At 38.9% G+C, this 243,793-nt stretch overlaps 4 protein-coding genes across 6 annotated transcripts; 2 read left to right on the top strand and 2 right to left on the bottom strand.

Annotated features, from left to right (window-relative positions):
• The first annotated feature begins 5,833 nt into the window (after window positions 1-5,833).
• LOC136881808 (copine-8-like) lies at window positions 5,834-74,315 on the top strand. Its single transcript, XM_068229334.1, has 11 exons — window positions 5,834-5,964; window positions 6,324-6,572; window positions 9,662-9,803; window positions 13,613-13,738; window positions 31,857-32,011; window positions 42,302-42,602; window positions 44,796-44,798; window positions 52,363-52,492; window positions 62,835-63,065; window positions 67,338-67,516; window positions 73,998-74,315. The coding sequence occupies exons 1-11, from the start codon at window positions 5,834-5,836 to the stop codon at window positions 74,313-74,315; spliced, it is 1,965 nt and encodes a 654-aa protein (XP_068085435.1).
• A 38,729-nt stretch (window positions 74,316-113,044) lies between these two features.
• On the top strand, window positions 113,045-221,758 carry LOC136882097 (pyridoxal phosphate homeostasis protein). Of its 2 annotated transcripts, XM_068229315.1 has the most exons (6): window positions 113,045-113,180; window positions 113,310-113,450; window positions 117,123-117,333; window positions 117,964-118,106; window positions 131,969-132,067; window positions 132,146-133,470. In XM_068229315.1, the coding sequence occupies exons 1-6, from the start codon at window positions 113,088-113,090 to the stop codon at window positions 132,266-132,268; spliced, it is 810 nt and encodes a 269-aa protein (XP_068085416.1). In that variant the 5' UTR covers window positions 113,045-113,087; the 3' UTR covers window positions 132,269-133,470. The 2 variants fall into 2 exon arrangements, with proteins under 2 accessions (XP_068085416.1, XP_068085417.1); XM_068229316.1 differs by lacking the exons at window positions 131,969-132,067; window positions 132,146-133,470 and adding an exon at window positions 221,390-221,758.
• On the bottom strand, window positions 157,573-198,493 carry LOC136881931 (transmembrane 6 superfamily member 1). 2 transcript variants are annotated; one of them, XM_067154387.2, is made up of 6 exons: window positions 197,385-198,493; window positions 181,372-181,567; window positions 178,367-178,568; window positions 168,251-168,521; window positions 165,151-165,372; window positions 157,573-158,995 (listed from the first exon to the last, which is right to left on the bottom strand). In XM_067154387.2, the coding sequence occupies exons 2-6, from the start codon at window positions 181,565-181,567 to the stop codon at window positions 158,795-158,797; spliced, it is 1,092 nt and encodes a 363-aa protein (XP_067010488.2). In that variant the 5' UTR covers window positions 197,385-198,493; the 3' UTR covers window positions 157,573-158,794. The 2 variants fall into 2 exon arrangements, with proteins under 2 accessions (XP_067010488.2, XP_067010486.2); XM_067154385.2 differs by lacking the exon at window positions 197,385-198,493 and adding an exon at window positions 181,751-181,835.
• On the bottom strand, window positions 200,181-235,185 carry LOC136882096 (uncharacterized). The gene is made up of 6 exons (XM_067154622.2): window positions 235,031-235,185; window positions 223,159-223,644; window positions 215,619-215,741; window positions 215,294-215,430; window positions 205,730-205,778; window positions 200,181-202,161 (listed from the first exon to the last, which is right to left on the bottom strand). Exons 1-6 carry the CDS (start codon window positions 235,064-235,066, stop codon window positions 202,012-202,014), a joined length of 981 nt encoding a protein of 326 aa, XP_067010723.1. The 5' UTR covers window positions 235,067-235,185; the 3' UTR covers window positions 200,181-202,011.
• Between the last annotated feature and the right edge of the window lie 8,608 nt (window positions 235,186-243,793).

The following is a 243,793-nucleotide window of genomic DNA, read 5'->3' on the forward strand; positions in this document are numbered from 1 at the left end:
TTGATGCCACTTGCCCTCTCTAACTCCAGTAGCGTCCATCGTCTGTCTTCATCCAGGAGCTGCTCAATGGCGGTACGTGCCACGTCGGTCCGCACACTGACAGGTCGTCCTAAACATTGCTCATCACTGGCTGACACACGTCCTTGCTGAAACTTTCCTACCCACCGTGCTACTGTACGGTGTGGTAGGGCATTATTCCCAAGGACTTCCACTAATTCACTGTGACATTCCATAGCATTCCTCCCTTGGAGAACGGCTATTTTGATGTAAGCGTGCTGCTCAACATGGGTTACTTCCAGCTCTCACGACACTCACCAACTCGCTGATTTCACAGCCCTCGCTGCGCTACTACCAGCTATCACAGAGCCATCTGTTGTTCTGCATACACACTATGCCTGCAGAACTTCCACACAACACATATACATTTGTGATCCATTCACATATCTACAAGAAAAAAAATAGTTGCTATGTCTTTTGCCCCAATCCTCGTATTATGGAACAAGCCAGTACCTTTATCTCAATACCCGACATGTGGCCCCTTTCATTTGCATGCACACATATGTTGCCACGGTTATGTTTGAACACTAATAGAAATATATTTGTTCCTATTCACCCTATAAACTATACAATTTTGACCTTTCTCATAATACACACAACAAACGGTTAACAAGCAAATCACTCAGCAAAAATAAATATGGGCTGTCATCTAGATATGTGATGCTGTTCGGTGGATAATAAAAGACTTTCCTGATATCATAAATGTTAATGAATGGGAAGATTTTCCACAAAAAAATATAACTGATAGTTCTGAGATAAGCTTAGTAAATAGAGTGAAGACCTGGACTGGAATTAGAGGGAAAATAAGTCAATTTTAACAGCAGTATCAGTGCAGCCCATTTGTGAAAAGATAAACAATATTACTATTATATTTACACTTTATTGCATAAAAATAACAAATAATAGAAAATCATTCCTACTGACCCCATTCTACAGTACAGATTTTTATAAATAGGATCTCAGAAGGATACTTAATATACACTGGCTAGAGGCTAAAATGAAAACTGTGGACAAGAACATCAGAAGAAAAGATAAAAAATAAATTAAAAGGAGAAAATAGAAGTCATTAGAACACATATTCAGGAAAGCAGACAGTGTCATTGAGCAACAAGTACTTGACTGGAATCCCAAGGGTGCTCAGAGAAGGGGAAGGACTAAACACTCATGGAGATGTGCCATTGAGGATGAAGGTTAACAATAAAGAACTGGAGATAGGTGAAGAGGATCACAAGCAATAGAGTGATATGATGCAGCTTCATGGATACCCTGTGTACCAGTGGGAACTAAAAGAAATAAGAACAGAAGAAGAAGGATTAGATATTATTTATAACTTGTTTCTTCATATCCATTCTACTTCAATTGATGCAAATTACTTTTGTAATCATACTTATTCAACTCCTGCAAGGATGGATGTAATTAATATCATGAAAGGTAACAACAGTGTAAAAAGTTAATAATTTCCTGTAGCATGTGGCATTTCTCTTTCAGTACTCAGAAAGTCACAGTGTGAGACTATGCATGTATTCAGATACAAGAAAATTTATAAGTAATGTGCTCAGTTACACCTATCTTCTTCATGTGAATCCACAACGGCAAGCAATTCTGAGACTTTGAAGACTAGTGCACTGGTAAAGATCAGCTCTACAGTAGTGACATAAATATGTCTTAGAGCTGGGGGGTCATCCAAAAATTTGTGTAATGACATAGTGTCGTAACAAAATGTGTAACATGATGTTACTAATCAATAGTACCTTGAGAGCTAAACAGGCCATGGATCTGTATCAAGAGAGCTGCACAGGCTGTGGATTTGTATGTCACGCACATCCATAAATACTTCACATCACAGCCTGCTCAGATGCTACAGCTAGGTAAGACTGTGTCACACATTTTAATGCAAACATATTGATCATTTGATTTTTCCAAAAGGAAATTTAATTACATTTTTGAGTTGGTTGTGTTGGAAAGGATCTGAACTACAATATGACCTTGGCCACCATATCTCAGTTGGTAGAGTATCTGCGAAATTGGAAGGTTGCAGGTTCTTTATTTAACATCCCTTTGGCTAGTAACACAAGTACCGAGCGAGTTGGCTGTGCGGTTAGGGGCATGCAGCTGTGAGCTTGCATCCAGGAGACAGTGGGTTTGAACCCCACTGTCAGCAGCCCCGAAGATGGTTTTCCATGGTTTCCCATTTTCACACCAGGTAAATGCTGGAGCTGTATCTTAATTAAGGCCACAGCCGATTCCTTCGCAGTCCTAGCCCTTTCCTATCCCATCGCCACCATAAGACCTATCTGTGTTGGTGTGACATAAAGCAACTTGTGAAAATAAAAGCAATACATGCACTCAACAAAACCTAACAGTCCATATCAAATATAATGCATTCTTGAAAACTAAATATTCACCTGAAATGGTGATAAACATGCGCTCTAAAGTTGTGCTAGTATTAGTAGTACTAGACCTGTAGCTCAGATATCTTGGACCGGGCGAGTTGGCCGTGCGCGTAGAGGCGCGCGGCTGTGAGCTTGCATCCGGGAGATAGTAGGTTCGAATCCCACTATCGGCAGCCCTGAAAATGGTTTTCCGTGGTTTCCCATTTTCATACCAGGCAAATGCTGGGGCTGTACCTTAATTAAGGCCACGGCCGCTTCCTTCCAACTGCTAAGCCCTTCCTATCCCATCGTCGCCATAAGACCTATCTGTGTCGGTGCGACGTAAAGCCCCTAGCAAAAAAAAAAAAAAAAAAGCAGATATCTTGGTACTTTGTCACATGCCTTCTCTAGATCTACGAAACTTGGAACATAACTGTCTATTACAAATACTTCGGATATACTGAAAATCCGGTTATGACAGTTGCCTGTCCCAGCTGTCTTTACTTTTCAGCTCCAGGGGCTCTTAACTTGGGAGTGTGGGCTGGTGACCAGGGGAGCCTTAGCTGAGTCGTGGCATAACTTCCACTTACTTGTGCCAGGCTCCTCACTTTCATCTATCCTATCCAACCTCCCCTGGTCAACACTTGTTTTTTTCCAACCCCGACGGTATTAGAGCACTCGAGGGCTAGGGTGTCATTCATATTTGCACCCTTCACGACCCTTCTCTTTCTTTGGCAGATACCTTCATTTTTCCAAGTGTCGGATCCGTTCCATTTTTCTTTCCGATTAGTGTTGAAATGAAATGGCGTATGGGTTTTAGTGCTGCAACCTGTGCGCCACGATGAGAATGAAAACGTCACATAAACCCAGCCCCCATGCCAGGGAAATTAACCAATGATGGTTAAAATTCCCGACCCTGCCAGGAATTGAACCCAAAGGCCAGCACGCTAACAATTTAGCCATGGAGTCGGACTCCGATTAGTGTTAATAGAGGATGGATGTCTAATTATTCTTCCTCTTGAAACAATAATCAACACCACCACCACCACCACCACCACTACTCTCAATTTTCACTATTAATTACACCCTCTTTTCTGAAATGCTCATGAACATCTTGCTTGGAATACTTACTAGTTGTTGCAATCCTTCTTGTTCTCTTATTTGTAGAGTGCTGAGCGATTTGAGGTGTGTAGCTGGTAGCTTGCATTTGGGAGATAGACTCAAACCCCAAGATGGTTTCCCATGGTTCCTATTTTCCAACTGGGCAAATGCAGGGATTGTAACTTACTTGAACCTACGGATAAGGTGCTTCCTTTGCTCTAGAAATGTAACATCATGGAATAGATCTCCCGATGGTATGAATCCATCTAGACCGAGCAAATCAGCCTATACTGTGCACACAGTAGTAGTTCTCGATGACATCAGGCATCGCTTAGAAAATCTCTCTGGCATTTTTCTCAGCAATCAGGAATTTGCTACAGCTCTATACAAATGACCAGAAATGTTAGGAAAATGAAGGAAAGTGGTCCATGATGTGATTCAAGAATTCAAGTCATGTGATTTCCAGACAAGGAGACATTCAATGGGCAGCATATTCCGCAAATTTGTCAATATCCAACTACTTTCTCTGGGGCTTCTAAGTCTCAAATGTATGCTAACAAACCTAGGGATATTTACAAACTCAAGATCACAATATATGAAACTATTGCAGTCATACCAAATACCATGATTCAAGCATTGATGCCAACCTGTATATAGGCTAATGTGTAATCCAAAATTTTAAGTACAAAGTTTTGAAAAATTCTGTTGAGCTGATATCAAAACCAACAGAAAGACAAAAAATTGAACTGAACCTATATTCAAATTTGGTATATCTAGTCCGAGGTCATAATAAGAGTGAGGCAAAAAAATTTGAAGTAGTGATTAAATTATAATTTTATTTATATAGATCAGGGATGGCGAACCTATAACATGCGAACATGATTCTGTGGTATGCCGCACAACATACCGACATATTTTAATGTAAGTCGAAAATCCAACAACAGAGCATATTCAATCACACACTACTGATCTGCATTTAGGGCAGTCGTCCAGGTGGTAGATTCCCTAGCTGTTGTTTTCCTAGCCTTTTCTTAAATGATTGCAAAGAAATAGGAAATTTATTGAACATCTCCCTTGGTAAGTTATTCCAAACCCTAACTCCCCTCCCTATAAACAAATATTTGCTCTTATTTGTCCTCTTGAATTCCAGCTTTATCTTCATATTGTGATCTTTCCTACTTTTAAAGACACCACTCAAACTTATACACTGATGTCATTCCATGCCATCTCTCCGCTGACAGCTTGGAACATACCACTTAATACCAATATAAATGGTCCGTTATTGGACATTATATATTTTCCAGCTAACTCATTCCTGGTTGCCAGTGTTCGCAGTGGCCTCCACAGTATGCACTAGCCATGCGTCTTGGTGGGTGTGCTATTTACCAACTGATGAGCCCAACTTAGCACACTGGGGAATGGGTTAGCTGGAAAATTTATAATGTCCAATAACAGACCATTTATATTGGTATTATAAATTTACTCATTCTGGACAAATATTTCAGGTTCCCTATGTGCATCAATATCTACATACCACTTAGTCGAGCAGCTTGTCTCCTTTCTCCCAAGTCTTCCCAGCCCAAACTTTGCAACATTTTTGTAACGCTACTCTTTTTTCGGAAAACACCCAGAACAAATCAAGCTGCTTTTCTTCAGATTTTTTTTTTTTCCCATTTCTTGAATCAAGTAATCCTGGTGAGGGTCCCATACACTGGAACCATACTCTAGTTGGGGTCTTAGCAGAGACTTATATGCCCTCTCCTTTACATCCTTACTACAACCCCTAAATACTCTCATAACCATGTGCAGAGATCTGTACCCTTTATTTACAATCCCATTTATGCGATTACCCCAATGAAGATTTTTCCTTATATTAACACCTAGATACCTAAAATGATCCCCAAAAGGAACTTTCTCCCCATCAATGCAGTAATAAAAACTGAGAGGACTTTTCCTATTTGTGAAACTCACAACCTGACTTTTAACCCATTTATCATCATACCATTGCCTACTGTCCATCTCACAACATTTTCAATCATGAAATTACTAGTGTTTCACCCCATTGCAGCAGCAGGCTCATCAGTTGGAATGCTGCACCTTTCCAAGACACTGGCTCTGGTTATTATTTATTTAGTGTATGACATTAAAAATAAAAACACACAATCACAAATTAAATATACAACACACTATGTAGGTTACAAGTTCACCATCAAGCTCTGCAAAGAGTCTATACAAGAAGGATTTGAGTCAAGAAAGTATTTTGGGTTACCCTGATAAGCACTCAGGGGGCACTGTTCCACTATATGACAAACTGTTTGCTTAGGGACACTGCAGCTACATTCCGGGGAGGGAAGTTTGCCCCATTTATAGAGGAAGTCACCGCACTTGCCATGGCCTGTCCTGATACGATTGAGGGTTGTCCAGCTTTTGCGAGGTAAGTCAAATCCTTTTAGTATTCTTGTAATACAGGGGAAGTTCTGATACTCAGCTTGAGCCATGGAAGTCCATTCATGAATCCAATCCTGCTGCAGGCTGAATTTGTCAACCTGGATTTTGGCAGTCCTTATTGGTGGATTTCTGGACCGAAGTCTGTTGTTCAAGACATTGGGAATATCTCCATGAATTGGCAGATTGGAATTGCTTGACACACGCAGCAAGGCATTCTTTATCCGTAGGCGAGGTGGAGAAATATGGCTAAAAACTGGTAGACAAGAAGTGGGGGTAGATTTTATGATTCCCGATATAATGCACAAAGTATGATTTAGCTGTGTGTCAACCAGTTTTGTGTAACAGCTGTTCAGCCAGACTGGAGAGCAATATTCAGCAGTTGAGAAGACAAGGGCTGAAGTTCATCAGAAGAACTCCAGGTGGTGCCACACAGTTTGTGGATGATATTGTTCCGAGACCGGAGTTTAGCTTTTGTCATCTTCAGATGTTCCTTGAAGGACAGTGTTCTGTCAAGGGTTACTCTGAGGTATTTTGGGTGTCTGTTGTGAGGAAGTCTAATGTTCTGGAATTTGACATTAAGTTCACAGTGGACCAGTTTGTTGTTCAGATGGAAATATGAGACTTCAGTTTTACCCAAACTTGGCCAAGTCTCCACTTATGAAAGTACTGATCTAAGGTGGCGAGATCAGCGTATCTTCGGTGTTCTTCATAGATTTGCCCTGCATAGCGAATGCCCAGTCATCTGCATAACCAAATGCTTTGGAGGCTGTTTTTGGTAAGTCTGATATATATGTTGCACAGCAGAGGTGCTAGTACCAATCCTTGAGGAAGACCGTTATTAAGGATCCTTTCCTTACTTCTCTTGTTTCCCAAAATTACATGAAACCTCCTGTCTATAAGCATGCTTTTGATGAGCTTGACGATTTTCTTGCAAGGTATTACTCGAAGCAGTTTGTAGACGAGTCCTTGTCTCCATACTGTATCGTATGCTACAGTAAGGTCCACGAACACAACTGAGGCTTTTAGTTGATTTTGAAAACCAGCTTCAATATGTGTAGTCAGAGAGAGACCAGCGCTAGTACGCTGTTGAGACAGCACTGCAAGCCTCTTATGTAGGACAATGCAGTGATGGTGCACTAGGGGAAGCATGTGCCTCCACTTGTATAAACGCTGGTAATTTCACGATTGAAAAAGCCTAAAGACTAAAGAGCTTGAATGTTTTAACATTTTGTTTTTGCTAGTGGCTTTACATTGCACCGACACAGATAGGTCTTATGGCAACGATGGGATAGGAAAGGCCTAGGAGTGGGAAGGAAGCAGCCGTGGCCTTAATTAAGGTACATTTACCTGGTGTGAAAATGGGAAACCATGGAAAACCATCTTCAGGGCTGCCGACATTCGGATTCGTACCCACTATCTCCCGGATGCAAGCTCACAGCCGTGCACCCTTAACCGCATGGCCAACTTGCCTGGTGTTTTAACATTTGCAATCGATGAAATTAAATTATGGTTCCCTTCAAGGAACCTTATTTTTTGATACAGGCCAAGGGCAGGCATTTATACAGCTGGAGGCACATGCACCGTCAGTGCATTGTTTTACATAAGAGGCTTGCAGTGGTGTCTCAATGGCGTACTAGCGCCAGAGTCTTTGAAAGGTGCAGCCTTCCAACTGATGAGCCCGCTGCTACACTGGGGCTAAACACTGGTAATTTCACGATTGAAAAAGCCTAAAGACTTAAGAGCTTGAATGTTTTAACTTTTGCAATTGATGAAATTAAATTATGGTTTCCTTCTAGGAACCTTTTTATTTTTATTTCTTTTTTTGAAATGATAACGTGTTTTTATTTTGCATTATATTGCATTTTGTTGACTTGGGATGATCAAAGCGGCTGTGGCCTCAATTAAGGTAGAGCCCCAGCATTTGCATGATGTGAAAATGGTAAACCACGGAAAACCATCTTCAGGGCTGCTGACAGTAGGATTCGAACCGACTACATCCCGGATGCAAGCTCACAGCTGTGTGCCCCTAACCGGTGTCTCTCAAATGCCGCGGACCACTCCAGTTAATAGCACTGTTGAACAATGAAGATATTAAACAAATCATTTCTACTGATTCTTATGTATTTGCATCTGCCAAATACAAAAATGAAGCCTGAAATGTTCCATTACCCACCAAGTTTTGGTAATATTAAAAAAACTGTTTTCATGCTCATCAGCATGTACTGATTAAAAGAAAATAATTTTAATTTCATTAGGTCAACAAATGACATATTTACTTTAGGCGATTGTTGTCTGTGACTTCAGGAATGACAAAGTTTAACAATGATTTTCTCCTCACAAAATTATGCCAAAAGTCAAGCCACCACAAAGTGTATTTTTAATTCAGCTAGAATTTGCATTTTATTTTGTAAACTGTGCAGTGTTAAAGGAAGTGCAGAAAGGAAGTATGTTGTACAACAGTACATCAAGCTAGAAAGACATCCGAAAGCTGTAATGAGTGCGAGGAGCAACATGTGTTCTGGGGGCAAATCATACTTACTTACTGTATATACATTTCCAAGTAAATTAGGAGATAACTAGAGGACCTGTGCTGCTCTGCAGGATTCATTATAAATAGGTCAGATAACTCGTCTTGATACGCCTATCATAGTCATATCGTTTTGCCAGCCCTTTTCAATGGTTTTATGAACATTTAAGAAGAAGCGCATTATGGTATGCCGCAGTTTGTAGTGAGAATTCATCCCTTCTGACATCATCATGCTGTCGGTTTGATACAAATCTATCCATACATTCAATTTTTTATCCTGCAGTTCTTGGTGTAAAGCTTGGTATTGTGTGTCATAGAAGGCAATGATATTTATTCAGAGCTTTTTCTTGTACTCCCAATGAGAGAAGAACAAAGAATTGAAACCACTTCTTACACCAATGGCAGTTGAAGTGTTGCATGCTATGCATAAAATATCCACAGTTAGGTTGGCATGGAGTTTGTGAGTTGGTATGGATCATGTAAGCTATTTTTATAATGGTTAAGACCTAGCACTGGCATTTGTGAGCGTTCATTTTCTGCTGAAGTTTGGACTTTAAAATCAAAATAATCTATTCAGACCAAGTGAATACTTAAAAATAGGAAATAATATTAAAGAATGAATTAGTTCTGACTTGGGTCTATAAAGGGTATAAAGATTAATAGATATTTGAACGAACTAGGCCTATGAAGTTTTTTGTACACTTCCTTCACATTTCTCTAAATATTTTTGAAACGCTATTTGAAAACCCCTGATCTAAAGTAATCCCAAGGTACTTGGGGTGGACGTTGTGCTTGAGTTGATGGCCCTCAAAGTAGACAAAAAATTGTCCGCTGATCTGTTACAGAGGTCTTTACAGAATTCAATTGCAATCTGTAAAAACAACAGATGTGCAGTGAATAGAACAGGGACTTGTAAAACCATTGTTTCAGTCATCAGAATTCAGTTTGTCCAAATATTTCAAAGACTTTTTTTTTTTTTTTTTACTAATTTTGTAGCATTTTTTCATAAATTTAAGGGCATTGCATTGATTATTTTCAGTGATTTTTAGGTCATCAACATCTTCCCCGCGATGAACATTGTGATTTTCACCAAAAACAAAATAGTTTTGTCACTGTACATGTGTACTGTAATTCTGTATCTGATTTTGTGTTGCAGGAACCTACTGGATACAGATGTGTTCTCCAAATCAGATGCCATGTGCGTCACGTACCTTAAGACATATCAGCTCACCGAGTGGCAGGAGATTAGCCGTACGGAGGTTGTCAGTAACAACCTCAATCCAGATTTTGTTAAAAAGGTACAGTAATCACTGTGAATTATTCAAGTCATGTCTACTAAAGATAGGAACATGAAAAGGGTGCATAATATGAGAAGCGTTCAATATATAATGCAATACATTTTTTTCTTGCCCAATTTTGGTTTTAAAAAATTGGAATTTTGTTTGGGACATCTTTGAATATTTCTGCTTCATCTTGTAAGAGTTTCATTAATTTCCAATAGGTGGCAGCACTATAAATAGGCTTCAAACTGGCATCTATAACAAAGATGAGTACAAAACAGAGAGCAGTTATCGAGTTTCTTTTGGCGGAAAACCAGAGCATCACAGATATTCATCGGTGCTTGCAGAATGTCTACAGAGACCTGGCAATGGACAAAAGCATGGCGAGTTGTTGGGCGAGGTGTGTTTCATCGACACAACAAGGTCGAGCAAACCTGTTTGATTTCCCGCATGCCAGCCGACCGCACAGAGCTGTGACGCCTACAAAGTTGAGACATGCGGACACCCTTATTCCAGGTGAACAACGGATCACAGTCAAACACCTCACTGCTAAACTTGACGTCTCTGTTGGTAGTGCTGACACACTAATCCACCAGTTGGAGTATTCAAAGCTTTGTTCCCGCTATGTTCCTCGACAACTAACGGAAAACCATAAAGAGCAAAGAAGAAACATCTGTACGGAATTGCTTGCTCATTATGAGGATAAAGGTGACAATTTCTTGTCAAACATTGTCACAGGCAATGAAATATGGATTCATCACTTCGAACCGGAAACAAAACAGCAATCCATGGAGTGGTCCCAAAAAGAAAAAGTACAAAACCGTACCCTCAGCATGTAAAGTCATGGCTATGGTCTTCTGGGACTCTGAAGGGGTTATTATGTTTGATGTCCTCCCTCATGGTAAAATGATCAACTCTGAAGTATAGTGCTAGTCTAAGGAAATTGAAGAAATGACTTCAGCATGTTCGTAGCCACAAAAATGCAAATGAAATTCTCCTTCTCCATGACAACGCAAGACCTCACACAAGTCTGCGCACCCGACAGGAGTTAAAAATTAAATTATTGAAAAGGAGGTTGAACCTATTCAATACTTAAAAGAAAGAAATGCAGTAATCACATTCCTATTTAAATGGGACCGGTTTCGACCTTAGTCCAGGTCATCATCAGCCGTAAAAACATGTACAATGTTTATGAATATTGGAGGTCAGTTTCACACTTTGATAGGCACAAAGACACGACACCACATTCTGTCATGCACAAAGTCACAACACTATCAACTATTATACGAAGATCAAAAATAACTTGAAGTCGCAGACCAATAGATTTGTAGTAGAAAGCCGCCAGCTCCTGGTGATCAGCGCGGCACATTCAAGGTCATGCGCTGCGGTCGAACGCCAAAGTAGAGTGGAGAATGTTTTGAAGGTCTAGAATTTGTCACGGTTGCGGGAAGTTAAGTACGTATATAAATATACGACGCAAATCAGTATAATTGAATGAGTACAAGTACAAGTACAAGTGTCGTGTCTTTGTGCCTATCAAAGTGTGAAACTGACCTCCAATATTCATAAACATTGTACATGTTTTTACGGCTGATGATGACCTGGACTAAGGTCGAAACCGGTCCCATTTAAATAGGAATGTGATTACTGCATTTCTTTCTTTTAAGTATTGAATAGGTTGAACCTCCTTTTCAATTATTTAATTTTTAACATCAATAATTTCAATACGGAACAATGAAGTTTTTATCTTTAAACCCGACAGGAGTTCACAAAACTTCAGTGGACTGTTCTTCCTCATCCACGCTACAGTCCAGATCTCGCGCCTTCTGACTTGTTTGGCCCAATGAAGGGTGCACTCCGCGGGAAGCACTACGTGGATGATGGTGAAGTTATCAGTGCATGCTCTGACATCAACCAGTCGAGTGGTACAATGAAGGCACACAGGCCCTCACATTATGGTGGCGTAAGGCCGTAGTATTGAACAGAAATTATGTTGAAAAATAGGGTATTATAGCAAAAGGATTGGGGAATAACATGGTGTATTTGAATCCTGAATAAAACCAACCTGCTTTTAGAAAAAAAAAGTGTTATATTGTATTTTAAACTCCCTTCGTGGGATAAATGCAATGACAGGTCAGCGTGGAATGAGAAGAGATAAGAACAAATTTGGAAACACAAAGGTACAAGGACAATCTCAACATCTACATACACTGCTCTCTTCAAATAAATAGGCTCTCTCCTCCTCAGTCTCAGTTCTTCTACATCCATTTCTTCTTAGCCCCTGATGAGTTTATCAGGAGGGCAGGCATCAACACTCATTGAAATGTCATCTTGACAATCAACCAATCAATCAATGATGATACAGAAAAGATACCAGGTGTATCAGAACTATACCAAAAAAAAATCAGGGATGCTCTTCATATTATGTTAAGAATGATAGTGCAATCGGATTGGCAGAGAAATTTTTTTGTTTCGAGGAGGTTGTTTTGTTACTTCTGGGTGCGTGATTCAAATTGATGAACTTGCCCATACGAGAAGGAAGATGAGCATCCAGCAGCTAGAGTCTTTCTGCCATACATCTGGGAAGATAACTGATAGAATAAATAGGCTACTAGAGTCCCATATATAGGTCAATGAAGAAAATCCAGAAATTGCTAAGGTCTGCTAAAGAAAGACAAGTGCCATCCTCTCTTCACAGCAGGTGTCTACAAGATCCCATGTAGCTGCGGCCAAGTGTATATAGGAAATACGAAATGCAGCATCGCGACCCGACTTACGGAGCACAACTGGCTCAGCCAGCTTGGACACGCAGAAAGGTCATCAGTCGCTGAACACTCCCTGCTAGAAGGCCACAACGTACAGTACAGAAACACTGAAGTACTGTCAACTACTCTTGTCTTACCACGCCTGGCTACAAAGGGAGGCCATAGAAATTCTGGAGCACACAAACAGCTTCAACCGTAAGGAGGAATCTGAATGGATCAACAAAGCCTGGTTTCCAGTCCTGAAAACCTTCAATTCTGGAGGACACAGTGGCCACAGCAGGCCAGAAAAAACAACAGGTGATCAGTTGCCTGTCTCCAGCAAGGTAGGTCGACCAATGCCAGGCTCCACACTGTTTCAATCATTGGACAAAGAACAGCCAATCAGAGACTACACTCCCACCATGGCCAACCAATAGGCAAGCAGCGCACCATAGCCTGCACTATCATTGGCTAAAAAACAGCCAATCAATGACTGCCACCACCCCCACCATGGCATTATACTGTATATTGAGCTGGAATTTTGACACCACTCCATTCCACTGAGAGCTTCATAAAAATCAGTCATTTGTAACCTTTGAAGATGCTGACTGCAGTCTGTGGTGAAACGTCGGGGCCATCACATGCTCCTAGACAACGGCCTACAAGTTTCATAATGCCAGCCATGAAAGCCTCAACTGTTATACGAGTCTGCTGAATGGCACCTATGGAAACCTGGGCCAAACAAGTTATAGATGACTTGAGGAACCACAGACTCAACCTTGACAAGATTCTAAAATTTCAGTCATGGATCATAGGACACGAAAATGGCTCGCAGATGAGATCCAGCATCTATTGATACCCACAGCAGCACATGGGCTTAGGAGTCAAGCAAGACCAAATGCCAGCTAGGGGTAGAATAAGTAATGGTCTCCCTGTTCCTATACTGACTTTTCAATGTATTTATCCTTTTGGTGTTCCTTTTCATGTTCGTATTTCTTTGTATATGTGACTTGAAGTGTAATATACATTTGGAAGAAGAAAATCTCCTAAGGTTCCACTTCATAATTTTCTAATATTTTCCAGATTCATATGACTTACCGTTTTGAAGAACAACAGTTGCTCAAGTTCGTTGTTTACGACATCGATTCTGAAAATCCCCGTCTTGACGAACAAGATTTCCTGGGTTCGTGCGAGTGTACTCTGGGACAAGTAAGTCATTTGAAATAATTAATGTACTGTTTGTATCTCACACAGTTTTTAATCATTCAGTGCAATATGCAACATTAAAGGGGCAGACAAGAGAGCCCCAGGGGCTCTGAACTTTGGAGCATGGGTTGGCGACCACGGGGCCCTTAGCTGAGTCCAGGCATTGCTTCCACTTACTTGTGCCTGGCTCCTTACTTTCATCTATCCTATCCGACCTCTCTTGGTCAACTCTTGTTCTTTTCCGACCCCGACGCTATTAGGTTTGCGAGGGCTAGGGAGTCTTTCATTTTCACGCCCTTCGTGGCCCTTGTCTTTCTTTGCCCAATATCTTTATTTTTTGAAGTGTCGGATCCCTTCCAATTTTCCGTCTGATTAGTGTTATATAGAGGATGGTTGCCAAGTTGTACTTCCTCTTAAAACAATAATCACCACCACCACCACCACAGACAAGAGAAGGTAAAATCAGGTACATAAACTAAGATTACAGCACCTAATTTTGGCACAGCATCATCATTCGTGCTGTATGTTCCAAATAGTTATTATTTTAAGCATTCTATCCTGAATGTTGTATAAAGTATTTAACTTGTCAGGCTAATCCATCAAGGTAGTAATACATAGGCTCTGAAACCTAGACTCAAAACGAATGTGGTGCTTTTGAAATGTAGTGTTGGAATTGAACTCTACAAATACTCTGGAGCAGTAACAAATGAAAAAGCTTATTAGAAACAGTGAAGAAAAGACAAAACAGTTGGAGTAATCACTTGCATGGCACACTATGACACAGTGCATGTTGTATGCTGCTATCAGCATCACTTTCACCTTCCCTGGTTCCTGACAGTTTTATGGGACAGGTCATTGATGGATGATCATGACCCCATTTCCAAACACATCCACCCATTGCCTTGCACAGCAGTGCCCACTGCAATAATGCTGCTGTTGTGAGAGAATTGTTGGCATGGTGGAGATGGAAGGTCCTAGAGCATCTGCTCTATTCACCAGTCACGAGTCTCTGTGCTTCAAACTAAAGGAACCACTCCGAGAGAAGCATTTCCATACATGAGACGCTATACTTCATGCAGTAGGGTGGTCCATTGGGGACATCAACAAAGGCGGCTCTGTTATGGTATCCTGCACCATCCACACATCTGCTAATGGGTGCAACATGTTACAGGGGATTCCATTAAGGCCTGATGAGGTATGGTGGTTCCATAATTGATGGTTTCTTATATATGCATATATTGCCACTTCCTTTTTTTCCAGCCTTCGTATGCCCATGTTCACATATAAGAAATAGGCCTATGTCATTGACCTTTTTTAACCACTTATGACTATATGTTGTAAGAAAATTATATTCAAGATAAACTCACAGGAAAAAAATTATTTACCCCTAGAGAAATCATTACAAGCAACATTTTAATACCATGTAACTCTGCCTCTGGACTTGATAACCTCCTGGATTCAGTTAGGAAGTGAGTTCACATCTGTATCATCCATTAGGTTGTCCAGGTATGTCGCATCCAGGTTAAGCCACTCGCTGAGGGTTTGATCACACATTTCCACCAAATTGCAGGGATGTTGAGGTTGGCGTATTACCCGCTGTTCCAAGATGTCCCACAGATTTTCAAGGCTTAACGTCCCCATCCAACGGACGAATCACTATCAACAGCGTCATATGCCCTCACTCCATATGAGCACTGCGGAGAGGTTTGGAATTTAATCCAGGCTTTGGGCACATAATCTAGTGATTAGGAATTGTATACCACCACCTCCCCCTACTCTGCCGGCCAACATTCTGATGGTGAAATTTTTTCGACCAACGGGACTCGAACCGGCTAACCTCGGTGTCAGACCATTTTAGACTTCAGCGCCTTAATGATCATGGCCACTAGGTGGGCTTAATGTTGTAGCTTATTAGAAGTATAATAGTCTGTGTCCTTTACTTTGGAAGAACTTGGCACATTCTATCACGGAAATAATTTGAAGCCATATCCAACCAAAATGCAAGTTAATGCTTTCCATCTGCGTAATAAAGAAGCCAAGAACATTAAGTGTCAAGGTGAAACACTCCTTCATTGCTTTACAGCTTCGAATGGACTCTGTCATCTAGGGCATCTTTTCCCATTATCCCACTCAGCCTCAAATCGTCAGGCACTCCTTGGTGCCATCTGGGTTTATCTTTGAGATTCCAAACTTGTGTTAGGATCTGTTTCGTCAGTCTGCTGTCAGACATATGGAACAAGTGACCGTAGAAAGTCAGCCTCCTTTTCCTGATGATGTCCGTTACTTTGCCCACCTTGTTATGCATTTCTTCATTTTTTATGAGCTTCCGTGTTCTTTCATTTTTAATGGATCCTAAGGTCTTTCTCCCTATCCTTCATTCTAGTTCCCCAGCTCTCGTTTTGAGGTTTTATTTCTCAAGCTCAGCGTTTCTAATGAATATAAAACTTCTGGTCTTACAACTGTCTGATCTTAGCTCCCCATGATAATGCTCTGTTATTGTATATCTCAAGAGTCTTCATGTATGCTGCCTTCATTTTCATTAATTTTGCCTCCGCACCCTGTTTTTCATGGTTCTTCATATTAAGCCACTCTTCTAAATATTTGAAAGCTTCAACCTTTTGAACACTCCTCCTCCTCCTAGCCTATTTCAGTCCACTGCTGGATATAGTCCTCTTCTATATGCTTCCATCATCTTCAGTCTTGAGCCACTTGGAACCAGCCAACAGCTTTATGTCATCGAGCCATCTCTTCTGGGGTCTTCCAATGCCTCTCTTGTGTTCCCATGGTCTCCAGTGAACAATCCTAGAGGTCCATCTGTTGTAGTCTTGTCGAGCTACGTGTCCTACCCATTGCCATTTTAGTCTTGCTACTCTCTCTCTCGAGGATGTCTGTTACATTCGTTCTTCTCCTGATGTCCTCTGAATGGATCTTATCCCTAAGGCTGATCCCTAGCATCTGGCGCTCCATGGCTCATGTGTTCGCTGAAGCTTGCGAGCACTTTCCTTTATCAAAGTCATCGTTTCCAGACCGTAAGTAGTAACTGGCAGCACGCACGTATTATAAACCTTGGTCTTCAGGTTAACTGGACATCCTTGTTGGTCAGGATGAATCTTAGTTTACGGAATGTTATCCAACTTATACCTATTCTGCAAGGAATTTCTGCGTGTTGGTTGTCTTTTCAAAGTTTTATCTTGTGCCCAAGATAGATGTACTCATCGACAGCTTCTACTGTATATATTGGTTTCCCATTTTAAGTGGTTGACTGTCGTTTTACTAATGTTAATTTCCAAACCAATCTTAGCAGAGGCAGTTTTTAATTCTTGGATCATGCTTTCTAGCTCGTCTAGATTTTCACTTATGAGCACAATGTCATTGGCAAAATGCAGGTGGTTCAAATATAACCTGTTGATTTTTATTCCTTTATTATCCCAATGAAGGGTTTTGAATACATCTTCCAAGGCAAGGGTAAACAGTTTTGGAGAGATTGTGTCACCTTGTCGAACTCCTTTGCCAACTGGGAGTTTATTGGTGATGAGGTCTTCATCCACTCTGACTACCATTGTAGCCTGATAATAAATGTTTTCCAGGAGCTTTATGTACCTTGAGTTTATCATGGCATTTTGAAGTGCCTTCATGTTTGCCCAAATCTCCACTGAGTCAAAAGCTTTTTTATAATCAATGAAGGCCAGATGAATCTTGATGTTGTACTCAGTGGTTTTTTCAAGAAGAAGACGAATAGTCTGGATGTGTTCAACAGTTGAGAAACATTTACGAAATCCCACTTGCTCGGCAGGTTGACAAAAATCCAGTTCTCTTGTGAGGCAGTTGGTTACAATTTTAGTCAGGAGCTTGTAAAGTTGTGATAACAAACTCACAGGACGATGTTCTCTAAATTTTCCTTATCACCTTTCTTGAAGAGTAGTATCACTTCAGTGTTTTTCCAATTTTCTGGTATTCTTCCCAAGTTAATAGACTTGTTGAGGAGTATTCTCACAGCATTTGTTTGTTTGTTTGTTTGCTTATTTTATTTATTTATTTATTTATTTATTTATTTATATATTTATTTATTTATTTATTTATTTATTTATTTATTTATTTATTTATTTATTTATTTATTTATTTATTTCAATTTGCTTTACATCATATTGACACAGATAGGTCTTATGGTGACAATGGGATAAGAAAAAGCTAGGAGTGGGAAGGAAGCCACTATGGCCTTGATTAAGGTACAACTCCAGCATTTGCCTGGTATGAAAATGAGAAACCATGGAAAACCATCTTCAGGGCTGCCGTTAGTGAGGTTGGAACCCACCATCTCCCGAATACAAGCTGACAGCTATGTGACCCAAGCCACTCGCTCTGTGAGAATGTAATTTCAAATGGGGCTATGCATGTTTATCATTGGTAAGTATGGTTTTATTATTATTATTACATTATTCTTTCCGATGAGGCCTGCCAAGGACCACTTGCCAATTTCAATTCAGTTCTTCATACTTTGTCGTTTTCTCTTCCGTTTCTTCCAATATTCTTTCATCCTTTCACTATGCTGTTTCCTTCTGTCCTCGGACCACTTCGCACCAGGTTTCTTGTTCAATCTTCCTTGGAATCCTTCCATACTTACTACCCTCTCTATAAAAATCTCTGTCCATAGTTTCTTCTTCTCTTATAATATTTCTTTCTAAATCTTTCTTTACTTCTTGAATCCAGCTAGTTGTTGCCTTTTTTGTCCCAAAGGTACTTGATAATCCTTTTTGTTAATCTGGAATCATCCATTCTGTAAATATGTAATTGCAATCTCCTTTTTCTTATGGTTTCTGTTATGTTTTCTATGTTCCTGTATATTTCATCATTAGATCTTAGTTTCCATACTTCTGTTGTTTTCACAGGGCCTAAGATTTTTCTCATGATTCCCTTCCTAGTACCTCAAGTTTATCTAACCTATAGTTTAGTATCAAGCATTCACTTGCATATAGGCATTCCAGTTTCACCACTGTAGTGTAGTATGTAGTATGGTTTTATTGTTTTATTGGCTACATTAGCTAGAGATTGAATACAGGGTCCCTTCTTATCCTATCTTTATCTTTTCATGAACGAGTGTTTTTCCCATGCTGAGGGAAGACATATTACTGGTCCATCCTTCCCCTCACTCTCCCTCCCCTCACCCACCATTTTCCCACACCCAACACAACAACAGAACGGTCGCCAATCAGTGTGGAAGTCAACACCGACCCAACCTGATCTATACAAGCACAGGGCTGGAGGAAAGAGGAAACCCTAGCTATACTTGTGTTCTCCATGAAGAAATGTAATGGATTTTTCAAAACTTCACTCCATTTCTGGAAGCATGACAAATGGAACAACATTTAACAGTCTTCACAACTTTTAGGTATTTCCTCCAGCCAACCAATAGTTGTATTAAATACAGTTGGACCCACACTTACAACTAAATTCGTCCAAGTTTGAAGCTATGCACATTTTAAACACAGATTTCCATTGCATTTGTTGACTGTATTTTAAGATTGAAGCTATGTACATTTTGAACATAGATTTCCATTGGATATGTTGATTGTATTTTATCTCACGTTTTTTATGCACCATGGGTTTTTGTATATGTCTTTCTTCTTTATGTTATTCTTTATGTTAATTTAGCTGATAATGACCTCTAGGCTAGGTCGAAACATGTCCTATGTAGTTTTTTAGACAGACCCTTTATCAAATGGCAAACGTGTATTGAACAGGTGGACTTTACACAATTAAATTCTTTTAGAGTTTTATCTTAAATTGTTACGTTTATTTACACCCAAGGATGTTGCCAAAGCCGTTGTCCTGATTGATGATGGATGCAGCCTCCATTACACCACTGCTACCAGTGTTCTCCCTAGGACCTTTTTAATGGGCGCACCGCTCTGCCATTTTTACAGACCGTCCGGCTAACATAACCTAGACATGTGCTAGTTACATAATATTAATACATATCTAGTCGTTGGGTGCTCCAAATTTAAACATAAATATGTAAAACTGTTTATTTAATAGGGGCTGCCTGGCCGAGGCGGTAAAGGCGTGCTCGGTTCGCCCAGAAGGACGTGTGTTCGAATCCCTATCAGGAATTATTATTTATAAATTTCATTTTCCGTATTGACAGATTCAAAGTATAGATAAGAAAAGTGTTTTTCCACCAATCAATACACAATTTATTTTAAATAGATTAAACTAGTACCGGTTTCGGCTCTTTAACGGTCATCATCAGCTTATCTATACTTTCTTATCTATACTCCCTGTCAGGAAGTCGTAAAATTTAAGAAACGAGATTTCCACTTTTGGAGGTGCATATGGCCCTGAGGTTCACTCAGCTTACACCAAAAATGAGTACCAGGTTAATTGCTGGGGGCAAAGGCGGCCGGGCGTAGAGCTAACCACTCTACCCCATCACATGCCGAAGTTAACAATGATGGAAGCCTTTACCTTCCACTCCTCCAAGGGCCTTCATGGCCTGTACAGACGTGACTTTGCTTTGCTTTGCTTTGCTTTTTGTTTATTTAATACATAATCTTCACTATTGTCAGCACAATTACATCAATTATATAGGAGTTTAAATGTTTAGCTTGACTATTACGTAGTGTTGTGCGCGTGCGGTGTATGGATTAGCGTAGAATCGCATATGAGCACTCAATTCCGCATGACAACTGAGTGATACGCCCCGGAGTAATATGATTATGAATGATCCATAGACCACTAGAAGTTCAAAATACTCTTATGTCTTGTTTGTGATAATAACAGTAAAATAGTTCAATTTTGCAGTTAATGTTCACCTGTCTGATATTATTGTTCATGCCCTCAGGGGCATAAATTGAGATTTTATCATATTCACTTTTTACGTAGTATTCCCTGCCTGGCTTTTCATTTCTGCCAACCGGCTGATGAAAATTTCTGGGGAGATCACTGGCTACTATAGGTGCACCATACACCACAGTGTAAGAGGCAGTATAATTGTTTTGAGAAATGCACAGTTACTCCAGAAGACTTATCACAAACAAATGAAAATTTCTCATCATCTAGGTTGCAAGAGATCACCATATAACTGCAGTTAAGGATCAGAATCAACTACAGCATGTGCACAGCTTTAACATGGAAGTGAGCTTGAGAGAACTGTTCAATGACATTTTAAAGAACATAATTTTCAGTCATGACAACCTCTTATGAGACGAGATCTAACCAGACAGCATTGTGCTTCCTATCTTCAGTTTACTTATTAGCACATCCAATGGAACATGCACCAAGTGGAGCAGACTGTTTTTCTCTGACAAGTCCCTCTTGTCATACCATATCCTCATTGAATGTCAGCTGTCATCAGGGTGATCTTGTTGTTATCAGCAAGAAAGAAAGAATAAGGCTTCTGAGTTCATACCATTCTCATGGATTACATAGCCGAGATATTCTCCTTCTTCTCCTACATCTCCTTTCTTCAGTTTTACCTTGTAAGATAAGCTGAAGAAGTCTATACTTATCATTTTGAATGATATGGTCAAAATACTCTAGTTTTTTTCTTTTTGATTTTGTGCATGACCTCTTTTTTCAAATGTTGGAGAACTTCATTGTTACATATTCTATCAACCCATGATATTCTGCGCAGGCATTTGTAACAACCCATTGAAGTTTATTTGGTGTTCTCTGTTAGGGTCTAGGCCTGAGCACCATTAAGTCATTTTATAACTGTTAGGTTCTTCACACGTTGGAGCTGTGTGTTGTACCACAACTTTCTCATGACATGATCTTTCGGCAAGATGGTACACCCTGCCATTATGCCATTATGCTATGCAGAACTTAAGAGGAATTTCTTGAATCGTGAGTTCTCAGATCGCTGGATTGGGAGAGGTAGTCCATTGATTGCTTGCCCCCCCCCCACCTAGAAGCCCCCAACATTATGCTACTTGATTTTTTTTCTATGAGGGTTTGTCAAGAATCAAGTGTACCAGATGCCACTTCGTGATCTACCAAATCTGCACCATTCTGTTCATGCAGCTATCACAAATGTTATGCCTAGAATGCTGAAGAACACTTGGAGAGAAGTGGAATACAGATTAGATGTCTGTCACATCACTAATGGTGCACATATCGAGGTATATTAGGTGTGTTAAAAGAAAACATTTTGAATTACCCTATTTGTGGAAATAAACCACCAATTAATATCTCAACTACTTCTCAAGTTATTACATTTTATATTATTACACCTTTAACCTGGACACGCTGTATAAAGTGGCTTTAATCCAAATATAATATTTATTTAAATAAATGAGAATGAGCCACGAAAACCTACATTCATTAATGCATAGGCATTTTACCTAAGATGGTCGTCATCTAAAAATTGATTTCAAAGGATTGAATTTATCTGCCACAAGTTCATGAAAATATAATTTTTAAACTGAGAACAATTAGAGCTATGTTATTTCTGGGATTACTTCATAATTTACATTTGAACTGGAATTTTAGTAAATTTTTTTCAAGTGATTGATTTTTATTGTCACTTGGTGTTTTTAAGGGTGAGTTAAGTGTCTAATTTTTGTACATTTTAAAAATTGTCAAACTTACTTGTACAACAGTCTGTAGTCTGAGGATAATTTTAACATTTGAAAACACTGTTCCATCACAACTGGCAAGTCAGATGTTCAGATTACTTTATTTTCTTGTTCAATTTTTGCTCATTTCAGAACTATTTACTATCAGGCAGACTTCAGAAAGTGACGGGCACAATTTCAAAGTACCTCAAGTATGTATAAGAAAGTAGTAGAAAGCGAATTAGTTAGGGTAGGTAAATAGTGATATTTAGAAATCATCTTCTTCTCATCTTTGTGTTGGACTACATTTCCTTTCGCTAGTGAAATATAGCTGTAGAATTCTGTTGCTTGTATTGCCTAGATACTTTTCAGTGCAGCTTGGAGGTAATCAGTGAAAATAGAAAGATGCAATAAAGTAACAACTGTCAGTGGTGTAGCCTGCTTTTTAGACTGGTGTGTGTAATCTAGCTAATATTGTTAAAGAATCTCAAGAATATTTCCTGTACGTAAATGGCAATCAACTTTTCCAGGTGCTCCTTCAGGAACGTGTCATTATTTACAACCTTATTTAAATCATCATCATCCTTTCCCCTTATCCAGCTCCTGCCACCATAGGCCATTTCTGGTACTTCTCCACCTTCCTCTCTCCTTTCACCATTCTTCCAATGTTTGCCCCAGACCAGGATGTTTCTTCTTCTTCTTCTTCTTCTTCTTCTTCTTCTTCTTCTTCTTCTTCTTCTTCTTGCACTCCACCTTGTTCTAGGCCTCCCCTCTCACTCTCTTTTCTCAAACTTCATCTCAATCAATCAATACTGATCTGCATTTACTGCAGTCGCCCAGGTGACAGATTCCCTATCTGTTGTTTTCCTAGCCTTTTCTTAAATGATTTGAAAGAAATTGGAAATTTATTGAACGTCTCCCTTGGTAAGTTATTCCAATCCCTAACTCCCCTTCCTATAAATGAATATTTGCCCCAATTCGTCCTCTTGAATTCCAACTTTATTTTCATATTGTGATCTTTCCTGCTTTTAAAGATGCCACTCAAACTTATTCGTCTACTAATGTCATTCCAAGCCATCTTTCCGCTAACAGCTCGGAACATCCCACTTATTACATGTGACAAAATTCATTTTTGGGTCCATATTGCAACCTTTCCACCCCACGCCATTTGCCGCATAGAACCAAATAACTGCATGATAATCCCTAAAAAGTCGGGATACCGCCATATAGCACCATACGCCAAGGCGCCTGATGGAAAGGGACCTTTTTAGTCTAGAGTCAAATGCCACCTCATCAGGAAGGAACGAAAAAAAAAATTTTTCAGAATGATGGGTGAGCAAATGCTCTTCCGAGTGTGCAAGGGTCTACTGCACCCTTCCGTTCCATAGAATCAAACCACCGACCTCCCAAGGCCATGGTGCGTTCGCGGCAGAAGATCAAAGAAAATAACACATAACTAGCTTAAAGGCATAAATGAACGGAAGGAAACCTGGGATACAATGTTATTCGGCAAAATGACAGGCAGACAAAAGTTTGAATACCTATTTATTGAGCCTTGATAAATCAAATTAATTAAAGGTTGATCCTGAATATTTATAGTATATCAATGTTGAATATGCAATGTCCAATGGACTAAATACAAATTGTAAAGTGTCAAAAATTTTATTTCTCCTTTACTTCTTTCTTCTTCCCAACATGATGATAAATATTACATTATAATTTGTATAACATATTTTTTAAAAAATCAGAAATATCCTTATAAATGCGACGGTTATCATTAAGAACTTTCTTCACTATCAGAAGAAGCAATTATTTATACCAAAAAAAATTGAAGATAACTTGAAGTGGTCACCTAGCTAAATTAATTATATTACAAAAAGTAAACAAATAATAAGTGAATGCTAGTCGATAAAATCCTAATCAAAATAAAATGACTGATGTCGGGTCCAGAAATCGAACCCACATCCCAATGAATCCACTGACAAAAATTACGAAAATAAAACTCGATTTGTCATCCACATAAAGAGTGAAACACGAGTAAAAGAATGTATAAAAAAGGAAAATATGTACACATAATATGAAAAGAAACAATAAACAATATACACATGCAATTGGCTGTATATAAAAAAAATATGTGAGAACAAAAATCCATGGTAGCCTCAGAACTCGAACCGATGATATCCAAGATGGCATCGACAAACGGGACTAAAAAAAACTGCCTTTCTTAATTAATCATAGGGTCAACAAATAAATAATAATACTGGCGTTCCAGTTAGTTAAATATTATTATAAAATCTTACATGGAAAAGTAAAAGAATCCTTTAAACAATAATCGGTGTCGCACTGCCTTCATTCTAAGTGGAATAGCTCGAACAATACAGTATACAGTAATCCTCTACAAGGGGCAAGCCTTCTTTTGACTACCCTCATCGTAAATCTCTGGACGTCAATGCCCTAGCAAATAATGGCCCGGTGTGGCAGAAATATCCTTTCAACATCTCAAGGTGAAAGCAAATCGTTTCCCCTGGAACACATATTTGTTAAATAATCTTATTTCATTATATATTCTCATATCATATTTCCAAAGCTCCATTGGCTTATTAGTTCACTGCCTTATCACAATTCTTTAACTCAATATCAGGCCACCTTTTATCTTATCATATTCACATCCTCAGAATTAGAATGACCAGGTTCGCTTCCATCCGATTACAGAATACATCCTAGGTTTTCGCTACATTTTAAACTCAAATCAATAAAATCAAATATGGATTTTAAACATATCCATAATGTTATTCTCATATATAGAAAGGGAAAATATTCGACATTAATGGAAAATGCTAATCTCAATAGGAGGGCGTCTGTTCGATGTCTAGGCATGTCACAAGTTACGCATCTACAAATATTATCATGCAAATTACGTGAAAATAAGAGTGCCTTGCTATCCTGATGTTAACAGTCGATAATCCAGTTTTACAAGCATAATCACCAAGCATTATCATAATAAGCTTGGATATCACGTAAATAAATTATACAAAATTATGGCTTGGCTCAGTGCCAAAACAAATCTACATTCATTTACCTTTACCTAATCTAAGCACTCTCAGACTAACTAATATTTTATCATCACGTCAAATACATGCATTACGTTAATTATATATATTTAAGCCCATGGAGTAGACTATTAATTCCATGAAATGAACATAAATGAATATGAAGACCACTCACAAGTTCTCTCTCTAATTAAAAAAAATACATGCAATTTACATGTCTAACCTAATTTATGTGATCTGCATAACCGTGCATTTATTAAAAAAATTATTTCATTTTAGTACTTATCATCATGTCGTAACAATCCAAGGTTTGGGTCCCGGGTAAGACCCTCATTTTCCTTTTTAAGCTTCCATGGTGTTGACGTTGGTCACGGGTTCATGTCCATTGCTACTCCCGCTGAGCGCGTTCATAATCCAATGGTTATCTTCTACACTTATAACAGCTTTCATGAGATTAACACTTGTTGCGTCACTTTAACACAAAAAATACAATTATTACACTTTAATGAAATTAACACTTGTTGCATCACCAAAAAAAATTACAATTATACCGTTCTTGCGATCACATAACTTCAACCTATTTTAAATACTATTGTTTGTAGACAATTATAATATTCTCGAAGATATAAACTGTATATTTACAGTCTGAAACATTAAATAGATCAGAACACCATCAGACCATGGTTCTGCTTTGGATCCTTCGCGTGAAGTGGATACTGTTGTCATCATCGCTATTCCTTTTATAAACTTTCCCCCTCTCATGCAAGAGACAGTGGCTAATCCCCACTACTTTTATAAAATTAATAGTTCCACATGTCGTATGACATCGGTAATACACTCAAACGTGTGACTCAGATTCTTAAGTAGTCTGGTTATGTGCGGAACCTGAATTGTTCGGCCATTTATTTAAAATTAATTATCAAAATAATGCCCCTACAATGTCCTCCATGAGGGTGCTGCGTACAAAGGACGCGTCATGACGCTTAGCGTGTTATATAACGCAACGATTGCGTATTCTTCCACACGTTAATATATTATAAAGAATTGGAATTTTGGCAGATGTCTATAATGAAATCATATAACATCCCGAGGTTTCCCATATTAAATATTATGCATGTCTCGAAATATCATCATACAAATGCAACTTGCAAGCTGGCAACATCGTGTTCGGCCATTTTTTCAATGGGTGAAGGTATCATTATCGATTTTTCTGGCTTGACATTTTCTTCTCTCTCTCTCTCTCTCTCTCTCTCTCTATCTGTGTATTCTTTTAGTTAAGACGGAGTGCTGTTTAGCAGGCTACAAAGGTTGTGTAAGCAGGTGCAACCTAATACAACTTTTTGTAACAAGTACGAGCGAGCTTTACAAAGGTTTTTCACTGCCAAATAATTAATAAATAAATATGTACATGACCGATAAGGTCACAATATTGAAAGTATTTGTATCACAAACTCTTTCCACAAATACTACATCAAAGAAGATGGTCTAATGACATCTACACAAACTTCAATATAGCCTACGGCACCAGCATTCCAACTAATATTATCTTAAAAAGAACCAGGCCATATGAATATTCTTCAATATTTGTAAGCATATAAATGAAAATTAATACTTATTAACTTCAAGAACCAACGACCATTACCAATGCTCAACTTTCCTCAAGCTTTTAACAACACACCATTTGACAATTAAATGGAATGTGCTTTCTGATTTTTATCTTTATTGTAATATCTTTTAATATCAAGAACCAACCATTTATGTTATAATCCTCAAATAATTGTCATGTTTTTAGACTCAAATATTAACACAAATATTGTTAAATAATAGTATACTACATTTTATATTGTAATAGTTGTTTAACGATCTCTAATCCATAGTTTTTAACAGTATTCATAAGTCATTCCCAATCAGGTACCTGATCTATTCCTAAGGTAAAAAATGGCTGATGATGCCTACGATTGATAGGCAAAACATGTACCATCAAATGTATTAATTTTATGTTAACATTTTGACAAGGACAAGGTCCTAACTTTTAAGATTGTATTGTATTGTATTGTATTGTATTGAATAGGTGGGAGAACAATAAAAACATACTAGTGTTATTTAATACATATCACTTAGTCGAGCAGCACGTCTTCTTTCTCTCAGTTCTTCCCAGCCCAAACTTTGCAAAATTTTTGTAATGCTACTCCTGGTATTCTTTCCTCCTCAATCCTATTTACATGTCCAAACCATTATCTTAGTTTACTCCTATCAATTCCCTCTTTTAGGTTTTCCATTCAGACTTAATTTCTCACAACTTCATTTCTCAATCTGTCTTTCCTTGTCTTTCCTATCATATTTCGTAGGTATTTCATTAAACTGGCTTGAATTCTACTCTCCACCCTACTTGTCACTGTCCAGGTCTCAGCCACATAATTCAATATGACTGCATAATGCATTTTCTACATTATCTCTTTACACTTCCTTATTCCAGACAAGGTTTCTTATACTCTGGTAGAATGCATTGCCCTGTTGTACCCTCTTTCTAATCTCCATGTTCAGCCTGGTATTCTGCATTAATCCACTCCCTGGGTATTTGAAACTGTTCACAATGTCAAGGCTTTGGCTATCAATTCTCACAACGCTTCTTGAAATCACCATCATCTTGCTTCTATGGCACACTCCACAACATACTAACATATTTTAATGTTTTTAACACATAATAAATAGGTCAAAAATCTAGCAACATAGCATATTTTAAGATTATGCTTTAATAAAGAAGTATGTCATAATTAATTCTATACCGAGCTCGATAGCTGCAGTCGCGTGTGGCGAGTATCCAGTATTTGGGAGATAGTGGGTTCGAACCCCCCCTGTCAGCAGCCCTGAAGATGGTTTTCCGTGGTTTCCCATTTTCACTTAAAGTTAAAAACTTCATAACTGATCCGTATTGAACTAATAGTAACAATGTTAAAAAAGGAAAAATGTTCCACCTTTTCAATACAATATAACTGTTGCATGAATCAATGTAGCAACATATTTAATTTATTAAGGGACCGGTTTCGACATCTGTCCATGTCATCATCAGCCTACACAAAAAAATGGCAAGAAGTTAACACAATGGTAGCACTTATGACACTTTTCTTGAATTAAAAATAGTTCATGTAGAGGTTCTTGAGCACTCTTGCTGATCTTGAGGTGATAGGGCACTTCCTTGTTGGACACCTCTTTTTGTTTCAAACCATTTTGATTGTCCGTTGCCTATCTGGACACAGCTGTAGCACTTCTGGTATAGCATCTTTTTAACCTCAAGATCAGCAAGAGTGCTCAAGAACTTCTACATGAACTTCTATTTTTAATTCAAGAAAAGTGTCATAGGTGCTACCATTGTATTAACTTCTTGCCATTTTTTTGTGTAGGCTGATGATGACATGGACAGATGTCGAAACCGGTCCCTTAATAAATTAAATATGTTGCTACATTGATTCATGCAACAGTGTTATTGTATTGAAAAGGTGGAACATTTTTCCTTTTTTAACATTGTTCCCATTTTCACACCAGGCTTACCTTAATTAACGCCACGGCCACTTCCTTCCCAGTCCTAGCCCTTTCCTGTCCCGTCATCGCCATAAGACCTATCTGTTTCGGTGCGACGTAAAGCCAATAGGAAAAGAAAAAATATTTCTATGGCCATATTTTTTACAAATTTTATTAGTTTAAAGCAAAAATATATCTTAATCTTAAAATTTACCTGTTTTTGAAATGTAATTTTCAATGATGCTTGCAAAATGAAATCATGAAACATTCATTTCCATGCATTCCAATACTTTAATCTAGTCAAATGATGATTTTAAAGGAAAATAACCGATGGTACACTAGTCAGAAAAGGTTTGCCATCCCTGCCCTAGGCTCTTCTAATCTCTGCGCCATTTGGAAATACAATGGCTTCCTCTTCCACCAGTAAGACCCCTAACCAGCTTCACCTAGTAACTCTAGGTAGTGGCCCTATAACAGTGTGCTACCATCCGGAGCCAGATGTATCCTGATTTTTTTTTTTTTTTTTCTATATGGTTGATACCCTTCCTGCTCCTCCTTCTTCATCACTTGCAAGATTACGCTCTGGGTTTGTGAACGGCACTTATTAATTTAACAGTTATACTAAATCAAGAGCTATGTTGTTGGACGTGAAGTTAATTTTGTATTGTGGAAGGGTTGATGTAGTGAAATCTTATTCAACAAGAAAACAAGTGGCCATATTGTTGGCCATAAAGTAGTAAGTCACAAATACATTATAGATGTAAGATGATATATAAGAAGGTGCAAATCTGTCCCTAACTGTCAATGGGTAAATTTTGTTTACATATAAATGTCACCAAACAATTATTATTTATTTTTTTGATTCATTATGGAACAGCAAGAAGAGGAACTGGAAGTCAAAAGACCTAGAGGCAGATGAAGGAAATGGTGGATCAGTCAAGTACAGGAAGAGGAGCTGAATGGCACCAAGCTGAGAAGGAAGAAATGTACCTGGATAGACAAAGATGGAGAGTGCTGTTGTACCAAACCTGGGCAACTGGAGGCTGTTAAAGGATGATGATAATGATGATGCCCAATTAAGGAGCACTTTGAACTTATTAACACTATTTAGTTTCTTCTTCTTCACGTCCCAGTATCTATTCATCCTCTTGCTATGTTCCTTTTCATGTTGTTCAGTCCATCCTCTATTTAGTTGGGTGGGCTTTACAGAAAATTTGTCTTTGTGAATTAAGGTTCTGAATTTTAATCTATCCTCATGGTTTCTTCATTAATGCCAATTTCATTTAGGTCTTCACTGATTTCTTTTAAACAATTATTGTGATTTTTCATTGATAAAGCTAAGTTTAAATTTTTCTTTCTGAGCCTGTTATTATCAATTCTATATCAGTGAATCATCATCATCATTTCCCAACTCCAGTTTCCTGGGTGTGGTGTACAAGCGCTCGCCATCTCCTTCTGTCTTCATATATCTTCTGTTCCATTACATCCTCCCATTTGTGTCACCTCTCCTCCACATCTGATCTTTACAGTCTCTATCCAGCGTTTTCTTGGTCTTCCCTGTGGTCTTCTTCCTATGAGATTAAGGTCAAAATATTTTCTGGCAGGTCTTTCCCTGTTCATTCTCATTATGTGCCCATACCACTGAAGTCTGCGTTTCTTTATGACACTGATAATAGGAACCTCAATACCAGCTACTTTCCTATTCACTTCAATTCTGATCTTGTACTTTCTGGTGGGTAGTTTGGTTCATCATTCTAATGAATCTCATTTCAGTTGCTTGGATTCTACTGAAGTCTTTGTTTAGTAGGGTACATGTCTCTAAACCGTACATGAGGATTGGTACAAAGTAAATGTGGTACATGATTGTTTTTGCTTGTTGTGGTATTTTGCAGTCCCAGAGAAGATTTCTGACTTGATTGTAGAAGTTTGATGCTTTCTGTGTCCTGCTGATTATTTCCTGTCTAACAGTGTTGCCTTTCGAGATTGTGCTTCCGAGGTACTTGAAGTGGGAAGCTGATTCGATTTTTACTCCTTCCAGAAACATATTTGAGCTTTTTCCTTCCCTATTGACGGTAATTTCCACTGTCTTTGTTTTGTTCATCTTCAGTCCAAAATTTTTGAATGTATTGTTCCATTCGTTAAGTTTCTTCTGAAGTTCAGCTTCTGTCTCTCCCCACAAAAGCACATCATCAGCAAATACCAGGGCATTTGGTTCACTGTCCATTTTCTTGATAGATTTTATGACCTTGTCCATTACTATTATGAACAGGAGTGGTGATAGGGCACTTCCTTATTGGACACCTCTCTTTGTTTCAAACCACTTTGATCGTCGGTTGCCCATCTGGACACAGCTGTAGCACTTCTGGTATAGCATCTCGACTTTGTCAATTAAGTACTTTGGCACCTTTATTTCTTCCAGACAATCTCATATCTTGTTTCAAGGAAAACAATCATATGATTTTTCAATGTCCACAAATGCAATCACAAGATTTCTTCTGTATTCCCAGTACTTTTCTGTCAACATTTTTACTGCAAAGATAAATGAATATAAAATTGTAATTGCCATTTTTCTCATGGTATCTGTGACTTTTTCTGTAATTTGACAGATTTCATATGATTTTATTTTTCATCCATTTCTGCATTTTGGTCCTAAGATTATTATTATTATTATTATTATTATTATTATTATTATTATTATTATTATTATTATTATTATTATTATTATTATTATTATTATTCAGCCTGCAGATTACGAGGTGACACGTCGTAAGCATGATGGATCCTCTTGACTGTTATTCTTGGCTTTCTACATCTGGACCTCAACTCATCATCAGATAACTCCTTAATTGTAATCATATAGGTTGAGTGGACCTTAAACCAGTCCTCAGGTCCAGGTAAAACAAACCTGCAGCCTCCAGATAAGAGGCAAATGTGCTACACTTACACTGGAGAACTGACAAATAATAAAATTATAAAGGATGAAATTGATTTTTGTTCTAGATTGTTTCCAATGGAAAGCTGACACTTCCACTGCAAGGCAACACGTATAACAGAGGTGAACTAATAGTGAGCGTTGAAGAGTTGGCAGCGGTGAAGGACGAGGTTACGTTACAGTTCTGTGGTCGTGGACTCGATAGAAAGGACTGGTTTGGCTTGTAAGTTTTCAAAAATGTTCATACCTTTTCAATAATTACAGTATTTCATTAACTGAAACATCAAAGAGGTAAATAAAATAAGGATGTTGCATGTTACAGTTGAACCTGACTTATACGTATATCAAGGGGAAGAGAAAAAACTACTTGTAACTCAGAATTACTTAGAAATCAGACTTACGCAATACATCATATATTTACTGAAAAACCAATGAAATAGGCCTACATATGTAAATCCTTGCAAATAATAAATGCATTAAGACAGAAAATAGTATTTTGAACTTGGCCCGGCCTTAAAGAAATCAGATAGTTTGGCTTGTTTCACTTTTCTTGCATTAAGAATATAAACCCCCTTTAGCAAACTTCGTAATGCATTCAAAGCATTTTCACTACAACTTTTCGCATCGATGTAACGCCTACACACTTCGATTGCACTTAACACTTCACTCAGTTCAGGTGTCAAGATTCAAGTCGTTATCTCCATCTCCAATGTCACTATCGCTTGCAGCTGGTCCATCATCGCCGCGTTGTTGGCATACATCAGCAATAATCTCTTCATCCGGTAGTTCTCCACATACAGCCAGATTGTCATCAAAATGCACAAAAGTATCGAATTCTATTTTTTATACACCCACCGGTAGCGTTAGCTCATTACCAGACAAAACTCCGTCCCCATAATCATAATTAGAGGCAGCCTCTTCTCGTAAGACACCAGTTTTGCAGGAACAGTTGCTGATTGTGGAGGATGACACCTGCTTCCAGGCAGCCGAAATAAAGTTCATGGCTTGTAGTAAATTAATGGAGAGAGGTTCATTTCCTGCATCACTCAGTGTTATTAAATGTTGAACCAGCATTTTTCTATAATGCACTTTGAAATTTGCAATGATGCCCAAATCAAGTGGTTGTAGAACATTGGTACAGTTAGGAGGGAAAAATTCCATTCAGACAATCTCCATAACGATTTGAGGTGGATGTACTGCACATCGATCCATAAGATGAAGGATCTTCTGCTGTTTCTTTTTCATTTTAATGTCCAGTTTTTCAACCACTGTTCCATTGGATTCAACTTCCTTAGGTTTTGTTTTCACACCCTTAAAACACCTCAGATTCTTCGATTTTCTTATCACAAGTGGAGGAAGTTTGTCAGATCCACCTGCATTGGTGGCGAGAAGTACTGTTACACAAATTTTACTTTTCTTCCCTCCATGGCATGAGTCACCTTTTTCAGCTAACGTCGTATTAGGAAGGAGATTGTAGAATAGGCCGGTCTCATCACAGTTGTAGATGTTTGGATGCTGATAATCGCTTACGATACCTGGCAGAACCTCTTTCCAGTGTTGCACCGTGACGTCGCCTGCAGATTTTGAGTCACCGCAAATTGTTCTCCCTGTAATTCCATGACGATATTTAAATCCTTGCAACCATCCCAATGAAGCCTTGAAAGCAGCAGTGATACTCATCATTTTAGCTAAATCTATTGCCTTTGCCTTCAGCATATCTGCACTAATTGGTAGAGCTGCAGCCCGCTTTTGCTGGAACTATGTAAAAAGTGCTTTCTCCAAATCTACGTACTATCCTTCTTGCTGACGGCTGCGCTTTGCTGATTTTGAACCCAGTTTTAAGAACTCATCCAAAATAGCGTTTCTTTTACTGATGACTGTACACAGTGTGGTATAAGCAATGCGTAAGTCTGAAATGATTTCAGTTTTTGTTTTGTGTGGATTAGCATCCACTTCTTGTATAACTTTTCCCTTTTCTGTTCTCCATGGCTAATCAAAAGCAACTGAATGACGAAACTACTGTTCAACAGTAAACACCAGATACCGGTATCGTGGACATTTTATTCTCCGTTGTTCCCACGAAAGAAATTCTCATATTCAAACAAAATTTACTGTATTTTCTTTTGTTTACGCACGGAAACCAACTATTTTGCTTACAATGTACCTTAATCTTTGGCAGCATGTTGACGAAGGTAGAGGAGGAGCGAAGGGGGCTCGTCTTTGTTAACCCGCCAGTAAGTAAGGGTCAACAATGTCACTCGGCGAAACTCTCTGTTCTGTTTCAGCACCGAAGCCCGATCGCTCTAATTCCGCCTACGCCGACAAAGAGGAAACTTCGTAAATACAGTAGTTTCTTTTTAAAAAGCACATTCTCATTATAGTTACGCAAAACTGTTATATTTCACTGGCACTTTATACGTATAACCGTGAATTACGTATAAACGGATTACGTATAAATAAGATTTAATTAACACGCTTTTAAATTACATTTTGCCAGGACCTAAAGGAAATTACGTACAAATACGAATTACGTAGAACAGAGTTACGTATAAAGCAGGTTTAACTGTATATAGTAAATTACGTATAAAGCAGGTTTAACTGTATTTAGTAAATCAATCTATCAATCAATCAATCAATCAACACTGATATGCATTTAGGGCTGTTGCCCAGGAGGCAAATTCCCTGTCAGTTTGTTAAGTCTGTTCTTAAATAATTTCAACGGAGTTAGAAATTTATCAAGCATCTCCCTTAAAATTTATTCTAATCCCTTATTCCCCTTCCTATAAAATGAATATTTGCTCCATTTGTCCTCTTGAAATCCAATTTTATCTTCATTTTGCGACATTTCCTACATTTAAAAAGTCCACTCAAGCTTATTTGTCTACTAATGTAATTCCAAGCCATCACAGCTCAAAACCTAATCTTCAGTGTCTGTATATTAAAATGAAAATCCTCAGCTTGTTTCCAGTCATTCGACAGGATCAAAACTGAAATGAATGGTGGCGAGGATAGCATTTGTGCTGCCTGCTGAAGCCTATCCCGCTCCTCTGGGGCAATGATAAATGACTGACAGGTGATATGAAATGATATTGGAGAGTGTTGCTGGAATGAAAGATGACAGGGAAAACTAAAGTATCTGGAGAAAAACCTGTCCCACCTCTGCTTTGTCCAATTTCTATGAAACACTCTTCCTCCTTGTCAATACTTCACATTTTATTATAATTACCTCCTGTACATATTTCGAGAGCTCAGCTGCTCTCTTCCTCAGCAGTGAAAAACATCAAACAAAAATCCTTGGACTTGACACATTTGTACAATACAGTCATCAACAAAACAAATTATACAAAAATCTTGAAATCGTTAAAATCTCTCTTTTGTGTCTAAACTGTTCACTTATACTTACTATGTCATTTAGTAAAAACTTTTAAAAATACAATAATTTTCATATCACAAAATTAATAAAACCTATTATGTTAGTGAAAATGAAATGGCGTATGGCTTTTAATGCCGGGAGGTGTCCGAGAACTTTGGCTTGCCAAGTGCAGGTCTTTTGATTTGACGCCTGTAGGTGACCTGCGTGTTGTGATGAGGATGAAATGATGAAGACGACACACACACACACACCCAGTCCCCATGTCAGGGGAATTAACCAATTATGGTCAAAATTCCCGACCCTGCTGGGAATCAAACCTGGGACCCCTGTAACCAAAGGCCAGCACGCTAACCATTTAGCCGTGGAGCCGGACCTATTATTATGTTAGTCATTACATACTAAAATTTAAAAGGCTGTCTGCTCTGTTCTTGAAAACTTCTCCTTTCCTTAAATCCTTATTTACATTGCTAAATTTCAAGACCTTTCATATAAACCAAAATTTCTCCTTTTAATCTCATCTGACCATGCAAGCCATTTTTAAATGTCAAGTCTTCAGTTTCAGCTGGTACTAAATTTGTTAAAATTAAAACAAAATAACACTTGTCTGAACCAAACAAACATGTCCTTGCTCCTGTGCATGCCCCCTCATTTTAGTATATAGTGACCAACTTAACAGGTTTTATTCATTTTATGATTTGAAAATTATTCTTTTTTTTTTTTTTTTTAACTAAATGACATAGTAAGTATAAGTGAACAGTTTGGACACAAAAGAGATATTTTAACAATTTCAAGATTTATGTATAATTTGTTTTGTTGATGACTGTATTGTACAAATGTGTCAAGTCCAAGGATTTTTGTTTGTGTTTTGAACCACTGACGAAGAGAGCAGTTGAGCTCTTGAAACATGTACGGGAGGTAACAAGGCAAAAATATGTTTCATAGAAATTGAATGCAAGTCAATACGGACAAGACTGAACCATCATGGTTAAAATAATCAATTCCACTTTGTCCAGCACAAATCTCACATGGAGTGACCAGATTTGAACCACACAACCCAGCAGCGAGATGTTGGCGCGCTGCCACCTAGCTACGGAGATTTTTGTCTGTATTTTAGTGGAGAAATATTGGGAAAAAGGCAACGATCTGTTCATGCTTCCCCTGGATATTGAGAAGGCATATAACAACATTGCAAGAGAGAAAATATGTGTTCCTGAGAAAGAGGAATGTGCCAGGGGGACTGGTGAGGAAAGTTCAGATGTTGTATGGGCACTGTACCAGCCATGTGCAATTTGATGATGGACATTCATCCTGGTTCCAGACCATCAAGTCAGTGCACTATTCCCATTATTGTGTATCATCATCACGGATGACATAATGAAGAATGAAATTTAATTTTGGATCCATATTGACAATTATATTATACAAATTTAAAAATTAGTATATTTGTTCCACCTAAGTCAATACTTCCCTAATTTTAATATTCATCTTAGTATTTTTCAATTTTCCTTCTAGATTTCATATCGCACAACATAACTGGACCACAGTTGATTCCTACTCAATAGTCTGGCTGACAATGAATCATTTTGATCTACATTTGTGAATTCATAATATTTTTAAAGTTTTTTATATTAAGTGAAACAACAATTTTATTGAATCAACTGACATTATTTTTGTATGAAATTAATTTTAGGGAGAGAAGAAACTTTTAATTACATCATCGTCATTTTCTAACTTCATCCCGTTACGTCTAGGGACTTCTTCATCTGATGATGATTCAACATGTACTTTTTAATTTGTATAAGCCATATACCGTATGAGTGTGAATTTTATCCGTGTTTGTAACTTTTAGTTTATTAATTTTAACTTGACTCTAGACAGCTGAAGATGGCCTAATGCGGCCAAAATAGGTCCTGCAATTTTAATAGGATGCTTTTACAACACTGAATTGTAAATAAACTTATGAATATTGACTAGGTGGAACAAATATACTAATTTTTCAATTTATATAATGAAGAATATCAAGAAAATCTTCAATGAACTTAATGCAATGGTTTTCACTGATGTAACATGATCTGGGAAGATACTGAGGAACAGGTACAGTTGAGACTCAAAAATAGAGTGCAGAAGAGCTCTCACTTTGCCAACAAGTAAAAACACTCCTTAGGAAAACTGAAGTACCAAGGAACGCAAAGTTGGTGATGTTCTATCAATACTTCACACTATCTTCCAAGAAGTACAGGAGTGGTGTAAGCTCGAGCTTCTTAGAGAGATGACAAGGCAGGAGGGCTTCAAGTAAGTTATAATTTTGCCCGGGTTTCAAATGGACTTGCCAGAGTGAAACACGAACAATAGGCTGTGGTTGCGGAGTTGCCACCGCTACGTTGCTTTATTGCCAGCATTTCCAGTTATAGCCCAACAACGTAATTTCCATTGCAGTAGATTTTTTCGCAGAAGTAGCATGTCTATCTTATCCCACTCCTCCTGACAGGCTTTCCAGAGGCCATTAGTAGTGTGTGGACTTCTATTTCCTAAGGCCTTTTTTAGGAGTCCAAATGCACAGAAGTCTACGCAGGACCCATCGGTTGCCTTCACCGGAATGTCAGTAAAATGAATTGCATGAATTCCAGTTTCCATCCCTGTTCTCCCTAGGAAGAGATGAGTTGAACAAGAGGTGTGGCTGGATGCTTCATCTTGATGTACCCATACCTGATTTTTCATCCTCCCATACAGTGCTGAGATATCTGTTGTAAATGGGTGTTATTATTATTAAGGAATAAGTACGCATAATGTGCATTACATAAAACTATTTACATAATTGTGTTATTGATGACAACCTCTTAGAACACACAAGAGCGTGATATCTATCACATATCTTTTTACATAATTTACAAATGCACTGTAGTGTGGACACATGGAACACCTCTGTTTCACAAATCCTATGGTGAAAACCATGCACCGCGAAATGGGTCACTGTGTGTGTCAGTTCATAGGCAGTGCCCTTCCATTCTGTTGACGTCATGGCCGTTGTGGAGTAGAAATCAATTGGGATCATCTTCTTTTTTTTGCTAGTAGTTCTTGTAGTACCTCGCTGTACTGTCTTGTGGACAGTAGTTGGTGATCCAGCCGAAGTTCTTCAATAAAGAAAGGTTCTCCTGCTAGTTCATCTGTCAATCTCGAAGGTGTGTATTTCGATAGGCAAAGCAGTTTCTTTAAAAATATAGCTTTCACTTTCTCTAAGTCTCTCAGATTACTTTTGCTTCAATTATCCCATATTATATCCAACCCATATGTTGCGATAGGTGTAATTTTCGCTTTAAAGAGTCTCATTGCCGATTGCAGAGACATGTCCCTGAGATGACTAATGTCATTCATTGATCTGACAGCACACACAACCTTATCTTTCACATGACGTGTGAATATTTTCCCTTGTATCTGAAGAGTAATTCCTAGGTATTTGAAGTGACAGGTTTGAATCAATGGCTCATCTCTGAGATGAAGAATGTCATCCTTGGCTGTTCTTCTGCCCTTTCTAAAGATCATTGTCATTGTTTTCTTAAGGTTTATTTCAAGATCGTTGTTTGGGCCCATATTGCTAATTGATTCAAGTTTTCCTGCAGATCCTCTTTTGATTTTGAGGTCAAGACCATATCATCAGCATATAGAACGACTTTTACTTTCTGAGGATGTAAGAAATGTACTACATCTGCAGTAGTGACGTTAAATAGAAGAGGGCTTAGGGGGTCACCTTGGAGTACTCCGTTTGTTTGATCAATAGGGTCAGATCTGGTTAAGCTGCTATCTATTTCTACCTGGTTGTTATGTAGAATATCCTTAATCAATCTTATGATGTAGTGGTGTTCCAGACCAATCATTTCTGTGAGTTTTCTCACTAGTATGCTTCTATTGATTTGGTCGAAAGCTTTAGTGAAGTCTATGACGACTACGTATACCTTCTGTTTAGAAAATCTTAAAGTGTCCTGGATTATGTCTAGCCAGTAGTTGACAGCTTGCAACGTCGATCTCTGCTTACGGAAGCCAAATTGTTCTTCCGGAATTTTCTCATCTACCAGTTGCATCAGTCTTGTAGTAAGTATCTTCATCATAAGTTTGGGTGTTAAAAAACCTCTTGCTGATAGTATGTAGAGTTCACCTTCACATTATTAGTGACGGCAAATTATTAACTTGCCAATATAGCAGTATCCAGCGATGATCATGAAACCTCTTGGAAAACTTTCCTGGCATTCTTTACACAATGTTTGATCATTTTTCTTTTGTCTCTAGGGTGGTAGTAAATCGAGCGGGATTTGTTACAATCACTAAGGTATACAAATGCCTCGTCTAATGTCACATTTTTCTATCTGTCCCCTGCCACATAGCACTCATACAGCTTTCTCGAGTTACTGTGACGTTCTGAAATGTGACGAGGCAACAGCTTGTGAACTCGGCACTTATGCCGCTTTTCTAATTGCAGGTCTTTGTTGAGTATGGTGTTAACTGTTGAGACAGACATCCTCAACTTATGTGCGATAGTCCTCACCACTTCTGGTGTATGGCTAGTGGCTGGTCATGGATTTGCCTCTTCTTCCCCTCTGGAATTAAGCCCAGTAGGCCTTTGCCTTTATTATTCAATACAGTACTGATCCTGTTCTTTAATACCAAAGCTTCTTGCACAAACCTTGAATTGCAGAACAACTATATTTAGCATCGGAAAGAGCTGTAATGTAGCCCCCCCAGTAAGGGTCAATCCGCTTCGGCATTGTTGCAGCTAATGTCACGGTCTCAGTACTGACGTAATCATCACTCCCTATTTTGACATGCTCTGGTTGATGACAACACCACCAGCAGTCTTCAAACTCATCATCAGACATCCCAATCAACCTTCTGCAATAAAAGTAATATGATAAATACAATTATTATAAGTCAATACAGAGTTCTCCTCCATATGTTTACAGACAATATGCATGAACTGAACAAATAAATGAATTAATTAATTAATTAATTAATTAATTAATTAATTAATGACTGTGGGACTGAACGTAGCAGATGCCTGTTCATATATGGGAGTAAAGAGGATACGGGTGAAGGTAAATTGGCATTATCATCTTCTGTGTTGGAAGTGCTTACGGCAGAAGTAAAGGTAAATTGCACAGAATCCGATGTGGATGGTGTGCAGAGAATAGGAAGGACCCAAGAGAATAGGCCGATTAAGGTGCAATTGGCATCTGGGATGAAAGCCTATCAAATTCTCTGGAATGCCAACAATTTAAAAGGGATGGAAGTTTGGATCCAGAGAAACTTGGGAGTTGGAGAGAGAAAGGAGATAAGAGTTCTTAGATTCCACCTGGGTAGAACAAGAAGAGAGGGTCTTACAGCATTCATAAGGCAAGAAATTGTTCATCATAGGCGATGGTTAGAGAAAGAACTACTCGTCATCCCATCCGGAAACCTTGGCGTGAGAAGGGAGTGCAGGACCAGCACATCATGGAAGAAGGAATGATGATGCACAAGAAACACGGAGCAGTGCCGACGAGTTTGCTTACAGCTACCGAGAATGAGGGTTGTCACCAGTGCCGAGCGGGCAGCCTTTGAGTAAATACTTAACACCTGATGTTGAAGTGGAGGCTAGCACCTGTAGTACACTGGTAGCTGTAAAAACCAGTAGCAAAATAGAAGATCATAAGAAAAAGAAACAAAGACAGAACTTGAAAGACATATGGACTAAAGAGGGGGATCTTATAGATGGAAAAGGAAATAATTGGGAGGGAAAGATGCTAGGGGGAATTTATAGCTCTCCTCATGGAAGTATAGTCCAAACTGATAAAAGAATAAAAACACGAAGTAAAACAGGAAGTGTTATTGATAACAGAAAAATGAAATAAGTAGTACTGAGAATTGGCATTGTTAATCAAAAAGGCATCCATAGAGAATCCCTGTTTAAAATTTTAAGACACCCTGGACTAAATCCCAAATTAATAAACATGATAAAACTGACTCTCACTAACACCAAATCAAAATGAAGTTTAGGGGTGAAATATCAAGAGTCATTTGGGGCATCTATAAAAAGAAATGTCTATCAACAAATGCAAAAATAAAACACTACAACACAGTTATAAAACTGGAAGCTTCATATGCAGCAGAAACACTTTTTCATCTGAATAAACAATCAAAGACTGACAGACTTCAGAAAACTGAAAGGAAGATTGCAAGAACCTGCATCAACAAAAAATACCAGGAAGATGGACTATGGCGGATAATACCAAACAAAGTCACGTACAAAGAGCTAGATCCCATTACAGATACTATGTGTAAGAGGAGACTGGGATTCTTTGGACATATCATGAGGATGCACGATTCGAGACTTCTGAAACAACTAGTGCAGTACAATCTCGTCTCAAAAAATACCACAACAGGAGGTACATGGATCAGGGAAGTAAGAGAGGATCTGAAGGAAATAGGCCTTACAACAGAAGACACCACAAGTAAGATAAAATTGAATACAAAACTCAAGAATACAAACCTCCGCTTTACCCTTACGCAAAACAAACCCACAACACGCACATTTTCAACCGAGGAAAGGGCACGAAGATCGGAGCGTCTGAAGAAGTACTGGGAAGGCCACAAAGCCCGAACAATCCCTTCAAAGGGACCTGAACAATGGACTGACTAAAGTGATCCTATGTGGTCATAGAAGAAGAAGAAGAAGAAGAAGAAGAAGAAGAAGAAGAAGAAAGCTTATTAAGTAAACTGGGGAATTAGGAAGTGTTTGAGCTTGTGGAAAACTTTGAGATATTTGCCTTTTCAGAAGCGTGGTTGCCCGAAGGGAGGAATAAAGCTCAAACTGGAAGGGAGTAGACAGAGAGATTCAGTATATGTATAGGCTTCCTATATAACCTTTCTCTAGGTTCACCACATACAAACATGAATTATTATAATTGTACAGGTGCACTGTAATTGTCTGTTGAGCGTCATTTGAGTTGCAGATAATAATTCGGAGGTTATGTCTCGTTAAACAATTTTTGAGAAAATAACAGTTGTGGAAAATACACTTCCGACAGTGTAACCACAAAATTATCAGTCGCCACGAGCTATCTTGCTTGCTTTGCCTCTAAAAGGTGAGGTATTAATCTTAAACTGTGTCAGTTTCTATCTTCGATCAGATCCATTCCTGGAGCTGCACAAGGTTGGAGAGGACGGCTCTTATGTGTTGGTCCACCGCACTGAGGTCATCAAATGGACCCTCAACCCTAACTGGATGCCCTTCTCCGTTCCAATCCGGTCACTGTGCGGAGGCGATATGCAGCGCTCCATCAAGTGCATGGTGTATGACTGGAGCCGCAGTGGGAACCACACTCTGATCGGAGAGTTCTTTGTAACGTTAGAACAGCTGAGTACAGGTCCTGGCCCTTCTACACTCTTCCAGTGTATACATCCAGAGAAACGGGTAAGCATCTTCACATTCCTTTCCTTGATCAATGTTGGTGATATTACATCCTAGTTGTTTACAGCCAAAACTGGTCAGGACATTTTTGTGGGGACCGGAAAAAATTCATAAAGGGGGCATGTGTTAAAAAATGAAAAACAATTTCAGTGTTAAATTTAAGGTTTGAAAGTTTGAACGTAAAAATAATTACAATGAAAACAAGAAATGAGTGTTTAAATCCTAATTAGGTAATTAAATAAATAACAAATAAATAACAGAATAATACATTTTAAGAACACCAACACAGTAAAACATTAAGGAAAAATATTCTTAGAAATGCGAACTATACACATTGCTTACAATTATGCTTAAAGTTGTCATAGGGAAGTCCAACATCTGGATGACTTGCACACGTTTCAAGCTTGGATTAGCATCCACTTTCTCAATACTCTTCAATTTTTCATCATCTATAATATGTCTAGCTTTCTTCTTCTCCATAACTGTATGTCCTGCAAACCACTATGCGTAAGTACAGTAGGCCTAATTTATGTATGTTATTACACTACTCACTTTTACGAACGTAAAATTAAACATCAACACATCAGTCGCAAAGAGAATAAGGCTTGCTTGGGACTGACATTCCTTACAGCTGTAGGTCGAAGTGTACACGCACTCTGGAACCATGAAATTAAGTTCTCTACCAAATCCTTCCCATGCCAGTTATCGCCGGTCCGTCGTGCGCGCAACGTGGCTGGGAATGCTAATTTAAATTTCTTGTGGTGGGAGTTATGAAAGTACTAAAGAATAACATAAATGTGCTACCCAGGTTTTCTTTAGCATGTGTTTAATAGGACATGGCATGGGACTTCGGAATAATACAGTAATAACCAGGGAAACACACTAGAGAGAGACATCTTAACCAGTTTCAACTGTATATAAGAACTAGTGGCTTGTAGGGGAATCAGGGGAAATTGAGAGTATTTAAACATCTTTTGATGTAGTAAGAAACCATTTTATTAATCCTTGCCAAGCGGATTACATTTTTGGTTGTGAGCATAATTATATTTTCGTGATTTTATTTCTATTGTTAACAAACACTCCCTAAAATATAAGCAGTTAAGCATAAATAAGCCATTCATACCTAATTTCATCAGAATATATTGCAGGTATCCATTTATTCTGAAAGAAATACTCAGCTGCCTGTTTTTGTGCAAAAGTGGCAAAAGGCCACATTTTTTCTGAATAATGTCACAAAAGACTATATTTATTTTACATCCACAAAACTTTGTTTAATTAATTTTATTGTCTACTTCATAAAACATTATCACTTTAATTTTTTTTTTTTTTCAAAATCTTCCTCCAGTTGGAGACTGTCTAAGACGAAGAATACACTAAAACAATTTCATTAAAAAATAACAGTAAATTGTACTGTAAGTTTCAGTCTGATGAATACAAGGGGTGTCTGAGTATCAAAAGAGAACCCCTGAGTGCTTTTAGCCTCCAGTCAATGAACACCTTCAAATTGATGCTGAAGTATAATTCTGTTGTAAACTAGAATTGTTTGCAGTTCTGGATCTTGATTTGTGTCCTTATTCCATTCCATGCTTTCCTCATCACTATCCTTGATTTTCTGTCAAATTCTGACAATTAATCCCACCATGGTTTTCCTTGATATTGAGAAGGCATATGACAGCATTGCAAGAGAGAAGATATGGAAATGCCTGAGAAAAAAAAAAAAAAAAGGAAGGACTGGTGATGAAAATTTGGATGCTGTATGAGCACTGTACCAGTTGTGTGCAATTGGGGGTCGGACATTCATCCTGGTTCAAGACCGAAAGTGGAGTGCACTGTCTCCATTATTGTTTATCACCATCATGGATGACATAATGAAGAACATCAAGAAAATCTCTGGTGAACTAAATGCAATGGGTTTCGCTGATGATGTTATGATCTGGGGAGAAAAATGAGAAACAAGTACAGTTGAGACTCAATGAATGGAAGGTTAAGTTCCAGAAGTTCAATCTCAAGATAAGCAAGCCAAAAACGGTAGTGATGGCAATAAACAGAGAGGGACGACCAGTGAACATCATGCTAGGGAATCATCCACTAGAAAGTGTGTAAAACTTTACATACCTCGACAGTGTAATATCTTGAGATACACTAGCCATAAAGGAGGTGGCAAATAGAGTGCAGAAGAGCTGTCACTTTTACCAGCAGGTACGAACACTCCTCTGGGATCCCCAGGTACTAACAAAATTAAAGCTGGTGATGTTCAATCAGTACTTCATACCAATCTTCATACCAATTGCACATCAGGGAAGGACACTGGAGGGCGTCATTAACAACAGAATGTATCTCAATAAGACAGAATGGAAGAGGCTTGCCAACAGTACCTGGGAAACTGGAACTGTAAAAAAAAATTATGATGATGAATCCCACCAATAATACCTAGGTACTCATAGTCTGAATCTGTCCTGTCACTTATGTTGTTCTCACACTCACTTTCATCAATTTCACTTTTTTCACCCATTATCATTCATTTTTTAATGTTAATCAATACCATCAAGTAATTATGACTCTATTTCACACTCATTTTGTATTTTTTTTGGGAACATAATGTCTGCAATAGCTAAAACATGAACATTTGCAATGTCAACAAACTGCTGAAAAGAACAGCACCATGTAAATCATGTTTAGCAGCAAAACCTTCCTTCTCTTTCATTCCATATCCCTGTGTTAAACCTAAGCAAGGGTCCTGTATATTTGCTCCTGGCACATACATACATACATACATACATACATACATACATACATACATACATACATACATACATACATACATACATACATACATACATACATACATATCCCACGTCGTTCCATCTTAAGCGATGGGTCGGCAAACGAGGCTTCTCCACCAGTTGCAGTCCCTGAACTTCTCTCCTTCTTCAGTGCTTTCCAAAGTATGTCCTCTCTGTTGAATGTCAATCTTCACCATGTCCTTGTACCTGAGTCTTGGTCACCCTCTTGGTCTTTTGTCTTCAAGTTTTAGATCGTACATTTTTTTTGGTAATCTGTTATCATCCATGCGTCGCATATGTCCATACCATCTCAGTCGCTGCACTGTTATTTTGTCCTGCAGTCTTACAACTTGAGCCTGCTTGTGGATTTCCTCATTACAGACTCTGTCCCTCCATGTTTTGCTGATCATGCTACGGACAAATTTCATTTCTGCTGCCTGGATTCTACTAACATCTTTGTTTCTCATGGTCCATGTTTCGCAACCATAGGTCAGGATTGGTACGTAATAAGTTTCATATATGACTCTCTTACATTTTGTTGGTATTTTCTTGTTCCATATTATGTCTTTAACTATTTTGTAAAAGTTGCTACCTGCCTGAATTCTGTGGGAAATTTCGTTATCTATAGAACCAGTATCAGAGATAACACTTCCAAGATATTTGAATTGATGGTTCATCTGTAGCTGTTTCCCCTCCATTTCAATGTGTCCCATTGGCTGCCCGTATCTCTTCATGACCATAACCTCACTTTTCTCTTGGCTGAAGATGAGTCCATATTCTTTAGCAGATTCTGCCCAGGAGTTTATTTGTCCTTGAAGATCTTCTTTAGAGTCTCCCCACAAGCATATATCATCCGCGAACAATATAACTTTCATTTTCTTACCTCCAATGGTTTGGTGAACTTTTCTCTGAATCTCGTTCATCACAGTGATGAAAAGAAGAGGAGACAGAACACCACCCTGTCTTAACCCAGATTTTATATCAAAGGTTTCAGTCATTCCTACAGGTGTTTTGACTTTACTTCGGGTATCTTCATACAAATTCTTGATCCGGTGTATCATGTCATCCTGTATTCCAATTTTCTTCAGTGCTTCCCACACCTTCTCTCTATTCACTGCATCAAATGCTTTCTTGATATCCAGAAAGGCTAACCACAAATCTCAGTTGTGTTCATAGTATTTTTCCATTAACTGACGGACTGTAAAGATTAAATCAGTTGTTGATCTTCCCTTCCTAAATCCATACTGTTCTTCGAAGAGGTTCTCTTCAATAAGGGGTCTGATTTTACGCTCTATAATTCTTTCATAAAGTTTACCAACTTGAGATGTTAAAGTGATGCCTCTATAGTTCGAACATTTCTTTCTGTCTCCTTTCTTGAAGATTGGAATTATGATGCCTGTTTTCCAATCGATTGGTATGTCCCCTTCTTTCCAGATCTTACGAAAGAGTCTGTAGATCCAATGTTTTCCAGAAATGCCCATTGCCTTGATCATTTCTCCATTAATTTCATCAGCCCCTGCTGATTTTCCAGTTTTGATGTATTTCCAGGCATATTCTACATCATTCCATGTTAATTCTAACCTGTTGTCAGAGGCAGACTTGCAGGAGGTAGTGCTGGTACTGTCTTTTTGTGTAGGCTGTATGCAATTCACATTTAGTAATTCATCAAAGTAAGTCCTCCAAGTCTCTTTGATCTCATCTTCAGTGATCAGATTTTCATTATCATCTCTTAGGTATTTGGAGTGTTCTTTATCTCTTTTTCTATTCTTCATCATCCCATATAACATTTTCTTATTACCATTAACATCCTCTTACAATTCATCACTCCACTTGTTCAACCACTTCTCTTGTTCTCCTGACATCTATCGGCTAATATTACAAACATAATCTAAAATGATCGCAAAAGCACCTAATTTAAAATTCTGGATAAAGACGTCTTTTGGTCTTGCGGGACCAGGCGAGTCCTGGATAAACACATGTAGCCTTTGGCTAAGGTTAAAACTTGTTCTCCAATAGTCAACAAGGCAGCCTAGGTAGTTACATCTTCTCCAACAGTATTTCTGTGCATATGACGTTCATTGTATCTGTTGTATCACTATATTGGCCTTAGTTGTTTTGTTACTGCTATACCAATACAGCTGTAGGAGCCTTTGACTGCGTGAAAACAAGCTTAGAAAGATAGATTCCAATTTTCCTTAAAGTCTGGTTTTGAGTTTTATGTATGGTCACTGCAAATACTAGTCTTAAAGGGAACTGCAACTCTGCCCAACAGAATGGCATGTTGGGTTGGTTGATATCAGCTTTATACATAGTACAAGAAGGAGTCTGTCTTGTGGCCATGATTGTTAAGGCATCAGCTGTAGTTAGCCAGTTTGAGCCCCACTGGTCAAAGCAAAATTTTCCCATCAGAATGTTGGCGGGCAAGGTAGGAGGTATGCAGTACAATTTCTAATCATTAGATTGTTTGCCAAAAGCCTGGATTCAATTACAAATCTCTTCTCAGTGTTCGTATGAAGTGGGGGGCCTATGACATATGGTCATTCGTCCATCGGATGGGGACGTTAAGCTTTGAACAGACTCCTTGGTGCTATTCGACAGGAGTAGGCTATGCGCCGGTATAGAGTATTTTATTTTTTTTATTTTTTTTACAATTGGCTTTACGTCGCACCAACACAGATAGGTTTTATGGTGATGATGGGACAGGAAACGGCAAGGAGTAGGAAGGAAGTGGCGGTGGCCTTAATTAAGGTACAGCCCCAGCATTTGCCTGGTGTGAAAATGGGAAACCACGGAAAACCATATTCAGCGTTGCCGACAGTAGCGTTCGAACTATATTGTTTACATTTTATTTTTTGTACATCAGGGTATAGTTCACATTTCACTTTTGAAGATAGCAACGTGTATCTAGTGTTTTGTTCCACTGTTTGGTAGCAACACACACAGAGGGGCCAACGAATGCACTCATCATAGCCATTTCATAACAACACTGTCAGCATAGGAGCAGACAACATGGAAAGCAACCGTCAGGGACAGCATTATACAACTTCGTTCCCATGGAAAGAAGGCTTGACCACTGCAGAAATTCATAGGCACTTGGTGGCAGTCTGTGGAGAACATGCGCCATCATGGAAAACAGTTTACAACTGGGTGGAGGGTTGGAAAATAGGGTGCACATCAGTGAACAAGGGAACCAGTTCAGGAAGGAATGTGACAGTGTCAACACCAGCCAACATTACCCGGGTCGAACAGGCCATCCAAGGAAATAAATGCATCACATTTACGGAAATGGAGGCAGCCACGGGAATTAGCCGAAACACCCTGTAGCGGATCGTGCTCGGCCACTTACTGTTGGGAAAGGTGTCAGCCACGTGGGTGCCTAGACTCTTGTCTGTAGACGAAAAGCAGAGGCGTGTGGATGTGTGCAGAGAACTTTCACAATGCCATGATCAAGATCCAGCCGACTTCATGGCTAGGCTTGTGACTGGTGATGATTGATCAAATGAGATTCACGGTGCTGCCACACCCACTATACTCTCCCGACTTGGCACCAAGTGATTATCACCTGTTCGGGAATATGAAGAAACCTCTGCGTTGTTGCCGTTTTGCAGATTTTGCAGAAATGAACACAGCTGTCAAGGCATGGGTATGCAGCACTCCGAAAGAATGGTTGCATGAAGGTCTGGAGAGACTGATACATCGATGGCAAAAGTGCATACAGTTACAAGGAGATTATGTTGAGAAGGCGGACATAACAACTGATGTGTAATGTACTTCATTTGGATAGAAAAAATAAAGTGTAAAACAGTATAGTACGCCCTTCATACATACTTGGTATGAGAATGATATTGTCTCTTCCAAGCCCTGCATGAATTTCTGATTTAACTATGTTTGCCATTAAACCATGTGTCATATGGGTATCATTAACAAAACCTGAACTAAAGTCAATATTTCTGATGAGTATGAGTTTATGAGATGGCATTCCAGAGAGTGTAATGGAATTCAGGTACTCTCATGGGATGCTCAGTTTTTTTAATGAATCATTCATGATATATAGCATAAAATGAATTCAATGCATTTTAAGAACATTCTTCGAATTTTATCATGCATTTTTTACTTGACGCATTTGGTAACCCAAATCGTATTTTAATGTGTATTTGTTACCAGCTTACAAGTATTTTTGGCTGATGATGTCCAATAAGAAGAATGAAACATGTCCTAACACTTGTTAATTGCTAATTAAACAAAACAAAAATTAGTATTGTAAAGGTGGAACCTTTGACTGTACCTTAAAAAGTCATTCATGATGGCAGTATTTCTTCAAATCCCCTGAAAGCGAATACAGCATCTCCGATTCTCATCTCCACTTGACCGCCTGAAATACTCGACCCAGTCATTGAACTGAAAATCAGAAAAAGCTTTAACTCAGTACGTACAATGTAGCTTCCAAAAATAAGGTAATAAAAGCTTGCATAGAGAAAAGATATAAAGATAAAAAGATTCACAGTGGTAAGTCACTGATACTGCATTTTATCTCTAAAACATGTGAGTAATATATATATACTAGCTGAAGTACCCATGCTTCGCTACGGAATTCTCAGAAAAACTGTCTTTGTGGTTCTCCCAACTGAAGTCAACATAGGACATTACAATGACGCCAGTAGGAATGTAGCGATTAAAAGCAACGTCATCATACAAAATACTCGATCAAATGAAAAACCTCACATTTTCTCACTTTTAATGAACAGTACTATGCTGATGATTTAACAGTCCAAAGTTCCAGTGCTGAAATGATCAGGCTGCAGACAGCAACTAACACTCCTCTGCCATTATTCCGTTAAATGTGCACACTGCTCATTCCAATGAGTGCCTCAGAGTAGGGATTGAATAGCTCGAATGCTATGATGAAGCAGTGTGTTATGTACCAGTAGTATCAGAAAATTTATGAACCAGAGGAATGGCATGCTAAAGAAGAGAGAGAGAGATCTAACTCCCCAGCTACTTCCTGTCAATATTCAGGCAGGCTGTTGTACTCGGTACGCAGCACTAATCCCATCTATCGGAGTAGAGTGACAACAGAAGACATAAAGCACATCACAACAAACAATGGACAATGTAATCTAACCATTGATAAATTTTATGGGCTTTCTATATTGTAGGTGTTCACATTCAGTTTTCTTCTGACTCTGTAATATTAGAGAAACTTATAAAATTATCTATAGTCTAAACTGTAGTTTCTTATTCCCCGACTTTACGTACCGATTTTCATTAAAATCTGTTCACCCATTTTCTCGTGACTCGGCGCTGATATAGACTTAGCAACAAAAATCCAAATTCATGAATATCTCTGTTATCATAGCCAGTACGGTAAAAATGTATAAGACATAAATGATCGGAAATTTAATACTATGTAACATTAGTTATGTAGCATTTATCAATAGGACCAGTATTAACATAAATATATGAGAATTAAATTTGAGGCTTTCCCCTAAACTGCCATTTTACTCAGCAAGAATAAAATGATTTATGGCCTAGATTGTAGCGACTTATTTTCCGACTTTACGTACTGATTTTCATTAAATTCTCTTGAGCTGTTTCCTCGTGATGCGTGTACATACATATATACAAACAGACAGACAGAAATTACAAAAAATAAAAAAGTGCATTTCCTTGTTACTGTGGACATTACCGATACATAAATACAATTCTTTTTAAATTCTGAGCAATGTATAGACAAAACTCTTCTTTTACATATATATAGATAACTATACTGACAAACAAAATCAGGGATGCTTTTCATGTTATGTTAAGAACAATGGTGCAATTGGATTGGCAGAGAATATTTTTCTTCTCCAGGAAAAGAGGGTACTTTGTTACGTCTGAGCGCACAATTCAAATCGGCAAACTTCCTGTATTTGCTATGCCAGAGAGGCAGCTGTTATCTATTGCTGTGTGTCAGAGAAGAGAAGGGAAGGGAACGGAGGGGAACTGGGAGACAGAGGTAATTACTCGGTGCAAATGCACAAGTTTCTCGCTCGTTTCGCATAGTCACTTCTCAGCCCCAGTAGGCAGTGTACAGTTTGTTCCTCACAAATAGACTACCATGCGAGCCCCGTAGAAAGAGAAGATGAACTTGTACCAAGAAAACAGGTAGCTTTCCAGGTCGATCATGACACACTGCACATCGTGAACAGAGTCCGAAGGTCACTACTACACCGTTGTGAACTGTGCACAGAAGTAAGAGGAGGAGGGGCGCATATTGAACATCTGCTGTAATCAAACCTTTCTGCATATTGTTTTGTTCATTCGGTATTTCACTCCATTTACAATGTTGTGAGTGAAGGATTACAAAATCGTGGGGTGGCAGTTTTGCATCTTTGAGCATGTTAAATGTTAAGTAATAAAGAACGTTACTGTTACTGTGACCAACAGATGAGAGGATAAACGATCTGGTGCATTCCTTGACTGCCAAGTATGTCTTAATTACAGTGTGTTCTTGTAATACAGCTGTTTAATAAAACGAACTGTTAGATATTGCCTGTAAGAGACAAGGACAACCCTCTGCGAGTCGAATGAGGAAACTTGTGTATACGCACAGAGCATTATCTCTGTCTCCATCATACACCCCACTTCCCCTACCTCCCCTTCTCTTCCCTGAAACATGGAAGTGGCTTGTACTATGGCATAGAAAATATGGCAACTTTGTCAATTTAAATCTTGCGCCCATAAGCAACACAGAAACCTCACTTTCTCAAAAAAGAAAAAAAATTTTCAAAGAGCATCCCTGACTTTTTGTCGAGATAGTTATGATACACCCTGTATATTACCATCAAATTAATTTTTTTACTAAAAATCGATATGTGCAGTTTCTGAAATAACTGATTCTATTGTAGATGCATTACTAAGCAGTTCTAACGTTAAGTTTGTTGTCATACTTGTTGTTCTCTTCTCGGTGTGTATAAATATTTCATTCTACTTTCCAGAATGAGCCATTGTATACAAATTCCGGTGAGGTTCGTCTGGTTCGGTATGAGTACAAGAAGGTGTACTCCTTCCTTGACTACATTATGGGTGGCACCTCCCTCAACTGTACCATCGGTATCGATTTTACAGGTCAGTGTCTAAAACATAGAAATCCTTTTTCATGTATTGACTTCGATAAAATTTTGCATATCGTATGTAGGAATTGGGGAGATGGTAACTTAGTGGCATTGCAGCCAGCTTCTCATCAACATAGCTGCTGTTCAAATCCTGGCCATTGGATGTGGGAGTTTTTAAATGAAACTACTCGTTACATCAAACGATTACAACAGATATCAACACCACATGAGAGAACACATTTCGAGACAGGAAGAGAAGACTAAAGCCCCCTATACACTATCCAACCCGGTCCAACAAACCAGGCCGAACAAGGTTTGCCACTCAAGGCCCCAACCTCGTATGTCAGCTGTTTGTTTAACAAAAGTCTGGTGCGTCGCATTCCCACACACTGTCGTACCAGTATCGAATCAACCTTTGTAGAGTCACATACACATTATCACTTTGTCTGTTTTAATTTGTGAGTAATAAATTGTACTGATTGCTACTGATTGTACTTTGGCAAGTTCTCTTCTGAACCATCTCCGAATGTTTTCTATTCTTTTCTTTACAAAACCCAAAGTGGCCTCAGGAATTGTATTTTTTGTGAATTCTAGTAGCTCTTGCATAGCCAAATTCCTCTTTTGTTTGTTATGGTACTCCTTTGACGATATCTGCCATAAACAGGGAGCGTTTCTGTAGGTTTCTATAAAATCTCTCAAAAACGCAGGGTTCATAAATTTCAACACCATCGTCTTATCTGCATCTCCAGCCTTCATTTTCTTCGATTGTTTTGACACAATATTATCTGGTGGCATTTCTTCATTCACTACCTCGTGCATAATGTAGTGTTAACAAAAACAACGAAATAAATGTAAACACAGACCACTGTGACTTGACACGTCGACTGTGAGATCAACAACTGAAGTGAATCACTTGATTGTCTGCCGCGCACCTCAGGTCCGGCTCAAACCAGTTTGATGCGCACACACACTGTCCGACTTGGTGTGCCGAACATTTGTTGCTCCCAGGTTGGCGCGTGTTTACGGCCGGGGTGGAAAACCTGAGGTCCGTCCAACCCAGTACGGTGCGGTTCGCTCGCCACCACACACTATCGAACCGTTGTCCAACCCGGTCTTCCATCCAACCAAGTTGGAAGAACTGACGTACCGGGTTGGATAGTGTATGGGGGGCTTAAATTGATGTCAGTAGGTAAGAAATTCAACAGAATTGAATGTCAGATTGGTGATACAAAGCTGGAACAGGTAGATAATTTGAAGTATTTAGGATGTTTTTCTCCCAGGATGGTAATATAGTGAGATTGAATCAAGGTGCAGTAAAGCTAATGCAGTGAGCCTGCAGTTGCGATCAACAGTATTGTGTAAGAAGGAAGTCAGCTCCTGGACAAAACTATCTTCATCGGTCTGTTTTCAGACCAACTTTGCTTTACGGGAGCAAAAGCTACGTGGATTCAAAATATCTTATTCGTAAGTTAGAAGTAACAGACATGAACGTAGCAAGAATGATTGCTGGTACAAACAGGTGGGAATAATGGCAGGAGGTTACTCAGAATGAGGAGATAAAGGCTAAGTTAGGAATGAACTTGATGGATGAAGCTGTACACATAAACCAGCTTCGGAGGTGGGGTCATGTGAGGTGAATGGAGGAGGATAGGTTACCTTGGAGAATAATGGACTCTGTTATGGAGGGTAAGAGAAGTAGAGGGTGACCAAGTTGTAAATGGTTAGACTCAGTTTCTAACGATTTAAAGATAAGAGGTATAGAACCAAATGAGGCCACAGCACTAGTTGCAAATAGGGGATTGTGGCGACGTTTAATAAATTCAAATTTCTGTAAAATATTTTCACCACCTTGTCAATACTTATACATTTTATTTTATTTAATTTCCGTACACGTACATGTTTCGAGAGCCACCGCTCTCTTCTTCAGCGGTGCCAAACATTAATTGATCCTTGGACTATGGTACAATGGTATAATATAACAAGTATATATGAATTTTGAAAATTGTTACAACAATTTCTCTTAGTTTCACCTTTCCTATTTACTATGTCATTTGTTGCAGATTTTACTGGAAATTTCCTAACTAATGTAATCTATTAAATTAATCTCTAAATGTTAATTTATGTCCTTATTTACATCTGAAAGAATAATAATTAAAATATTATTAAATTCACAGAGGCTTGTAGAGTGAACGCTGAAAGGCATAGCGGTATTTATTTATTTATTTATTTATTCATTTATTCATTTATTCATTTATTTATTTATTTATTTAAGCAGAAGCAAAGTTAGAGCTCACGGCCCTGTTTTACACTCAACCACATAAATTAGGGTGTAGCATCATGTGCATCTTTTTACATGTATTTCTTATGTATGCAGACCAAGCTCATGAAAGAACTATCTCATAAAAGTCCACCTTTTCAATACAATCTTTGATTGATTACAAATCAAAACCGATGTTACATAATGGAATAACGGGACACGTTTTGCCTAGATATACAGTAGAATAAGGTTGAGGGTTGAGAATCAGATACAGGAAAATCAGTTTGGTTTCAGAAGTGGAAGGTAAACAATAGAGCCCATTTTCATTATGAGACAACTAATGGAAAAGCATTGGGAGTACGGGAATGATATGGTGATGACATTCATTGATATTGAAAAGGCATATGACTGTCCCTAGGACGAAAGTTTGGGACAGTCTGGTGCAAAAAGGAATTGGACAGGGATTAAAAAAAATGATCATGGCATTGTATAAGGAATGTTTAGTTGCGTGCAAACACAAGTTGGCAGAACAAGTTGGTTCAAAATAACTAGTGGGCTGAGACAGGGAAGTGTTCTATCACCAATCCTGTTTACAATAGTAATGGATGACATCATGAGAACAGAAAAAGCAGCATATGGAGGAAGAGAAATTAACATGATGTTATTTGCAGATGATATTGTGATTTGGGGAGAAGACGACAGGAAGGTTCAAGAACAGTTGAATGTGGTGAATGGGAAGATTGAAGAATGTGGATTGAAAATAAGTGTAGAAAAGAATAAAACTCTTGTTATGACTAGAGGGGAGAAAGAAGGGAAAGGTCAGATTAGACTTGCAGACAAGCCCCTGGAAGTAGTGGAAATGTTTAAATACCTGGGGAGTGAATTAATGGAGAATGCTCGACTGGAAGCTGAAATTAGTAAGAGGATTCAAGCTGGAAGCTGTTTCTATCATAGTGTAAGAAACATGTTATGGGACAAAGATGTGCCAATGGAAGCAAAGGATACCATGTACAAGATGTGTTACGTACCCATAACAACTTACGGAGCAGAAACTTGGACAATGACAAAGAAGGATGAGAGTCGAATACAGGCAGCCGAAATGAAATTCTTGAGGAGTATGATACAGAAGAGTAGACGAGACAAAATAAGGAATGAGAAAATCCGGGAAGAAATTGGAGTGGAAAAAATGAATGATAGAATAGAGAAGAGCCGACTAAGATGGTTTGGGCACATAAAGCGAATGAGCGAAGAAAGAATGCCAAAAAAGGTGATGGAAATGCAAATCCAAGGAAGGAGAGGCCGTGGACGACCACGATTGAGATGGAAGGATACCATCCAACGCAGCATTATAGAAAGAAACCTGGACTGGGACACAGTGTTGGAGGAGGAGTGGTGGAAAGACCGAAGAAAGTGGAGAGGAACCATATTTGCCCCTACCCAGCTACAGCTGGATAAAGGGAAATGATGATGATGATGATGATGATGATGATGATGATGATGATGATACAGTATTGGGCATCTCCAGCCGTGTTGTCTTAATGCTAAAATTAAAATAGTTAACTAGTGTTATATAGTGTTTTAAGCATAATCTAAGGACTAGTGTTATATAGTGTTTTATGCATAGCCTAAGGACTAGTAAACTATTTTATAATATTAAGACAACATGGCTGAGATGCCTAATATATCTAGGTGAAACATGTCCTGTTATTCCATTATGTAACATCAGTTTTGATTTCTAATAAACCATAAATTGTATTGAAAATCTGGACTTCTACGAAATAATTCTTTCATGAGCTTACTGTATACGTAGTTCAATATGGATCCCAATATGAAATTTATAACTTGCACCGAGTGCAGACCAGTGAAGAATTTTAGTCAGAGTCATACCTAGGTACTTCACTTCCTTAATGAATGGGATTATGGTTGCTTTTAATGTCACCGGAGGAATAGCATCATTTTTATACATGACGTTTAATGAAATGGCGTATAGCTTTTAGTGCCGGGAGTGTCCGAGGAAATGTTCGACTCGCCAGGCGCAGGTCTTTTGATTTGACTCCCATAGGTGACCTGCACGTTGTGATGAGAATGAAATGATGATGAAGACATATACACCTGGCCCTCTGTGCCAGCACAATTAACCAATGATGGTTAAAATTCTCAGTTTACATTTCACATTGAATTTTTCATTAGTTCATTCATTTTTTTCATTTTTTTCAATTTTATTGTCAGCAACACAATCAAGTTCAACTTGCATCATTTAACATAAGTCCACCTTCTTCAACTCATCACAAGAAGCTATTTTAACGTTGCATCAATATTATACTATTTTATGTACACATTCAAGTACATGCACATTATGTTATCAATGTCAGGATAATTTTATGGTTAATTTAATTCACATAGCCACTCATGTTGTTTTATATTGTGTAATTCCATGCATGTGCAATAACTGGACTTCATGGTTCACATCATGTTCATGTCGTGCTATTTTAAGATTCAAGATTGACAGGATTATACGCTGCTTCACAGGATTCACAGACTTTTTATTCATTCATTTTAATATGCCCTTACCATATTTCCAATGATTTTATGTGTGACTGAAGATGTCCCATAAGAGGACAAAACATGTATCACCAATATAGTTTAATGTAGTCTTTTTAATAAAGATGATTACGGAATTGTAAAGGTGGAATTATAAATTTAAATTTTCATAAGTTGTTACAATTCCCGACCCTGGCGTGAATTGAACCTGGGACCCCTGTGACCAAAGGCCAGCACGCTAACCATTTAGCCATGGAACTGGACATAATGTTTAATAATTTCTTAGAACCGATGTCTTTGTACCCAGCTAATTTTAACTTGTATTCGTGATAAAAATATTAGCTGAGGATGATCCAAATAAGGATTGAAACATGTACTAATTTACATTAAATAATTATTTATTGTAACTGAATGGTTCACTATAGTACTGTATAGGTGGACGTATGTTGATGAGAGTTTCTTTCTTAAAAATTAAAACAACTCGCAGCCCAACATCACTTCACAAGTTGTCAAGTCAGAACATATCAGCTGGACTTGGCCACGCTCTTGTAGGAACTGCAAGTCTGTGTTACACAGGGAGTATATTTTAAGACTGCCTAGTAGAGTACTGAGGCATAGGAACGCAGAGAAGCGATGACAGCGAGCTCAGTGCCCACAGTGCTGAGCGGATGTAGTCGTCTCAAAGAAATGGCATGATTACGCCTACAGAAAGTAAACAGGACTGAACACACCAAAATTTACAGAAAACGTTAAAAGTGATCTCCCTTAAGCTACAATGCAATCTTCACATCTTGTAATGAGATTTCAAAACACACTTTGCAGTTTATGGACACTGATGGAATGCACAACGTTCCTAATTTTGATTCTGAATTCTTCTGCAGTTCGATAATTATTCCTGTAAACTTTACCTTTGAGATTTCCCCACAGTTAAAAGTCACATGTGCTTAAATCAGGTAAACGAGGAGGACAAGGGACTTTACTGATGATCTGATCATCACTAACACTTCCTGCAACCCTCACATAGTTACGCGCTGTATGGGCTGTCACACCATCCTGCTGGATATAGCTGTACTTTGTTTTCTTCCTCAGTCAGTTCAGCAAAAAATAGTTCAAGAATGTTATGAATATAACAGTGTGAAGTAATCATGTCCTGAAAAACTATCAGACCAATAACTCATCGGGCAACAATAGCGTACCATACACCCACTTCTACTTCATGCAGAGGTGTCGGCTGTAAAACGTGTAGGTTCCCTGTATCCCAGATCATACTGTTCTGTGAATTGACATGTACACTCAAATGAAACCACGGTTTATCACTCATAAAAAGAAAGCTCAAATCCATAATACTATCATGGACATTATTCATTAAACAAAAACCCCATGGCACTACAGCCCTGACAGACCTTGGCCTACCAAGAGACCGCTGCTCAGCCTGAAGGCCTGGAGATTATGGGGTGATGCATGGTCAGTATGATGAATCCTCCCTGTCGTTATTCTTGATTTTCTAGACCGTCAAATAACTCTGCAATTGTAATCGCATATGAATGGACCTCGAACCAACCTTCAGGACCAAGTAAAAATCCCTGACCTCCCCAGGCATCGAGCCCGGGGCCTCCGGGTGAGAGGCAAGCATGCTAACCCTAGACCGCGGTACTGGACACTATTCATTGGCCAATTGTTTGCAATTTGCAATCTTATTTTTATAATGAAATCTGTGTTATGGATCTATGTATGTTATGGACTGAAAGAGTCCAATAAGGTTGTGATGCCACCTCACGCATTTGAAGTCAGTGCACTACACAGTGAGTCTTCAGGAACACGACGTATTTCCCAGCCAGCACGCTGATGAGACTGTGACGTCAGCCCACCTGCGGTATGTATATAAATATATAGGCGAGCAGGTGGAAGAGACAAGCAGGCTGTTAGCAGCTGTCCAACAAGTAAGCCTACACCGTAAGTCGGGCACGGAGGTCACGCCACTTGGAAATGTGTACTGAACTGGTGGACCAACGCTAGCTGGGAGGTTTCACCTCAGGATAAGCTCTCTGACGTCATCCTATCTGCTTTCCACGGCTCTATCACTTGATACATTTTCTTTATTGACATCAGTCATATTAAGATTGTAAACTTTATAGCCTTCTGCTAGAACTTTTCTCATGATCAACTTAGGTAGCCAATTATAGGTATATTGATTTGCATTGTGTTCTGGCACCGAGAAACTTATTGTACATATAAGGTTAGAGTTGTATATGTATGTATCATTTTTTCAAGACATCCTCAAGCTTATTCAGATTTAATGTACATTCAACAAAAGAAGCAAATCAGAGGATTATTTTGTACAGAGTTAAAAAGCTTCAACAATAACATTTTATTTGTGTTGTACAAATCTGCTTCTTTGTATACAACAGTAAATGTAATAATTTTGTTGCATTACGTCATGACGAATGTGAAATACCAGTTTCTTGAGCTATTCTCCGAAGTGACTTAATGTCGACTGACTTGCAATCTTGTCTGTATATCTTCTAACTTTTTTTTTTTTTGCTAGTGGCTTTATGTTGCACTGACACATATAGGTCTTATGGCAACGATGGTATAGGAAAGGCCTAGGAGTTGGAAGGAAGCGGTCATGGCCTTAATTCAGGTACAGCCCCAGCATTTGCCTGGTGTGAAAATGGGAAACCACGGAAAACCATCTTCGGGGCTGCCGACTGTGAGATTCGAACCCACTATCTCCTGAATGCAAGCTCACAGCCGCGGCGCCCCTAACCACACGGCCAACTCGCCCGGTCCATTTTTTAGTTCCTATTCCTCCAACAGAAATGGAAAAACACCCTTCCAGGCCCTGCAAAGTGTGCAAGGCTTATTAATTAATGTCAGAAGTCAGGTGGCTATGTGAAAAATGTGGTGTGCCACTTCATCTGGAGAGCTGTTTCAAAACATATCACATGGTAATTCACTACTGAAGACTGAAAAACAATTACTGAACATTTAGGCATCGATCTGTGATGAAAGCAGCTTTCTAAAAATGTAAGGTTTTAATCATTCTCAATAAACCAAATTACTGAAAAATTCCCAAAAAATAAATAGAGATTTCTATCCCTGGAGGTAGAATAATTATTCAGGTTCCTACGGGTTACTGGGAATGTAATGTGGATTCGTGGTAAGAGACTATACACCTAGTCTCCAAATTTTTGTATCCTACTTCTTGCAAGTGTAATGTACTACTGTCAGGAATAGCTAAATAACATGTTGCTCTATTGCAGCCATCCCAAACTGTGGTCCGCGAACCCCTGGGGGGGAGGCATGACGATAATCCAAGAGGTCCATAGTAATAATGCAAGTTATAAGTAGTTGAAGAGTGAAATTTTATTGTACACACAATTCATAGAACACTATACTAAATTTAGGAACAATGTCTTCACTGCTGTATAACCTACATACAGTATGTGTGTAACTTTTAATTTGGCTGATGGATGGTACAAGTTAGCAGCGGATGTAATTGAGAGACACTTGGAATTGCTAGTATCCACACTCAGATCATATTTTCCACCTGTGGCTGAGATAATCTCGTGGATCAGAAATGTCTTCTTTGAAACTGAACATCAGCTGACCTACCCTGAGGAAGCTCAACTAGCCGAAGTATCTTGCCAGCAAGAAAGTGAAAAATAAAATGAAATATGATATGGGTGCAGAATCAAATGGAGTGGCATGTTTAGCTCCAGGAAGTTCCATGGATATATCATAACTCCAAGTTGATGATGATTGATGCTTGTTGTTTAAAGGGGCCTAACATCTAGGTCATCGGCCTCTAACGGTACGATATGAGACGAAAGGAAATGACAAATTAAAAACGAAAAATCCTCCACTGACCACAATTCAAAACGTGAGGACGAAGAATGGATAAATGGATTGATATGAATTTAAAATGATCAGTAGAACTGACCCACAGTGCCTCACATGCACAGAAGCTGGCGTAAAACAATAGTATTACTGACCAAGGGACTTCTTCTATAGCAGTATACTGAATCATTGATGCTTGTAGTTAAAAGGAGTAAAAATCCAAGTCATCAACCCCTCATAATGATACTTATCGCTACAAAAGTAGAACCATGGTATATGTCTTGTTGCAGTAGTAATCACGAAAAGCGTAGACTCGCGGTATTCCACACATTATGCTACTACTCACAGGTAATGAAATTCCCACATATATTACAGAACTACTGTGTTTCGCACATTGCGGTGCCATTGACAGGCAACGCAAACCTATGGTGTTGATCACCTAAGTGTACTAACCACAGGGACTCGTACTATCCCGTGGTGTTCCTCATATAGTGGGTACTAATCGTAGGCAAGCCAGAACCATGGGTTCCCTCATCCATTGGTGTCGTTCATATAGTGCTACTAATCACTGGTACTGTAAAAGCCGTCGCACTCTCGTTTGCTACTAATTACAAACCTATTTGGTACCTAACATAGTGATACTACGCGCAAGTAAAAGTGACCCATGGTGTTCCCCGCGTGGTGGTACTAAGCACAAGTAGTTACATGGTTCTAATACAGTCATCCCTTGGTCGCCCTGTTAGTCGCCTCTTACGACAGGCAGGGGATACCGTGGGTGTAGTCTTCATCTGCGTCCCCCATCCACAGGGGGATTGTGTGTTTGGTCCACGAGAGGTATTTTATTTCCCTGAAGTCCGCCGGCAAGCCGGTTAGGACCCCCCTATCCGCCACCTTGGACACGCCACGTGTCCATCATTAGATGAAGCAATAAAATTCAAACACGTTTCACCTCGTTTGAGCCATCTTCAGTGAAATAAGTGGGGGTTAAAGTAATCTACGTAATACAAGCTAAAAATGTGCTAAAAACATAATGAAGGAACAAAAGAAAAACAAAAGAGATATGACGGAAATAAAAACAATAACAATATACAACATTTACATCACTAGATGGAGCAATAAATAACTCACTGAGACGAATTCGGTGAAAAAGGTTAATATAAAACATAAATGTATCCAAAAAGTTCACTAAAACTAAGAAAAGGAAAGAATAAATAATTTATACAGACAGAAACTAAACAATAAGTGCTAATGGTGAGAATAATAGCATTCTCAATTTCTTCTCAATTTAGCGGTTCCATTCTCAAAAATTGTTCCCAATGTTGGCTAGGTGTGTTTGCCTTATTTTGAATGGTCGGGAGGCAGCGACAAAATTGAGAAGCTGTGTTAGAGAAGTAACGGGTGCACGGTACATTTAATTTTTCCTTTGTAAAGTGAAAACCGTCAATATGGAACGATTCTAATATCTTGTAATTATACTAATGAAATCAAACATGGTATCATTACAAAATTCTGTTTTTTGTTTACTGAATGCAGTATTATGATCTGCAGCTAACAGGTCCCTGGACATGTATGCAATATGCTCAGGTGGCCTCGGAGACAAGAAGTTTGGGAAACCCTGTTCTATTGGACTGTTTATGAAGATAAATTAAGGAAAATAATTGTTGGAAAGAAAAGGAGATGAAAATACTATTTTATCTTTGTTTTTATTCACTTACAGCTTCCAATGGTGATCCGTCTTCCCCTGAATCCTTGCACTACTTTGGCTCAATGGTGCCCAACCAGTACGAACAGGCTCTGAGTGCTGTTGGTGAGATTATCGAAGACTATGACAGCGATAAACTGTTTCCTGTGCTAGGCTTTGGAGCTCGTCTTCCTCCCGATGGCCGTATCTCTCACGAATTCTACGTCAACATGAACCCAGAGAACCCTTATTGTAATGGTGTTACAGGTATAGTATAAAAGATTTACGGTATACTCATTTATATTTATGAAATGGTCAGACTTTCAATTAATCAATCACCACTGATCTACAATTAGGTCTGTTACCCAGGTGGCAGATTCCCCATCAATGCTTACCTAGCTTTTTTTAATTCATTTTGACACCAATATGTGTTTACCAAAGGACATAGAATAGCTCACAAGTTCTTTGAAAAAATAATTTAATTGTTGGTTTCGTAAAAGAAATATCAATGTACTCAAGAATATGAAAAAAAATTTATGCTGCCGGGAGGAAATTGAATACTATGTTTTCCTTAGAAATTGTTCTGCATTATTGTTGTAGGCTCTTTGGAAGTAGGGTATTGTTGGTGCATATATATCCTGTTTTTCTTTTTCTATGTTATCTGGCTGGGAAAGAGAATCTTCAAACCTTTTTGTAGGGTCAGTGATTTCCGCTTTGTTTTGTCTCTGATTGATGACAATTACATCAGTCCGATGGTTACTTCCACCTTCTGCTACACAGTGGACTTCATGAACCTCAAGGCTTTTTTCTTTGAGACTGCTCGCTAATAAAGATCTCATGGTGTTGAAACGCTTAATGAAAAGTAGCAAGCACATGGGGTAGGGTTTCACACTCACTGCAGTGCCTGCGGTGGCCTGTGCTCATAGAACGTCCAGGTAGAATGCGCACTGGGATGACCATTACCATCATTTTTAGCATGTCTCTCCATTCTGAGGATGACAGCCAATTGCATTTGGTTTACACTTGCATCTGTCGTCAATACTTATCTGCAGCTCTGAGAACCAATGCTTACTGATGGCATTATAATCTCTGACAGCACTAACATGAGGATCATCCACTACATAAATGATTTCAAAAAACTTGGATTTTCATCAAACTTTGGCTTGATGTTCGGTGCCTGAGGAACAATAACTAAATTTTTTGTCAACTTTTGCAATTCCTTTGTGCTGAATAGATATTTTCACACCTGTAAAATGCTGGGGCTGTACCTTAATTAAGGTCACAGCCGCTTCCTTTCCACTCCTAGGCCTTTCCTATCCCATCGTCACCATAAGACCTACCTGTGTCGGTGCAACATAAAACATTAAATTTTTTTTGTTAAGATTTCATCTATAACATCACCATCACTAACCTCAAGAATTCCATCATGATCTTCAAGAATCATGCTTACGGACCTCAGATAAATGTTTGATGTGCCTCGCTATAGTTAAGCTTTTGACTATTCTTACATAACTTATGGTAGGGCTGATCCATTCACCTATATCTATTGTTATAATTCAGGTCATCTTTGTCCTCAGGCAACCTGCAGCTGTTGCAGGGAGACTGTACAATAAAAATAACTGAGACCTCTCTGAGCGATTAACACAAGAAAATTTTAAAACATGAAATAAATTTAGAAAAGTTGACACATCATAATTAAATCAAAATTAAACAACGTTAAAATACACGACAATGAAGGCCAGGGATGTAGAAGTAGAATGGACCCTACGAGGTGATGGAATGTACTTTTTTTTTTTTTTTTTTTTTTTTTTTTTTTTTACATGTTGTTTTACATCGCACCAACACAGATAGGTCTTATGGCGACTATGGGATAGGAAAGGGCTAGGAGTGGGAAGGAAGCATCCATGGCCTTAATTAAGGTACAGCCCCAGCATATGCCTGGTGTGAAAATTGGAAACAACGGAACACCATCTTCAGGGCTGCCGACAGTGGGGTTTGAACCCACTATCCCCCGAATACTGGATACTGGCTGCTCTTAAGCGACTGCAGCTATCGAGCTTGGTATGTACACTTTTATGGCTGAAACTTCAAATAAGAAATAATTTACTTAATACATATTTATTATAATAAACACAAAAGAAAAAGGAAATAAAGAACACCAGCATAAACTCTAAAATAGAAAAGTGAACCAGGTGTAATCAAGTTGCACTCTTTCAATGATCTTACCAGTACTAGTCCTGAAGAAAAGTAATTTAAGTTACTTTTTAATCCGTGTATCCTCAGGGTTGGCTTTTCCCTCAGACTCAGTGAGGGATCCCACCTCTACTGCCTCAAGAGCAGTGTCCTGGAGCATGAGACTTTAGGTCATGGATACAACTTGGCAGGAGGACCAGTACCTCACCCAGGCCACCTCGCCTGCTATACTGAACAGGGGTTTTGTAGTTGGATGGGAAGATCAGAAGGGATAGGCAAGGAAGAGGGAAGGAAGCGGCCATTTTGTATAAATGTTAGTATTCATCATCATCATCGTTGGCCATCTCCAGTTACGCGGGTGTGATGTACGAGCCCCCTTCATCTTTAACTGTCCATGAACTGCTTTTTTCTCATAAACTTCTCCCAATCTTGTCCTTTTCCCTAGACATGTTTATTTACTAGATCGGTCCTTTTTCCTCTGGATGGAACTGCCCACTGGTCTTTTCCCTTTTACTTCTCTTTCATATTCCCTTCTTATAGTCCTGCTTGCACTCATCCCTTTTGCACGGCCAAACCACTTCAGTCTTGCTTTCTGGATCCTTTGTAGTAGGTAGTCTCCTGTTCCCACATCTTCTCGGACGATTAAGTTCTTTAGTTCTTGATCTTGTCCTTCTTTGTAACATGGTGCGTAGGAACTTCATTTCTGCAGCTTGGAGTTTTGAGCTGTCTTGTCTTGTAAACGTGGTAGTTTCCTGGCTATACATGAAAGTGGATGTATATTAGGATTTATATAATGTCATCTTAGCTTTCAATGGTACTTGTTTATCCCACAGCAGTTTTCTGACTTGGTGGTAAAATTGACTTGCCTTGCTAATTTGACTGCCCACTTCATATTTTGCAAGATTGTCTTTTGGTACTATACAAGTACTTAAACTTTGGAACACTGTCCACTTTGGTGTCATTAAGTCTGATATATGGTTCATCATCTCTCCTCTGTAACTTTATCACCACCGCCTTAGCCTTGCTGATATATAAATCATGTCTCTTAAACTCTTGAGTCCATTTCTGCAGCTTTACTTCCACATAATTTTCAGTTTCACCTCAGAAAATGTTAGTACAGTAAAATGTGCTCAAAACAGAACTTAAATAAAGCAGAAACTTGTTCACTATGGAATATTTTCTCGGCCCCGGAGAAGCTTACGGCGTTATAACGTTCTTACTTTTGTATAATGCGGAATCTCCTTAATGCAGAATCAGAAATGAAAAATGAAAGAATTCTTTAAAATATACTTGTACAATGTGGAAATACTAGGAACTGATGTAGTTCTTCATACAATATCTGTGCATTTCTGGTACTGGTATGATCAATGTCATTGTTTGGACAAACTGTTGCACATGTTTGGAGAGAGTGATACTATGGATGGTGGTACAAATAAAGTGTTTGAAAATGCATCGCCAATATCCAACTAGTGTCAAGCAAGAAACGTTCCCTGCCAAGAGAACTTCATTTGAAGTGATGAACAACTTATGACACACCACATTTTCTAGCAGTGAGAAAGGCCAAGAAAGAGGAGGGGACAGAAGAAGGAACTGAGCAAGAAGAGGAAGATCAAAACAAAATTCAAACCCACGAACAGGTCCACTGTGCTTTTATGACGTAAAGCAATTTGCCACTACATCTAACTCTTTCACTCTTATTGAACTACCGAGCTCGATAGCTGCAGTCGCTTAAGTCCAGCCAGTATCCAGTATTCGGGAGACAGTGGGTTCAAACCCCACTGTCGGCAGCCCTGAAGATGGTTTTCTGAGGTTTCCCATTTTCACACCAGGCGAATGCTGGGGCTGTACCTTAATTAAGGCCATGGCCACTTCCTTCCCACTCCTAGCCCCTTCCTGTCCCATCGTCGCCATAAGACCTATCTGCGCCTATGCGACGTAAAGCAACTTGTGTACTACAGTACTACGTACATCAATCTGGATAACCGAGCAGCATGCGTACGCAGATACAGATAAGCTCTAAATTATATTTAAAACTACTGTATACTGTATCGTTTTGTGTAACGGAGGTGGTGATTGGTATTTTAAGGGAAAAAGTCTGATGTTTTGTGTAATACATAAACTTGTCTAATTTGGAAAAAAAAAAAAAAGAATGGTCCAATGCGATTCCGCTTTGAGCAAGTTTAACTGTATTAATACACATATTTATGGCCAATGTTTTCATCCATATGCATGAAATTATATTTAATGAAGGCAATGTAGTAGCAATACACAAAACTAATAGCCGCAGTCTTTTATAAATCCCAGAAATTATTTAGATGATTTTCTAAACATTTGTTTTCTTGTCAGGTGTCCTGGAAGCTTACAAGAAGTGCATCCGTCAGATCCAAATGCATGGTCCTACCAACTTCAGTCCAATCATTAACCATGTTGCCAAGTTTGCTGAAACATATCAAGATGGTTCCCAATACTTCATCCTGCTCATCGTCACCGATGGGGTAATCACAGATATGACTGAAACAAAACAGGTAAGTCTTCAACGGTCATTAGTTATGTTATTCTGAGTGGTCAGCATATTTGGTACATGGATCAGTGACCTCATTCCTGCTTAGAATGATGGTGCCCTTACAGTATTGTCAATTTTTAAAACTTTTTTTTTTTTTTTTTTTTTTTTTTTTTGCTGGGAGCTTTACGTTGCACCGACACAGATAGGTCTTATGGTGATGATGGGATAGGAAAGGCCTAGGAGTTGGAAGGAAGCGGCAGTGGCCTTAATTAAACTACAGCCCCAGCATTTGGCTGGTGTGAAAATGGGAAACCACAGAAAACCATCTTCAGGGCTGCCGACAGTGGGATTCAAACCCACTATCTCCCGGATGCAAGCTCACAGCCGCGCGCCTCTAACCGCATGGCCAACTCACCTGGTATATAAAAAAACTATTAAGTAATACATGGTTGCCAGCCATTAAGGATTTATGTAGGTAGTTCTCTTCCCTGTCTTTTCACTATTGTTATTTCATTTCGGTGTTTTCCAAATTCATACGTTCCTATCACGAGATGTTTCATTCCAAGCTTGTGCCAGTGTCTTACTTTCATAATGTGTGTGCACCTGTTATGCCCCCATCCCACACTGATTCTGACGGTACCGTCACCTTCCACTTAAAATACTAGCGCTGTACTGTGTACGGTAAGCCATCTGGTATAGATGTTGATTCCCATAGGGAACCTGAAATATTTGTCCCAAATGAGTAACATCTATATCATCTGATGGCCAGGCAGGCATCAATTTTTGGTAATGAGACGAAGTCTCTCATAGTACATTGGCACTGCCGGTGGCTCCAAATAGCCTACGCAGTGGCCTCCACGGTATGCACTAGCCATGTGTCTTGGTGGGTGTGCTATTTACCAACTGATGAGCCCGACTTAGCACACTGGGGTGAAATGCTGGCAACCAGGAATGAGTTAGCTGGAAAATTTATAATAGCCATCTGGTGACGAATTAATGTGCCACTTACACTTCCATTATTAACGTTTAAATTCAAACTTCCATTCTTGGAGAAGTATTCCTTGTGAACAGTCAAGATTTTCTTCTGAAGGCGCGGAGCAAAGTTTTCTGCGAAACAAAGAATTTCACCTTCTTTTCTGGACATGGCATAAGCCCAAGCAATCTATGGCTATAATGACGGGGCATGAAAGGATCATTGGTAACATTAAATACATATCTGTTTAGGAAACTAATATTAATTATATTTTGTATCAACTTTACAAATCATGATGTGTGGAGTTGAAAAATGCTGTGTTTCATCATCATCATCTTCCTTCCAAGTATTGGGCCATGTGACCCATTACGGTCTTGCATTTTACTTTTTGCAAGACTTGAAAGCAATCAAATGTCCTTCCGACGGGTTGCTAGCTGTGTTTATTTTCCATATTTTGGAGTTTAGCACATAGGTTCCATATTCTTAGTCATTAAAATCAATATAGTCCATCAGGCTGTTACTCACACTCATACTGACTGCACTCTTTGCACCATCATCATCATCATCATCATCATCATCATCATCATTCTTTAACCGCCTCCAGTCGCCTGGATGGGATACAAGAGCACTTTCCATCTCTGTTTATCCAGGTACATTTTTTTCCTTCTGAACTTGGTGCCATTCCATTCCTCTTCCATCCAGGTCCTACTTTACTTGGCTGAACCACCATTTCCTTGGTCTGCCTCTAGGTCCTTTGCCTTCCAGTTCCTTTTTTAACCATTTTCTTGCTGTTCTCATTTGATCCATCTGTTTTACACGGCCATACCATTTGAATCTCAAAGTTCTTACATTTTCACTTAGCGACTGTTTTACTTGTGTATTATGACGGATCTCTTCATTCCTGATCTTATCTTTTCTTGTTTTCTGTAGCATTGACCTCAGGAACTTCATTTCTGCAGCTTGAAGTCTGCTACTATCTCTACTGTTGATCATACAGGTTTCAAGGACATATGTAGTTATTGGCACAAAATATATCTAACAAAGGGTTCTCTTTGTACTTAAAGGTATTTGATTATCCCATAGAAGAGGCAATATATAACTAAGTTCAGTAAGTTTTAACATCAGTATTGATTCAACAACTAATAATACCTCAGTTTGACAATTGTGATGTTGTGTAAGGCAGACTAAGTAATGCCCTCTCTAATAGACTTCAGAGAGCTCAGAATGCTTGCGTCCGCTTTATACTGAACATTCCAAAATTTCATCATATAGCTCCTGCACATTCCGAGCGAAATTGCTTTAAACTAAAGCAGCGTCATAGCTATCATTCATCGCTTCTACTCCACAAAATAATATACAGGCAGACACCCTCTCATCTAACAGATTCTTTCCAGTTGCTCTCAACCATTCACAACATCCCGACCAGAGCTGCAGCTAACCTAACCCTCAAAATCCAAAATCACAGATCTGCCCTCCACAATAATTCTTTTGTTGGCAGTACAATTTGAACATGGAATTCTTTGCCCATTGACCTAAGGGACACCCTATCTGAACTGGTATTTAAAAAGAAATGTTCGCAGCGGTACTTGGATGAATCAAGCTGAGTGTAAATATGGAAACGGTGGATCATGAAACTTAAAATAAGAATAATAGTTAACACCATCTTTCCAATACTTATCTTTCCTTATATTTAGGATATAAACATTACAACAGGCGTTGTAAAATGGGACATGTTTTGCTTAACTGTCATATGCATCATCAGCCGAAATAAATCTTAGCCTAAAGTTAGGTCAGGGCCCCGAACCTAGTGTCCTTAAAATATATGGCACCCTAAGAATCAACATTTAAATTTAGAAAATCAAAAAGGCTTAAAACTAGTGTGAAAAAAAACATAGAATGTTACAACATGGCTAAGAGAAAAACATACAATCGTGTCGAAACAGAGGTTAAAAACAGAAAGTACAATTATTATTATTTATTATTTATCGTATGGCATATATACATATATACAGAGACAAGAAAGCAAGTACATTATATTTTAATGTCCAAAGATGTTATCCATTCTAAAGCCTCTGTATTGGCCTCTAGAATATCAAACCAATCTCCAGGGTAGGCTCTTCTGCTACACTCCTTTACAATGTGTTTGATGGTTTGAAAAGGAGCACCACAGTCACACTCGGGGGATTGTATCTTTCCCCATTTATACAGGGACGCAGCACAGACACCATGACCACATCGAATCCTATTAAGGATGGTCCAAGTTCTTCTTGGAAGATCAGACCTCGAATTAGGTGGGAAGAAAGGCCAGAGATGTTCACCTGTTTTTGAGATCCAATCTTCCTTCCATTGGGCATAGGGGTTGAAATTGTCTTCTGTGAGCTTCTGAGCAAACTTAACTGGCAGATGTCTAGATTTCAACCGGTTCCTCTGAAGGTCAGGAATACTGGAGTGGATGGGCAAGTCAGGCTTCTCATTTATCTTGGAATATTCTCTCAACAGTGCTTGTGCTCTACGGAATGAAAGAGGCATGATGTTGCTCAAGACAGGAAGCCAGCAAATATGCAAACTGTCATTTTAACTGATGATCTTTCCATTCTTAGTGACTATTTTCGGAAATGGACACTCCAACCAAACACCAGCAAAACTGAGGTGTCCTGCTTTCATCTAAATAACAAAATGGCAAACTGTACTCTCCAAGTGTCTTTTAACGGTAAGATCCTCAGACACAATAATTACCCAAAGTACTTAGGTATAACATTAGATCGGACACTCTCCTTCAGGCAACATCTAGTAAATACAGCAGCAAAGATTAGGAGTCGTAACAACATTCTGCAGAAGTTGTGTGGTACAACCTGGGGTGCTTTTGCAACTACCTTGAGATGTTCTGCCCTTGGTTTAGTTTTCTCTGCGGCAGAATATTGTGCTCCTGTGTGGATCAACAGCTGCCATGTGAAACTTGTGGACACTCAACTCAACAACACAACGAGGATTATTTCAGGTGTAATAAGAAAGTACAATACGGAGCTGGTAGTGAAATAATTAAAATCATTAGGATATCATTGCTACCAGTTCAAACATAAAACAAGAGTGAAAATATATAAGTGTGTTCATCATGCCTAAGTGAAAAAAACATGTAATCATGTTGCCAGAGTTTAAAAACATAAGGTACAACACAGAGCTGGAAGTGTAATAATCAAACTCATTGCTACCAGTCAGTTAATAAGAATGTTCATACATTAAAAAAAAATTATGATTATATTCTTTTGAATGAAGAAATAATTTAATCTTGCTCTTGTATGGATACATGAGTCGGGCAAGAGAAATCGCATACTGTTGCAGACATGGAGTAGTAACACTTCAAACAGGATTGATCACGCCTGAAGCTGCTTATAAGGTAGAGGCCAATATTATTATTTGTAACGGTGGATCAGCCAAGTAAAGTAGGACCTGGAAAGAAGAGGAGTGGAATGGCAGCAAGTTGAGAAGGAAGAAATGTACCTGGATAGATAAAGATGGATAGAGCTCTTGTACCACACCTGGGTGACTGGGGGTGGTTAAAGGATGATGATGATGATGATGATGATGATGATGATGATGATGATGATGATGATGATGATTTTGTTATTTCATTCCATGTGTTAATAAGTTTTACTAAATTTTATTTTTACTGTTGCATTAGGACAATTTTCTTGATGATGATGATGTTTGTTGTTTAAAGGGGCCTAACAGCTACAGTTGGTCATCAGCCCCTACTGGTACAAGTTGCAATGAAATTAAAATTAAAACTTCAAAATGTATCTACTGACTAAAACCTAAAATGAATGATGAAAAAATTATTGTAAAACAAAAACAATCAGTGGATCCAATTCACAATGCCTTAATTACTGGGGTGATATTATCTCAAGGGATCCAAAATCACGGTCACTGGCCCCTCATAATGGTACTGATCAATGGTAAAGGAGAACCATGGTATTCCTCCTATAGTGGTGCTAATCACATATAATGTAGACCCATGGTATGTCACACACAATGACACCATTCACAGGTAACACAAACCCACGGTGTTTCGCACGTAACAGTACTACTCACAAGCAACGTAGATCCATGGTAATCACGAGCACTGGTATTCCCGTGGTGTTCCTCACTTAGTGGAACTAATTACAGATCACGTATACTCATGGTGTTATTCACATAGTGCTACTAATCATAGGCAATGTAGACCCACAGTGTATCGCACATTATGGTAATGCCCACAAACAACACAAACCCACGGTATTCCTCACATAATGACATTACTCTCAAGCAACGCAGACCCATGGTTTTCCTCACCTAGTGGTACTAATCACAGGCAACGTATACCTGTGGTGTTTCTCAAACTGGTAATTCTCATAGGTAATGCAGGCCCATTCTGACACAGTGAAACCGACTGGTGGAATGTACACGATGACACTTATTACAAGCAAGGCCCAGACCCGCAGTGTTCCTCACATAATGGTACTGTTCCTATGTAAAATAGACCCGTAGCTTTCTTCGCAAGGTGGTACTAGTCGCAAGTAACGTTGACCAAATGGTGTTCCGTACGTAATGGTACTAATTACTAGCAGTCTCATGATTCTAGCGTCATTATCCCTTGGTCACCCCTTGTGACTGGCAGGGATACCATGGGTGTAGTCTTCGTCTGCATCCCCCACCCACAGGGGGGTGACAATTTTCTTTATTATGGGTTATTTGATATGTCTTTCTTGTTTTCTTTCCTTTAATGTGTTTTTATAACTATGTGTAAAGTTTTATATATATTTAATTTAATTTATTGCTTGCTACAGGATTTTCATCCCAATTACAGCAGCATTCTTACTTAATATTACCTACCCTAACTTAAATCTATTCTAAAGTAATTTTAATCTAATCCTTTTTACTGAAAAACTGAACAACTTTCTAGACATTCTGCATTGCCATAAGAACAAAGTTTAACTACGTAAATAAAAGTCTCACAATTAATAGCAATAACACAATATTCAGTCTAAAGCATTAACATTTGAAACACCAAAAAAAAAAAAAAAATCAGAGAACAATACATTGCTTATTATGACATTAACGGGAATATAAAGGCTGGCCGGTGTGATGCTCCATTCTAACTGTGCAATCAATTACATGGCCTTTCTTGCTGTCATGAATTCTTTTAAAAATATTATTATGTTTGTACTGAATTCATATATATATGTAGAGAGAGAGAGAGAGAGAGAGAGATGGATGTTAAACTGCATGTACATTATAAGATATGGTTTGGCAGAACAGCAGGCCTTATAGCCTGATTCATGCCATATAAATAATAACAGCAACAACAACAACAACAACGATGATAATAATAATAATAATAATAATAATAATAATAATAATAATAATAATAATAATAATGTAACAGAAATTCAGTACGTAGTTCTATAATGCCATCAGGTCTTCTGAGGAATGAAGAAAAAATTTAATTTGGAGAACTCTCGCAAGTACACTTTCCTAATATTTCTTGTTTCAGGCCATCATCCGAGCTTCATCACTGCCCATATCAATCATCATCGTAGGTGTTGGCAATGCCGACTTCGAAGCCATGAACGAACTGGATGCCGATACCGTCCCCCTCATCCACCGAGGCGTTCAGTCCGTTCGAGATATCGTTCAGTTTGTGCCATTCAGGAACTTCCAGCGACTGAACAATGTGAATCAGGCAAAAGCATACCTAGCCAAAGAGGTACTAGCCGAAATACCCGAGCAGATCGTTTGGTACATGAAGAGTCGGAATATAAAACCGAGACCTCCGGGTAGCCGTACCATAGAAGCTGCTGCTCAGTATTGAATATCTACAAGCGGTTGTTTTTAAGATCTGTTCAATTTGGAATGCAACAGATATGCATTCCATCCCCTGCACAAAACTATTGAGGTATACAGGTATGGTATGGTATAGTATGGTATGTTTGATTGTACCATGAAAGTTATCCTTTCATGAGTTTGGAAGTGAACGGAAGAAAAAAATCAAAAATGTTTTAACAGGAAAGTGATAAGAAGCTTCAGTATATAATTTTGTAGACTTGAGAAGTATTCAGTATTATTCTGTTAATAGAACGTGTACTTATTGCATATTAATTCTGAACTGCAGTCTCCATCTCTCCCTACTCGAGTAAAACCTCTTACATCGCAGCCTCGATAATTTGGGGGAAATCTAACGGAAAGTAGTAATTGTTAAATATGAGAACTGCTATAAGTGGATGCGAGATAATTTGCTGTCATTTATCTAAAAATTTTCTTTTTTTGAAACATAAATTCATTGTAATTATTTAGGTCTTCCATTAGATTTTTTTTGTTTGCTATTTGTTTTACGTCGCACCGACACAGATAGGTCTTATGGTGATGATTGGATAGGAAAGGCCTAGGATTAGGAAGGAAGCAGCCGTGGCCGTGTGAAAATGGGAAACCACAGAAAACCATCTTCAGGGCTGCCGACAGTGGGGTTCGAACCCACTATATACTGAATACTGGATACTGGCCGCACTTAAGCAACTGCAGCTATCGAACTCGGTCATTAGATTTTTAAGGGAGAAGTTATTGAAATGTCAATACAAATCAAATACGTACATAAATTGGTTGGCTATTTTCCTAGTTATATATTTACTTTTTTTATTAGGTTTAAAGATCAATCTTCAGCATATACAGTATGCTGATTCTTCTTCTTCTTTTTCGCCATATCCGATCCCCCAGACATTGGTGATCACCCTGGAATAAGCTCTCCTTTCTTTAGCTAACTTAAGAGTTGTTCCGCGTTGTTGATGCAAGTCCAGTCTTTGATGTTTTGGAGCCATGACAGCGGTGGTCTACCAGCTCCTCTTTCCTTGTAACATGAGGTGTAGAAGTCTGTATTTTCTACCTCGTAGAACATGGTCTAGATAAGCTGCTTTGATGATGCTGGCTTCGATGACGTTTGCCAGCTCATGCTCAGTTTTACCTCTCCTTAACAATTCATTAGTCCTTACAAAATCTCTCCAGGCTATTCTGAGTATCCTCCTAAGGAACCACATTTCAAAGGACTCTTCATGAAGCTTTGGCTTCCAGACATCACACCAGCTTTTGCCTGAGTTTCTGAGTTTGACGCTTAGATAATCATCACAAAAGAATAATCTCATCGTTTGGAAAGATGATCTGAAAGTCTCAATACATCGTCTGATCTCTTTCTCGGAGTCCAGATTATCTGTTATGGTACCCCTAAGGTATGTGAACTGACGTACCTGTTCAATGTTTTGATTATTTAATGAAATAGAGACACCTTCCCCGGTTGCTTCTGCTAAATACCATGAACTTGGTTTTCGTGGTATTGATGTTTAGACTATATCTTAATCTACTGAGATGAATTCTACTGAGCAGTCCTTGAAGACCTTCAATAGTGTCACATATAATTAGGGTGTCATCTGCATATAGCTAATATTGTTTCTGATGACTCCATTTACTTTCACACCATGCTCAGTATCAGGCAAGGTTTTTCTGAAGATGTGATCGGCATAGAGGTTGAATAGGAGGATAGAAAATGTCTTGTTGCCTTAGACTTCTGACTTGTCCCAGCTAAACTTGATATTGTTTTCACTTCTGTTGGGCTCCTCGTGTCATCTTTCTTATACTGCCTGCCGTACTCTACTTAATTCCTTCCTTTAACCAGTACCTTTTTTTTCTTTTTCTTTCTTGGAGCTCTTCTCTTCCTTGACAGTACAGCCTTAGGTGGATTCCGACCTCCCTTACAATAGAATCGCATATTTCTCTCTTTTACTTTCTCCCACCATCTCTATACCTTCATCCATGTGCGGCAGTGCTTGAAAAACTAATTGTTTATGAGGTGCCATGAAGTATATGGACTTGGAAAGAGAAAGAGAGCAGATTTGAAATGTTCACAAGTTCAGTACATCTCGCTGTGATTTGAAAGAAGAAATAAAAGCTTTATTTTACAACTATACGATATGACTCAGAGATAAACTCAAAATTACTTCCCAGATCTATTCTCAAATTCTTATGGCCGGATAAGAATCGTTTTTCATCAGAAGTTAGTGGACTTATCTTGGTAGAAGAAGAAGTAATAATAATAAATCAATAATTTTATTATTAATAAGAAATTGATTGACAATAGCAAAACAAAAATTTTCAAGCTGTTCAGTGTTTTTGGGAAAGCTTAAAAATGGTAGGAATTTGTGAAGTTAAAATACCAAATTCTGGATTTCACTTCAAGAAGATTTTCCACACCTGGCCAAGCAGGCTCCCGTGGTTGTTTGTTTTGACCACATATTCTTACAAAGCAGTATATTCTGTTTTGATCAATATTAAAAGAGTCAAATGTGACACTTTAAAAATGTTGGTTGATGAAATGCAAATGAATCTATCCCACACTTGTCCAAACATAAAAGAAATCTGTAGGACTCGAATTCATAAATATGTTTCTTTAACCTCATATAAAATTGAAATAATACTGACAATATGTGTTTTTGTTTGAATTTTGAATCCTCTTGGTGCAAAAGTGGCTATTAATGTGCGAGATACTTTCATTTGAGAGGTAGTCATTCACTCAAAATTTTAGTTTGGTAAGGTGTTGCTATGGAAAATGTTCGGAAAGTACTGTTTTAAGGTCTTGTTCAACATTCTCCAGTCACCTTTTTTCGTGAGCATACTCACTTTCTTATTCTAGTACCGTAATCCTTTCATGCAGCACTTTTCTTTTCGCCATTCTCTCTCCCTCTATATGCTCTACATGTCCCAACCAAGCCAGTTGCTAATATCTTCTGTTATGATATCATTTAATTATCTGTTAAATCTGATTCTCAAGATTTGTAATCCTCTCACAGAGCTATAGATCCTCCTGAAGATTTTCCACTTAAATACACGAAGGACATTTTATTCAGCAGCTGATATGGTTCACGACTCTGCATTCTGCATCACAACAGGTCTTTGTAGAGCTGGACCTTTCTTCTTCCTTCTTTAGTCTTGAGCCTGATGACCATGATGTTAATTCCTCTTAAACTGAATCTTCAATCAAAGTATCTTACTTACATTTTTAAGAAAATGACTAACAATAGCAACAAAAAAGTTTTTCAAACTGTTCAGTGTTTTTGCCTGATTTTAGTGCACTTATTATTAGTTGGAGTAAACTACTTCTTCTTTCTTTCGTTTTGGCAACTGTGGACCACATTAATTCAATTTCAGCTGCTTCTGGGCTTTGATCTGCGCCCAGTAATCCTTCATTCTTTCACTAAGCAACCTTCTTCTCTCTTCCGTCTATGGTGTTTGGGTCCGTGAACTAACTTTCCCTTGGAAACTCTTTGTGTTCTTTATTTTCGACTTGTAAGTTTCCCTGTTGCTTATTTCCAATCCTTGAATTCCCATTTCTGTCAGGTCCTTCTTCACTTCCTGATGCCAGCGTACCACAGTTTTCCTGATCTCAAAAAACCTTACTGTCTGGTTAGTGAGTCTTCCCAGGTCCATTCTGTAGATGTGTACAAAGAACATGGCTCTCCTCTTCCGGATGGTGTCCGAGATCTTTTCTATCTTCATTGGTCTCAGATATTTAAATACCTGAGCTTTTCTAAAGTTTATTTATCTGTCTTCTTTCTCCATTTGAAGCAAAGGCTTTTATTTGTTTATTTGCTTATCTCAACATGGGAAAACAGCTTATCCGTATTACATAAATTTTGATGTTTAAACTCCTGTTAGTCCAACTTAAAACTTAGACTAGGTTATAGGCCTATTTTATTAATCTGAAGGGTAAAGGAGGAGGTTAGGTGAAGGGAAAAATACAAATGTTCTCATGGTATCGTAAAAAGACCAGATTGAGCTCAGTTTAAGTACCTTGATGCGGCCAACGGGATGAAGGTATAAGGCCATCTATTTTCAAGATATTTGTATTGAATCTTGCCCTGCCAAGAGCAAATGAATCTCATATTCCTATGAAGCGATGCATAGTCAGGAATCGAGAGAAATTTCATTGCCCATGGCTGTCTGTCTGTTGGCCCTTTCCTCACTTGCTAACAGTTGTAAATTATGTACATAGTATTTGGTCTGGCATGACCTATAGCAGTACATTTCCTTTGACAATATTTTTATAAATTTCAGCTCATGGAGATGCAGATATATTGAATATAAATTGCCTCAGGCAGCACCGGGTATGCCAGCTACCATCCTTATAAGATTTAAACTGCTGTGTAATTTCTCTGATTTACTGTTTATTACTGCTCCTTTGTAGTTGAATTTTCAGAGAGATTTTACTCCGATAATGGAGAGAATGGAGATAGCTCCGTTACTCTAGATACGCCAGACATTGTGCCAGTTGCTTTACATAAACTGTTCACTATCCATTTTTAAGTCATCATTCTCCAGTTCCATTCCATATGCTATGCAGTCTAGTCTAAGAATAGTTGTAGTATTATTGTAGATATAAGAAAAGTACCTTATAGCATATACAGTATATAAAGGGTTATTGTACTATTACATTTTTGGCACCTATATACACAAGTTCAACACCAATTTTGACTGATTCTCATTAGTAATTCTAGTTGATATGCACTGTCTTTCATGCAATTCCTTAACACTTTGCTCATATATCCTATACACATGGTTCAGAGAGTTTGGTTTCTAAGCCCTGTGACAACACACTGTATATACATTGCTTCCTCTCATACGCTAGTTTGTAACAGTTCCCCTGCAAATCCAGAAAAATCATTCCTAGAAGTATAAAATGAACCAAAGTATGTTAGGTCATCCATAAGTTATCAGTAGTGAAAACGTTTGAAAAACAGTTTTCTTCCGTTAGCTATTATAATCATTATAAAATATCAAAGCCATCTTATTAACAGTGCTGATGGTGGTACTCATTATTATAATTAGTCATATACGGTCATATCAGCACACTAAATTTTATTTCATAACCAGTTTTCGGACTATAAGGTCCATCGTCAGTGTTGAAATTATTTTTAAAACATTTCATTTTACATGAGTGTGTTGTCACATTGAGTATTAAAACAGTTAAAATGGAGCCCTGTAGAGATCAACTGTAAAATAACAAAAAGAAAAAGTGTAAAAATATGTACGTAATACATATAAAACTTAATGATGATGTAAAAAATATATATGACATACCATAGGAAGAGCTGGATTATCCTTGTGATCTAGTATTAGACAAACGTTCAGTTTTAAGTACGGGGCACGCTGGAAGCACATGGTAATACATCACCTCAAGGTTGCTTGTGACTGCTTCATTTAAAATTTTATCAGCTTCTGTTATCTGCACCAGGAATATTTCAGTGTTTTTGTGGGTATTTAGTTCAAATCCATAATTACCTTTAACAATGAATTCCATGTCCTTTTCGATCGCTTAAAAAGTTACGATTGTTGTTATAAATATGTTCCACAAAAGCTGAATATTTGTTGTACTTTATTGCCTTGAAATGTTCTTGATATCTGTGATTTAAGGTTCGACCAGTCCATCCTATGTAACACATTTTGCATTCGTTACAAGTGAGCCTATATACTCCCGAATTGGTATAGACATCTTTTTTGTTGATACTATGTGCATTATATATACCGTATGTTCGGATATTTTATTTTTGGTTCTATATTCTGTTTTGAGTTGAAATTTCTTGAATATATTAGCGATTTTTAAAACTTGATTTCCAAAATGCATAAATGTTACAAATTGACTATGTTCAGAGATTTCCATTCCTCTCACATGGTTTTTCTTTTTTTCTCTATTTTCTTTTTCACATATAATTTTGTCTATCATTTCTGGGTTGTAGCCATTTGCTTTAGCAATTTGTTTTCTTATTCTAATTTCTTTCTGTTTGTTTTCATTACTCATGAGAATTTTTAATAATCTAACACAGTTTTTCTTGTAAGAAAGAGGATGTATAACATGACATGCTATCTTGGGAGAACAACTGAAATATATATGCTCAGATCTGATCAACTCTCAGGACTCTCTCAAACGTCTGAGAGCTGTGTATATATCTCATGTCCCATGTCCTATTTCACGGCTGGGTACTCTGAGTATTTGCCAGTGAGTTAAGAATAAATAGCAATCCACAGATACATTTCCAAAAAAACAAATAAACCAGCCAAACTAAGGGTTAATCTGTTCATTACAGGACTGTAACCATGATCTCTGAACCATATTTTCTAAGAATTTCTGCCACTTGCTCTTATAATCAATATATCAATCGCACAAAGTGCACATTTTTCTTTGAAAATGCTTTCAATTCGTCCAATACACAGTCTTAATAACACTTCATTGCGTAGTCTTGTAGAATATTTAGAGCTCATATAATGATGTATCTTTAGGAACTTTTCTTGTTCTCCTGTGATTTATCATATCATCGACAATCTGCAGCATCCTAAAGGAGCATCTGCTTTGATATTAATTTGTGATAGAGTTTAGCCAAGGAGTTGTGGATGGTTGTGCAATAATTGGGTGTTTTAAGTAATGATGTTGAGGCAGTATACAGAGAAAACATTTGCTATCTTGCAGTTGTTTACATTGTGGTTAAGCTAGCATACAAGGTTCCTCGTCTGAAAAGGTCTGACAATCTTTCATTAGGTGACTCCGACAACTTTTTGGCTTAGCTCCACAGTTCCGAGTTAGTTAGGTTAGTTTCTAAGGAGGAAAGATTAATGATGCCAACATTGTTCTACAGGATTAAAGGAATGACATTCAAATGTTATAATTGTTCATTGTTATAATCAGTTTCCATTTTACTCTATCCATCCACCATCACTGTTCCTTAATTATGGTCCACTCCAGGTTCCTTATTATTTTTCTGTTCCAACCACCTTAGTCTTGGTCTAGGTCTATCTCTTGTTCTCCTTTGAATCTTAGCCTCCATTGTCCACGTCAGAACACTTCCCTCTTATCAAATCATGCCTATTTATTCCTTTCCATTTTCCCAGAAAGCTTTTCCACTTTTGATGTCCATCCTGAAATCATCCTTTCTTACTCTGTTCTTTCTTGTCTTTCCTATCATATTTCTTAAAAATTTCATCTCTCTGGCTTGAATTTTACTGTCCTTTATTTTTGTCACTGACCAGGTCTCTCCGACAATAATACAGAGAGCCCCACTTCTAACCAAACCCAGTATTTCCTAGATAATTCCAATACCAATGAAGATATTGCAACAAAATTTGATCAGGGCTCACTTCATTGTGTAAAGAATTTGTTAACATCATTAGATATGCTGGAAATGGCCACCATTTTCATCCAGACAGGGTTGAACCTGGCGTACCATGTTAATGAAAGTCATTGCCAGCACATCTGCTGTCACTGCCTGAATTTCTTCAACTTATTTGGACGACCTCCTGTAGGGTCATCTAATTAAGTGCCGTCAGTTTTCAGTTTCTTCAGCTAGGTCCCGACTGGTGGACTTGTTTGGCAGATGTCGGCCTCTAAATTTTCTAAATTTTGCTGTTGACATGACTCGACTGACTATTTTTCAATAGCACTTGTTCCTCCACAGTATACCAATTCATTTTGCAACTATCCTGTGTGAACTCACAGGCACACTGCACTGCACCAACACTCAACAAACAACAACCAACTGCACGATGTTGTGCAAGTATGTCAGCCACATGACAGAGACAGGCTTGCAACAATCAAGCTGGCTGACTGACTGGCACCTATTCTGTGTCATAAGAATTAGGCACTAGAACATATTGTTGTTCAAATTTCACTTATAAATCAATCACTCAATCATCATTGACTTGCATTTAGGGCTGTCGCCTAGTGGCGGATTCCCTATCAGTAATTTACCTAGTCTTTTCTTGGTCATTTTGTTGATTTTTTTTTTATTGAAATTGAAAGGACTGAGGTTTTTTTTTCGTCACAAAGTTATTCTGGGGAATTCAAAACTGTAATAATGCTTTGTTTGCCAATAGTAATTTTACATTTAAATTTCAATTTTCTCCCATAATATTCTGCCAAATGTAACAAAATTTGTATGGTATATGTATCACAGCTACATTAAGAAACCTGCGTATGGAGTTTTTGATTGCAGAATTTTTTCAAGTAGTATGGATTTTTAAGTCCAAACATATAGTCCAGCTGGGGTGAATGGAATAAAACTTTACCTTAATTCCTGTAAAAATTGTTACATTTAATAACAGCTGCCTAGCCATAGCTTTAAACTTTTTTTTCCCCATCTTTCTGCCAACGTCATACGTTACACTCGGAAACACTGCACTGAGCATTGTTTCACCTGTGACCAAGCACGCTGCCGAGATACTTAAAGTGTTGGATTTGCTCCAGTGATGTGCCAGCTACTGTCAAGTTAACAGGTTGAATGACATATTTGCCTATGGCCATTACTTTAGTCTTTTTCGTGTTTAAACGCAGACCTGCTGCGGCACTGTGTTTGACCACACAGTACAGTAATGACTGCGGATCTTCAGTCATCAGTGATCTGCATTTAGGGCTGTCGTCCAGGTAGCAGATTCCATATCAATTGTTTAACTCTTATTTATATTTATTTACAGTTGTTTACCTGGCCTTTACTTAAATATTTTCAACTAACTTGGGAATTTATCAAACATTTTCCTTGATAATTTATTCCAATCCCTTATTCCTTGTCCTATAAATGAATATTTGCCCCAATCTGTCCTCTTGAATTCCAACTTTATCTATATATTATGATCTTTCCTATTTATAAAAGCTCCACTCAAGCTTATTCTTTTACTTATGTCATTCCACACCAATTCACTACTGACAACTCAAAACATACCAATAATGGACCAACTATATTGGTATTACATACCACATAGTTGAGCATCTCGTCTCCTTACTCCCAAGTCTTCCCAGCCCAAAGTTTGTAATATTTTAGTAACACTACTCCTTAGTCGGAAATCACTCAGAACAAATCGTGCTGCTTTCCTTTGAATTTTTTCCAGTTCTCGTATCAAGTGGTCCTGGTGAGGGTCCCATACACTGGAACCATACTCTAACTGCGGTTTTACCAGAGACTTACATGCCCTCTCCTTGACATTCTTACTACAACTCCTAAATACTCTCATAATCATGTGAAAAGATCTGTAACCTTTTGTAACTACCTTGTTAATATGATTACCCCAGTGAAGGTCATTCCTTATATTAACCCCTAAGTACTTACATTGTTTCCCGTGAGGTACCATCACCCCCATTAACACAATGGTTAAAACTAAGTTGGTGAGACTTACTACTTGACTTTTCATCCCATTTACATTCATTCAGCACTTGTTGGAAGCAAAATAGTATCATCTGCATATTGCAGATTATTTATTGTGATCCCATTGTATGATGCCCTCCTGTTTTCCTTCTATTGCTTCAAATACCCTTTCAGGGTAGATATTGAAGAGAAGTGGAGTGGAGTGGAGATAAAACACAGCCTTGCCTCACTCCTTGCTTTATTTCAGTAGCACAAATGTTTGTTTTATCAACCTTAACTGATGGGGGTCTGATTTCAATACAAGTTGGCAATAATTTGGATATCTCTACCATCCATGCCAATATCATGTAGGAAGTGCAGCAGTTTTTTTTTTTTTTTTTTTTTTTTTTTTTGCTAGGGGCTTTACGTCGCACCGACACAGATAGGTCTTATGGCGACGATGGGATAGGAAAGGCCTAGTAAATGGAAGGAAGCGGCCGTGGCCTTAATTAAGGTACAGCCCCAGCATTTGCCTGGTGTGAAAATGGAAAACCGCAGCAGTGTTTCACGTTCCGCACTGCCGAAAGCTTTTTCATAATCAATAAAAGTTCTTACTGCGTGAACTAAAATATGAATGTGTAATCATTGACTGAATAATTTTTGTTTATCAATCCTTTCTGCCTGAAGAACGGTGTTGGCCTGATTAGGTGATAGGAAATCTATTAATCAACGACTAAAGGTGCTTCTGTAGTTATTTGCTCAATATATATCTCACTATGTATATTACGTTTGTTTCTCTTGTTATGCTACGTCACATTAGAGTCATGTGAAAGCACACGTTGTTGATGTTGTTGTTGATGTATTTTAAGCGAAGTATGAAGTCTGAAGTGTAAACAAATAAGTATTAAGGTTCATATATAAAATGGTCTCAAGAAAGGAATTATTGCATTGTTGACTGAAATCTCATTCCACGTGTGGTTTCTGTTTAGCATTTCTTGCCAAAAGAAAATGACTTGTTACAATTTACTCTATAACAGTTTTTATATTATAACATGTTTTTTCACTCTTAAGTGTATATGATTTGTTTTTTGAACATTTATACTGTAGCTGATATGTTTGAAACTTAAGAATCCTAAAGGAATTATTTGAGAAAACAGCACATAGCAATATTATGTAGATGTAAAAAAGAAAAATGAAATGTGACATATTTATCTGAATTGAATATGTTAATAATTATTATAGGAAGCTAAGAAATATTAGTGAATACCTTTTGTTCTTAAGTCACACGCAGATTTAGCAAGACTGCTGTGGAAAGCCCATTTAAATTTGCCCGTGAAGAGATCTGATTGGCTAACTTCAGCAGTTGATAAAATGACAACCATTCAAGATATCAAATTATTTCTTTTAAATTATTTATCAGTGTGACCAACTCTCTAACTCTCAAATACCCAGTTCACGTTGTTTCCAACCATCCTGTATATCACTCAATTTGATACTTGTTCGTTCCTTTCCAATACTTATGTCATCAAACTAAAAGAAGTTCACTGTCGCTCTCGTAAGGGCCATCTACAGTCAAAGCCTGGGTGGAACGCACTGCAGACACTGTCAACTATAAAAACACTTTTCCACCTTGTCAATACTTCGCATTTTATTATATTACCTCCTGTACATGTTTCGAGAGCTCAACTGCCCCCTTCCTCAGCGGTGCAAAACATCAAACAAAAATCCTCGGACCTGACATATTTGTACAATACAGTCATCAATAAAACAAATTATACATAAAATCTTGAAATTATTAAAACATCCCTTTCGTGTCTAAAATGTTCACTTCTCCTTACTATGTCATTTAATAAAAAAAATTAACAAAAATAAAATAATTTTCAAATCACAAACTGAATAAAACTTATTAAAGTTAGTTATTATACACTAAAATTTGAATGACTGTCTGCTCTGTTCTTGAAACTTCTTTTCTTAAATCCTTATTTATAATGCTGAAGTTCTAAGACCTTCCATATAAACCGGAATTTCTCCTCTTAATCTCGTCTGACCATGCACATTCTTCAGTTTCAGCTGGTACCAAATTTGTCAGGTGGTGGTGGTGGTGATTATATTGTTTTAAGAGGAAGTACAACTAGGCAACCATCCTATATATAACACTAATCAGAAGGAAAAATGGAAGGGATCCGACACTTCGAAGAATGAAGATATCGGCCAAAGGAAGACAAGGGCCACAAAGGGCGTGAAAATGAAAGACTCCCTAGCCCTCGCAAACCTAATAGCGTCGGGGTCGGAAAAGAACAAGAGTGGACCAAGGGAGGTCGGATAGGAAAGGTAAAAGTGAGGAGTCTGGCACAAGTAAGCGGAAGCAATGCCAGGACTCAGCTGAGGGCCCGTGGTCGCCAGCCCACGCTCTAAAGTTCAGAGCCCCTGAGGCCCCTTGTAGTCGCCTCTTACGACAGGCAGGGGATACCGTGGGTGTTATTCTACCGCCCCCACCCACAGGGGGACCAAATTTGTCAAATTTAAAATAAAATTACACTTGTCTGAACCAAACAAACATGCCCTTTCTCCTGTGCTTGCTGCCATTGACCTTATGAGGATATTTTAGACACAAAAGGGATGTTTTAACAATTTCAAGATTTTATGTATAATTTGTTTTATTGATGACTGTATTGTATAGATGTGTCAAGTCCAAGGAGTTTTGTTTGATGTTTTGCACTGAGTGGGAAGGGAGCAGTTGAGCTCTTGAAACATGTACGGGAGGTAATATAATAAAATGTGACGTATTGACAAGGCAGAAAAGTGTTTTCATAGATTGAATGTAAGTCAGTACAGACAAAACTGAATCAATTCTGCAGAAACTGTAGTGAGAAAGAAACCTTAGCACAAATCCTAGGCTCTTGTCCTCATGGTGAACTCTTACATAACGCTCCCCACCAATGAATTAGGAGCAAGATGACAGCAGCTCTTTCAGAGATGAATTATGAAGTTTTAGAGGAAGTCTACTGAATGCTAACTATGGGAGTACAAGAAGAGTGGACATTCCTGCAATCAACAAGAAAAACAAGCCGGGTTTCATAATCAATCCAGCCATATGGTTTGAAACAGACTCTGAACAGCCACAAGAAGCTGGCCATGAGAAAGAATAGATAGATGAACCAATAACAGCATATATAAAAAAGAAATACACATTGGAGAAAGTCTCTCTCTTTGGCTTAATAATCGGCAGCCATGGAACTATTCCAAGGAAATTTCAAAACTTCTGCAAGTTATTTTCGATTTCTAAGCTATTAAGCCACAGAGTGGCCTTTCCCACACTGGAAATTTCAGTACAAATTCTGCAGAATCATTTATATTGTTAATGATTAATAACTAGGAGTAAATTAGATGTAGAAAAATTTATCAAACAGTTTAGCATGTAACTTCTTTCCTATTGAAAGTGGTATTCTTAGTCCTATGGCAATCTGCAGAAGCAAAAAGAAATTTAAATAAATAGCCATTAATCTATGCTTATTTATGCTAATTTTAAGTAGTTTAGACATAAATACTTTGTATTTGATTGTAGTTTCTTCATTGGGAAAATTTAATGCAATGTGCTGTTTTCCTGACTTACAAATATGAAATATATAAAGTCATTGTTCTTCAATTTCATCTCTCACCCATTACATATCAATATGAAATCATTTTCCATCTGCAATTGAATGAAATGAAATGGAAGATCATTTTTGTGTGTGATTTTTATAGTACAATATTGCCATATTTACATATGGCAATATGTTCCATGTTACTGCTTCCTTCTCCCTGTAACTCTTCCTCACTTACAGTTGGTTTTGATCCAGCTTTTGCTACCTCATAATATATGAGTCAGAAACACCATTAAAAAGTGCAAATACAGATAACAGTTGAACAGAGAGTTCAGAGATATCTGAACTTTAATGAGTATATTAGATACTATTAGATATCTTAAGTATGGTCTTGAGACGTTAAGGTGCATTGTAAGCTGAGACAGCCTGGTGGATCTTGTCATCCACAACTAATGCACGGGCTTGGCGTGCACACCTGCCAATGACCTCACTGAAATTGGTGGTCTTTATGCAGTATTGTTTGTTTCAATCAAAGGTAATGTTGTCTCAAAGGTGTAATTAGTAATAAAATAATTAATCTGATATTGGTAGAGACAAACTGTAATGGAAGAAACACAAACAGAATAAATGGACAGATGCAACTGAATCCTAATTGTGGAACATTTTCATGCTCATTATTATTTTTATTTCTTTTAGAATTTGCTTTAAGTCGCACTCACACACATGTCTTATGGCAATGATAGGGTAAGAAAGGGTTAATTAAGGTTCAGCCCTAGCACATGCCTGGTGTGAAAATGGGAAACCACGGTAAACCATGCTGAAAGCGGGATTCAAACCCACTATCTCCCGAATGCAAGCTGACAGCTACATGCCCCCAACCAGATGGCCTCTTGCTCGGCACTCATTATTTTATGGGGTTAGTTACACTAAAAAAGCGGACTACTGGTCAAAGTTTCTATTCTTATATTTGTACATATCTTTTATTTCGATTAATGCTAAATTTCAATATTATTACTCCGTCGTTAAGCTAGAAGCAACACATGCAAGTGAAACATTATTTAAACTGAATACCCAATCAACAACAGACAAACTTCAGAAAGTTGATAGAAGAATTCTTTGGACAATTATTAATTTTAAAAAACACCAGACTGATGGCCAAGGGAGACTTTTGCCAAATTCAGTACTTTACAAGGAAAGTGAATCGATCATTGACATGATGCAAAAATGGAGGATTGCATTCCTTGGACACATATACTGCTTACCAAATACTGAACTCCTGAAACAACTTTTTGATTTCTTTTAGAATAGTTAAACACACATGGTTTAAAGAAATACAAATGGACTTAGATGAACTGAAAATTACTAAAGATGAAATTGAAAATAGAGAAGAGAAGCAGATTCTAAATAACAAGTACACAAGACTATCACTAAAAATATTGCAGTTATATGTTATATCTACAGAAGAATGGGCCGCAAGATCATCCAGAATGAAGAAGTTTTAGGAAAGGAAAAAGTTGTCAAGTGTTAAAAGCTGTCGTATAAGGTTTGATTTTGGTGCTCCAATGTGGGCGTAAACGGTGTAAATAAATAAATAAAAGGCTTTAAGATTTGGAACATGCATATTGAACTATTCCTTAATTACCCTATCTCATATGTACCTCTTACATGTCCCACATCATAAGAAGTTAGTTTGCCTTCTGTACAAATGACACAAAAAGTATGAAAGCATAATCTGTGAATGACCACGGTATGGTTCCGTTATATACAATGCGTCATGAAACCCACTGATGGGTCTCACCATCCAGAAGTAAAGAGTCAGTGTGTCCCACTGGCAAGTCTCATAGTCACCAACATGTTGAGTCATACAGTGCATAGAAAGATAGCAACTTCGGGTAATTTTTTTTTTTGCTAGGGGCTTTACGTCGCTCCGACACAGATAGGTCTTATGGCGACGATGGGATAGGAAAGGCCTAGGAGTTGGAAGGAAGCGGCCGTGGCCTTAATTAAGGTACAGCCCCAGCATTTGCCTGGTGTGAAAATGGGAAACCACGGAAAACCATCTTCAGGGCTGCCGATAGTGGGATTCGAACCTACTATCTCCCGGATGCAAGCTCACAGCCGCGCGCCTCAACGCGCACGGCCAACTCGCCCAGTGACTTCGGGTAAGAACAAATAACAGATCAGTGGGAAAGGGAACAACAGAAAGAAATCACAATCTCCAAATCTCCATACATCATCATCTTCACAAAAATGGGTTTTCTTCTCATCAATCCCATTTCTTCCCAACCCATTACAGGCAGACTGAGACTGATAAGGAGAAATCCCATCAGTGTGAAGAGAACAGTATATGAAGATGTAGTGACGGGCTTTGTTCTGTTGTGTTTTTTGTGCTTTTCCTTGTTTTTTGTTACTTCTGCTTCCTTCACTGATATGTAATTGTGTTTTTATTAAGATGTTTTCCCATCCAAGATCCTCTGTTTCTAACATGAATTTGTTCATCACTTGTTTGTTTGTTTCTTTTCATACTTATATTGTTTCATTCTCTTTATCATCATCATCTTCTACATTCCCATCATCATTTTGGTCCACTCCTATCTCTTGCATCATCCTGGGTATCCTCCTCGTCTCTATTCCCTTGACATGGCCATACTATCTAAGGCTTGAGTCCTCTATCCTGTCTGCAGTGGTTCTACTTGCACTAGTTCTTTAACCTTCTCACTTCATATTTCATCCATTGTTTGTTCCACTTCTCAAATATTTCATCTCACTGGCCTGAATGCTACCTTTCTTTCCTTTTGTCTTTGTTCAATGTTCCTAATATTCTCATCATCTTCTATAGCCTGTGCCTTGTTCCTCCAACCATTCTTCTCTTTCTCCTGCTGTTCCCTTCATTTCTTTATAATTCTGACATCTGGTCACCTACAGCACATCTTCAATAATCTTTCTACATTGTCTCAGCTTTCCTCTCTTACTCAGAACTTACCCTTCAAAACATGTTAGTTATCGTGTCTGAAAATTTGGCCTTAAGTATGACGCTTCTTTGTTCCTTTACTTTTTTAAACTTCTTTAATGTGTTGTATATTAAAGTTCCAATGCAACACGTTTATTAACTGATTTTCAATTAAAGTACAAATACATCACAAACCTTCGAATGGAGAAATGAACTGAACATAAAATAGAAGAACAGAAGAACCTAAAGATATCCACTTGAATGTACAATGGTTAAGGTACTTGTTTTCTAGATTTTTCGATGAACTGCACTTCCACAACTCTTACAGTCTAGAATAACTATTAGCTGTCGCAGTATCACCAATGTTGAACAAACAGAAAATCAATATACATATTATATAGTCCTGTGGACGATACTCCTACAAACACTTCAGAGGTCATAACCAGAAGTAACTAAGTCCTGGAGTGAAACTCGGTACGACTGCATCTCAGTCCATTACCTTATTAAACGACAATAAGTCGCAGTGCCTGGATTGCGGTGTTAATGAGTCGTTGGACAGAGCAAGCCTGTCTAGACTGCCTCAGTGAGGCATTCTGCTCTTCCCAGCAGCGTGTCTCCTATATATACGGGTAGTCGCAATCACCTGCCCGGCTCAGACAGCCCACAGCCCGCGAACCACCACTACCACACAATGTTATATGTTTTGGAACAGAATTATTTTGAAATTGAGATTTTTAAGATTGTGCTTCATTATTTTTTCCCCACTTGTTTTTTGGTATTTTCCTATGCTGTTACACTTTTTTTTTTTTTTTTTACGTATGGTGAAAACTCTGTATGAGAGAGAGAAAAGTAGCATTTTTACAAGAAGAACTGGGTAACTGTCATAAGCATTCCTACATAATATTTCATTATTGTACTATAAGATTTTTTGTCTTCAGTTAGCATCTTGGTGTTTCTGACTCTTGATGCTATTAATCATGTCTCAACTACTGAAACATTACAGTCCATGTGTGTTTGTATTTTTTTTAATACCGTAATGCTTACTCCCTACTAAATTGACTTCCCAAATGAGTTGCTGTTCATCTCTACTCAAGATTTTTTTTAATATAAGAATATCATTTCTGTTTATCTGCATTTAATAATCAAACATGTTGGTCTTACCCTGCAAACTGAACAGGTAACTCAATTCAACTGCCATCAAAATAACCCATTGTTTGGTTAACCACATGTGAAGAATTTAAAAGGTGATAGTTGTATTGAAAGCATGTTTGTATCGCTAGTATTTTGGTTTGGCTCTTCTTCTGTACATCATACATTAATTTTTCATTGTAAAATGAGTTGATGCTGATTTTATTTACCGTATGGCTTTTAACGCCAGGAGTGTCCGAGGACAAGTTCGGCTCACCTGGTGCAGGCACCCACTGGCGACCTGCACATCTGGATATGAGATGATTATAATGAGGTAGGGAGAGGGTGAAACCTGGTGTCGGCACGTAGCCTACTCCTGTCAAATAACACCAAGGGGTCTGCTCAAAGCTTGCACTATCAGTATTAGAGCATTCTTTGTTTGGCAGCTTCCCTCTTTTCTTCTGACTTGTTATTATTATTTCTTCTTGCTTTGTTTAGGCCAACTGTGGACCACGTTAATATGATTTCTTTGATCCACACCCAGTACTCCCTCATTCTTTCACTCTGTGCTCTCCTCGTCTCTTCCATCCATGGTGTTGGAATCCAGGAACTAATATTTTCTTGGAAACTCTTCATGTCCTTGGTTCTGGACTTGTAGGCTTCCCCGCTGCTGACTTCTGTTCCTTACATTACTTCCTAGATCAATTTTCATAGTGCCTAAGGACTCAGTATCTGATTGGCTAATCTTCCTTGGTCCATTTTGTAGATATAACCAAAAAACATGCCTATTCTTTTCTGTATGATGTCACGAGATCTTTTTCATATAGAGGTAACGATTGTTTGTTACATTTCTTACTCTCTGCTAGTTCCAACGGCTTGACCAAACCTACTTTTAATAAATTCAGCTGCAAATAAGGCTTCCAGATGGATCACTGTCTGAGATTCAGGAGATAGTGGGTTCGACCCCTGGAGAATCAAGATGAATTTGGTGTAAAAACTAATAAACACCTACAACAGGAAGAAGATCTTAATCAATGCAAAACTAAGACACTCCCAGACAGGTTTTTTTTTTTTTACGTTGCACTGACACAGATAGGTCTTATGGCAATGATGGGATAGGAACAATGGACTAGAACAAAGCTGTTACTTTCATTGACCCGTTTCAGTCTCATCCTTGGGTTTGACAACATGAAAGTGACTGTAGTACGATTTATTTCTACAATCATTCTGCAGCCAGTTCCCGTTATGAACGGTGTGAAAATATTGCTCATAGGACCAGTTGGTCCATGAACTTCAGTGGGCTTGGAGCAACTTCTGGCTCAGTGAGGAAAGCTACAGGACACCACCTCATTCCAGTTGTATGGTTCTTTCCATCTATAACAGCTGATGGCAGAGCTGCTGAGGGTCTAACCAGCCCTCCAGCTGAGTACTCAATGTTGTGAAGATGTTAGCTATCAGCAAATATCAGCATGATAATGGAGATTACAGCTACTCATCCAAATCATAAATTCATCAGGGACTGTATGGGCAAGTCTTCAGTAGAGATGAAACATTCCTCATTAAGATATTTCATTCAACCTCAAAAACTACCATAAATTTATCTCTTCTTTAATATTGTACTTAAATTGAAAGTTTAGTATGTGTAAGTCTTCCGTTTTATTGTTAGAATTTTAATATTCAATGTATTGTTGTATTTTTGTAATATCATGTATGTATTATGTTGTGTTCTTGTAACGTTCATCTTTAACTAATGTACAGTTAGCAAATCCACCACCTCATTGATTTCATACAATATTCAGTGTTATATCACTTTGTTATTGAACTTTTTTTTCAGAGTTTATATATACATATTACTTGGTACTGCTGTATATTTTTAATATCCTGTGTTACTACTGTTTGTAAATATTCTCTTGTATGGCTGGAACGTTATGCTTGGTGCTATATAAAATACATTACAGTTTACAAGTCTTTTAATTACTCTTAACCATCACATCTGTAGCCCCTAATCCCAGGGAGGAATGTTTGCAGCCAGTTGTGATTGTAATGGAAAGTTGTTTTCTTTCTGGACTACTAGACACAATAGCTTGGAAGTAGTGTTGGTTACTGAACATATGATTCGAAGCAGTGTATTGATTCATTCAACTGTCCAAATAGAATCATAGCAACGGCAAGCTCATGGCACACGATTCAGCTGAATCACAGCAGACAGTGCTGAGTGGCACACTCACAGATCATTGAAACACAACACATACGCGGTTCATTATCAGAACACTGGATATCGGCGGGGAGCCGAACGTCCGCTGCGAGCGACACATACAGAAAGAATCATACGCTACAGCAGACTCTCGCTCTCGGCTCATTTGAAAATAATACCCCACTTGCGTTCACTGACTTCTTCTTACAGGGAGGTTTAAAATAATAGTTGGATTTACAGCGAGTTTCTCTCATCGATTGGCCGGCAGGCGCGCCCAACTTATCTGCCTCCTGTTGAATCATCACTTCTCGCTCTACAGCATAGCAACAAGGACAGAACTTTGCTCACTTCAACTGTGCATGACATGAGATAACAATTAAAATTAAGAAAATAAGAATTAAGAAAATTTGTAATTAAAAATTTTAAAAATAAGCTCGTACCTTATGACAGGAGATATTGGAAATGTTCTCCTCCTGCATCCACACATTTCTGGCATCGTCATAGGAAATTCCAATTCACAGGCATAAGTTTGTCTTCCGTAAATGAAGCTGTTCCTCTCCAGATATGTTCTCTCAGTTCATCCAACGTGTGAGGGTTTCTTGTATACATTTTATTTTTTAAGCTCCCTCACACATAAAAGTCACAAAGAGTTAAATCTGGGGAACGTGACAGCCATACATCCGTACTAATAACACTGTCTTCAAAAACGTCCTCAATGAAGTTTCAATTTTAACATTTTTGTAGCCCAGCTTCTTGTCCAAGTCATCTTAGGCACATGTTCTAATTTTTCTGGGATTTCATTTACTTTTTCCTCATGAAGTACAGGTTTTTTAACACTTCGCTTCTTATCAGGTAAATAACCAGTTCCTCTCAATTTGTTTATGAGTTTCCGCACGGTCTCTCTATGTTGAGGGTACACGCCTGGAAATTGTGTAAAAAAATCACCAAACGGCTTCCCTGCAAGACTCTGTATTCACATAATTATCGTACATAAATACCCTTTCTTCTACTGTATACACGTGTAGAGGCATTATGAGAATTATACCCTGAAGTAACACTTCACAACTCGAGAATAGTTGGAGCGACAGATCAATACCAAATACACGTTAAGCACAGACCTGAACTGCGATGTGTGGGCATTCCCGTACTGTCGCTGCGTTGTGTAACAGGAAGTGATACATCAAGGGGAGGCAGATAAGCTGGGCGCACCTGCCGGCCAACCAATGAGAGAAACTCACTGTATTTACAGTATTAAAAAGGTAGGCAAAACATAATTCCAAATTAGCTCGTACATTAGTTTAATGAATCTTAATAAGTTAGTTGACATTTGACAATTAATTCAACTCAGCTCTCTAGCCTACCTTACGAGTATCAGTCATACTCATGACCACTCAAAATTATCTGTTTTATATTGGAAAGAACCGCTCATTATTCTCTCAGTTCATACATCACATCATTGCACAAGACTTCAATCATCGAATCACAAGATGGACGGTGAGTAAGTGAGCCAACTGATGCAACAACTAGCTAAAAATTTTGTTGAATTGGGAAACTGCAAATACAGTAAAATTTTCAAGTTCTTCAAATCAAATCAAATTCTCTTTATTTGCAAATGAGGTGTCTACCTCGGTGGCAAATGGTACACTAAAATACATTATTGTCAAGCACTGAATATTAAATGAACAAGAGAAGAAAATTTTCCTATAATACAATATTATACAATTTACGCTAACAATTTTTTCTATTAAACACACAGCTCATTCTTAATAAATTTATATTGTTTACAAAATTCTACTTATAATATCTCTTGTACTACTTACAAATATAGTCAACTGATATACAGTATGTGGAATTACTTCAAATGATACTATACAACTGGTATAAGATTAAAATTTACATTGCATTTATGTACTTATTATTTTTTTTTTTTTTTACCCATTCTGGAACCTAAGTAGCATAACGACCTGCTGCGTCTTAATGAGAGCCCCTTTTGCCACCACTTTTCAGAGTTCCAGAGTTCTTTGAAACAAATGAAGCAAATAATTGATAGGAAATCTGCCACCTGGGTGACAGCCCTAAATGCAGATCATTGATGATTGTGTGTACAGATATTTTTTCATCTAATTCTATATAATTATTTAATAAAGTTGCCACTGTGGGGGAAAGGCTTTGTAATATCAAAACTTGATGCGAAGAGGTGACTGCAGTAAAAACCTGGATGACTCATAGTTCATAGAATGAAGACCAGATGGCAGCAGCGAGCACTGAATACTGTTGCTGCTGTCTATCAGTACACACTACAAAGATGCAATAGGGACAGCGACTCTAATGCGCCGTGAATAGGATCACTGTATCGATTCAGTAACATGAATGGAATAAAATGAATTGATTCAGTAAAATAAATCTAAAACCCCATCGCTACTTTGAAGGAAACAATTTATTCGTGAAGAATTTTGAGAAATCTCTACAAGAGACAATGATATGCAAGCCCACCAGATGGCAGCTCTTTGTAGATGACACTTTTGTCCTACGGTGAAGCAATGAAGGAAAGCATCTAAACAGTGTCCACCCAAAAATCCAGCCAGGGCCGTCGCGTGGGTGGGGCGACCAAGGCGGTCGCTTTGGGCGCCGCGATCGGAGGTGGGGGTCGCCGCCGTGGGTAAAAAAATATATATTGCAATGCGTTTGTAGTCTAATTCTATAGACGACTGTAATGGTCTCTGTGTTATACAATAATACAATGGATGCATGGCTGAGTGTGCACAAATTCTTTCTATGCATAATGCACTGTAGTAACTGTGTATACTGAGTAGCGCTGTCCGCTGTGGTAGCAGGTGGTGAGGGTGGGAGTAGGATCATGACTCATCGGCACCGGCACCCCTCCCACCCGCAGTGTGCGTCGGACACAGTTTACACTTGTCTTGGGTACTTGGTTTTATAGTGACATTGATATAGACACACAGTTGCTGTTTACGGCAGTTGCTAATAGTTTATTCTTCCGAGCATTACGAGCTTTATGAATACTGAACGATGTTGTTGCGAAGAGCATAGTGATAGTGATTAGTGGAAAACTCAAGAATTATGCCGAAAAGTTGTCAGGGGCGCAAAGGAGAAAGTTGTACAAGGAAAGTGAGTTAGTGAATGAGGCTTTATTAAGTAAAGTGCCAAAACTATTTTTTTTAAGCTAATACAACACAAAATGTTGCTGCGGCTGAGACCAGTACCTAGCTGTAGTTCCTCCTCACAGAGTAGCAGTTAAGAGGCCAAAGACACTGAATTTGTAGCTGTACCCTCCCCTACTGATGATACCGTTACACGCGATCGTGACCACAGTGATCGTGGGAGTGATAATGGCAAGTGATAAAATTTATTTCCAAATCGGAGCAGGTACCAGTGATTACTTTAGATCCTGCAACGTGGCCGGCGCATATTACGCACATTCAGCGTGATGAGTTGGTTTTGAAAGGACCCAGTGAATATTCTAAAGAAGACCATGATTACCCAAAAAATTACGAAAATAGGCATTTTTCAAACCAATTTCGGCATCGGCTTTTGGGGGAATGGAGAAAAAACAAAGGCAATTGTTGATTTATTCAGAAAAATCATATTCTGTCTATTGTTTCTGTTGTAGATTGTTTAATCCCTCATCAGAGTCACATTTTGGTCAAGCAATGGGTTTTAACAACTGGAAAAATTTGGCAAACCGTTCAAAATCCCATGAGTTGTCACCAGACCATTTCAAAAATATGGCTACATGGTTTGAAGCAGAAAAAAGAATTAAAGGAGACACATCAATCAGCTGAGGGTCAGCGTTCAGAAGAAGTATTGCGACGGTTAGTGGAAATTACTTTAATATCTAGCAGAGCACATTATGGCTTTTTGTGAGTCATCTTCCAAAGTTTTCACAAAAAATAATAGAAACTTTCTTGGACTTGTGCAACTTTTACGAAAATTTGATAATGTAGTAATGGAACACTTAAGATGTATAACTAAGAAAGAAACACAATTTCATTTATTAAGTGTGTCAATACAAAATGAGCCAATAACTATACTAGATAACTCCGTAAAGCAAAGTATCTTGACGAAAATAAAGGAAGCCAGATATTTTTCCGTTATCCTTGATTTTACTCCACACATTAGTCACAAGGAGCAAGTTTCATTAACGATTCGCTATGTCACTGAAGATGATGGGAAGATCAAAGTAGAAGAAAGCTTTATAGCCTATCGAGTTGCCAAAGAAACCTCTGGAGAAGCTCTTGCTGACTTGCTATTCAAAAAAATTGAAGAGTGTGGTTTGAACATGACAAACTGTCATGGCCAAGGATACAATAACGGCACCAACATGGCAGTTGTAAACAAAGGAGTTCAAGCTGGTGTACTGGCCAACTCCCCTTTGGCTGTGTTCATTTCTTGTGGGTGCCATAGCCTAAACCTAGTAATTGCTGATGGAGCAAAATCATCAGTCAAGTCTACATCTTTATTTGGTATTTTACAATGCCTCTTTACCATCTTCTCTAGTCCAACGAAGCGCTGGTGTGTAATGTATGTAATAAGCGACCATACTAAAGCACTTACTTTAAAGTAAGTGTGTGAAACGCGTTGGGAATCTCGCATAAGTGCTGTTGAGGCTGTTAGATACCAATACGCGGAAGTTAGGGATGCATTGGTTGAGTTAGGCGACAAAATTGATAACCTCCAAACAGCCTCTGAAGCTCAATCTTTGACTAATCAGATGGAAGACTTTTCCTTCATCGCAACTTTGATCTTGTGGAATGACATTCTTTCTGAAGTTAATTTGATCAGTAAAAACATTCAAGGGAATGAGGTAGACATCACTAACTGTTCTGAAAAGTTCAGTAAGCGTTTGGAGTTTTTAAGCAGATTTAGAGAGAATGGATATGTAGACGCAGTAATCACCGCTTGAGGAATAGCTGTTGAACTTGGTATCGAACCTGTTTTTTCCCGAGAAAAGGATTTGTAAACGAAAACGCGGTTTCTTTTGTATGAGTCTCTGAGGAAGTGCAATCGTCACCTGAAGAAACCTTTATGACAGAAATTTTTTATCCATTAGTGGATAAAATTTTGAGCTCACTTAAGAGGTGGTCAACTGCATTGAAAGAATACCAACAAGTGTGAGGATTCTTGGGTAATGTTGCTCAACTTCCAGGAAAATATGATCAAAAACAAAGTTGTTTGGACCTTGAAAGACATTTAACTGACAAAACAACCAAAATGTCTGATATCAATGGCATTGAACTGTATCTTCAACATTTACATGTAAGTTCAATTTTGGATCATGGAAAGAACACAGTCACACCAAAAGAAGTATTGCGTATGATAAAAATCACAAACAGTAAAGATTTGTTTACAAACTTGTGGGTCGCATTAAGAGTGTTACTAACAATACCCGTGACAGCTGCTAGTGCCGAATGAAGCTTTAGTAACTTTAAGCTTATAAAACTTATTTGTGCTCTACAATGGCACAGGAAAGGCTGAATGAACTCTCTTGCCATTCTAGCAATAGAAAATGACATTGCAAAAAACTTAGACTTTAGAGAAATTCTGACAAAATTTGCTCGTGCAAAATCCACGTGAATGCCTTTCAATGTTTGAAGTTTGTATACAGACGACAAAAAAAAGCACCAAAGACAAGAACAAATAATGAAAAATCAAAGACTGTATTTTGTATATAAATAAATCTAATCTTAGTATATGTATATCAGATATATAGTGGAGGGTGGATGTTCCGTGATGATGTTATTTATAATAGCTGCCTGTTTTTCCACAGCGGGTCCATAGGTGGTGGATAATGTAGTGGCTTTAAAGAGCTAGGGTACCACCCCACTCCCACCCCCCAAACCAAAACTGGTACCAACAAAATTATGAGATTTACCGGGGGTGGGGGCACCAATTTAAGCCTTGCCTTGGGCGCCTACATACCACGCAACGGCCCTGAATCCAGCTCACAGTGGAGGAAGGGGGAGGTGGATGTACTTTAGTGATGGGATATTCGATTCAGTCCACTTCAATGCACTTGGCAATGGAGTACCATGGATTTACAACAACCATTTATAAAGACGTCATTTGAAAATGTTTAAGGGGAGCTGATGGAACTCTTGACCTAATTTATTATACAGTATAGGGTTATACTTAACACCTTATGACATTTTTGAGTTTTCTTTAACCTACACCACGGCATATTGAGATTATAAGATGATCTGATACCATAGGTATGTATGGTGTTCCGACATCCTTCATACTCTTAGTTTTTAGCTTACTTACCTATCAGAAGATTATATACATATAAATTGATTACTGTTAAGATAGACAGCTCAATGAATAATGGTTTACAGTGAGAGTAAGGGGGAACGCCGGCAATGGTGTGAATAGCTTTCTTTTGCAATCTGTATATATAAAATAAGAGTTTTGTCTGTACATTGCTCAGAATTTGAAAAGAATGGTATTTCTGCATCGGTCATGTCCACAGTAACAAGGAAATGTACTTTTTACTTTTCCGTAATTTCTGTCTGTCTGTATGTACACGCATCACTAGAAAACGGCTACAGAGAATTTAATGAAAATCGGTATGCAAAGTCCGTGAATAAGTCGCTACAATCTAAGCTATAAATAATTTTATTCACGCTGATAGAAATGGTAGTTTAGGGGAAGGCTTAAAATTTAATTTTCAAATATTTGTGTTATTAGTGGCCCTATCTTAATAAAAATTGGTATGCAAATCGGGGAATAAGTAGCTATAATCTAGGCTATACATCATTTTATTAATGCTGAAAGAAATGGTTGTTGAGGGGAAGGCCTAAAATTTAATTCTCAAATATTTATATAACTTGTGGTCGTATTGATAAATACTACATAACCAAAGTTGTATAGAATTAAACTTCCAACCATTTATGTCTTATACATTTTTACCATACCGGCTATGATAACACAGATCTTCATGAATTTGTATTTTTGTTTGCTAAGTCCATATCGACGCCAAGCCACGAGAAAATGGGTTAACAGAATTTAATGAAAATTGGTATACAGAGTCAGGGAATAAGAAACTACAGTCTAAGCTATAAACAATTTCATTCACCCTGGATGAAATTGTAGTTTAGGGGAAGGCACCTAAATTTCAATTTTTAAATACCTATGTATTTGGTACTGTCGAAAAGTACTACATAACAAAAGTTACAGAGAATACAATTTCCGTTATTTATGTTTTATTCACTTTTACCGTACTGAGTATGATGAATGGTATTTCAGAGTCAGAAGAAAACTAAATGTGAAGGCCTACAATATTGAAAGCTCATAACATTGATCAACAATAACATAATATTGACCACTGTTTGTCGTGATGTCATTTGTCTCTTATGCTGCCTCTCAACTCCGATAGATGGGATTACTGTTGCGTACAGAGTATAATAGCCTAACTGAATATTAGCGGGAAATAACCGGGGAGTTAGCAAACTTTCTTCTTTAGCATGCCATTCCTCTGGTTCATACATTTTCTGATACAGCCAGTACGTAACATATTGGTTCTTCATAGTATTCCAATTATTCGTCCCTACTCTGACGCGCGGTTTTGAATGAGCAGTGTGCATACTTAAGACAGAAGCTGAATTAGTAGTAGTAATAGTAGTAGTAGTAATGTCTGGTCTAGAATTACAACTTAGGCCTATTCCAAATTATAGCACCACAATTCACCAAATAACTCAAAATTCAACCCTGAAAAGAGCCGTTTCTTAAGAAAAGCTTCTTCCTCTTCACTTTTATTATCACCGAGCTCGATAGCTGCAGTCGCTTAAGTGCGGCCAGTATCCAGTATTCAGGAGATAGTGGCTTCGAACCCCACTGTCGGCAGCCCTGAAGATGGTTTTCCGTGGTTTCCCATTTTCACACCTTAAGGCCATGGCCACTTCCTTCCCACTCCTAGCCCTTTCCTGTCCAATCGTCGCCATAAGACCTATCTGTGCCGGTGCGACGTAAAGCAAATTGAAAAAAACTTTTATTAAATTCTACATTCATTTTATTCCAAATTATCAGTGAAGATGGAGGGTTTTTCCTCTGACTTGGAGGAAAAATTTGCCTCCAAGTCAGATAGATTTTTCCGCCGCCAGAGTAGTGAATTGATATTTTCTGACTCATTGGATACTCCTAGGAAACAGATTAGTAAAAGGTCATATTTTTGGCCTGAGAGTCTCCACTATTCAACCCTCTCCTGGCCGAGAAAAGATAAAGCATGTTCATGAATCACGGCTGTCTGCAGCTTGGTCATTCCAGTTCTGGAACTTTGGACTGTTAGATCAGCAGTGTAGTCCTGTTCATTAAAAGTGAGAAAATGTGTGATGTTTCATTTGATCGAGTATTTCATATGAAAGCACTGCTTTTAATCGCACCATTCCTACTTACGTCATTGTAATAAATGTTCATTTCAGTTGAGAAAACCACTAAGGCAGTCTTTCTGAGGGGGCTGATGACCTTCGACGTTAGGCCCCTTAAAACAAACATCATCAGTCTTTCTGAGGATGTAAAAAGGCAGATGGAGAGTGAGTGTCTATCATTATAATGAAAACTTGACAATCAGATTGTGACTGATGGTGTGTAAGCGGGTCTACCATTACAGTAAAAATTCCCTAACACAGTTTTCATATGAGAAAAGTTGTTTGGTGACTTCCCCATCGCGTTACTAGTTTAACTTTAAGAGCTATGCAATTTAATACAATTTTGCTCACAACATGTACACTAGAATTCCGTAGCAAAGCACGGGTACATCAGCTACATGTGCACTGTTGCCCAAAAATATTAGACCATACCCAAAGCTCTGAAAAAATGCAAAATATCAGAACGCACATATGCTTCAGTTACTACATGCTTCAGATGACGAAGTTGGTATACTCAGTAGAGCCTGACACAAATATGGTCAATGCGGTATTCCCATGTCAGCTTCGTGTCAAGATGTAATCCAAGAAGTTTTATTTTAACTCATTCTCTTGATTTTTGAGTTTAAAAATTAGGGTTTGAGTTTTCCCTTCATTAAGGAGAAAACTATTTATTTTAAACTATAATTTCTTATTATTATTATTTGATTCTACAGCCAGGTTCCAGCTTTGACCGCCTCAACAACATGCCTCCAGGTGTCCCGATCCTCTCCTTTCATCCTCCATCCTCTGACTCCAGCTCCCCTTAGATCCTTCTCCACTTCATCCAGCCATCTCAGTAGGGGTCGTCCCACTCTTCTGGTGCCATAAGGTTCTGTAAATGTCACCTTCCTACATGGATCATTTCCGTCCTTTCTATGCACATGCCCAAGCCATCTCATTCTTCTTTATTTGATTTCACTTACAATATCATGTTCCTTGAACAGTAAGTGCAGTTCATGGTTGTACGTTGCGCGCCAGTATCCGTGATCATTGACTGCTCCATAAATCTTCCGTAAGATCTTCCTCTCAAATATGGCTAATCTGCTCATGTCATTTGTCCCAAAAGCCCTAGTTTCAGAGCCATATAATAGAACTGGTCTTATTAGGGTGTTATACATTTTAACCTTAGAGCTTCGGCTTGTGTAGCGTGATGTTAGGTTTCTTTTCAGTCCGTGGTAACATCTATTTGCTATTAGTATTCTATGGTATATTTCTGCACTGACTTTGTTGTCTGATGTCATCAGCAACCCTAAGTACTCAAATTCAGTCACCTTTTCAAATTTATAGCCATCGATCTCAAGGCATTTTAGTCTTGACGGATTTTCTGACACCACCATATAGTTTGTCTTTTTCTCATTTACCGTGAGTCCCATCTGTTTTGATTCAGCATTTAGCCTAGTAAATGCTTTTTTGACATCCCTTTCTGTTCTTGCAATAATGTCAATGTCGTCAGCATATGCCAATACTTGTACTGATTTATGAAATATTGTACCCCTCCTTTCAATTCCAGAGTCTCACATGACCTTTTCCAGCGCAATATTAAACAGCAAACATGCCAATGCATCTCCCTGTCTGAGACCCTTTTGTGTGCAGAATGGTTCTGAGAGGTTTCCTTGTAGTACATCGGACTGTACTGAGAGATGCTCTTGTTAAGGCTACAAGCTTTTCTGGGATACCAAGTTCTTGCATTGCACTAAGCAGTTTATCCCGTTTTATACTATTATATGCTCTTGATCTTGTACTCTCGGGTCTTCTGTAGGATCTGTCTTAATGCATGTATCTGACCACTGGTCAACTTCCCTTTTCTGAAACCACATTGATAGTTTCCTATTGTCTCTTCTACATGCTGCAGTAGCCTCATATACAATATATTGGAGAATATCTTATATCCTATGTTCAGCAATATGATACCCCTGTAATTTGAGCAGTCCAATGGATCTCCCTTCTTATGTATTGGGCAGATCAACCCTTCTTCCCATTCTCTTATTATTGCTAGTTGCTTTACGTCGCACCGACACAGATAGGTCTTATGGCGACGATGGGACATGGAAGGGCTAGGAGTAGGAAGGAAGCGGCCGTGGCCTTAATTAAGGTACAGCCCCAGCATTTGCCTGGTGTGAAAATGGGAAACCACGGAAAACCATTTTCAGGGCTGCCGACAGTGGGGTTCGAACCTACTATCTCCCGAATACTGGATACTAGTCGCACTTAAGCGACTGCAGCTATCGAGCTCGGTCTTCCCATTCTCTAGGTAAGCGTTCATTTTTCATTATTTCACAGATGACCCTGTGAAGCCTTTGCAAGAGAGTTGGTTTTGCCGTTTTAATAAGCTCTGCATTTATATCATCAGGCCCAGGTGCCTTGTTGTTCTTTAATCTGTCGATGGCAAGTTCTACCTCTTCTATAGTAGGCAGATTCATTTCTCCATTGTCTATTTATGGGGATCTGATTTCCAGTATTACTTCTTTATTACAGTGAGCATCACTCTACTCCCTCAAGCTGTTCCTGGAAATGTTGATTCCATCTCTCTAAGGCCTCCTCTATGTTGCCCGTCAATTCTCCATTACTTTTTCTGCAGTTTAATGTTTTTGGGGTAAATCCTGTTCTCATATTGTTAATCAAGTGATAGTACTTTCTCGAATCATTTTGTGTATGCATCTCTTCTATTTCCTTGAGCCTTGCTTCATGATACTCCCTTTTCTTCTTTTTGTGTACCTGCTTTTCACTCCTTCTTAGCCCTCTGTATGTTTCAACAGTATTTTTGGTAAGTTTATTGATCATTGCTTTGTAGGCTATATTCTTCCTCTCAGTTATTTCCGCACATTCTTTATCAAACCATGTTTTCCTTTTATTTCTGCTTACTTCACCAATTATTTCCTTTGCAGTATCTTATCACTCGCTTACAATCCATCCAACTTACGTGGTAGGCTTTTGCAGCACATTCAACCATTGCAAAGTGTTCCTTTATACGCTCCTGATAGAGGGTTTTAGTTTCTGGGTCTTTTAGCTTTTCCACATCATATTTCTTTAATTTGTTTTGTTTCTGATGTCTATAGTTGCTATTAATTTTACTTCTCAATTTGACAATAACTAAGAAATGATCCGAGTCCACATTGGCTCTTCTAAAGGTTAGTACATCTTTCAGGTCAGTCATGTGGTGTCTATCAACAAGAATGTGGTCAATCTGATTAACTGTGTTTCCATCAGGGGAAGTCCATGTTCCTTTATGAATGTTTTTGTGTGGGAACATTGTACTTCTTATTACCATGTCAGTTGAGGCTGCAAAATCAACTAGTCTCATGCCATTTTCATTACTATCTCTATGAAGACTATACTTGCCAATTATAGGTGCTAGATGTCCCTCTTGACCCACTTGGGCATTAAAATCTCCCAGCATCAGCACAATATCATGTCTGCGGCACTTTCCATATTCTCTTTCTAGGAATTCATAGAAGGAATCCTTTTCCTCCTCACTCTTTTCTTCTGTTGGTGCATGAGCACTGAATAAAGTACAGTTTCTAAACCTTCCTCTGATACGCAGTTTGCATAGTCTAGGTGTGATAGGTTGAAAATCGATGACTAGATGCTTCATACTATTGTTCACAATGAATCCAGTACCAAACTGGTGTGTTTTATCATGACAGCTATAATACATGTTGTATTCCTTCTTTTCCATAATGCCATTCCCAAGCCATCGTATCTCTTGTAGGGCTAGTGTATCTATATTGTATTCTTGTATATTACTCACAAGAGGAGGAGGACCTGGAGGACCAGGGAACCTTCTGTTAGAGTTCCCATACCTTAGCCAAGAAGGCCCCGTTTTAAGGCGCTGGGCATTCGCCTTCACCCATCCCCATACAGGGTAGGATTTCCTGGTTGCGTAGGCAGGTAAACCTGCCAACTAGAGCATTTCCCAGTATTTTCCAGAGGCACCTGCTTGGCACAGGCACCTCCACTGGGACTCAATAACCAGCCATTCACCCTCACCGTTTTTCCGGGCTTGGGACCGGCACAGAATTGAGCTGGATTACTCCCCCTGTGGCTGGGAAACTGATTTAGCTTCCTCAAATGTGTGTTCAGACAACAACAATGGTTCAGCAGGATTTTTACATGATCTCAGAAAAGTAGAGTATGCCTAGTCTGTGTAAAGGACAGTATTTGTTTGTACGCTCTCATCTAAGTCATTTATCATGATCAGAAAGAGAAAGGGACACTGGACAGACCCTTGAGGCACCCATATTTCACCACAGATTCTTTTTAGGCCACCTTTCCATCAAAATCGAAGGCCCTACTAAAATCACATAGGGAAACATTAACATAATTTCCATCCCCTAAATTACTCATTGCTCATTACCAACAAGCTAGAACAACATAGAGAGGTGGAAGTGCTGCCTAGCTGAAGCTAACTTAATGATGACGATGATGATGCTTGTTGTTTAAAGGGGCCTAACATCGAGGTCATCAGCCCGTAATGGTACGAAATGAAATGACAAACAAAAAGTTCAAAATCATCCACTGACAAAATAAAATAAAATGTCATGAAGTATGAATGGATGGATAGACATGAACCCCCCCCCCAAAAAAAAAGCCAGTGTATCCAACTAAAAAAATATCATAAATAAGAGTATTACTGACCAAGGGAAAAACTTATAAAGCACAATCCTGAATTGAGGATGCTTGATGTCTAAAGGGGTCCAAAATCCAGGTGAAGGGCCCCTCAGAATGGTACTTATCACTAGTAAAGTAGAACCATGGTATTTGTCATGTTAGGGTACTAATCAAAAGTAGCGAAGACTCAGGGTGTTCCACACATGATGGTACTACTCACAAGTATTGTACGCCGTATAGGTAACGCAGACCTATGGTGTTTCTCACACAATAGCGCCACTCATAGCCAACGCAAACCGATGAGGTTCCTCGCCTAGGTGTACTAGTCACGGGCGCCGGTATTCCCGTGGTGTTCCTCACATAGTGGGTACTAATCATAGGCAATGCAGACCCATGGTGCCGCTCATGTAGTGGTACAACTCACAGGCAACGCCCAGACCTGTGGTGTTGCTCATATGGATATGACTCACGGGTACTGGAAACCCACAGGGGAAGCACTCTCTGCTGCTACTAATCACAAACCTATTTCGTACCTAATATAGTGGTACTACTCGCAAGTAAAGGCGACCCATGGTCTTCCCCGCGTGATGGTACTAATCAAAAGTAGTTTCATGGTTCTTTCGTCGCCCCTTTTAGTCGCCTCTTATGACAGGCAGGGGATACCGTGGGTGTATTTTTCGTCTGCGTCCCCCACCCACAGGGGGGTAGAGAGAGAGAGAAAAAAGAAAAAGAAAGAAGGAATCTGTCACTTCGAAAAATGAAGTAACGGACGAAGATAGGCATGAAAATTAAAGACTCCCTAGGCCTAGAATGCTCTAATACTGTCCGGGTCGGAAAAGAACAAGAGTTGACCAAGGGAGGTCAGGCAGGATAGACGAAAGAGGAGCCTGGCACAAGTAAGTGGAAGCAATGCCAAGACTCAGCTAAGGGCCCCATGGTCGCCAATCCAACTCCCAAGTTGAGATCACCTTGGGCCCCTTTTAGTCGCCTCTTAGGACAGGCAGGGGACACCGCGGGTGTATTCTACATGTGCGTCCCCCACCCGCAGGGGGTAGTGTGTTTGGTCCGCAAGAGGTATTTTATTTCCCTCAAGTCCGCCGGCAAGCCGGTTAGGACCCCCCTATCCGCCACCTGGGACACACCATGGGGGAGTATCACCTCTCCCCCTGCCACACCAGCGTAGTAGGTTCGTGGGCTAATTGAACGAACGTCTGCCATGTTTCCAGCGGTCACATGAGCAAGGACAGATGGTTCTCGAATGACAAAAAATGCTGAAAATATGAATTTAAAAATCACTGGTGCAAAATTAAAGACTGTTAGGTAGTCGAAAGCTTCGAGCATTATAATCATAGAGTGCAAATAGCGCCACTTTATCCATGTTGCGGCGCGAGGCCAACATCACGGTCAGCTGATTGTAATGTAGTTTGAAGAGGAGGAGGAGAATCATTTTACAGTAACATACAAACAGGCCATGATATCGGAACCCCACTCAGCTGTTGTGGTTAAGCGTAAATTACAATAAAAAACCGTGGACATAGATAAATATTTATGACAGAAGTCCTTAAAATGAAAGGGACCTACGATAGGTTACAACCTCATTCTGATCATATTTTTAAATGTATTGCATCCCCATGTATACCACTATAATGGTTTAATGTAATTATTTATTATACTGTATGGGACACATCATTATTTCTCATTACGGCATCGTACTGGCATTGCTCTCTCTCTTTTTTTTTTTTTCTGCTACTGTTCAACGTGGCACTAACACAACGAAGAGATGGAAAGGGGCTAGGACTGGGAAGGTGGCGGCCTTGGCCTTAAGGTACAGTGTAGTGCGAAAATGGGAAAACCACCTTCAGAGCTGCCAATGGTGGGATTTGAATCCACTACCTCCCGAATGCGAGCTCACAGCACCCCTTGTGGACCGGGGCGTTAGAATAACAACCATGGTATCCCATGCCTGCCGTAAGAGGTGATTGAAAGGACCCGCATGGGTTCTTCACTTGGGAGTGTGGGTTGGCGACCATGGGGCCCCTAGCTGAGTCCAGGCATCTTCCACTTACTTGTGCCAGGCTCCTCACTTTCATCTATCCTATGTGACTTCCCTTGGTCAATTCTTGTTCTTTTCTGACCTGGACAGTATATTAGGTTTGCAAATCCTAGGGAGTCTTTCATTTTCATGCTATTCATGGTCCTTGTCCTTTTATGCCAGAAATCTTCATTTTTCGAAGCATTGGACCCCTTCTGTGGTTACCCTTTGATTAATGTTAACAGAGGATGGGTATCCAGCTGTACTTCTTCTTAAAACCACCACCACCACCACCAAGCTCACAGATGTGCAACCCTAAACCACAGTCAACTCGCTCGTTACTGGGTTTAAAAGATAAAAGGTAACCTTGAAAGTTGTCCATTATGCACTGTAACCTAATTTTAAATATTAATGTGACTGGCCTACTATAAATACTTCATAAATTTCATAAACAGCAGTAAAATACTGAATTTTCTCTGCATGGTGAACATTTGACGGAAATAAGCCTACGTCAAACCAATGCCCAAGCACAAGACAGTAAGTGACACACAGCCCTTAGGACCATTGTGGAGGGGGAAACAAAGAAAGAATCTGAATATCAAACTTCAGTGAATGACACACCAACAACAGATGGCAACAAAAAGGAATTCTCAGGGACAAAAATAAAAAAGGAACAGGCTACCAAAAAGTCATCACTTATGATAAGTTCGAAAAAGGGAACATTATCAATCACCATACATACGCAGGCATACGGCTAGCATTCTTGAAAGCGAGAATCTAACTTTTTCCTTCTAAATATCTGAACCCAACTTTTCATTTCTTAAAACTTACGATGTTCATTCGCCACCCACAATCTCCGTCACCTGATCTTTACGCTCTCGCGCCAACAGTGTCTATGGTTTTGACAACTCGAAACATGGCTGCCCTTGATGAACTTGCTTCCGCAAGGAGCGCTGATGTGAGGCATATAAATACAGCCCCTCTATGTTATTCTGTAAAATAACATCATCCAGTGAGAGTGCATTTATTGTTGATTTTCCTGATATAAAGCCATACTGAGATTTTGACAAAAAATGATTAGACACAATGTACCGTATTCATAAATTCACGTCTTTGTAGTCGGTCCTTTATTGTCGAATACAGTATCATATTATCAAGAAAGCAGATGATCAAGGATCGTATAAGAGAAATGACCGTGTTTTTTTTTTATTGTCATTATATGGCTTTATCTTTCTTCAACAGTTCTTCACTCGAGGATTGTTACAGAAAGAGAACAGACTATTTTTACGTTGTGTATTCTCAAACTAACCAAGAAGAAGAAGAAGAAGAAGAAGTTCTAACTGTGCTTGTCAGTGTTCATACTTTGTTCCTTCCGAGTACGGTAACACGTATTTACTTGGCCACTAAACTAGTGGTGGGCAAAATTCTCGTTCGAGATACTCGAGACTGACGTCACCACTCTCGATGCATCTTCGAGATTTACGTAGAGATGGGCATAACTCTCGTTTGAGATACTCGAGCCTGACGTCACTTTCTCGATGCATCTCGAGGCACGCTCCAATTGAACCTCAGCCAGGACGAATATAGCAGAAACAGACATGATTAGTAAACATTGAACTCGAGCTGTTAGCGTGGCGCATTTGGCTAAATAACATCGTTTGGCATTATCCTCCGCTACGTTTTGTGGTGGTTCGAATCTTATCTTCAAATATTTTTGTTTGTTCTTGTTTTGCAATCGGAGTTTCGGCTACCAAACACACACCTGTTCGTGCAGAAACAACCAGATCGCTAATAGAAGTAATTGTAACGTTACTAAATATACAAAATAACCAATAGATAATAAAATCTCTTCCACTTGAACACATGCAATATAAACAAATCATAATGTAAACAAACCTGATTACCTCGTGGCCATGTCATCAGATCAGTTAGCTTTGTATCTGTATTGCACTGAAAATAGTACTCATAATAATGTTGTTTTACGTCCGTCCTAAATGCTAGTTCTTGACAGACGCCTGGGTATGAGAATTATGTCCCGCAGGAGTTCTTTAACATGCTGGAAGACGACATGGAATTGTTACCTTTAAAATAGGTACACTGACAGAACATATTGAACACACTGTGACAAAAATGCACGTGTTTCGACAGAGGGTTATCACACTACTCTGTGTTTTGTATTGTACGTTTTGGTTATTACATATTACAGGCTTTGCTACTCTGGGTTTTGTGTTGTACGTTTTGATTATTCAATATTGCAGGCCTCTTCTCTGTTGTGAAGGTATTTTCACAGAAATAAGTTTGTTTGCGGTAATAAAACCGAATAAATCACCATTTAATTACCGGTTCTACTCTATAACGAGCCACCGGAGACCATGGGTACCTTCTACCAATATACACAGAAGATTTCCCTGAAGAATTTCCGAAAATTTGTCGGTGGAGTTCGGCTTCATCATGTATATGTGCCTTCAGGTCCGATAATATTGTGGCTGGTCTTGAATGATCCTTTTCAAGAAAACGATCTTATATAAAAGTATCGACAGTCCAGAAGGAGACTAGGGGCCAGTTGTACGAACAAGGAATAAAGCTGGGATAATTCTTATTCCGGCGTTAGCGCCAGAAACCAGTTGTACGACGACTGGATAAGTTGTATTCCGAGTATAACCTCGGAATACGTTATACGGGCGTGAGGGCCAGTTGTACGAACAAGGAATAAAGCTAGGATAACTCTTATTCCGGCCCGAGAACGAGTCCCTCATCGGATACATGCACACATATACCAGTATATGCCATTGCCGGTATATTTTACCTTCTGTTCAAATTATTACACAATTCGATGCGTCGTAAAAGAAATGGTTTCAATGTTTGTTTGTCCAACCCTTGTCCCGTTTCCCTACGGGGTCGGGTATGAGGTGAGATGAATTTGTCGTGGCGGTTTTTTATGACCGGATGCCCTTCCTGACGTCAACCTCATCAGAGGAGTTAATGGGAGATGAAATGAATGACGTGATATATGATAGTAGGGAGAGGGTGAAACCCGGTGCCGGCACATAGCCTACTCCTGTCGAATAGCACCAAGGGGTCTGCTCAAGGCTTAACGTCCCCATCCGACGGACGAATCACCATCAACAGCGTCATATGCCCTCACTCCATATGAGCACTGCGGAGAGGTTTGGAATTTAATCCAGGCTTTTGGCACGCAATCTAGTGATTAGAAATTGTATACCACCACCTCCCCTACCCTGCCGGCCAACATTCTGATGGTGAAAATTTTTTCGACCAACGGGACTCGAACCGGCTAACCTCGGTGTTAGACCGTTTTTAGACTTCAGCGCCTTAACGATCATGGCCACCAGGCGGGCAAAAGAAATGGTTTCAATAAAATGTTAAAAATATATCACACTCTTCATTACTATTTATTTCACATACCCAGTCCCCGAACCATAGGAACTAATCAACGAAGGATAAAATATCTCACCTAGCCGAGAATCGAACCCAGAGACCCTTGGACGAAACGCCAGTACGCTAACCATTTCGCCACGGAAGCGGACAGTGATTAAGTAAACTGCAGGAAGTACAGGTAGGTAAGTTGACTGCGAGTAGATTATAAAGTAGTTGGCGTATCGTCATTGTCATTAGTTGTTATAATGATGTTATTTGCTTTACGTCCCACTAACTACTTATTAAGGTTTTCGGAGACGTCATTAGTTGATCAGCAGGCGGAGTATAGTCGAGGGATAACATACCGCATGCGCATGATGTCCCGATTTAAACTTCGAGGTAGGATTGCGAGTCATGGACTGTATCAGTTGCTCGAAATGCTTCGAGAGCTCTCGATACGTTTCCCAGCACTGCCTCGAGACAAAGGGCTCATGCGCCTGACGTCACTATACGACATCGAGACAGCATTATGAGGCACGGACTGCATCGCTTGCTCAGAATGCATCGAGAGCTTTGCATCACGCGACCCATCACTACACTAAACATGATTAATCGACCGCATCATGGAATCAGATATCTTGATCACAGGAGAGGAGAATATGACCGTTCTGTCGATTGTGGAACGTTGTTAAGTGATGATGACAGTTCAGATCTTGGCCATAAAGCTAATGGCTCGGTAAATGGCATTACGAGGATTGAGGAAAATGACCAATCGGTTTTTCCGTAAAGCCAATATAAACTACATTTCCTCCAATAGACTTGAAGTTTGACAAAAAAAAAGAAAAGTTTTATTAGCTACCGGTATCAAAAATAAAATAGCGGAAATTAAAGATTGCTTGCCAGAAAGACGTGTTAACAAGTCTAGTGAACATATTATAGGGCCTATAGTATAGGCTGTCCGGTAAATGACGGCATTTGCAACCATCCAGCCCATCATAATCTGATTTCTCACTGCATTGATTGGTCTTGGTTTCGATCAATACGATATCAAGGCCAACTCAACTACAATTCGATATTGCAGTCGATCTTGTTTCGATTCATTTCGATTGTCGATTATCCAGACATAAGTCGTTCATGAAGTTTTGTTATGAACCGTGTGATCATGTCCGAAATAGATATAGTGAAGAATTTGCAGGTTATACGCGATAAAATTCAGAAAGCAGTTCAGAAACGACCTGCGGTAAGTTTAATTATTATCTACAGTTAATGTTAGTGGCTGTCATTTACGTTCAACTGTGTTCACTACCCCTTTCTCAGACGTTAATACTGCTGTGCCCAACTTTCATAAATCTTGACTGTGTTTTTTCAGGAGCTAAAATTTCAGCCGAGACTTGTAGCTGTTAGTAAAACTAAACCGAAAGAACTAGTGATCGCTGCTTATAATGCAGGACAGCGACATTTTGGCGAGAACTATGTTCAAGAACTGTTTGATAAAGGAAACGATCCTGAGGTAAGTATTAAAGTAGCATGGAAATGCTGCACTAGCAAACAAAAATCTTTCCAAACGTACTGTATATTATTGCAGTTCAGTATTCAGGATATCAGTCTTGTAGGGCAGTGTGCTGGCATTAGGTTTACTGGTAAATGAGAGTCCTTCCAGGTTCTCCAATGAACTACATTCCTTCTGATTAAAAACAATAACATTATGATGACAATAACATTATGAGGCTGTTCTTTCTTCACAATTGTGAAAAAATTAGATTAGTTTATAAAATGTAATTGAAAATAGTCTATTTCGTTTCTCTTGTCTACGAATCTTTCTGTTTATGGAACTGACCTGAATGTAACGTTACTCTGTGACATAAAATATGTGAATGGTACCTTAAAAGGCTTGTTGAGGAGAGCTGTGTTCATCACTGATGCTGAAATCCCATCATCCCACTGCCGAACGAAACTAACTTTAATAACCAAACACAGAAAATTTTCTGCCAATACCCACAACCATCTGCTCAACACTCGCTACCATTGGATATATTTTAAGAAGAATGGTGTCGCTCCCAGAATTCAACTCATTTAGATGTAATGGCCCACTTCGCCCTACTAAACAATCCTAAAAGTATCAGTTCTAATAGCAAATGTGTCACAGACTAATGGCTGTCACAATACATAGCCGGGACTCGCTCCCTAAGAGAAGGTTTCTGCTAAACACCCCAGACATGTCAGACCAATTTTTTTTTTTTTTTTGTCACTAGCCAGACATGCCAGATCTGTGGCCGTGAAAGCCATTTTTGGAATTGTATGTCCATGGGGAGTACATATTTTTGAAAACGGAGAATTTGCTTCTCCTTTACCAGGTAAGCAATCCCTATTTGCTAACACAGCGGAACCACACAGTTGGTCTGTCACTACTATGCGGAGTCTTGGAGGGGAGTGCCGTCCAATAGATGAGCCCTAGTGACACGTATGGATGAAACTCTGCAAACGCACATGGCTTAACCACCCAAAAACTGGTTCTATTTCTGTACAGTACATTTCCAAATTGTCCATTGTGGGCCAATAGCTAACAAAAAAAAAAAAAAAAAAAGCCCTTTTAAGAGGCTCTCTGCCAAACACCCTTGATGTGTTAGACCCTTTTTTTTTTTTTTGTCATTAGCCAGGACAATAAAAAAACTGTAACTTATTCAATGTGCATGAACAAAGGAGCATCGTCCTGTGCGGAGCATTCATCTCTATTCTCCGGTTCCTACTGTCTTAAGATTGTACCTGGATGGATGGATGGATGGATGGATGGATGGATGGATGGATTGATGGGTGAATGGGCTTGTTTATTTGAAGAAGGTGGTGTTTGAAGGTGTGGAGATTTTTTGAACTGGTAGCTGATGATGGATTGGCAAGTGTGCGTCTATCTCAACCGCCGCTGACGATAGATCATCAGGTCTATTCTACATTCTACCAGTGAATACAGCTAGAAGAAGTAGTAAATATTTCCGTTAGATGGCACTGTTTATCAGGCATGTTTTCTCCTTGGAATGTGGAATGTTTTGGTGTTAAATACATCCATTTACCTTTGATATCTTTGAAACAAATGAAGGTCGCAATTCATACAGCTTTCAAACACATGTTGATTTTGTTGTGATTTGCTTTTGTTGTTTACTGTGTGTTATGCACACACGATGGCTACATTTTTGGATTTAAATGATGAAGGTATTGTAAAGTCCACCTCTGTGGTGTAGCAGTTAGCGTGATTAGCTGCCACCCCCGGAGGCCTGGATTCGATTCCCGGCTCTGCCATGAAATTTGAAAAGTGGTACGAGGGCTGGAACGGGGTCCACTCAGCCTTGGGAGGTCAAATGAGTAGAGGTGGGTTCGATTCCCACCTCAGCCATCCTCAAAGTGGTTTTCCATGGTTTCCCACTTCTGCTCCAGGCAAATGCCAGGATGGTACCTAACTTAAGGCCACGGCTGCTTCTTTTCCGTCTTCCTTATCTATCCCTTCCAATCTTCCCATCCTACTACAAGGCCCCTGTTGAGCATAGCAGGTGAGGTACTGGTCATCCTCCCCATTGTATCCCTCTGACCCAAAGTTTCATGCTTCAGGACACTGCCCTTGAGGTGGTAGAGGTGGGATCCCTCGCTCAGTCCAAGGGGAAAATCAACCCTGGAGGGTAAACAGATTAAGAAAGAACGTAAGGTACGGTATTGTAAAATAATTAAATGAGTCTGTAAAAACAAGGCCCACTGCAGCAGAATGGACAAGTGTTGTGTCCCCTGAGGTAGGTTATTAACACCCACCAGTTAGAACTTTATCTACTACCGTACTTTTTATGAGTAATTCCTAAAGTATTAACACTTTTCACTTAAAATGTATATACTTATCATCAGAATTAATTTCTCTACAAAATGTCTATTTTAAAAAGTTCCTGAAAAGCTGATTAGTCATTTCTATTTGATGTGTAGACCTAAGTAAAAAATATTTTGATTTTTGAGGGGGCATTTAAAGGGGCAGAAAATTAAAAACTATAACACTGAGGGTAAATGCAAACCACTTTTCAAATAGTCCAGTCCATGATGAATGTTTTGGTGTATTATATGTCCATATTCCATGAATAATACATGTCAGAGTGCCATACATCAGGTACTGCAAATGTGTGGTGCACTCCTACTGGTTCGAATTATTTCAACTATCGGTTCGAGGGTTAATGTTTATCATTGACTCTTATTCTCCCGCTGACCTGTCACTGTATTTATCCTGTTGTGTGTTCCTCATATTCTTGTCTATACATGACTTGACATTCAGGATATCTGTACTAGACTATTTCTTCCTTCTTGCTTGTTCTTGGAAAATTTTAAGAGTGGTATTTCTGTAAATCCTATGTCTCCCATCTAAATACACTGGCGGAAAAAATATCCAAACACCAAGAAGGGATTGTGGTAGATTAACGAACATTGGTAGGCGTGTTTATACATCTGAAAGATGATGATAATTCAAATTTACTGCAAATCACATTAATGTGGCACTAGTAGCAGTCCTATGACGTTGCACATCAGGTTTGCTGTGCGAGATTGTTAGTTACCTGTGAGATTTGACGGAGTGACTGTGAGTGGGTCAAGAATGCTTTTGCAATGACAAAGAGGGCAGTATTAACAGCTCACTGTGGTTGAATGAGGCCATGTAGTAGGGCTACATAAAGATAGATTTTCTTTCCGCGCTATTGCAGAATGACTTGGCAGGAATATCTCCACTGTGCATACGTGCTGGCATTCAACAGTCAGGCGATTACACGAGTTGTTAATGGACCTGTATGGCACATTTACGATGGCTTTTCTCATGTGGATATTAACCTGTAGTCTTGTACCTTTAATCAATTAAATATGTTACCTTAACAAATATATTGCCAAAATTTCCGTATTCTACATTCATTATTTCATGGTGTTTGGATATTTTTTCTGCCAGTGTATCATTTTTTTTTTCTTCTGGCTTGTTCTTGGAAAATGTTAAGAGTGGTATTTCTGTAAATCCTATGTCTCCCATCTAAACATGTCACCTGAAACAGACTAGAAAATGCGATACAGTGATACAGTATATACCAGTATTCCAGACATGATACTTTCCAGCATTATCAATGCAGTTCCTAAGTACCATTGATTTTATATGTAGAATCATTGTAACTGTGTGTTGTAGCTTGTGGAAAGCTGCCCTGATATTCACTGGCACTTCATTGGCCATCTCCAGCGGAACAAAGTCAACAAGGTACTGGCAGTACCTGGACTCTATTTGGTAGAAACAGTGGACACAGAAAAACTTGCTTCAACTCTCAATTCAGCATGGGAAAAGAAGGAGAAAAGTGAGAAACTGAAGGTGATGGTGCAGGTGAATACAAGTGGAGAGGAAGGTGAGCCATATTAGTAACATGTTTCACAGTTGGTGAGAAGCCAGAAGTCTTGCATTCACTACTTCTGACCATTCTTGCAGTATTATTATTATTATTATTATTATTATTATTATTAGAACCGAGCATCAAGGTCTTCCTCCAATTTAAATTAATTCTCATACACCAGGTTCTGTAGTTACCCTCATACAAAAAACGTCAAGTGGGGTGAGAGCGGGAGAACAAGCAGGCCGTGCAGTGGATCCACTGTAGCCATGATTGCTCACGAATCTGTGGTTCAGAGTTTTTCAGAACTTGTATTGCAGCAGGAGTCCACGCTTGTAAAGGATTACAGTTAAATTGAAATTTAATTGTTTCACACACACTCGGTTCAAAAAGTACCTCAATTATCAGTTTTCAACCTATGGTTATTTAATAAAACATATTTATTGTGGTCTCTTCTATCATCTGCAGGAGTTTGAATATTAAATTTTGTTTCATCTGGTGGAATTTTAAAATACCATAAACAGCAGACTCTAATAATAATAATAATAATAATAATAATAATATTAATAATAATAATAATAATAATAATGGTGTTTTTGTTCGTAATTATGATTTTTTATAGTCGTCTGTACTTATGAATGTCTACAGAGAAGAATGGATGTTCTCCAGAAGAAACCACAAGTCTTGTGAAGCATGTTTTAGAGTCTTGCAAGAGTCTAGAACTGGTAGGCCTGATGACCATTGGAATGTATGGCTATGATACCTCGAAGGGCCCTAATCCAGACTTTGTGGTGAGTATCATCATCATCCATTGATGTATTAGACCTAGTGGCCTGTTACAATCCTATAAAGCACTTTCTCGCCAACATTTCATTGGATGGATCTTGTTCCTTTCGGTTAGTACTTGAGAATTTCTCTAGGAAATCTTCCTGTATTCATTCTTCAAACATTATTTTTGCCCCTTTCTTGATAACACTGTATATACAACCTGTGACAATAAAGTTCGGTGAATAGTCTTGTACTATCAACATAGATGAACAATGCACGACAGTGACCTTACTGTCCTTCGAAATAGTCCCCTCCCATAACTATGCACTGCTGAGATCGGCAATACATGTCCTGAAATCTTTGCAAGAAGGCTTCCTTTGGGATTTTCAAAAGCCTCATCACGTTTCATTGGATGTCAGGAATATCGTCAAATCTCTTTCCTTTCACAGCGGGTTTGAGTTGTGGGAATAGGAAGAAGTCTGGAGGATTGAGATCTGACGGGTATGGGGGATGTTCAAGTTGCACCACCCCCTTTTTTGCCATGAACTGTTTGACGATATTGGCTATGTGTGGACGAGCGTTGTCATGGACAAAAACCATGAACCTTGTTGTGCGTACTGGGGTCGTACCCTGCGTAGACGTTTCATGAAATGGGTCATAATTTGAATGTACCGTGCAGCATTCAGCATTGTTCCCTCAGGTAGAAATCCCTTGTGGATAATGCCTTGACTATCGAAAAAGGTGATGAGCATCGTTTTGATGCATGACTTTTCGGCTGTGACCATTTTCCAAGGAGGGGTTCCTGGAAAACACCATTCCATACTTTGCCATTTCGTTTCGGGGTCGTACCTGAGACACCAGGTTTCATCCTCAGTGACAATACAATTCAAGAAATTTGGGTCTCATCTGCCATTTCAACAAAATCTTGTGAAGCCTCTAAACGTGCTTGCTTCTGATCGTCAGTCAAGTGATGTGACACAAGATGAGAACACGTTTTCCTCTTCCCTAACTTCTGGGTAATGATTTGTCGCACGGATTCACGGTTAATCTGCAGTTCATCCGCTATCATGCACACAGTTAATCGCCGATCGTTCATGATTAATGTCCTCACCTTCTCAATGTTTTCGACGGGGATTGTCAGAAACATTTTCCTGGCCTCCTCGTAAACGGACTAACCACTTGTACACATACTTCAAGGACAGCGCTTATTCTTCATAAACACGTACCAACATCGCATGCATTTCTTTCAGTGTCTTGCCAAGCTTAAAACAAAATTGGATATTGATCTTTTGGTCGTTCATGTTCCTGTTCGCCGTTCAGAACCAACGCACTAAACAGGCACTGTGTCAAACAGGTCTTACACAGCATACACACGATGCTCAACTGAACAAAGTTGGGAGCAGGTGGTCAAAACCTGCTGCTACGCAGGTGCAGCGTTGTGTGTCGCCAGTGTTGCCAGATCGACCGTTCGACTTCATTCACGAAACTTTGTCACAGGTTGTATTATACTGCTGATTCAATTTTGAGTTCCTTCAATACCATTTTATTTCTTTCATGATCCCATCGAGTATATCCCATTGTTCTTCTCATGTATTTCATCTCATTAGTGGTAATTATGTTAACATTTTTCCTTAATTGTCATCTGTACTTATGTTCTCCAGAGCATAGGTCTGGGCTTACTAAGTTTTTATTTATGTCCACTTGTGCATTAATGTCTTTGAACTAAGGATGGCTTCATAACCTGACATAACTCCTGGAGGTTTCTGTAATATTCCGTGATTTTACATTATGTGGCAAGTCAACTTCCTCTCTGTGAGATAATTTGTGTACCAGATAAGTAAATTCATAAATTCATTTCCCTTTTTTTTTTTTTTTTTACATTGCACCAACACAGATAGGTTTTATGGCAACGATAGGATAGGAAAGGACTAGGAATGGGAAGGATGCAACCATGGCCTTAATTAAGATACAGTCCCAGCATTTGCCTAGTGTGAAAATGGGAAACCACTGAAAGTCATCTTCAGGGCTGCCGACAGTGGGGATTCGAACCCACTCTCTCCTGAATGCAAGTTCACAGCTGTGCGACCCTAACTGCATCGCCAGTATGCTCGATAAATTCGTGTACTATGACCAGTAATTCATTGTTTAACTCTAGAAGTCCCAAACATGACTTGTTGTAAATGTCTGTGTATATCATTTGCTAGTCCATTATTGTTGCTCATTTCTTTAACTTTCAGTTGTGTTAATCACAGTAGCTATTCGATTGCTGGTACCCATATTTTGGAAACGTAAAAATATTAAAATGATGTAAAACGATACCGTGAAATAGCAGAGAAGAGCGATTCTTCATTTGGGCTTGCTAGCGAACCACCGGACTATCGCTAGAAGTATTGTCACTTATTTAAAAAAATTAAAATGAGACTGTACACATATGCCAGGTGCAGCAATTTTCTGTTTTGCTATTGGCTGGCTATGATAAAGGCAACTTTACTATTTTCTCAGAGAAAGCTTGCAGCATATCTGGCCTCAGGGCTGCCTTGAATGAAAATCCAGAGGCGTGCCGGATGCCGAAGCCTGTCGCACTCCTCCGGGGCAACGATTAATGAATGACAGATGAAATGAAATGATATTGGAGTGTGTTGCTGGAATGAAAGATGACAGGGAAAACCGGAGTACCCGGAGAGAAACCTGTCTCGCCTCCGCTTTGTCCAGCACAAATCTCACATGGAGTGACAGGGATTTGAACCACGGAACCCAGCGGTGAGAGGCTGTCCCGCTGCTGTCTGAGCCACGGAGGCTTACGGCTGCCTTATTCAGTCAAAATAAAAGAAGTGCCCACTTTGAAATTGCAGTGGTCTTGTCACTCGCTGAACCTAACCTAAGCAGACTTGTGCTGTTGTCCAGGTGATACTAGAGGTCTGTAGACTGCTTAGCAGCTATAACCTGGGGGCTTTGCTTGCCATCCAGGTTTAATTCAGCTTTTGTTCACCCTCTCACTTAGAATGAACTGCTGTTCGATGTTTCTGCTGTGTATGTTACTATACTTAAGTTGGCTGCCCTGTTTACTGAATTCTGGCATTGTCTGAGTGGCGCATGTTGGATTTCTAACCTATCTGTTGGGTATCAAGTAGCGAAATATTTGACTTTGAATCCAGAACCAACTCACTTTTTTTGAACTGAAATATTAAGGAGTGGTTTCCAAAAGATTTTTTAAGGATCTTTTATTTCGTGATATCACATATGTCTTATTCACACGAAAAATTTTAAACAGCAGCGTCAATTTCCACTTAATATTTTCAAACTTGATACCTGAAAGCTTTTCCACAAACTTCAAGACTTAATCAAGAATTCTCAGAGACATTCTTCTTTAATTAATTTTTAATGTATCTCAACATAATTTGACCACAAGAGGACGTAACATCCTGTAGTGTTCACAACTTAGCAGTTTATTTTAAACGTTTTGTGTATTACATAAAATCAGCTTCATGGTCCGTATCGCACTTCAATAGATTCACAATTAAGTATTTATTTATTTTCCACTTAGTCGATACAATGATTGCTTAAGAATTAAAAATTAAAAATTGCCTTAAGCAATCATTGTATCGACTAGGTGGAAAATAAATAAATACTTAATTGTGAATCTGTTTTGTGTATGTCAGTGAATTTGAACTTGTGTATTATCATTTTAAATTGTTTTTTTATATCTGATGTATATTTGTTTAAGCACTCTAGCTGAAGATATTCCCTAGGGGAAGGAACGAGTTCTAGATTAATGTATTTGACATCTATTGAATAGGCAGACAGCTAAATAATATTTAAGTACATAAACTTGAATATTTCGCTACTTGATTTTCAGGTCGTTACATGTTTTTTATAATGGAGTGTTTAAAGCTCGTTACTTGTATTATCTGTTAGGTATCGGCATTCAAATATTTATTTGAAATGTGACTGTTGAGGAGTTTGGGGGTGGGGAGTTTTCTGGAGGTATATCTTAAAGATTTAGGAATATCTTATAGATCTTCTTCTTCTGCTCCTCCTCTTCCTCCTCCTTTATCCCGATTTGGGATCAGCACTTAATGTGGATTTGGTCCCAGTTTTAAGACTGGATGCCCTTCCTGATGCTAACCCTGTATGGAGGGATGTGTTCACTATTGAATTTTACTGTGGAGGTTGGTGGTGTAGATGAAGAGAAGTGTATTAACCTTTTCATTTGTTATAAGGGAAGGGTGTGTACCGGATAATCATGGGTCCTACGTAAATTTTGCACGAACGTTAAATGAGTCAAGAGCAACACAACGGCCAAAACATTTATTTTGGAAATTAACTTAATCAACCTCGCTAGCTTGAGATGCCATACGAGTAACACGCGTGAGTTTAAGCTTGTGGAATTTAAGTGTTTTGGCAGGTGTAAACAATTGCGACAATGCTGTAATTTGCCACAGTGCATCTATTTGTATCGTGGAATCAAGTACTATCAACAATTAGTTCATTCTTTGTTCGAGTGCCGTGCAATTAGTGTAATAGTGCAATGGTGCCAGGAACGAAGAAGAATCAACAGCAGGCCGAGTGCAGGAGTGCCAACCCAACAGAAGACACCGTGAAGAAAATAATAGAAGAGACACTTCAGTGTAAGGTATTCGTGGAATTAATTGTGAGTACCATAGTGGACAAAATTACGGAGTGTGTGTTAAAGAGACTAGAGGAATCTGTTCAGTTCAATATAAATGCATGTGAGGACCTAAAGAATCAGATTGCCAAGAGAGACAAGGAACTCGCAGAACTTAAAGCGGAAGTGAAGTCAAATTATGATAATTTGGAACAATATCAGCGTAGAAATAACCTCCGCATATTTGGCATTCCGGAAGAGTCGAATGAGGACACGGACAATTTAGTATTAAATGTTGCACGTGACATTGGTGCCGACATAAAATTGACTGATATTGACAGGAGCCACAGAGTCGGGCTTAAAATTGGTAATAAACCCCGGCCTATTATCGTGAAGATGACAAGTTATCGCAGCAGGAAGGAGATATTCGCAAAGAAAAGGCATTTAAAAGGATCTCGTATCACAATCCGGGAGGACCTTACGTCTGCCAGACTGACGGTTCTGAAGGCGGCTATCTCCAAGTTCGGCGTCAGAAATGTCTGGACCAGTGATGGAGTTATCCTGTTTAAGACCGCTGATGACAGCATGCACTGCGCTACGCAGATGAGTGACATTCCATGAGCTTACTCATATCTAACCTGTGTTCAGTTTACTAACCCATAAGTTGGTAACCCTTTGTATTAAGTTTTGTTTCCTCTTCTAGGACACATCTCCCTCTCGCTATCTCTCTCTCTCACTCTCCCCTTCACTGCTCTTGCATTCCACCCTGCTTGGCTGAACGGCTGTAGTCTACCTGCTTGACCTTCACTAGCTCGTTAATTACGGTACCCCACTGGACACTGACCTTGTCCCAACCCTCTGTACAAACTCTGTACTTACAGTAACTCCCTTCTTAGTAATAACTAACAGCTGGCTTTAACCTTTTCCTATAAATAGTCAGAATAGGTCTAGAAGATGATTATGTAACATACCAACCTCTTTCAGAGACGAGAAGGGGCATCAAAGATTGCACGAGTAGATTGCAGAAGCGTGCGGAAGGGAAAAGTACATTACAAATTTTTCATAATAATATTAGAAGCATAAGGAAAAATAAGAACATTTTAGATGTTGTTTTGAAAGCATATGATCATAGGTTTGATGTCGTAATTTTAACAGAAAGTTGGTCACTGAGTAATGTAAATATAAGTAACCATGCCTTGTATAAATCTTATTACAATGAGGGTTCAGTTAACAAATGTGATGGTTTAAAGTTAAAAACTTCATTATTGTTCCGTATTGAATAGAGAAATAAGATGTACAATATAATAGGTTAGGATCCACCTTTCAATACTCCGTAATAAGATGGTAAGAAGTAGTTACAACCTGTTTAATGGGACCGGTTTCAACACATTTTAAGTGTCATCATCAGCCAATTTTCGAAGATCTTAAAACAACTAGCACATTGAATACAGGCAAAAAATTAACAATGTATCATAACGTAGCAATTGAACATTTACTGAATTGCTACGTTATGATACATTGTTAATTTTTTGCCTGTATTCAATGTGCTAGTTGTTTTAAGATCTTCGAAAATTGGCTGATGATGACACTTAAAATGTGTTGAAACCGGTCCCATTAAACAGGTTGTAACTACTTCTTACCATCTTATTACGGAGTATTGAAAGGTGGATCCTAACCTATTATATTGTACATCTTAAATGTGATGGTGTTGTATTAATGGTAAAAAATTGTTTGGAGCACGAAATGGAAATTATTGAGTACGATGACTTTCAATTTCTCAGAGTAGTAATTAACTATGACAACAAGAAAGTAGCTATTACAGGAGTATATCGGTCACATGAATATCACAAACAGCGGTTTCTCAGTGCGTTAGATCATTATATCCAAGATAGATGCCATGTTGAAACCGAACTGATAATAGGGGACACAAATATAGACCTTTTAAATGAACACGACTGTGACGAATATCTCAACATGGTACAAGAAAGAAATTTTCAGTCCTTAATAAACAATCCTACTAGAGTATCTGGTACAAGTAAATCCTGTATTGATCATGCTTTGATTAAAAGTAGGTTGAGAAATGACGACATTCTGTCTATCATCCCTCAAAGTAAAATTTCAGATCATTATCCTATAATAGTAAGTCTCTACATTCAAAATGCCTCGGTCCCTAATAATATACCAAATTTTCGACGTAACTGTTTTAAAATAGATCATTTTGAGCTTAAAAATCATTTAAGTAAAATAAATTGGGGAGACATCTTAAACAGCAGTGATTTAGATATCAAACTTGATAAATTCGTAAATACAATTAAAAGCTGCATGAGCCTGTCCACTGTTAAATTGAAATCAAAGGAAGTCAAAAGAACAGAATAGATTTCTTACGGTTTGGTAAAATCTATTCACACAAGAGACCGACTTTATCAACAATATTTTAAAAATAAGGATAACTTGGAAATTAAAGAACAGTACAGGAAATATAGGAACAAACTAAATGATCTAATTATGAAAACGAAAACTGAGTACTATAGGAATCTGATCAGTCGCAATTCAAATAACCGGGGTAAGGTCTGGGGCATAGTCAATGAAATAACACAAAGGTCAGTTAGAAAAGAAGAGATCAAGGAAATCAGATATAAAGGTGAAATCTGGAAAGATGACATAAATATTTCTAATAAATTTAACAATTATTTCATTAACGAAACCACTGAGAAAGCAAAGCATCACAGACAGATTTCCGACTCCACATTAAATATCGCTCGCAACCCTCATACTTGCTTCCTTGCGCCGGTAACAGAATACGATCTGAAGAGATGTTTGAGTGAAGTACATGAAAACAAAGCTGTAGGAATAGACAATATTTCGGCTCGAATTATTAAAGAAAATATAGAGTCATTAAAGGAATCGTTGCTGAATATTATCAATGATTCCTTCACCTTAGGTTACTTTCCAAAACAGCTTAAAACAACAATAGTAAAACCTCTTCACAAGTCTGGAAATATTTGTGACATTAGAAATTACAGACCCATTTCGATAACTACAACAATATCAAAAATATTCGAGAAATGCTTAAAGAACAATATTTACCAATTTTTAGAAAAACACCAAATACTTTCGCCCAGACAGTTTGGATTCATTAAAAATCTCGGAACGACTGATGCTATATCTGTCTTAACAAAGAGAATATACGAAAATCTTAATTCTACTCTGCTCTCCACAGGGATATTTCTCGACCTTGAAAAGGCATTCGATAGTGTGTCACACCGCTTGCTCCTCCAGAAATTGGAAAAATACGGCTTTAGGGGTAATGTGCTGGATTTGCTTGAGAGTTACTTGACAGATCGAGTACAGTTGTCAAAATTAATCAACATCTAAGCACACCTATGAGGATAATAAAGGGTGTCCCACAAGGCACAGTATTAGGTCCTTTATTGTTTATTCTATTTATTAATGATCTAGATAAAACAATAGCAAATGCCGAACATACGCACATCGTAACATATGCAGATGATACAGTCATTTATGTTGAGGGTGATAGCTGGAATCTCGTCAGACAGAGAGCAACTCGAGCACTGCTTAAAGTTAAGGCATGCTTAGATAATAATGAATTATTTCTAAACATTAAAAAGACAAAATTTATGAATTTTTCTGTAACAGATACACGAAACGATTTTAATGAATTAATTGTACACAACATCAACTGTAAATTTAATTGTAACTGCCACAAAATTTATAAAGTAAATAATGTTAAGTATTTGGGATTATTAATTGATTCGAACATGAAATGGAAAAGTCACATTACCGATTTAAGGAAGAAAATCAGAAGAACTGTTTATATATTTCTTAATTTAAAATACATATCCAGTATAAAATTGTTAAAGAGAGGTTTATTACGCTTTAGTTCAGTCTATTCTTAGCTACGGAATTTTGGCATGGGGAGGAGCCTACAAAAATGTAATCAATAAAATACAGGTTGTTCAAAACCTTATATTACGAATAATGTACCAGAAAGGAAGATTATACCCAAGTAGTCAATTATATGCTGAAGCAAATATATTTAATGTGAAACAGCTCTATGCCCTTGAAATATACAAATATATTAACAAAAAAAAGAATATAATTGAGAACATTAAACATGAATATTCAACACGCAGTAAGATGAACCACCGTTGTATGTTATACAGACCCAAACTTAGCATAACAAAGCGCAATTTCTTGTTCTTCATTCCAAAATTCTTTAATGTCCTTCCCGGTTCTTTACAAACTACTTTATTAGGTCAGAAAATGAGTCTGAAGTGTCTTAAATCCTTTGTCAGGGATAATAAAACTGTTATGGTAGAAATAACTAAATGAGAATATCACGTCACCATATCCAATTTCTATTCAATGCTCCACCATGTGCTGTTGATCATATCGGTCATTCACTCATACCCATACTTGTATTTCAGGCATCATTTAAAATATATTGCTCACTATGTAATTAATATTCTAAATTACCACACACAAGGTTTCACCTTACGTGGTATTTTACTGATATCTACTCGACTCTGTTGAGGTTGGTGTGATTTTGTATAATAATAATAATAATAATAATAATAATAATAATAATAATAATAATTTATTTAATGTGTGCAAGAGATAGAAGTTCAATTTATTTTAAGTATTAATATGTTGATAATAATACTACTACTTCTGTAATATATGTGGTTTAGTTATAAGATTAATATTTCTCAAGTAATAATGTTATTAGAAGAGTTATGTATATATAAAACAGAGTCCTGTAATTATGTAAACAATATGATGAATGAATAAATAGCTGCCTCTGTGGATCAGCGGTAGAGTGTCGGCCTCCGGATCCCAAGATAGCGGGTTCAAACCCGGCAGAGGTAGTCGGATTTTTGAAGGGCGGAAAAAAGTCCATTCGACACTCCATGTCGCGCGATGTCGGCATGTAAAAGATCTCTGGTGACACATTTGGTGTTTACCCGACAAAATTCATTAAATCTCAGCCATAGACGCCCAAGAGAGTTTCGGTTTACTAGATCTGCCATCTAGTGGGGGCCTAGAGTAAATCGGAACATCGAAATTGACGAGCAGACAGCCAGATGGCGTCAAATTGAAATGTCTGCACACGGTAGCTGAGGCCATACGATTATTATTATTATTATTATTATTATTATTATTATTATTAATGAATAAATACTACTACTACTACTACTACTACCACCTATAGAAAGTGTTGAAGTTTGCATGATTTGGTGCACTTGGCTATGCAGGACTGTGGCGTGTGTTGGGTTCACTCATCGAGGGACTCCTTGTATGAATATTTCTGCTGCTGTCATGGTTTCTACTTCTTTGTTGGTCTGCTTTTTCGCCGTTAGAGATGTTATTTTCCGCGATACAATATAATTGCGCTTCTTAAAGTTACATACCCACGTGTGGCATGCTTTAAACCCCGCACATTGTTTTTCATGAACAACTTGCATAGCCCATTGCTGGATGGTCACATCCAAGGTAACTAGAATATAAGGTAGGCTACTCTGGCGGTTGAAGCTTCAATTGGCTGGAGTGCTCTGACGTCACGCGGTATGAACGATAGCGAGTAAGGTACACAGTCGCAGTACAGCAAGCCTGTGAGTTCTCGTGCCTGTAAAACATCTTCTTAATCTTTCATCAAATAATAGTCTGGTTTAGTCCGATTCGATAAAGTAATGGCACTTCCAATAGATTTTAAAACGTGAAAATGCGTTAAATTTCGTCACATGCTGAGCAGGTAGAACATCAACTATCAAATACATGACATACACCGGTAACACAAGAAGTGCAAACAGGATAACAAATAGTTCTCAAGAAGCTAGGAGTAACACCAAACAATCAAGCAGCAGAAAGGAAAATACACAGAGTCATTATGGAACGTTCGAGAACATTTTGAATCCAGTATCACATCAAAAAGTGTTTTATCAACAAGTTTGTTCACAAACAATTTTACCCCATTGATAATCAAATTTAATACCAATAAATTTTATAAATGTTACTCCAGCAACGAGAACAAGTCTATTATCCATAATGACAATTATCAACTGCAGATGATATTCAATACTGTTATGAAGTTTTAAGCAACGGGAATCAACACAACTAGCCAGATTTCAAAGTTTTTTAATTTTATTCTCATTTTAAACAATTTTACAAGATGTTCACCGGATAAGTTTCGGCGATAAAATGTTTAGACTGAAGAAGATTTTAGACAAAAAGTGTTAACTTAAGACATAATTTTATTGTAGTGTGACTTTTAAAATATTATAAGATTGTCAATTAGTTTTATAAGAGTAATTTTGAACCAAAGAATTGTTTTATGATCTTACACAATCTTAGATTAATGATAGTTTGGCTGATGATGCTCACGAAAAGGAGCAAAACATGTACCATGTAAACATCTTAATAAATATGTAAGTTTGTAACATATTTTATTGTATTGAAAAGGTGGCAATTGGCAAAACTAAAGGAATTGTATCACAAGTAGATCTTCAATACGGACGAGGAAAATTAAGTTTATAACCTGGAATATACCGGTAATACGATAAGAAATAAAATATTGCCATGCAACTCAAAATTATTTATTTATTTATTTCCTGATGAAGTAAATATTTAGATCAAATGGCATAGGAAAATATGCATCATATCGACATCTTTATGGAATTATATTAAATTATTAAAACGTACGTGTCAGGAGACTTAATTACTTGATGAACCAGCCCAAAGCTTAGCCTTCTTATTGGCATGTTTTCTCAGTGCTAGCTCCTTACTCTTTGCATTAAAATGCCATATCCTAATAAATGTCCTGGTCCTTACGTAGAGACAAATTATTTTGTCATGGAATACTGGAAATTTTGACTTAATAATAGAAATAAGAGTTTTCACGTTTTTGCATCTGGATACAGTCTTACCATGAAACACACCAAATGAAATTTCGAACTGGGCTATATTTGCAAGTTATGAATCTCATTCCGTATTGACGGTTATCACTTTACAAAATAAAATATTTATAAAATCCTCCTATCAATACAAGTCAAGTCATCTGTTAGATGAAGCAAAGTCTTTTGCTTCATCTAACTTCATCTAACAGATGACTTGACTTGTATTGTTAGGAGGATTTTATAAATATTTTATTTTGTAAAGTGGGCTATATTTTTTAACCACTCATGACTGGGCGTGTGAGGCCCCCTTTTGAAATAACAGAGATCCAGTAACAGGTCTCTTCTCGCACGACATTTTTTGTCTCTTTCTTCGTACTTATTGTATATTGGATCACGGATACTGTATTATTTCACGAGCTTCGAAATATATTCAGAAATATAAGTTATTAGCACATAATAATGTTAATGTTATTGGATTTTACATCCCACTAACTATGTTTTTGAGCACCTTCACCACCGGACTGAGACAGGATCGAACCTGCCAAGTTGGGCTAAGAAGGCCAGCGATCTACCAGAGTTGCTACTCAGCCCGGCTATTAGCACATAACAATAATTATAGAAAATATGATTTTCATTCAGTCATTTATATCTGACACCTTTTTACCGTACGAGCTGTAATAATGGAGATATTCAAGAGTTTATTACAAAGTGTTTCAATAACCAAACATTGCTGATGAGGAAGTATTGTTATGCCATCACAGTAGCAAACTAACTGGCTATGATGGTTGTTGTCGTTATTGTCTTTATAATATGCGAAATAATAATGTTATTTGTGTTACGCCTCACTAACAACACTTACGGTTTTCTGAGACTCGAGGTGCCGTAATTTTGTCCCATTGGAGTTATTTTACGTGCCGACAATTTATAGCACCACACACATTTCCATAATATGTTGACTGCATTTTAATCAGTACAGTGGTTCTACTTCAGATACTGACAACACGAACACTGTTCACGTAGTGAACCACTATAAAATTATTATGTATCCATGATCCGATATACAGTAAATACGTAGAAAGAGACAAAAATGTCGGTCAGTCGGTCACTTGCTTTCTTAGCGTACGCTGCGTGAACCATCAACGATAGACCCCAAGTGTAAGCGTACGAAATGTAGAGCATAGAATCCTCTACCTATTTCCAACCGGTTGCCCTCTGGAAGCGATTTTATGCTACAGTCCGCGGTAAAAAATATAACTTCTTAAAATTAAATAAATATTTCAATATTATCCTCGAGTTCCTCATCAAAATAAATTGTTTGACCTCTCCGGTATTTTATAAGGATTACAATAACCTTGTCAGGACATTATTTGCATGAATGGTTCAGAAGTTATGACCATTTTAGACTGTAGTGGTAATACGTGTCAGCAGGATGGGCGACCGCTGTCTCATATCACATGACGTCACACAGAAGGCGGACAGGGAGAGAAAGAAGCGAATGCGATGCGGGAAGAGACCCCTCTGGGTCACATCATAAATTATTTAATTTTTTTGATGGGGAAAATCTATTTTTTTCTGACGGTACGTGATATTTCCCTCATTTGTCGTGACACATCCCACTGTTTTTTACGTGCTTTTCCCACAAATTTATAAAAAAAAATTTTCTTTTGACATGATGGAATTTTTGTTTCACTGACAAAAACAAAAGCAGGCCCCGCTTACCATTTCTCCAGTATTGAACAGCCTTCCTTTTTAAGCGTATGTCAGAGCGGCCTCAAATCAGCTGGTGGACAGTGCGAATTTATGGGTAGGGTATAGAGTAGCGGTCTCTCGACGAGGGAACCCAGCACGCGGTGCAGTACTGCATAGCCGAGAGCGTAAATTCAAGCAAACAAACTTTTACGCTTTCTGTAGGTCATATAAATTAACTTTCAAAAGAAGTACGTTGGCCATTGTTTGTCCTAGGCTCATGTGTGCAAAATTTTTCGTAAGATCGGAGATTCCCTGGTATGCGCCCTTCCCTTGTTAGATAAAGTCTCTTTTGTAAAAACACGCGTGCTGAATTAGTTTTTAACAATTGACATGAAGACATTAAAGTCAAAAATAACATAGGAAAATCAGAGAGGACCTTGCTCCTTATCTTAAATTGTTATACTGACTATGGAAAGTCTTAAAAAAAGATTACTTTCTAACACAAAATTTAATTACACTATGTACAGCAAATTCAAGTTTGGAGCTTTTAAAGCCAACAATTATACAAATTAGATGAAAAGTTGCAGGGGTCTGAATGCACCTTTAATGTGATGATGACCTTTATTTTCTAACGATGTCGTATGTAATATCTCACGCTGGACGATTTCTTTTTCAGTGTCTAAAGAAGGTTCGCAGTTCTGTGTGCGAATCTCTGAATTTGAATATTGAATCCTTGGAGCTTTCAATGGGAATGTCGGATGATTTTGAACAAGCTGTAAGTTTAAGTTGTTATTATAGTTTCATTCTTCATAAAGAAAATACCCAAATAGTGACTGTTTTTTTTTTCTTTCAGATCGAATTGGGAAGTAGTAATATTCGTGTTGGAAGCTTAATATTTGGGGCTAGACAGAAGAAGGTCAGCATATCCGAATCGGGCATCACTGAAGGTGTACAAAATGTTAAGCTAGATCAATAGAAACTAGTTACTAAGACTGATTTACCGTCCTGTTCAAGTGAAAAAATTGATAATCGGGACGTACATTGTATATTTAAAGCTTTAATGACAGATATTTTATACCCTTTTGGGTACAAAATTGATCTGCAAGAGTGTTTGAATGGCTTTCAAAATCCAGTATGCACTATTTTTAAAATTATGTTTATGTAGGTTATCAGTGATGAATTTGATAATGGCCATCTTTTGGCATGATTCCATCATGACTAGAGCCCTGCGCGAATATACAAAACATTATCCGCATCCGTGAATGGTTATCCGAATCCGAAAATGGTTATCCGTGGATATTATAAATATTTGACTACAGTATATTACACCCAAGGTACTGAAACAAATAGATCTGTTAACATAATACAGTAGGCCTGATACCTGGCACCAGACCCCCTACAGTCGCACGTTTATGAGGGCTTTTCTCTTGCGACAACTACCGATGTACTGAGCTTTGTTCCTTCCTTCCATTAATTGCAGGCAGAAGCCAGTTAGGCTTAGGTCAGATTTACAGCTTTATGATCTCAAGGCTGTTTATATATCACCATTATCCCATATCATTGTCAAGGGTTGCTTAACAACAAGCAAAAATAAGAGTATACCTGAGTGTAAATCAATAAACATAATTATTTACAAATTACGGCAAAATTATCTGCACTGCCATGCAGTTTGTATCCGCCAAGACACTAACTTCGTGGATATCCGCATCCATGCACGGCTCTAATCATGACTACTACTAAGGGCCAATGAGCTTTCGTTCCCCAAGGTGGCCTTCAAGTAGAGGATAGAAGGCAATTATTATAGAAATAGTGCCATTAATTTAATAACCCCGTAATGAGCTTGACACATGCTGAGATGTGTGACTTTTGCCTTGAAGGGGGTTCTTGAATGTGATAATAAATTTATTGACAGGATCTCTTACGTTCCAATACCTCTCCCCATTGACATTGAAGCACAGGGTTCTATGGCTGATCGTTTTCTTCTCCCTGACCATGTATGTGCCTGTAATTTGGGCATTTCTGAGTACAGTATCTTGCATGATCAACTCTTCTGCTCCGAAGAGGGTATCTTTATGTCAACCATTGGGATGTCTTTTTTCCAATATAAATGGTCTGTTATTGGACATTATAAATTTTCCAGCCAACTCATTCCCGGTTGCCAGCGTTTTGCCCCCCGTGTGCTAGGCTGGGCTCATCAGTTGGTACATAGCACACCTACCAAGACGCTGGCTAGTGCATACCATGGAGGCCACTGCATAGGTTAATTGTAGCCACCGGCAGTGCCAATACACTATGAGAGACCCTGTCCCACTACTAAAAATTGCTGCCTGCCTGGCCATCAGGTGATATAGATGTTGATTCCCATAAGGAATCTGAAATATTTGTTCCGAATGAGTAAATGGGACAGGGTCTCTCATAGTGCATTGGCACTGCCGGTGGCTACAATTAGCCTACGCAGTGGCCTCCACGGTATGCACTAGCCAGCGTCTTGGTAGGTGTGCTAGGTACCAACTGATGAACCAACACGGGGGCGAAACGCTGGCAACCGAGAATGAGTTGGCTGGAAAATTTATAATGTCCAATAACGGACCATTTATATTGATATTATAAATTTACCCATTTGGAACAAATATTTCAGATTCCTTATGGGAATCAACATCTATATCATGTCTTTTTTCTTCAAGATGGTTTCAGTTGTTCATCATCATGTTGTTGTTAGGCATCCTCAGCCTCTTCTTGGTTCCACAAAGGCAAGAATTTTCTGCACAGGATGATCTCCCTCATGCCGGTTGACACGTCCTTGCTAGTGGACTTGTCTCTCCTCCATCGCCTTACAGATAGCGGTGATACTGAAGGATGTTTCATTTTACCCTTCCTGATGGCAGGGAAATGGAGCTCTGTTAGAATGATATATGGCCAAGTTTTTTTATTGTATTTTGTTGAGTAAACACCAAGTGTTTCACCTAGATCTTTTACATGCTGACATCGTACGAAATGGACTTCCTTCATCCATTTACAAATCCTTGTACTGCTGCCAGGTTTGAAACCATGGTCATGGGATTTGGAAGCCGACACTCGATCACTGATCTACAGGAACTCTATTAATCCCTTTTGACTGTGCAAGGATTATGACTTATGTAATACCAGTGAGCACGTACACGTCGTAATAATAGTAATAATAATAGCAATAAGGTGAAATTTGAAAAATATGAAATTAAAACCAAATTAAATTATGAAAAATATGAAATTAAAATCAAATGAACGCCATGTTCGCGTTGCGACAACTTCAGCTTATAGGTCTAACAAATGACAACTATGGAAGGATATGGAAACGTGGAAGGAACCCTAACGAGGCCATGGGGACTTATGGCATTGTGGGGAAAATGAAACACATGGCAAACACCCTTAAAACAATCTATTGACAAAAGGAAGAGAATAAAAATCAAATGAACAAAATAAAATAAACATGAAATCTAGGATATAAAATGAGATACACTGAAATTAAAAAACACATAGAGTTTAAAAAAATCAATGACATAATCGAGCTCCTTAAATGGTAGAAGATAAAACTTTACATAGAAATTAAAACAGATGTACACGAGGCATTCTCAAAAGAAAACAAATTTTTACACGTGATTGGTAACATCGTTACTCAAGAAAAGGAAGTTAAATTTACATTTAGCTACAAATACTGAACAAGTAAAGAGAATTGCCTCGAAACACTGAGGTGTTCCTGACTCACTTACTTACTTTAAAAACATAAAACTGAATTAAAATGAAAAATATGAAAATAATATTTATAAAATACTATCGTCAGACCTTGTACTCACACTTAGTTCTTACCTGAGTACTTACACATACAATATTTGATGGGCGCCAGCTACAACTCAATGCAGCAATAAGAGAATGAGATTCTTGAATATCTCTAGGGTGTGGGGTAATAATCTTACTTTTGACAACATACCATATAGGTTCTGGAAAAGGAGATTGTCGTTTTGTTTCCCCATTAAATTTGAGGTTATCTAATTCTACTATTGAAATAAAACGATAAATTAATTTGATAGAACAAAATATATTCTTAAATTATATAGAAAAAATAGCAACACCTGCTGCAATAAATCAGATGAAAATATAAAATTATGCCATTACAACTGAAAGAAACTCGGCATTAAAATTGAATTCTTCTTGACCGGACATTTAAAAATTATATAAGAAATTTATCCCTCACTGGTTCACTTGACTTTTCCTTCAACACTTTGAGTGTAATTACGACATATTCCTTTGAGTTGGTGTTTTGCTGTAGGTGTATCAAGCGTAATTTGGTGATGTATCCTTTTTGTTTCTTTGACGACTAAGTATTCATGTGACTGCTGCTTCTCCATCCAGATGACTGACTATTATCATCTCAGTACAATATTTCTTTGCAAGTGTCTCCATCCATATGACTTCTTGGCATGTCTCTCCTATGTGACTTCATGGCAAGTCTCTCCTTCTATGTGACTTCAACTAACTGACCGACTGAGGCCTCTCCATCCCTTTGACTCACTCACTGTTCACCATCCATTTGACTGACCGACCAACTGTGGCCTCACTCTCCCAATGACTGACGCTACAATATACAGCCAGCTTATACAGACATTAGTTGACGCACATACACAATATCCAGAAATAACTATAATATTCCTCCCACTCGGCTCCAGATGCTACATACTATGTTGAAATTGCCTGGGGCGGCAGTAGGTATCTCCAAAAAGTGAGCTCACCGCTAAATGAACTCAATGACAGAGCGATGACTCGGCAGTTACGCTACCAGTATTGCAACATATTGTAATGTCACCAGTTATTACACACAATACTTCCACATCTGATATACAGCAACTCGTACTGTACATGTTTTTTAGTGTTAATCTACACACACGTATATATACATACATTTAACTACAATCACGCAAGCGATAATCATTGCAGAATTGAATTGAACAATAATAATAATAATAATACAGTAATAATAATAATAATAATAATACAGATATCATCTTGCAACAGGATTTGAACCGTTTACAACACTAGGATGCTAAGACTGTCCATCGATGTGCAGTCATTGAGAAAACTCAAAATTAGTGAATGTGGAAGTCTAGGGGGAAACTCCAATAAGCAAAACAAATTTACATTATCACAAAAATTTACTTTAAATGAGAAAGGGCCAAAACACAAGAGGGAATTTAAATTAACTCAGACTTAAGAATCTAGTGCTTACCATGAGAGACCGCGGACCTCCAGACAGGGTAGACCCCGAGTGCGTGCGCTCACTGGGTTGGTAGATGGAAAAGACCCAGAACACACGCATCGCACACATGAAGCTGGCGGAGGCTGGAATTGGACCGATCATGAAGTAACCAATTGGGGCACAGAATTTCTCCAGATCTCCATATTCTTCAATGGAAAAGGTCGTTATTCCGACCAATCACAGTGCACCAGATTTCCACAGGGGAAGTTCAAGAACTTTTCGCTATGCAATACTATTTCATGAACAAGAGAATGACGTGTGCCAGACACGCTGCCTCACAAGTTATGTATCAAAATGGACATACCTTTCTCCAATTTGCTTTCAATCCTAAAACACAATTATGCAATATTGCGAAGTCCCTTTCTCTTCACATTTCCAAATTTCGATAGATAAAGAAAACCTATATATAACAACGATTGAAATTTCACTGTCCTTAAAGTCTTTTATTGATGCTTTCTGAATTTAAATAAAATTATATATATACTACAATAACTTTTAGAATACAAAATAAATTTCTCCGTCCACTCTTGATGACTGTTCTAACACAGGTCACATCTTACTACTTTGGAGATAATGCTTATCATTTCTAACTTGCTGTTGATTGCAACCAAAATGCAACCTGACAATATTATTAATATATTGTAAAAGAAGTAATAAGCCGGCCCCGTCGTGTAGGGATAGCTTGCGTGCCTCTTACCCGGAGGCCCCGGGTTCGATTCCTGGCCAGGTCAGGGATTTTTACCTGGATCTGAGGGCTGGTTCGATTTCCACTCAGCCTACGTGATTAGAATTGAGGAGCTATCTGACGGTGAGATAGCGGCCCCGGTCTAGAAAGCCAAGAATTACGGCCAAGAGGATTCGTCGTGCTGACCACACAACACCTTGTAATCTGCAGGCCTTCGGGCTGAGCAGCAATTGCTTGGTAGGCCAAGGCCCTTCAAGGGCTGTAGTGCCATGGGGTTTGGAAGAAGTAGTAAGACTACAAGATCCCTCTTCTCCAGAATATATTCAAACCTAAAGTAGTTCCATGTAGATGGCCTACATACCAATTTATGTGTTCTGATTTTACTGACTTCTGGCAGCTAATAGGGAATTCTCTGTATAGTCCTAAGGTTGTGTTCTTACTTATGTCAGACAACCAGACAACTTTAACATATTAGCTGTTAATGTTATGAAAGCCACTCAAAGAAAATTGTTATATAGATTGGGGTAAAATTTCATCTCTCTCACAAATTCATTTTTGTCATAGAAGACTATAACAGTCTATGTTCATTGTATAAATGTCTGTCAATAAATTATATGTTTTTATAAATGTCTATTCTAATTGACAGTGGCATCTTATGCTTCCCTACCTATTCCCTTAAAATCATTGAATACCTATGATGATGTAGTAACTTAATGTCACAGGCTCCTGTCCAGCCTCCATGGTCAGTTCTTCTTCTGTTCCAAACCTGACACTGTTAGCTTTGGAAATTTTTGGGACTTGTTTTTCATTTTTAGGATTTACATGGCCCTTTGCCAGTACCTTTGAAATACTAGAACTCCTCCTCCTGTTTTTGTTATGGTTTGAGTTTTAATCCAATTCCTTTTTCACCTTATGGAGCAAAAGGTATCCAAGAAGGATCTCCACTCGTTACATTCTGCAGCCAGGTCTTTTACTTCATTGCACGTTTTCCCAATTTCTATCAATCTCTCTCGAATTATTTACGCCTAAGTGTTCCCGAGTCTTTCATGCTCTTCTTTTCCTCTTGGATTCCATTCCGAGAGACTTTTCAACTGCTCCATTCTGTTTCTTGATGTGTGGCCTATCTATCCCCACCTTCTTTTCCTGATTTTTACATCAGTGGGTTTTGGGTTAATTTCCTTCAACAATGTGCTTTATGTCGCACCATCACAGACAGATCTTATAGCAATGATGGAATAGGAATGGGCCGGGAGTGGAAAGGAAGCAGCTGTGGCCTTAATTAAGGTACATCCCCAGCGTTTGTCTGGTGTGAAAAATGGGAAACCACAGAAAACCATCTTCAGAGCTGTGAACAGTAGGGTTTGAGCCCACTATCTCCTAAATGCAAGCCGACAGCCACTTGCTCAGTACAGATTATTGTTTGTGTCGATCACCTTGGGTCATCTTATATTGAAAACATGCCGCATGCAGTGATTCACAAACGTTAGAAGTTGGTGTGTCATTTGTTTAGTGACCTTCCATGATTCACAGAAATACAGGAGAACAGACTTCACATTTGATTGAAAAGTTGGATCTTAGTTTTCGTAAGGGTTTGCTGTTCTTCCAAATAGAATATAGTAGAATGCCTGTCTTTGCTGGTGAGGTGTAATGTTCACAGTACACAGTGCCTTCCGATGTCAGCTAGTACAGCCTCATCCTTGGCATTGACGATATGAAAGCGATTGAGGTATGAGCAATTCTAGTAATGCTCTTCGTTATGCAGCCAGTCCCTGTTATGAATGGTGTGAAAATGTCGCTCGTAGGGTCGGTTGGTGTATGCATTTCAGTAGACTTGGCAGACTGATATGTAATAACTTCTGGCTCTGGGAGGAAAGCAACGGGAAACTACCTCACTCGTCATTTCACTAGGACACTTCTTCAGTGACTCTTTGGCCATCTGTGACAGCTTATGGTGAAGCTGTTGGGGATCCAACCACCATTCGGGCTGAGGACTCTACATACATACGTACATACAAAACGAACACCCATTCGCTTTCTGGATTTGAGCCTTGATGTCTTCCTCTACACCGCCAGTTTTTTTCCTTTGTTCTTTCAAGGTAGGCAGAGGAAATAACTTCCTCCGTTTGCTTGCTGGTTATAGGTAGGAGGGGATAATTATCTCATTCTGTATCCCCTTAAAACAATAATCACCACTAAAAGGTCCCAGAAATATTCTACAGTATTAAAAAGTTTGTGACTCATTAGCATGAAGATTTTACTACAGCTTTGTAGTATATAGTACAGTGGTTCTCAGTCTTTCATTGTTCACAGCACACTTTGCTTTAAAGCAAGCTCCTGTGAGACATTAACATACAACTTGGCAACAGTGTTGGCAATTAGGTGTTGTTCTCACACAACTTTCCTTCAGCAGCTGATTGTTTGTAGACTTGCAGTAGTAAGGCTATTCCGTCCATGTTCTGGCATGTGTTGCGATATTTAATTTGACTTGCATTAAATGCGTTATTGTGTTAAATTTTGCTTTTAAGTTCAGTGTGGGCAAGTTTCTGGTGGAAAGTAGATGGGTCAGTGACAGGATCTAATGCCCGGTTGCAAAAAAGCCAATCGAAGTTTGACCGGAGTTTGATTAGCAATCAGTGTGGGTTTGATGGGCAGTCATGCTCTGTGAGTTGCAGAATCAGCAATCAATGTTTGATCGACGATCAATCTCCCATCACCGGGCGAGTTGGCTGTGCACGTAGAGGCGCGCGGCTGTGAGCTTGCATCCGGGAGATCGTGGGTTCGAATCCCACTGTCGGCAGCCCTTAAGATGGTTTTCCATGGTTTCCCACTTTCACACCAGGCAAATGCTGGGGCTGTACCTTAACTCATTGCGGACCGTGGACGCGTAAGATGTTCAAGCTTGCTCCTATGCTGCGGGCCGTGGACGGCGTAAGACATCTAATGTTCCGCGTGAAGCAATGCTGTTTATATTCGTCATCTATGTATTCTTACACCTTAGTCAGCGTTACTGGTTGTAGCAGGAAGTTGGTTGACCTTTTCGAGATAACTCTCGCATTGAGTGGGCTCATATTTATCTCAGCAGTTTTAGCTGGAAAATCTCAGAACTTCCTTGCGCGTCAAGTCGGTACTTGAGATTCCAATGCAGTGCGTGTCGTTCTTAGCGAGTGTAGTATAATGGCTTATAATACAAAGTTTCTTACGGAAGATTAATTATTAGATATTGTTCAGAATTATTATTCTGGTGATGAACTTATTCCTGAAATAGACTCCGATAGTGAAAGTGAGAGTGACGAGGAAATTCCGATTCCCGAATCCGATAGGCCTATAGAGAAAAGTGAAGTGCCTGATACATATCATCCTAGTTATTGTCCACCCGTTCCACCATTTACAGAGAATTCAGGTATAAACGTTCAAATAGAAAATAAGCAGGATATTTTGAGTTACCGTACGTGAGTATTTTCATGAATGACGAATTTTATCAATATGTGTGTGAGCAGACTAATCTATACGTGAGTCAAGTGATAAGTGCGGCGCCCCGGCCTTCCACAAAGAATTCGATCATGCAATTGTGGAAACCGATTAGTCCAAAATCCTGATATAAAAATGTACTGGACCGAAGACCCTGTTCTTCATACTCCGATATTTTCTAAAACAATGTTCCGAATACGCTTCCTTCATATTCTTTCATTTCTTCACTTCGGTGACAGTAATCATTATGCCGAAAATACAGATAGGCTGTATAAAATTAGACGTATTGTGAAACCTGTCAGACCAGATATCACACCTTAAATATTTACTACAGGTAAGCACAAAGTATCATTTTTCTAACATTTATAGTTTAGGAGTAATTGTAAATTGTATTAAGTGATGCACGTCAAGAGGGCCGGGCATGAAAATGGCCGGTCCAGGCATTCAAGTGTCCCGCTCAGAAGCAGGTACTGAACGTGTTAATTAAGGCCACGGCCGCTTCCTTCCAACTCCTACGCCTTTCCTATCCGATCGTCGCCATAAGACCTATCCATGTCAGTGCGACGTAAAGCCCCTAGCGAAAAAAAAAAAAAAAAAAAAGCAATCTCCCATCAGGTTTGACCAGCAAATTCATGTTGATCAAGCACTGATTCTCCAATCAGTGCTTGCAGTCTTTAAACTCAAGGATGCTTTTCTTTCATTAAATACATCTGATTAAATGTTTCAATGATAAATAAATTCAAGATGTACAATATTATAGGTTAGGATCCACCTTTCAATACTCCGTAATAAGATGGTAAAAAGTAGTTACAACCTGTTTAATGGGACCGGTTTCAACACATTTTAAGTGTCATCATCAGCCAATTTGCGAAGATCTTAAAACAACTAGCACATTGAATACAGGCAAAAAATTAACATTGTATCATAACGTAGCAATTCAGTAAATGTTCAAAACACAATAATCACAGTCAAGAGAGTAAACAGAAATTTGAAATTTGACGAAATTAAATCCTACACTGTTTTCCTAGGACTTCATTCACGTCACCTTTTGCTCTTCGGCCGGAGAAACAAATGCCTACAAGACCTGCCTAGCAACGACTTTACATAAGCGAATATTTGACCTGCTTATGAACTTCAGCTATATTTGTTTTCGGCGCAAGATAGTGATGTTCTGTTTACTCTCTTGACTGTGATTATTGTGTTTTGAACATTTACTGAATTGCTACGTTATGATACAATGTTAATTTTTTGCCTGTATTCAATGTGCTAGTTGTTTTAAGATCTTCGCAAATTGGCTGATGATGACACTTAAAATGTGTTGAAACCGGTCCCATTAAACAGGTTGTAACTACTTTTTACCATCTTATTACGGAGTATTGAAAGGTGGATCCTAACCTATAATATTGTACATCTTATTTCTCTATTCAATACGGAACAATAATGAAGTTTTTAACTTTAAAATAAATTCAAGTTCATGTAGGAAGTGCGATTTAAATGACGTACTATTTTGATTTCCGTAGTCATTATTCTCACGTATAACCTCAGTCTTGAACATGGGACGAGTTAATTTATATAAACCAAATCTTGAAGTAAATACTTATCTCTGGCATATTAATATCCATGTAAACCCGACTTTTTAGAATTAATAAGCCAACATGACAAAACTTCAGCCTATCCGCAGCATGCTTGTTTACTCTTTTGTAATTTTTTACACCATGCCACACTCCGATCATGCACTGTATCGTGGCCTGTTCGTCAGTCATTGAAATCAGAAGCTTTTTGCTTCCAAGCTGTCTCTTTCTGTTTTGCCCACACAGCATCTGTTTTCTTTTATTATTTTCAATTTTATGCAAGTATCCCTCAGCTATATGAAGTAAGAGGGCTCTAATATTCAGTGAAAAATTTGGCCCCCTCACTTTCTTAGGGATATCACTCATATTGTCAAAAATTAATTAAATCAAACGATAGCCTTGTTTTCACCTTTCTGAAACATGATCAGGATCAGCTGTTCCCAGATTCACTGCCATTTTAATTCTCTGCTAGACACCAAAGAGTATAGAATAGACACCATCCTTAACGAATCAGCACGGCAGTGGTCACTAATTGCGCTGTCACCAGATTTATTTCCTTCTCGGATCTTCAGTCAGTAAATTGGAGAAAGTTGATCGGGGTTTACGTTTTCTGCAACACACTCTGAAATTAAAGTTGATTGGCAATCAGCTGATCTGCTTTCTAGGACTGATTTGATGGACCTTTCTGCAACCGGGCATTTAACAGTAACAAAAGGAACAAATTCCAAGTGAAATTGTTCTAAAGACATAAAGAGGGACAAGGAATGTGAGAGACCTCTGTCTGTTGGGGGCAGTAGAATACACCCACGGTCTCCCCTGCCTGTCGTAAGAGGCGACTAAAAGAGAACTACCGAGGGATAATTGTATTAGAACCATGAAACTACTTGCGATTAGTACCATCACGTGGCGAACACTATGGGTCGCCTTTACTTGCGAGTAGTTCTACTATGTTTGGTACACAATAGGTTTGTGATTAGTAGCAACAGTGTGTGAATCAGGGTGGGATTTGCAGTATCCGTGATTAGTAACACCACGGGCTTACGTTGCCTGTGATTAGTACCTTATGTGAGAAATACCATGGGTCTGCGTTGCCTGTGATTAGTACACCTAGGTGGGGAACAACATGGCTTTGCGTTGCCTACGATTGGCACCATTATGTGAGAAACACCATAGGTCTGCATTACCTGTGCGACACACAATATTTGTGAGTAGTACCACAATATGTGGAACACCGTGAGTCTATGCTACTTTTGATTAGTTCCGCAACATGACAAATACCATGGTTCTACTTTACTAGCGATAAATACCATTATGAGGGCCTGTTGACCTGGATTTAGGACCCATTTAGACAAAAAGCATCATTGATTCAGGATTGTGCTTTGGAAGCAGTCCAGTAATACCATTGTTAATAATAGTTCCTGGGAAGGTGGGGCATTGCAGGTCGGATCCGCTGATTGTTTTAAATTCATATCCATCCATCCATTCATTCTTCATCATCACGTTTTTTAATCCTGGTCATTGGATGATTTTGAACTTTAGAATTGTCGTTACATTTCTTCTCATTTCGTACCATTATGGGCCGATGACCTAGATGTTAGGCCCCTTTAAACAACAAGCATCATCATGGACATCAACTTGGTGGTGTCTTTTGGCAACCACGGTTCGCCTAGCTTAGTCTGGCATTGCTTCCACTTACTTGTGTCAGATTCCTGACTGTCATGTTTCCTTTATGAAGGAAGTCTGGTGTATACTTTTTTGGGACACATGAATTTTTACGAGGGGATCCAGAACTAGAACAAAATGATAAAGAACATATTTTTTGTTAAACCCTGAAAGTTGCATCGATATAATGAATCGACAGTTTAGAAACTGGAACAGGTTACAAAAGTGAATGCCCTTGAGGCACTCCTCCCTGATATGTAGCCAGGTATGCCATTTGACCGGAATGGTTGCTGTTGAAGCCTCATTCTCCTGACAATAGTTTTGGAAAGCTCTGCTGTACTAGGCAATTCATTGTAGGCTGTGCCAGCACATTTTTCACAACTTGACTTTCTGATAACCTGGGAGATATATCCTAAACCCCTTTTCCAACCAGTTAAAAAAAAAAAAAAAGATTGGTTGTGAGTTTTAACTTTCCATTTTGTTCATTACTCATCATGTAACTATGCTAAATATTTTGGAAACTTGCAGAATTTGAGACCAAACCTTCCTCGATTCCCAATGGATGCAATTATTATTCTGTCAAGACATCCAGTGTGTATGCCTGGCTGAGTGGCTCAGATGGCACAGTGTGACCCTAAGTTGATGGGATCTATCCCAGCTCAGTATAGTGGTTTTCACAGGTGCTCAAATACACCAGTCTCATGTTGGTAGATATATTGGTACATGAAAGAAGAACATTGGGACAAAATTCCCACACCTTGGTGTTTCCAAAAGCTGTAAAATTTGTCAGTGGGATGTAAAACCAAAGTCATAATAATTGTCATCTGGTGTGCGGGAAGCCCATTTATTTAAAGTCCAAAATGGCATAGCTACTTACAATAGTACTATTTTAAAATGGTACCAGAGTAATCAGGTGAAATAATAAAAGCGATCTCATAATCCTTTTCAGAGTTCTTTATTTGGGTAAATCGTGATGAAAGTGTAAGGGATGTATTTGTGAGTTGCACCCTGAACTTTTGAGGGATATCTTTTTCTTTTGCAGGGATCTTGTGTACTATTCTGAACAGAAATAAAGTGATTATCAATAGACTTAAAAGTTCTTGCCTGTTATTTAATGAAATAAGACTATTCTTATACAGAAATATTAATTTTTATCCTGTATCCATTCTAGTCTTAGTCCTTTAAGAAATCAACTTATAAGTTCCGCTTTGTTTATGCTCAGCTTCAGAGGTACTGTATGTCAATACCAATTTTCTATGGGATTTTTAAATTCAGTTATTGTTTGTTATTTCTGATGTATTTTGTAAGAATCATGTTCCTTTTCTAAGTTAATAAATGTATGGAATATTCATATTATTATGTCTTCCAATATGTATTGTAATATTTATAGTAATATTAAAAACTGAGTTGGGAATTCTGTTCTTAATTTACTTCCTGTCATAAGTCAGCCATTAGACCATTTTACTCTGTACAAATTCATATATTGGGTGTACCAAAACTCAGCAGCAAAACTATAGGAATGGATTCCTCCTTTAGAGGGAGAAAGAAAAAAGGGATGGCAACATGGGTCTGGAAATGCATAATTCCAGATTTATCTGATCTGTCCTTTGCTTGGCCACCTCACTCTCCTGATTTAAATCTTTGGGGACAGGTAAAATCTGTCATGTATTCAACCGCTGTTGATGATGAACCAACTCTCCGTGTGCGCATTGTGGCAGTCTGTTTGACAGTACTCGCTACACCAAACATTTTTGATTGTGTTCAGTACCCAGTGTGAAGACGAGTGGAGGCCTGTATTCAAGCACGAGGTCACTGTGAACATTTCATCTGATATGTGAACAGTGTTCCAGCTGGCGTTAGAGACTTATAAGGTCTGCCCAATTCAACACAGTTTGTATTACACTTTTCAAGGCGTAAGGAGCGCCTCGCTTTCACATCTTTTGCTTTATTTTGCTGATATCTTCATTCTTTGAAGTGTCAGATCTCTTCCTTTTTTCCCCCCTTCTGATTAGTAACAAAGAAGGGGAAAGGAAGGTCCACCTACTCAGTATCAGTTAAGTAAAGTCTTTATCTTTACTAAATGTTGTTATTTGAGTCATCATCAGACTTAATCACAACATGGAAAAGAAAATGTTACATGCAATAATACACTGAAATTGGCGTGTCTTAGACTTATTAAAATTCAGAAAAATCAATCATAAAAAATTAGCAGTATTTCACCCCAGTGCGGCATGGGCTCTTCAGTTGGATACCGTGCCTTCCCAAGACACTAGCTGGCTAGCACGCTGGTATAGAAAAAAAAGTGAAAGGTTGAGAGAATTGGGAAAATTAGAATGGAAACAACAAAAAATTATATGATTGTATGAGACTCTCCCCCTTGTGCTTCTATGCTAGTGTGTGAACACGCAAAGACTAACACTAAAACTGATTGAGTTGCATGGCTTAAGATGGTTGGGAATGAGTGAGTGAGGAGGGGCAGCTAGGGGATAAAGGGATGTGGGTATGTATGTTGAAGGATTTGTCGTATTTCTTCTTAAGTTTTTGTTTCTTTTAAATAGGAATGATTATATCAAAAGGAATATTGGATTTCTCATTAATATTGAAATTAGGATTAAAGTACTGAATGTAAAGGTTTTCCAAGGTGTTGAGCATTGGACGTTTCTTCTCAATTTTTAAAATGTTTGAATCTTGGTTAATAGATGTAAAGCTATGCTTAGAATCTGATATATGTTGTGCTATTACAGTAAATAATATATAAATTCTTTTAAGGTCCACCTTTTCAATACAATGACGTTTTATTGTGATTTAATCACATGTCAAATGGCCATACCCATGGCAAAGAAAGATCTTAATAACGAACTTAATACCATAAGGGCAATTGCCAAGTTCAATGGGTACAACAGGCAGTTTATAGAACAAATAATAAATAACCAAACTCATAAAAGAAAAAGAAAAAACTCTTATCTCAACCACCTTCACTTATAATAATGACGTCCACAAAATCACCAACCTTTTCCGAAAACACAATGTAAGAATTTTATTCAAAACTAACAATAGAACCTCCGAAATTTTACACAACTCTGCATCAATCAATACCCCCAGTATCTACTCCAAATCTGGAATATATAGACTAAAATGCAATGAATGCAGCAGCTCCTACATAGGTCAAACAGGACGCAACTTTATGATTAGATATTCGGAACACGTCAACGCCATGAGACACAATAAGTTCTCCGCCATGGGTATACATATGCACGACATTAATCACAAATTTACCGACATTGAACAAGATATGGAAGTTCTTCAAACAGTAAACAAGGGACCCATAATGAATATCATTGAAAGTTGTTACATCAACTGCGACCAATATTTTAACCCCAATTACAATTTAAATGAGATTTACGAGAAACCCAATATCCTTTTCGATCTTTTAATCGATTGGCTTAAAAATACCAAACTATTGAAAAACAGTTCGATTTTCCAAGTAATCCGGAATACACACTCCCGTCAATTACCCCCACTACCCCATCCTTCCGCCCTGCCTTAGTTCCATTCCCCCGCAAGTGCTCCGCCTCCTTCCTTCCCCTCGCCTCCTTTACCGTTGCCCACACACTTCGTCCGGCTCCGTCTGTGTAACAACACGTTTACATGCTGCTCAAGGTGAGTCAATCATTCAACAATACTAATGTTTCTAGTAATTTCCATACATTGCTTCCAACGTCTAACTTGGCTATTTTCTCCTTCAGGTTCAAATTGAAGTGGGAATTCATCTCTAATTACATCACGATCTTATATGATCAAAGTAAACTTCCCTGGAACCACCTAATATCTAAAGGAACAAATGTCATTCACATAGACAGCATACAACTGCAAATTCACTTATCCCGGATGCACACAGACTGAATTATGTAACGAATAGCCAGAATTTTATATCACACCAATTGTATCATAATTTTATCGTATTTCATGTATCACCACATTAATTGTATGTTATTTTATAATGAGTTAAAATGTGTTTTAGATGTTTTAGGAATATATATCTTATTTTATTTTGTACTCAAGGCTGATGATGGCACATAGATGCCGAAACTAGTACCATTTGACTATTTGACATGTGATTAAATCACAATAAAACGTCATTGTATTGAATAGGTAGACCTTGAAAGAATTTAATTTTACTGTAATTTTACTTCAATACGGAACCAATGAAATTCATAACTATAAATGTTGTGCTATTGCAGAAAACTTATTGTACGTAACGGCATTAACATGCTCCATGTACCTTATTAAAGAAACTACGGTCTGTTTGACCTAAGTAGGTGGATCAAAAGGTTAGTTGCACTAACGCGCCGCAGCAGCGCGCTGTGTGTCACAAACGTGGGCACGGCGGAGAAAGCGGCAGACACTGCCCATACGTCTGTTAGGCAGGTCGCTGTGGTGTCTCCTCTAGTATTGTGTGAATAGCGGCCAAATGCAATGGCGCGTCAACTGGACGTTCACTCCAAATATGAGGTGCGTGCGACAATCCGATTCCTATGGGCCAAAAGGAAGAATTGCATGGACATTCATCATGAAATTAGTGCTGTGTATGGGGAGCGGGCCATTTCCCGGCAAGGTATCGTAAAGTGGTGTCAGCAATTCGAAGCCGGACACACGGATATCACAGACAACCATCACGAAGGCAGGCCCGTAACGTCCAGGACCCGTGCAAAGGTCAACAGTGTGAATGCTATCATTGAACAGAACCGGCACTTTAAACTGAGAGAAATCGCGATGCAGCTGAACATGTCATATGGCAGTGTGTTCGCCATTGTTCACGAGGACATTGGATATCGTAAGCTGTGTCAAAGATGGGTCCCACGTCTTCTCAGCGATGAGCACAAGGGACAACGTTTCCAATCCTCCCTGGCATTTTTGCAACGCTATGCCGCAGACGGCAACGGGTTTCTGCAGCGAATCGTCACAGGCAATGAAACGTGGGTCCACCACTTCACCCCCGAAACGAAGCAAACATCAATGGAATGGGTGCACCCCTCATCGCCACAACGAAAGAAGGCCAAGGTTCAACCTTCAGCCGGTAAGGTTATGGTGACAGTGTTCTTTGACATGGAGGGTTTGCTGCACGTGGAATTCATGCCGAAAGGTACGACGATCAACGCGGCGCTGTAATGTCAAACGTTGCACCGGTTGCGTAAAGTGATTAAAGAGAAGCGCTGGAGGAAATTGAGCCCCGGTGTGATTTTGTTGCACGATAATGCAACACCTCACAAGGCCCGCCAAACGAGAGAACTGCTGCAGCGTTTCAAGTGGGAGGTCTGGCAACATGCACCCTACAGTCCCGACCTAGCGCCATGTGACTTCCATTTGTTCGGTAAGCTCAAAACGGAGCTCAGTGGTCGACGTTTCCAGACCGATGAGGAGGTGAAGGCCGCTGTCTCCGAGTGGTTGCAGAACGCTGAAGGAAATTTCTATACATCCGGCATCGACAAGTTGGTTGTGCGTTCGCAAAAATGTTTGGAGTCTCTTGGAAACTATGTGGAAAAGTGACTTTACAGTGTATGTCGTTATAGTCGTGTTGCTGTTGTATAGGTGGTGTAATAAATGGCCATAACTGGGAAGTGCAACTTATTTTCTGATCTGCCCTCGTACATAAGAAATTTTGCAGTTTTGGCATTGTAATTTATAGACAACTGACTGAGAAAATTTGTGTTAAGAAGAGGATGGTTGGCCAGATGTACTTCTCATAAAATAATGATCACCACCACCACCACCCTGTGCAAGTTAAAATATTATGGAATGTACTATTACATTTTTCATCTGAGTCGGATTTGGTTGTTATTCCCTTTATGTACAGGTTGCCAATATTTTTATTACGTTACAGTATTCAATCTCAAAGTGAGTGAAGTATCTAGGGCCGTATTTAAAACTTTTATTGCCTGGGCCTTTAACAAAATATCACCCCTCCCCCTTTCCCAACGAAATTGCCGATATATGTGAAAATAATTGAAAGACAATGAAATTGAAAATCAGTATACAAATTAAAACTACTGTAGAGGAAAATATACAACATTTCAAATAAAGCCGTGGTTGGTTTCACTTACCAAAATGACTGATGGTTGACAATAAGAAAGTTACAAGCGTAAAGTTTGTGACACTGGTCATGTGACGGTATTTGAAGTTATATGTGTAATTAACTGATCTTTCTCTAACAAACAAACAAAAATTTACTAAATCTTTTGCAATGAATGTAAAAAGCAAATTTATAACTTTCTTACTCATAATATAATGTAAAAAAATTGATTTGAAGGAAACTGCCACCTGGGGCCATGGCCCATATAGAAATATATCCCCACTTGCTGTAAGGTAATCATTCGATTTTAGCTCAGATTGAGTGGGGGTGTAAACCAGTTGCCTTGGTTCCTTTCTTAACTCATTAGCCAATTTCAAGGTATGATTCTGTCTTCGTATATCTTCAGTACTACATTTGTGGAAGTACTATATCATATACCGTATAGGTGACGGTGGTGTCGCCTCTTCCAGAGGCATTTTATATCTACTGCCAGGTGTAACTTTAGGCTGCTCCTCAGGAGTACAGATGCCTTTTGCAACCACTTCACTGAAGTACAGATGTTACTGGCAGGAGAAAGTTCTTCCATTTTATCTGCCGTTCGGACTGGATTCCTCTTTCACCATCTAAACCGTTGACCATGTGCTCCTTCCTGGTGAATTTGTGTCATTTCCTACACAAAGGCATCACCTGGCTTCCAGAAAGAGGGCTCCTCCACCTATAGCTGTTGTTCCCTCCTTTGGGTGTTAAGTTTGGTGATGGTCACTTGACCCTTGAACAGACAGTTACAGGGACTACCGGCTACTGTCACATACGATAGCAGCATGATCCTGACCTGACGTGAAGTTATTACTATTTGCAGACGTTCGTGTTCTCCATGACAAGTTGTAGGACAGGAAGAAGTGGAAGAAGCTCATTAACAGTACCAGGGAAACTGGAACTGTACCAGTGATAATGATGATGATGATGACTGTGGTCTGGGGAACAAACAGCAAAGAAGTACAAAAACAACTCAATGCATTGAACAAGAAAATTGAAAAGTATGGTATGAAAATCAGTGCAGAAAAAAGCAAGACCATGGTGATATCAAGATGACAAAGAGAAGGGAAAGGCATTGTGAAAATTATTGGTCAAAGCCCTGAAATTGTTGACAGTTTCAAATACCTAGGCAATGCATTCTACCGGAGTGTAAGAAAACTTGTCTGGAATAAGGAAGTACCAAGAAAGTGTAATAAGTAAAGCCCGGAAGTTGGGCAAAATGCCTTTTTTATGTAGGTGGATATATCGAAGAGCAACATAGAGACAAAAATGTTTCCATACGTTTTAGAACGGTAGGACCAGTTATTATTTTGGTCTATTTTAGCTTCTGTAGCCTATTTCATGTTGTGGGTCATTTCTGCTGTTATTTATGTATTAAAATTAATCATTGGAAAGAAAAACTATATAACTGAAATGTACTGTATTAGTAATAAAGAAAAAATTCATTTTAGCTTAATAGGTAAAAAGTAACATTTACATAAATGATACAAGGATTGCCAGGTCATGTCCTTGCTACGTAAAATTAAGTCCAGGTGGTGATTATTGTTTTGAAAGGAAGGTAACCATCCTCTGATAACACTAATCAGAAGGAAAATGGAAGAGATTCGATACTTTAAGAAATGAAGGTATCGGCAAAAAAAGGAAAGGACCATGAAGATCGTGAAAATGAAAGTCCCATGGCCTTGCAAATCTAATACTGTTGGGGTCGGAAAAGAACCAGAGTTGTCGAAGGGAGGTCAGACAGGAAAGGTAAGAGCGAGGAACCTGGCACCAGTAAGTGGAAGCAGCGCCAGACTCAGCTAGGGGAACCGTGGTCACCAACACACATTCCCAAGTTGAGAGGCCGTGGTACCCCCTTTTAGTCGCCTCCTATTACGACAGACAGGGGATACCGTTGACGTTATTCTCACATCCCCACCCACAGGGGGATGTAAGATTCAGTACTAAAATGGGATGCAGATGTTATGTAGCTTATATTAAAGCATCTTTATATTATTTTAGTGCCGAATTTTTGTCTTATAAATGCCTATTTTAATTATTTTACTGCCTATTTTCTAAATGTTAAGTGCTTATTGGCTGCCTATTTTAGCAAAATTAAATGCCTGAACTTCTAGATTCTAGCAAAAAGATAATGTATAAAATGTATTATGCACCTACATTGACTTATGCGGCTGAGACCTGGACAACGACAAGTACGGAGGAGAGTAGAATTCAAGCCAGTGAAATGAAATACCTAAGTAGTATGATAGGAAAGACAAGGAAGGACAGATTGAGAAGCAAAGATGTGAAAAACGAGGAAAAACCTGAATGTGAGAATTGATAGGAGTAAACTAGGATGGTGTAGACATGTAAAAGTAAACTCTTGTCCTCGTCCCGAGGTGGTGCAGCTCTTTTCAGACACCCTCCCACCAATGGAGGTGAGCTGCATGTACCATTTTAACCACATACCAGCCCTCCTGCCATTCTTAAATTTGTGGCAGTACCAGGAATCGAACTCCGGCCCCCAAGAACGGCAGCTAATAATACTAACCGTTGCGCTACGGAGGTGGACTGTGGACATGTAAAGAGGATGGAGGAGAAAAGAAGACTAAAACAGATGATGGAGATGAAGTTTGTGGAAAGAGAGCGAGAAGGAGACCTAGAACAAGGTGGATCGATTTTTTTATTTAAAATTAAAAACTTCATAATTGTTCCGTATTGAACTGAGAATCACAACTTCATGGTTTGATTTTCTATTTTGTGTTTTATGTTGAAGGTAGTGTTTATTATTTCCTTTTTAGATGTTTTTATAATGAATAAGTATTTACTATAAGTAGATATTAACTAAATTATTCTCTGTTCGAAGTTTCGGATTCGATCCACAACCTCGTAGTGTTCTTTCTGCTGTCCACATCCTGCCGTTAGTTTCAGTGTATTTTACCTTATCTAATTTTGATTTCATGAGACAGTTTTAAAAATTCTAAATTTTATTTAATGTCCAAATGTTTTTCTTTTATAATTGTGTCATTAAAGCCCCAGTCACCACTACAGAATCGATCCACAATGTTATAGTTTGTCACAGGAGTTTACCCATCGATTTTTTTACAAGCCATAGCTCTCATGGAGCACAGAGCTCATGGACGACATATCCAGTGTACATGATACCGAAGACAGAATTCCAACACCCTGCGACATGTTTCCTGAAGGTAGCCCACGCTAAATGGTGCAACCGGAAGCAGCACCGCAAAATTTATGGCCATTGAGTGCACAGGAGTTACCTTTCGATTAATTTAAACCAATGAAATTTAAATGTTTAATTAGACGCTTGTTAGGAAACCTCTCGAAGCTTATATCTTGTGCAAGTCCCAGAAAAATTGGCACATGCAATACAGGGTGTCGCACAAATTTAGACAATTTTTTTTTTTTTTTTTTGGCTAGTTGCTTTATGTCGCACCGACACAGATGGGTCTTATGGCGGTAATGGGATAGGGAAGGGCTAGGAGTGGGAAGGAAGCAGCCGTGGCCTTAATTAAAGTACAGCCCCAGCATTTGCCTGGTGTGAAAATGGGAAACCATGGAAAACCATCTTCAGGGCTGCCGACAGTGGGGTTCGAACCTACTATCTCCTGAATACTGGATACTGGCCACACTTAAGTGACTGCAGCTATCGAGCTCGGTACAATAAAATTTAATACAATTTTTAAGTAATCCAAGATTTACTTGAAGGCCAAATATATAAACTCTTGCAGCACACGTCGCAGATTCGATAGAGAGGAGTGCAAGAAGAAGAAATCTGGACTGAGATAAAATGTTAGAAGGAGAGAGTAAGGTAGAGAAGTGCCATAAATGCCCCGACCTGGCAGAAGCTGCATAAGGGGAAAGGAGGAGGATGATTATATTTGTGGAAACATTACAAGTTGATCTGAAGGTAAAATTTATTTATTGCCATGTTCTATACAAAAGGTTTGTATTTATTAAAATTACTACTAACACAAAGAGTTTCATGTAGCTGCTCGTTTTATTGAAATCTTGTACAGGATGGTCCAAAAAAAATGTACACTGTCTGATACTCCATATCTTCTGACAAATTTGACTTGGAGGTACAATTTTTGGCACTGAGAGACAGTAATGTTATATGTTTGAAAGAACCGCCAGCATCTTCTAAACAATGCCGATGGCACCGAATTACAGCTGTCCATGTATCTAGCGTAATGGCAGTACATAACGCTACGATTTCTCCACATGAACGTGAGGATTTATAAGAGACCCTTGTGACAGATACCATTAAGTGTGGGTTGTGCCTTGTCAGACCACACAAATTTCCCTGCAAATTCCTCATCTTTACGAACCATGTGCTCAAACCATTCACATTGTAGCGTCATCTACTGACATTACGCCAGATACACGGACAGCTGTAATTCAGTCTGCAGTTCGGTGCCATCGGCATTGTTCAGAAGCTGCTGGTGGTCGTTTCAAGTGTATAATTCTCTCTCAATGTCAAAAATTGTACCTGCAAGTCAAATTTGTCAAAAGATACCAAACAGTAAGTACATTTATGGGGACCCCTTTGTATTATTCTATTTGGTATAGGAGAGGAGCAAATTGGAGAGATAGGAACACTAAATAGGTCAGTGTGGGAAGAGGAGACAAGGGCAAATACGAAGAAACAAAAGGACAAAGACAATCTTCACATCTTCATACACTTCAGTCTTCAATAGATCGGGGCCAATGACCTAGGTGTTAGGCCTCTTTAAACAACAAGCATTATCATCTCAAATAGATCAAGATTGTGACGGGCAGTCTGAGGGTCTTGAGATTTCTGGAAACTAAGTGCAAGCACCTGTTTCTCGCGAGAAATATAGAGAGAACTCAAGAGCGTTTTCTCCGCATTGTGGGGCAAGCGGCATGTCATAGGCTCTAAGGTATTACAAGTAATCATGTTCATATTGGTCCATACTGACTATATAACAGAAAAAATACAGTGGTCTACCAAATTATTATGCTCACTGTTAGGTACTGCATTTTAAGATGTCAGTGTGTGTTGTTCAAGGAACAATAGAGAGGGATCAACACGAGCTAGTTTTAAGCAACTAACTTCTATCTCAAACAAAGATTATACAGTCACGCTTGACACTGCACTGTAACATGAGGCAAAAATCTGTTGAAGCTATCCCATAGAACCAGGAAATTAATGTCTGGAACTGGCCACCTAATTCTCTTGACTTCAACCCAGAAGGAAACATTTTTATGACACAAAGGAAAAAAATTAAGCCAGAAGGAGTTATTATCAACTAGAATATGCTCATAAAAAGAATAAATGAGGCTTGGAGAACCCCCCAGGAACCGACAAGTAAATGCATTTCAAGTGACAGCAGCTAATTCTGACTTTATAAAGTACTAGTACAATACTTTAGTTAGTTCAGTCTGAAAAGAAGTGGTGATTATCAAATTGTTTTTGTATAGGAAATGTAATCCATGTAAAATATTCACACAATAGAGAGAGTGTAATCTTTCACCAGTCCGTACTATCAGCATATATTCTATAAAATGAGAAAATATCTTATTCTCTTTGTGAGTAAAATAATTTAGCAGACAACTTTATATATAGATCAACCACCTAATCAATACACAATATTATTATCTAAGAATGTTATTTATCAAACAAAAGTGAACATGTTTCTGTTCTTAGAGCCACTTCAGCATATAAGTTCTTAAATAAGATTAATAGCACATAAAAACATTTGAAAAAAAGATCATGAATGTAGTATTGATAACTGAGACAGTTAAATTTATGAACATTTTATCAATGAGCTCCAATATTTTGTTTTGAATTGTCTCAATTATCAATACTAGATTCATGATCTTGCTTTCAAATATGTTTATGTGCTATTGATCTTATTTAAGTGTTTGTGTGCTGATGATGGTTCCAAGATTAAGATTATACTATTGCGTATTGATTAGGTGGTATGTATGTTCAGTCTCCAGCCCTAAGGCTGGGTGCATCCTCAACAGCTCTGCCATCAGCTGTCATAGATGCCCTAGGCATCACTGAAGAGGCATGCTAGGGAAATGAGGAGTGAGGTAGTTTCCTGTTGCTTTCCTCAGATTAGGTGGTTGATCTATATATATTTTTTCTCAAGCCCTACAGGTAGATGGAGCTGAATGTTGTTTGTGCCAAATATGCGAATAGCCAACCACGGGCCTTCTCTATTCTGTAAATACGTGTCAACAAGCAACTATGCTGTTTATTTCTACCGAGATTTATTATTGACGCAGTATAACATGACTATAAAATATAAACATTCTGGCATTGTATGCAGTTGTAAGTACATAAGTAGGCTAAGTACAGAGACTGACGGCTACTGTAGGTGTACATTGTTATAAAACGCCACATTCAATATCCATACGACCAGTGCTTGCGTTAACCGACATTACATTGATGAAGGAAATGATTCCTTACAATGGTGTAGTGGTGAGTTCTTTGTTCAGGGTACTTCAGGGGTTAGACAAGGCTGTAATCTTTCACCTTTGTTGATCGTAGTTTACATGGATCATCTGCTGAAAGGAATAAAGTGGCAGGGAGGGATTCAGTTGGGAAGAAATGTAGTAAGCAGTCTGGCCTATGCTGATTACTTGGTCTTAATGGCAGTTTGTGCCAAAAGCTTGCAGTCTAATATCTTGAAATTTGAAAATAGGTACAATGAATGTGGTATGAAAATTAGCCTTTCATAGACTAAATTGATGAGAGTAGGTAAGAAATTCCACAGAATCAAATGTCAGATTCATCATCATCATTGTACAGTTCCAGTTTCCCGGGTACTGTTTAAATATCAGATTGGTGATACAAAACTGGAACAGGTAGATAATTTCAAGTATTTAGGATGTGTGTTCTCCCAGGATGGTAATATAGTGAGTGGGATTGAATCAAGGTGCAGTAAAGCTAATGCAGTGAGCTCACAGTTGCGATCAACAGTATTCTGTAAGAAGGAAGTCAGCTCCCAGGCGAAACTATCTTTACATCAGTCTGTTTTCAGACCAAATGTGCTTTACAGGAGTGAAAGCTTAGTGGACTCAGGATATCTTATTCATAAGTTAGAAGTAACAGACATGAAAGTAGCGAGAATGATTGCTGGTACAAACAGGTGGGAACAATGGCAGAAGGGTACTCGGAATGAGGAGATAAAGACTAAGTTAGGAATGAACTCGATGGATGAAGCTGTACACATAAACTGGCTTTGGTGGTGGCGTCATGTGAGGCGAATGGAGAAAGATAGGTTAACTATGAGAATAATGGACTCTGTTATGGAGGGTAAGAGAAGTAGAGGGAGACCAAGACGACAATGGTTAGACTCAGTTCCTAACAATTTAAAGATAAGAGGTATAGAACTACATGAGGCCACAGCACTAGTTGTAAATAGAGAATTGTGGCAACGTTTAGTAAATTCACAAAGGCTTGCAGACTGAATGCTGAAAGGAATAAGTCTATAATGAAGATGTATGTATGTATGTATGTATGTATGTATGTATGTATGATCTTTTCTATTTATGAATGAAGGCTGAAGATGACCCAATACAATAGGGTCGAAACTAGTCCCGATATGTATTAATAATAATAATAATAATAATAACATCAAATAACTGTATTGAACAGGTGGACCTCCCCATTATTTTTGATAGGGCTGACGATACACTATCAAGCTTATGCTTGTGGTTACTGTAGTGTCACACAGATCGCAGCACAGGAGAATTGATCTCAAGATTCTTGCGAGAGTCTCAAGATCTGTGATGTCAGTTTCGAGAGTCTCGATCAAGAGCGGTGCCCATCACTTGATCAAGACTGAGAGTGTTGATGATGAAGCTGGTAAGCAGAAACAGGCTCATTGAGGGCTGAGAAGAAATGGATGCAAAGGACTGGGATTGATGAAGGGAGAGCCTATCACTGTGCTCCCCCAACTGAGGGTTACTTTGTTGAAACAGGTTGTTCACATACTATTAATATAAGGCATGATTTAAAAGTTTGCATTTAAGGGCCTTGCTGTAGCGGAAATGCAACATAGTATGACTCCGATGCGGGTATGAAAGGACGTACATGTAGGCGAAGGGATAAGTGTGGCAGTCGTGTCGTGCCGAAGTGCGCGCGTTAAATGCAGCACGTGAACTATGGCAACATTAACAAATGCATCCAAACAAGATCAATATGCTGTTATTCTGTCTTGGCTGACGAAGGAAAAACACAGGTGGATATCCATCAGAGAATGAAGACTATGTATGGGTGGGCATATCTGTTGAAAACCATCATTGTGGAATGGTGCACCAAGTTCCATGCAGTTGCAGTTTGACACAAGACGCCTGTCAATCTGGGAGGCTAGCCTCAACCATTATGGACAACGAGTGGGCAGTGGATGAGACCTCTGGTCCTGATCTCTCCCCCATACAATTATCACGCCTTCGGTCCCCTCAAAAAGACCTTGCAGTGACAACGCTTCTGGTCAGACAAGGATGTGCAGCAGGACACGGTGTTTTACCACACAGGAATCTTCAACCTGGTGCATTGCTCGAATGAGTGCCTCAATGCTCATGGCAATTTTGCCTGATTAGCATCCATATTCAGGACTGTACGGCCCTCAAACGGATACCTTTTGATCACCCCTTATAATTAGAAATTATTGTGTTTATCCTATCACCAATATCTGTATTCTTATGAGGAATGTTTCTTTTTATTATTGATGGCCTTCAATATGAATTTATTGTTTCTTCTTTCTCTGTTTGATATGCTCGGTGTGAGGTTCCCAGCACAAGATGATGACTGTCAACTGAGGAACAACAGTGATCAAGATGTTCACAGCCCAGAATGCCACCCAGGCCATGTGGTTGTCAAGTGTTGGAGCCTGGTATTGCTGGATTGTTAGAGGGTGGAAAGACATCCCTATCTGTTCCACTTCTGCCTGTAAAGAGAGATATAACACTGTTACTTACTTCTTATAGCTTACAGTTTAAATAAACTAAGAATTGGAAAGGAACAAATAAGACAATGTCAATTCAAGTTATATACGTATTAGGGTGGTCAGAAACAACGTGATTAGAGGGTTGGTCAAAATGATAAGTAATTTAAAAAAGTAATTTGATATCTTGCACCATTGTCATTTTATCAGTGCTGATGTTAACCAACCACATCTCTTTGTGGCAAATTCAAATGAGCCAGTACTGGTAAGTCTGCACATCGCTTAAGAGCACCAATGAAAGAACAAAATCTTTGCTATGGAAGGCATTTGAACACGGACCTGTATCTGACCCTGTAATGATTAAGAGGGGGAATTCCTCAAGGCAGTATTATAAGACCATTATGCATTTTTTTTTTTCCCCATTGGTTTTATGTTGCACCGACACAGATAGGTCTTATGGCGACTATGGGATACGAAAAGGCTAGGAGTGGGAAGAAAGCGGCCGTGGCCTTAATTAAGGTACAGCCCCAGCATTTGCCTGGTGTGAAAATGAAAAACCACGGAGGGCTGCCGACAGTGGGGTTCGAATCCACTATCTCCCGGATGAAAGCTCACAGCTGCGTGCCCCTAACTGCACAGCCAACTCGCCCGGTTATGTTTTCTTATATATACAAGGGTCGAGTCATAAGTCATGGCAACTATATTTTTACTCGCGAACAGGAAACAACACGGAAAATGTAAGATATGCATTTGGAAATATAGGGCATGTAATTATGCATAGTGCCGGAAGACAAATTCTGACTTCAGGAGATCCTCGTAGGAAAGTGACAGAACACAGGCCATTGGTAAACATTGTTTTAGTATGGTATAGACAGCAAATACACAATACTACGTACAAAGGACAGGTCTCCACTGGTTACAGACATTCAAAATAATCACCTAATGCTTCCACTGCGTGTTGCCAGCGGTAGGGCAGGCGCTGATTACCATTCACTGCATGTGTATCGCTAACGTATGACACCTCTCTCCGAAATGATGTTACCATGTCCTCTTTGTTAGCAAACCGTTGTCCACATAATGGCATCTTGGCTTTGCAATTCCGCTAGAGTCCAGCGCCTGTCCTCATGTTCTATAGGGCATTGCATGCACACCCAAGGCTTCCTGCAGCTCTGCATGGCATTGGCGTGCATTTCTGCAGCGGAGAACTGCTATTTTAATATACGATTGTTGCTCCTGCTTGTTGACTTCCATTTTGTGACGCTCTCACTCACACACTGAACTTGGGGGCATGCTTAGACCCGCACTGTTGTTTACATACACCATCTAGTGGTATCATACGCAAGTACATACAGTACGTTTCCAAGTGCATATCTTAGATTTTCCGTGTTGTCTCCAGTTTGCGAGAAAAAAAATAGTTGCCATGACTTATGACTCGACCTACGTATCAATGATATGAGTAAAAAAGTGGAATCAGAGAAGTTACAAGATTGTGAGCAAGTGCAAAATGACCTTGATAATGTTGTGAGATGGACAGCAGGCAATGGTATGATGATAAACGGGGTTAAAAGTCAGGTTGTGAGTTTCACAAATAGGAAAAGTCCTCTCAGTTTTAATTACTGCATTGATGGGGTGAAAGTGTTAATGTAAAGAAAGATCTTCATTGGGTAATCACATAAATGGGATTGTAAATAACGGGTACAGATCTCTGCACATGGTTATGAGGATTTTTAGGGGTTGTAGTAAGGATGTAAATGAGCGGGCATACAAATCTCTGGTAAGACCCCAAATAGAGTATGGTTCCAGTGTATGGGACCCTTACTTGATTTGTTCTGGGTGATTTCCGACAAAAACGAGTAGTGTTACAAAAATGTTGCAAAGTTTGGCTGGGAAGACTTAACATTAGTATTGTAATAGAATAAGGTTTTCTTGTTTAATTAGTTTTTAGTAATGTTTTTATTATGTACAATCGCTATTAAGCAGGTTCACCAACAGCTGATGATGACCTATTTACAGGTCAAAACCGGTACTGTTTTAATGTAAATAATACTAAACATTTTGTAAATTAAAGTATTGATTAGATGGGAAACTCACCCTTCATACTTGTAAGTGGTATGTACCGCGCTGTCAGTGAAAATGTAGCATAGAATGATATTAGTAGAGGAATAAGCTTGAGTGGTGTCTTTAAAAGTAGGAAAGATCACAATATGAAGATAAAATTGGAATTCAAGAGGACAAATTGGGGCAAATATTTGTTTATAGGAAGGGGAGTTAGGGATTGGAATAACTTACCAAGGGAGATGTTCAATGAATTTCCAATTTCTTTCCAATCATTTAAGAAAAGGCTAGGAAAACAAGAGATAAAAAATCTGCCACCTGGGCAACTGCTGTAAATGCAGTATTGATTGATTGATTGGTTGGTTGATTGATTGATTGATTGATTGATTGATTGATTGATTGATTGATTGATTGATTGATTGATTGATTGATTGATTGATTGATTGACCTCCGAGCTGACTGGATCATGCCATAGGTAGTATGTTATGGTGACACCGGCTGAAACTTACGTGTGTTTGTGTTTCATGCCAATTTCCTGGCGTCGGTAGTTGATAGGCAATCGCATGCGTAAGCCTAGTGAGTTTCGAAAAATGTTACAAAGGATGTCAATATTTAATATTTGAATACCAGTTTCAGCTCTTTTAGGGCCATCTTCAGTTCAAAATATTGTACGTTAATTATAAGAAGCATTTGACAAACATATTTACAAACTAATACACATGCACTAATAAAAATATTGATATTTCACCAAAATTGTTTCATCTTTAAAAACAATGAGAATTTTCCTCCTTGTTGCAGAAGATACATCATAAATTTACATATTCAGTCATTTGAAGAAATTGATATTAAAATAATGCATGGCTCTTGAGGCTAAAAATCTTCTAAGTTCTTGATAAATGGTGGTTTGTTGGTTGACATATGAATCAAGACATGTTATGAAAGCTTGATTACAGCATCAAACAACCTATTTATTTCAAAAATTAAGTTCCCAGAAGGAAACCATAATTGGAAAGGTGTAGCAATTCAACTGATGAGCCCACTGCTACACTCAGGCGAAACGCTGGTAATTCCACAATTCATCATCATCATCATATGCAGTTTCCAGCTGTTGGCGAGGTCTGCATGGAACATAAACCTCTCCATCCTTTTGTCTTCCCACTACTTTTCCCTCATCACTCTTGCCTAGTTCTCTTCTCTTTACACACTCTTCCACTCCTTTTATCCACCTCTCTCTTGGTCTTCCTCTCAGTTGTTTTACTGTTAATTCCATTTCATGCATCGTCCTCAGTATCCTTTCTTCTGTCATTCTCTTCATGCATTGGTACCATCTAAGTCTAGATGCCTCTATCCTGTTCTGTAGTGGCTCTTCTTTTACTGTATCTCTAACTTTTTCATTTCTCATCTTATCCATTCTTGTCACTCCTATCCTCCATCTCAGAATTTAATTTCACTTGCCTGTATCCTAGTCACAGTTCTCTGCCTCATTACCCAAGTTTATGCTGCATATGTCAGAACAGGTACATAGTACGTCCTGTATATCACTCTTTTGCTTCTCTGAGGAACATCCTTGCTCCAAACCAGGCTTCTGACACTTTTCAGGAATGCTTCTGCTTGTCTTCCACACTCGATTATTTCCTTATCATTTCTTCCACTTTCCTCTGTGATACTTCCCAGGTACTTGAAACTCTCTACCTTCCTAAGCTGTTCCCCTCCAAGCATTATCCCTCTCACAGGTCTCTCCTTTTTTCTAGTTATGATCACTATCTTGCTCTTCTTGGCATAAAATTTCATTCCATGTTGTTCCGTCTCATCTTCCCATGCTTCTAAGTTCCCTGGATATCGCCTTCCTTTTCTCACCAGATCAACAAGTCATCTGCAAACATTACCATTTTTTTTCTTCCTTCCCTAATTTTCCTTGCCACTGTTGTCATTATCTCGTTCATTACTACATACAATTCAATCAGCTATGGTTTTGAATTTCCCTCTTGAAAACTAAATTGATGTGTTTTCCTCAATAAGAATATTTAAAAAAAAAAGACTCATTACTTCCATTTATTCAAGGTAGGAAACTTTGAAATGAAAGCACGGTGTGGATGAGGCAGAACAAATAGTGCTGCTTTCAGTATCAGCCAATTTAACCCCTATGCTGCCAAATAAAATTTGGAGCTTTGCTGTGAAAAATGCTCAATTAAGCAATGAAAAATGAATGTTTAATTTTACCTCAAACAATGTGATTTTCTTTTTAAATAAGTGTAACAAACCAACTAAAAGTAATATGTTGAGAATAATATTGACATTCTGCACAAGTACACTGTAAAAAAAAGAGGAAAAACGACAAAATTTACTTCTGTGGATAATTAATAGTAACTGACTGTTCTTGTTCACAGAATTACTCTAGAAAACTAGGAAGTACTAATGTAACATAAATATCTGACATCAAGGAAAATACACTGAATATATGCATTGCAAAAAGACAATACCAATTATACAAAAAATATACAATATTATAGAGTACAATATTATTGTCCTCTGAAAATATGGAACTAAGTGATGAGAAGTGAATCAAATAAGACAAATAACATGATTTGCTTATCAAATGAATATTACAAACCATAGAAAATTAATATTTTGCAAATATTCACACCGCATGATTACACTGTAAAAAACAAATTGTGGAAAAATATACTTTGTAAAAAATTACTGAAACTGTTGTTCATGTTCACAAAAATACCCTACAACACTAAAAGTAATATGGTAACATATCTATGTGACACTATGGAAGGAAACACCGTGTATACAGTGCAAAAAAGCAATAGAAATTATACAAAAATTATAGACCTATAGTTCAGAAAAAATTCCAAACCTGTGAATTCTACTTTCTACCAATTCCTGAATTAGTTAGTCTGTTCTGTTCACCAAGATAAATATTTACATACTATATAAATACACTGCAAAAAGTAAACGTGAATAACTGTAAGTTGTTTTCTTGTAAATCGATGGTAGTTATTTATTTGAACTTCTTTCCATGCACCAGACACAACGAACCTAAGACTATCCATAGCCTTACCAGACTCACTGTCAGTCCCACTACTGCTATCATCACTATCACTGATTTCCAACTCTAACCCACTATTCTCGTCACAGAGAAAATCATCATCATCATCATCATCATCATCTTCCTCTGTGTCAGTGTCTGACATACTTCCGGAAAGCCACTCAGAAATGTTGTCCTCGGGTTTCCTTTCCTTTGGCTCTACACTCATTATGTCCTGAAGTCACCTTGTGCAGTGTAAATTACGATTTAAAAACTTATATGTGATTAAAATATACCTACTTCCAGACACAAACGATGCGACGTACGAACAGTACACTAGCGGGCGGCAAGAACGGCGAGACTCGTGCCAACTCGCGCTATTTAAAACCGACCTTCTTCAGGCCGCCACTAGGCAGCAGCATGCCGTAGACCAGTGCAAACGCTAGTTTTCCTCCTTTTCCACTCAAGTCGAACATGACATCACGTGGTCATAACATTCTGAAGCCGTGGACTAAAGTCAAATACGACAGCGAGTGGAGTGCTATTGCCGTTCGACTAAAGTCAAACATGGCAGCATAGGGGTTAATTATGTTTTAACTGCTATTTTACCAATTTGACATTTTGAACAATTTTTATAAATAAATAAATACCAATGCAAAATTGGGAGTTTTGGGGTTCAGATCCCATTAGTGTCCAGTAGGCCATTTTTGTTCTGTACTTCACATCTCTTCAATATATACTATATGTACAGAGCACAACCTGGTATGTTAAAAGTTTATTTTGAGTAGAATGTGGTTTTGGAAATTAAATATTTATTGACTGCACATTGCTTTAAAAAATCAAGATTAATTTTTCTTGGGCAGTAGATAATCCGTAGAATGGTTAGCTGAGGGACGGATAATCGAGGTTGTACCATACATCACTCCACACAGTTTTGACATCAGGAAGGGTATCTGACCGTAAAACAGGATTAAATCCACACATACAACAAAGTTCCCAGCTGTGACCAATCCAGAATGTGGTAAAAGCAGCAGAAAAAAGAGTCTGTTACTGTATAATATGTTTTTACCTGTAAAGTTGCTCCTGCTACAAGAATGGCCAGATCTTGCAACCAAGGTTGCCCAGGATTCTGTATAATTCCAGCAGCCAGCAAGAGAAATGCAGGAGCAAAGTAAAACAGTGACACTATGGCCTGGATTGGTGCAAATGGTGCTGGCAGGATATCACTGAGGATTGGCTCAGCTCTTTCTCTGTACCAGGAAAATAGATCACTATTGCAGCCAAGACCAGCCTGAAAACAAAATTAAAAATGTAACCATTATAAAAATCAACAGAGGCAGTGTCGACACTGCCCTTAACTTGAAAGGCATCAAAATGTCTCATTACACCTCATCTCACTACCAACTATAAGGAGACACTGATGAACTACATGGAAATTTGTCTGACGCATGCATCTTTTTGATTCTCTTCATGTCGAGAAATGTAGTGATCGCATTTTGGACAGGGACTTTGCCAGACCATGAAATTTTCCGTACTAAATGATTTAGTTGGACGTTATTTTGACCGTATGTTATGTATAATGATATTCTTATTTCGAGGCATTATGACCATGTGAATATACGTGTGCTTAATATCTGTTTTTTCCAAGGTCAGTACATGTATATTGTATTTTGCAAGTATGGTACAGTACATTTTATTTGGTTTGAATGGTGCAGCTTTGCTTTGTAGAGTCCCAGATAATACGCATAATAAATTTTGAAATATTCATTACCTACCTTGGTGCAATGTAAAGATACAGTGTTGGGGGCAGTAGCAACACTTCAACAATTTGAAGAATGCATAAGAAAACGTAAAAATGTCAATTGTATGTAGATGAGCAAATTGCAGCCAGGTTTGTAACAGTGTATGAAAATTGAGGCATGTACTTACGTATTAAGGGCTTTCTCATTTATAGAAGACACCTTTGATCAATAATTTATAACATGTCATATTCATCATATATGATCATCATCATCATTTTACAGTTCAGTTTCCCGGGTACTGTTGGCAACCCTCTTTTACTGTACTGTATCTCGTGTTGTTATTGACGTCCTCCAGTATCCTTGCCCAATCTGCAAATGTCCCATCTTTATGATGTCCATCCAGTGTTTCAGTTCTGCCAGTGTGGTTTCAGTCTGGGATTCTAAATAGGCCATCAGTTTGTCCAGCTGCATTGTTGCATCTACATGAGACATTGTTTCTTCTGATGGAGCGCCGGTTTCATTTTCAAATTCACCATCACTCTCGTCATTACCTGCCGAGGAACAAGAGGCAATAATTTATTCATCTGTCATTATATTGTAGCCTGAATTACAGTCATTTTTTCAAGCAGTCCTTTACGTCGTTCACATCTATGTCTGAGCATCCAGGAATGCATGCAAATGTGTCAAGGAACTCACAAGAGTCCACGGTTTCTCATTCTCAATTCCAGGTGAATGCCGGGATGGTACATTTAATAGACCGCAGCCGACTTACTTCCAGTTCCTTTCCATATCTATCCTTGGTGGAAAAGACATTCAAGAAGAGTCGAACCCGTAAAAGAAATACTGCACAAGTAAAAATTAATTTTTATTATTTTCGATCCGGATAAACCGGAGATCCGGATTAATGAGGGACAGATAAATGATTCTTGTGAATATGTATTTTAATGTTATAATGTCCGGCTCCATGGCTGAATGGTTAGCGGGCTGGCCTTTGGTCACAGGGGTCCCGGGTTCGATTCCCGGCAGGGTCGGGAATTTTAACCTTAATTGGTTAATTTTGCTGGCACGGGGGCTGGGTGTACATGTCGTCTTCATCATCATTTCATCCTCATCACGACGCGCAGGTCGTCACATCAAAAGACCTGCATCTGGCGAGCCAAACTTGTCCTCAGACACTCCCGGCACTAAAAGCCATACTCCATTTCATTTCAATGTTATAATTATTCTTGCAACATTGTCTTTGTCTGGTATACATATGTTTTAGTTATCGCATAATCTGTTCAATTTTTATTTGGCTGAAGATGGCCACTAAGTGGCTAAACTAGTCCCAAGACTGATGTAATATCATTTACTTGATATATTGTCAATTTTTTTCTTATTCTTACGATTCAAATTGACGAACTTGCCGTATTTCCTGTGCCAGAGAGCCAGCCACTGCCTGTTGCTGTGCGTCAGAAGAGGGAAGGGAAGTGGGGTGTATGATGGAGACAAAAGATAATGCTCAGCGCATACGCAGAAGCTTCCTCGTTCGACTCGCACAGGATTGTCCTAGTCCCTTACAGGCAATATCCACAGTTCGTTTATTAAACAACCACAACTGCATACACAGCACAAGAACACACTGTAGTTAAGACACACTCGTCAGTCAAAGAATACACCAGATCGTTTCCACTTGGTAGCAGTAACATGCTCAAAGATGAAACGCTGCCGCTCCAACATTGTTAATGGAATGAAATATTGAACGAAGGAAACAATACACCCAATGGTTTGATTACAGTAGATGTTCAATATGCTCCCCTCCTACTTCAATGCACTGTTCACAACGGTGTAGTAGTGACCTTTGTACTCTGTTCAGGATGTGTGGTGTTTAGCGAATGACCTGCAAAGCTGCCTGTATTCGTGGTACAAGTTCATCTTCTCTTTCTACAGGGCTCGCATAGTAGTCAGTTTGTTCAGAACCAACTGTACAGTGCCTACTAGGGCTGGGAAGTGAAGATGTGAAACAAAAGAGAAACTTGTGCATTCGCACCGAGCATTATCTCTGTCTCCCACTTCTTACCTCCCCTCCCTTCCCTTCCCTTCCCTTCCCTTGACTGGCTCTCTGGCATAGCAAATACGGCAAGTTCGTCAAATTGAATTGCACACCCAGATGTGACAAAGTAACCTCATTTTCTCGTCTCGAAAAGAAAAATCTTCTCCGCCAAAATGATTGCACCATCCTTCTTAACACAACACAAAGAGCATCCCTGATTTTTTTTGTTCTTATACACTCTTTGACAGTATTCGCACAATATTGAACCTTAAATTAGCAAAAAAAAAACCTTAATTTACAGAACCTTACTGGCCAAAGTTCTAAGCTGAATTATTTCAATAACAATTTTTGCATGCACAACAACAAAATGTAGATGAAAAATGCTTGTTGCTTACCACACCTCTTAATACAGCTGCTATGGCAGCTTCAATCAGCAACAGGACAAGTAACGTTTTAACCCAGCCAGCTGCTCTTGGTTTCACCATTTTCTTTCTTGGCTCAGTAAGACATTGCCAGCCAACAATGACAGGCACGACTACATAAGGAATGTTCAGTAAGGTACACCATTGGACTCCAGATTGACTGAGAACTGCCCCTAACAGCAGCACCACCATGCTGTTGAGGATGTTAGCCGAGTAGTAGAGACCAAGAGTCCGGTAACTCAGTCTGAAAGGCAGACAAAGATCATTTGTAGCATTCATAGGGCAGGTATAGCATTTTGTATTTTAGTATGAGGGGGGATCAAACGTAAACAGGATTTTATTTTTTATTTAAATTCATTTATTGAAAAAACACAAGGCAATTACTATTTATTTTTCCACATAGTTTCCTGCTTTGGAAATGCATTTGTCCCAGCATATGGGCAGCTTTTAGATGCCCTCATTGTAGAAAGAACAGGGTCATGTCACCAGCCAGTTGCGCACAAAGTCTTCCATACTCCCCGTCATCATCAAATTGGTGCCTTCCTAGAGCTTCTTTAAGCGGTCTGAACAAATGGAAATCACAGGGTGATAAGTCCGGGCTGTAAGGAGGATGATCCTGTAGCTTGGAGACAGAGCTGCAGTATGGGACTGCGCATTGTAGAATCGGTTGGTTTTGTCTTTTGCAGTGATATGCAACCCTCGCCTTATTTAACAGCTCACAGTAGTAAGCAGCATTGATTGTGCGTCGCTCATGCAAAAAATCAGTCAGCAAAATGCCTTGCCGATCGAAAAAATGGTTGCAAGAACCTTACCAGCTGACAGTCGAGTCTTGGCTTTCACTGATGCTGCCTCCCCTTTCCTCTGCCACTCCTTACACACACACATCCATGACAGTGTTTGATGACCGAACTGTGCAGTCAATCTCTGGCAAGTTTCCGCTACTGTAACTTCTTCATGAGCAAGAAATTTTATAATTATGCGTTGCACAGTGGAGGGGTGCACCTGTTGTGTTACTGATGAAACGGAGGGAAATATCTAACAGCACACTCTGCCCACTCCTAACGGTCCCGCCTAAGCATAGCAGAAGGCTGATGTTCAGGAACAAAAATCTTGTTTATATTTGATCCACCTTCGTATTCAGTTTTTGAAGATTCATGATAGGATTTCTGGGTGTACTCATTCTCATATACAAGACATGCTTTTTAAGCAAGTACTGTTCTGATATTGAAAATAAAGTAATGCAATATTTCTTAACAATTCATTTTTTACATGTAAGCCTGTACTGTAAACTACTACTCAATATATTAAGTTCCAAGCATATTAAGACACTTGTCATATCGTGAAACCAGCTTCTGAATTCCATCCTCATAGAAATCTGGTGCCTGATGTGCCAGCCACTGCCGCGTGGTCGCTTTTAGCTCATCGTCATGGCACTGGCCTCCTAAATGCTTTTTCAAGTGCAGGAACAAGTGATGGTCACTAGGCACTAGGTCACAACTATACAGAGGATGAGCAAATTGTCCCCAACCAATTGACGTGATGAGGTCTCGGGTTTGATTAGCCACGTGAGGTAGCGTATTGTCATGAAACAAAAGAATCCACCTTGTGAGCATGCAATGCCATTTGTTTTGGATTGCGTGAACACAAATTCCGATAATCTAAGTGTCCTGACACAATTTCATAAAGAACACTACTTGAAATGTCAAGCAACTCATAACTTTGTGATGAAATCGTAAAGTGTCTGTTTTCTTGAACCTTTGCATCAACTTTTTGCACCAAGTCTTCAGTAATGACTAGCCCATGAGGCTTCTCGTCGTAGACATTATTACAGCCTTCTTTAAATGCTATAACCCATTTTCTTACCATTTCCTCGCTCATAGTGTGTTAGCCATACACTTCACTAATCTCTATCCTTTGAGAGTGATCAATTATCCATACGGACCATAATGAAATTCATAACCTATGACTTCATAATCTGTCAATGAATTTCAACAGCTTCTTGGCGTTACCGTTAATTGTTAGCAGCATTTTCAATACGCATAAATAAATTTAAATACAGGCGAATGCTTCCATAACGGCGTTTGTTGCTAGCCTACATATGTACATACTGAGCGTGCATGCTCTGAACAATGACCGAAGCACTGCAGCGGCCATATTTAAAAACGGTGCTTACTTTAAAAACATGCTTCATATTTCCACTTATTTACATTTATATTCAGACTATCTACACAGCACCACATTGACAGATTGTACGTATCTGCTAATACACTTCACAGCAAAGTGCCTTCTGCATATTGGGCCATTAATGATGAAACACAACCTGGGAGATCAAGTACATAGACAGTCTTCAGTAATGGCAGATGGTCGCCCACTACACTTCTCATCATGGACATTAGTACGGCCTTCTTTAAATGCTCTAACCTATTTTCGATCACATAACCTTGTATTACTCCAAAAGTTACTGCAACAGCCGGTAAACGAGCACCTCCATACACCACCCACTGGGTCTGACCCACGAGGAAGGATCTCACCCATACCAATAAATTGCCTCCTACACTGAGCTGATGTAGTTTCAAAAGAAGTCGCTGACGTGACACATGGTCGAAGGCTCTGGACCATTATAGTGGGATACAGTCAATTTGTATCACATCAGGTTGATCCAAATTAAACAGCCAGTCATCAACGACCTTTGTCCATAATGTTGTGTGGGGATTCCTTGGGAGAAAACCATGCTGATTGGGGTTAAGGAAGTTATTTTCCCACAAGAATTCCAGCATGCTGTTTACTACCAACTGCTCCATACATTTACAGATAGTGGATGTTAAAGAATACTGTCCTGTAATTTTTAACTCTTTCCTTATTGCCCTTTTTATATACCACCACCACATTACCACTTTTCCACTCACCCAGCATGGACAGGGAGGCCACTATGGCTTCCACACAATGCAATAATATCTGTCTAGGTATTTTGGTTGGGTCTGTATTTTCTATAAACTGACGGTCACTTTGGGTGTAGAGAAGAATAAGTTGCAAAGCGGAAGGGGTGGAGGCGATGACCCGGCCAAATGCAAGTTAGCGACTGTATTTGGCTTTACGTACGATCAAATATAAACGGGACTTTTGTTCCTGAATATCCGCAGTTAGTAGGACTGGCCCCAAGCTTCTGGTATGCTTAGGCGAGACCGTTAGGAGTGGAGAGAGCGTGCTGTTAGATATTCCCTGCCGTTTTGTCACTAAAGCTCATAATGTCAGAGCAACAGGTGCACTTCTCTACTGTGCAACGCATAATTATAAAAATTCTTGCTCGTGAAGTAGTTACAGCGGCAGGAATTTGCCAGAGATTGACTGAACAGTTCGGTGATCAAACATTGTCAAGGACGTGTGTGTGTGTGTGTGTGTGTAAGGAGTGGCGGAGGAAAGGGGAGGCAGCACCAGTGAAAACCAAAACTCGACAGTCAGCTGGCAAGGTTCTTGCAACAGTTTTTCTCACTCAGCAAGGCATTTTGCTGCTTGATTTTTTGCATGAGCGAACCATAATCAACACTGCTTACTACTGTGACCTGTTGAACAAGGCGAGGGTTGCATATCACCGCAAAAGACGAGACCAACCGATTTGACAATCCGTGCCCCATACTGCAGTTCTAACCGTCTCCAAGCTACAGGAAATGCACTGGACTACACTTGATCATCCTCCTTACAGCCCGGACTTATCACCCTGCGATTTCCATTTGTTCAGACTGCTTAAAGAAGCTCCAGGAGGGCAACGATTTGAAGATGACGAGAGTGTGGAAGACTTTATGCACAACTGGCTGGTGATGTGACCGTGCTCTTTTTACAATGAAGGCATAAAAAAGCTGCCCGTATGCTTGGACAAATGCATTTTAAAGCAGGAAACTATGTGGAAAAATAAATTGCAATTGCCTTGTGTTTTTTAATAAATTAATTAAAATTAAAAAATCCTCTGTATATTTGATCCCCATAGTTCTCTCTCAAACTGTCCCTGAAAGCCTCACAGATGTGTCAAGTGTTATTTACAACTAGGTGTCCACTATTCAGAGGTATGTGTTATGAGAAGTTCCACTGTATAGATTTCAGAATGCACTGTATTATGGGCTAGAACAAGTTTGTTGCTTTCATTGTTGAAATATGAAAGGGGCCAATTTATTTATCACGTTTTTGAGCTTTTTATTTTTTTCCATTTATTTCAATTCATGCATATACTGAGCAAGTTGGCCATACAGTTAGGGGCCCACAGCTGTGAGCTTGCATTCGGGAGACAGAGAGTTTGAACCCCCACTGTTGGCAGCCCTGAAGATGCTTTTCCGTGGTTTCTCATTTCCACACCAGACAATCGCTGGGGAGATGTACCTTAATTAAGGCCACGGCTGCTTCCCCACTCCTAGCCCTTTTCTATCCCATAGTCATCATAAGACCTATCTATGTCAGTGCGATGTAAAGCAAGTTGTAAAAATAAATAAATACATTTTTTTCATATTCAACCCTAAAATTGTTACATTAATATTAATGCACTAAAGACAAAATGTGATTGGTAAAGGTAATCCTTTTTCTAAAGTACAATTATCCTAGTTAAATGTATCCTGAGTTATAAAATACTTGGGATAAGAGACTAACTATTGAAATGTATAGCTACACTAAATACATACAGTTATAAACAGATTATTATTACAACTACTTGTAGACAGAAAAAAGCAAGCAAGATATTGTCTGTATAGAGTAGCATTATGAAAATGTTGCAAAGTTTGGTCTGAGAAGACTTGGGAGAAAGGAGAAGAGCTGCTCGACTAAGGGGTATGTTCCGAGCTGTCAGTGGAGAGATGGCGTGGAAAGACATTAGTAAATTAATAGGTTTGAGTGGTGTTTTCAAAAGTAGGAAAGATCACAATATGAAGATGAAGTTGGAATTCAAGAGGACAAATTGGGGCAAACACTCGTCTATATGAAGAGGAGTTAGGAATTGGAATAATTTACCACAAGAGATGTTCAATAAATGTTCAAATTCTTTGCAATTATTTAAGGTAAAAAAAACAGATAGGGAATCTGCCACCAGGGTGACTGCCATGAATGCAGATCATTGATTGATTGAAGAAAATGTTGAATTCATGTGATAAAGTTTGAAATATTTGGGTAAAGAGAGAGACATATTGCTATTTTCGTCATAAATACATATGTATCTTTACTTGAATTATTGACAGAAAGTATAGAACATTCATCATCTCCGTCATCCAGTTTGGATCACGGATTGCAGTTTATAAGGGTTTCTATTGTTCTATCACTCAAAGAATCATGATTCCTTGATGCCACTGCAGGAATGCATTGCATGTGATAAACTTCATGATCTGGTCCATATTGATCTTCAATGGTAAGAACGAGTAGGAAAATAAAGCGCTCGGAACACATGTTTCCTACTTTTCAAAACAAATGTTCCTATTCTATCTGGCAAAGATAGTGGGTCCATTCTAGCAGCAGTACAAGGAACTGTAAAGCTGTTTACTAGAAGAGAGGCAGATGTATTTCCAGCATATGATAATTAAGACACGAAACCTCCCAGTAGGGTGTATTTGCATGTGATATTGTTATACATCCGGGTGTCTCCTGGGCAACGGACTAGGACTCTTCCTAGACGGCTGATTCTCTCACACCAGAAGCAGAACTAATCAATCTTAAAATGTATTTTAAGAAACGGCTCTTTTCAGAGCCATCCATGACAATAATATCCATAAATATTGAAGACCTGTCAGCTGCCAAAGAGGAACTCTTGAAAAAACTATGCCAAGATCAGAAATGTGACGTCTTGTGCATTCAGGAAACGCATAGGGATGAACATCAGAAACGTCCAAAGATTTCAGGAATGATTTTAGTTGCAGAAAGGTCTCATGCGAAATATGGTAGTGCTGTATTTGTAAAGCCAGACATCCAGATCATCAGTACTCATCATACTGAAGATAACGACATCGAAATAATCACCATGGAGTTAAGCAACATGACCATTACATCTGTGTACAAGCCTCCAAATGAAAAGTTCTCTTTCTTACCACCTGCAAATTTTGGTAATTAAACAAAGTCAATAGTAATCGGTGACTTTAACAGCCGTAGTCACGTCTGGGGATATGCTCAAGAAGATGAGAATGGAAAGATCGTCATTGCATGGGCTGAAACTCAGGAGCTTTCCCTTATTCATGACAGTAAGATTCCCTCCTCCTTCAACAGTGGAAGATGGCACCGAGGGTATAACCCAGATCTTCTCTTTGTGAGCAACTGCTTTGTGCAGCAATGTTCTAAAGAAAAGGGTTCACCAATCCCAAGAACACAACACCGGCCACTAATATGTCACCTCTCTTCACCCATAAGACCACACGAAGTTCGGTTCAGACGGAGATATAACTTTCGAAAGGCTGACTGGAAAAGGTTTTCCAGTATGTTGGATGAGAGGATAAAAACTGTCTCTCCTATACCCCAAGATTATGACAAATTCATTGATATCGTGAAGTTCTGTTCACGGGCATCAATTCCCAGAGGCTGCAGGGCACGCTACCTTCAAGGTATAACTCGTGAAACAACTGCTCTGCTGCAAGATTACTACAGGCTTCACGAAGAAGACCCATTTAGTGAGCAAACGATTCAAGCAACACAAAGTGTTCTTTCCTCTATCTCCCAGGCAAAGAAGGAGACATGGATGAAGTTGATGTCTGAAGTCGATATGGGTAGGAGCAGTCAAGAAACTTGGAGACTTTTAAAACACTTGAGCAATGATCCTACGCAAGGTAACACACATGTCAATGTGAGTGCAGATCAGATAGCACACCAACTTTTGCTTAATGGAAAACCAAAGCTTTCCATGAAAGTAGGGAAGAATCCTATAGTCAGACAACCAGACGAGAGCAATGAGTTATCTAAGCATTTCACACTAACTGAACTGGAATTAGCTCTCAGTAAGTGTAAGATTGGGAAGTCAGCAGGACTCGATGACCTTCGAATGGAACAAATTAAGAACTTTGGTCCTACTGCGAAGTGCTGGTTGCTAGAACTCATGAATAACTGCATTCAGTCTTCCATGATACCTAAAATATGGAGGAAGGCTAGGGTCATAGCCATTTTAAAACCAGGCAAAGATAAAAATGACCCTAGGAGCTACAGGCCAATCTCCTTATTATGCCATCTTTTTAAGATTCTGGAGAGACTAATCCTCAATAGGTTGACTGATAAAATCGAGCCACTTCTGATTCCACAGCAAGCTGGATTCAGGAGAGGGAAAAGCTGCACATCGCAGGTGTTGAAATTAAGTCAACACATAGAAGATGGCTTTGAAAGCCGGAAAATCACAGGAGCTGCATTTATAGATCTCTCGGCAGCATATGATACTGTTAATCACCGAATTCTCCTTGGATAGGTATACAGCATGACAAAGGACTTCCATCTGACTTGTGCCATTAGAAACCTACTTCAAAATCGAAGTTTCTTCGTTGAGTTCCAGGGAAAAAGAAGCAGGTGGAGGATACAGAAGAATGGACTACCTCAGGGAAGCGTGTTGGCACCAATGCTTTTCAATATTTACACAAATGATCAGCCTCTTCCTGCCGGGACGAATAGTTTCATCTATGCTGATGATTGTGTCATCACATCTCAGGGGGATAACTTCGAGGCGATTGAACAAACATTGTCCACAGCTCTAGACACTCTTGCTGGCTATTACATGAAGAATCAACTAACACCAAACCCAACTAAGACGCAAACCTGTGTTTTCCATCTAAACAACAGAGAAGCTTCCCGAACTCTGAAGGTCACTTGGCAAGGCATAGCATTACAACACAATCCTACCCCGAAGTACCTCGGAGTCACTCTGGATCGTGCCTTAACCTACAGAAAACATTGTTTGAACATCAAGCAGAAAGTGGCTGCTAGAAACAATATTGTGCGGAAGCTAACTGGAACATCTTGGGGAGCACAACCAGACACAGTGAGGACATCTGGCCTTTCGCTCTGCTATTCCGCAGCTGAATACGCATGCCCGGTGTGGTACAAATCTTGCCATACCAAAGCAGTTGATGTAGCACTCAACGAAACCTGCCGCATTATTACTGGATGTTTGAGACCTACACCTTTGGAAAAAGTGTATTGCCTTGCAGGGATAGCACCTCCCGATATTCGCCGTGAAGTGGCAGCCAAGAAAGAAAAGAGAAAGGTGTTGACATCGGAAGCCCACCCTTTGTTTGGATATGAACCACCACGCCAGCGGCTTAAGTCTAGGAAAAGCTTCTTGAGAGTAACCGAAACACTTGCAGGAACAGCGCAGCAAGCAAGAATTCAAGAATGGCGCGTCAGGAGTCAACATACGAGGATCAGTCAATGGATGACCCCAAAAGAGGAACTCCCTCCTGGCCATGTCACAGATTGGGTGAATTGGAGAGCACTGAACAGACTGCGCTCTGGTGTTACGCGGTGCAGGGTAAACCAGAAGAAATGGGGTTTCGAAGTGGACAGTACCTTGTGTGTATGTGGAGAAGAGCAGACCACAGCCCATTTGCTGCAATGCAGTTCATGCCCATTCAGCTGCACAACAGAAGACCTGGTTAAAGCGAAGCCAAATGCACTTGATGTTGCAAGGTTTTGGGCTCACATAGTTTAATGTGGCTCTTCGCCATTGGAGTATTTATATTATGTTTTATGTTTTTCCTTATCTTTAATTTTAAACTTATGTATGCTTCTGACACAATAGAAATAAATAAAATAAATAAATAAATAAGTAAGAAAATCAGCACTCAGGCCCTGTATATGGCAGTAAATAAAGGTGCCTAAGCAACGCTAAGGCACCATGTTCAGTGTGTTAAGACCATGGTCACTTCCTTCTCACTCATAGCCCAAGACCTCTCTGAGTCAGTAAGACATAAAGCAAATTTAAAAAATATATATTACATAGGCAAGGCAATAAGTATCTGAAATTTTGCTCTAATTGCCTTTAGGTTGGCTCTATGGTGTTGTGTGCTCACCAGCCACCAGACAGCACCGTTGTCTATGTCTATGTTTGGTTTCAGTGTTATCAGATCAGTGCAGCTTGCGTTGTTGCGACGTAAAGATGGCCGTGCCACTCTCTGTTTGCACCAAGGAAAAACAGCGTTTCGTAACATGGTTTTTTTTTTTTGTGGTTTGAGGGTGTACCAGGAGCGGAAATTCATAGAAGACTTTCAACACAATACGGGGACAATGTTTTGTCACAGCAAAGTGTTTACCAGTGGACTGAACAGTTCAAAAGGGGTTGCACGAGCGTAAAGGATGAGGAAATATTCGGGTGTCCATCTGCAGCTGTAACTGATGCCAAAATTGAACAAGTGTGTGACATGATCCTGAATAACAGATGAGTTACTGTTGATGACGTGTCGAACCATATGCATATAAGCCATGGATCTGATAATGAAATTATGCATAACAGGCTTAACTTTTACAAACTCTGTTCGAGATGGATTCCAAAACAACTCAATGAAGAGCAGAAGCACAATCGTGTGAGAATCTGTCAGCATTTACTGGACCGTCATGCTAATGAAGGTGAAATGTTTCTGAAACAGATCATCACTGGAGATGAAATATGAGTTCACCACTTTGAACCAGAGAGCAAATATCAGAGCATGGAATTGAAGCATCTGCTGTGGAAAAGCATTGTCCCCGTATTGTGCTGAAAGTCTCCTATGTATTTCCGCTCCTGGTACACCCTTGGTACACCCTCAGACCAAAAAAAAAAAAAAAAGATAACGGAATGCTGTTCTTCCTTGGTGCAAACGGAGAGTGGCGCGGCCATCTTTACATCGCAACAGCGCAAGCTGTACTGATCTGATAATGCTGAAACCTCCACACACATAGACAATAGTGCCATCTAGGGGCTGGTAAGCAAACTGTCCCATAAAGCCAACCTAAAGACAATTAGAGCAAAATTGCAGATACTTATTGACTTGCCTTCGTATTTGTTTGCAAAGAGATAATGAGAGAGAAATAAAGATATACAGCATAAAGTGTAACAGTTTGGAAGACAGAATGTCATGAGGTACTAAAAGTTCCAAGAAATAATACAAACATTGTTACCCATTTGAAGCTTTGTACGCCATCATGAGGTAGCAAGCCAGGTAAAAGGTGCCATCCCAGTAGGCAGCAATTGCTCCCCATGCAGACTTCAGATATGGCTCCCCAGCCTCCAGGTATACGTTCATGAAGCCCGATACAAAGCCATCTAACTCGAGGGGGATGAATAAGTCCACAGTACTAGTAAATGCGAATAAACAGAAAGCTGGAAAGAATATAATCAAATACTAACATCTTAAAGACAATGCCTATGACAATAACAATATTGAAAGTTAAGGCACAACCAAGGAACACACAAAAGGATAGTTATTAGTGGAAAGGAGAAAGAAAATCAAACATAATGTGACATTGAAGGTCAAGAGTGCAGAGGGCTGCTTGAAGATGAAAATATGGGTGGAGAGGCGACAGTGATATAGATGTTGATTCCCATAGGGAACCTGAAATATTTGTACCGAATCAGTAAATTTATAATAATAGTAATATATCATCTAACAGCGTCCGACTCGTTGGCTGAATGGTCAGCATAGTGGCCTTCGGTTCAGAGGGTCCCGGATTCGATTCCCGGCCAGGTTGGGGATTTTAACCTTAATTGGTTAATTCCAATGGCATGGGGGCTGGGTATATGTGTTGTCTTCATCATCATTTCATCCTCATCCCCGTCCTGGGATATCCCGGCACTAAAAGCCATACGACATTTCATTTCATCTGACAGCCAGGCAGGCATCATTTTTGAAAATGAGTCCTAGTGCATTAGCACTGCTGGTGGTTCCAAGTAGCCTACGCAGTGGCCTCCACGGTATGCACTAGCCACGCGTGTTGATGGGTGTGCTGTTTACCAACTGATGAGCCCAACTTAACACACTGGGGCGAAACGCTGACAATCAGCAATGAGTTAGGTGGAAAATTTATAATGTCCAATAGCAAACCATATATATATTGGTACTGAGGCGACAGTGCGTTGGCAGGGCCAGCAGTTGCTCTAGCAATTGCTGGCCAAATCCTGTGAAGATGTTGGAAGCTGGCTAACAGTAGATAGGAGTCCAGAATGATCTGAAAACAGAAATAGTAAGATGGTTTCTCTACAATCTCCTGTGGGTCGATACAAACATTGGAACTGGGAGCGCAATTGAGTACAAGTTAGTCATTTGGGAGTGCGGTAGTGAGTAGCAAGTCAGGCGGCTAGAGGCTGTGTCACACAAGGCTAGTACTGGTAGATAATTACTCTGTGATACTTTGCTGCCAGTTGTGACGTTGGAAGGTTTTAGAGGTGTAAACTCTGCAAATGTAGAGGTTGTTTAGCTCTGCAATGTATCGTTGGTCAGCAGCAGCAATAGTAATAATAATAATAATAATAATAATAATAATAATAATAATAATAATAATAATAATAATAAGATGACCAAATAGCATTAGAATTGTTAGCAATCCTTTGAGGTAATTCATATGTCAACTTAGCATAAGTTTTGCTGGAAGCAGTTTGGAAACCATAGGTTGTCCATGGTAGGTTCAAGGTGAAGGAGAAAACAACAACAAGAGAATCTCAAGTACAACATCTAGACTGCAACATATATTTTAAATAATTAAAACCACAACATAATGTAACAAGAGGAGGGGACACAAGGTTTAGAGACAATTTGAAACCAACAGTAACTTAAACAAAAAAGATTAATAAGTTTAACAAGGTTGAATTATAACAACAAATGTATCAAAAACGTGGTCTAGCCACATCGAGAAAGTTTTTTTAAAGAGGGTGCTGTTACCTGCAAACGCAGTATTCAAAGATTAATTTACAAACTTGCCTCATAAAAGAGGTGGATAAAATGGCATATAGGCCGAGAACAAACAAACAAGATGCCGAACCCTATATCAAGGAGAGGAAAGGGACAGGGGCCAGGTGTAGCATAGGAGGAATCGTCCCGCATAACACTTTATTCAGTCTTTAACAAAAGATGGAAAGAATAGTTCATCGATGATTAAAGTGAATAGCCGTAGATAATTGGCCTGAAAATTCCTTGCATCGAGTTACTGGCAAAGTCCAAACTCAATGAACAAGACATGAAAAAGAGCATCGCGCACTCACAACCAGTTTTTGGTCACAAGTATAGATAAAGACAGCTGAAGTAATGCTGCAAAACAAATAAATTAAATATACCCTCTTATCATACCTCTTACCCACAAAATTGATTAAAACTACCTCTTAAGATATCACCATACCCTTCCATCCCCCTCACCTATATTTCTCTTCTCCTTTAACATGCCCTCACCACTTCAGGGTGAGGAATAAAAGCAATTTTAAAAAATACGCTGCAACATAGAGTCTGAAGGGCTGTGGGAAACAAGTCCTAGCACAAAATTAAAATTATATCACTTTGCTCAAGCAGAATCACGTAGGACAAGTCCAGATAGTCGGGAACAAATAGTAGCATGTGATACACACGGTATAGCAAAGACCCTCCACACCACACCAGAGTCGAAAGCGGACTGAGTTCGAGATGAAGTGAATGAGTCTTTTATAGTAACTCGGTGAGATAGCACTCAAATAAAGTGAGGGACCGAGTTTATTCCAGAATGTAACATTGGAATGATGTGGGGACAAGCTGAGTTGACAGGCTGGGCATTAGTTGTATGATGGCAGCAGACAATAGCAGATGAAGTAGTGGTGATCCGAAGTGTAGAGGACAATATAAATGCAGGCAAGGTAGCATTTTGTTGTAGACAGTAGTAGGGGAGCGTTATAATTCGCAAATAGTAACCCAGTTGTTGAAGAAACTTCTCATTCATATACAATTCATACAAGAGATTCTGCAAACATTCCTTAACTCCTTTGAGAAGTTAACACAGCCACCAATATTGCACAGTGAAGAGTATAAATATAATTGCTGTAAGATAATTGTAAATCACATGTTAGGACCAGGTTAAAATGATTATTACCACCACCTATAAACTCTTTGCCCAATCTCTGTTGAATGGACCTTGTAACAAATACTGACATATATGATTCTACTTACCATAAAACATTTTATTCTTTACATATGCTGAACACAAAACTGCAACTCCTGTCACACTCAACATGATAGCTGATGCTGCACATAATATTACTAGTGGACTCAGTGTGTGCGCTACATTGTTGAATCCATACACTATGGGCCCTGCTAGGAAACAAAGACTCACAGCTAGGGCAGTTGGTTTCCATGTAGTTCCCATCTGCAAAATAAACGTACATACATGCATATATCTTCATTATAGACCGTTATGCTTTACAGCGTTCAGTCTGCAAGTCCCTGTGAGTTTACTAAATGCTGCCACAATCCTCTATTTGTAACTAGTTCTGAGGCCTCATTTAGTTCTATACCTCTTATCTTTAAATAGTGAGAAACTGAGTCTAACCATTGTCGCCTTGGTCTGCCTCTACTTCTCTTACTCTTCATAACAGAGTCCATTATTCTTGTAGATAACCTATCCTCCTCCATTTGTCTCCTCACATGACCCCACCATCGAAGCCGGTTTATGTGTACAACTTCATCCATCAAGCTCACTCCTAACTTAGCCTTTATCTGCTCATTTTGAGTACGCTACTGCCATTGTTCCCACCTGTTTGTACCAGCAATTATTCTCGCTACTTTCATGTCTGTTACTTCTAACTTATGAATAAGATTTCCTGAGTCCACCCAGTTTTCGTTCCCATAAAGCAACTCCCATTGGTCTGAAAACAGACCAATGTAGAGAAAGTTTCATCTGGGAGCTGACTTCCAATTTTCAGAATACTGTTGATCCCAACTGCGATCTCACTGCATTCGCTTTACTGGACCTTGATTCAATCTCACTTAATATACTACCATCCTGGGAGAACACACATTCTAAATACTTGAAGTTATCCACCTGCTCCTTGGCTGTATCCCCAAAACGAATATATTAAAAGCAGGAATGGGTTACATTACAATATTTGTTGTATATAAAGGTATTATTTTAATAGTGTACAACTTTGCTTCATTCTGTAAATGTGCTTGTAATCCAAAGCACTTGTAAATCAAAGCAAATTTTCCCATCAGAAGCAATCGAAACATAAATAATTTATTCCACAAATCAAAATTTTAAAAATAAATTTTTAATTATTTTAACAAGTTGCTTTACGTCACTCTTGACACAGGTAGGTCTTATGGCAACAAAGGGATAGGAAAGGGACAAGAGTGGGAAGGAAGCGGCCGTGGCCTTGAATAGGGTACAGCCTCAGCATTTGCCTGGTGTGAAAATGAAAATCAAGAAAAACCATCTTCAGGGTTGCCGACAGTGGGGTTCGAACCCGCTATCTACCGAATGCAAGCTAATAGCAACGTGGCCCAAACTGCACAGCCACTAGCTCGGTCTAACCTCCCTTTTGCACACCCATTAGTAAAGTTTTACCAGGAGAGTTGGCCGTGCAGTCAGGGGTGCACAGCTGTGAGCTTGCATCTGGGAGATAGTGGGTTTGAGTCCCACTGTCGGCAGCCCTGAAGATGGCTTTCTGTGGTTTCCATTTTCACACCAGGCAAATGCTGAGGCTGTACCCTAATCAAGGCCACGGCCGCTTCCTTCCCATTCTTAGGCCTTTCCTATCCCATCGTCACCTTAAGACCTATCTGTGTCGGTGCAACATAAAACAAATGGTTTTAAAAAAAGGTAAAGTTTTTCCCTTTCCAACATCTCCTGTTCTGTTTTCCTTATTGCCCGAGTTTCTCACTCTTACATTAAGAGGAGTCTTAGAACCATTATCCTAACCTAAATTAATAATAATCATATGGCCTCGGCTACCGTATGCAGGCATTTTTAATTTGACACCATCTTGCTGCTTGTTCATCAATTTAACGTTTCTGTGTATTCTGGGTTGACAAGATGGCAGATTAACCAAATCTTTGTTGGATGCCCATGGCCGAGTTTTAATGAATTCTGTTGGATGAACACCACATGTGTCACCAGAACCTTTTACATTCCGACGTTGTACAACATGAAGTGTCGAATGGACTTTCTTCCGCCCTTCAAAAATCCGACTACCTCTGCTGGGTTTGAACCTGCTATCTTGGGATCTAGAATTAATCCGTAGAGGAATCACACACACAGATACCAGATCCACAGAAGCTATGAGATGAATTTCTTGTGGGGATGTTCATCTTGATGTCATAAATTACAATATTTTATTATATTTGACTGAAGTCTGTTTTATAACATGTCAAGAAATTTGTGATTTTGGTCCATATTGAACAATATATTACTTCACTGAAAAGAGGAATATTCCTTGAGGATTCACCTATTTAACACAACATATAATCTCACTTGATTACATATACATTGTAAAATATCAAATTGCAGGTCATGTTTGACCTTGATTTATGCATCTTCAGCTGTATATAATTGTTTTAAATTAAAATTACTAACATTCTTTCTTAGGCAGTTTTTTGAGTGCAACATATTGCCAGACTCTTACATATGAAGATTTTTAAAACAAAAAATTATAAAAAGTGTGTGTACTTTTTTAATAATTCATATTGTATTTTAATTATTGTGTTTTTTAGACAAGGACAACACAAATTAATTGTTTAAGAACTTTTTATAGGGGACAGAATATTGTTAATAGCCTAAGAATAGATGATAGTCATTTTAATATTTTAAAAATGTATGTGCGACTGAAGACGCCTATTTCAAGGCAAAACATGTCCCACAATTTGATATTTAAAAATGTATACTTAATCAAGTGAGATTATATGTTGTGTTAAATAGGTGGATCTTCAAGGAATATTCCTCTTTTTATTCAAGTCAAGTCTGTTTACTAAGTGAATTGACCGTGCAGTTAGGTGTGCGCAGCTGTGAGCTTGCATTCAGAAGATAGTGAGTTCAAACCCTTTTGTCGGCAGCCCTGAAGATGGTTTTCTGTAGTTTATGATTTTCACACCAAGCAAATGCTAGGGCTGTACATTAATTAAGGCCATGGGCGCATCTTTCCCACTCCTAGCCCTTTCCTCTTCCATTGCTGCCACGAGACCTATCTGTGTCGGTGCGACATAAAGCCAATTGTTTAAAAACAATCAAGTCTGTTAATATTCTTTGCTGCAATTACTGATAATATTTTGTTACATTAAAACTAAATAATCTGATTATAATTGTTGCATACATTTTTTTTCCACACTATTTAGGGTGCCTGTTTGTCATTTTGACCTTCTGTTTCACTCCACCAGACCTCTCTTGAGCGTTCTATGGCTTAGTTGTAATTGATTTTTGTGGATAAACTTTGAATGTCTCTCCTGAGATCTTTTACATACCAACATCATATGGCATGGAGTACCGAATGGCCTATCAAAAACCCGACAATCTCTGTTGGGTTTGAAACATAATCTTAGAAACCAGAGACCGATACTCTACCATTGATCCAAAGAACAGTTTAAATACTCTGATCATGACAAGAAATGTATATTGGTACTGTACTTTCCATTTGTTACCGGTAATACTTTTCTTGCTCTGTGATCTGGTATCCTTACTCTATACAGCAGAGAAAATTAAGGATAGTATTTGTCCAGTGATTGTGTGTGTTTCAACTAATGGTCCACAGATATTTTTTATTATACCGGGTACTGTTTTATATACATTTATTTTTAAAAAAGCATACATTGTTTCTGTCTGACAGAAGTTAGGTTATGTTGAAATAATGTCCAAGTTATTACAATAGTTCAACTTGTAAGTTTTCATTTCTTCTAATCTAATGTCTAGTTTAAATTATTATAATGACAGTGCTCATTTTCAGACAATAATTCCTTTTACTAGAATCTCTTTTCTTCAGGACCAGGATGTTACAATTATTCATACCATACTCACCACAACTTCAGAAACTGACATAAAAAATATGGCTACCCATAATTCTGTAATCCTCCAGCTGTAAACAATGTTACCAGTGTCAAGAAAAATAAAGACCTAACTGAAATCCAAGAGAATTGTAATATCTCTCTTGTAACAAACATATGTATTTTCCTGTTAATAACAAACTCTAGGTGGTGTGGGTTGTTTTTGCCAGTGAACAGTGGTGGTAATTAGGAATTAAATGCTGGGGACAAAAATTTATAGACAACAGAAAGTACTGGGGTCTGGTGAATATGGACGGGGAGGGGAGGGGTCGGAAGACAACCAAAGAAAACAGTTATAAAATAAGTTTTTAGTGCTCTCTGTGCAAATTTCAACAGAGAAGTAAAAGTGTGCACTTTACCTAGTTAACTGCAGCAACAGTGAGTTTTTATTTTGAGATTTTGATTCAATAATATACAATAACACTTTCACCAAAGGAATAAATTACACCTGTATTACAATTAAGTAGAATAATGGCATGATTATACAATTTAAAAAAAGTCATTTATTCCTTGACTACACACTAACAAAGTCATCGTCTGAAACTCATATCCGAGTAAACGTATTTTTCAGCAGTTTACATTTTCACACTCACAATGCTTTGTGAATATGTGTCATATGACTTAGTAGCCCAATCTTGGGATGAAACATACGTCCACACAGATCACATAGAATGGCTGGGATTAGGCCGGGGCTGAACTTGACGAAGCTTCCGTGCTTCGTTGGACTTGGAGTGAAAAGTAACAGCTGAAGAAAGTGCCACTGGCATAGATTTGTTTAAGGTGGATCGCAGCTTGCCAGGAAGTGACCCACACACTGTGATTTTGGAATCATTCACCATGGCACATAGGCATGAGACATGTGGTGTCAAACACCGAAACTGCCATGGACTGCCGCTGACTTGAGATAAACCGAGCGACGCCTTCATAGCCAGTCCATCTGGCATTTTCTCTTCCTCTTCACTCACCGTACCGAAGCCCGTCTTCTCTGACAAGTAAACCGTTGAGTCATGGTAGTTCAGTAGCATTTCCTCTACTGAGGTACCATCAACCCTCTTATAGAGCCTCATCTGCCTGAACTGGTCGAAGCTATCCACCGTCCACAATATGGAATAGTCACTTATGTGAAGTCAAGTTTAAATGGAGTGCAAGTAATTGGTTGCACTGAAGATGGCTACATTTACACTATAGCAATTCAGATAAATAACTTAAAAATGGTCAATATGTAGAAGCCTCCGTGTGTGAATTGGACTCCTACAGTGCTGCCGGCTTTTGATCACCCTTGTATATACACTGGAGACTTCAGCAGCCATCACACAAACTGATGGTATGACACTGTGGATGCGAATGGGGAGTCTCTTGTTTTATGGGCAGAAACTAACAATATGTATTTGGTTTTTGATGTAAAAGACAAGGGAACCTTCCACTCCATATGCTGGAACAAGGATTACAAACCAGACTTGACATTCATGTCTAAAGATCAACTAGACCAACCACTCAACACTACTCGCACTGTTCTGTCCAACTTCCCAAACAGTCAACACCGACCTGTTATGGTGGAAATCAGTTTGAAAATTTCTGTGGTAAACTCAATGCCCTTACCCAGATGGAACTTTCAACGAGCCAACTGGGATGGATTCACAAAAGACCTTGACTTCAGTCTAGCTGCGGAGAATCTTCAGCCGATGGCGAATAACTACAACAAATTTGTTAAACTAGTTATCAAAGCTGCTAAGTCCAACATTCTTAGGGGTTACAGAAAGGAATATGTACCTGGATGGAATGAAGATAGTGAGGCTTTGTACCAAGAATACCAATCAAACAGTGGGCTCACAGCTACTCCACTCTTTAAATAAGAACAGATGAGAGAAATGGGAAGCTACACTCAAAGAAATGAACTTTGCAGAGTCAAGCAGGAAAGCTTGGAGAATCTTGAATGGGCTAACTGGCAAGCAACACCCCAAAAAGCTGCATCCTAAACTGAGTCCTGACATTATTGCCAACTAGATCATAGACCTCACAAGGACAAAGAGGGACAAGAATCATACCAGAATAGTAAACCTTTCTAAACTCAAGCGCAGTGCCCTGAGAAACGAGCCACTTTCCAGACCCTTTTCCACGGTGGAAGCAGAAAATGCAATTAAACAACTGAAAATCGGCAAGGTTGCTGGTCCCAACAATATCTATAATGAATTTATTAAGAACATGGGCCCGCATTGTATATACTGCCTCACTTCTCTCTTCACGTACATACTCCAAGAGAACAGATTGCCCAGGCATTTCAAACTGTCAAAAGTTATAGCCATTCTCATACCTGGCAAACCTGAGGACAGCCCCGAAATTTATTGCCCATTAGCACTTCCTAGTTGCATATTCAAGCTTCTTGAATGAATCCTCCTAACTAGAATAGCTCCATTCATTGAAGCTGTTACTCCTCCTGAATAGGGTTACCAGACATCCGTATTTACCAGGACATGCCCTTATTTTTAGCGCCTGTCCTGGCATCCGTATTTATTTTTTAATTATTTGCTGATTGTCCGTATTTTCGTCTAATAATGTTAAAATGAACTTTTTCCAACTGGAAACCCATTTTTGTAAACTTGACTCGCTTATTCCATAACCTTTGACTTCAGCTGCAGCTTGAACTTATTAAATTCCTGTAGTCTTTGACTAGTATATTATCGCTGGTGGAAGTCGATAGTCGAAGTTGGCGATAGCATATGGAAACAGAAGCTAAAGACAAATAAGTTCACTGCTGAATTGGAGAAAAGATATAAATGCTTGAAAAAGGGCTGCACTGACGAAGAAGCCATGTATCTAGAATGTAAACCAGGAACATACGCTTCTGTGGCTAATCGTGGAGCTATGGATTTAGAAAGTCACATTACAATGGGAAAACATAAAGCTAATGTTCAAAGTGCCTCAACTTCAACTTCAAATAATGTGTTGATATTTTTCAACAAGAGTACATCACTAAACGAAAATGCAATTGCTGCAGAGGGAGTTCTTGTGTATCACAATGCTATTCATCATGGCAGCTACAAAACTATTGATTGTATGTCTAAGCTTCCATCTAAATTATTTCCTGATTCTGAAATGTTGTTGTTTGAGTCATCAGTCCATAGACTGGTTTGATGCAGCCCACCATGCCACCCTATCCTGTGCTAACCTTTTCATTTCTGCATAACTACTGCATCCTACATCGGCTGTAATCTGCTTGTCATATTCATACCTTGGTCTACCCCTACCGTTCTTACCACCTACACGTCCTTCAAAAACCAACTGAACAAGTCCTGGGTGTCTTAAGACGTGTCCTATCATTCTATCTCTTCTTCTCGTCAAATTTAGCCAATCAGATCAAAAATTAGATGTATGGCTTTTCAGGCGTTTGCTCTATTAACCAGCATTTCGTCTTAGGTCTGACTCTAGACTCGTCAGAGTGGGATGTATCAGACCCTACCCACTGATGCTGGGGTGTATGGAGGTGAAATTTATCAGAAGCCTATTTATGAGGCACAGTCTGATAACTACATATGGGAGATAAAACTCCACAATGGAATCCAAATCGATCTCCTCTCGCCAATTCGATTCAGTATCTCTTCATTTGGAATCCATTGTGGAGTTTTATCTCCCGTATGCAGTTATCAGACTGTGCCTCATAAATAGGCTTCTGATAAATTTCACCTGCATACACCCCAACATCAGTGGGTAGGGTCTGATACATCCCACTCTGACGAGTCTAGAGTCAGACCTAAGACGAAATGCTGGTTAATAGAGCAAACGCCTGAAAAGCCATACATCTAATTTTTGATCTGATTTTTGATATGCTCTATTGGTGGAAAAATATTCCATTCCAAATTTAGCCAAATCGATCTCCTCTCACCAATTCGATTCAGTATCTCTTCATTTGTGATTCGATCTATCCATCTCACCTTCAGCATTCTTTTGTAACACCACATTTAAAAAGCTTCTATTCTCTTTCTTTCTGAGCTACTTATCGTCCATGTTTCACTTCCATACAATGCCATGCTCCACACGAAAGTCTTCAAAAACATCTTTCTAATTCCTATATCACTGTTTGAAGTGAGCAAATTTCTTTTCTTAAGAAAGCTCTTCCTTGCTTGTGTTAATCTGCATTTTATGTCCTCCTTACTTCTGCCATTGCTAGTTATTTTACTACCTAAGTAACAATGTTCATCTGCTTCCTTTAAGACTTTATCTCCTAATTTAATATTTCCTGCATCACCTGCCTTCGTTTGACTGCACTCCATTACTTTTGTTTTGGACTTATTTATTTTCATCTTGTACTCCTTACCCAAGACTTCGTCCATACCATTCAGCAGCTTCTCGAGATCTTCTGCAGTCTCAGATAAAATAACAATATCATCGGCAAATCTCAAGGTTTTGATTTCCTCTCCTTGGATTGTGATTCCCTTTCCAAATTTCTCTTTGATTTCCTTTACTGCCTGTTCTATGTAAACATTGAAAAGGACGGGGGACAAACTGCAGCCTTGCCTCACTCCTTTCTGGATTGCTGCTTCTTTTACAAAGCCCTCGATTCTTATCACTGCAGACTGATTTTTATACAGATTGTAAATAATTCTTCGTTCTCGGTATATGATCCCAATCACCTTCAGAATCTTAAATAGCTTGGTCCAATCAACATTATCGAATGCCTTTTCTAGATCTACGAATGCCATGTACGTGGGCTTGTCCTTCTTGATTCGATCCTCTAATATCAGACGTAAAGCCAGGATTGCTTCACGTGTTCCTACATTTCTTCTGAAGCTAAATTGATCTTCTCCCAACTCAACTTCAACTTGTTTTTCCATTCTTCTGTAAACATTATGTGTTAAAATTTTGCAAGCATGAGATACTAAACCAACGGTGCGATAGTTTTGACACCTGTCAGCACCGGCTTTCTTGGGAATAGGTATTACAACATTCTGCTGAACATTCTGAAATAGAGAAAAATATTCACTGTGCTCGTACAAAGTCTGAGGCCATTGTCAATAATGTACTTGGACCTCACTTTGTAGATAGTGCCATTAAACAAGTCAAAGACGTATCATACATTGGTGTTTGTATGGATGGCAGCAATCATGGGAATATAAAACTGTTTCCTGTGCTCATACAGTATTTTGACTACAGGAATGGAGGGCTGCAAGCAAAATTAATTGACCTGCACAGTGTTAGTAATGAAAAAGCTGCAACAATCTCTTCAGTGGTGTTAGATGTCCTGCAACAAAATAGAATTTCGGGGAAGTGCATTGCTTTTGGAGGAGATAACTGCAATACAAATTTTGGTGGCCTGAAAAGAAGAGGAGATAATGATGTATTTTCTAACTTCAAATCTCAGCTTAATGAAACCTTGATTGGAGTAGGCTGCCCAGCACACGTGTTGCATAATTGTGTTCAACATGGAGTTGATTTATTGTCGATTGACATTGAAAGCATTGTGTTAAAAGTGTTCAACTACTTTTCTACATTCACCATAAGGAATGAAAAGCTAAAAATTTTTGTGAATTTCTTCATGTGAATTACAAATCCCTATTGAAGGATACAAAGACTTGTTGGTTGTCACTTTTTCCAGCTGTTGAAAGGATGCTTGAACTGTATCCAGCACTTCGGTCTTATTTTCTATCTGTGGATAACCCACCAACAATTTTGAACAAGTTTTTCACCAATAAGTTAAGTGAAATGTATTTAATATTTTGCCAGTCTTTAATGTCAGTCTTTCAAGAGAACATTCTTTATGTTGAAAAGGAGAAAAATTCCATTATTGAAGTGAAACAGGCACTTGAAGAAAATGTCGGCATTTTACAAGCTCGTTTTTCAAATAATTTTGTTCCTATGAAAGTGAAAGAAATGTTGAAAACTTTGAAGGAGGAAGGGTTGCAGGAAGACAGTGATTCCTTCATGAAAGAAGTCCATGATGTATATAATGCATGCCTGGAGTACCTTGCAAAATGGTTACAACCACTTGAAGAATTCAGTACTTTTAAATAGATGACCTTAACTTCAGATTTCAATTGACTGACCTTGAAGATACTGCTAAAGGTGTACACATTGATGATGTTAGATTATTTGTCCAATTTGTAAATCTTCAAAAGTATGTTGAAGTGCAAAAGCAGAATGAAAATTTCTTGAAGGAACCAGTCCTTAAAAGATGGGCTGGTTTTCTAAATATTGTCAATATTACATGTTCTTCCGAGCTACTAAAATTGACAGAAGTGTATTTTGCAATTCCTGCACTTAATGCCAATGTAGAAAGAATTTTTTCTTTAATAAATGCACAGTGGACCAAAGAAAGAAATAGGTTAAATGTTGACTCTGTGAAATGGTTGGTGTCAGTGAAATTTAACATGAAAGACTTCACTTGTAACCAGTTTTATGAGTATTTAGAAGACAATAAGGAGTTGCTCAATAAAATAAGTAGCTCTGATAAGTACAGTCAACATGAATAAGGTGTCAGTGACATTCCTGCTTTCGAGACTTCACTTGTGGCCAAGCAATAAGAAAAAGGTACGCTAAATAAATGGTTTTAACAAAAAATGTAAGCAATTTTAATGCTGTCCTGGTTTTGTCCTGCTTTTTGAACTCCAAAGTCCTGCTTTCGAGCCGTTGTTAACCATACTCCTGAACAAGCTGGATTCAGACATGGATGCAGCTGCACTGATCAAGTTCTTGCCCTAACTACACATATAGAAGCTGGTTTTAAAAGGACAACTAAAATCAAAAGCTTTTATCATAGACTTGACAGGTGCATATGACACTGTTTGGTGACAGGGACTGATCTGCAAACTACTGCAAGTTGTACCAAGTTGAGAAATTGTGAATCTTATATCTAGCATGCTTAGTGAAAGACAATTCAAAGTATTTATAGGCAACACTAAAAGCCACAAACAAAAACTAAATAACAGTCTACCAAGGGATCTGTTTTAACACCATTGCTATTCAATTTGTACATTCATGATTTATGAACCACAACATCAAATGAGTTCATATATGGTGATGACATCGCACTGGTAGCACAGAGTAATAACTTTGAAGACGGTGAACAAATTCTTACGGAGGACCTCAAGAAGATGTCAACTTTCTCTAAGACCTGGAGATTGATCCCCAGCACAACAAAAACTGAAGTCTCTTGTTTTCATCTAGCGAATCTTGTTGCAAACTACAAACCAAGAGTTCTGCTCAATGGACGAAAGCTGAGGTACAATCCTTTCCCAAAATATCTTGGATTCACTTTAGATAGAACCCTGAACTTCAAAGAGCACATCACTAAGCTTTCTCATAAAGTCGCCTCAAGAAACAACTGCATAAGCTCTGTGGTACCTTCTGGGGAGCCTCTGCCGATTGTCTACATTTAACTGGCATCAGCCTTGTCTACTCGGCTGCTGAGTACTATGCTACTGTCTGGTTGGAAAGTGTACATGTGAAGAAGGTAGACACAAAATTGAACGATACAATGCGTTGCATTACTGGTACCATCAAATCAACTCCATGGCCCTGGTTACCTGTGCTGAGTCACATCCCTCCACCTCAATTAAGGCAGAAGCAAGCTCTACTAAGGGAAGCTAAGAAAATCTTTGCATCACCCTCTTTGCCACTGCACCAAGAATTCTGTCATCTGTCACTGCAGTGACTGCAATCAAGAAGACCAGCAAGTGTTACTGCAGAGCAACTCATTGCAGATGGATTTGACCTAAATGAAAACTGGAAGCATGAGTGGTCAACAAAAACATTGGGAACAAGTGTCCACCATCTTGATCCCACAAAGAAGCCAAACGGTTCGGACCTACCGAGGAACCTCTGGTGCCGTCTCAAGAGGTTAAGGACTGGACATGGTTGTTGCATTTATTTCAGGTATAAGTGGGGTTAGATCAGTTCACCAATGTGTGATTGTAACCTGGAAGAACAGACGATGGAGCACCTGGTCCAACAATGTCCTCTTCATTCGTACCCTGGCACTCCTGACGATTTGTTCGCTCTCACACCTGGTTTAACTGAATGGCTGAGAAAAATGGACTTTTAAGTTTGATTTTGCCTTGTATATATATCATGTATAAAATCACCATACGATTAAATAATATTAAATCTGCCTGAAGCCTTTAGATTATACTCTTATTTATGCCCGAGTCCAGGGCTGTCTCTTCTGCCATCTCCAACGCACTGAAGTTCTCCTTCTCCACCATAGAACTAATAAAGTAACATACACTACACAGACCTGCACAGATACATTTACTGAGGGAGACTGCCAGACTGATGATTGCTCATGGCAAGTGGGTGTATCATACCTCAGTGTCCATGACCTTGACAAAAATATATACCCTTGCTACCTACCCTTACTCACAGCACATACTACTCACTGCTGGACAAGTCTTCACTACTTGCTGTGGTGCTGAACGAACTTGTTAGCAGTGATGAATGACATTTTGTGCATATTTCTATTAAGTAACTTTTTAAATAATTAAAGAAATGAAAGGGAAGAATTAGGTGATAAGGCAACAAGGTTTGTATATTTTTCATAATTCCTTGAGGAACTCCTTTTTTAAATACTACTTTCTTGTGGGTCTTTTTCACAAATGATATTCCTTGTAATGTACATTATGTTGTATAAAAGTCACCTGTAAATGGAGGAGGTTTCTGTTGGTGGTATATGAAATAAATAAATAAATAAATAAATAAATAAATAAATAAATAAATAAATAAATAAATAAATAAATAAATAAATAAATAAATAAATAAATAGTTAATTAATTAATTAATTAATTAAATAAATAAATAAAATTCCTAGTTTTAGGCAATTACAATGGAATAAAAATTAAATGTTTTCTCTGCCACTGTCAGTGAGAGTATTTAAAATTACATTAATATTTTTCTTTGTAGTCATTATACAGTTAGATTAATTATTTATGAACATTACTTATCATCTTCAGGTACTGGCAAGTTCTCACAAGACCTAACATTACTTTGCATCACAAATACCTCAGAAGCCTCCATACCATCACAGCCATAATTGAGGCTGAGACATTAGTTATACCGTAGAACGGGGTAACTTCGGCCACTTTCTCGTATATTTTTAAAATTAAAATGTGAAATTTTCCCTCTAATTTTCTGAAAAATATAATATAAGTTCTGCCATGTTTGTTCTACATTTCTAAATATGAACATAATTCTAATTGTTATTCAGTAATGAATTATGATTATCGAAAGAGTGGCCGGAGTTACCCCATGTTTTGGGGTAACTTCGGCCGCCATAAGAATATCTTTTAAAACAAAGTTTTCTTTGATGTAGTGTTACTTCAGCCACTGTGAATGTTTTTTAAAAACCTGCAAAAAGCCCAGTATCAACAATCACAAACAAAGTAAAACGATTTGTGGTGAAACAGAAGTATAGTGATCAAATTCACATTTTTCACAAAGAAGAAACTATTTTATTTAGCCTAAGCGAACAAGCATTGTATGATATTACAAATTACGTGTCGCATTGCGTAATTATTCATAATGGTACAAAAGATAATAAATAAAAAGTACGAAAATCGTAAAGCCCAACAGTATGGAGGGAAAAGGAGATCGGAAAAGAAGCAATCTTGTAGACTGTTCTCATAATACACTGTCTTCTAATTTAGAAAATATATGGGCCGTCAATCAAGTTCTTAATTGCGCCTCGTCCATGTCAACTGATTTCTGTCTATTTATCATTGAAAAAAGGAACCGTCTTTCTCCTCCCTGTCGGGATAAACTTCCCTGTTTATTGTTATTGTGGCTTTATTGATCTCTTCTAGAGCATTCTTGAAGTAAACAGGCTCATAATTACAAAACCCGCGGCCGCGTAATGTTTTCCTGTACGTTCTTGGCATGGACGAAGTTACCTCGGAAGTGGACAACTTTTATCATAAAACTATTCCCTGAAGAACCTATTTGAATACAATGCATCAAATTAGGTTGGTCAGTTACCAGAGGTACTAACATTTTGACCCCATAAACCACTGGAATGGAAAATCGAATGCTGGGGCTAGAGAACAGTTTGTTTTCTGCTGTTACCAGACAAGACAATAGTCGGGGCTGCGAAAAAAATGGATTGACTCAAAAATGAGCCCGCCAATGTTCTTTGGACTACCGAGTGTTGATAAAGCGTTTTATTGTACGGGCATTTCAGTTGTTGAAAGCGGTTTATATTTTTCAGTTTAGGAGGCAGAGAAAATGAGTGTTGCTATTCGTTAGTGGCTGAAGTTACCCTGTATGGCCAAAGTTACCCCACTTTATGGTAGCTTCATTTTCCTTAAGTCGATCACACCATGTTTAGCTGGTTTGAGTTCCTTTCGTGAAAAAACAATTTCACCATCAGGGTGTTGGTCAGCAGCGTAGGAGAGGTGGTGATATGCAGTTTCTAATCACCTCTATTGCATGCCAAAATTCTGAATTCAATTCCAAATCTCTGTAGTGTCCATAAGGAGTGATGTCATAGGATGCTGTTAATGATGATTCTTCCATTGGTTTGGGATATTAAGCCTTGAGCAGAGCCCTTAGTATTATTTGACAGGTGTGGGTATGTACTGACACTGGATTTTACCCTCTCCTGCCTCATTACCACCATCATGTCCGGCTCCATGCTAGTTGTTTTACGTTGCACCGACACAAATAGGTCTTACGGCGACGATGGGACAGAAAAGGGCTAGGAGTGGGAAGGAAGCAGCCGTGGCCTTAATTAAGGTACAGTCCCAGCATTTGCCTGGTGTGAAAATGGGAAACCACGGGAAACCATTTTCAGGGCTGCCGACAGTGGGGTTCGAACCTACTATCTCCCGAATACTGGATACCGGCCGTACTTAAGTGACTGCAGCTATTAAGCTCGGTCCGGCTCCATGGCTAAATGGTTAGCGTGCTGGCCTTTGGTCACAGGGGTCCCGGGTTCGATTAATGGCAGGGTCGGGAATTTTAACCATAACTGGTTAATTTCGCTGGCATGGGGGCTGGGTGTATGTGTTGTCTTCATCATAATTTCATCCTCATCACGATGTGCAGGTCGCCTATGGGAGTCAAATGAAAAGACCTGCATCTGGCAAGCTGAACTTGTCCTCGGACACTCTCGGCACTAAAAGCCATACGCACCACCACCACCACCACCATCATCATCATCGCTGGGTGAGTTGGCTGTGTAGTAGACGGGTGCAGTTGTGAACTTGTATACGGGAGATAGTGGGTTCGAACCCCACTGTCGGCAGCCCTGAAGATGGTTTTCTATGGTTTCCCATTTTCACACCACGCAATCAAATGCTGGGGCTGTACCTTAATTAAGGCCACAGCCGCTTCCTCCCTACGCCTTTCTTATCCCATCGTTGCCATAATACCTATTTGTGTCGGTGAGATGTAAAGCAAATTGTAAAAATAAAACAAATTTGTCATTATCATCACATACTTAGATGTGCAAGTCGCCTATAGATGTCAACTAGAAAAATCTGCACCAAATCAGCCAGCACCTTCATACCCAACTGCCACCAAACGATCATTAAGTTGGCATCAGGTAGGGCATCTGACTGTAAAACTGAGCCAAATCCATACCCAGTGCCAACCCCAATAAAATGGGAATGGGACTGACAGTTAAGGCAATGTATTTTCTCTTACGAGTTCCAAACACACACTTTTTCTGACTTGCCCTATTTTCTGGTTTTAATCGGTGTTCGATTTCCACACCAGTCAAATACTTGGGCTGTGCCTTGATTGAGGCCATGATTTCTTCGCAATCCTAGCCCTGTTCTATCCCACCTTGCCATAAGACCTGTCTGTGTCTGTGTAATGTCAAACAAAGAACATAAGAAGTTCTACTTTCATCAAAACTATTTGCTTCCCCAATAAGGTAGAATAATTACATGTAGGTTATAACAGCGCAGAAGAAATAACTTTCTAATCATGAAAGAATTACTGAAATTGATTGATTGGTTCTTGAGATTACTCTTCACATAAAAATAAACTCACAAACTTTCTCCTTTTATAATATTAGGATAGAAAGGTTTTTTCTCTTATAAACTGTGTTATTGGTAAACACCCCTCAGTTTGGTGATTTCACTTCAAAAGAAATATTTGGAACGATAATAGGCTATAATAATTGTTCCTTTCTGAATTAAAATAAAAATTAAAATAATACGGCTTACCTTAAATCAATTTAACAAAATGTTTCCTCTAACTGTAAAGAAATGTAGCCAGCTTATGTCTGTTGAATGTCTAGCTTCAGAGGTTATCTTTGCCAGCTTATCTTATCTCACTCCTTCCCAGCTGCTTTGAGTTATATTTATCTCAATATTAAGATCATTTATTTGAATTATGAAAGGCAGTGATTTAAAAAATCTATACAATTACTGAGATAATTTCTGATAAATTTTTAATTCATTGGGAGATGAAAGACAGAGTTGGGGTTATTGAGAAGAAAGTCTGGTGGGGAGAAATTTTGTTGGAGTACCTACATCCTATTGTCTTTGCACATAACCTAGCAGATATTGAAGAGAACAATCAGGAGGTTCAAAAGGCCTCATATATGAGCCCAGTTTGTTATTTGAATGAGATATTTAGAGGTTGTAGTAAGGATGTAATATCAACAAGGCTAAGACAGTGGTGATGAAGTTACAGAGGTGAGATGATAAACCACAAATCAGAATAAATGACACCAAACTGTACACTGTTCCAGTGTTCAAGTACTTGGGTAGTAGACTGTAGTATCAAAAGACAACCTTGCAAAGTATGAGGTGGACAGTCGAATTAGCAAGGCAACTCAATTTCACCACCAAGTAAGAAAACTGCTACGGGATAAATAAGAACCATTAAAAGCAAAGATGACATTATATAAATCATATTATAATACACCCATCCTCATGTATAGCTTGGAAACTACCACGTTACTGAGACAAGACAACTCAAAACTCCAAACTGTAGAAATGAAGTTCCTATGCACCATGATACAGAAGACCAGAATGGACAAGTTCAAGAATGAAAAAGTCCAAGAGGAGGTGGGAATAGGAGTCTCCCTACTACAGAGGATTCAGAAAGCAAGACTGAAGCGCTTTGGCCATGTAAGAAGGATGAGTACAAGCAGGACTGCAAGAAGAGAATATGAAAGAGAAAAAAAAAGGAAAAAGACCAGTGGTTAGACCCAAAGGAAAATGGACAGATCTGGTGAAGAAAGATGTCGAGGAGAGAGGACAAGACTGGGAGAAGATTATGAGAGAACAGTGGTTCAAGGACAGACACCACACCCGGGCAACTGGAGATGGTCAATGATGATGATGATGATGATGATGAGTAAGGATGTAAGACCCCAGTATAGGGAACTTCCCACCAGAACTACCTGATATGAGAACTGGAAAAGATCCAAAGGAAAGCAGCATGATTTGTTCTGGGTGATTACTGACATAAGAGTAGTGTTACGAAAATGTTGCTAATTTTGGGCAGACCCCCTGTGGATGGGGCATCCAGAAGAAGAATACACCCATGGTATCCCCTGTCTGTCGTAAGAGGCAACTAAAACAGGTGACCAAAGGATGATCGAATTAGAACCATGAGACTACTTGTAATTAGTACCACCATGGGGGAACACCATGAGTCGCTTTTACTTGCGCGTAGTACCACTATATGAGCGACAGTATGGGTAAGCGACACCATGGTTCTAGCTTGCGTATGATTAGTACCCACTATATGAGGAACACCATGGGATAGTACGAGTCCCTGTGGTTAGTACACTTATGTGACGAACACCATAGGTTTGCGTTGCCCGCAGTGTGCGAAACACCATAGGTCTGTATTACATGTGCGAATTTCATTGCCTGTAAGTAGTACCATAATGTGTGGAATACCGCAAGTCTACGCTACTTTTGATTAGTACCGCAACATGACAAATACCATGGTTATACTTTCCTAGCGATAAGTACCATTATGAGGGGCCGATGACTTGAATTTTGGACCCCTTTAGACTACAAGCATCATCGATTCAGTATTGTGCTATAGAAGCAGTCTCTTGGTCAGTAATACTATTGTTTTACGTCAGTTTCTGTGAATGTGAGGCATTGCGGGTCGGATCCCCTGATTGTTTTAAATTCATATCCATCCATTCATTCTTCATCCTCACGTTTTGAATTCTGGTCAGTGGAGGATTTTGGACTTTAAATTTGTCATTACATTTGGTCTCATTTCGTTCCATTAAGAGCCGATGACCTAGAGGTTGTGAACACCAAATTACTGCAAATTAAAAATTTCTTGGGGGTACTTAGTGCAATGGTGTATGGTTCTAGGGTTATTTGGAACTGTAAAAAAAAAAAAAAAAAATTACCTTTACAAATCATATTTTTCTCTTTTATATAGCATATTCATAGTAATGTTACAATGTTATATGTGAATAGAAAAAAAAAAAAAAAAAAGAATACCGGGCGAGTTGGCCGTGCGCGTAGAGGCGCGCGGCTGTGAGCTTGCATCCGGGAGATAGTAGGTTCGAATCCCACTATCGGCAGCCCTGAAAATGGTTTTCCGTGGTTTCCCATTTTCACACCAGGCAAATGCTGGGGCTGTACCTTAATTAAGGCCACGGCCGCTTCCTTCCAACTCCTAGGCCTTTCCTATCCCATCGTCGCCATAAGACCTATCTGTGTCGGTGCGACGTAAAGCCCCTAGCAAAAAAAAAAAGAAAAAAAGAATTATATGATTTGAAATAAATGAAAAAAAAAGGTCACAAATGTGATAAATACATTGTCTCCCCCCCCTGCCCCCTTTCCATATTTCAATGTAGAAATTAAAATAACAAAAAGAGTTCAGGGCTGAGACAGAATAGTTATAATACAAAAATATTTTATTTATTCCTTCTGACACCAATATGTGTTTGCCAAAGGACACAGAATAGACCACAAGTTGTTTAAAAATGATTGAATTGTTGGTTTTGAAAAGTGTTGAAAATAAAAAGCTTAAAATATGGCTAAAATTCTTAGCATACAGCAAGTAGCAAATATGCCTGTGTTCAGTTTATTAATATTATGTACATCAACTCCAATGATCTTACAATAAATAAATGATAAGTGGCACTATATTCCTCACTAATAAAAGATTCAATCACAAATTATATACCATATTTTCTCGCATTATTAATGCATATTTTTGACGAAAAATACAGGCGAAATCTTCGGATGCATAAATTATTCAAGGAATTCAGATATTAAAAAAATTATTTACAATTCATTTACATTTAAAAGATACATCAAATATAATATAAACACAATATTGGTTCAACTCATTTGCGTTTATCGTCATTTGGTGTAAAATTCCGGCGTTAGATTTTTTCAGAAAAGTCAAATAGGCTACATCAGGTAACTTTGACACATGGGTTTGAAGTGCCTACACTGGAAAATATTCTTCCCATTATGAGCTGACAATACGACCTGAAGTGAAATTAACATAAACTGATAAAATTACACTGGGCATCGAAGGACGCACCTTGCTAAGATTTCCCCAAACCGTTCATATCCAATCTTATACGAGTGACGTGTCCATCCAAACTTTTTCTTGGATTTTACTTTCAGCATTTTCTTCGTTTTAGAACAACGTAAGGTGCAAGCTTTCTGCCATCAGCTGTTACACCAAGCATTGCAGTACATCGTTGTCTTTCGCTTCCAATAGCGCGTATGATAGCACTCGATGTCCCTTTCTTATTGATTGTTCGACTTTGTGGCATATGGAAACTGACTGGTGTCTGACCTGCAGTTCCTATTTGGGAGATCAAATATTCCTTCACTTTATGCTTCTCAATTACAAAGCAATGAATATCAATTACTTTTTGGTTGAAATAATTTGTCATTTTTTGTCATAATGTTGTTCTTCATCGAAAAGAAAGTCCATTTCTCTTCATAAAATTAATCATCCAGCGGTGGCTAACCTTAAAATCCGAGACACTGATTCCATGTGCAGCGGCTATTTCTCGTTCTTTAAAATACAGCATTTTGTGAGAAACGGCACATCCAACGTTGCATAACGAAATCATATATTTAAGCAGGTCCTCCTCTACTTGCGGAAACTTGCCGCTTTTTAGTCCGCGAAATGCTTTGCGAGACTTGTTGGCCGCTTGAAGTGCACTTCTCTGTTACCACGCTAGTGCACGTTGCATTTGGACACTGAATGCTTGCTGACCGCAGACCCTATTCCCTCATGTTTCAGCTTAACTAACCACTGCAAGTTTATATGATGTAGTATTACTCGAATACTTGCTCACTGTGGACTAACAAACAATTCTGAGATCACAGAAAACGCTTGTCCCGTACCCAAAACACTCGTAAAATATGTTTGTACCAGATTGGAATAGAGCGTCACTATGGAGCTGCATGATGGATGTTTGAATTTGGACCCCAAAATATTGGGATGCATAAATTATGCAAGGGCGTTAATTATGCGAGAAAATATGGTAATACTTAAAGGTCAATTCTGCCTCTCAATTCCTCTAAAATTCACATTATATGAAGATTTACAACCGCTATCATTTGACATGCATAGTGATGTGAGGATGTTGAAACCAGTACAATAAAATGCTTAACTTTCTGGAAAAAGATTTCACCTGCTCGAATTACTGTGTTGACATAAGAACACTGATTAGCATGTGAAATTGACCTTTTATTATAATTCTATTGTGATCTTGTCTATAAAAATAAAATCAATTTGTTGAAAACTATGAGTACTTGAAGTCTTTATATATTTGGTATAAAAATAATAAGCGATTGATTCCCATAGTATTTGTTTGGTTCACTGAATTACACCTCATTTATGTTTCATGAAGTCTTCTGGTCCAGGCGCCCTCGTCTTCTTCCGTAGGCCACTGAGGGTGTTACAGAACTTGATGTAGTCAATCATTGCACTTCCTGTTTTCTTGTTCACGTATACAGGGGCATCTTCCAGGGCCATTTCAGCCTGTAAATACAAGTCATTGTTTAATAAAAGATCTTTTCTAGTTTACTTTCCAAACTGGAATCTTCTAACTCAAAACAACTGAAAACCTTCCATTTTCTAGATAGCTGCAATGATAATATTGACAGTGTGAAGAATTTATTTTTGGGAAACTTATGTTTTGAAATTTCAGATCCCACAGCATGATATACAACCCTAGAAACCTTTGATTACAGAATAACAAATTTTCTTATCTTATTCTATTCCTCAATAATAACAATAACAACAACAACAACAATAATAATAATAATAATAATAATAATAATAATAATAATAATAATAATAATAATAATAATAATAATAATAATAATAATAATAATACATGAGAAAAATTTTAGGCCCTGTGAAAACAACATAAGTATGTAAATTAAGATCTAATGATGAAATATACAGGAACATAGAAAACATAGCAGAAACCATAAGAAAAAGGAGATTTGGACATATTTACAGAATGGATGATTCCAGATTAACAAAAAGGATTTTGGAGTATCTTTGGGACAAAAAGGCAACAACTAGCTGGATTCAAGAAGTAAAGAAAAATTTAGAAAGAAATAATATAAGAGAAGAAGAAATTATGGACAGACAAATTTTTAGAAAGAGGGTAGCAAGTATGGAAGGATTCCAAGGAAGATTGAACAAGAAGCCTGGTGCAAAGTGGTCCGAGGACAGAAAGAAACAGCATAGTGAAAGGGTGAAAGAGTATTGGAAGGAGCTGAAGAGAAAACAACAAAATAAGAAGAACTGAATTGAAATTGGCATGTGGTCCTTAGCAGGCCTTATCGGAAAGAATAATAATTCAGTAATAGGAATAATAATACAGTAATAATAATAATAATAATAATAATAATAATAATAATAATAATAATAATAATAATAATAATAATACCATGTCTGAAAAATTCTTAGGAAAATATATGATGCCACTCATGGCATATGGATTAAAAGAAAAACCACAGACCTGTACACAGCAACAGATAAGTTTACTGATGCCGTATGTAGGAGACGCTTAAAATTCTATGTTCACAGATGAGACAATAATAGATTTTCTGAAAAAGCATTAACTACTGTATAATCAGTTCAAAGAAGGTCAGAATCAACTGGTTGGAAGAAATAAAGCAGGATTTACAAGAAATAAATGCTAGAGACAATACCATAAAAAAATCATAACCTCTTTGGAATTCTGGCTGCAAATCACACATTTGTGGAAAAAGCTAAAAAGACTACTGGAAAACAGTGGACAGAAGAACAGAAATGGAAAAAAACCACAGTGAATTCGTGAAGAGGTTTTGGGAGAAGAAGAAGAGGAAGCCATCAGATCCAAGCTATGTGTTACGTGTTAACCTCTCAAGCCAGGAGCACGTGAATGTCGCGAGCGGTAGTCATATCTATCAGCGGATGCAGGTGACATTCATGCTGAGCGCATCACTTGTTTGAAAACAGTCTAGCTCTGCCATCTCTTGACCCCATTGTAATAACAGCCTATATATGTTTCATTCATTACATCCCTGACCAGGTCAATGACTGGAAAACAGATTGTAGGTTTTCATTTTAGATGAGTTAAAATTATTTTTTACTTTTTTGTAACAAAGTGTATATTGTGGTGTGTATCTCCTCAAAATTTGGGTTATTTATATGTAAACGTTGTCGAGATATAAATGTTTATTTGAAGTACTGTAACATAGCTGCTGCTTGGCCATTTAAAATACCGCCAGTAGGCTCTGGTGAGACGATTTTATTCCCGACTTGAGGGGTTAATGTCATTTTGGAGCTTTATGTTGTTCGTCAACTCCCACTTGGAGCGCTGTGCCAGCATACGGCGAGCCACCTGGTGACCAACGAGTGTACCACTATAATTCTCCAACGGTAAAATATTCTTTAATTCAGACCCTCATTACTGTAGAAGTCTTCCTTGTGAACAGACAAGATTTTCTTCTGAAGACGCGGAGCAGAGTTCTCTGCAAAACGTAAAAAGGTTCGCCTTGTTTACTTGACACGACATAAGCCCAAAATCTTGTATCATGTCTACAAGCACGGGCCATGAAAGCATCAATGTTAACATTCAGTAACTGTTAAAAAGCTAAAAATCTACTGCATTAGTTTTATGTACCCTAAATACTTGAAATTGTCTACCTATTCCAGCTTTATATTCCCAACGTGACATTCAGTTCTGTTAAGTTTCTTTCCTACCAACATCACTTTATTCTTGGATATGCTAATTTTCATATCATACTCACTACACCAATTTTCAAGATATTAGACTGCAGGCTTTCAGCACAGTCTGCTATTAACACCAAGTCGTCAGCATAGGTCAAACTACTTACTACATTTTCACCTAACAGAATCCCTCCCTGCCCCTTTATGCCTTTCAGGTGAAAGCCTGGCATAACCACTGTAGGTACCTTCAAGCAAGAACTCATTCTACCATCAATTCTCATTGTAACCCAATTTTCAACATAAATGCCTTTGATTGCTTTTAATAAGCTACCCTTACTCCATAATCACTCAGTACAGTTAATATATTTTCCCTTGGTACACTATCATTCTACCAAACATAAGCATAATTGTCTATTCCTCTCTAAGCATTTTTCAGTTACCTTGTGTACACTAAAAATCTGTTCCTGACAGCCCCTCTGTGGTCTGAAACCACACTTGTTTTCATCTAACTTACTCTCAACCAATGATCACACCCTCCCTCACGAAATGAATTCAATAACAAGTTTTAGTTGACAGCTTCTTCTAAGCAGAAAGCCACGCTACGCTCCTGGTGTTGGATGGTTGCCTAGTACGAGGGGGTACCCAAAAATAACCGGAACAACATTGCTGTGGGCGAAGCTTGTGTAGCATGCATTTCTAACGCTAGGCATGTATAGTGCAACTCATTGCCAGTTCATTGCCGCCTCTGTTGTCGACCTGGCTTGTTCTGTTCATCTGCAGCAATTATTTTTGCTAGTGCTGTTTTTTTCTTGTTTAGTTTTTTTTTAACGGCAGGTTTAAGTGAACAACGTGCAAAGCTTTTATTGGGAAGTTTTAAAAAGATTGCACAACAGTGTTCGTCAAAAAAGACCCGAATTATGGCAGACAGGAGACTAGTTCGTCCACCATGGCAAAGCACCTGCATGCACAGCTATCTCTGTTGGACAGTTTTTGGCTAAAGGGGGCATGAAAGGACACCGATTTGACAACATCAGTCAAGAAAAAAATGAGGGAGGAGCTGTCAGCCATTTCTAAAGATGACTACAAAAAATGTTCCGAACAATGGAAGCACCGGTGGGACAGATGTATTAGTTGTAATGGGGAGTATTTTTGAAGGGGATGAGGTTGTTTTGTAAAAAAAATTTAAAATATACATAGCTTTTAAAAAATAATTCCATTTTTTTGGGGGGGAGGGGGGTACTCTCACGTAGTACTTCCTCTTAAAACAGTGGTCACCACCACTACCTCCTTGCCTAATAATGGACCATATTTTTCAAACGTATAGGTTCAAATTATTCTTTAATTCCTTTTATATATCATTACCAGGCAAAAGACTTACCTCCTCTTTGGTAAACTTGTCTCCCCATGTCATAAGGTCATGCTTGATCCTGTGAACAAGTAATAACAGTAAAAGGTAAAGGCTGACAGAACTTAATTCCAGAGGGGAAAAAACAGGCAAATCCATGACCAGCCAGCAGCTGTACACCAGAAGTGGTGACGAAAGTGAAGGCCCTTGTTTCAGGTGGTAACCCTGCCTCCCCCAAAGTCAGGGATGTCCATTTCAACAGTTAACACCATAATCAACAAGGACCTGCAATTAGAAAAGCAGCATATGTGCCAAGATCTCAAGCTGTTGCCTCATCACATTTTGGAATGTCGCAGTAACTCAAGAAAGCTGTATGAGGGCTGTCTGGCAGAGGACAGATGGAAAAGTGTAGTGACATTAGATGAAGCATATGTGCACCTTAGTGACTGTAACAAACGCTGCTCGATTTACTACTGTCCTAGGGAAAGAATGCCAATAAAGTTTTCCAAGGGGTTTCGTGATCATCGCTGGTTACTGCTACAGTGGCACTTGATGGGTCACGCATGGACTTCTGTGAATTTGGACTCCTAAAAAGGGCCTTAGGAAATAGACAATCATGCACTATCAATGGTCTCTGAAAAGCCTGTCAGGAGGAATGGGATATGTGAGAAAGTCAGCTGCAGTGGAAATTATGTTGTCACACTATAGTTAGACATGGCTTTACATAAGCTAATTACCCTTCAAACATCGTCCCCATAGATCCCGAATGACCTTCTGTAGAGGGTATCATTTTGATGATCACAGCATAACAAGGAAAATGACGGAGCATAAATTTGTGAAACTCAGTTTTAAAATTCAAGATAAAATCACCTTATTAATGTTTATAGAAAGATGAGGCTTGTTGTTTAAAGGGGCCTAACACCGAAGGTCATCGAGCCTATATAGAAAGAGATTGCAGATGTAGGCTAATTAGTCACATGACACTCAACTCAAGACAAGCATGCACTGATATAAGGACTAAAAAACATAGACAACACACAAATGGAAGACTTCTCTACAAAAGTAATAAGCTGCCAGGATTCACAGAGTACCTGATTATGTGTTACATGTACCAGAGCAAAACAGAAGGAAAATGAAGAAAGGCAACAAAGCAATGGCTGTTCCTACCATTGTACTTCTTCCCTGCGAATGTATTTATAAAATAGAAAAGCTTCAGTAGCTATTTTAATGAAGCATGGGAGAAAAAACCTCATCATTTTTTTCTTTATAATACAATATAAATTATGGGTGACTAAGAGGGGATGTGTTCGCTCCTTGTAGGTCCATAAGAGCAATACTGTTTTCTTAATATGGAATGTTCTATAGCAGGGTCAGCCAACAGGCTGGCGTGTGGTGTAAGAGGGCCCGTGTGACGTCGGAGAGCACATGTGACGTATGAGCGCAGAAGGTGGGGGAGACGCTGTCGAAGAATGAGACGAAAAGACAGCCTCGCTTTGTAGTAAACACGTGCAGTGCCATACGTAGTGGTGGTGGTAGTGGTACAGTACGTATAGATGAACCGGGCACATCACAGTGCGACAAGCTACCTACTCTCCGATCTTTTTTTCTTTATGGGAAGATCTATATTTATTTGTTGGAAATGATAGGAATGCTACAGCTAAATGTTTAGTTTGTATATGTAGAAATAAAGTTGCGTTATAACTCTTATGCTACTTCATAACAAAGTTACGTTACAATAAAATATGTAGAGAGAAATATGTACTACACATACCACATTGTACCTGCAGCTCTTGGGCTTCCCCCTACGAATGACGTTGTGTTTCCCCTCGCCCCTCTAGCCTTCACTTCTCAGTTACAGTACTAAGTACTTTGTTTCGTTGCCCGAGCAGAGTGTGTGACGTGTTACCTGACATCACACGTTCACGCAGTTGGCTGACCCTAATCTATAGCTATGTTCAACCATTGATGACAACTGATTCCCTGGACATACAGTATACACTGAGTGGCCTAAAGTCATGGGAAGGCACTGAATGTGATTTTAATAATGAGTTGCTCCTCTGCAAGCCCTCAAAATGGCAGCAATATGGCAAGGCATCGACTCTACAAGGTGTTGGAGTTGTTCTGAAGGGATCTGGACCCATGCATCTTGCAATGCTACCCACAATTGGTCTTGTGTAGTTGGTGCGGAGTTTGTGGAGTGTATACCGGCATCGACAGCATCCCATAAATACTCGATTGGATTAAGATCGGCGATCTGGAGGGTCAATCCATGGTCGTAACTTCACTGGAGTGCTCCTCCAACCACCTGCATCCCACCACACACTGGTGAAATGGCGCATTGTCCTGTTGAAACATGCCATTTCCATCAGGGTAATCTAGGGCCAGAAAGGGATGCAGATGGTCTGAAAGAATGTCCACATAACATGCACCTGTCAGCACTCCCTGCAGCTGGACAATGGGGCCTAATTGCGACTATGAGAATTTTGCCCTGACAAGAACTGAGCCACCACCCGCCTGGACACAACCATGTTGACACGCAGGATCCATAGCTTCATGGGGCATACGCCACACTCTCACACACCAATCAGCTTGATACAGCTGGAAGTGGGATTCAGCAGACCATGCCACATGCCACCACTGCTCCATGGTCCATTGCCGATGTTCGCGGGCCCATGCACATCTTTGAGCTCTGTGTCGAGGTGTCAGAAAAGGGACACGAGTTGGTCATTGGCTGGTGAAGCCTATGCGATGCAGTAGCCTCCTTGCAGTCATGGTAGAAATGTGTTCCTGACTCCCAACATTCAACTGGGTGGTGATCTGACTCACAGTAGCCCATCGAGCGCCCAGTATAGTTCTGCAGAGGCGATGTATTGTCCATTCATTAGACACTGTTGACCTCGGAAGCCCGAATTCACATGTAATCTCCACAATGCTATGACCATGCGCCATGCGCCGATGATCATCCCATATTCAAAGTCAGTTATTTCACGATGTGTTGCCATCTTCACAACACTGGTGTCTGTGACAGACTGCTCAGCTAAGCCGCAGCTAGCCGCAATGCTTAGGGGTCATATACAGCACATTTTCTAACGGGACACCCCTCCCTGTGACTTTCGGCCACTCGGTGTATATTATGTAAAAAAAAACCTACCAATATTCTCAATGAATGACATGTTTGAAATCAGATGCACTACTTGACCCTATCATGCAAAACAGCCTCTCTGTTTGCGATGATTGAAATAACAGATACAAAGCTTCAAATCAACAGCTGAAGACTTGTGTAAAGCAACAACTGGTTGAATGAGCTTCAATGCAGTAATTTATTCATCGCTGTACAAGTATAGTAATAATAATAATATGATGGTGGTGATGATGATGATGATGATGATGATGATGATTGGTGGTGTGGGTTACTGCAGTCGCGTCCAAGTCCATGAACCCTGGTCAACAGCTGAATGGCCTAGCAAGTGGTCCTGAGATTCAGGATACCAGTTGCTATGGATGAGGAGGGGGCATCTCAGGCATATTCTGAGTCATGGCCCTTCTTGTGCTCCGTCAGCGAGGACCATACAATCCACTGTGGTCCCTAATCCGTTAGAGGAGAGATTCTCACTGGGACTATGGGTAAGTAGGGTAACATCATGCCCCACAGAATTTACCAAATTCGGAATATTGTAGCAGAGTCCCACCTCCATTCGACAGGTGAGGGCAAACAGAATGGAATTCAATGGGGAGTTATCAGTATTGGGGCTTATGGAAGAAGGAAAGTAGGACTGGCTGAATCGGCAAAGAAGGTGCATCTGGATGTGTTAGGAGATTATGGTCTTCTTAACAGGTGTTAAAAAGGGAAGGGCAGAGTGCGGGATAGGACCATTCATCAGGAATACTTTCGCACGCACACAGTAAATTTCATATTATTCTGAATTGAATGTAAAACAAAAGCTAAAGGTTTCCCACCTATTTACTACTATTTATTGTAACCTTAAAAGAAAGTTACATATATTTGTTGAAAGTAGTTTCAGTCTTGCTAGAGACCATCATCAGTCAAAATCAACATATTGATGGTATGATGAAGTGAGGGCAGCTTGTAAATGTAAAGAGTATGCAACTCAGAAATGGTTCCAAATAAGGACTAATGCAGACAATGAATTGTATGTTGATGAAGGAAACAGACGAAAACAAATAATTGTTAAATTCCAAGAAAAGGTCATGGAAAGATTTTGGTAATAACCTGGAAAGTCTAGGTCAAGCAGCAGGGAAACTTTTCTGGACAGTAATAAAGTATCTTGAAAGGGAGGGAAAAGGAAACTGAACAACCAAGCTCATGAGGAGGAAGACAATGATGTTGGTGAAATTACGCTTGAGGAAGTGGAAAGGATGGTAAATAAACTCCATTGTCATAATGCAGCAGGAATAGATGAAACTAGACCTGAAATGGTGAAATATTGTGATAAGGCAGGGATGAAATGGCTTCATGGAGTACTAAGATTAGCACAGAGTATTAGTAAGATACCTTCTGATTGAAAGAAATCAGTAATAACACCTATGAATATTGAATTTTCACGACCGCATTGTAATCGAAACCGACTTTCAACCTATTAGGTCGTGTTACGTACATTTAGTACGTATTGAAGAGGTTGTGGGTTCGGATCCCACTGGTGTCTGGTTGGCCATTTTTGTTCTGTACTTAACATCTCTTCAATACGTACTAAATGTACGTAACACGACCTAATAGGTTGAAAGTCGGTTTCGATTCAATAACACCTATCTTTATAAGCAAGGGAACTGGAAAGACTGCAACAAGTATTGAGTATTTCATTGATCAGTGTACCAGGCAAGGTGTTCACTGATAAACAAGAACCTCGTTTATCTGGTCCTCATTAATCCGGATCTCCAGTTTATCCGGATCGAAAATAATAACAATGTAATTTTACTTGTACAGTATTTCTTTTATGAGGTCGACACTTCTTGAATGTCTTTTACAATGTAATTTTACTTGTACAGTATTTCTTTTATGAGGTCGACACTTCTTGAATGTCTTTTACGCCAAGGATAGCTCAGAACAGGAGTTGGAATTGAGAATGGGAAACTGTGGACTCTTCTGATTTTCTTGACACACTTGCATGCATTCCCAGATTCTTGGACGTAGATGTGAACGACGTAAATGACTGGTTGAAAAATGACTGTAATTCAGGCTACGGCATAATGGCAGATGAATAAATTATTGCCTCTTGTTCCTTGGCAGGTAATGATGAGAGCGATGGTGAATTCGAAAATGAAACCGGCGCTCCATCAGAAGAAACAATGACTTATGGAGAGGCAACAATGCAGCTGGACAAACTGATGGCCTATTTAGAATCCCAGACTGAAACCACACTGGCAGAACTGATGTTAGTAAAATGTCTTCATGATCGTGCTGCGCGCAAACGCTGTACAAAATAATGTAGAACAGGAAAAGCTCACACATTATTTTAGTGCATAAAACGGAAGTCGTAAATGTAAGAAAAGTGCTCTTATATTTTTTTATACAATTGGAAAAAGGTATTACTGTACAACTTATGTTAATATATTATATAACATGTACTGTATTTGTTTTTTAGTTTTTTTCCAGATTATCTAGATTTTTGATAATCCGGATCAGTTCCGGTCCCACTTAATCCGGATAAACAAGGTTCTTGTTATTTTGTGAGGGAGGGTGTGATCATTGGTTGAGAGTAAGTTAGATGAAAACAAGTGTGGTTTCAGACCACAGAGGGGCTGTCAGGAACAGATTTTTAGTGTACACAAGGTAACTGAAAAATGCTTAGAGAGGAATAGACAATTATGCTTATGTTTGTTAGAATGATAGTGTACCAAGGGAAAATATATTAACTGTACTGAGTGATTATGGAGTAAGGGTAGCTTATTAAAAGCAATCAAAGGCATTTATGTTGAAAATTGGGTTACAATGAGAATTGATGGTAGAATGAGTTCTTGCTTGAAGGTACCTACAGTGGTTATGCCAGGCTTTCACCTGAAAGGCATAAAGGGGCAGGGAGGGATTCTGTTAGGTGAAAATGTAGTAAGTAGTTTGACCTATGCTGACGACTTGGTGTTAATGGCAGACTGTGCTGAAAGCCTGCAGTCTAATATCTTGAAAATTGGTGTAGTGAGTATGATATGAAAATTAGCATATCCAAGAATAAAGTGATGTTGGTAGGAAAGAAACTTAACAGAACTGAATGTCACGTTGGGAATATAAAGCTGGAATAGGTAGACAATTTCAAGTATTTAGGGTACATATTATCCCAGGATGGTAGTATAGGTGCACTAAATCTAATACAGTGATCTCACAGTTGTGGTCAACAGTATTCTGTAAGAAAAAAGTCATCTCCTGGACAAAACTATCCTTACATTGGTCTATTTTCAGACCAACTTCGCTTTACAGGAATTAAAGCTGGATAGAGTCAGGTAATCTTATTCATAAATTAGAAGTAGCAGACATGAAAGTAGCAGGAATGATCGCTGGTACAAACAGGTGGGATTAATGGCAGGAGGGTAATCGGAGTAAGGAGATAAAGGCTAAGTTAGAAATGAACTTGATAGATGAAATGGTAAATATAAACTAGCTTTGGAGGTTGGGTAAAAATGAAATGAAATGTCGTATGGCTTTTAGTGCCGGGATATCCCAGGACGGGTTCGGCTCGCCAGGTGCAGGTCTTTCTATTCGACGCCCATAGGCGACCTGCGCGTCGTGATGAGGATGAAATGATGATGAAGACAACACATACACCCAGCCCCCGTGCCATTGGATTTAACCAGTTAAGGTTAAAATCCCCGACCCGGCCGGGAATCGAACCCAGGACCCTCTGAACCGAAGGCCAGTACGCTGACCGTTCAGCCAACGAGTCGGACGGAGGTCGGGTTATGTGAGGCAAATGGAAGAGGATAGGTTACCTTGGAAAATAATGGACTTAGCCATGGAGGATAAGAGACATAGAGGTAGACCAGGACGGCGATGGTTGGACTCAGTTTCTAATCATTTAAGATAAGAGGTATGGAACTAAACTGGACCACTGAACCAGGCGAAGGTGTTTAGTAAATTCACAGAGGCTTGCAGACTGAATGATCTCTGGATCAGTTGTAGAGTGTCAGCCTCCAGATCCCAAGATAACAGGCTCAAACCCAGCAGAGGTAGTCAGATTTTTTAAGGGCGGAAAAGTCCATTCGACACTCCATGTCTTGCGATGTTGGCATACATGAAGGTTGAAACTTAAATAGTGGCAACTATTTATTTACAACAGATAAAAAAGACTTACAACTAGCCTCCATGGCTCAGACGGCAGCGCATTGGCCTCTCACCGCTGGATACCGTGGTTCAAATCCTGGTCGCTCCATGTGAGATTTGTGCTGGACAAAGCGGAGCCGGGACAGGTTTTTCTCCGGGTACTCCGGTTTTCCCTGTCATCTTTCATTCCAGCAACACTCTCCATTCTCATTTCATAGCGTCTATCAGTCATTAATAAATCACTTTGGGAGTGGCGACCCTATCGTACTAACAGCCTATATCTGCTTCATTCATTACATCCCTGACCTGGTCAATGACTGGAAAACAGGTTGTAGGTTTTCATTTTCATTTTTTTCAGGAAAGAGTTACATGTTAGCAATCTTTAGTGTCCTTCAATGTAGTCAGCAGCATTTTGTATAACCCACTGCCAGCAATGTGGAAGTCGTAGTATACATTTAGCAGGGCCTATACTGTTGATTGTGCAAATGGAGCAGTCTACTGCCTGTGTGGTTCCTTCATCTTCGGAATCAAATCGAAGTCACAAGGACTTACAGTAAGTCCGGGGAGTATGGTGGATGGTACAGTACTTCCCAGTCCCATCGACCGAACAAATCAGCCACAGCTTGCGCTGTATGCGCCCGAGCATTGTCGTGCAAAATGATGGGTGGATTCTGCAGAAAGTGTTGACGCTTCTTTCTCAAAGCTGGTTGCAGGTGGTGCTCCAAAAACGAAAAGTAATACTGTGCATTGACGGTCTGCCATGGAGGAATGATGTGTTAGGATAACACCATCTCAGTTGTACACGAGGATCACCATAACTTTCACTGTACTGGGGCTCTGATGAACTTTCGACTTTCGTGGTGACCCATAATGGCACCATTCGTTCGACTGACGTTTCAGTTTTGGCTCGTACGATTTGACCCATGTCTCATCCAGGGTTATGATACAGCGTAAGAAAGTCTCTCCTTCACACTCATAGTGCTCCAAGTGCGTCTTAGCAGCGTCGTAACACAACCGTTTGTGCATTTCCATCAAATCATGTGGAACCCAGCATGATGCAGTTTTTCACATGCCCAGGCGTTCCTTCAGGATGTGAAGTACAGTCGTATGCGCTAATCCGATTTCTTGGGTGAGCTCACTAGTCATCTGGTTTCAATCACTGTCCAGTAATGCAGCAAGAGCATGCACTTCTTCTTCACTGACGTTCGTAGGACAACCTGCCCAATGAATGTCCGTCACAGTTTGCCGATCATCATTCAAGGCTTTTACCCAACATGGCACTGTTCTGTAAGACAATGTGGATTCCCCGCAAGCCTCGTGAAGACCTTAATGACACTGTCGTGCTGTACGACCTCTGGCACATTCAATCTTGATCCAACTCCGTTGTTCCTGTTTGGAAAATATAGTTACAACGTTACGTTAGACCGCTAGCTCACACGTGACTGTGTTTCTCTCGTTTGTGCGCACGCAGGTGATGTGGGAAGGGCGAGTCCATTTGCTCTGAGGTAAGGTAGGTATGTAACCAACATGTGCTATCAGCGACAATATTAGCGTCTCCACAGCAGTGTTGACACTATATAAGTTCCAACCCTCATAAAAGGTCTCTAGTAACACATTTGGTGTTCACTCAACAAAATTGATTAAAACTCAGCCGTAGATGTCCAACAGAGATTTGATTTACTCTGCCCTTTACTAGGTCTAGAATAAAAAAGAACATCGAAATTGGCAAGCAGACAGCAAGATGGTGTCAAAATAAAATGCTTGCACATAACTGAGAGGCCATATGATGATGATGATGATGATGATGATGATTATTATTATTATTATTATTATTATTATTATTATTATTATTATTATTATTATTATTATTATTATTATTATTATTATTATTATTATTATTATTATTGGCTACTGTGTGGAAGTATTTTGACTTGGTGCCATTTAGCCTACCTGCATGACAATTTCAATGTTCCGATTGTGGGTAAATGTTAAGTGTGACACCAGAAATCTTTTATATGCTGACATGACACATTTTACAACATGGAGTGATCAATGGACTTTTTTCCATCCTTCAAAAATCTGCCTACCTTTGCCTTGGTTTGAACCAGTGATTGTAGCATCTGGAAGCCAATTTCTACCACTGATCTACAGATGGAACCATATAAGTTGTAAGAGTTGATCTAATTCTGTAAAAAGTGTTAATATTTTACCTCTTTACCAAATTTTGTATCTTCTCTAAAAATAACTACATCAATTAGGGCTGTAACACTACAATCAAAGCTTCAAAGAAATACTTTTGGTATTTCGTACAGTGTAATTCAAGTACTCACCTCTCTTCTGAGATGAGACCTGAGTTGTCATAGTCCCACTGAGACAAAGCTTCGACAAGTATTTGTTCAGGATCCATCTCGATGGTTTTGTACCCAAGAAGAATAACAAATGCATCAAAATCCAATGGACAGATGGCCTGAAAGACACAAGGGACAATGAAAAGATGAGAATGCAACTAACAAATATACGTACTGTACATATAAAATAGAATTACACAATACTGAGTTATATATAAACCAGTCTCAACTGTATGTATGTATGAAATTATTATTTTGCATGAAAGCAAAGCACTCAAAACTCAAAGATTTCACTCTGGAATCTTACCTCTGAGAGCATAGATTGGACGTCTTCGTCTTTAACATCTGTTTGTCCAAGGGTCTGGAACGTCATCATGAGGTCACGTGAATCTATGAAACCATCTTGGTCCAAGTCAAACAACTCAAAAGCCTGTAGAGCACACCATCATATGTGAACAACATGAAAGGCATCCAAATGGTAACATTCTACTTTCAAACACAAACAATAATATAACCCTTTGTTAGTTGAGTATGGATCTAACGGTTCCATCACTTACTTTAGTTCTATTATCTAGTCTAGAAATGGGGCTATATTCTTATTTATTTACGACAATTTGTACTTTGCAGAAATGGCAACCTGATGATAACTTCACAATTGTGGAAGAACTCATGCTTCTGACTGTCATTTCTACCAGACGATTATTTGGTTTCTTTGCTCCAATTTACTTGTAAGTCTTCCTTGTTGGACATATATGTATATATATATATTTTTTGCAGCATTATGCCCATCTGTGGAGTGCAATAGAACATATTTAGCTGATGTTGTTCTTCTACCCTAATCTCTTCATCCGGGCACTGAACATTTTCCTCCGTTCTTTAGTCCATGATTTATTGGTCCTGGTATTCATTTTCTCAGCCAAAATATGGTTGTTGACTGCTTTTTTGAACTGGAGTCGATTTTGAATAATTTCCTGCAGGATGCCAATTTTCTGAAGGTCTTTTTCTATTTCACTAAGCCAGTTGTTCTTGACTTTCATTGAGAGAGCAAGGTTGAGAATCCTTTTGGTGAACCTGCCATTGTTCATTCTGAGAATGTGGCCATAGAACTTTAATCGCCTTTTCCTGATGATGTCGGTGATCTTTTCAGAATGCTGATAATGCTCCAGAGACTTCTGTTTCATCCAGATAACCTCTGAGTAGACTAGACCAAATATTTTCCTCTCCTGTTTCTGATCAAGGTTTCTGAGGCGCATAGTGCTTCAGGTTTGATAACTGAGTTGTAATGTCTTAATTTTGCATTCCTGGAGTTTGATTTTTTGTTATATCTCTTCCGAGCTGTCAGTGGAGAGATGGCGTGGGAGGATATCAGTAGACGAATAAGTTTGGATGTTGTCTTTAAAAGTAGGAAAGATTACAATATGAAGATAAAGTTGGAATTCAAGAGGACAAATTGGGGAAAATATTCGTTTATAGGAAGGGGAGTTAGGGATTGGAATAACTTACCAAGGGAGATGTTCAATAAATTTCCAATTTCTTTGCAATCATTTAAGAAAAAGCTAGGAAAACAGCAGATAGGGAATCTGCCACCTGGGCGACTGCCCTAAATGCAGATCAGTAGTGATTGATTGATGATTCCAGGTGAGGCTATAGGTCTTCAGTAATTTTGAGATCCTCCCCTTCACGATTCAAGCCTGATGGCTGAATTACTTTCCCTAGGTACGTGAACTTCTTCTTCTTATCATTATTATTCCCATTTCATTTGCCGTGATGGTTTGCCGATCAGGAGATGGACTGTTGTGAAGCTCTCCTGACCTCTACTGTTGTGATGAGAAAGTTCTTGTTATGCGGCAGGTGTTCAGAATGACAGCCTTCTGCATTTGTGGAAATGTATAGGCGACATCCAGATCCTGCAGGTGTTGTTGCAGCTTACAGTGCACAAGTCCTGTGGTAGGTCCATTTTCCACAGTTTTCAAACGTCTGCTATGAGGTCAGTGTATACTTCTGAACATAGGCTTCATGGACATTGTGATCTGAAGGGACTGTCACATTCAAAAGCTCAGTCTTTCTGATCTGTTTGTCAATAAGGACAACATCTGACCTGTTTGATCTTTTGGTCCTGTCTATCTTCAAGAACAATTCCAGTTCAGCTTGAACCTTTCGTTTTTGTACACATCTGATAGTGTATATTCAACAAGTGCACTGGAAACTGTTAAAAATGTACATGGATTTTCTCGTCTATAACCCCTGACTTGATTCCTCCTCTTGGTGCTCAATTTTCGCTACCTCATCATCCCAATGAGTACTTACATGTACCCACAATATGCTTCACTGTCTCAGCTGTTTCTTTGCATCTTCTGCATTTGTCGTTCACTTCTTCCTTTAAAATATATTTGCAGTAGCATCATCCTCTGCTGTGACAATTACAAGTAATAAACTTAATTCCAGTTCCGTATTGACTTCAAATATCTATGATTAAATTCTAAAGAATTCAAATGTATTAGGTCCACCTATTCAATACACTTCTGCCATTGTTGTTTAAAATACCTTGGACATGTTTCGACCTAGCTTGGAGGTCATCATCTGCAAAACAATAGAAAAGAAAGACATACAACAAAAAACAGTGATAATAAAGAAATCTGAGATAACATATAGTCAACAAATGCAACTGGAGTTTATGTTAAAACATATATAGCTTCTGCATTAAAAATGTATTCAACAGGTGCACTGGAAATTGTTAAAAATATTGTGAGTGTTAGAGTATGTAGATCTGTACCTGAAAGACTCCTTGAGAAGAAAAATGATGCTGGTATTTTGTAGTCACACCAAAAATTGAAAAACAGAGAACGTTACTGATCAATGTAATTGGATTTCTACTTTCATTTGCAGTTTTTCAGTGAGTAGCTTTTATTCGCTCAATATGGAATGAAGTGTCTTTTTATACAAAGAAGGTGTCGAGTTTGTCATACAACATCTGCTGCTTGATGGACTACTGCTTCCTTTAGGAGCTGACTTTCTGAGGCGCTGCTTTAGTAAGGGTGTTATTCCAGTATCACAGTTTATATTTCCTATGTAGCGTGACAGCGTGGACTTACTGGGTGTGGTGAATATATAGTTTTGATGATCTTGAATTGAAATTCGGCAAGAAATTTTTTCTTGAAATACAATTTGGCCATTCTTGTCATTGTTGGTTCAAAGAAAATTCATGAAACGAAATCCCATTTCCCGATCTGCTTTTGCCCTTATATAAAGGCACACAGGCAATAAGCCATACTATGTACAGAAAATTTAAAACAGTTTGTGACCAAAGAAACAAACCAAACAAGGTAAACACAGGCTGAAATTACACCAGCATTCTTAGCAATGGTCACTGAGCTTGTCTCGTTAAGCAGATTAATGCCAGCTTTTCAGTGCTTCAAGCGCCTGAACTTGTAACTATGCCGTGTTTGCTCATTTACATGTGTGACCGGGAGAATGAGAAGGTGTATTAGCGCAGTAGTAGAGGGCGATGGCAGTAATTTCGGGTGTTTATGATTCTATCCTGGATTGCTATGAAGAACTCTTCTGTTTCTCCATGCAGGTGGCCGTGTTTCAGCCAGAGAGTGGATTTCAGTTTGTCAACAAATGGTTGACTTAGATGGTGAGGATATGAACCATGGTATTCTTTCTGCTTCTAGGCATGTTGTAGAAGTTCTGTGTTGGCAAATTTTGGAGGAGGAGTCGACACACTGCTACACTGTTTATTTTGAGTGGCTGTCAGAACCATCTGTGTTGAATTAGAAAGAAAATATAATGTCTAAAAGGTATCTGAAATATATTAAAAGTCAGCAAAAATAATAAGATATGTCATCTGAACGGGGAAAAGAATTCCAGAATATAATTCAGTTTTGTTTTTTGCACAAAAATTAAGGACAGAGGAAGTCAGGGTTGTTCAACAGAGCCAAAAATATGTATACACTATTCTATCAAATGATTGATATCTGAGTACTCATCTTCCAATCCAAGAGTATTCACAGCTTCTATAAGTTCAAACTCCAAAAGCACATGCTGTCCGCTAATGGAGACCATTTTTACAAGCCCTGGACAAAGGTACTTTTTGGGACTGCCAACCTTGGTTGTCTTCTGAGCTGAGTGCATTATTGCAGATATTTAACTGCAGATAGCATTAAAATTCAGTTTGCATTTTGAATTATTTTCATAAAAGATGTAACTTGCTGCCACTCAAGTTTGAAAACCAAAGGAAACTTGAAAGGTATCTATTTCCTTTTCAGGAATTTAGCTGAAGTTGCCGACGAGATATCTCAGGCGCAGCAAGGACGTGATATACTACCGCGCATGAGACGTCTCGGGCATAGCAGTGTATGAGTTAAGACAGAGTGGAGTAAACTTATCATCAGTTGTGAATAGATTTTGATCTCACTTTGAATGGAAGTATTTTCATAAATTTTCTCTCTGTTCATTGCATATCTTCCTGAGGTTGAGTATTCATCTTCCTCCATTAAGACGTAGCAAGTTCATTCGCTCAATTGCAGAATTAGGATGATGCATTCTGTTTGTTGTCAGACATGCCCTCAGTTGTCTCTCCTATTCCAGTCCATGAACCTACTACGCTGTCATAGCAGGTGATACTCCCATGTGACGCGTCCCAGGTGGCGGATAGGGGGGTCCTAACAAGCTTGCCAGCGGACTTGTGTGAAATAAAATAGCACTTATGGACCAAACACACAACCCCCTGTGGGTGGAGGATGCAGACGAAGAATACACCCACGGTATCCCCTGCCTCTAGTAAGAGGCGGCTAAAAGGGGTGACCAAAGGATGCTGAATTTTGAACCATGAGATTACCTGTGATTTGTACCATCTTGCGAGGAACACCACGAGTTCACTTTTCTTGCAATTAGTATCGCTATGTGAAGAATGTCATGAGTCTGTGGGTGGATCACTATTGGTTTACAGTACCCATGTATAGTATCTGTCACTATGACGGGGGATCACCCTCTGTCCAGATTTGGTTGAACACCCCAAGGAGATAAAAGGAGGCTATGCTCACTGGGGGTGCTCCAGGATCTGGTTGTAGACATCATGGGTCCGCATTCTGAGGAACACCATGGATCTGGGCATTGCCTGTGATTAATATCACTGTATGAGGAACACCATGGGTCTTAGTTGCCTATGAGTTTTGCCATTATGTGAGAAACACCACAGGTCTGCATTACCTGTACATAGTACATTACCTGTGAGTAGTACTGGTACCACAATGTGAGGAACACTTATGAGTCTACGTTACTTGTGATCAGCATTGCTACATGAGAAATACCATGATTCTACTTTACTAGCGATAATTACCATAATGAGGGGCTAAACATGGATTTTGGACCCCTTTAGACAACAAGAATCATTGATTCAGGATTTTGCTTTGGAAGCAGTCCCTTGGTTAATATATACCATCGTTTTAAGTTATTTTCTGGGAAGGTATGGCATTGCAGGCCAAATCCACTGATTGTTTTAAGTTCATAATCATTATTCCTCATTGTCTTTTTGAATTATAGTCAGTGGATTGATTTTGGAATTATTTTAAACTTTCATTATTGTGAGCTGAATCTGCTGATTATTTTAAATTCATCATCTTCATCATCAAGTTTTGAAATATGGTCAGTGGATGAATTTTGGAATTTTGAATTGTCATTATACTTTATCTCATTTTGTATTGTTAGGGGCTGATGACCTAGATGTTAGGCCCCTTTAATCAACAAGCATCATCACCATCATCATCATCATCATCATCCATGTCCACTAAATTTGTTTCAGACCATTTAACGGTACCAAGTGAGTAAATGAGAACAGGGATTCCGAAAGAGTTTATTGCCTTTGCTTTGTTTTCTGCATTTAGGAATGATTTTGAAATGGCTATGGCTCTCTCAAGGAAAGCAGGCTTTAGTCTTTCTTTGATGGCTGAGTTTATGATCTCTTTAAGATGATGAAACCTCATGTACTTGTAAAATTTTCCTGATTCAAGATCTTTCATTACTTCCTTTTCAGAAGATCTGAAATCCATCGATATTATCAAGTTTTCCTTGTTTCAGATGAACTTTTCTACATTTCTCCATTCCAAACTCCATGTGTATATCATCAGAGAATCTCTTCACTAAGGCCAGAAGCTGGATCAGTTGTTCACTGCTGGTGGCATGTAACCCATTAGTGCATAGTGTTCAAAAAATCTGAAGTCATAAAAAAAATAACATGTGCGATTTTTATGCATGGTTTTAAGCCCATGATACCTGCTTGTGCTTCAGAAAGGCTGTAACTGACAGGATCCAAGAATAACTTACATAATTCTTCATTCATAACATTCATTATTGAATTGCACTTATTGCGAGCATGATGGTGAAATAGTATAGAGTTTTGAACAATAGGTGAGATTTTTAAAAATGAATTAACAAATATTTCCAATAATTGTAAACTTTGGGACAGCTCATGTTGTTGACACTCCTATGAATCTACCAAAATAGAAAGATGTCAATTATGTCTTATTATTGAGGTGACAGAGGCTTGTACTTATAGCTGTCCTGAAAATTGGATGCTATGCACGGGGTGTCCTATTGTCTCAAACTTTTGTTTACCCTTACTAGTTTGATGGTGAGTGAAATATTGGAAGTTTTGGAGGAAGAACCAACATTTGGAGAGGAACATCGCATCAGACCTCCTGATGACAGATGTGAAACAGATGATAGACAGATGAACATGAGGGTAATCTGAATTACCTGCTTCTGAGTAAATGTGAAGGGCAAAATGCTTCAACAGAATATGGAAAAGGGAAGCTGTCATACAAAAATAAAAGTAGTCATACATAAGACTGGCTGGCCCCGCGGTGTAGGGTTAGCGTGCCTGCCTTTTACCCGGAGGCTCCGGTTTTGATTCCCGGCCAGGTCAGGGATTTTTACCTGCATCTGAAGGATGGTTCGAGGTCCACTCAGCCTACGTGATTACAACTGAAGAGCAATCTGATGGTGAGATGGCGGCCCCGGTCTAGAAAGCCAAGAATAATGGCCGAGAGGACCCGTCGTGCTGACCATACGACACCTCGTAATCTGCAGGCCTTCAGGCTGAGCAGCGGTCGCTCGGTAGGCCATGGTCATTCGGGGCTGTTGCGCCATGGGGTTTGGTTGATATTTTGATATTTCCTACTAAGTAATTTTGTTAGGAGGGAATGTCGACTAGCCCGCTCTAACGTAATGCAGTGGGAGTAACATAAATTCTAGGGGTTCTAAATGTTTATGCACACCTCCTAGCATTACCGTCATGCGGGTAGACTACTTACTACTCGCTTCAGTAAGTTTGCATTCTAACCTATTACTGCATAAACATACGGACCTTAATTATAACACACAATAAGCAACCCCAAAGTGAACAAGATCACAATCCACAGCTCATTTGGTGAAACACAAAATTGTGAAACTCTACTAGACTTCTCTCTATAGGATAACTTTCCAAGTGTATATAGCAATATAAAATGAAAGGCCAAAAGAATTTGGACTTGGTGGAAGTGTAGTCTTACCTCTCATTGATGCAGGTAGAATTGAATCCAACAGGGGGCATACAGTATTCTTTGACAACTACTTTACATCTGTGAAACTGCTAAGACATCTGGCTTCTATAAAATATTTTATTAGTACTAGAGTAACTTTACTTTATTTAGTATTAATTACAATATCATTAATATAATCATTCTAACATACAATAATTTGTTTAGTGTAGGCTAAGAGAAGGCCTAATGGTCTTAACTACGTGAATAAAGACATCTATCTATCTATCTATCTATCTATCTATCTATCTATCTATCTATATCTCTTACCTCTTTAAGTTCCAAGAGTTTAGCTTCATCAAGATCTGTCAAAAGATCCACATCCTTCTTAGTTGCTGGCGGTGGTGGAACATAAGAGGGCTTGAACTTTTCATCATCTATTTCTGGTTCTTCCACCTCTATTTCTGGCTGATCTGGAAGAGGACTCGGCTCGGCTACCGATGGTTTCCTGTCGACCTCCGCCACTGACGCTTTCCGACTACCATCTGCCAGCGAGGCTTTTCGACTTCCGTCTGCTGAGGGTTCTTTTGGACTTACATCAGCGGGCTTGACTGCATCACCGCCCTCGGCTTTCTTCTGATTAGCATCAGTTGCTGGGGCTTTCTGGCTTGCATCAGCCTTCTCTCCTGATTCAGGTTTAACTTTCTCCTTCTTAGATGATTTCTTTTCCTTGGGTGCATCTGGAGATTGATCTTCAGTTTTCTCTGTGCCTGCTTTTTCTTTGTCCTTTGTGGAAGGTACTTTCTTCTTCTTTGGCTGAAAAAAGAATACATATTATTTTATGTTATAATTTCAACAGGGAGCTTCATTCAAACCCTTTGGCTACAAATATGAAATCACATTGGAATTTTCACATGCTAGAAACTGAAAACTGAAAAAAATTATGGATCAGACACAAGCACTTCTTGTTCACTCATTGTAGTATGAATAAAAGTGACTTAGAAGCACGCCTAAGCACTGTTGCCACGTTAATGAGTTTTAAAGTAAAGATATTGTATACAGTATATTGGTTGACCTTGTGACTAATGTTACTTCCAGTTTCCCATGGTCACAAAAGTGGAAAAGTTGAGTAGCAAAGAGGATCATCTGCTATAGACATGATATTTATAAGGAAACTACACAAGAACCTCATTTATCCAGCCCTCATTAATCCGGATATCGGTTTATCTGGATCGAAAATAATAAAAATTTAATTTTACTTGTACAGTATTTCTTTTACGGGGTCGACTCTTCTTGAATGTCTTTTCCGCCAAGGATAGCTAAGGACAGGAATTGGAAGTAATTCGGCCATGGTCTATCAAAGGTACCATCCTGGCATTCATCTGGAATTGAGAATGGGAAACTGTGTGATTCTTCTGATTTTCTTGACATATATGCATTCATTCCCGGATGCTCAGACATAGATGTGAACGACATAAATGACTGGTTGAAAAATGACCGTAATTCAGGCTACGACATAATGACAGATGAATAAATTATTGCCTCTTGTTCCTCGGCAGGTAGTGACGAGAGTGATAGTGAATTCGAAAATGAAACCGGCGCTCCATCAGAAGAAACAATGACTCACAGAGAGGCAACAATGCAGCTGGACAAACTGATAGCCTATTTAGAATCCCAGACTGAAACCACACTAGCAGAACTGATGTTAGTAAAACGTATCGTGATTGTGCTGCGCGCAAATGCTATACAAATGTAAAACAGAAAAAAAACCTTGCACATTATTTTAGTGCATAAAACAGAGTAGTAAATGTAAGAAAAGTGTTCTTACATTTTTTTTTTGTACAATTGAAAAAAGGTATTACTGTACAACTTATGTTAATAGATTATATAACATGTAGCATTTTCCTGATTATCCGGATTTTCGATAATCCGGATCAGTTCCGGTCCCACTTAATCCGGATAAATGAGGTTCTTGTGTACTACATAAGCCTGTCTATGAGAGTCTAAATTACTATGTATAAAGTAAGGTAAGGGTGTATTCTGCTCGAAGGCAGGTCCAAACCTCTGCAGAGGAGTGACTGAGCTGGAGTTCATGTACCGTAGGGTGGCCAGTTTCTTTCCGCTCCTCCATTCCCTTACCCCCAACCAACAGCGTGTGACAACCCATCCAAATCTTGACCATGCCCAATATTGCTTAACTTCAGAGATCTCACGGGATCCGGTGTTTCAACACGGCTATGGTCGTTGGCAACTATCTATGAAGTAATTGGAAATTCTAAATGGAGTATTAGTATATCTTATGAATAAAATTTACACTTTCCAGGTATTATACAGCATTTGAATGGAAGCGAAACAGGTATTGTAGTATTTTCTTACAAATCATGAATCTGTGTTCTCTTGAGAAAGCTACATACAATTGTCCAAAATGAATCACCATCAACAGAATCATATGCCCTCGCTCCATATGAGGACTGCGGAGAGGTTCGGAATTTAATCCAAGCTCTTGGCACGCATTCTAATGATTAAAAATGATATAACACCACCTCCCCTATTGTGCTGGCCAACATTCTGATGGTAAAAATATTTTCAACAAACGGGACTCGAACCAGCTAACCATGGTGTCAGACCATATAAACTTGGCGCATTAATGACCATGGCCGCCATGTTGGCTACTCTGTCTTGTGTTTATCAACAGAGATAAACCTGAGAGAAGATAAAAATGATTCATTCCTTTCACTAACAGATAGTGTTTTTCACTGAACAATTCATCGTTGCATTGTTCTTGTAACCCATAACTGGTACCAATTTACGTCTCTCAGACATCTGAGGAAGGCAACAGAAGCCAGGACGTACGCAGCTATGTACCTATGTCATCATGGCAAATATGTGACGACTTCACTAATAGAAATGTAGTATTTTTTTTTTTTTAAAGTACAAAAGTCGTGAGAGGTTCATTGTACAACCTGTGACAATAAAGTTTGATGAAGGAGGTCAGAATGGTCAATCCGCAACACTGGCGACACACAACATTGCACCTGCATAGCAGCAGGTTTTGACCACCTGCTCCCAATGGTGTGTGTGTGTGTGTGTGTGTGTGTGTGTGTGTGTGTGTGTGTGTGTGTGTGTGTGTGTGTGCCGTGTAAGACCTGTTTGACACACGTGTGTTTAGTGTTTTGGTTCTGAACTGCGAACTGGAACATGGACGATCAAAAGATCAATGTACAATTTTGTTTTAAGCTTGGCAAGACACTGAAAGAAATGCATTACGATGCTGGTACATGTTTATGAAGATCAAACACTGTCCTTGAATTGTGTGTACGAGTGGTTTGCCCATTTTCGAGGAGGCCGGGAAAGTGTTTCTCACAACCCCCATAGCAGAAGACCGGCAACTGCCGTCAGTGATGAAAAAATTGAGAAGTTGAGGACATTAATCACGAACAATCGACGATTAACTGTGCGCATGACAGTGGATGAACTGCAGATTAACCATGAATCTGTGTGACAAATCGTTACCCAGAAGTTTGGGAGGAGGATAACGTATTCTTGTCTTGTGCCACATCACTTGACGGATGATCAGAAGCAGGCACGATTAGAGGCTTCACAGGATTTTGTCAAAATGGTGGATGCAGCACCAAATTTCTTGAACCATATTGTCACTGAGGATTAAACCTGGTATCTCAGATACGACCCTGAAACGAAACGGCAAAGCATGGAATGGCATTCTCCGGGATCCCCTCGTCGGGAAAAGGTCAGAGCCGAAAAGTCACACATCAAAACGATGCTCATCACCTTTTTCGATAGTCAAGGCGTTATCTACAAGGAATTTATACCTGAGGGAACGACGTTGAATGCTACATGGTACATTGAAATTTTGACCCGTTTCATGAAACGTCTACACAGGGTACAACCCCAGTATGCACAAGGTTCATGATTTTCTGTCCATGACAATGCTCGCCCACATACAGCCAATATCATCAAACAGTTCATGGCAGAAAAAGGGAGTGGTGCAACTTGAACATCCCCCATACTCGCCAGATCTCAATCCTCCAGAATTCTTCCTATTCCCACGACTCAAACTCGCTTTGAAAGGAAAGAGATTTGACGACATTCCTGACATCCAACGAAACATGACGAGGTTTTTGAACACCATCCCAAAGGAACTCTTCTTGCAAAGTTTCCAGGACATGTATCGCATTCTCAGCAGTGCATAGTTATGTGAGGAGACTATTTCGAAGGACAGTAAGGTCACTGTTGTTCATTGTTCATCTATGTTGATAGTACAGGACTATTCACCGAACTTTACTGTCACAGGATGTCTTTTTCTTGTAAAGAAGACATAACAATCTATAACTTGTACCTATTTCAGCTGTTGAGACCTTCTCATTTTCTCAGTATTGCTATGAATGACAGAATTAGGGATTTTATATATAGGCATGACTTCACATTCATAAAATCATTGAGAAAAAAGCAATGAAAACAGTTGCTAGGCTCCGTGGCTTAGCTGTTAGCCTTCCACTTGGAAGACTGAGATTTGAATCCCGGCCAATCCCGGGTTGAGATGTTCATTTAAAAAACACATGACATCAGTAAGGGAAGCTGGCCTTAAATGTCTAGTCAAATCCAAAATGAGCCCAGGTGGCTAGGTGGCTCCAATGACCCCAGGAATAACTGGGAAAAGCTAAAGAAAGAAAGTTGCAGATTTCTTTAAATTCAGTTTCATAAGTTCATTTTATTGATATGATAGTTTTATTAGTTCAATGATAACATCACTAAAACTGAGTATTTGCAATGTGGCTTGCAGACTGCTGATAGTATTCACATCAGCGGGCAAGACCTAGTTAAAGCTAACCAATTTAAATACCTTGGATCACGCATCACCTCACACAGAAAGACATTACCAGACACTGGAGCATGAGTAAATGCTACATGGCTGAAGTGGCGTCAGATCACAGGTGTGCTATGTGCCAAGAAAATTCCCACCCGCCTGAAAGGAAAAGTCTACAAATCCATGGTCCAAACAGTTGCACTCTATGGGTCGGAGTGCTGGTCTAGAACTAAGAACCACAAGCAGGTTCTACATGGTATGGAGATGAAAATGTTATGTTGGACATTGGGTCTTACAACACTGGACCATGTCAGAAATGAAAATGTCCGATGGCAATTGGGAGTGGCACCTATCCCAGAGAAGATGTGAGAAGCAAGACTTAGGTGGACTGGTCATGTCGTCTGAAGCCCTGCAGACTCAATGATACAAAAAGCCATCCAATTTCATCCTGGAGGTTCTTGAACCCAAGGTCGTCCCTAGAAGCAATGGTTCAATTGCATCAAGGAAGACGTGCGTCTTGTGGGCATCGTTGAAGATGACACCCTTGACCACGCAAGAAGTGGGAGGGTGGTGTGTTTAAAAGTGGACCCTGCACCAATGCGGGACTAAATGCTAGGAAAGAAGAATGATAAAATCTAAATTTTTCAAAAGGTTAGTTTGGTGAATAAGTGAAAAATACAGCTTTTAGGCCATGAACTGGAATTTTTTAAAAGTATTTCATGTAATGACAGGCAATCACAATGGTATGTAGACACTATAATATCATATTATTAAGGACATGTACAGTTTGCCCAGTGCAGGTCTTTCTATTTGATGCCCCTAGGCAACCTGTACACCTGGTTGTGGGATGATGAAGATGAGGTAGGGAGAGGTTAAACACAATGTTAGCACATAGCCTGTAGTAGCTAACCTTGGCCAGACTTCCTTACAAGATTCTCATAATTTAAAAATACTTGTGTATGTGGGAAAGTTAACATATTTTGAGTCCGCCCCACCCACATGAGATTTTCATATAGCTTTTAAAATGAAGCCAAGTCCTCATAAAATGTCCCTCATTGCCAATCTTATACAGAGTTGGACAAGAGCCAGCACTCTGCTGTCAACTTAATTAGGCATGGCACAGAAGCTCAAGGCCATAATGAATAATTACAAGATATTGCAGAGCCTTCAGCGTGATTAATAAAGCTGGCTGTTCTCTGGAAATAGGAGTAGCCAGGAGGGATAAATCCTGAAACTCGTCTTTGAAACCTGCACTTTCAACATTGTTAAAGCCAGTGGTGGCTGCTCTTTAAGGGCACAGAGTCATGTACGCCCCCCCCCCCCCCCCCGCCGCCACAACCTTATTATAAGATATGAGCCTCCTTGCTTTCCAGGTAGAAATTAAAATGAGGAAATATTTGAAATTAAGGTATTTATGAAATCATGGCATAAATACAGCCAATTACATGTATCATATGCTTCTATTCTGCTAGTCCAAGTGCTAAATGCAGCAGCTGGGCATAACCCCACTGTGACTGAAGGAGCAGTGTATAAGGAAACCTTTCCGTTACTTTGCCACTGTGCATGTGGACAAGGGAGAACATTGCAAACATTATAGGAGCCTCAGTCACAAGCTTGATGTGTCCGGAGCTCACTGCCGGCACTGTGGGGGACGGCGGATTGGGGGTTTCTAACGGTACTATCTTTTCACCCTGGAGTGCTGTTTGAAGGCTGCAAACTTTCTGTTGTAGTCGGTGTGTTATTAATTACGAAAGCAAATGTGAGTGCAGTGTGTAATATTTATAAATCCAACAATTTAATTGTTATATTCTGTAGTTTCTTTGCATTATAATAATAGTGATAATAATTATGTCAGGCTGAGTACTTCAGATGTTGGAGTGCTGGCCTTCTGAGCTCATGTTAGCAGGTTCGAACCGGTGGTATTTGAAGATGCTCAGATACGTCATCCTTATGTCAGTAGATTTACTGGCATGTAAAAGAACTTCTGTGGGACTAAATTCTGGCACCTCAGCATCTTAAAAAACCTAAAGCCAATAACATTATTATTATTATTATTATTATTATTATTATTATTATTATTATTATTATTATTATTATTATTATTATTATTATTATTATTATTATTATTATTACTACCACCCTTCAGTAGCATAGCCAGGATCGAGTGATAAGGGTGGTTATAGTTACAAAATTATGATAGAACATAATGAAGTTGCTTGTGCGTGTGGTACGCCCATGCATAAGTATTATTATAAGGACACTGGTACAGACTGCAGTACACTACAAAATCTTACATTAAAATACAGAACAAGAACAATACAATCAAGGTCAACAGTCTTACAGCGAATGGTATGTTCAGTTTACAGTCTAAAATCCAACTTCCGAGGCTTCTTAGAAAATAGATTCAACAGATCTGTTGATTTTACAATTATGTCTCTGTGGATGTTCAAAAGAGCGAACCCACTGAGTTGACTTTCACTTGTTTATTGTCAGTTTATATTCATTCTTTTGTAAAAATTCCATGGAGGATGGGTGGTGGGGTTCTAACTCCCAGTAACCCTTCGTTGGCTATGCCCCTGATTACTTTCCTTTCACAGATTTCTGAGCCCAATTCATGACAATGCCTGACAAATAAGCCCTTCTCTTGAATAATGGTGCAGCTAGTCCAAAAGCCAATTTTTCAAAACAAAATGGCACCATTTCTTCACTTCCAAACAATAAGGAATATTACATGACTGAAAATTTCTTTCTACAAAAGCATTGCAGAAAAACACAGAATACCTACACTAAAAAAAGTAAACTCGTGTCCTCATCCCGAGGTGATGCAGCTCTTTTCAAGCACACCCCCATTGGAGGTGAGCTGCACGTACCATTTCAACCACGTACCAGCACTCCTGCCATTCTTAAATTTCTGGCAGTACCGGGAATCGAACCCGGGCCCCCGAGGACGGCAGCTAATAACACTAACCGTTACGCTACGGAGGCGGACAATGCCTACACTATTATGGTATAATTTATCTTCTTCTTATAGAAGACAGTTTTCCCTAACAGCATTGTTAATACAGCAGAACTACAAAAAAAAAAAAATAATAATAATCCTACCTATAGGTAGTAGTATGGTCACACCAACAGACGGGTTGGGTCTAACAGACCTAGCAAGAAATAAACAGTGCAATCATCATCATCATCATCATCATCATTTCCCAACTCCAGTTTCCTGGGTGTGGTGTACAAGCGCTCGCCATCTCCTTCTGTCTTCATACATCTTCTGATCCAGTACATCCTCCCATTTGTATCCTCTCTCCTCCACATCTGATCTTACAGTCTCTATCCAACATTTTCTTGGTCTTCCCTGTGGTCTTCTTCCTATGAGATTAAGGTCAAAATATTTTCTGGCAGGTCTTTCCCTGTTCATTCTCATTATGTGCCCATATCACTGAAGTCTGCGTTTCTTTATGACACTGGTAATAGGAACCTCAATACCCGCTACTTTCCTATTCACCTCATTTCTGATCTTGTCCTTTCTGGTAGTTTGGTTCATCATTCTAATGAATCTCATTTCAGTTGCTTGGATTCTGCTGAGGTCTTTGTTTAGTAGGGTACATGTCCTTAAACCGTACATGAGGATTGGTATGAAGTGAGTGTGGTACATGATTGTTTTCACTTTTTGTGGTATTTCGCAGTCCCAGAGAAGATTTCTGACTTGACTGTAGAAGTCTGATGCTTTCTGTGTCCTGCTGAGTATATCCTGCCTAACAGTGTTGTATTTCAAGATTGTGTTTCTGAGGTACTCAAAGTGGGAAGCTGATTCGATTTTTGCTCCTTCCAGAAATATCAGAGAGAAACACTGTCTATGAAAGAAACAGTCACAGTGCTCTTGAGGTGGGATCCCTCACTAAGTCTGGGGGAAAATCCAAACCCGAACTCTAAACTGACTTAATTTTAATTTAAAAAATTAAAATTTAAAATTTGGAAATATGCACTATCATACAGTTATGTCTCAAATTACCACTGCATTGAAATGGAAAATTCTAGAATTACATGAAGTGGTTGCCGCCCCTAGTAGAACAGATGGACAATTTGTATAAACTTAATTACCTACTCAAAAAGTTTCAGAGGTTGGCATTTTTCTACTGTCCTTGATTAAAGGTGCAAGAAAAAAATAAATTACTTTAATTAAATTAAATTTGATTAAGTTGTTTTGTTTTCAGGTATAATCTGTTATATATTTTATTTTTCAGGCATTTTCTAAGTTTTATTTATTTAACACATTGAGTCAAAACTGAAAAGAAATTACTTCTACTAGGACAAGGTATATTTTAACATTTGTGTGTGAATATATGTAAAGTTATTTAAAACCCTTTCCATTCTTTATGAAAATCCACAGCCTGTTGCCAGTCATTTGACTGGGTCAGGAATGGAATGAATGAAGCCACCATCTAGCAACGAGGCTAGGAATTGTGCCATCTGCTGAAGCCTGTCGCACTCCTCTGGGGCAGTGATTAATGAATGACAAATGAAATGAAATGATATTAGAGAGTGTTGCTGGAATGAAATATGACAGGGAAAACTGGAGTACCCGGAGAAAAAAAAAATTGTACGTTATTTTATCACTCTATACACCCTTATCTCTGATTGTTCTTCTTTACTCATATCATTTATATATAAGAAAATATAAAGATCCAATAATTCTGCCTTGAGGAATTCCCTTCTTAATTATTACGGGGTCAGATAACGCTTTGTAAATAATACAGTAATAATAATAATAAATAAAAAGAATAACAATAATCATAATGGCATATGGGCACCAGAGAGCCCTGGTTAAGATGTTCTGATTTGATCCCATATAGGCAATCTTCTTGTCTGTGAGGATAAGGCCCTACCTAGATGATTTCTAATGATGAAGACAGCACAAATACCCAGCCCCCAAGACAGTGGAATTAATCAATATAGTGTAAGAAAAGTTGTTTGGAGCAAAGAAGTACCAAGGAAAAGTAAAGAGCTAATGTATAAAATGTACTATGTACGCATACTGACTTATGCTGCTGAGACTTGGACTTTGACTAGAAGGCAAGAGAGTAGAATTCAAGCCAGTGAGATGATATTCTTAAGAAGTATGATAAGAAGGAAAGACAGAGTGAGAAATGAAGATGTTAGGAAGGAAGTTGGGATAGGAATGCTAAATGTGAGAGTTGGAAAGAATACAATGTAAACTAAGGTGGTTTGGAAATGTAAATAGGATGGAGGAGAACAGAATTCCAAGACAGATGCTGGAGGCAAAGTGCAAGGGCAAGAGAGCAAGAGGAAGACCTAGAACAAGATAGATTGAATCAGTGAAGAGTGGCATAAGAAGACAAAATTTAGACTGGGACAAGATCATGGAAGAAGAATGGTGAAAGGAAAGAGGAAGATGGAGAAGTACCATAAATATCCTGACCTGGCAGGAGCTGGATAAGGGGAAATCATGATGATGATGATGATGATGATGATTATGATTATGATTATGATTATGATAAACATGAAACCCTGGAATTTTCGAAATATTTTCCCATTTTTTAAATTTTAGTTAATTACTTTTGTTTGAAATGATTTTCCTTTTATTTTCCAAATAAATTAATTGGTTCTTAAAATTAAAATCGCTAATCCTGAATGTCTTAAGGGGGAAAGTACATTTTGTATTTACTGAAAATATTTGAAAGAGTACCCATGTCTAATATTAAGAAAATTATTGGAATGTCTTTGAAAGTACTGGAAAGGTAAGAAAACACCTCACCTAGAATTGGTGAAGCTACTTCATAATTTGTTTTTTTTTTACATTTCTGCTTCTGTGCGATGTGTATCAATTACTAGAATGTAATGATTACAATTTTATTTCAAGAATTTAACATTCTGTAGAAGTAATGATTCAATTACTTTCACTCAATTACTTCTCAACTCTGGTCGTGGAAATAGAGCATAGGCATTCACTAAATATCTCGAGCCTTAAGAGTCATTAGTGTCCTTTTGAAAGTCAGATTTTTTGGCCAGGTGACATGTCTCTACTCCATATACAATTAGTTTTACTTTATCATTATTATTATCATCACCCTAAATTTTGTAAATTGATAAATTTGTGGTCTCCTCTATCAAAAGTTATTAAATCTTGCAAACCTCTTTCACAGAAAAGAAAGGAAAAAATAATAGCAGGATTCAAGAAGTATTGGAAAAAAAGCAAGCATCCAGAAAGAACTAGTCATAAGCGCTCCCTAATAGGTTTAAATCACTAATAATCATCATTGTAATAACAGTGTTAACATTACTGGTACAGGTGAGTATACTGACACCCTAGAGCTGCCTCTGTTAAGAGGCTGTAGTACAATAATAACCAGTGCAGATGTGTTATTAAAAGTAACAATTATGCTATCAAATACAATTAAATTAAAAATTCAATACACATATATTAAATTAAAAATGTAATACACAGATAAAAAGGACTGATGATTTAGAGTACTATAATGAGAGAATGGTACGTTTTACAAGAATAGTTGGAGACTTCAGAATAACACTCACAAAATTTAGGAAGAATACGTTGCAGAAGATTATTTAAAATAGAAGCAGGAAGCAAGAGAATAAAAGCATTTTTAAGATACCCAATAAATAGAAATCTATTTATCATTTCTACTCTGGAGAGGCATCCGGATCTGAACTTAGTCTGCACCAGAAATAAGTGCCAGATTAATTTCTGAGAGCAAGAATGGCTGCGCATATATCTAGGCACTCTGTCCTAGATAGTAGAAACCTTTACCTACCACTCCTCGATGCCCTGTAAGGAGATGCCTTTCGTTTAACTTTGTGATGAAAATTGTAATATAAAAGAATTAAAGGTTGAAAAATAGCGTGCAGGAAACAGAATTTTTGTTGGAGATAGTACATATTACAGAAGCTTATTATTAGATTTATGGATATTAATTTTAAATAAAAAATTAAATACAAGCATTCACTAAATATCTCAAGCCTTAGAGTCATTAGTGTCCTTTTGAAAGTCGGATTTTTGGCCAGGTGACATGTCTCTACTCCATATACAATTAGTTTTACTTTGCCATTATTATTATTATCATCACCCTAAATTTTGTAAATAGGTAAATTTGTGGTCTCCTCTATCAAAAGTTATTAAATCTTGCAAACCTCTTTCACAGAAAAGAAAGGAAAAACTAATAGCAGGACTCAAGAGGTATTGGAACGAAAGCAAGCATCCAAACATCATCATCATAATAACAGCGTTATTATTATTATTATTATTATTATTATTAATGTTATTATTATAATTAAAATTGACAATTAGTTTTACTTTATCATTATTATTATTATCACCCTAAATTAAATTAGATACCTTCTTACCTTGTCTTTAGCCTTATCCGGTGCTGCATCAGCCATCGTTAATGCAGGGAGGTAGCCGAGCCAAGCCTAACGTGACTGGAGTTGATTGTAGAATCCAAGCTTTTGGGGGATACCTCTCAGTTTTCATACTTCCCCCTCCACAGACTGTGCTGGACTCTCTCTGATTCATCTTCTCCCCACACATGCACCTGCTGCCAAGATTAATGGGTCACTGGAGAACCAACAGAATCTTAATCATGTCATTTATAAGGACTACTTTTACTATGTTCATTAAAAGATTGCATGAGAACAGGCAGTCAGTAATTTTTCGGACTGCAAATAGAAAAAAATGTAGAGAATGGATAGTCCATTTTTCCTATATTACTCCCTATAAAGAGTGACTTTGAAGACAATTTGGTAGTTTAGGAAATGTGTTAAGGCTTCTCAGATGCAACATTTATATCTTTGGTGAATATTAACATATCAATCAGAGTTTATAAAATATTCCAATAATAATAATAATAATAATAATAATAATAATAATAATAATAATAATAATAATAATAATAATAATAATGATGATGATGATGATGATGATGATGATGATGATGATGATGATGATGATAATAATAATAATAATAATAATGCCAGACTGAATGGCTCAGATTGTTGAAGCACTAGTCTTCTGAGCCCAACTTGGCAGGTTCAATCCTGGTTCAGTCCGGTAGCATTTGAAGGTATTTGAAAACGTCAGCCTCGGGTTGCTAGATTTACTGGCATGTAAAAGAACTCGAGTGGTACAAAATTCCGGCACCTTGGCTCCTCTGAAATACGTCAAAAGTAGTTAGTGGGACGTAAAACCAATAATATTAAGAAAAAGAAGGAGAAGAAGAAATCCTTGGAGGGGTGCAGATGTTAAGGTCTTGTTCCCAAATTTCTCAGCTTGTTAATTGGAATCAAGTTCTACCATATAATAACATTATTATTATTATTATTATTATTATTATTATTATTATTATTATTATTATTATTATTATTATTATTATTATATGCCTTTGCTGGCGAGATGTAGTGTTTACAGCGCACTATGTCTTCTGGTATGGGCTATATCAAATTTGTTACTTTCATTGATCTGTCTCAGTCTAATCCTTGGCTTTGACAATATGAAAGTGACTGAGGTGTAAGTGATGCTAGTAATACCATTCCTTATGCAGCCAGTCCCTGTTATGAATGGTGTGAAAATATCGCTCATAGGGTCGGTTGGTAGATGCATTTCAGTGGGCTTGGCAGACTGATATGTAATAGCAACGGCTGGCTCGGTGAGGAAAGCAATGGGAAACTACCTCACTCCTCATTTCCCTAGTATGCCTCTTCAGTGATGCCTAGGCCATCTATGACAGCTGATGGCAGAGCTGTTGAGGATCCAACCAGCCTTCGGGCTGACTACCCAACATACACATTATTATTATTATTATTATTATTATTATTATTATTATTATTATTATTATTATTATTATTATTATTCGGTTCCTTTATTTATGGTCAGTATCGCGACCTTCGTTTCACCAAACGAGTGGCTGCGCGGTTTGGGTCACGTAGCTGTCAGCTTGCATTCAGAAGGTAATGGGTTTGAACCCCACTGCCGGCAACCCTGAAGATGATTTTCCGTGGTTTCCAATTTTACACCAGGCAAATGCTAGGGCTGTACCTCAATCAAGGCCATGGTCGCTTCATTCCCACTCCTAGCCCTTTCCTATCCCATCGTCGCCATAAGACCTGTCTGTGTCGGTGTGACGTAAAAAAAATTGAAACCTTCATTTCAGAGGATCCCGGGTTAAATCCCGTGTAGGGCCTATTCCTTTCGCTCGGGGACTGGATTTGTGTGTTTGTCCCAATACACTTCTCTTCATATACAAACCAAATACCACAGAAACACGCTACCGGTATAGTAAATACATCCTTTTACCTAGAGATGGAAAGAATTCGAGATAAGATTAGCATCATTTAACCTTTCTTATAAATTTTAGTACCTACGGTAACCTTGAGGGTCGGATAGTAACATTTTACCAAAGGAAAGACGTACGGTACCTATGTAGGTAATCAAATTGATTCACATTACTGGTCTCCATGGCGTATAATTCAACAAAATGAAACAAGAAAATAACATACGTCGCTGTATGTAGTTAATGTCGTGATATATAAATGTGTGTGGTTGAGTGAGTACAGATGAGAGGGAAAGGCAGACGAAGTCGTGTGTTTATTACAACGATCCCATTTTCAACAGTCAATTGAGAATGTTAAAGCACGTAGGTACGGTACCGGTAGCGAGCTCTCTCACAGGTTTAACGATTATTGGCACCTCCGCTTTAGAGCAGTTAACATTAAATCATAGGAAAAAGATGTAGAGTTCCTATCCTTCGACAAATTAAGTTAGGTATCGTTTAAAGGTTTCTTTCTGGATCAGTGTTCGAGTGTTTTCACCTACAGCCACTGTCTTTTTACAAGTTTTATTGAATTTTCGTCAAAAAATAAATACCTAATAATTTTACAGGTTATGTCAGCATATTCGATTATATCTGAGAATGCTTCTTTTTAAAACTATAGGGTAAATAAAGAACAAATATCATGCACACAGGTTTTCATCGAATCCAAATTACTTATGGAGGAGCAGAAAGGAACTATACTGCTAATAATAAGAGTTGGTGTCTGACAGGTAAGGTTGGAGGGAGGAGCACTGCACGTGCCATTTCACGATGTTGCCACATTTCAGCATTCCTTTCTACATACTCTTACCCCTCGCTTCCGGCTCACTTGTTCCCTCCTTCATTCTGACCGCTGTGATCTGTTGTAGACTACCTGGCCAGGCAGTGTCGTCCCATTTGCGATCACTCTTATACAAACAATCAGGTTCTTATCAGTGACAGTGACAGGTTTGGCAACTCCCAGCAAGACGAGCTGCCCTGAAGTGTTATCTCCATGGCAACCGCAGTCGCCCCACCCTCGTTTCCATGGCAACCACACAGCCACTCCCTTTATCCCGCCTCGGCAGGCAGTAAACGGACCTCCTTCTAAGAAATGTCAGACACCAACTCTTATTATTAGCAGTATAGTACCGTACCGGTACTACCACAAATTTCGTGTGTTTAATCAACGATTTCTTGGCATCCCTGAGGTAAATCTTCAACTTCTAGTACTGGGAATTTTTTGTTATTTCTAATTATTGTTAGATGACTGCTCGTTTAGGGCTGTATATATTAGCTTGCGTTGTATCTTGATATTAAGGCTATGGTTCCTTTTTTATCGCCAGAAGATCTGTCCGAGCCAATGCGACGTATAAACCAAAAAATCTAGCGCTGGGCCAAGTCTTGAGCCAAGGTTCTTAAACACTTGAGTTAGTGTGTAGGCCATATATAATATGTATGTTAAGCCGTTGCCTACGAGATATACACTGACTGAGCAAATGTCATGGGATAGCGGAGCACTGATGCGCAGGTGTGTTGTCTGCGCACCACTCGCCCCCGTGCCAGCGGCAGTTGTATAGGAGACCTTGTGAGCAGTGGCTGTGCATGTGACAGGTGTAACATGGAACGTCGCCGTGAGCTGACACCGTTCGAATGGGTTATGGTGGTCGGTGCCCGACGGATGGGAAGTGCGATTTCGGAAGTGGTGCGGGAATTCGGCTTCACACGATCAACCGTGTCCAGGGTGTATCGTGAATGGTTGAATGCGGGTGTCACCGTCCACAACAGACGAACGACCGGCCGTCCAGCCACCCTCGATGACCGTGACCGGCGACATCTGAGACGGATTGTCAATAGTGACAGACGGTCAACCGTGCAACAAATCACGGCTCAATTCAACACAGGCCGTGCTAGACACGTCTCCCAGTGGACAATCCGTAGGAACATGGGTTGTATGGGGTATGGGAGCCGGCGTCGCACACGGGTGCCACTGTTAACCCAACGTCATCGGGCACAACGACGCGCATTTGTCGCTAGTCACCAGGGATGGGCACTGGAACAATGGCGTAACGTGATATGGTCGGACGAATCACGATTTCAACTGCACCATGCCGATGGGAGGCACCGTGTATGGCGCAGACCACATGAAGCGACTGATCCCCCCTGCCTCGAAGGTGTGGTCCAGGGCGCTGGTGTCTCTGTTATGGTCTGGGGTGCATTTTCCTGATATGGAATGGGCCCCCTTGTTGTTCTGGAAGAGACTTTGAATGGTACGCGGTATGTTGAGCTGCTCGGAGACCATCTCCACCCAGTTTTGGCCTTCCAGCGCCCAGACGGTTCTGCGGTGTTTCAAGATGATAACGCGCCGCCACATCGCTCCCACGCCGCCCGGGAATGGTTCCAGGAACATGCGGCGGAGGTCCAACGACTGCCATGGCCACCCAGGAGCCCCGATATGAACCCTATCGAGCATATCTGGGATGTCCTGGAACGTAGGTTCCGTGCCATGGATCCTGCACCCACGAACAGACCAGCATTGGCGGCCGCTCTGCAAACGATTTGGTGTCAGCTGCGTCCAGAGGACTACCAGGGACTTGTCAACTCACTTCCACGGCGTCTCACTGGAGTTCGCAGGGCCAGAGGAGGCCCCACACGCTATTAGGTGTCTATCCCATGACATTTGCTAAGTCAGTGTACACGGCCGGGCCATAGCTACTAATTTGCCCCTGAAAAGACGGCCCGACCGTGTTCACGGCTTGGCCGCTAGATGTCAGGTTTCTGTTCTGCTCTTGGCGGACTTTAACATTGTGATGTATGGAGTAATATTGTGATGTTGTGTTGATTTTAGGCAATTTATTGTGCGTATTGTTTCTGTCGGTGAGTGTCCATGAGGTTGAAAAGCATGATACACTGTTGTGTACCTCTATGTACTTCGGATACCACTAAATAGCAAGAAAGTGTGACGTTCCATGATTTTCTTCGGAGTGCAGTTTAAGAGAGAAATGCCACCAAGCAGGCACGAGTATGTAGCTTGCATTTTAATACATCAGATTTAAGTGTAAGCATATTAATCGTCCGGCCCAGCGGTGTAGGGGGCAACGCGTCCGCCTGTCACCCGGCGGCCCCGGGTTCGATTCCCGGCCGGGCCAGGGGTTTTTAATTGTAAATGATTAATATCCCTGGCCTGGGAACTGGGTGTTTGTACCGTCCTTAAACCTTCCTTTCCTCACATTGAACACTCTACACTTCCGCAATTACACTTACACGCAGGTTCCTAACATATGGTGAAAGTAGTGACAAAAGATCTTCAGAGGTAAAAAAACAAACAAAAAAAAAACATATCAATCAAAAAATCCCTCTCCTGGAATTCCAAGATCAGATATTATAATACAGTAGTCAAGCCTGAAACCCTGTATGCTGCAGAAACTCTATCTATAACTATGCATGGTCCAATGGAAAAGTTAGAAATAAAGGAAAGGAAAATTCTACGAAAAATTGTAGGCCCCAAATTTCATAATAACGAACTTTCACACATCCGCAATGAAACTCTGTATAGGAAATCAGAAAGGATTTCCGACACAATAAGAAAAAGGAGAATTGACTTCTATGGCCACATCCTAAGAATGGATCCGAAAAGGATATCTAAAAGAATCTTCGACTATTTCCGTAATAAGAAAACCAAGCCGAACTGGTTTAAGGAAACTGAGAAGGACCTACGAGAATTCCAAATTACAGAAGAGATGCTTGTAGATGGATATGCAAAGAAAATAACCAAGGATAAAATGAGGTTTCAGAACAGGGTGAAGCCCAAGCGACTATACAGAATTTCTGAAGAAGAAAGGAAGGCAAGATCTGAAAGAATGAAAAAGTACTGGGAGGACAGGAAAACACGACTCACTGCCCATTGATTGATCTATCGTACCCCAAAGAGGGTGAAACGGACAAGTAGAAGAAGAAGAATCAAGCGAATTCTCCCCAACGAAGTTCTTCTGTTTTTAATGTATATCCTGTTCACAACAGAAAATTGTCAAACGCAGGAAGGCTCCAGCTCCAAGAAATGACGTATTGCCACTGATCTACGTCACCCAAAAACAAAAAAGAAGTACCTACCTAAAAGTCTCGTTTCTATGTCAAATCTAAATATATATTGATAAGATTTCAAATGCCAGATTACGGAAAACAGTCTTTATATTAAGGAGCAGGATTCGGTGATGAAATAAGAAAAATGCTTTAAGGTATTTGAACTTGACCAAAAAGTAAACCAAATTGAAAATAATGGTACAAATGATCATTTAGGAGCTTTATTCCTGTTAGAACAAACTGAAACTTACGGGAAGAAAAAGTGAAATACGGAGAAACGACGCTAAAATTTTGCGTCCTCTGGCATAGGAAAGCACCTACCGGCTACAGATTTGAGATCCTTGCACTGCCTAACTTTACCACATCAGAAAATGCTGAAAAATTATATAGGATTTTCTAATGGTGAAACGGGCATAACATCGCTCTCCAAACAGCGGCTTCAATACGAATGTCGCAACATCAGATGTGTGGAGGAAAAGGTAGGATAGCCGATAATTTATAAGATTGTGATTAAACTCAAAGTTATTTATGACCGCAATCTCGATCAGTTTATCGGATATACTGAGGCAGAATTAGAGAAAACGGGAAGAAGTGACAAACTCGCTAATATACTTCTCTGCGTATTTCGTGAATTACTTATTTTGTTTAAACAAAGTGTAAGAAATACGTTGTAGGAAGTTTGAGAGGCCCTGATCTAAGCCAAGCCAAGTACAGCTGTCTCGATAATCCGCTCGCACTACTGCAGTTCAGCTTCTCCAGCGAGCTGGGTTTCCTTGCCGGCGCGATAGAGAACTACCCCCAGCGAAATTTAAGGTCGTTTGGGTGACGCATGCACTTGAAGCTTCCTCGAGGCAGAGCTGTGACCCTCCCCTGACAGCAATTTACGGCGACAGACCAGGTAGCTTAGGTAAGGGGTGTTAGTTTTAATACTTGACACTCGAAGTCTTCAGCGCCACACACTAGAGACTGCAAGAAAAAAAACCATCTTAACAGTATAGCCACTTGCATATCGTCTTGCTAATAAAAATAGAGCCAGTATATGAAATCAATTTATATACAGAAGAATATATTTTATACTGCTAATAATAAGAGTTGGTGTCTGACATTTCTTAGAAGGAGGTCCGTTTACTGCCTGCCGAGGCGGGATAAAGGGAGTGGCTGTGTGGTTGCCATGGAAACGAGGGTGGGGCGACTGCGGTTGCCATGGAGATAACACTTCAGGGCAGCTCGTCTTGCTGGGAGTTGCCAAACCTGTCACTGTCACTGATAAGAACCTGATTGTTTGTATAAGAGTGATCGCAAATGGGACGACACCGCCTGGCCAGGTAGTCTACAACAGATCACAGCGGTCAGAATGAAGGAGGGAACAAGTGAGCCGGAAGCGAGGGGTAAGAGTATGTAGAAAGGAATGCTGAAATGTGGCAACATCGTGAAATGGCACGTGCAGTGCTCCTCCCTCCAACCTTACCTGTCAGACACCAACTCTTATTATTAGCAGTATAGTCTTGGGTTTCCATTTTTTTTTTTTTTTTTTTTTTTTGCTAGTTGCTTTACGTCGCATCGATACAGATAGGTCTTATGGCGAGGATGGGACAGGAAAGGGCTAGGGGTGGGAAGGAAGCGGCCGTGGCCTTGATTAAAGTACAGTCCTAGCATTTGCCTGGTGTAAAAATGGGAAACCACGGAAAACCATCTTCAGGGCTGCCGACGTGGGGTTCGAACCCACTATCTCCCGAATACTGGATAGTGGCCGCTCTTAATCGACTGGAACTATCGAGCTCGGTGTCTTGGGTTTCGGCATGTATACAGTTTTCTTTTTTTTTTTTCAAGCAATTCACTGATGGCATGTGTAGAGTATGTGTTCCGATAGCCGCAGGTTGCACAGCATGAACACAGAGTTAAGCGCGAATGGTTGTCTGTGATGATGGTATATAGTGAATTTTTGTAGTGTTGAACTTGAATTATAGTTGAAGGTTTCGCGAGTTCTGTGGCATTCTTCACGAATATAACATGTGTTATACGTCGTGACAAATATTTTCCCTCGTTTGTCGTTGACGCACGCATACACTCAGTATGAGAGTGAAACTATAAAACTTCAACGACGGTAAAATACCAGTTAAATTTTGCTGATTAGTTTAGATTAGGTCCGCCTCTGTGATGTAGTGGTTAGCGTGATTAGCTGCCACCCCCGGAGGTCCGGGTTCGATTCCCGGCTCTGCAACGAAAATCTGAAAAGTGCTACGAGGGCTGGAACGGGGTCCACTCAGCCTCGGGAGGTCAACTGAGTAGAGGTGGGTTCGATTCCCACCTCAGCCATCCTCGAAGTGGTTTTCCGTGGTTCCCACTTCTCCTCCAGTCGAATGCCGGGATGGTACCTAACTTAAGGCCACGGCCGCTTCCTTCCCTCTTCCTAGTCTATCCCTTCCAATCTTCCCATCCCTCCACAAGGCCCCTGTTCAGCATAGCAGGTGAGGCCGCCTGGGCGAGGTACTGGTCATTCTCCCAGTTGTATCCCCCGACCAAGAGTCTGAAGCTCCAGGACACTGCCTCTGAGGCGGTAGAGGTGGGATCCCTCGCTGAGTCCGAGGGAAAAAGCCGAACCTGGAGGGTAAACAGATGATGATGATGATGAGTTTAGATTAGGCTTTTTAAGTAAAAAACCAATAGTTAGTCCCAGTGCATTTTTGTGAAAACCATGAATGTACTATCACGAAGCGTCACCGGATGAAGCTGTAAGTGCATT

The sequence above is a fragment of the Anabrus simplex genome, chromosome 10 (assembly GCF_040414725.1).
Source record: "Anabrus simplex isolate iqAnaSimp1 chromosome 10, ASM4041472v1, whole genome shotgun sequence".
Lineage (NCBI taxonomy): Eukaryota > Metazoa > Arthropoda > Insecta > Orthoptera > Tettigoniidae > Anabrus > Anabrus simplex.

Bases quoted from the DNA above. Each gene is read 5' to 3' on its own strand.
- LOC136881808 (XM_068229334.1), top strand. From the start codon at position 5,834: ATGACAAACTGTTTGCTTAGGGACACTGCAGCTACATTCCGGGGAGGG. The intron at 5,965-6,323 runs GTAAGTCAAATC...TTTGTGTAACAG, and splicing joins GGTTGTCCAGCTTTTGCGAG to CTGTTCAGCCAGACTGGAGA. The intron at 67,517-73,997 runs GTAAGTCTTCAA...TTCTTGTTTCAG, and splicing joins ATATGACTGAAACAAAACAG to GCCATCATCCGAGCTTCATC.
- LOC136882097 (XM_068229315.1), top strand. From the start codon at position 113,088: ATGAACCGTGTGATCATGTCCGAAATAGATATAGTGAAGAATTTGCAG. The intron at 117,334-117,963 runs GTGAGCCATATT...GAATGTCTACAG, and splicing joins GAATACAAGTGGAGAGGAAG to AGAAGAATGGATGTTCTCCA. The intron at 132,068-132,145 runs GTAAGTTTAAGT...TTTTTCTTTCAG, and splicing joins CGGATGATTTTGAACAAGCT to ATCGAATTGGGAAGTAGTAA.
- LOC136881931 (XM_067154385.2), bottom strand. The intron at 168,522-178,366 runs GTAACAATGTTT...TCTGCCTTTCAG, and splicing joins GCGTACAAAGCTTCAAATGG to ACTGAGTTACCGGACTCTTG. The intron at 165,373-168,250 runs GTAAGCAACAAG...TTTTGTTTTCAG, and splicing joins CAGCTGTATTAAGAGGTGTG to GCTGGTCTTGGCTGCAATAG.
- LOC136882096 (XM_067154622.2), bottom strand. From the start codon at position 235,066: ATGGCTGATGCAGCACCGGATAAGGCTAAAGACAAG. The intron at 223,645-235,030 runs GTAAGAAGGTAT...TTCTTTTTTCAG, and splicing joins CGGATAAGGCTAAAGACAAG to CCAAAGAAGAAGAAAGTACC. The intron at 205,779-215,293 runs GTGAGTACTTGA...ACTTGTTCACAG, and splicing joins GGTCTCATCTCAGAAGAGAG to GATCAAGCATGACCTTATGA.